Genomic DNA, 288358 nt, shown 5'->3' with positions numbered 1-288358 from the left:
GCATTCAGAGGTAGGAAGGGATGAGGGCTAAAGCTCCACAGGCAAGGGTTGGAGCAAGGGCTGGCTAGGAAGCAAACCGGGCATGGCTGTGGGTGTGGAACATACTAAGCAGCCACTGTTCTGCTGTTGCTACAGGGCTATGTAACTATAGCATCCTCGTGGGCAAGATGGAGTCTGCTCTGCAGGCATCTCTGGCCAAGAGAAGGCACACGCAGAAACGCAGCAGGGAAACTCCCTTCTACCTCAGGGGCACCTGTCCCAAACCCCTGGAGTAAAAACAGCCACACACTGGAATAGTGCAATGGATATAGGAAAGGGAAATATTCATTGACAGAGGGATAAATGGAGAAAACAGCAGGGGGAGAAGATGTGGGGGGGAGCAGTAAAACAGGGTTACAGCCCACACCAGGCTCCATGGGCCCAGTAGTATCACAATATGAAAGGGCAGATGCTGAGCACTGCGTCTATACTCAGAGTTCAGGAGTCCTGGGCAGAGTTCCAGTCCAGCAGTGAGTCTTGGGTGCTCCAGGTCATCTTCGGCGCCAGTAAACTTCCCCCTCTTCTGCCCTCTTCTGCCGCTCTCTGCAAACCCACACAGAGTAACAACCTCCCCACTTAGCTAGCTACAGCCTCCCTTCGTATTCCCAATGCAAAGTCACAAGCCCCAGTATTCATGGCCCCATACAGCGCTGGGCAAAAGTGATACTGGGTCTGGCTACTGTTTATCCTCATGGTGCCCTTCCCAGCTCCTGTCCTGAGATTTCCCCTGTCAGCTGCTCTGTCCTTCCTGGGCTTGAGACTGGAGTGTTGAACAGGATAGATTTTAAGTGACTATAAGTGATAAGGCATAAGTCAGAATTGGTTACAAAAGAAATAAAAAGATAAACCCACAATCTAATTCCTAAATTTTACCAAGCAAAGTAAGAATTGAAAGCAAAAAGGTTTCTTTCACCCCAAAACTTTCAGCAGTCCATACTAACTGGAAAACCTTTCAGCTAAGACCACTCCCCACAGTTCAATCATGCTCCTATTGTCTTTCAAGTAATCTTGCTGCCGTGACTACAGATAGGGGAGGAGAGGTAATGTGTAGGTCTGTATCCCTTATTTTATATGTGCCTTGTCTCTTTTAGGATTGCCCTCTGCAACCCACTGGGGTGCAGACCTTTAATCTGTGGTGTACGTGAGTTCCAAACTGTCCTTTAGATGAATTGTAAATTTCTTGTTTACTCCTTCTGTGTATGTGAAGTTTGAGCTGTCTCAGAGGTGTCTCACTCTTCCCAGCTGGCGAATGGGTTGCTTCAGCAATTAATAGTTTTCTAACACCTGTGGTCAGTTCTTTGTTGTCTCTGAGGAGCTAGTCTGTGGGCATTCCCACAATTACAACATATTTCAGTAACAAACATATGGTAAAATTTCACAGTTTTACACAGATTGTTGTTAATCATTTTAAGAGGATAATGATGTTCAACAAATTATAAGTTTTCAAATGATACCTCACAAGATATACTTTGTGCAAAATATATCCTAACCATATAAAAGTGGTGCATATGGGGTACAGGGTGTCACACTGGCATAGTGAGTTTTTAAATTACGGAGAAGGAGAATAGAACACACAGCAAAATCCTATACATTGGGAAAGAGCAGAGTGTCATTGTTATGGAGAGTAAATGGAGCACATTAGCTTGTATGCAGAACTCCATCTTGAAGCTCACCTTTTATGAAAAAAACGCTCCTTATAAGTAGCAGAATTTGAGAACTCTGACAAGAAGTAGGAAGTGGTAACAGTATCAAGTTACAACAAGAACACAGCTTCTTCATTGGTCACGGAGGCACAATAACACAAGGAACTTCCTCTGAACAGCTCTGAGCATATTGTCCCTCCATCACTTTCTCCCTGGTGAGCCAGTGGAGCAAAAGACCATATCAAGAAATTACACCTACACCTCACACATGAGAGTGAAAGACACTAGTACGAGGCAACCAGTCTGACTTGAGTTTCATCTAATTTAGATTTATTTTAACCCTAAAAATGTAAGGCCTGTTTTTTAATCTGATGGTAGGTGCTTAGTATTGTCATCTCAAAGCATTCAAAAAAATCACAGTCAAGCCCCGCCCCCGCCAAATCACAAGATGGGCTTAGCAATCATGAGATTTTAAAAATAAATTTGGGTTCTGTTTATTTGACTTCTGGTTTTTGAACAGTTAGGGTTCAAATTCATCTTTGCAACCATAAGGAATAAAAACATACTTTCCCCCAGTACATGAAAGCAGAGGCATTCACTTAATCACATGATTCCAGGAGCTGGGGCTTTATAGAAAAAACACCAAATATCATAAGCCTCACTATAAAATCATGAGAACTGGCAATACAGTTGTCCTGGGGCTCACTCATTGCTATCAGCACCTCCTGTTGGCCATCCTGGGAATTAGCTCTGCCAGGCATTGTGCTCCCCCTCTGGCATTGTCTTCCCGCGTGCTGTCTCGCCATATGGCCCCTTTCACTCCAGGGACTGCAGTCTCCTCTTCATGGCTTGGCACTATGGCCCGGTCACTAAAGTCCTCCTGTTCTGGGGAATTCAAAGTCCTTCCAGACCCACTAGCTGGCTGGCCTCTGCAATGCCTTGCCACTCCCCAGTGGCTGGTAGGGGAACCCAGGCACACCCTGTACACTGGGTTCTAGCCAAAGTCTCTGCACAGTTCTACCCCTTGCCAGGGCCGGCTTTATGCCTTACACATCCCTAGACACAGCATCTTCAGTGCCCCCCGTCACGGAGTATGGGGGACTCCAAGCCCTGCACTCCTCTTCCTGGGATTCACTGTGACTCTCAGCCAGCCAGTAAAACAGAAGGTTTATTGAACAATAGGAACACAGTCTAAGACAGAGCTTGTGGGTACAACCATGACCCCTCAGTCAAGTCCTTCTTGGTGACAGGGAGCTTAGACCCCAGCCTTAGGGTTCCCTGCTTTCCACCACCCAGCACAAAACTGAAACCAAAACCCCTCCAGCAGGCTCTCTCCTGCAGCCTTTAACCAGTTTCCCAAGCAGAGGTGTTACTTCCCCCTCCCCCTCCTGGCTCAGGTTACAGGCTCTCAGGTATCCCATCTCCAATTAAACTCCCCTGCCACATTCCCAGGTCAACACTCCCCCATCTCTGCTTTGTCACATCTCTCCCCCCTTCCAGACTGAACTCAGCGGGTCACTCTGACAAGTGACCTGGGGAAGTTCAGAGCCCCCTCTCCGGGACAACGCATCCGCTATCATGTTGGCACTTCCCTTTACATGGACCGTGTCCATGTCATAATCCTGCAGGAGCAGGCTCCACGTCAGGAGTTTGGCATTGGCTCCTTTCATCTGGTGTAGCCAGGTCAGTGGAGAGTGGTCAGTGTACACGGTGAAGTCGCCCAAAGAGATATGGCTCTAGTTTCTTAAGGGCCCACACCATGGCCAGGCATTCCTTCTCGATGGCCATGTAGTGTTGCTCCCGGGGTAGCAACTTCTTGCTCAGGTACATGATGAGGTGTCTCTCCCCCTTTTCATCATCCTGCATTAACACCGCCCCCAGTCCCATGTCTGAGGCATCGGTGAACACCATAAAGGGCTTGTCAAAGTCTGGGTTTGCAAGAACTGGGCCACTGACCAGAGCCTCCTTCAGCACCCGGAAAGCCTCCTGGCACTCCTCAGTCCAGACCGCCTTGTCTGGCTTCCCCTTCTTGCATAGCTCAGTGATGGGGGTTGCTATGGCGCTAAAGCAGGGTACAAACCTTTGATAGTATCCTGCCAACCCAATAAAGGCTTGGACCTGCTTTTTGGTTTGGGGAGCAGGCCAGTCTCTGATCATCTCCACCTTAGTTGATTCCGGCATTAGGCGGCTGCTCCCCACCCAATGTCCCAGGTAAGATACTTCAGCCACCCCCACCTTGCACTTCTCAGCTTCTCCAGCGCCCTGGAGTTGGTCCAGCACTTGTCTAATCTGGGACACATGGTCTTCTTTGGTCTGGCTAAAGACAAAGATGTCATCAATATATGCCACGGCAAAACTCTCCATCCCCCTCAGTAGCTGATCCAGCAGGTGCTGGAAGGTGGCCAGTGCTCCCTTGAGGCCGAAAGGCAGGGTCAGGAACTCATAGAGCCCCAGAGGGGTGATAAAGGCCGATTTCAGCCTGGCATCTGCATCCAGAGGCACTTGCCTGTAGCCCTTTGTAAGATCCGTGGTGGTAAGGTATCAGGCTCCTCCCAATTTGTCTAGGAGCTCATCAGGCCTGGGCATGGAGTAGGCATCAGATACAGTGATGGCATTGAGCTTCCGATAGTTCACCCAGAACCGGATCGACCCGTCCCTTTTGGGGACCAGCACCACCGGCGAGACCCAAGGGCTGGCAGATGGCTGGATCACCCCCAAAGTCAGCATGTCCCTGACCTCTTTTTCCAGGTCCTGAGCAGTTTTCCCTGTGACTCGGAAGGGGAAGCATCTTATTGGCAGGTCTGAGCCTGTCTGCACCCGGTGGACAGTCAGATTAGTGCATCCAGGCTGGTTGGAAAACAGCTGTCCGTACAGATGCAGCACCCCCCCTGCTCTCAGCTTGCTGGGCAGGGGTTAGCTGATCTGAGAGGGGAATTGTTTCCAGGGGGAAGCCAGCCCTGGTCTCAGGGAATATATTTACCAAAGGGTCTCTCCCTGCTCCTCCCAATGTCCACACACGGCCAACACCACATTCCCCCTGGCATAATATGGCTTCATCATATTCACATGGTACACCCGGTGGTGGTGCGCCCAGTTAGACAGCTCCACCACATAGTTTACCTCATTTAGCTGCTTGACAACCTTGAAAGGGCCCTCCCAGGTGGCCTGTAGTTTGTTTTTTTTCAAGGGGATGAGAACCATCACCTGTTCTCCGGTGGCATAGGCGCGGGCCCACACAGTGCCGTTATACCAGACCTTCTGCTTCTTCTGGGCTCTGGCCAGATTCTCCCTGGCCAGGCCCATGAGTTCAGTAAGATCAGGACATACTCCACCACTGACTCTCCATTGGGAGTGGCCTTTCCCTCCCATTCGTTTCTCATCAGGTCCAGGGGGCCCCTTACCCTCCTTCCATATAACAGTTCGAAAGGCAAAAATCCGGTAGACTCCTGGGGCACCTCCCTGTACCCGAACAGCAGGTGAGGTAAGTACTAGTCCCAATCCTGCGGGTGCTGGTTCATAAAGGTTTTCAGCATCATCTTTAGCGTCCCATTGAACCTCTCCACCAGCCCGTTGGACTGGGGGTGATAAGCTGAGACCCAGTTGTGCTGGACCCCACATTTCTCCCACAAGCACCAGAGCAGGGCCGACATGAAGTTGGACCCTTGCTCTGTCAAGACTTCCTTGGGGAACCCCACTCGGCTGAAAATGGTCAGCAGCGCATCTGCCACGGTGTCTGCTTCAATGGAAGCTAAGGGCACTGCCTCAGGGTAGCAGGTGGCGAAATCTACCACCGCCAGAATGTATTTCTTCCCTGACCGGGTTGTCTTTCTGAGAGGTCCCACTATGACCATGGCCACCTTCTGGAAAGGCTCCTTTATGATGGGCAAAGGTTTCAAAGCCACTTTCCCCTTGTCCCAGGCCTTTCCCACCCTCTGACAGGGGTCACAGGATCGGCAATACTGCTGGACAGTGGTAAAGACCCCGGGCCAGTAAAAGTTCTGTAGCAGCCTCTGCCAGGTGCGCCGGATTCCCTGATGCCCTGAGAGGGGGATGTCATGGGCCAGGTACAGTAGCTTGCAGCGATACTTCTGGGGGACCACCAGCTGCCTCCGGATCCCACAGGACTCCACTTCCCCTGGGGGAGTCCATTCTCGGTACAGAAACCCCTTTTCCCACAGGAGCCTCTCCTTGCAACCTCTCCTCATAGTCTGTACCGCACTGAGGTCGGCCAGGTCCCTTAGCTTCCGCAAGGGGGGATCTTTCTGCAACTCGGCCTGGAACTCAGCGGCTGGGGAAGGGATGGGGACCGGTTCCCTCTCGTTGGCTGGGTCTGAGGCCACAGCCTCTCTGAGCCGTGCCCCTCGGTGCTCCCTCCCTACCAGGGTAGGGTCCTGTGCCTCCAGTGTGGTATCCTCCCCAAGGTCGGGGCACAGTGTCCCTCGCCAGCTCTGGCTACGGATCACAACCAGGGCATTCTGGGAGTTGCTTGGCCAGTCCTCTAGGTCCCCCGCATCAAAACCTCAGTGGGCAAATGGTGGTGCATCCCCACATCCTTGGGGCCCTCCTTGGTGTACCCTTGCCACGGGCACCTCGAATGGGGTCCCACCCACCCCCATCAGGGTCAGGTATGTGTCGGGCACCACCCAATCTGGGGCCACCACCTCGGGCCATGCCAGCGTCACCTCCGCACCCGTATCCCAGTATCCATTGACTTTCCTCCCATCCACCTCCAGGGGAACAGGGCACTCTCTCCGGAGGGACAGCCCTGCGCCCACCCCGTAAACTGAGAACCCTGAGTCCAGAGCATCCAGCCCTCCGGAGGAGCTGGCCTGGGGTACTCTTCCCTCCTGAGCAGGTGGTAAGCTGGCATCCCCCCTTGCCTGGGCTGTCAGCCCCTCGTCCAGCTGGGTCCCTACCCAGTTAACCCTGGGTAGGTTGAGTCTGCTCAGTCTGTCCCTGAGCCTGGGGCACTGGGTCCGTAGGTGGCCTCTCTGGCCACAGTGATAGCAGCTCGTGTCACGTTGGTCCCCTCGAGCTGGTCAGATGGTCCTGACGCCAGGCGTTCCCCTTGGGAGGGGGTTCTCCATATTTCCCTGCTGGGAGGTCCCATGGTGACTCTCTCTCTGCATCATGGGGGGTCTGTTCTTTTGGGACTCCTCCCTGCTACCCCCTGACCAATTGTTCACAAACTCATTGGCCAGTTGCCCTGCATGCTGTGGGTTCTCTAGCTTTTTGTCCACCAACCATAGCCTCAGGTCAGAAGGGCACTGTTCATACAGTTGCTCCAGTACGATTAGGTCAAGCAGGTCCTCTTTAGCTTGGGCCCCAGCTGTCCACTTGCGGGCACATCCCTGCATTTGGTTGACCAGTTGTAGGTATGTGACCTCAGGAGTTTTATGCTGACTCCGGAACCTTTTCCAGTACATCTCGGGGGTCAGCCCAAACTCATGGAGCAGGGCCTTTTTGAACAGTTCATAGTCCCCTGCCTCAGCCACTTTCATTCTGCTCTACACCTCCACGGCTTTGGGGTCCAGTAAGGGGGTGAGAACCTGGAGCCTGTCTGCAGGGTCAACCCTGTGCATCTCGCAGGTATTCTCAAAGGCCATCAGGAAGCTATCTAGGTCCTCCCCCTCCTTACGCTAGGCCAGGAAGCACTTATCAAAGCTCCTTGCAGTCTTGGGTCCCCCCTCACTCACCCCAGCCGGGGCCCCACTGCTCCTCAGCCTGGCCAGCTCCAGCTCATGCTGACGTTGCTTCTCCTTCTCCTCCCACTCATGATGACGTTGCTTTTCATGATCCTCCAGCTCCCTCATTTTCATCTCCCTCTCCCATTCCAGCCGCCTCTGCTCCAGGGATGGGGAGCTCCGCTGGGAGGATCCCCTTCTGGCTGCCAGGGTCAGGGTGCCCTCGGTATTTGCTGGGCTTCCCCCAACCCCTCCCCTAGGCATAGGTAGGAAGGGTCTCAGGATGTCCTCGTCAGCAGTCTGACCCCTCCCAGCCTGGTCAGGCCCCAGGGCCCACGCTGCGTCCAGCGGGCGGCTTCCCTCAGGGACAGGGATCGGGTCATCCAAGCGATCCTTCTCCTCCAACTGGGCAATCAGCTGTGCCTTGGTGGACCTCCCAACATGCAGCCCTCTCTGCCTGCACAGCTCCACCAGGTCAATAGGAACACAGTCTAAAACAGAGCTTGTAGGTACAACCACGACCCCTCAGTCAAGTCCTTCTGGGGGGGCAGGGAGCTTAGACCCCAGCCTTGGGGTTCCCTGTGTTCCACCACCCAGCACAAAACTGAAATCAAAACCGCTCCAGCAGGCTCTCTCCTGCAGCCTTTAACCAGTTTCCCGGGCAGAGGTATTACCTCCCCCTTCCCCATCCTGGCTAAGGTTACAGGCTCTCAGGTATCCCATCCCCAAATAAACTCCCCTGCCACATTCCCAGGCCAACACTCCCCCTTCCCTGCTGTGTCACCCCCCCACACACACATGTGGCTCTGCCTGGAGCCCCCCTCTCACATCCCCAAGTGGCCCTGTGACCCCCCCAGCAGCCCTGTGTGGCCTGTGACCCCCCAGCAGCCCTGTGTGGCCTGCTCTGCTCCTAACCTGGCTCCAAGAAGGCTGCTTGGACTTTTCACTTGAGGAAAGAAAACACCCGCCTGCAGGCTGTTTGCTGCCACCCGCCAGACCAGTCAGCTTCAGCCGGCTCAGGCTGTTCTGGCAACACAGCAGCCTCTGGTGGGCAAAAGGCAGAACTGCAATACATTTTCTGCAGGGAAAAAAAATTCTGCCTCCCTCAAACAAGAATTCTGCGCATGCTGCAAATGTCATCGAAGGGCAGGGGGCACGACGTAAAACAAGTGGCATGTGGCGTGTCTCCGCAGGGGACAGGGCACATGAGAAGGGTCCCTCCCAAGAACTCCGGAGCAGGGCAGCCAGCGGCAGTAGGGTAGCAAAATAGCCCAAAATACCACAAGGAAAAAACAAGAGGAAATAGGCTACCTTGCATAATGAATTTTGCAAATTGGATACTATTAATTTAGGCTTAAATAGAGATTGGGAGTGGCTAAGTCATTATGCAAGGTAGCCTATTTCCTCTTGTTTTTTCCTACTCCCCCCCCCCCCCAGATGTTCTGGTTTAACTTGGATTTAAACTTGGAGAGTGGTCAGTTTGGATGAGCTATTACCAGCAGGAGAGTGAGTTTGTGTGTGTATGGGGGTGGGGGGGATGTGAGAAAACCTGGATTTGTGCTGGAAATGGCCCACCTTAATTATGCACATTGTAGGGAGAATGGTCACTTTGGATGAGCTATGACCAGCAGGATAGTGAGTTTGTGTGTGTGGTTTTTGGGAGGGGGGTGAGGGGGTGAGAGAACCTGGATTTGTGCAGGAAATGGCCCAACTTTATTATCATGCACATTATGTAAAGAGTTGTCACTTTGGATGGGCTATCACCAGCAGGAGAGTGAATTTGTGTGGGGGGGTGGAGGGTGAGAAAACCTGGATTTGTGCTGGAAATGGCCCACCTGATGATCACTTTAGATAAGCTATTACCAGCAGAACAGTGGGGTGGGAGGAGGTATTTTTTCATATTCTCTGTGTATATATAAAGTCTGCTGCAGTTTCCACGGTATGCATCCGATGAAGTGAGCTGTAGCTCACGAAAGCTCATGCTCAAATAAATTGGTTAGTCTCTAAGGTGCCACAAGTACTCCTTTTCTTTTTGCGAATACAGACTAACACGGCTGTTACTCTGAAACCTAAAAAATCCCAGCAACTGACAGCTAAAAATAGCCCAGTTGGGCTAGAAAAACCATTTACCTGGGAAACTTTGCACCCTTGCAAGTGCCGGTGCCCCTAGCATATGCTTACTGTGCCTAATTAGAAATCCAGCCCTGTCCCTTTCTGCTGTTTCCATTGGCTTCTTCCTAGTTTTAATGGAAACTGATGGCCATTTTTACCCTTAAAAATTGGGGAAAATTGCTCACGTTCTTTAATAAAGGGCCTGATTCTGAACTGGTTTTCCCTGGTTGTACTCTGCTATAAACTCCCTGCTGACATCAGCAGGCATGCTCCTGATTTTACACCGGTGTAACTGAAATCAGAAGTAGGCCTGAAGTTTTTGCAAAAAGTATTTGATTTGATTTTTTTTCCCCCTCTCAGTGGCTGTGGCACATTGTGAAGGACTGTCAGTCATAGGGCCCACAGTGAAGCACACTACAACTCAAAGCACTTTTTCATCATAGTGTTTGGAGCAATGCAGTAATTCTGGGAATAGTTTTCCTAGCAGAAACAAACATAAACCCCACCGGGGTACAGGCTGTCTGCATGGGCTTTGTATTTTTCTGGCCAGAAATCTGGAGCCAGGTATCCAGATTTGTTTATGCATTTGCAAATGTTTTAAGGCAGGGGGACATCCTCACTTTATGCAAATAAAAAGCAAGGGCCTGATTTTCAGGCACATCTACTGCCTTATGTAGCTGAATATGCACATTCAATCCTCAGTTTATATGCATGCATAGTTGTGGCATATGGATATATAGCCACATGAGCACTGTGTACGTGTGTGCAAAATAGATGTGCATTTACATGCATGCAAATGATCTACTGTTGTGATGGGGTATCCACCCCACATAGGATTAGAAGGGGTTAAGATGGCCAATTAACTCCCCAGGCTGCACCTGGAGGAGAAGCCAGGGAGCAGGGAACTAATTGATTGCATGCAGGATCACCTGTGCAGGAACAGGGGGCGGGGAATAAAGACAGGAAGCTGGCTCTATGATGGCATGTCATGTGCCAACAATGAACATTGGCCAAACCGGACATGCCATCATGTGCCAGCAATGCCCCTCTGCCATATACATTGGCCAAACCGGACAGTCTCTACGTAAAAGAATAAATGGACACAAATCTGACATCAGGAATCATAACATTCAAAAACCAGTAGGAGAACACTTCAACCTCTCTGGCCACTCAGTAAAAGATTTAAGGGTGGCAATTTTGCAACAGAAAAGCTTCCAAAACAGACTCCAACGAGAAACTGCTGAGCTTGAATTAATATGCAAACTAGATACCGTTAACTTGGGTTTGAATAGAGACTGGGAGTGGCTGCATCATTACACATATTGAATCTATTTCCCTAAGTTAAGTATCCTCACACCTTCTTGTCAACTGTCTAAATGGGCCATCTTGATTATCACTACAAAAGTTTTTTTTTTCTCCAGCTGATAATAGCTCATCTTAACTAATTAGCCTCTCACAGTTTGTATGGTAACTTCCAATTTATCTGTATGTATAGATAGATAGATAGATAGATAGATGTTCCATTCTATGTATCCGATGAAGTGAGCTGTAGCCCAAGAAAGCTTATGCTCTAATAAATTTGTTAGTCTCTAAAGTGCCACAAGTATTCCTGTTCTTAATGAGATTGATAATCTGGTAAAAGTATTTACCATGATTATTAATGAGAATCAGAGGGCACCAGAACGAACTTGGTTTCTTGACTGAACCCACCCCAAAAAATTACCAGCAATAATAAAACCTTTTCACCTGAATGCTGAACAGACTACCATCAACAGAAGATATGACCAATATGCAATGGATTATGCTACCCTGAATAGTTCTACAAGCAAAGGACCACTTTTAATGGCAGTACAGTAAAGTTTGCATTTCCTAATTCATGTACACACACACACAAAATCTATATAAGGAGTCAGGTTTTAGCCCAGGACACTCCCCCAGATCCAAATTACAATAAAAAGCAGGAATGTGCCATGCAACCCCAGTTAGTTTCTTGGCCGGGCTCAGGGCTAAGGAAGCCTGCAGTTAATCAGCTTTCTTTCTCCACTAACTGTCACTGCAAACAAAGGAATTAGCAGTGAGGTCTGCAGGGAACACTGAGATAATTTGGCTCAAAAGCAAGGTGGGGGAAGAAAGCAAAACAAAATTACCAACAAATTTACTCACACTGACCGCACCATAAATATTTAGATATAATCATCATTATCTTAGAGTAAATTAAGTTATAAACAGGCTTACATGACAAATGCCTGTCAGCACAGGAAAGCACTTTATTGCAAGTTAATGTGGAAATGGAGCACTTCAATCAATCAGGAGGCAGAAGTGCTGTCTGATGATATCAGCCCATAGAAACCTATTCCTATTGGACAGCATATGCTCATACCCACCCTGTACTTATTATACTGAACAGTGATAGTTAGGAACAGGTATGGGTGTGTATGAAACTGAAATAATGAATCAAGTACTTACACCCCCTTAGGAGTTATTACTGTGTATTACACTAGCACCCACAGGCCCTGAGATCAGGGGCCCATTGTGCTAGGTGCTGTACAGACACACAGTCAGAGACAGTCACTCCCGTAAAGAGCTTACACTCGAAACGGAGACCAACAAATGGTGGTAGTAAGGAATAAGTATCATTCAACCCTGTTTTATAGACGGGGAGCCCTTCCAGCATGCCCCAAAGTCACCAAATTCAGGCTATTTCACACCAGGGGAGGGTGAAATTCTATGGCTCATGCAATAAAGGAGGTCAGACTGGAGGATCTAATGATCCCTTTTGACCTTAAAATATATGAAAGCCTTTGCCTTAGAATCAGCCCTCATTTAGCTCGCCATGCTTATAGGCCCCAATTCAACAAGCTCCTTAAGCACATGCGCAGTCCCACTGAAGTCATTAGAATCACGGACAAGTTTCAGGGCCTTGCTGAATCAGGCCTTCATAAAGAGTTGAAAATGCTCCTTGCCAGAGATAGTTTCTATTGTCATCGCTATTAGCCTCAGAATAAGGCAAACTCCCCTTGTCTTCAAGATGAGCCTTTGTTTCCTTCGAGTATTTTGTATGTTGTGTCAGAGTAGGTCTGCTCCACTGTTGCAGCAGCTGCTGTTACTTTCTCTGATTTGCGCGTGGGAGGGAAGGGAAGTTTATACTTTGCAACTGAAATTATTTAGCCAACTCCCAATGTCTGTCCTTACACCGGCCACAGTGCTGTGGAGTTCACGGTGTAACCCATTCTGCCTGGGCCAGCAGCAGGGTTTGAACTGGTGCCGTGTGAGCCGAAAGTTTGAGTCTCCTCCGTTTGGGCTAAAGGAGTAATTCTATTAGCTTGCAACTGTAGCCGGCTCCTATTATTAGTAACTATTGCCTGCGGGACCCTGGTAGGACTGGGGCAGGGGCTGCTGTTCAGTGGCTTTGTTCTTTTCAATCAGAGATCTTAATGGGTAGTCGTGGGACTTTGCTCCTCTTCCCAAAGCGCTCCCCGGGGTGGGGTGCTGCAGGTTGCCATGGTGTCATCCCCTTTGTTCAACATCTGTATGGGCCCTTATGAGGGTTAATAAGGAGCCGGGAGATTCGGTGTTTCCAGCGTGCTGATGACACCCAGCTGTGTGCCTGATTTGGACGATGAGGTTCCATGCCTTACCGAGTGTAAGGTTGATACTGGGCCATGGATGAGAGTGAGGTGGCTGAAGCTTGAAGTCCCAGACAAGACTGAGGTGGTGATGATGGGTTGGGGGAAGCAGCCAGAAGAGATGGTGGAGGTAATATCAAGGAGTATGTTTGCTATTAATTATTAGTATTCACAATTTTATGTTTGTTTTAGGCTCCCAGCTGCTGTTTGAGGATCATATTACAGCAGTGACCCAGTCAGCTTTCTATCATCTGCACCTGGCCAGGCAGTTGCAACCTTTCCTTGCAGACCTTGCCACTGTTATCCCTGCTTTTGTCCCCTCAAGACCAGATTATTGCAATGCTCTTCACATGGGGCCACACCTTAAAACCATGCGGAGACGAAAGCTGGTGCAGAATGAATGCAGCAGCTCCCTTACTGATCACATGACCCCAGTGCTCCAGGATCTGCATTGGCTGCCCATTGGTAGGTGTTGATCTTGACTTACAAAGCCCTAAGTAGCCTGGGACCAGACTCCCTGAGAGATTATTTCTCTCCCCACACCATACTGCCACAACTGTGGTCAGTGGGGCGCGTGAGCTGGATCCCTCTCATCAGAATGGAGAAAGGGGCTGGCACAGCATTCTCCGTGAGGGGTCCAAGATTCTGGCCCTTGCTCTGCCTCCTTCCCTTCCCCCAGTGTGAAACAGCCCTAATTTGTTTTGTTTTCCCCCTGTTTTGAACCCACTAACTTGTGCTTGGCTAAAGAATTTCTTCCAGAAAGGCACCCAGTCTTCATCTGAAGATTCAACAGATGGAGAATCCACCACTTCCTTTGGTGGTTTGTTCCAATGCTTGATCACCCTCACTGTGAAAAATTTGTGTCTTATTTCTAATTTGAATTTGTCTGATTTTAACTTCCAGCCATTGCTTCTTGTTACGTTTTTCTCTGCTAGTTTAAAGAGCCTTTTAGTACCTGGTATTTTTTTCCCCAGAAAGGGGAGAATTTCCATCCCCCAGGGACCACTGCAGCGTTTCCTCAGTTGCCCAGGATGGTAAATCTCCTAGCTGCCCATGAACATTAGTTCTGCTTCTAGATCTTCAATCTATTCTTTCATTTGGGTGAATATCACTCTCTCCTGTGGCTCGTATCTCCTCCCATATAAAACTCACAACATCAGTTTCTACAGAATAGCTGTAAATCTCTTTGTGAATTCGTCATTGGAAAGAAAAAAAAAGAATCAACAGATGAAGTGACAGAGAAAATAATTAAGATAAATAAGATTCTTCTCAGAAGCGTATGTTTATAGAGAGAGGTGGAACCTAGACAACTCTGTGCTGTCTGCCCTTTGCCCCACTATGAAGTGAAAACTGAATACTCCTTTTCTTCTTTCTCCCCATGAGATGTCCTGCAACTGGCCTGCTAATCACTAGCCGAAACAATGGAACCTTCTAAAAAGAAAGAGACATCTTTGGATGTTTTTTCATCTCTGAAATATTCCATGTGCCATATGAACCAGACAGTTTCTTTTAACAAAATGCTGTTTCTCCCCCCAACCCTATCCTTAGAGCAATAATGCACCCCGCACCACAATAATCCAGCCCACTAAATTATTGCAATTAAACTCCAATTCCTGTCACACACCAAGGACAGAATCCCAACAGGGTTTGTAATGCATTCATGCGGATGGGCAAGCAGAAAGCCAAGGTACATTTTGTTAAATGGTGTCTCACTCTCACTGAACTTCTGTGTGACTGAGAGGGGAGGGAGGAAATAAATTCACTAAATCTTTTGACTCAAAATAAAGATTTCTATAGATACCAAAAATCTGTTGACTGGCTCAAATAGAGAGCTTTGTAATTGAGTGAACAATGTTAACTACTGACTTCTCCTAAATCCTGCAAGACCAAGAGGGTTTCAGATTTCAGGTATTTAGCTAAAATTCCGTCCTCAAAGTATGCCACCCTAAACAGCAAATATTCTAGCAGTTAATTTGGGGTTATTAGACTGATGGGGCCAGTCAGGTGGCTTTATGGGAATCAGGCATTGCTCCTCTTTCTTTTAGGGAAATCCTAAGGGAATTATAAGTGGCTTTTTTATTTTAAAGGTGTGGAAAGGTAAAAAAAGAACAAGGTGTTTCTAGAAAATAAAAAGACCAAAGCAAAAGCGTTTGGATGGATAAAAGGTTGTAGAGATTATTACATTTTAACATATAAATTACTCAAATCGCACCCATATGTCTGCACTCTGCTGCCGCATGAAAAAAGGAGACTGAGTGCTTAGTTCCCAATACATTAAATCCTAATAAATCCACCTCTGTTTTAAGTTATAATACATGAAACACTTTTCTCTGAAAATTCATCTGTGGTGCCATGGAAGTAGAGGCTGGAGCTGTAAAACGTGTTTGTTATGGAATCAGAAAACAAGGGATAACACTGCAAGGCAAAGGAACATATCAACAGCGAGAGATTGCTACAAAGGCAGAAACTAAGAAAGTAATAATGGTGTGATATGAAGACAGGAGGAATCAGTTTACCTAAGGGAGCAGCCTTGCTGGGGAAAATACAGCACAGACTACGGTCACGCAGTTTATTAGATGAGTAAGTTGGCGGAGTTTTCTGGGGAGAAAAAAAGGAGTTTGAGTCTTGTAATTGTTTTGAGCCAGATCCTCAGGTGACGTAAATTGTCACAGTCAATGGGAGTTATTGAAATCAATGGAGCTGCACTGATTTTCACTTGCTGAAGATCTGACCTTTATTTTTAATGTTCACTGATGTTTTTCTATTGGGAGATGCTAAATCTTTTCTGAAATGTTGATCACATTTCTCTTATGCCAAGCTGCATCCTACTATCCAACTAGTCAATAAGCATCGGTTGAGACGCCCTTCAGAGACATTCAGCAATGTTCCAGTCAGCCTCAGGTTTCATGGGTCCAGCTCTCATTCATGTTAATGGGAACATCTTCACTGACGTTTGTGGGAGCTGGTTGGGACCTGAGATGAGCCACGAGAAACTCCCCAACAATTCATAGAAATCATAGAAATGTAGGACTGAAAGGGACCTTGATAGTCGCCTAGTCCAGTCCCCTGCACTGAGGCAGGACTAAGTATTATCCAGACCAACCCTGATAGGCATTTGTCGAAGCTGTTCTTAAAACCCACCAATGACAGAGATTCTACAACCTCCCTAGGTAATTTGTTCCAGTGCTGAACTACCCTGACATTTAGGAAGTTTTTCCTAATGTCTGACCTAAACCTCCTTTGCTGCAAAAAGCCTGTTATTTCTTGTCCTGTCCTCCATGGTTAAGGAGAACAATTTATCACCCTCCTCTTTATAACAACCTTTTATGTACTTGAATACTGTTATCATGTCTCTCCTCAGTCTTCTCTTCTCCAAACTAAACAAAACCAGTTTTTTCAATCTTTCCAATAGGTCAGGTTTTCTAGACATTTAATCATTTCTGTTGCTCTTCTCTGAAATTTCTCCAATTTGTCCACATCTTTCCTGAAGTGTGATGCCCAGAACTGGACACAAAACTCCAGTTGATGCCTTACAAGTGCTGAGTACAGTGGAAGAATTACATCTCATGTCTTGCTTACAACACTCCTGCTAATACATACTGGAATGATGTTTGGTTTTTTTGCAACAGTATTACATTGTTGACCCATATTTTGTTTGTGATCCACTATGCCCCCCCAGATCCTTTTCTGCAGTACTCCTTCCTAGGAAATAATTTCTCATTTTTGTATTTGTGCATTGGTTATTCCTTTCTGGGTGTAGTACTTTGCATTTGTCCTTATTTAATTTCATCCTATTTAATTCAGACCATTTTTCCAGTTTGTCAAGATCATTTTGAGTTCTAATCCTGTCTTCCAAAGTGCTTGCAACCCCTCCCAGCTTGGTATTCTCCACAGATGTCATAAGTGTACTTTCTATGCCATTATCCAAATCATTTATGAAGATATTGAACACAACTGGACTCAGAACAGATCCCTGCTGGACCCCACTTGATATACCCTTCCAGCTCAACTGTGAACCATTGATAACTACTCTCTGGGAATGAAGAAAAGGAGTACTTGTGGCACCTTAGAGACTAACCAATTTATTTGAGCATAATTGTACACTATAGGTACACTTATCTAGTACCTTTCATCCAAAGAATGCAAACTTTGGTCTGAATCATGGCTGTCCACATGTGGGCGCACTAGAAGGGAGAAAAAGAGCAGAGAGTCCTTCCCCACAGTTCACCTACTGAGGGGGCAACTGTAATTTGGCTCTCAGGGATCAGGTGTGCGAAGAGGGAGTTGGCCGGTAGCTCTGGTAACATGAGCAGCCCAGAGAAATTGTGTGTCTGGATGGAGGCACAATTACACACACACACACACAGATGATTGCTCTGGGAGAAACATTAGCTACACCTTTGTATAGGTTACCAAACACATATAGACAAAGAAGGAAAAATAAAGCCTCACTCACCACTGCTAGGCAGCCACCTCCAGGGTGCAACATGGCAGCTAATTAACAGCACTCACAGCAACTCTGTGTAACAGTTAAGGATGGGAGAGGAAGGAGCGACGTAGGTGGGCAGAATGTCATGACCTCCATCAGACTCTGGCCAGGCTTAACACCCCTGCTACGTGAGAGATGGCTTAGTATCGCTAATTACTTCCAACATTCAGTGCATCCATAGGACGACACATTACAGCAGCACAGCACCCCCTAATGGCACGCAGGGGAATTGATTTGGTACAGTCCTCAAGGATGCGCTCCACCAACTGATCAACTAATACAGTAATACAAGTGCAACACAAAGGTGGAGTAGAGCCCTGGTAAGAAAATCAGCTTTATTTCCTGGCACTGGTACAAAAGCTAATACCCCTATCCCTAGGGGATCAATATTCACTAACTGCAGTGGACACTCTTACAAACACCACTGTGATAAGTGCCTTAGATGTGTTTCTTGTAGCACTTGAAAAGGTCCCATCCAAGCACTAACCAGAGCCCATTTATCAATTCTCACAAACAGTGTAAAGATCACGGCCTGAGATGGCATGGCTACATGCCATGGATACACAGAGCCTGCTTTATTGGAATCCTTCCTATTAATCTGCTTGTTATTCTTGACCGTAACAAGAGAAAGCATTTATTCAGGGTCACCTGAATGTGACATACCAAAAGATCCTTGCTAGGCAGTCCAGCTTAATATAGAGTTAAAAATGCAAGGGCAGCATTCCCTACACTGGTTCTCAGTCTTGAATCTTACTTTACATCTTGAATGGTGTATGAGACATCTGCACAGCATGCTGGGAGAACAAATCCGCCAGTAAAATGACCACCCGGGGATAAATCCATCCCTGTTATAACAGCAATGGAGTTACACTCGGGCATGATTTTGGCCTGTTGCTTCCCAGAGGGAGAAAGTGGATTCAAAGCAAGTAAGCCTTGATCGTCTACCAAGGAGACAAGTGAATGACTAAAACAGCATAGTTGTTGTAACTGTATGGTTTCATCTCTCTCACCAATAGAAGTAGGCCCAATAAAAAATATTACCTCACCCACCTGGTCTTTAAAATAGTGTAAGTAGAAACAGAAGTGCCTATTCAGTATGCTAAGATGCATTGGCCAGACCACGGCTGTGGTCGTCACACCGTGTTTGGATTCAAATTACCACTGATCAGTTATGCCCTATCCAAATCCTTCCCCCATAAAAAAAAAAAAATCTTAAAACCTATCTTGTGTTATGCCTTCTGGGCAAATTTGCTTTTATAAGCATGAATAATTCATGCATGTTCATTTATTATTAATTAATATGCCATGAACATGCATGGTTTATTCACCCAAACAAAAGCAGCACACCCTTCACACTCTCTGGCAGCATTAGATTAACCATTAGTAGCCAGTCTGACCAAAGCACGTGGATCTATTTCATTTTTCACCCCTTTTTCTCTGTGTGTAAGTGAAATTGTTCTCTGTCCTTCTCCCTTGTCAATGGCTTTCTCCATTCCATAGTGATTCCTGGAGTGGGGCTATTCAACTTATCAGAGCTTAAGCCTTTAGGATCATTTGAAAATAATACATTGTTGTTGCTACAAGGAGGAAAGAATGGTAATTATTAATTTGCAATATACTGTACACTTAAATACCATGTTATGTACAATTTCACACGCAAGAATGATGAAGATAACTCTGGAAACAGCTGACTTGGCTACCTCATAAGTAGGCTTACTGTTCAGCAGCATTGCGGAGGGGGATTTATGCCTGAAACTGTATAAAAGCTACTATCACTTATGGCAGCATTTTCCAGATGGAAATATCTCCCGGCACTGTTGAAATGCCCCCAAAAGCTTCTGCAAATCACAGCCTCACACTTATTATAATTACTGTAATAATTTGTACCATGGTAACCAATTGATATCAGGACCCATTGTGCTAGGCACTGTACAAACACGCAGTAAGAGACAGTCCCTGCCCTGAGGAGCTTACAATCAAAACAGACAAGGAAGTATTCTTTCCTTTTTTTAGGTAGATAAAGAATAGAAGCAAGGAGAGATGCTGAGTTACACTAAACCCCTTAACACTGCAGTAAAATGACCCTAGTCTTCAAGCCGAAGTGACTTGCCTAAGATCACACAGGAAGTCCGTGGCCAAGCCAAGATTTGAACCCAGACCTCCTGAGTCCCTGAGCCTTACCTGCAAGATCATCCTTCTTCCATTGCCAGATACCAGTGTCAGTCCATACCATGGACAAGATGTAGTAGTCGTCTCTTATCAGTATTGCCCAAGAAGTACAAACTTGGTTAATTTGTTTTCCCTCTATGTCTGTGGCTCTAGTACTACAAAATGGCATCTCAGTTTAGGAAATTATAAACTAATTCCAATTCAATAAAGCCACCTGGTTTGAGACCTGCGATCCCGAACTTACAGTACTAACTATCCTAGTTTAAGGAATAGCTCAGCAGCAAAGCTCCATTCATTATATGCTTAACTTGAATCCCTATAAGAAAGGCAAAGTCTGCCAATCAGCTACTCTATACCAGCGGTTCTCAAGCTGTGGGCTGCATGCAGCCCAATGAGCACACAGTTGTAGTCCAGCTGTGTGCTAAAGGCTTTGCGGCAGGGTCCAGGTTCCCAGCTGCCCAGCCCAGCGCAGCAGGGTCAGGGTCGCCGGTCTGGGGCTGCTGGCCAGCCCCACAGGGTCAGGGTCTGGGCTGCTGCCTGGCTGCCCTGCCACTTGGCCCCATGTGACCAGGTCCAGAGTCATGCTGCTGCCCAGCCCACCCCCGCTCAGGGCTCCATTCCTGACCCCACTCTGTGGAGGGGTCTCTGGGCAGGAGGCACTAGGCATAGGGCTCTGTGGGGGGGGAGGGCACTGTGGTTCTCAACCTGCAGCCCAGATAACACATTGTGGGCCGCATATGCTGCCCACAATGATAAATAGGTTGAGAACCACTGCTCTATGCCGTAATAGACACGCACACAGGGTAACTGTCTTTGGTCATTCCCATTGCCAAGGACCAAGCAGACACAGACCCATGCTGAATCCCTGAATGAACCAACTCTGCTAGACTTCGGGGAAGTCTGGATCCAGACTGGTGCCCTGATATGACATGCACCAGCCTCACTTGGCACTAGTGTCCATGCAAAACCCCATGCAAAACTGTGGTCAGGGTGGGTTGGTGGCCATAGAGACTAAATCTGCAGCCTGGCCCATCTCCAGCTCCGAGGAAATAAGCAACTGGTGAAGTACAAAGTGGTGAAACAAACTCATTTGGTTCAATATTTTCAATGTCCCCAGCAATTCTGACTGTCATTTTAAATACTCCTTGCATTGTATAAATGGCCCATTGTTTTAGACAGAGCTTTGATCTTCACTTTTTAGGGGTGACCTGTTGCAAGACACTCAGGTCTGTGCCACTCACATACAGCATTATGATTTCCCTAACTCGCAGAGACAATCCCATGTAAGACACAGTGCAGAGATGTGGAGAGACCTATATATTTTAAGGTCATACTCCCTTATACAACCCCTTATTTCAAGCATGAGGACAACAAAAAGGGGTCATACAAAAATTCCAGTGACAAATACACTACAGCTGCAAATCAGGCTTCAGTAAAAGCAATCGGAGGAGGCGCAGAGCTGGTCACTGACCGAGGCCATGTCTATACAGAGTTAGGTCACAGCAAGCTGGAGTGTAAGTCTACAGTGCTCCAGCCTGCCATGCACTAGCTGGCCACGTGGACCCTGCTTTTGCACATTAAAAGTTCCATTGTGTGCTTTGACCTACTGCTAGTTCACAAACGTTTCAATAGCACTATGTCAAAACACATTACAAAGCATTTAATGTACAACAGCATGGTCCACATGGCCAGCTAGTGCATGGCAGGCTAAAGCACTGTAGATTTACACTCCAGCTTGCCATGTACTAATTCTCCATGTATACAATCCCTGAGAATGGACAAAAAAGGCTTTTGGAGAGAGAGAGTGTGCAAGCAAAGACTGTCATTTAGGATATTTGTACAGCACCCAACACCACGTGGCCCCAGAAACCCCTGGATTTGGTTGAGGCTCTAGATGTTACCTACAGCAACATTAATGGAGACGAGTGAATGGAGAGGAAGAGGGAGACAAAAAAATAACTCAAGAACTAAACTGTTCAGTCCTCTTAAATAGTGATGTATCCAAAGCACAACTCAATATCCAAACCTCCCTCCTCTGTTGAAGAGGGAGGGCAGGGGGAAGGGAATGATTTGGAACTCTACTCAGATCCGGGCACAAATTGTACGGTTTCCTATGTAATGATCCAAACCAAGACCCCAAGTCCATACTCCCCAGCCATTGGTGTATTCCAAAACCATATCCAAAACAGAATGGCATGTCTCCCACCTTAAATGCTTCAAACATCCTCCCATTAGGTCAGATTGCTTTATAAACAGAGAGATGTTCTGGAACACGAACACTTGGAGAGTTACAGCCAATTTAACACACAGGGACTGCTCTGAGAAAACTTAACACTGTCATAATTCATCCTTCCCCTCCCCCCAAGTCCAGAGATGAAAGATGAAACCTCAGAAGATTTATTAAACTGTCACTTTAATAGAATTTTTAGACTTTCTCTGTTAATAGTTTAAATTTAATTGAATTCCATCAAATGTGGGGGAGGGGGAAAGGTTGACGTTTCCCCCCAGCCGAAGAACGTTCTGAAACAGAAGCAGAGCTCCAATGCATCTTTTAGGCTTATTTGCATGGCATAGAACTGGATTGGACAAACAACACACATCTCACTAACAGTGACAGAAATGCCTCCACAACCAAACTTCAGAACTGGCTCAGTTACCATGCCACAAACTGCCCCGAGTTCCAAACACGAGACAGACGACGCAAAGGAGAAAGAATAAAACATGTCACCCCTCGCTTCTCAAGGAGAGGGAAAGAAAGAGAAACAGAAGGACTAGGATGAATAACTCTAACACTTGACACGGCAACAATTAACTTGCTGAGGGCAGAATAATTCTTATGGTACGTCTCCGGCCTTGGCAAGTTCCCAACTTGGGTAAGGGAGAGATGTAATGAGCACAACGGACTGCCAAAGAATTTTCATAAATCCCAGCTGACGTCAGTTTTGATTTATGAGATTTGTGTGAAAAAATGGAAAATCCAGGTTTCTCCAAATGCATATGTCATCAGCTGCCACAGCCCTGCTGGTCTCCAGAGGTAACTCATCACACAGACAGCAGTAATCTAGTGCTTCATAATCACACCGAGCTTCTGTACTGCATTCTTAAAGGTTAGACGTTCATTCCTAATCAATACCCGAAGTAGCAGACTCCCCCCATCCAACTACATTGTCTTACATTATTTACAACTCATCAGCTTTGTCCAGTAATTACTTTCAATCCCATCACTTGGGGACACAAAGCAGAGTCTCTTCAGACATTGAAAAGAAGCGGGCACCAGGCTGGCACAGCCAGTCACTTTGTTCTTCACCTAAGGAACAGTCACAAGCCAGGCTGCAATATTCTGAGATTCAAATGTATTTTGTTTTCCCATTCAAAAGAAAGGTGCTATCAAGGGATTTAAAACCCAAGTTCCCACCCCAGTGAGCTCTATTTGGGAGCGTGGAGGAACAGGCATTAGGAACACAGAGGCGATCTGCAAGCTGCGCTGAAGGCTGAGTTAAGAGCTTTATGTTAATGTGAATGGGTGCAGTTTAATATCACAGCAGCTGGAGGACATTCTAGCACCGAGCTTTCACCCTCCCTCGCGTTCTGATGCACACAGGGTGACCAGATGTTCCGATTTTATAGGGACAGTCCCTACATTCAGGGCTTTTTCGTATATAGGCGCCTATTACCTTCCACCCCCATCCCGACTTTTCACACTTGCTCTCTGGTCACCCTAAAGACACACCATGCTCAAAGGGGAAGCAGCAGCAGCTGGTATTACCCTGTTTATGATTTTAACACCACTGCTGCTGCAATACAGAACATGCAGGAGTCTGCCCCTGGAATACACCACTACAAACAAATGCACCGTCCACTTCCATGCACAATGGCACCATGGGTAACCTATGCCTGCTTGATATGGCACCTTCTATCCCCTTCGATGGGGCACCTAGACCAGCGTGATGAGTCTACCACAGCCTTAGTTAGGAGAGATGCATCTTTTAGCTCATGGAATAGAGGCTTATGCATTAAGCACCAGAGGTCCCAGGTTTGATCCTGGTTGACGATAATTGGGGTCTATCAGCATTATACATGCACTCTACCCCACTCCTGAGACTACCCCAGCACACGCACAGACCCAGCCTTTGTATTTTTTTGTTTTGTTTTAAGCTTCGCAGTGTGTCTTTAAATGAGGGCATGTACCCCCCCTTACCTACCTCACAGGGGTTTTGGGAGGCTTAATTAATTAGGACTAGGCCAGAACAGGTGCTGCAGGAGGGGAAAAGGGCACCTGTGCAGTGCTCCTGTGCAAGAGGCAGCCCTAATACCGTTGCAAAGTGTTTGGGAGCTCAAGGGGGAGGCCAGCCTGTAGTGTTCAGTGATAACTCAGTACTTAAGGTGCATGCAAGAGCTGTGCTGTACTCTGTTACAGGTTCCCCTGGGCTGTGCACAACAAGAGCTTCTCAGGGCCTCACTCAGCCTCTCCATCTGGGAAGCTTAGCCCTTAAAGGCAATCAAATTCCACCGCTTCCAAGCCAACCTTACTATAGCAGACATTTACAAACAGTGATAACCAGCCTAATAACCAGTGGTGAGCTGGAGCCAGTTCGCACGAACCGGTTGTTAAATTTGGAAGCCGGTTTAGAACCAGTTGTTAAAGGAGTGGGCTAACTCCCCATGTGGGCCGCGGGACCATCCTGTCCGTCCCACCTGAGCTCTCAGCTGTGGAAGCTCCCCTGAGAATTTTTACACACCCGGTGGCACTTTGGGCCTTCTAAATGTTTATCAGTGTTCAGTTAGGCTCTGAGGTGCCCTGTGCTGTTGCTTGGACCTGCAGGACTCCCTGGAACATTAGCACTACTGCTAATCCTCTTCTTCTGGTTGTGCCCTATCCTGGGGCTCTGTTGTCTCAACCTGCTGTTGCCTGTCTGAGACCATCCCAGGTAAACGGCAGAGTCAAGGCCCCTTATCTCCCTTCCATTTGGGATTTGGAGAAGGTGTCACTTATTCCTCTGTGGCATGTGTCCATCTGGTTGACAACCTCATATGATCATAGGGCAACTTCTTGTGGAACTACAGGCCAGTCAGCCTCACTTCAGTCCCTGGAAAAATCATGGAGCAGGTCCTCAAAGAATCAATCCTGAAGCACTTGCATGAGAGGAAAGTGATCAGGAACAGCCAGCATGGATTCACCAAGGGAGGGTCATGCCTGACTAATCTAATTGCCTTTTATGATGAGATTACTGGTTCTGTGGATGAAGGGAAAGCAGTGGATGTATTGTTTCTTGACTTTAGCAAAGCTTTTGACACGGTCTCCCACAGTATTCTTGTCAGCAAGTTAAGGAAGTATGGGCTGGATGAATGCACTACAAGGTGGGTAGAAAGCTGGCTAGATTGTCGGGCTTAACGGGTAGTGATCAATGGCTCCATATCTAGTTGGCAGCCGGTATCAAGTGGAGTACCCCAAGGGTCGGTCCTGGGGCCGGTTTTGTTCAATATCTTCATAAATGATCTGGAGGATGGTGTGGATTGCACTCTCATCAAATTTGCGGATGATACTAAACTGGGAGGAGTGGTAGATACGCTGGAGGGGAGGGATAGGATACAGAAAGACCTAGACAAATTGGAGGATTGGGCCAAAAGAAATCTGATGAGGTTCAATACGGATAAGTGCAGGGTCCTGCACTTAGGACGGAAGAACCCAATGCACAGCTACAGACTAGGGACCGAATGGCTAGGCAGCAGTTCTGCGGAAAAGGACCTAGGGGTGATAGTGGACGAGAAGCTGGATATGAGTCAGCAGTGTGCCCTTGTTGCCAAGAAGGCCAATGGCATTTTGGGATGTATAAGTAGGGGCATAGCGAGCAGATCAAGGGACGTGATCGTTCCCCTCTATTCGACATTGGTGAGGCCTCATCTGGAGTACTGTGTCCAGATTTGGGCCCCACACTTCAAGAAGGATGTGGATAAATTGGAGAGAGTCCAGCGAAGGGCAACAAAAATGATTAGGGGACTGGAACACATGAGTTATGAGGAGAGGCTGAGGGAGCTGGGATTGTTTAGCCTGCAGAAGAGAAGAATGAGGGGGGATTTGATAGCTGCTTTCAACTACCTGAAAGGGGGTTCCAAAGAGGATGGCTCTAGACTGTTCTCAATGGTAGCAGATGACAGAACGAGGAGTAATGGTCTCAAGTTGCAGTGGGGAAGGTTTAGATTGGATATTAGGAAAAACTTTTTCACTAAGAGGGTGGTGAAACACTGGAATGCGTTACCTAGGGAGGTGGTAGAATCTCCTTCCTTAGAGGTTTTTAAGGTCAGGCTTGACAAAGCCCTGGCTGGGATGATTTAACTGGGAATTGGTCCTGCTTTGAGCAGGGGGTTGGACTAGATGACCTTCTGGGGTCCCTTCCAACCCTGATATTCTATGATACCACAGCTGTTTGCGACCACTGTTGCCCTCATAGAGACACACGGCATCATTTTCATGGAGTGGTGGCAGCTCCCAGACCCCAAACCGTATTGATTTTTTGTTTTGCCTTCTCTCTCTCTTTATACACCTTCAAGAGAACTCCTCCTTAAGGTGATAATCAGGGCGGGGAAGATGCTGTTTCAGCCACTTTGTGCTAAAAGCTTTAATTACTTTCTGGAGGTGTCATCCTGAGCAGTAGCTCTGGCAATGACAGTCCACATTTCATCTGAGACTGGACAGATTTTTTTTAATCTTATTTACCTATTCAAAATCTAGCTCTAGACTTTGCTCCTCTGCACTTTTGTCAAATGCTCTAAAGAGTGTGTTTGCAATCACCACATCTCTCCCAGGTTTTCATTCAATTTACAAATCACAAAGCTGAAACTATAATCTCTGTATTCTTGTGGGGGGGTATTGCCAGGCCTCTTCTGGCAATGGCAATAAGTGTTTTATGATCAGTTTCAACTAATGCAGACCTCCCATAAATAAAGACGGGAAACTCTGTACAAGCATGGACTAAGGCCAAAGCCTTTTCCTCCTCCATTTGAGCGTATTGACACTCAGTTTTTGTTAGTGCCCATGACACATAAGCCCCAGTCTCCAGTTTTGGCCATGCTGCTGTAAGAGAACTGTGCTAACACCCTCCTTGGAGGTGTCCGAAGACAACTTAGTTTTGTATTACTGTCATAGTACCTTAGGACAGGGGCCTCTTCAACTCCTTTACTTTCTCAATTTGCATCCCATGTCCATTTGGACATCTGTGCACAGTAGTGCTCTCGGGTTCCTGGTTTGAACAGCTGGCATGGGCACAAATTTCTCTACATAGGAAATCTTTGTACTCCCTTCCTCTCCTGTCTTTTGGGGCAGGCATATTGGTGATGGCCTCAGCCTCATTGTGCCCAACCACCTTTCACAGAGACAGTTACCTAATTACCTAGTTATCTAATTACCCTGTAAGGTATTTACCACCCTGATTTTACAGAGGTGATTCTTTTTACCTTTTGTTATATTAAAATTCTTCTTGTAAGAAACTGAATGCTTCTTTTCATTGTTCTTAAGATCCAAGGGTTTGGGTTTGTGGTCACCTATGCAAATTGGTGAGGATTTTTATCAAACCTTCCCCAGGAAGGTGGGGTGCAAGGTTTTGGTGAGGATTTTGGAGGGAAAAAAAGTTTCCAAACGGCTCTTTCCCAATAATAAACCCGGTTAGACGTTTGGTGGTGGCAGCGGAAGTCCAAGGGCAAAAGGTAAAATAGTTTGTACCTTAGGGAAGTTTTAACCTAAGCTGGTAAAAGTAAGCTTAGGAGGTTTTCATGCAGGTCACCACATCTGTACCCTAGAGTTCAGAGTGGGGAAGGAACCTTTCCCCATGTTTATTCCACACACACACCCCCCACTGTTCCTCAGACGTTCTTGTCACCTGCTGGAAATGGCCCACCTTGATTATCACTACAAAAGGTTTTCTCCCCCTCCCCCCCCACCCACTGGTATTAGCTCATCTTAAGTGATCACTCTCCTTACAGTGTGTATGATAACACCCATTGTTTCATGTTCTGTGTGTATATAAATCTCCCCACTGTATTTTCCACTGAATGCATCCGATAAGTGAGCTGTAGCTCATGAAAGCTTATGCTCAAATAAATTTGTTAGTCTCTAAGGTGCCACACGTCCTCCTTTTCTTTTTAGAGACAGTACAATTATTCAGCACAAGAGCATTACATAAAACAAAGCATCATAAAACTACAGTCTACACACACGCGAGCTTACCACCCTCTGCCTGGGAGCCTGCTACGTCCATACACAAGTTTGTCAGTTCGTTTTTCAAGAGTGCGTCACTCCTGGGTCAGCTCAGGCTGGCCCTTTGTACAGCTTGAGGTCTTTGTTTGCTAGCTGTCGTGACCCTGTTCAAAACCAGTACGTGCATCCCCCTGACCCCCTCAGAGGGTGGTACTTCTCTAGCTACGAGTAAGCGCAATCAAGAAGTGCTGGGATGTAAGTACCAGAAGTGCCAGAACAGCATCCCAGCAGGACTCCAGTAAGGTTCTACAGACCTGTTCACCAGCTAGGGATTTACAGTAATTTCCCCCCAGTGATTCCAGATTCCACAGGAAACCCACCCAGCAAGCCAGCAATACAAAGATAGATATACCACTTATTGATATAATCATTGAAGTTTCCACATTTCCAAGATCTCACGTCAATCAGACTGCTTATCTCATCATCACCCTCACTGGCACTCAGCAGCCATTCTGCCTTACACACCACTTGGGGATGGACTGTATAATGAAATGCTAAACTGTATTATACATTCAGCCACTAGGTGGTGTTGTGTATAATATACCTTATTTAAGGTTTCAGAGTAACAGCCGTGTTAGTCTGTATTCGCAAAAAGAAAAGGAGCACTTGTGGCACCTTAGAGACTAACCAATTTATTAGAGCATAAGCTTTCGTGAGCTACAGCTCACTTCATCAGATGCATACCGTGGAAACTGCAGCAGACTTTATATATACAGAGAGAATATGAACCAATACCTCCTCCCACCCCACTGTCCTGCTGGTAATAGCTTATCTAAAGTGATCATCAGGTGGGCCATTTCCAGCACAAATCCAGGTTTTCTCACCCTCCATCCCCCCACACAAATTCACTCTCCTGCTGGTGATAGCCCATCCAAAGTGACAACTCTTTACACAATGTGCATGACAATCAAGTTGAGCTATTTCCTGCACAAATCCAGGTTTTCTCACATCCCCCCCACCCCCATACACACACAAACTCAGCAGGAAAGTGAGTTTGTGTGTGTATGGGGGTGGGGGGGATGTGAGAAAACCTGGATTTGTGCAGGAAATAGCCCAACTTGATTGTCATGCACATTGTGTAAAGAGTTGTCACTTTGGATGGGCTATCACCAGCAGGAGAGTGAATTTGTGTGGGGGGATGGAGGGTGAGAAAACCTGGATTTGTGCTGGAAATGGCCCACCTGATGATCACTTTAGATAAGCTATTACCAGCAGGACAGTGGGGTGGGAGGAGGTATTGGTTCATATTCTCTCTGTATATATAAAGTCTGCTGCAGTTTCCACGGTATGCATCTGATGAAGTGAGCTGTAGCTCACGAAAGCTTATGCTCTAATAAATTGGTTAGTCTCTAAGGTGCCACAAGTATTCCATACCTTATTTAAGCTAGTCTCAACCATACCTGGCAGTACACTAAAGGACCTTATAGTGAACATTTCTGGTGTATCTCTCTGGGAAGGAAGCTCTGTAGACAGTCCATATTTGGTACAGGAGCTTGGCCTGCTAGTAGCAGCCCTGCAACCTACCGTGTACAAGATGCACATGACATGGTGTCAGGAGTAAACTAGTGCCAGAGGAGAACAAAACTTAAGGAAAGCGCAACCAAGGTTGTAAACAGAAGGAACAAAGCTTGCAGGATTGATCTTATCATCATGCCATTCTTCAATGCTCCAGAGAACTTCATTTTTGATAGACCTACAGAATGGACAAACTGGAAACAACATTTTCCAAGTTTTTGCATTACAACCAAAGTCCACAAGGAAGCTGGAGACATTCAGATATGCTCTTTAATTTATGCTCTGGGGAAGCAGGCCGAGCATATCTTTAAATATTTTACCTTTACTGAAGAGAGTCACAAAGATTAAAGGGGTCTGGTGATGTTTGATGCATACTGTATACCTCAGAGAAATGTGGTTTATGAAATGTCATGTTTTCACCTGAGAATTCAAGGACAAGGGGGAAATGTTGAATTTTGTACAAGAGCTCTACATACGTTGGATAAAAACTGTGATTTTTGAGACTGCAAAACATTAAAATACCAGAGACAAGCTCGTTATTGGGATAACAGATAAAAATATTTCACAGTAGTTACAATTAAAAACAGACTTAGCCCTAAACACAGCTATCCAGATAGCAAAATAGACAGAATTAGTGAAACAGCAGAACAAAAAAAGACAGGAAGCAGTAAAGAAACTCAGCATGACTGCTAGAAGTTATTATCATAAGACCCCTGAAGCTAAGAGGGACAAATTTCAAGCAAACACCAAAGCCTTTCAGCCTAAGTGTACAAGGTGTGGAAAATTTCACCGCTGTCCAGCTAAAGGTGAAAAATGTAATAAATGCACAAAATGTAGACATATTTCAGCTGTTTGCTGCACCAAAGCAGTCAATATTAGTTGACTAATATTTCAGACAATCAAGAGCTATCGTTTCTGGGCTCTATCACATGTGATGACACCGAGTCTCCCTGGAGAGCAAAACTGAATATTCATGAAAGGACTATTGACTTTAAAATTGACTCAGGAGCAGATGTCACAGTCATCTCAGAAAGGACTTGCAATCACCTTCAACTCCTCCCTGAGCTGAAGTCAACAGACACAGCTCTGACTAGCCCTGTAGGTACTCTGAATTGCATGGGCCAGTTCACCACAGAAAACGACATACAAAGACAAAAGCTATGCATTCAGCATGCATGTGATCAGAGGATCAAAGACTGATAACCTTCTTAGCTATAGCGGGGCAACCATGATGAGCCTACTGAGAAAGGGAGGAAAACTCAGAGGCTTTGATAATATTGGACTTTTAAAAGGAGATCCAGTGCAAATAACCTTATGAGACAATGCTCAGACTTTGGAAGAGTCTAGCTGCAGATTTATGCAAATTCAAAGGACATCATTACCTGGTCATATTCCATTTTCCAGGTATATAGAAATAATGTACTTGAAAGACATAACATAAGATGTCACAGAGTTATCGAGAAACTGAAGTGCACTTTTGCTCACTTCGGTAATCCAGAACAAATAGTGACTGACAAAGGATCACATTTCACTGCAGCAGAATTTAAGTCATTCAGAACAAAATATGATTTTGATCATATTCCTAGTAGCCCACTTTACCCACAAGTGAATGGAGAGGCTGAGAGAGCTGGACAGACAGTCAAGAAAATCCTACCACAGAAAGATCCATTCCTTGCTCTTCTGTGTTACAGATCAACACCAACAGCAACTTCTGGATATAGTCCAGCACAGTTCCTGATGGGAAGACAACTCAGAACTACTGTTCTGACTTTGGAAAAGAATCTATCTCCGAAGTGGCCAGATGTGAACAGAGTAGCCAAATCAGATAAAAGGAGGGGAAAAAAAGCTTACAACACTTGTGTAACAGAGATCACGGAGTTAGAGAACTTCCAGGTCTAGAACCTGGTGACCATGTTTGTGTCAAACTGAATGGAGAAATAAGATGGACAACTTCAGCTATCATAAAGAAAAAGAATTCAGAGCCCAGATCATATATGACCGAGACTGACAATGGAGAGTTTAACAGAAACAGTCGACATCTACAGTTTGTTCCTCAGAAAGAAAAAATCAACAGAGCAAATTCTATAGGTGGCAGATGCAGATCAAGAAGAAGACGACCCAAAGATTGCAGACTGACCACAGCCATTTGTTGCAACTAATGGACAGCCAGATAGCCAAGCTGTTACCTATTTGGGCTGTGTAATTAAAAAACCAGTATGATTCAGACACACTTAACAGACTGATATGTACTGAACTTCAAATATAGCATAATAGCGTAAATTTTGTAAATGGTAGGAATGTAAAAAACTTAAAAGGGGAGATGCAATGCAATAGGAAACCTCATTATACTGTTCAGCCACTAGGTGGCAATGTGTGTAACATACAGTACCTTATTTAAGCTATACCTGGCAGCACATTAAAGACTCTTTCGGTGAATACATCGGGTGAATCTCTCTGGGAAGGATGTTCTGTAGTCAGTCCATATCTGATATGCTAGTAGCTGCGCTGCAACCTACCGTGTACAAGGTGTACATGACAGACTGTGCATCCTGCCCCAGGCTCTCTAGAACCAGAAATGTAGTGGGTATATGGTGCTTGACGATCCCCAGAGAGATGTATAAATGCTTATAGTATTGTTATCTTCCCAGTCTCCACTTGTGAAGGTTCTGTGCTACAGTCCTGCTTGCTCCTCACTGGATGGAACTTTGTCACCAACTCTCCATGACCGTTTGCTATAGGCCTTTCAGAGCTTTTCAGGCCATTTTCTAAAGTGCCTTTGTATTGGAATGCTTCAGTTTTGGAGTCCTCAGCTTTAGAGACACAGCATGTTCAGAGATGCTGAGCTGTGTGTTCCCCCTGACTTGGAGTTATAGGTACTCCAGACTGCTGGTAATCAGTCTTTAGCGAACCAGTTGGGTGCCCAGAAATAGAGGCCACGTGAATATTTGTCATCCAAAATCAGGTGCCACTTTTGAAAAATCTGTTTTTCTCCTCCCTGTGCAATGCAGCATACCCTGAGTTCAGCTGACTATGCTGGGTCCGCTGTGTTATTGACATACCAGCTTTCATCGATCTACAAATCAGGATTCTTCAGCCCTTAGAGTAAACTCATACAGCCCAAGAATAAAATCCTCCTCACCCAGGTAACCAGTCCTTTCAGGGATCCAATGTACCAGAGGATTCTCCAAAGGCTCCTCCAGAGACGAAGTAACTTGCTTCTCCAGTCCCCACCACTGGTAAAGCAAGACGTACACGCATTTGTGGTGTCATACCAATTCATTGGCAACGGGAAGCTGATGAATATCCACTTCTGCTGAGTTAGAGGGTCCCCTGACAGTTACAGAGCATGAATAACATTTTATGCAATTGAGTGGCTGCGTAGGGAATTGTGGAACTCAACTAAAGTTGAATATGAAAGAGGTTATTCCTAAGGCACATTTGAAACATCTGTTGATTGTCTCTAGTTTAATGCTGATGGCGGGGGTGGTGGTGGTGAATAGCTGTGTCAAAGCCCAGTGAGCTCATCAGTCAGCATAGGGCGACGTGTCACTCTTCCGATCTCCAGTCTGATCTTGCTGTGATAAAAGGGAACGGGGGTTGGGGGGAGGAGATAGATGTGTCTCTGCATACAATAAGGGCTGCAAGATTCACATCATAAGCTACTTGGTTTGTCCAGCAGTTTCTTTTTGTTATGGTACCTATGCAAGTAGATCTGGCTGGGGGTGGTTTCTCATAGAGGAATGCTTTCCCCACGTATGGCCAGTCTGTTCAATAAGACTTTCTATTATTGTTTACGGTAGTGCCCAAGGTATGGTAGGTGCTTCCCAGACATTCAGGAAGGGATGGTCCCCTGTCCTGAGGACCACATACTCTTAGCGAAGAGCAGACAAGTAGACACTGGTTAAAGGAAAGGCAGAAACAAATAGGAAACATTTATACAGACCAACTGATTTTCACTGTAAGCAGCATGAGAGAAGCAGGTCTTTAAGAGGACTTAAATGCAGGCCAGATATATATATGCTTTGTCTGCTGCGTGCCTTATTCTACTTGTGCATTTCTTATGGCACTGGGTGTTTCTTTACAGCTACCAATAAGGAGTGGAATGTGCTCGTGGTTAGAGCAGAAGACTGGGACCCTGGAACTCATGGCTCTGATGCTTATGGATCTTGGCCACATCTTGTGACCTCGCTGCCTTGATTTCCCCATCTGTCAAATGGGGTGGGCTAGCAGTCAGTTTGCAGCCTCCCAAAAGTGGGGGTGAGGACTGGCTGACTAATGGTTTTAAAGGGCTTTGAGAAGGAAGGTTATTGTTGTTTGAGAAGGTTATTGTTACAATGTAACATCGGCTGTCAGGATAACCGGGATCAGCATCATATGAGAAACAAGCAATACTCAGATACACACAACTCTCACCGCAGAAGTTGTCCCACCAGGCCAGAGCTGAGACACATTGTCAGGTCAGCATGTAGGAGCGTTTGCCCAACTGTAGTCCATCCCGTGTCTGTTCTTGGGATAAATAGAAGGCATCAATCTCCAGCCGGGTTGCACAGCCAGCCCTTCATTCACTTTTAACAGTTATAAAAAACCAAAGCAAAGCAAGTGCCTTGGCAACAGGTCACGTCAGATGGTACAAATGCCACATCAAGAGAGTGATGCTGGTTCTGTGCTTATCATCTCGATAGCACTGGGGGTAGCCGTGCATGTTTCGTTACCAAGGCTTGTTACAAATGCACCAGCGACAATGTACAACCTTCTGTTTGCCCAGGCAAAAAAACCAAAAGACAAATTAGTCACTATAGATGCTGATCATTTCAGGCAAAGGAAAATAAAGAGGGGAGAAACAGGGACTCAACCTGCAGCCTTCATCGAAACTGAATCAAAATGTCAGCTGCCTCACAGCAGCCAGGAAGCCGCTCTCACATTTACAGGTGCAATCAGAAGGAAACAGAATCACCTCTCATTTCAGTTACATGGCTACATACACCACAACCAGCCTCCTTAGCAGGTGTTTTCATTTTCCTCTTAAGGATCAGGGCTTAGCTCTCTGCCAGATGTAGGGTTCCAGACTCAGTGGGCTGGGCACAAGATGGATCTAGAGTGCCTTGTATCCTATATTCTTAAATTGACATGGATGACAAAACACACCACCTACCAAAGCCTGCCATGAGTATGACGGGGGTGGGGGACAAGACTCAGGGAAATGCTGTAATAATGGAGATTGGCCCCGACAGCGGAGTTCAAAAATTCAGGGTCACGGTTTCGGAACCAATGTTCCATTTCAGATCCATCTCAATAAAGAAGAGACAAGAAGAGACGGTGAAGGGAGGGTTCCCAGTTAATCCCTGGGTAGTGTAAATGCTCTGGAGCTAAACTCAGTGCTGGCATGAGTGGGTGCAAGTCCATCAGTGTGGCCCTGTACTTTTATTCTTTCTATGTTTGTAAATTTTTGGAGAGACAAGATGGGTGAGGTCACCCACCTCGTCTCCCCAGTACAGCTACAATTCTGTAAGCTTTGGGGTTGTCCCATGGTCCTGTGTCCTGGGAATTGACTTTGGCTGACCTTTCTCAGCAGCCTTACTCTGATCAGCCAGACACTGAGCTGGGCTACTGTATGTTTATTTTCTCGCAACAATTAAACATCTCTGATCAGCTCAATTAATTAACTGTACACTAGCAGTTACTCACTGACAGCACCTTCGGCACCTTTACCACCTGTTACCAGACAATCAAACAAAAACAACTGAGCAAACAATGGATCCATGTTTAGTTGGCAGCCGGTATCAAGCGGAGTGCCCCAGGGGTCTGTCCTGGGGCCGGTTTTGTTCAATATCTTCATTAATGATCTGGAGGATGGCATGGATTGCACCCTCAGCAACTTTGACACTAAACTGGGAGGAGAGGTAGCTATGCTGGAGGGTAGGGATAGGATACAGAGGGACCTAGACAAATTAGAGGATTGGGCCAAAGGAAATCTGATGAGGAAAAGTGCAGAGTCCTGCACTTAGGATGGAAGAATCCCATGCACTGCTACAGACTAGGGACCAAGTGGCTAGGCAGCAGTTCTGCAGAAAAGGATGTAGGGGTTACAGTGGACGAGAAGCTGGATATGAGTCAACACTGTGCCCTTGTTGCCAAGGAGGCTAACGGCATTTTGGGCTGTATAAGTAGGAGCATTGTCTGCAGATTGAGGGACGTGATCATTCCCCTCTATTTGGCATTGGTGAGGTCTCATCTGAAGTACTGTGTCCAGTTTTGGGCCCCACACTACAAGAAGGGTGTTGAAAAATTGGAAGGAGTCCAGCGGAGGGCAACAAAAATGATTAGGGGGCTGGAGCACATGGCTTAAGAGGAGAGGCTGAGGGAACTGGGATTATTTAATCAGCAGAAGAGAAGAATGAGGGGGGATATGATAGCTGCTTTCAACTACCTGAAAGGGGGTTCCAAAGAGGATGGAGCTAGGCTGTTCTCAGTGGTACCAGATGATAGAACAAGGAGTAATGGTCTCAAGTTGCAGTGGGGGAGGTTTAAGTTGGATATTAGGAAACACTATTTCACTAGGAGGGTGGTGAAGCACTGGAATGGGTTACCTAAGGAGGTGGTGGAATCTCCCTCCTTAGAAGTTTTTAAGGTCAGGCTTGACAAAGCCCTGGCTGGGACGATTTAGTTGGGGACTAGGACCTGCTTTGAGCAGGGGATTGGACTAGATGACTTCCTGAGGTCTCTTCCAACCCTAATATTCTATGATTCTATGAACTTTCTGGGAAAGATACAAAGAACTAAGAAATCTCACAACAATTATACCCACCTTGAGGGCTAAAATGCACATAAAGAACTAAAAATTAGACAACCTACCTGGTTACCTTTGCCCCAGTCTATTCTACAAAAACTTAGCTAGAATCCTGCAGTCAGTGAGACATTCCCTGGTGTGCTATAGGAGAGCTTTAGCTTTTGCAGAGAGAGGAATTTAAAATACATTTAAATAACGTAGGGATGAGCCTGGAAGCAAACATCCTGGTTTAGCTAGAGAATAGTATACTTCTGACTCCAGATCCAAACATAGCTAAACATGGGATGAACTCAAGCCCTCAACCTTCCCCATCTCCTCCCACCCCCCACCTCCCACACACACACACCAACAAGCTCCAGCACACCCAGGTTTGGGGAAAGTTTGGCTCCAGATCTCAACTTTTGGGCTTAGGTCCATCTCTAGAGAGAGAGAGGTCCGTAAAGCCCGACAGGTGCATAATTGCCAACATGGGCACTAAGACTTTCACTGGCACCTTTTCCTGCAATCCCTGCGAAGGGGCCCAGAACTGGAGGACCCCTGGACTCCGAATTGTCTTCTCAGCCTTCCAGGCCCACGTTCACTCCTGCCAGCAAGGCAATGACGAGAAGCTCGCTCCCCGGCCTCTCATGCTGAGGGAAGTGCTGCATTCTCCAGGGCACTCAATCCAGGAGCATCATGGACAGGACTTTCAGACGTGCCGGTTGGTTTGGGAGCCTCCATTCTCGAGGACCCATACAATGTAAAGGCCTGTCTTTCAGAAAACGCTATGCACTCACTCTCTGAAAATCATTTCCTCTCATGGTGTCTCAAGTTGGGCTTCCAAAGTCAACAACCACTTTGGAAAATCTCAGCCTAAACGTACACACACAAAAAACCAAACACTGCAGAGGGTATAAATTGCAGGTCACATACAAATCAACAAGCCAAACCAAAAATGCCCCCAGATATACAGGATGGAAGAAGGGATGGTATTAATTCCTCTGAAAGCAGGCTGAACAAAGAGGAGCTCCCAGTATGTGCGAGAGAGCCCTGAAGTGCTGATGTAAAGTATCGTGCAGGTTCTTTCATTTTTGCAAGAAAAGAAAAAACCCTAAATTGAACCATAAAAACCTTGTGTTACAAAGAACTGATTAACATTTGACTCTGCTATAGAACCTGAACAATGGCCAAGGCTGTGAAATGGCTGCCCAAAAAGGCTAAGCAAAACAATACAATAATACAAAGAGCCCTTGTGCATGGCAGGAAGCGTGATATACTATCTATCCTCCTGGTCACTGAGAGTGCTTTAGTGTTCATCTTGACTAACCAAGCCACAAGAATTCTCATGCTACATATTTTGTTAAAAAATCCCTGGGTAAAGAGGGTGCACAACAAAGTCATATTGCACATCCTAAGTGTCATAAGTGTTTCCTTGGTTACAATAGACAGTTAGCACTGTGGAACCAAGCTGTTCCTATGTTCCTTCTTCCCATCTTCAAAGCACTTCACATCCATCAACTAGTTCTCACAACGTTTCATGAAGTCAGCCAATAATATTATCCCCATGTTACTGGGAAACTGAGGCAGAGAAAAGATGGACTCAGAGGGACCACAATTTGAACTCAGGAGTTTTTGGTCCTTAGTCACTTTCTATGGTTAACAAAATGTTAGACAATTAGACCCAAATACTCAACTGATCTAAATCAGCCTAGCCTCATTGACTTCAATAGAGATGTTCCAGCTTACAACGTCTGAGAATCTGGCCCTTGATCTGTCTCCTGGGGACAAACTGAAATTTTACTTTTGACAAGGCCCCTCATCAAATGCTCTTAAGCAAAGTAAACTGTCATGGGATAAGAGGGAAGGTCCTCTCATGGATTGGTAACTGGTTAAAAGATAGGAAACAAAGAGTAGGAATAAATGGTCATTTTTCAGAATGGAGAGAGGTAAATAGTGGTGTCCCCCAGGGGCCTGTACTGGGACCAGTCCTATTTAACATCTTCAGAAATGATCTCAAAAAAGGGGTAAACAGTGAGGTGGCAAAATCTGCAGATGATACAAAACTACTCAAGATTGTTAAGACCCAAGCAGACTGCAAAGATCTACAAAAGGATCTCACAAAACTGGATGACTGGGCAACAAAATGGCAGATGAAATTCAATGTTAATAAATGCAAAGTAATGTACATTGGAAAACATAATCCCAACTATACATATAAAATGATGGGGTCTAAAATAACTGTTACCACTCAAGAAAGATCTTGGAGTCATTGTTGGTAGTTCTCTGAAAACATCCACTTAATGTGCAGTGGCAGTCAAAAAAGCGAACAGAATGTTGGGAATCATTAAGAAAGGGATAGATAATAAGACATAAGATATCATATTGCCTCTATATAAATCCATGTTATGCCCATATCTTGAATGCTGCATGCAGATGTGGTTGCCCCATCTCAAAAAAGATATATTGGAATTGGAAAAGGTTCAGAAAAGGTCAACAAAAATTATTAGGGGTATAGAACAGTTTCCATATGAGGAGAGATTAATGAGACTGGGACTTTTCAGCTTGGAACGGAGATGACTAAGGGATCTATAGAGGTCTATAAAATCATGACTGGTGTGAAGAAAGCAAATACAGAAGTGTACTTACTCCTTCCCATAACACAAGAACTAGGGGTCACCAAATGAAATTAATAGACAGCAGGTTTAAAACAAACAAAAGGAAGTATTTTTTCACACAACGCAGAGTCAACCTGTGGAACTCCTTGCCAGAAGATGTGATAAAGAACAACACTATAACAGGGTTCAAAAAAGAACTAGATAAGTTAATGAAGGATAGGTCCATCAATGGCTATTAGCCAGGATGGGAAGGGATGGTGTCCCTAGCCTCTGTTTTCCAGAAGCTGGGACTGGGCGACAGGGGATGGATCACTTGATGATTATCTGCTCTGTTCATTCTCTCTGAAGCACCTGGCATTGGCCACTGTCAGAAGACAGGATACTGGGCTAGATGGATCTTTGGTCTGACCCATTGTTGCCGTTCTTATCAGAATGTTGTAGTAGGAGAGGTGCTGCCTCCTGCCAGTGATCATATTCAGGAAGGAGAACTTCACGACTAGGCAGAAGCTGGTGAGACTGTTTCCAGGAAGTGCTGGCTTTTGAGCATAGGTTGTGAGTGTTCAAGGACTGTGTGTTCAAGGGCTGCTGGGAGTGCGCCTTGTCTGAGTGGCACACTGGCAATCTCTGCCAACAGCAGTCCTTGGAATTCTGTGTTGGCTTCCACTAGCCACAAGCAACATGTGTCTGTTAGGACACTGCCGGGAGCTCAGCCAGGGAAGGTGGTAACACAAGGAAGGGAATGGAACAAACAGACATTAGCATATTTATTTTTCTGCTCCAAGCTGAAATGGAGTTGAGGCCACTGGCCTTTGTGACTTCCATGCACCAGATCATAGCGTGGGCTGAAAATGTAACATGCTGTTTTGTCTCTGTGTGTGATATTTGGCTTTTCACTTCCTGAGTGTGTCTCCTATGCAGTGTTTTTCTTTTGCTGATAAATATTTATGTTGTATGATTTTGATTTATATTTTGGGGGTTAAATACTGTGGAGCTGGAAACATCCAAAGTAAAACAACATAAAACAGAAAGAGAATAAAAGGGAACGACTCTTTGCCAAGGGTTCTGCTTCCTCCAACGGCGGAATTTTTCCATAGAAATGACCCCCAAAAGAGGCACAAAACTCATCCCCCCGATCTATGCTTTATGATCATGACTCCAAAAACGTGTGCAGCAAATAGGAAAGGTGTTTGCAGAATCACCAAGGTTACTAGAGTGAAAACATCGCAAACAGCATTTGCATGATTGTCCTTCCAAATCTCAACTTGTAGCAACAGTGCATTTTAAATGAAGGTGATTTATAACTCAAACCAGCGTGCTAATCATATTCTGGATAATAGGATTTATGAGATAAAAAACAACAACCTATCTTTGGAGACAATGAGCTGTGTCTCTAGAAAGGGAGGCAGCTGAGCTTCAACCCCACCCCCACAAACATTTTGGACGGATTCAGAAATATACAGGAAGGTTATCCGTTTTCAGTATGATTCACAGTCTAGCAGGCATTAGCCCCTTCCCTGCTGAGGGACGAAGGGTATATCTTTTCTGCAGTCATGGGGCAGCTCGAGTAGACATACCTGAGCTAGCTTTAATGGAGCTAGAGCGGGGCCCAGAGGGGTGAAGCCACAGCAGCGTGCACTTAAGCGTCAGCTAGCCACTCAAGTAAATTACCCAGGGCTCCGAGCAGGCTTGTAAAGCCTTCACTGAAGCGAATGCTGCCACACCTTCACTGCTCTGGGGCTGAGTTAGATTACAGCTAGCTATAGTATGCCTACTTGAGCTGTAACCACACCCCATAAGTAGGGTTGCCAGGCATCCAGTTTTCGACCAGAACGCCCAGTCAAAAAGGGACCCTGGTGGCTTGGGTCAGCACCGCTGACCGGGCCGCTAAAAGTCCGATTGGTGGCGCAGCAGGGCTAAGGCAGGCTCCCTGCCCACCCTGGCTCTGTGTAGCTCTCAGAAGCAGACAGCATGTCTAGCTCCTAGGCATAGGGGTGGCCACGGGGCTCTGCACGTTGCCCTAGCCCCGAGCACTGGCTCCACAGCTCCCATTGCCTGCTAACCGCAGCATGGGCAGTGCACAGAGCCCCCTGGCCCCTCCGCCTAGGAGCCGGACATGCCAGCTGCTTCCAGGAGCCACCTGAAGTAAGTGCTGCCCAGCTGGAGCCTGCACCCCACACCCCCTCCTGCAACTCAATCCCCTGTCCCAGCCCTGAGCACCCTCATGCACCCTAAACCCCTCATTTCTGGCCCAGAGCCCAGACCCCGCACCCCCAGCTGGAGCCCTCACCCCCTCCCACACCCCAGCCCCCTGCCCCAGCCCAGAGGCCCTCACACACCCTGAACCTCTCATTTCTGGCCCAGAGCCCAGAGCTCGCACCCCCAGCCAGAGCCCTCACCCCCTCCCACACCCCAGCCCTCTGTACTACCCCAGTGAAAGTGAGTGAGGGTGGAGAAGAGCGAGCGACAGAGGCAGGGGGGATGGAGTGAGCGGGGGCAGAGCCTCGGGGAAAGGGTTTCAGTTTTGTGCAGTTAGAAAGTTGGCAACCCTACCCATGACTGCAGTACAGACATACCTTAAATCGAACACCCCAGCCCACTGAGCGAGTTCAAACAACTGTCATTTTTTAAAAATTAACCTGTCACAAAAAAGGCCAATTGTAGATCTCTACAACCTGCCCTCTTTACAACTGTAGAATTCCCAGCCCCCAAATACGCTGCATGAGGTGTGAGACAGACAATGTTCATTCCTGCACCAAGGATAGGGTTTAAGGTCCAATATCTTGCACCAAAGCAGAACTGGAAATGAGAGCTTTATGCCATTTGAAAGCAGATGCCCATGTTCCCAATGAGCTCAATAGTCCTGGATGCTCCTAAGATAGCTAACTTTACAGCCACGACACATTTACGTGGCGAAAAGCTCATTGAGATCACACTTTTGAAGGTGTATTGGCCCAAATCCTCAACAGGTATAACTTGAAATATGCTGATTTACATCAGCTGAAGATCTTGACCCTCAGTTTTAATTTCTCTCTATGAGCCTCATACAATTGGACTCATAATAACTAATCACCAGGCTTGACAGGTGGAAGGATACAAGAAATTGTTCTGAGAACCAAACTCTCTAAAACATTTGTAAAATAGATTTTCTGTGCAAGATGCGGTTTACAAGGAGCACACGATAGTATGGAGTGGTAGAAATGTCCTAATCGATGCTTGTATGGGACGGTCAGGCTGATTCACTCAGGGATGTGCCCAAACTCATCTCAACAAAATTATGTCACACCACCTTATGTATTTTATATATATATATATATATATATATATATATATATATATACACACACACACACACACACACACATATATACACACAATAAACATTCATATAAAATATGTCACCCTGTAATCTGTCAAATAAATCTGACATAATAAATATGTCAATTTATTTAACAACTGGTGCTGAAGAGAAATAGGCAGAGTGAAAGAAATAAAGACAGGGCTTAGTAAAAACACTGAGGAAGGCAGAAATTAAAGCAATCAATCAAATCCTCATGGAATGCCTACATCACTTGAAATAATATTTTATTGTCAGCTATTGATTGGCTCCCACTGAACGAAATTGCAAACAATGAATCTGGGGTTATAAACAAGAGTCACAATAAGAATAACTTATTTCAAAATCTTGGTCGCACATCAATTTGTGCTTTGCAGAATGAGATGTGCAGAGAGAGTCACCGGTAGCCCTTGGGCATTTGGCTGTTTTGCCATTTTAACCTCGGAAGCCATCACCATTCAGTAACAATGGAAATGTTTTTATGAAGCACCAGTAAAAATAAAAACCCACTCTCCCCCCTCCCAGGTTTAAACTTTAATTTGTCAAGTGTCCAAACGTCTCTAGGATTAGCGCTAAGGCATGGGATGAAAAAGAAAAGTAGCATTTGTTTCAGCTGGTGAGATTCCCTTTCGGAAGAGGGCGGGGGGGGGGGGATCTTGACATTCAGTCTCATGGCACCACCAGTGGGATTGACATTTTGCCCAAAGCAAAATAAAATAAATCAGAGGTGCAAAGAATGCTTTAGGAGCGATTTGAGCAGCTGGTGCACATTCCAGGCCCAGATCATTAATGATCTGGAGGATGGTGTGGATTGCACCTTCAGCAAGTTTGCAGATGACACTAAACTGGGAGGAGAGGTAGATACGCTGGAGGGTAGGGATAGGATACAGAAGGCCCTAGATAAATTAGAGGATTGGGCCAAAAGAAATCTGATGAGGTTCAACAAGGACAAGTGCAGAGTCCTGCACTTAGGACAGAAGAATCCCATACACTGCTACAGACTAGGGACCAAATGGCTAGGCAGCAGTTCTGCAGAAAAGGACTAGGGGTTACAGTGGACGAGAAGCTGGATATGAATCAACAGTGTGCCCTTGTTGCCAAGAAGGCTAATGGCATTTTGGGCTGTATAAGTAGGGGCATTGCCAGCAGATTGAGAGACGTGATCGTTCCCCTCTATTCGACATTGGTGAGGCTTCATCTGGAGTATTGTGTCCAGTTTTGGGCCCCACGCTACAAGAAGGGTGTGGAAAAATTGGAAAGCATCCAGCGAAGGGCAACAAAAATGATTAGGGGTCTGGAACACATGACTTATGAGGAGAGGCTGAGGGAACTGGGATTGTTTAGTCTGCAGAAGAGAAGAATGAGGGGGGATTTGATAGCTGCTTTCAACTACCTGAGAGGTGGTTCCAGAGAGGATGGTTCTAGACTATTCTCAGTGGTAGCAGATGACAGAACAAGGAGTAATGGTCTCAAGTTGCAGTGGGGGAGGTTTAGGTTGGATATTAGGAAAACCTTTTTCACTAGGAGGGTGGTGAAGCACTGGAATTAATTACCTAGGGAGGTGGTAGAATCTCCTTCCTTTGAGGTTTTTAAGGTCAGGCTTGACAAAGCCCTGGCTGGGATAATTTAGTTGGGGATTGATCCTGCTTTGAGCAGGGGGTTGGACTAGATGACCTCCTGACATCCCTTCCAACCTTGATATTCTATGATTCTATAATCTTTGTACAGAAAGGGGAAACAGTTTCCATTGCCCCTTAACTAGCCCCTTGGTCCCAACTCTCCTCTCTCTTGCATCATTCTTACCCGGGTGTAATTCCACTGACTGCTGGTTTACACCAGTGGAAGAGAGAGGAGAATCAGGCCCTGAATTTTCCCTTCCCTGCTAGAAAATGATGTGTGCGATTAGCCTTGAGTTAAACTCTTTCTGACCTGGATTCTGTTATCCTTCGTCATTCCTTCCTTCCCAAGTCGCCCCACTGAAATGAATCAGACTGCTGGAGTAGTTGGGTCTTGTGAAGGAGCAGAGAGACTGCAGCTGGGCACTGCACGAGTTAAAGAAAACCTGTGGGCTTAGCTAGCACCACCCCATTATACCTTCAGCCAATGCCAGGCCTGGAGGGAGTAGAAAAGAAAGGAGCCTGGCTCGGTCAGGGGCTGACTGGTGAAGAGGCAGGAGCTCTCTGTATCCCTGCCTGAAGAGACAGATCAGCAACCTGCCTACCAGCGCAGCCACTGGAGGCAAGTAAGTCTCCCCTTGCCAAGGGGAACCTGCAGACAAGTCCCAAATGTGGGGAAACTGCCCCAAATGAAAAGGTCTGGCATAGAGAGCAGCCGAGGAAAACAGGTCCTGAACCCCTCTCACGGCTGGGAGACAGGTCCACCTCTCCAGTTTAGGGGTGAGCAACAGGATCCTGGGCCCGGACCTGAGGAAGAAGGAGATGTCAGGTCCCCTTTCAGTCCCCCCTAACCACCGATCTAGCCACGAGGCTGCCCAGCCACTGAAGGCCCTATCACAGGTCTACTCAGAATGAGTGAGGGTAACCGAATCCGGCCCCATCAGATTGAACTGAAAAGAGGAGCATTAACTAATTATCACTTATTACCAGAATTGCAGTAGCGCTTACAGGCCATAACCACATAAGGACTCCACTGGGCTAGGTAGTGAATGGCTGTTTTAAGGAGATATACATTTTTGGCAGGCTTTGGGAGAAAAAATCCACTTCTTTCATTCTCCTTCGGCTTGCTGACTAGGAAGGTTTGACTCCAAGGGTGTTTATCAAGTTAAAATTAAAGGATTTAGAACCAACCACACTGGTCCCTTTTCTAGCTCTCCCTCACACTTACTCATACTCCCCACCTCCAAGGAGAGCTCCAGGCATAGGCGCCCACTCCGTGGGTGCTCCAAAAATGGTGGGTGCTTAGCATCTCTCCCTCCCCCCACTGCCTCCTGCCCACTGGCTACATGATAGGTCTCAACATGTAATTGTAAATTGGGAATCATCATCGAGTGGGTGTGTTTCTAATGGGGTCCCGCAAAGATCAGTTCTTGACCCCATGCTATTGAATATTTTATTAATGACTTGGATGAAAACATAAAATCATCACCAATAAAGTTTGCAGATGACACAAAAATTGGAGGACTGGTAAATAATGAAGAGGACAGGTAGCTGATAAAGAGCAAACTGGATTGCTTGGTAAGCTGGGTGCAAGCAAATATTGTGTGTTTGAATATGGCTAAATGTAAATATATACACCTAGGAACAAAGAATGTAGGCCATTTCTACAGGATGGGAGAACTCTGCCCTGGGAACCAGTGACTCTGAAAAAGATTTGGAGTCATGGTGGATAATCAGCTGAACATGAGCTCCCAGTACAATGCTGTGGCCAGAAGAGCTAATGTGAAACTTGGATGCATAAACAGCATAATCGCAAGTAGGAGCAGAAAGGATATTTTACCTTTGTATTTGGCACTGGTGTGACTGCTGTTGGAATACTGTGTCTAGTTCTGGGGTCCTCAATTCAAGAAGAACGCTGAAAAAATGGAGAGGGTTCAAAGAAGAGCCATGAGAATGATTAACAATTAGAAGACATGCCTTCTAGTAATAGACTGAGCTTGAGTCTATTTAGCCTAAGAAAGAGAAGGTTAAGGCCTGACTTAATTACAGTCTATAAGTACCTGCATGGGTAACAAATGTTTGACAATGGTCTCTTTAGTCTAGCAAAGAAAGGTATAACATGATCCATAGGCTGGGAGTTGAAACTAGACAAATTCAGACTGGAAATAAGGTGTACATTTTTAACAGTGAGAGTAACCACCATTGTAACAATTTACCAAGGGTCATGTTGGATTCTTCATCACTGGAATTTTTAAAATCAAGATTGGCTGTTGTTCTAAAAGATCTACACTAGGAATTATTTTTGGAAAGTTCTATGGCCTGTGTTTTTCAGGAGATAAGGCCAAATGTATCCATAGTGTAAATTCATTGATTTCCAATGGGGCAGTATTAGGGGCTAATGTAGCTTTAACAAAGTTCTAATTTACATTTCTGACGGTGCTTAGCATCACTTCTAAGCTATCTATAAGTTACCTTGCAAGGGGAGAGAGCTAATGTACACGCTAAGGTCTGGTGCAAGGACGACAGCAGTAACGTATTGCCCAAGACTAAAAGTAGTTCCTGCACCTGTAGAATCTAGTTGATCTAACCTGAAGCAAAGCTTCAAGCAATATTCCCCCATCGAGGACATTTTCCCCCGCTACTGCTCTTGGAGTCAGTTAGTATTTGTTTTACCATCAGGTAGATCTCTCTCTCTTTGTCTTAGCATTTTATACTGCTACCTGTCATCTGTGCACCTTCCCCATAAAATCAAGAGCATAGTCCCCAGTGAGTTTCATGGAGTTTCTGGCACTTCTCTGTCTGTGGGGTAAAATCCCTGCTTGGGGAAGGGGGCGGTTGGTTTTGATTTTTTTAGATCTGTATTCGCTAGATAAATGATCCCCTCTCCTACATTCCCCCACCGCCAAACCCCTTCACATGTTGTAAGGTCTCCTTCCCCGCACTAGGTTAGCAGTATCAACCTTCAGGTCCTCTATTCAGCAAAACAGAAGCAATTTTTGGTGTGGTCATCGGCCCACAGAAACCAACCAATGCTGGTCTCTAACCAGGACATTTTGCACTACCTGCTGTACCTCCAGCCGTTGGGGCTTGCTTTTAGTTCACTGCAAGTGCATCTGGCAGTAATATCGACATTACAACCCCTCATTCAGGGAAGATCAGTTTTCTCCAATGCCATGGTTGCAAGATTCCTAGAAAGGCTCCTTCATCTACATCCTATGGTCCAAGAGCTGGTTTCTCTGTGGGACCTTAACGGGACCTCCGTTCAAGCCCGTGGCATCTCATCCCTTTCCGCTTTTGTGTCACAAAAAACCTGCGCTCCTCGTAGCAATAACATGCACAAGGAGAGTGCGAGAGTTGCAGGCTTTGATGGCGGAGCCTCCTTAAACACAGTTCTCCAAAGACAACATGATTTTATGACTGCATTCAAGATTTTTGTTGAAAGTGGTTGCTCGGTTTCATTTGAATCAGGCGGTATTTTTACCTGTGTGCTTTCCCAGGCCACATTCATCTCCGGAGAAACAGCATCTCCATACATTAGATGTCAGGCGATGTCCAGCCTTTCAATCTGGACAGGATTAAATCATTTTGTGCTTCACCTCATTTATTTGTGTCATATGCGGATCACAGGAAAGGTTAAGAGGTCTCTTTGCAGCCGATCGCCAACTGGATAACATCCTGCATCAGGACTGCATATGAAACATCTTCTGCTATGCCTTGTGAGAGAGCATGAGCTCATTCTACGAGGGTGCAAGCTACGGCCACAGCGTTCTTTATTGACATTTCCACATTTGCAGGGCTGCTGCATAGTCGTCAATACATACATTCACAAACCATGACACCATAACTGCCTCTTCCAGGGTGGATGCAAACTTCGGGAGACTAGTCATGCAGTCCTTGTTTGGGTAGACTGCGAGCCCTGCCTCCTGGGGTGGGTCCTGCTTGTGAGTCACCTAAGTGGAATACACAGCTGCATCTACTCGAAGAAAAAGAAACGGTGATTTACTATAACTGTGGTTCTTTGAGATGTGATGGAGACTCGTATTCCATGACCCACCCCCCGTCCCCTCTGCACTGAAGTCTCATTTCCATGTGTTTGGGCTGAAGGAACTGAGGGAGGGTTAGGGCAGTGCCACCTCATATAGCCAGGGGAGGGGCTACGACCACTAGGCCTGAATGCTGCCCCTCTATGGGTACTGCTAGTCAAATTGCTCTGGCTCCAGTGCACTAGGCACACCCCAGTGGGATGCACAGCTGCATCTACTCAAAGAAGAACTAACCGATCACAGGGCTCAAAACAGTTAAAAGTGACCTATTCTCGGGACAGCAGGGTGATCAAAAGGACCAAGCTGCTTTTAAAGGGGACTCTCACTAAAGCAGGGGAAAAGAACTGGTTTGGATGTTGAGGGAATGGACTCGGCCAACCAGACACTCGAGGTCTCATGGAGGGGTGGGGGTGATATGAAGGTTAGCGCTCCGAGGATTGCCATGGAGAAGATGTCTAGTAAGCCAGACATGTGTACAGACTGTTTTTTTTTTGTTGTTGTTGTTTTAAGACCCATTTTCATTCTAACAAATACTTTGCTTTAAAAAGGCTGTTTGGTTACTGCTCCAAGAGGGAACAGACTTGCAGGTGCTGGATTAAAGTCAGCCCTGCTGAAGTAATCACAGCTGATACACAGGGTACTTCAGCCAGGGCCCAGTCGGAGTAGGAGACTCATATGATTCCCCCACAAGCCAGGTGACAGCTAGGGGCCTGATCCCAGAGAGGGGGTGCAGTTAGCTCAGTAACTCACAGAATGCGCCAGCATTTCTTCCCCTCCCACCACACTTGCCAAGGCCCCTCACATCAGCAGCCCATCTCTACTTCCGACCAGGAGGCTGCTATATTTGGAGTCCATCAATGCTTCTCTGAGTGCAAAGTCTGGGCTGGAGGGGTGCTTTCCTAAATGTATAATTTTCCTACTGATTTCTGCTTTGGCTAAGAAAACAAAGCACATCTCTGCTGCAAGGAGGAGCTCTTAGGGTGGATGTGTCATGGAGTTCTGGGCATTCACCGCCCTGCTGAAGACCAATTAGCAGTGGGTGATTAAACAGTAATGCAGCATACATAATGAACCATTCAGAGGAGAGCAGAATGAGTGATCAAGATGTACAGAGCAGATCCCTTCAAACACAGAAGTGAGCCCTGCAGAGAAAGGGGAACAGCAGCTGCTGCATGCTGAAGGGAAGAAAAGAATCCTTGGAACAAAGCAATTGGGTACCCTCTAGTGGCACAAGCTGGGAAGCAGTCTTCCCTTTGTCCTGACCCCTTCATTGTATCTCATCCGATTATATTTTACTATACAGTTACAAACTCGTAGGCTTTACATGCCCCGAGGCTCTCTCTCTTTAACCCACTTTAATCACCATCTTCTCTATCAACACATCAGATCCATTAGCGTGAGCAGTAACGAGTCACCCTGAGCTTGTCAGATGTTTTTATCATGAGATCATACCATATGCCAGGCCCAGAGCTTAGCAGACGCACACGGAGGCATGGAGGGACCATGAGAACCTTAAAAAAATCACAGTAATTTTGGGGGATCATACACAGTGAAGACTAAACAAATGCTGAACCTCCTGACACTGCTGCCTAGAAGCAGCAGGTTAATCTCTGTCACATGCAGTGACATTTATATTGAGGAAAAAAGAAACCAGAGGTGGTTAGGTGCCAGTTTAGGGGTGCAGCGTGAGCGATGGCAGGGCTGACGATAGTTTCTCTATTGAGCTTTGGTGATATTGCTGTCCTTTCTTACAGAAAATAATCTGACGGTATTAGCTGAGTTAGAATGCACGATGGCCACCATCTTGGTGGGCACACTGGGGACTGAACTGGGGGACTTCCAGAGCCAAAAGCACAAGCTGCTACAGCTTGAATTAAAGAGCCAAACAACCTTTGGACTCATATCCTCCATGGAAAAGGCACAGAGGGCTCCTATAACACACTCATCAGCAGGTTACATAGGCACCCTTTATTAATATTTGAATTATAGCAGGACCTTCATGCCTCCACAAAATTGAGGCCTTGCTATAAGAGGCTGTGTATGAACAGTGAAGTCCCTGTTCTGAAGAGCTTATGGTGTAAATGGAGAAGACCAAGAAAAGGCCGGAGAAAAGCAGCATCACCATCTCTGTTTGACAGATGGGGAGCCGGAGGAAGGAGAAAAAGAGTGAAAATTTAGTCAAAACTCTTCTCCTTACTTTTTCCTCCATCTAAAAATAGAAATTTGGAAAATTTCAAGCAGCTCTAGCTTTAAAGCTGGTCTGGGTGAGATGGTGACTGGGTTCTCATTGACATTTTTAATATACAAAATCTTGTTTTCAAAGGTAAATCATTCAGAGCCCAGTACTGTGTTGGACTATTGGTCTGAGAACAGAGGGTCCCATCCTCTGCTTGGTTGTGCCCCTTCAGTATTTGTGTTCCGCTCTTTCAGGGATCTTGCTCCCCAGCAAATACACTGCATATAGCAAACAACAGGGGTCCCAGCAACAGCAGGAGGAGAGAGAACAACACAGGGCCAAAATTCTCTGCTGGTATTGCCCAAGCCCCTGTGGGAAATTTACTGCCGTGCCTTTCTCAACAGAGCTGGATGAAGACTGCCCTTCAGAGAAATCAGAACACAGCTGTAAAAGAATCTCTCTCCTTTTATTACTTGGCTCTCAATCTGTTCAAAGAAAAACAACTTTTTTTCCTTCTTAATCACCTTCATCAAACTCCACTGAACTTTGGGATAATGTATGCTGTGTCATTGGTGCAGCACTGCTCAGAGAATGGTAAATAGGCTCCCATGTATTTCTTAGGATGACAGTTCACATTATCATTGAGAGCGAGGAAGCACTGTGCCGCACTGAACAAAAGGAAATCAGAATACCTGCACCCCGAGTGTGCCTTTCCCCCCGAGCCTCACAACATGGCTGTGGGCTAAGGAAGGAAGATTATGTCCCTGTTTCAATTAGGGGTAAACTGAGGCACAGACTTACTCAAGGTCAGACTGTAGTTGAGGCAGAAATAAAACCCTAGAGTACCGACTACCAGTCCCCTGCTCGAATGACTAGCCCCTTCTCCCTGCCTCTTACTTGCTGCTCTACTGCAGTTAAGGTGCTCGCATGGTATGTGCCTCTGGCCTTTATAAGGAATGACAAAGAAGAACAGGCTCCAGCCCAAGAAAGCAAAGAATAAAAAATCTCATTGGAAGCAATGTTTTTACCTATACAAGGGAAATTAACAAAGCCACCAATGGGAGTTAGACACCTAAGGGAATTAGGCATCTAATTGTCATTTGTTTTTGAAAATCTCCCCTCTAATGGTTATTCCTTTGGTTCCTGAATCTTTAAAGCCCTGAGGGCTCTGCTGTTTGCAGAGAGAGGCAGCCATTTTGTGTTCAGTTAAGAGCAGACTGTCACACAAAGTCATGCTGTGCTCTTTCATGATGACTTCAATTGTGTTCTTTCTTGTCACCTTAGTCTAAAATAAAGGTAATTGTGCGCAACTTCTTCAGGGAATCTACTTTCAATTTATCTCCTCGTCCCTTCTTTTGTCCCCAGTTAACTCCCTTCTGAATGTGTTGCTGCAGCTTTCTTCATCTGACAGAAATTTTCAGTTAAAGGAAAAAGGTGTCAGTAATGTAAACCACGACTCGTGTCCCTTCTCCAGTTCTGGTTAGATCTTCATTCTCTTTATAAAACCCATCTAGCAAGGAAGTTCACCATCCTTAGATAAATACAAGAGGCCATGACACTTTCCAGGTGTGTGAAAGGAGAGGAACTTAGTTACACAGATTCACTTGTTGCCTCAAGTTAGTGCTGATGACAGAGAGGAGCACAGAGGACTAGCTAGACCCTGGATGATGTAAGCAGGTGCTATGCAAGCTTCTCCCCACCCCCAGATCAGCCACTGGAACCCCTTTGTGACCTTTAAGCAGAGACTGCCTGTCATAGTAAATTGCGTGGTCATTTTGTAATGTATATACATGTCCACAAGCGACTAGGACAAGACCATCACAGTGACAGATTATAGCTCACGTCTCCTAGAGACTTGAAATTCAATAGGACATGCAGTTTATACTTTCAAATACAGAAAATGGATAAACTGAATGTCTTGGGCTAACGTTTTTGGAAATGGCCAATCAATTTGTGCCTTGAATATTGTGTTTACAAATAAACGCCCCAACTAGGCCAATTAGGGGAAATGTCTCATGCCCTTTGGGAAGTGAATGTCTAAACTGCGGAATTGCACACACACATAGGCAGGGTTTTCTGATGCAGCTTCCAGCTTTCCTTGTGGGTACAAAATAGGCGTCTTTCTGAGCGAGCACATAATTGCAGTAATCTCTTATTTACCATCCAGCTCATCACATAAGGAGCTCTTGTCAGGATGCAGCTTAAAAAGGGGTCTGAGCACATGATTGTCACCTAAATTAAGGACCAGGACCGTACTGTGCTAGGCTCTGTACGAACTCAGAACAGAGTCCCTGAAACCCTCTCCTATTTTCCCTCTACTCCTTCTTAATTTTACCCTATAACAAATGTGCAGCTAAAATTAATCACCCCAGAGTTGAACTGTCCAGAACCCCAGAGTTGAAATTGTTCTGTTTCTCATTGTCTAAGCTTTTCAGCAGGAAAAAATAAAAAGCAACCAAACATCATCCAGGGCCAGATTTCCAATTAGGCACAGTAGGCATGTGCCTTGGGGCACCAGCCTTCTAGGGGTGCATTACCTCTCTAAAACTGTGTGCAACATGAAGGTCAGCTGTAGGCAGGGGGAGCGCTGAAGATGCTGGGCCTAAGAGCACGTAAGGTGTAAATCTGGCCCTGATATCATCATAAATGTAATAAAAAGTAAACTTTAAAATTAAATCATTTATTTTAAAATTTTATTAGTAACAGGCAAAGTTTTAAAAAATATTTTATATTTATGACGTGTTTTTACTAATTTGTTATTTAATCATCAATTAATTCAGGCTCTGAGCCAGAAAAGCACAGAAGACCATGCTTAGTTTTAAACATATGCTTAAGCCCATCTCTCTTCAGCAAAGCAATTAAGCACAGGCTTAACTTTAAGCCTGTACTTAAATCCCATTTAATGAGAACCACCAGCTTAAGTGTTTTGCTGAATAGGGCCCCTCAATCATTTTGAATGTTGTAGCTCTTTTCAGTATAAGAAAACTGCAACAGCATAATTGAGCAACTATGGTAAATCAGTGGGTCTGTCTGGCACTCAGCAACCAGCAAGGAAAAAACCAACAGAAGTGCAAAAAAGCATTCTTCTCCCAACTTGCCCCCTTCCTTTAAAAACAGCCAACAGGAAAAAGATGTATAATTTAGTGGAATGGTTTTATTTGTGCACTGGATTATTTTAAACATCAGCTGAAGTTATGTTCTCGTCTTCAGAGCTACTGGGTGTTGCTTCAAAGTCATTCTGAGTCACTGCTCTCAGTCTTCATCTGCTGATGGGCCCGCAGGTAGTGATGGAAATATAACTTCCCTTGACACAGATAACCTCCAACAAATGAGCAAGTTCCCTTTTGACAGGGTGATTATAATAAATGGGGTGGGGGTGGGGGAAAGAGATCACACAGCTCTTTAAAAGGTAAGAAAATGGGCCATATTCTGCTCTCAGCTTCCACCGGGTCATATGGGTTTAACTCAAAGCAGGATTTACTCCAACATGTTTGCAAAGCAGCAGAAATCTCATTAGTCTGTTTCTAAGACCACTGATGGAAAAGCAGTTTTTTACCTGCAATTGCTTATTCTACCGCAAATGGATAACACATTGGTACATGCCAGTAAACCGTAGGCCTTGGAGACCTGTGTATCTAGGAGTCTGACTAACTGAGGTACCTGGCCTTTCTCAGAGCCCAGTCAAAAGCCAACGCTTCTGATAATCCGGAGATTAAATACTGGCCCCAATTCTGATCTCAAAGGTTTTACATTAGTGTGGCTCCACTGACTTTAGTGGAGATACTACAGGTTTGCAGAGGTGAGAGATCAGAATCAGCCCCTAAGTTCACAAGATATCCTTCAACCTGCTTTGCACAAAAAAGGCTTTGTACACCCAAAAGTTGAAGTGAGTATAAAGGGCCTGATCCAAAGCCTGCTGAAGTGAATGGAAAGATTTAGTTACTTCAGTGAGTCAGAATGCAGCCTGGACTTCCAGGAAGTATCGTCTTTGCTTTCCAAAGGGTTCTTAATGCCAGCCAACCCCTACACTCTGACCACTGCCCTCTTATACCATTCTGGGGTGACTTGATTTACCGCAGTTCACCCTGCCCTGCTACACTGATGGTGCCTCTCCTTAGGGCATGTGGCCCTGGTCTTTCCTTTCCCACGAGAGAGCATTGATTAACCCTCTCTCTGCTAGCCCCTGTATGAAGTCTGTGCTCATCACATGTATTTTTCAGATAGCACCAAACATGGTCATTAACACACACAAAAAGCTGAATTCAGCACTCTTTCTGTAAAACGGATGGTGAATCCTTAACAATGCTAGTCTCTCCTGGGAATAATAAATTATGAGGACAAATGGCAGAATCATTATCAGTTTCAATAGCCAGTCATAAATAGTCTTATAAGAACACTGAAATGATGGGGTTTTATTGAACTAGGTATCACTTGCCATTAATTACAGCAAGAAACTTTTGTACTTTGATGAAAGGCATTTTAGCCAGCTGAGTTATAAATTTGAAATAATCTTAAAACAAAAGTCACCTCAAGTATTCCCCCCTCCCCCAGACCTGAATGCAAAATGGCTTTTTAAGCCCATAATGACACAAAGTTTTCTAAAAGCTTTCTTATTGCACTCTGCTTCAGTGCTTACAAGAGACATTGAGTACAGATGGCTATTTTATTTTTCCTATTTACAGTGTTTTGTAGTTCTGCTTCAAATATTTTATCTTTTGGCTTGGTCATTTATGCTACAGCAGCCCATAGCATCTAGAACAGAAAAACCCACCGCACTAATTTAAAGTCAATGGGAGCTGTTGGAGCTCAGCACCCGTGAAAGGTAAGGACACTAATTGAGCCGCACTCCAGCAACTTCGTACACATGTGCACTTAACCTGAGTCCAGCTGCCTTCAGTGGGAATGGACCATATGAGCATGTGTGTGTCTGTAAGCAAACAAGTATTTGCAGGATCAGGGCTTTGGATGCCAAAGGCTCTGATCCTTCACACACTTCTGCACCTGAGTGGCTTTATGCCTGGGAAGCACTATTGAGTCCAATGGAATTACTCTGATATGTATTGGCAGGACAGGGGCTGAATAGTTAACTTCTGGCACCCAGGTTTGAAGATGTTGACCTTTGTCTTTATATTTGACTGCAAAGCACACCTATTATTCTCATCATCATTGTTATTTATTATGTGTATTATAGAGCCTAGGAACCGCACTCATGCACTAGAGGCTCAGTCCTGCAAGATGCAGCATGCTCTCGGCTCCTGTTGAGGTCAGTGGGAGCTGAGAGCAAGTGACATCATAGGACTGCTCAGCACCTTGCAGGATCAAGCCCTAGATAAACAATAGGAGAATGGTCCTGTGGTATTACCATTTGCTTCTTGTTGCCTTAAATGACCTGTTTATATTTTTCCTTGTGCAGGCATCATGTTTTTTTCCTACTGCCTATCCAGTTAAGACCTTATTTGGCAATCTGAGAGTTTAGCTCCCCAGTGCACTTGCTTAAAATTTAACAGATGGCCTCTAATAAGTAAATTGAAAAGAGCAAATAAGGTTAAAACAATTTTTCTTTATTGAATATCATTAACTTCACGGCTGCTCACTCCAAAATGCTAATTAAACTACAATTCCTTTTGTAGGGTCCTAGTGAAGAAAAATTGCTGTGGGGTAAATTAATCTTGGTTGCAGAGGCCTGGACCAGAAGGTCTGATGCACAGATGTTTGTATTGCATAACCTTGCAGAGACTATTTGAAACTTTCCACTGATCATACTTTGTCAGACTAGATCCTTTCCCAAAATAATATAATCAAGAGGGGAGTTCTGGAGGGTCTGATAAGAAACTTTGGTCCTTTCCACAGTATAGTAAGGAACTGGACAAAACGACAGGGTCTATAAACAATGGTGCTGCTAGGTCGCCTCTAACAGATTGTTTGACTAGTGTGGATGAGGATTTCTAAGAACCATGTTATAACCTTGTAAAAATCGTGCTTCAAACCAAAGGTACTTGGCTGCTGTCTCTAGAACCACATACAGCTCTTGACAAGAAGAATGCCTTAACCACAACAGCAGTGGATTCATGAGCTGTGGGTTCAGTTCTCTCTCTTTCAGTACTTACATAATTCTCCTAACTGGAGTATCTGAGTACCTCACAATCATTAAAGGACTTTATCCTCACAACACCCCTAATATGTCAGTAGGTCTTACTCCATTTTACAGACAGGGACGTGAGACACAAGGGGTTAAGAGACTTGCCTAAGGTCACAGGAAATCTGTGGCAGAGGAGGGAACGGAGCCACAGTCTCCTGACCCTCACTCCAGTCCCTGTTCACTTAGGCCAAACTTCCTATGCTCCTTGTCACAGATTGGTCCCCTGAGAATCCTTTCAGGACTTAATCACAGACCACAACCACTCCAGGTCTCCTTCACCACCATCACCACGTTTTATTTCATTCTCCCAGCAGGCCGCAGCCCGTAGTGTTGTTTACATGTATTTACAGCCCCTCGCCAGCTTCCCCACTTGTGTCTGGAGAAGGGAACAGGTAGGCAGCATCTAGTCCTGCCTACTTCAGCCTTCCTTCAGGCTCCCAACTCTTCCAACACTTCCTTCCTATCAATGTATATACCCCCAACAGGCTGGGGTTGCTTCTCCCTCAACCTGTAGCTCTTCTCAGTTAATTAAAACCCTCCCTCAACTACCTATTTTCCAGTTAGGTCTCAATTACTATATACTGGTGGGTACTAAAGTGAGACAGTGCTGAATTAGCTCCGACGCAGCACACCCTGTTACACTCCCTGGGCAAGTCACTTAATCTCGGTGTGCTTCAGTTTCCCAACTGTAAAATGGGAATAGCATGACATTCTCAGACTGTCCTATCTATTTAAAGCTGTTTAGGGCAGGGATTTCTCTTATTATATTTGTGTAATGCCTAGTACAAATGGGGCTCTGATCCCGAATGAGACCTGCAGTTGCAGCTGTAATGCAATAATGCTAATAGTGATATATATGGACCTGAATCAAGTTCCACACACTCTGCTTAGTTTCTAACAGGGTGAGCCGAGTGCTGCCCCCAGGCACACTGCCAGATTGACACAATGAGGCCAGAGCTAGAGCAACGAACACGAGTCACCAAGGTCCTATCCCATTCCTGGGTGCAAAGGGTAGAGAAGAGAGAATCTCTTGCTCTCAGCAGCCAGGAAAGGTGGGATTGTGATGAGGGAGAGAGAAAACATACAGAATGCCAACAGGAATCATGGCAGGGCATTCTCAGGAGTATTAAGGCTTTTAGAATGGCACCTCAATACCACAGAGAATGGTGCCTATAGTTAAAACTGTTAGAAGCAATTGCAGCCAGAGTTAGTTGGAGACTAAACCAAAGAATGAAGTGGACTGACTGCAATTTATAACAAGGACCTGTTTCATTGTTGCTGTCATTTTCATCCACTCAACATCATTGTGGTTCAAAGGCAGGAGTGGTTTATTTGGTTCTGAAGCCGTAACAGTATAGTGTCAACTACAACAGGGACAGAGCCTCAGACTTTCCATACTGCAAAGATATTGCAGAGGAACTCTCTTCTCCTTTAAATATGCGATTCCACTAATCTGAAAAGTTGGATTTGCTTCTACACTTAAAGATTCGGAGTATAAATTGTAAACTTTAAAAAATGGGGAATTTGACGTCAATTATCTGGCCAGTCTCACCATAGTCATTTCTAGTCTAGACAACCAGACTGAATATCAACATCTTGGCATCTGCCTCTCAGCCCAGAATATTCATTGCAGGGAGCACCCACTGTCCAACACACCAATTGCAAAGTCATTCTAACTCCAAGAGCAGCCATTGCATCCATGATGGTTAGAGAGAGTGGAAGTTGTGTTGTGACTTTCATTCCAGTCTTTAGATGAAGTAATCAGAACAGTAGCAGATTTTTCTTTTAACTATGGAAGCTACTGAATCAAATTCCTGTGCCAGCTTGTAGCCATCCCTATCCCCACCCCTGTTGGGTTCAAGCTGGCTGAGGAAGTTGTTAGCAATAGTTGTTTTAAGAATAACTGGTCCACTTATAAGTGGATCTAAAATGCCCACAAAACAAATCAAAATGAGACTCTATTCACTGGGCAAATGGCAAAATGGATCTAGTCAGAAAGCAATTCTGCTTGTGACTCAAGTGTGCTGTTAAGGCAGTGAGATGGAATCAAGAGAAACAGTGTACCATGTTTCCTGAGTCAGCCATTCCCAGAAGAAATTGGTTAAACATCAAAGAGGGGTCTTGAAGTGCAGCATATTTGCTAATTCGTTTGGCTGACCTGTCTGACTAAATTGCATATTGGATTAAGTACCACTGATGGCAGGAATCATAATAATTAGGTCAAGAAAGGGAAAACATATTGTCATCTTTCAAGGATATCTTTCTTGATCAAAGGAGCATTTCTGCTATAAGCTACTATCCTCAGACTGAGTCAGTTAGGACGGGAATCTAATGAAAGGAATGAAACCGTGAGTGACATGGGGAATGTCCCACTCTGACCTAACAAGCTACAGCAGCAGTATCAAGAGATGCTCTCAGGAGACATAAGCAGTGACATCAAGGTTTTGCGAGAACTCTTTGCTTATTTGTTTTCTGTAACTTGTATTTCATTCTAAGATGAAAGCCTAAGGTAGGAAGTCATCTTGCGGTGACTGTATAAGCCCTTTCATAGCATGGTTTATATTTTTAAGAGTATTCCATCTGCAAATAAAGCAACATTTACCAGCTATAGAATGTCTAGAGTTCCAGACTGCCTCTCACTCCCTGTCCATATGAGGAAGTGTTAGGAGAGTCCCCAACAGCTGGTAAAGCGGTGCACATTATATTATGCAACACCTGTCAAAATCTCAAGGGAGTCTTGTTTTACCTAACCCCAGGAACTGGGCTTGCAGGCACAATATGAATGTCTGGAAGAGTACAGCTGAGCTGCAGTGGTAAGCACAGACAAGGGCACACAGCAGAGAGAGAGAGAGAGAGGGCAAGATGATGTAATAACAAAGTAACCTGTCTGTATCTGCAGGATATCCCTGTACAAATGGATTAAGAGGATTTTCTGATGGGAGTTTGTGACATGCCAGGTGAGCCTGAGGAAGGTAGGAAGCAAATCCCACCTAGTTAGGAGGAAAAATAAAGGAGTATTGGACCAAGCAGGAATTAAATGAAGTCTTCTGGAGCTTCTGTACAGCTAGCTACAGAAGAATATCCAAGTACCTCATGGGTGGCTTCCTTAAGCCCAAGGCCCTCCTCTTCCTGAAACACATGGATCAAACATAAACCAGGCAGGAGGTTTCTGCTAGCCAGGGCATTGACACTTTATCCCCTGTCCTAACCTCTGAGCCACAGGCTTCACAGGCCCTGAACAAAATGAACTAGCATGCACAGTGGTAAAGAAAGAGCCAGCATTTCTTAAAGAACAATTGCAAAAGTTTCATTATATTTGTCAAGGACTTGTTTAAGATACTACAGAACGGCAGAAAGACAAGGCAAGTAAAAGCAATATCAAGAATGGGTCTTAACCAGAGGAAGGTTCACGCAATGAAACGTCAAACAGAAAGAGGCGTCTTCGTGCCTATGAAGAAGTGGGAACAGCAGCCCATTTCCAGCAAACTCCAAAGGTGAAAACAGCAGCAGAACATGCTTAAGTCCCGGGCAGACTGCGAAAAGCTACAAGCGTCTCTCAAAACTGGGTGACTGGGCAACAAAATGGCCAATGAAATTCAATGTGGATAAATGCAAAGTAATGCACATTGCAAAGCATCATCCCAACTCTACATATAAAATGATGGGGTCTAAAGTAGCTGTTACCACTCAAGAGAGAGATCTTTGAGTCATTGTGGCTAGTTCTCTGAAAACATCCATTCAATGTGCAGCGTCAGTCAAAAAAGCAAACGGGATGTTGGGAATCATTAAAAAAGGGATAAATAAGAAGACAGAAAATGTCATATTGCCTCTATATAAATCCATGGTATGCCCACATCTTGAATACTGCGTGCAGATGTGGTCGCCCCACCTCAAAAAAGATATATTGGAATTGGAAAAGATTCAGAAAAGGGCAACAAAAATTATTACAGGTATGGAACGTCTTCCATATGAGGAGAGATTAAGACTGGGACTTTTCAGCTTGGAAAAGAGACTACTAAAGGGGATATGATTGAGGTCTATAAAGTCAGGACCGGTGTGGAGAAAGTAAATATGGAAGTATTATTTATTCCTTCTCATAACACAAGAACTAGGGGCCACCAAATGAAATTAATAGGCAGCAGGTTTAAAACAAATAAAAGGAAGTATTTTTTCACACAACGCACAGTCAACTTGTGGAACTCCTTGTCAGAGGATGTTATGAAGGCCAAGACTATAACAGTGTTCAAAAAAGAACTAGATAAATTCATGGAGGATAGGTCCATTAATGGCTATTAGCTAGGTTGGACAGGGATGGTGTCCCTAGCCTTTGTTTGCCAGAAGCTGGGATTGAACAAGAGGGAATGGATCACTTGATTACCTGTTCTGTTCATTCCCTATGGGGCACCTGGCATTGGCCTCTGTCAGAAGACAGGATACTGGCCTAGATGGACTGGTCTGACCCAGTATGGACATCCTTATGTAACATATTTACTCTCAGAGGCAGAAGTTGTGGAACTCTTGATAGACAAAAGAGATCAAGTCTCTGGAAAGAAATCTTAAATTCTGATAGGATCACTCAAAGCGAAACCACTGTGGACTACATGGGTCAAAAAGCCCTGACTTAAGGAGTGCTGAAAGCATGCAGAGTGGATAGAGGCTGTAATTATTACTATCCTAAGCCAAGAGAGGTACATTACATAGATGCATCGGAAAAGATGTGTTTAGCTATAAGCTTATTACAGAAATACTTGGCCTGATTCTCCACTGCCTGGCACATTGTGTTGTCACATTGTGTTGTCATTTATGCTTATGCAATACAAAGCAATAGGGACTACGATTCGGATTTGATAGCATTTTATGCCCACTTTACACAGGTGTAAATCACTATGCTAGGGGCCTGGCTTTGCAAAAATCAGGCCCACTGTCTATGGGTATCTTTCTTTAAATGGATTTTGGCCCCTCATAATGTGGATGTAAAATCTTAACCACAGTTTCTGTTAAGAACTTTTCATATAGGCCCAGAGTCCACAGCTTGGCCTGGGGCATGAGGGCTAGCTAACAAAGAACAATACATGGCTAAAAGAAAGCTGGGGTAGACAGACAACCTTGTGTGTTTCAAGTCGATGAGCGGAGTCAGCATAACTCCAGATGGTGAGCCGTAATTGGGTGTTCTTATCGCGTGTTACAGACACATGAAGCGCTGAGAAGGTCCTCCAGGTGAACTCCCTGGTGAAGGAAGAAGATAGTAGTACAATACCCCTCAGATGCCAGACAGAGGCACAGCATGATTGGCATGAGTTATGACATCCTCCCCTCACAGATGTATGCCAGTCCTAGTTCACAGAAATGCAAGGGTAAAACTATAAACAATTGTTATTGTTAAATACTAATTACTGCTTCTTTGCTTTAAATCTCCAGGAATGTACCCGTTGGTCAACCAGGAGAGCTGCCACCTCATTCCCTGGGACCCCAAAATTAGGATTTAACCTATACACTTTAATAGGAATAGTTTGAGGGTAATTCCCTGTGTATTAGCAATATGTTAACCTGAGTCACGGGTGGAGCCATTATGTAATCTTTTAGACTATTGGCTTCTTGTGCTTATCTTGTCTTGCTGCTAGAACCTATCCAGGGTGCTCGGGAACTCCCACCCTGTCGCTTCTCTCCGCCCAAGGAGCACCCTATATAATCTACTGTAATTAATTGTTCTGCAGTGTCTCTGAGCCTAATAAGCAAAGTGACACTCCAGCAGCGCTGTGCATAATAAACCCTTGTGCTTGACTCTACACCAGGGATTGGCAACCTTTGGCATGCAGCATGCCAGTGTAAGCCGCCTGGCAGGCCAGGCCGGTTTGTTTACCTGCCGCATCCGCAGGTTTGGCTGATTGCAACTCCCACTGGCCGCGGTTCGCTGCTCCAGGCCAATGGGGGCTGCGGGAAGGGCAGCCAGCACATCCCTCAGCCTGTGCCGCTTCCCGCAGCCCCCATTGGCCTGGAATGGTGAACTGCGGCCAGTGGCAGCCACGATCGGCTGAACCTGCGGACGTGGTAGGTAAACAAACCTGCCAGACCAGGGGGCTTGCCCTGGCGGGCCGAACATTGCCGATCCCTGCTCTACATGGTGTCCATTTCTATTCCTTCAGTTTATATATCATATCATTATTGTGAGACTTTACTGACTGGTTTCTTTATTTGTATTTTGAATCTTTCAAATGTTATACATTGCTTCCATTCCCCAGCCAACTGGGGCGCAAATGGAAATAAAGGCAAAGCATGTGCGTGAAGTGCACTTTTGGCTTTTCTGCTGCTTTAGACACGTATCCTGCACTGTGTTACTGTTTAATTTGGTGAATTTGCCGCAATTAAAAATGAAAAGTAAAAAGGATTCCACAGGGGTCAAAAAAGGCGGTATTTGGGTCAACTACTACTTAAACCATGGACAGAAAGTAGATGTTTTCAGTGTATTATTTATTCAGTCAGAGCTCTACCTCTTTGAAACTAAACCTTTCAGCAAACCCAAACATCTTTTCTTGTTCTTTTCCACTTGCACCATAAAGTGCTTTTTCATTGGATCACTTTATTGGAGAGTCATACCTTTCTCAGATGGATTGAGACTACAGTTAGGGGGCCATTCTTTTTAAGGGCATGGCTGAAGCCTCGGTCTTTCCTTGTACTCCATGACCCATAAGGCTCCAACCTAGAGGGTCTTTGGCATGGGAGTGAGAAGTAATGCAAGTCAAACAGCAGCAAACCCGTTCCCCACAGCTAGCAAACTTCACTGCTGTTCCAATGGCTGGGATCAGTCTTCTGTGCAGTCTCACTGGGTTTGTCTAGATTAATAAAAAGGTTGTGGATTGGTCAGGGTTATTTAATACAATAGCTAACCCTGACCTTTCCTTAGTTTAGCTGCAGGTTAACATTTTGCCTGTATTTAGCTAGTCAAGGTCACTGTAGCGAAGGAACCTAGGGTCAACCTCAACCAAATAAATCCAGGTAGAAGGTGTCAACCTGCAGCTAAACTAGGGGAAAGATTGTGGGTTGGCTGGGATTAGCTAGTGTGTTAACTAACTCTGACCTCTTTCCTAATCTGGACAAATCCACTGTGATAAACAAGGAGCCTGAACAATGTGAAATAGGGAATCTGGTTGGAAATTCAAATGCAAGACACATTAAATTTGAAGAAAAGGGCCCCACATTCCTGCATCAGTGGGTTTTTGGGAAGGGATGTGTACATATGAGACCTGCGAGTCCTTGCCAGACTAGCCTGTATGCCTGGAAAAGAGAAAACAAAAGGGAGGACTGAGTCTTACAACAGCATTTCTTTACAGGACTTTCTTGATTTACTGAGTCTTATTCCATCTGACACTAGTCAGTGAATAGTTGTGACTTTGGTGAGTTGGAAAAAAAAGAGCTTGTCTATAAATTCTTATACACCAGACACCAATCCCTAGAGGTCACCCCTAATAAACCCATCACCACAGCAATACTATAACTCAGTGGTGCTCAATCTGCAGGCCCTCACAGCCTTACATGCTTCTCTCATCTCAAGGTTGCGTAAGGCTTCCTGCAGCAACCTGACAACGCAACAGTCGCCTTGAGGAAAATGACAATTTGAAACAAACACCAAACGGCAGACATACACACGCATGTTGGAGCCAGGATTGGTACAACCAGATTTTTTATCCCAGGTGACATACATCAAATGCCAGGTTTCTCACTCACCCAAAGGGATATTGCACAAAGTGTTCCCTTTCATTACCGACTTTGAGTTATTAATGTACAAGAACTTTTCTCCATACACTTCTGAATTCCAAACATACGAATACTTTGCAGTTCCACAGCACTTTCCATCACAGAACCTCAAAGCACCATCTCATAAATGAACTGAACTTCACAGCACCAGTGTGAGATAAAGCAAGTATTACCCATACACACAGAAAAGGAGGCACAGGGTGGTTAAGTGACTTGCCCCATGTGACACAGCATGTCTAAGGACAGGTTTCAGAGTAACAGCCGTGTTAGTCTGTATTCTCAAAACGAAAAGGAGGACTTGTGGCACCTTAGAGACTAACCAATTTATCTGAGCATGAGCTTTCATGAGCTACGGATGCATCCGACGAAGTGAGCTGTAGCTCACGAAAGCTTATGCTCAAATAAATTGGTTAGTCTCTAAGGTGCCACAAGTACTCCTTTTCTTTTTGAGAATGTCTAAGGTAGAGCTGGGAACAAAACTAAGAATTCCTGATTCCAAGTTCTGTGTTTTAACTACAAGACATTGCTTCCCCTCATGTATAATTAATATTTTTAATTCTTCTGCAGCTCTGTTGGACAACAAGATGGCTGTTAAAGGTGGAGGGCTATTGCTATAATAATTGGTTCATGTTATAGCATTGTACTTGGGGACACAGACTAATGAGCACATAAAAAGAGAGGAAGGAATGCACAGAGATAAACGTGTACTTATGCCACTTTTGAAAGCAATTGCTCAAAACCCCCCTTTTAAAAACATGAACGTGTAATCCCGAGCTTGTTAATATCAAGAACAGTTCTAATGGTTCAATCATGAACAAAAATGGCATTGTTCATATTCACAGATGAAGTATTTAAAACACAAAATGAATAAAACAAACATTCCTTTATAATGCACAATGGACAATATTTTGTTGAAGCTGCTCTTTACACAAAGTCAGATGCTTGCGTCATCTTCTAGTAACGTTCTTGTATTGAAATTTACTAATATGGGGCCCAAGTCAGGAAAACATCCTGAATTCACTTAGGCATGTGCTGAACAAAATGGGATGTAAATACATACCCAAAGATAAATACATGCTAAAGAAATGTCAATATGGACGGTGTCATGGGATTGCTGGCCCCGCTAAGGGGAGTCCAAGCCAATGCCACCTCTGAAGAGCTATCTTAATCATAGAATCATAGAATATCTGGGTTGGAAGGGACCTCAGCAGGTCATCTAGTCCAATCCCCTGCTCAAAGCAGAACCAATCCCCAACTAAATCATCCCAGCCAAGGCTTTGTCAAGCCTGATCTTAAAAATATCTAAGGAAGGAGATTCCACCACCTCCCTAGGTAACGCATTCCAGTGTTTCACCACCCGCCTAGTGAAAAAGTTTTTCCTAATATCCAATCTAAACCTCCCCCACTGCAACTTGAGACCATTACTCCTTGTTCTGTCAACAGCTACCACTGAGAACAGTCTAGATCCATCCTCTTTGGAACCCCCTTTCAGGTAGCTGAAAGCAGCTACCAAATCCCCACTCATTCTTCTCTTCCACAGACTAAAATATCCCAGTTCCCTCAGCCTCTCCTCATAAGTCATGTGTTCCAGCCCCTAATCATCTTTGTTGCCCTCTGCTGGACTCTTTCCAATTTTTCCACATCCTTCTTGTAGTGTGGGGCCCAAAACTGGACACAGTACTCCAGATGAGGCCTCACCAATGTCGAATAGAGGGGAACGATCACGTCCCTCGATCTGCTGGTAATGCCCTTACGTATACATCCCAAAATGCCATTGGCCTTTTTGGCAACAAGGGCACACTGTTGACGCATATCCAGCTTCTTGTCCACTGTCACCCCTACGTCCTTTTCTGCAGAACTGCTGCCGAGCCATTCGGTCCCTAGTCTGTAGCGGTGCATGGGATTCTTCCGTCCTAAGTGCAGGACTCTAAGGAGCCACCTAGGCAGTTAAATTGTATAACAAGCACCAGGGCCTGATGAAAGGCTTCCAGGGCTCACTTACTTGGGGTGCTCATCTTGAAAGAAACTCTCCCAAGGGAGAGGAGCTCCCAGGATTGAGACCCATAGGCCCCAAGGATGAGGGCTGTGCAACCTCTGAGCCAAAGGGAGAGTTAATTCAAGTGTATTTTGAATTTAATGGAGTAGAATCCCAGCAAGGATATTATGTCTTGCATCGGATTGGAGTGTGAAGTTCTTAAAGGGTCCTGAGAAAAGGGAAACAGAGGCAGGGGGTGCCTGCGGCACCGCACCAGCTCAGCAGGGGACGCTACCGGCAGGCATGTCCTGTGATAGATGGATTTAACCATGTGCGTGAGTGCTTTCCTGACTCACACATGGCCTTAGATACTAGGAATGGCTTTGAAGCACAATGTTTGGACAGGTTCCAGTTCTGGGTCTGAAGTACAATGTGTTCAGTTTAACTGGTCCATGGCAAGGATCTGGATCGCTATTATTTAGTTATAGGCGCGATTGGTAGCACTACCTTTTATTAAACTTGCCTGACACTTCCCTTTTTAAGTTAGGCCCTATATAAATCTCAGGGTGTTTTAAAAAAAAAAAAAAAACCTCACCACATCACAGCCAGAGCCCAGGCATTGGACTTTCACAGGATAGCCACAGCCACCAAGACCCCACTCCCACCCCTCACTACTGCAACCTTTTCCAGTAGCTGGGAGGTGAAACCAGGCATATCAGCTCACGCCTCCCTGCTGAGGCCATGGCTGCTTGTGCGGGGTTAGTGGGCTGCTCCAATCTCAGAGGGGACCAGGTAGGTAGCAGGCCAGTCCTGTCCCAGGGAGAGGGCGGGGCAAGCGGGGTGCATCTCACCGTCAGCCAGGCTGCTGCAGCTTCCTGGTCCGACCAGCCAGTGGGGAAAGGGGGTTGGTGCTGACAACACGCAGCCATTAGGAGCCCAGGCCTGGACCACCGCACAGTGGCCCCTGAGGGCCCTGCAGGAAAATCGGGGTTTTCCAGGTTCCATCCCCCAACCCTAATCCCCCCACCCTAATTCCCACACCAGGGCAGGGCCCCTCTCACCCATGCTCATGCTCCAAGCCACAGATCCTCATCTCAGCTCCTGCAATGTCTCCCCTGGGCCTCCAAATTGCAGCACATTGTCAGCACTGCCCCCCTCTCCCTGCCAGTTGGCTGGACAGAAAGCAGCAGTGGCAGCAGCCTGCGCTGGATGGTTGGTGCCATGTGGTGAGACATCCTCACCCCCCGGAGCAGCAGAATTAGCCCAATACTGTGATTTTTCCAACAGCGGGGAGGCAGAAACAGACATTCCTACTTCCACCTCCCCACTATTGCAAACATCACAGTATTGGACCAATTTCACAACTCCTGCGCAGTCTGTGAAATCATTATTTACACAGGGCCTTATTTATAAGGTCCTGTTTTCAGTTGCTGCTAACTTTGCCAAACTTTAACCACTTGGGCTGAAATTTTCCATGCTGGCGTCTGCCTAAGTGTAACAGGGTTCACTCACCATTCTGGCACCTCCTGCTGGCTGTCTTGGGGATTAGCTCTGCATGTTAATGCGCCCTCTTCATGTGGTGCCTCGCTGCTGTCAGTCCTGCTCTAGGACCCACATCTCTCCAAGGACCGTGGTGTCCTCTTCAGCGACACAGTCTTCTGGCCGGGCCACACACTGTGCTCCCCCACTGTCAGGGACCTGTAGTCTGCTATTCAGCCACTTCGCCTAGTGCCAACTACAGCAAATTGTCTGGCCACTTCCTTGTGGCCCCAGCATCCTCTTTACCCTTGCCTCAGGCCCTCAGCCTGCAAACCCCAGCAGCCAGCCAGGATGGTCTCTTGCTCCCCTGGTCACAGCACTGCTCTGTCCAGAGTGCGGGCACTTCTCTTAACCCTCTAGAGACACAGTCCTTCCTCCCTCGGCTCCCAGCAGAAAACTGCCCTCCCCTGCCCTGCAGCTCCCTTTTTATATGGGCCTGTTTGGCTGCTGCCCTCATCCCTTCTCTGATTGGCTGCCTCCTGTGCAGCCTCCCTAGGGCTCTATTAACCACTTAGAGCCCAGGGTGGGGCAGGGACTTCAGCACACATTTTTGGAAATATGTCACCAAGATGGTTTGGCCATTTCCAAGAAAAAGGCTGGGGAAAAATGTTTTCCCCCCATTAAAAAATTCTCCTCACCTTTTCTTTAAAGAGTTCTAATGCCAACATGCTTTGGAGCAGGGACTTTAAGTTTGGGAAGGGGATGGGCCTTTGTGTTGGGGATGTGTCTCTTGCCCCACAAGTCGTCATAAAAATCCATCCAAATTTGGCCAAGTTATAAGCCTTTGAAAAATTACAGTTGCATGTGCTGAGTAGAAACAGCTTATATTTTAGCAGCTATATTCCCTGAAGATTCTGTCCACATTGGATATGCTCCAGTCTGGGATTGAACAGGACTTTCCCTGCAGTTACATCTCTGGGCTTCTGTGGGCCATGCTGGACCCAGGTCCAGGAACCTGAACTGTGTGCAGAGAGACTGTCTCTAGAATACTTTCAATGATAACCCTGCTGACCCCAGGCAGTGTGGAGGAGGAAGCTGACGGATTAAAATGCAGAGTTGGACTTGCAAGGGGTAGGGGAGTAGATTGGGACAAGGAGTCTGTGGGAGGGGAGATTCTGGGACTGCCCGGACAAGGAGACTGGGTCTGGTAGCCACGGGTAGAAACTGGAACTGAGATGGTAAGAAGACTGGAGCCAGGGGACTATGCGATGGTCTGAGCAAGGGGACTGGGACATAGTCTGGGACAGGAACACGGGGGATTGGGAGCCAGTTAGAGCTGGCACTAGGCATAAGCAGACTAAGTAATTGCTTAGGGACCCAAGCAGCTCAAGGGGGCCCCCTATTAATTATTAGTATGTGTTGTGTGTGGGGGGGAGGGGAAATATTCTTGCTTAGAGCCCCCAGCATGCTAGCACCAGCACTGGAGCCAGTAGCTGGGGGAGAGACTAAGGTCAGATGAGATGGCAGGAGGAGACTGGGACTGGCTGCGTAAGGAGATTGCGACTGAGAAACAGTGGGATGTGGGGAAGAAGAGGGCAGGAGGGGACACCAATCTAATGAGGAGCTGGGTCATGGGGAGGAGAACCAGCACTGTCTAGGTAAAGAGCCAGGAGGTGGGGACTGATTGGATGAGGAGACTGGAGGGGGAGATTGGGACTGAGAGCCAGTGGCGCTAGGGAATGAGGGGAAGATGACTGGAGGCCAGGGTGGGGAAGGAAAAGAAAGAGATCAGATGAGGAGCTGGGACTGGCTGTGCAGAGACAGGGTGGGAAGACAGGGAGCCCCAAGGGATGAGACCAGGACTTGCAGAGACTGGAAGGAGAAGCCTGAAGAGTGCAGACTGAACTAGAGGAAGAATATAGGACTGGGCCAAAGGGATCACGCTTGGGGAAAATGGCAGAAGAATCTACTCACCAGAGCACAAAGCCCTCCACATCCTGAAATGGAACACAAGATTCCTGAGTCTTGCCCTTCTTTTGCTACCAGCAAATGCCTGTTAATATACCACACAAGTGTCTCGTTCCCCTCTAGTGCTGGTCCGCGTAGAGGATGACACCCTACTGCTGTTATCGGCTACTCAATGAGTCCAAGCAACAGGGGTCTGTGCAGTGGAACTAAAGGTTTCAACTCTGATAGCCAATGGGGTGTCAAAATAATGTCACATAATGGAGGTTGGTTTAAGTGGCATGTCTAACATCACACAGGGACACAGGCAGGGATAGAATCCAATTCTCTAGGGTGGCATTCAACTGCCTTAACTTTTTGCTTCCTTCATTCTCCTGCCTCATTCCCTACACTGTTGCAACAAACAAAGCAGGGGTCCTACAGACTACAGTTTCTTTCCCTATACAACTCTGATTCATCTCCAGACCAAGTCCATCCTATGCACTGAATGAGGCAGGGATCCTATGTGATGATGTAACTGCAGACTGTTTATAACACATATGCACAAAACGGACGAATGAAGGTTCCACAGGGAGCCTGAGTTCTGGCATTTCCCAACTCTGGAGTGCTTGATTTTGCAATCTTAATGCTCTTTTAATAGTTTTTTGTTTGTAATATGTATATATTACAGTTGCTGTGCACTGTACAAACACATGCCCTCAAAGGATACAGAGATTCAGATTCAATGCTCTGACTTGTGCTTTTCTCTGATAGGAAGATCTAGTGGTTTGTATTTATCTGAGAAGATTCTCTTAGCTTAAGTTTATTGGGTTTGGTATAAAAATATTGGAGGTGGAAGAATCGTAGTTCAAATAAGACAGTGCTGGAACAATGTAACCCAGAAATATTCATGGGTGTCATCAAAATGGGAAAAGCTGGTTGAATCAAGTATGTGGGAGACAGGAACTGCGAGGGTAGGGGTGAGGCTGAGCTGCACTGTTGAGCCTCACTCTCTGACAGGGAGTCTCGAGCAATCACTCCAGCTCCTGCCCAAACACTCATAACAGTGAGCGGAGCTGAGTGCAGCCAGAACAGCCAGTGCAGTGGTGGGCACGAAGGAAACAACATTCCCCAAAGCCAGTGAGCTGGGGGAACTATCCCTCCACTTTTAGCAAAGGTTCCACTTTAGCCCCCTTTCTTTCTCGTTTTGGAAACTCTACTGTCAAACACCATACAGTACAGAGGTGATAAGTGTACCTCACAGGTCAAGTTCAGCCAAGGGAACTGCAAAGCAGCCTGCACGTACGCTGCTCTATACTATACGGCAGGCTTCGCTGATGTGGAGAGGCCCAAGTTAAGACAAAACACGCCTGAACAAGTAACTGCTGAACAAGCTGCTCATGGAGTTCACTCACTGCTGTGAGTGCCTCCTCCTGGCAGTTCTGGGGATTAGCTCAGTCAGGCTGACACTCCTTCCAGCAGGTTACACCCTGAAAGTTTCTCCTCTGCAGCCCCTCTCTTGCTCCTAGAACCATAGAATCCCCTTTGTGACTCACCCTCCAGCCAGGTCACTCTTGTGGTTTCCCCCTATGAGGGAGGGAGAGTGAGAGCGTGTGTGTGTGTGTGTGTGTGTAGCAGGGAGAGACAACAATCAAAGCTCCTGCTCTCCAGCAGTCTTCCACTTCACTGCCTCACAGTAGCACTCCCACAGCAGCTGGCAGGGGAACCTGCGCCCCCTCCAGGTTCTGGCTCAGGGACCCTACACAGCAGCCAAAGTCCATTCCCTGCACCTGGCTGCTTCTCCCTGAGCCACTTCCATGTCTCCTAGCTCTCACTACTCCTATGGGTTTCCCAGTCTCTTCACTGATCTCAGCAACACCCCCCTGGCATGATTGCAAACTTCTCCCTACCACCCCTCTGCTTCCAATGTCCTGTCTTTTTTTCACCTGTCCCTCACTGATGAGCTTCTCTCTAATTAGGTTCACCAGCCTAAAGCTCCCCCACAACCATTTGCAGCCAAATTTAGCTGACTGGGTCCAGCTGGCCCAATTCAGCTCTTGCAGGGCCAATGTGGGGAGCACTCCCTATCAAAGTCTGAGCAAGTAATTGCTGAAATAACTAACTGTTGTGACAATGTTTATATACAATAAGGAAGCAGAAACTAACTAAACTAATTATTGTGGGTATGTTTATAGTAAACTAAATAGGCAGAAATACCCTGAAATGATAAGCTTGCCTTACACAATCTCCAAAGCAATTGGTCTGTATGCAATCCGCAAAGTGATTGGTCTTTACATGCAAGAAGTACAGAGGTTAGTAGCTAGGCAAGATGTGTATAAACTGTATGGTGTGTGACATGAATTGGAATTGTGGTATCACCCTGTACCTAAATCCCCTGTGTCTGGACCTGGCCAGAATGGGCAAAGAGCTGTTGCAAGCCTAATAAGTAACCTGAGTGACAAGCTAGAGTCAAATTGAGTTTTTTGGATCCCATAGAACTGGATGAAGTGTTCTCCCCGAACTGGACAAGGTGTTCTGGAGGATAGGTCCATCAATGGCTATTAGCCAAGATGGTCAGCGATGCAACCCTATGCTCTGGGTGTCCCTAGCTTAACATAGAATATCAGGGTTGGAAGGGACCTCAGGAGGTCATCTAGTCCAACCCCCTGCTCAAAGAAGGACCAATCCCCAACTAAATCCTCCCAGCCAGGGCTTTGTCAAGCCTGACCTTAAAAACATCAAAGGAAGGAGATTCTACCACCTCCGTAACTAATTCCAGTGCTTCACCACCCTCCTAGTGAAAAAGGTTTTCCTAATATTCAACCTAAACCTCCCCCACTGCAACTTGAGACCATTACTCCTTGTTCTGTCATCAGCTATCACTGAGAACAGTCTAGAGCCATCCTCTTTGGAACCCCCTTTCAGGTAGTTGAAAGCAGCTATCAAATCCCCCCTCATTCTTCTCTTCCACAGACTAATCAATCCCAGTTCCCTCAGCCTTTCCTCATAAGTCATGTGTTCCAGTTCCCTAATAATTTTTGTTGCCCTCCGCTGGACTCTTTCCAATTTTTCCACATCCTTCTTGTAGTGTGGGGCCCAAAACTGGACACAGTACTCCAGATGAGGCCTCACCAATGTCGAATAGAGGGGAACGATCACGTCCCTCGATCTGCTGGCAATGCCCCTACATATACATCCCAAAATGCCATGATGCTCCAATTGGATACAAATGGACTTCCAGTAACAGCACCTAATAAGAATGTACTTCCTCCAAGGATTTCAAAGAGCTTCTACAATCATTAATCAGCTTTTATAAATATCTAAATGGTATTAGACCCATGTTAAAGATGGGTATGATGAGGTACAGAAAGGTGAAGTGATTCAGATCAAGACCTATATTTCCTACCCATAGGATGCATCCCCATACCAACGATATGAGCAGTTCCAATCTGCCCCATTTTCTGTAAATTAGATCAGACTTTCAGACATTTAATAAGCAGACTATATAGCACTCAGCTAGACATCGTTTGGGCACCCCCAGATGTAACACACTGTAAGCACATACAGGCACTTTCTACAAGAAGACTCATTTCCAACAGATCCTTTACTTGTTTTAACACTCTTTATTGTCTGTAGCACATTTAGCCAGAGGCCACAGCCATTAATTACAGATAAACGGCAAAAGCACTGAGTTCACATTTCAGACAGTGGGCCAAACTGCCCTCTTAGTCATACCCAGGCAACCCTTCAGTGTGCTTGCACAGGCATAAGTTATGGTGGGATTTGATCCAATGCAGCCAACACAGTACTTTGTAATAGCAGATAATACTCACTAAGGCATTTCCACAAATGGAAACAGAACATCACTGGGACTGAAGAAGGGAAAATTAAGAAGTACTCTCTTTAATATTAATAACTGCTTTCAGAGGAACATAATTCCCGGGATATTCATACACCACCTTCTGTTTTAGAATAATCTAGCAGCTTCATAAAATACCTATATGTTAAGGAAAGAGAATCCAAAATCAATGGTGCTTAGATTTTTGTGGACTTTACGTAATTTCTGTAAGGCAGCACCATAATAAACATGGTATAACATGGTATAAAAAACAGACAGATTAGAGACTTATAGAAAGATAGTTATGACAGATAAATGGATATAACAGACAGATAAAATAGATACGATACAGACAGACAGAAATGGTAGACATACAGATAGAGACAGACATGTAAGCAGAGAAAGACATGGGTAAATGGATAGATAGAATTAACCTGACTATTGTTACCCAGCTATTACAAAATACCAATTACAATGCTGAAAAGGATCTGAGAAAAAAAATGATGCTGTGGACACAAAAAAACACTTGAGTGCTTTAAGTAAGATTTCAATCTTTCAGCAACTTTTCCAGAAACACCTTTTTAAAAAAACATTTTAATATGTATTAGACCTTGTTTTGGGCACAAAATACGAAGAATGCCTTAAACAACTGCAGTAAATTCTGTCAACTTTCTTCTGATCTTCACCCTGGCAGTCAATTCCTTGGGCTAGTGTTAGATTTTTCTTTTTCTTGCTATTTAGCCAGATGAGAGGAGACTGGACTGTAGAGAATCTTTTGTTCAAGCTCTGCATATCTTTTCAGAAGGGGCTGGTAGAGCTAAAAGAAAGAGAAAGTTACATGTGTATGTTTAAAACATGGATTTTAAAATTTTGCATTTCAAACCACCCCCAGAACCAACCAGAGTGTTAGGAGTCTTTTAGAAATGTCCTCAAGAATATGCACTGCTATTCTTCATTCTGTTTTTAATAGCCCTTGCTAACAGTTCTTTTACAGCTTTAATTTTGACACACTCAGACAGTTTCTATTGTAGTGGTGTGATAAGATGTGTACATGTTAGTTCAGTGTTCTTGTGATGAGCATAATTCATTATGTTAAGGGGAAGTAAGCAGTCATCTCTATTAAAATCACTGTTTTCTCGCAATTTGACACATCCTTCTCTGTAACATTTCTAAAACCCAGCCTGGTCTTCCTAGCCACACAGCCAAAACTCTTGTCCCGGCCTTCCTCATCTCCCCCAGTATTAATAATAACTGCATCATCCTCAACCTCTCCGGCCTACATGCTCCCTGCACTGATGCTATTCACCAGCAGGGCGGTGTTATGCCTGCCTGCTGGCACTAAGGGGCCATAAAGCCATAATAAATCAGGCCCAATAACTGGAAACCCTTATCCGTAGTAACCAGTAAGTAAGACCCAGTATTTAAGTGAATGTCACTGTTTCCCAAATAAGGACTCCAGTTTGCAATCCTTACTCAGACAAAATTCTAAATGGCTTCACCCTGAGTTTTTCATGAGTAGAAGTATAGGCTTTGTGAGAGTACAGAAAATCAGAACTGCCCTTTATTCAGCTAAAAGTACAGTACCTCATGGCATCAGTGTTTAATACATACTCAACTGGAATAAAATACAATCTCCCAATATGATCACATCTTCTCACAAGAGAACACATTTATAGTTTTTGTAGGATGTTATCACCTAACATCCTACAAAAAAAAGTGATGGTGTTTTGACCTTGTGTTTCCATTCATTTCAAAATCTTCAGTTTCTGAATCCCCTTCTCCCTGAATAATTGTTTCGAATTGAAATTCTCTCTTTGTTCCTGGAATTTAGTCAAGAATTGTTGACTAAAGAATGGAATTATTGGACAAATTCAGCAACAGAGGAGTATGCTTTGATTAATTCTACCCATCACTAATAAGCGGTTAACAGCAGTTAAAACAAATTTCTATACTAAATTAAAAATATCAGGTGAAAGTCTAAGGAATATACAAGGTAAGTATACAATATATCTATGATATGTGAGAATATACATTGTACACTTCACTGAAGCCCTGTCAAGTACATGAAAATAGGTGTTTTAATACATGGTAGCTAATAAATTTTAACATTTTTAAACACTCTCTTCCAGTGACAGAGCTCAGACTAGGAGACAGGAGACGTAAGTTATACTCCTACCTCTACTGCTGACTGACTGTATGACCTTGGGCAACTTGTTTAATCTTTGTGCCTCAATTTCTCCTGTCTGTAAAATGGAGATAGAGATCTACTGACAAAAAGGACATGAAACTGCAGAGTACTGTTATGATGAGAGTCATTCAGAAAGCATCTAGCCTGACCTATTTAATTATACAGTAGGGCCCAATATATTTCACAGACCAAAGTACTGATATTTTGTGTTTCTTTGTTTGCAGACATTTTTCCCCATGCAGAACTTGTACAAGGATGTGTTGAAGTGAGTAAGCACCGAAGATTTGAAAAATGGAGAAGAATGAAGTCATAGAGGTGATCAAGTACCTCTATAAGGCTTGAGTCCAAAGAAAATCCCTGAGGACATGATTGCAACACTGGGGAATGATGCCCATATGCCACAGTAAAAAAGCTGGGCTGATGAATTGTTGAATTTAAGCAAGAGGGAATCAGCACTGAGGATGAGCCAAGGTCAGGATGCCCTAGAGAGGCCAGAATACCAGAAAAAGTTGATGCAGTCCACAGGATGATGATGAATGACATAAGATGAACAGTCAGGCACATAGCTGAGACACTGGGCATCTGCAGTGGGTCAGTGCATGCCAGCCACCGTGAAGACTTGGGCCTGAGAAAGGTTTCAGTAAAATGGGTGCCCAGAATATTCAGCACTGATCAGAAAAGAGTGTGATACATTTCCAGGAAACTTTTTGCTTCTCCAGGACAGTGCATCACCGCACACATCCCAGACCGTAATGACCACAGCAGCCAAATGTGGCTTTCAGCTGCTTCCCCGTCCAGCCTATTCAACATATTTGGCTCCTTCAGATTTCTGCCTGTTCCCCAAGTTGAAGGAAGACCTTTGGAGAAAGAGTTGCAGTGATAATAATGAGGTGATCATAGAAACTGAGGAGTTTCTGGGCATGCAAGACAAGGACTTCTATTAGACAAGCATAGCCAAACTGCAGCTGTCTATTCTACAGCTGCACTGGAGCAAGTGCATTGATGTCATGGGGGACTATACTGAAAAATAAACAAATGCAAATTATGACTCTCTTTGCCAGGCTAGAAACTTTCTGAACACTCCCCATAGCACATCACAGAGCATATGATTTTAACTAACTACATGAATGCCTTAGGTGTGTTGTGTGCCAAAGTGCTGTCAGTACCTGTGAAATACCGGAATTGCCATTACACATCCTGAAGAATGCTATTGTTCCTATTTTTCTTAAATATATATATAGAAGAGTAAACAAAATACTGAGCAAACACACATGGGCTGTATTAGGAGCATCAATATGTCAGACAAAAATAGATCCTTCATTTACTGAAACATCTATAGTTATGCCTCACTAATTCTTGCCTTGCTAACCTGTAAACTTGATAAACCCTGGCTGCTTTACCAGACTCCTCAGCAAAGATTTAATAGCAGAGCGCTATATTGCTAAGACTGCTGTATTTCTAAGATAGCGTTCTCATGTTACTACATGACATTTGTACAATATATACTACTGCACGTTTACTAGCACAATATGAAGTAGTATTGTGAATATATCACTCTAAATTAAAAAGCGTCAAAATCAACGAACAGCCACGTCAACTGATAAGTGTCCTTGACTATTTTATTGGCCTTGAACACTTAACTTGCCAATTTGCAAAATCCAGGCACCTGCAGTGGGTCTCCCAGCCATCAGTGTGAATGAGTGCTGTAATATATACTGCATGCACATGGGAAAAATCAAGACCATCCCTCCTACTTTATTTCCGTACAACTTGGGTGAAATTCACCCCCCTGTGCAGAGGCCCAGCACAAAGTCTGTGAACTATATATGTTCTTCTTACCCCCTTTTTTGACTTCATTGGGGAGTTCTGTTTAAATACTAGTGGCACAGCATGGCCCCCTATTACTGCAGGCTGTAGTGATTGGTATTTTATATGCAAACACACGCACGGTGAGTCAGAACTTCAAATGGTGTAAGAAACAGTTACTTATTGTAACTGTGGTTCTTCAAGATGTGATGCAGATGTGTATTCCACTTGGGTGTGTGTGTGCCCAGCACACCAGAGCCAGAGAATTTTGCTTAGCAGTATCCGTAGGAGGCGGAAATGGCACTTTGTTCTCATGGTCCCTCTCCAGCAATACGAGGCAGCACCACCCAACACCCCTCAGCTCCTTCACCCAGAACACCTGGAAACGAGACTCCAATGCAGAGGGGACAGAGGGTGGGTTGTGGAATACACAGCTGCAACTCAAAGAACCACAGTGACAATAAGTAACCATTTCTTCTACTTCAAGTAGACGCAGCCATGTATTCCACTTAGGTAACTCACAAGCAGTACCCACCCCAGGAGGCGGGGCTTGGAGTCTATCTAAACAAAGATTGCAGGACTGCACTACCTACATTTGCATCCGCTCTGGAAAATGCAGTAATGGCATCATGGTTTGTAAACATATGTATCAACAACCAGGTGGCAGGCCTGCAAATGTCCAATATTGAGATGACACTGAGGAACCCTACTGACATAGCTTGCACTCTTGTAGAATGAGTTTGCACCCACTGAGGAGGCATGGTTGAAGCTCTTTCATATGCAGTCTTGATACAAGATGTTATCCACCCAGGGAACAGACTGCTTGTCCGTTCATACATCTGCATATAACACAAACAGACAAGTCGATGCATGAAAAGGTTCAGTTCTATCCAGGTAGAAGGTTAGACAATGTCTCACATCTAAAATATGGAGATGCTGCTCCTCCAGAGATGAATGTGATTTAGGAAAGAACACAGCTAAATATATTGCCTGGTTCAAATGAAAACTGAGAAACCACTACAGACAAAAAATCATAGTAGCTGGTTTCCATTGACATTACCTTGGATAACTCCTCCTTAGAGATTTCAGGAGCATTTTTCCAGAGGCAATTATATGGATTTATTTTTATAATTGATGTCCACATGGAATAAAGAACACTCAATGATGCACAAAAGCTCAGGAACATAAATTTCCTCTTTGTAATACCCTCAAAAAGTAACGTATCAAAGAGTGATATTTTAAAAAAGTAATTATGTGTGTTATAATATGAAGCTTGTAATTGCCTATAACGTAACTGTCATCAATATATTACTGACCAATCTCACACATTACCAGGGCTCAGCACGTAAATAAGAAAACAAAAGATAACAAATTGTTAAAACAAAATACAATATAACCTAGACTGAGACTACTACCTTCCATGCAAGAAGTGCTCACATCAGTATTACCTTGTCCTCCGTTCCCATCCGTCTGTTGCATCCTGTTACAAACCTAGATTGTGAACTCTCTAGGGCAGGGACTATCGTCTTATCAATTGTTTGTACAGTGGAGCCCTGACCCAGTCCCTGGGTACTACTTAGGGTGACCAGTTGTCCCGATTTTATAGGGACAGTCCTGATATTTGGGGCTTTTTCTTATATGGGCACCTATTACTCCCCACACTCTGCCCCAATTTTTCATACTTGCTGTCTGAATACTACTAACTAGACGACTACTAACATTAATAAAGTCAACAATACAAACAGCCCCCTTGTCACACACCTCTCATGTATTATATAAGCCAATGCTGACTATATCAATGCAAAATTTATGAATTAAATAGATGTAATTAAAACCTATGCACTTAAGGATGCATAGGCACTTCCCTGCACCTTCCCTACACAAAATCCTATATAACAGCACTAAACCAAATCTTATACCATTGCATAGGTACATGCCTTGTAACACGAGAGATGGGATTATCTCCAGATAATCATATTCTTTCTCATGCCTTTTTGCTTAATTAGCCAATAAGCCAAGCATCTCCGTTTTTAATAGACTTCTAAAACTGAGCTGCATTTTAATGCTGTAATAATGGTTTCTTACTGTCAGTTAGCATATACATATTGTTATAAGGTCTCCCAGTTATTTCTGTCATGCCTAGTGGTTCTGTCAGGCTGCAATCTAGGAAACTTCAGTGTCTGGAGCTCTATTGTGCCTTTCCTGCACAATCCCAGTTCCTTGCCCCAACAGGAACTATGGAAGGCATCACGTTCCCCAATGTGAAGGGGGGCACAGCTATTGCTCTCAGTATGGCTGCAAGTCATTGCTGAGGGATAGGCAAGTTGAGGGCCCATGCTCGTCCCTGCCCCTCCCCCTCTTTGGGACGGCTGGCAAGTGAGTGCAAGGACTGGTGATGGTCCTAAGCCCCTGCACGGAAGCACAAAAGGAAAGTGGTTCCATGCACCCTCCCCACATCCTTCACATCCACATGAGGCACTAGGCCAAATCTGACCCTACAATAATAAAGAACATATTAGGATAAAAGTTGTACTTCTGATTCTTGAAATTCTATTGTACTTATAGACCTTCACATTCAGGATTCAAATACAGCAAGCTGTAATGTTTTATTGCAGTCAGAAACAGGCTTTCCCCCCCTCTAGTGATCTGGTCCTTGTTGCTTCCAACCTATACTGGCAAAAGAAGGAAGCCAGACTAGATTCCCTAGCTATGACCCACTTTCCGTACACTGCGAAGATCTGGCTCTTGCAGTCCAAAAGTGATATGGGCAACTTCACATTGGTTAGCAAAGCTGCTCTACAAGAGCTCCTCAGCAAGACAGAGCTTAACCTCAGGATGACTTTGAAGTTTATAAAAAGAACCATCATTTAAGCGAAAGCCACTAAACACAACAGAATGAAACTGGATGAACAGGGAGATGCAGCCCTGTAAAAAACAGAACCAAACTGACTCATCACATTATGAATTTTCAATGCACTGTTCATGCTAACCCACTGTATTACTGACAGGCCCTCTGGCTTTCTGCAGTTTCACAGCCATGAAACTAGCCAAGGAATCCACTATCAACTGTAGAATTATAGAACAGGAGATAAAAAATTGAGTGGAATTTATAATGGAAAGAAACTGCTTTTAATGGGATGCAGCTAGCATGCTAAATGGGGGTGCAGAAATGGTCATTCCTCAGCTTGTTGTTTAGCTGCTATGGTCTCTTTAATGACTCCGTTTCAACAGGAGCAATAATTCACTGCCTCGATATCATTTAAGACCAATAAAAAGATGTGCAATGATAGCCAGGTCTAACCAAGTGAGAAAGGAGGAGAAAAGTATGGAGACAGAGACAATTATTCTTTTCGTTGTCAGGACATTGTATGCCAGTAAAACGTAAAAGACAAAAGAATTCACTGTTGATACTTTGAGCCAGGCAGTGTCTACCCCTGCACGGAAACAAGGATCTCACCCTCCCTTGCACACCTTTGCAAGCGGAAACTAGAAGAGCACTAGACAGCCCAAAAGAAGTGAACCGGTGGTTCACCATTCCACAGAAGCCAGCAGAGACAAACTGCACAGGGAGCACATATTACACACTTTCAAAGGGTGTTGCAACTCCCACTGGTACCATGTCCCTCACTCCTTCCAGAGACATTGTGGCTGAGTCAGATGTCACTGTGGACTGCTACTGGGGCAGAGTGTTTCTCCACCCTTCCCATATCTCCTGGCAGCTCGGATTATAAAAACCAGAACACAGATCTTTTAAAACAAGGGGAAACAGGTATCACAAAGTTGAGCAAATGAGATCAGATCATCTGATTTTAAATTGACTGGCTTAATATTTCTGATCAGGACTTGTTTGATCACTAAGATTTTCCAGTTCTGTAATAATTAAATAATATGCTGGTATGTAGTGTGCCACTATGTAGCATAATCATTTCCATTACTAGTGTTGCTGATGTCTGGTCCTCCAATACCCTTTTAGCTGGAAGCTAGTAATTTTGGCAGTTTCCAAGAGTTTAAATAAAAGCTTAAAAGCCTTGATGTCTGCATTTATGGTGTGTGATGTTCTATGAGTGAAGTATGACCATTCATAAACTTGATATTGCCACTGCAACAAATCTTGTACACAGTATGTCATGTAAGGTGTCAATGGAAAAGTTATGATTTGCTAAGTCTGATTATCCAATTATATGCATGTATCTTTTTTTCTGAAGTTATAAATATTGACTATGTACTGGCATACATATATGCTGTATTCCTGGGTAAAACCCACCAGGTAAAATCTACAATGAAGCCAGACAGCTTTGCATTGATGACCCATTAAAGACACTTAACTGTTGCAATGGGCCACAGAAAAAACTCATTCCACCAAGATATCTCTTCCTACAGATGCCTCAGCCTCAGCTACCATCTGTAAATCAGCAAGCCATGAAAGGACATGAGATCTGCTCATGTGAACCTTGACTCCATCTTGTGCCAGTAACTTTCCACAAACTGGACTATGAACTTTGATTGAAATAGAAAATTTTCAGGCCCATGGTCAAGGGTATAAAACATCCATTTTGTCTCTTTCCTGCTCTGATTCTCTGGACTGTGCATTTACAACTAAAAGGAGCATACTGAACTATGGACTGAGGACCTTCCAATACTTTGGAAGTTACCAGGGAGACTTTACAAGCCAGCAATCTGTAATATCACTGCTACAAACCAGATATAAAAACATTGCCATTATTGTATGTATATGATCTATTCACCATTATAATGCTCTTTTTTAATTAATAAAGCTTTATATTTTAGTTACTAGAAGACTGGCAGCAGCATGATGATTATTGGATAAAATCTGAGTTATGTATTGACCTCACTAAGTGGCTGATCTCTTGAGATTAGAAGGACCTTATATGTGATGAAATTGGTTTTCAATAACCACTCCTCAGAGTCCAGTGTCTGGGAGGTGAGATAAGGGCTGGGATGCCGAAGGAGACTGCATTTCTTACTTCCTGTTAACCAGTGTGGTGAGACAGAAGTTTACTTTTGTTACTGGCTTGGTATAATCTAATGATAGAATAACCATCAGTTTGGAGTGAGTCTGCCCTATTTCTCAACAGTTTGTCCTGAATATGGCATTCTCAGCTGTGACCCACTGAGGCAGTGACATGCTGCATCCAACGTATTATGCAACATGCCAACAGACTAAATTAATGTAGAAGAAATCTGTACATAATTAAAGTTAGTGGAAGTAGAAGGTATTTAGATCCTAGACAGCTACAACTAAGTTACTATTGTACAGTATTCTTGCTGCATTATACTGTTCATTTATTGCATGATATTAAGTTATATGTAAAAAGCTGTAATAGAGCTACAGTCTTATGGAACTCCAAATGGGAACAAATTGCCTTTAATGGGAAATTGGAAGTCCCAAAGACAAGTTCTTTCCTTGGTTTACATGAACTATGTGGCTCTGTTGCCTAATTGGTTGTTTAGCCACGTGGTCCCACAAAACACAAGTTTCTTGTTTTGGGAGAATTGTAGAACTTTAGAGGATGTGTATGTATGTAGTGAAAACTGGTTCTAGTAAGCATTATTTCTAATTAGCGACCATTTGGCTGTTCAGACTGGAAGTTATCAGTGAAGATGTGTGTGCCTTTCATAAATGATTGCTGATCAATATTAAGAATCAGGCAGGCAGGGATATTTCTGATGTTTTCTAAACAGAGAAAATAACTTCATTAACATTTTTCCAACTAGCACTTTGCTGGAAGTAAAGACTACTTTGTCAATATTACCAGTCAGAACCCAAATGACCAGCACAGGCATTAAACCCAAGTTATAACACTTTCTATCCTTGAAAGATGACAGTTTTTCCTCTCTGCATGTATCTGATTGGGGAAATTTACTCTTTTATGGGTCTGAATATTGTGATCACTCAGATATTGTATCATTACAAGAACAGAGATTTCCTCAAATCAATCCTAGTGCCTCCCAAGTTACAAATACATCCATTTTATTTGCAAAAAACAAACAAACAAACAAACCAACAAACAAACAAACCATTTTTAAAACATACAGAAAATAAAATGAAATAAAATTGAAAATGCTGAAATTCCAAAGCTACTCACCTGGTCTGCCCCAGTGGTTGGTGTAACAACTAATCTAGGTTCTGGTGCTAATTTCACTACATCTACCAAGGACACACTTGTTTCTGCCACAAGCCCTGCAGAGAGAATCACAATACTGATCAAAGCTCAAAAAAAAGATGAGGGATGTGCCTCGACTCACTGGCAAATTAATACATTATATTGATCCTCCATCACCAGGTCAGCATTCAAAAGTGAAGGATAAATGGCAAAGGTCTTAGATTCCAATGCACTAATCTGGAAAGTGGGGACTCTGAGATTGAGTTTTTGTCAATCATTCAATTTGTACCTTATGGTGGAATAGCAGCAGAAATGCAGTTTCAAAAAATATCAGTAATCATTTATAGACACCAATAATACAGTAAGCCGCAGTGAAAATTTGCAGAAGCAAGAAATCCAAGGACAAAGTGTAACCAAAATAAAAAGCACAGCAAGAAAGATAGGGATGAGCTGTGAAAACCGTATTAAGAAAATATGTACTACAAATACTCATTAAACTATGATGATATATAAGGCAGCTGAACAGTCAGAGGGAATCCCATTACTACAGCATTCTCCCTCGCAGAATAAGCTACAGCATTTCAGGTATTCTTTGTTATTCCTGCCAAACAACCTAGACTAACCATGGAATACTGTATTTGTAGATTATAAATTGTAATGTTGTTAAGGGGCCCTTATCATCAATATTTCATTTATATTAGCAAGTCTTCATTTTTACACAATTCCTCTGCTCAGCCAGAGGAGTGAGCCAGCTGAACAGCATCAATCAAAAATGCCACTGAAAAAAAACACACAGCATGCCCGAGGGGGGTTAGGCAGCAGCATACCTGAGCAAAGATTTCATATACCATACTGACAGAGGGAATCCCCATCTTCTGGCCATATGAAATATCTGCATAAATCTTAATGGAAGTTGTCACCTCAAGCTATATTCAAGGGCAGAGAATCCAGCATGTACGGGAAAAGTTCAGGATGATTTTGAAGTATAAGGCACATTCTGAGTAAAACAGAGGAAGGATTTGGTCCCTAAAAAGTGTAAAAATGTTCTCAGCATACTTCACTCCTACTGATAGTCTGGTGCTGCTATTTCCACTCTCCTAAATGCTTTGCTGATGGCATCATTGCATCTTCTTTGGAAACAAAGTAGTGGAAGCATATTTTGTGTGTTAAAATTACTGACTCCGGTTCTCTGCTGCACAGAGTTTCTGCTTTGTCTTCAGACCTGTGAGTGCAGTCAATGTGGGTGTACCATGTAGCTGAACGCAGAATTTTCTTCTGAAAATGAAACCTGGATGCTTTTGTGATGATCAGCACTGTCTTCACCATGCTTCTGTCTCAATGTTATGACCCTGCATGAACCTGGACACAGGCTGTCCATTGCTAAAATGTCTAATTGAGGCCTATGAGAATTTTGCCTGAGTAAGGACTTGGCCCACAGCTTTGAACTTGTTTAACAGTAAAATAGCCAGGAAATGATGCTATTAAAGCATTCCAAAATACGTGAAGACCACCTTCCTGGGATTCAACATCATTTAACCTCTGAGAACCTGTCATTAACATACAAGTTTTTGCATCAATACGCAAATTAATTAACACCTTTACTTCTGGGTCTTTGGCTGTTGCATTACAACTGGTGATGTACTGCAATAAATGAAATGACTGAGCAAGAGATTTATGCATTCACAACATGAAGCATACACAGCTTGAACGTGGAGCACAGCACAGCTTGTATATGCTGATAGATGGTTTGTCATTTAAAAATGCCAAGATTTACACAGAAGCTTTATTTTAATGTCACCCGTTTGGGCAGTATTTATTACTAGGCTGGTTTTCTCTAACTCCTTCTCTCTTCCTCTGTGGGTTCAGTCAGGAGAGGGGAGCTTTAATTAACAAATGGGTATCTGTTGGTGGAGGATCAGCGCATCAAAGCTGCACACCCTTCCCAGCAAACCTCATCCACTTCTAGAGATGTACCTGCCATCTGTCCAGGTCCCACTCCTGTCTGAGAGGAGGTTGCTGTAGATTGTGCTGCTGTACCCTACGTTACCCTCTAGGCAGACAATCTGCCACTGGGAGCCCAAGCCTAAATTCTGCTGCAAGAAGTGAGTGAAACCCTAAAAATTCACTTTTATTCTTATTGGGCATGATCCAAAACCCACTGATGTCAGTGGAAATACTCTCTTTAACTTCAGTGGGCTATGGATCTGGTCCACTATGCTTTATATACCCTGCACTTTTTTCAGAAACTTTAATCATGGCTATTGGGTGCATGAAAATTAAATGTTCAGGTAGACCAAAGGACTTTTCTTTACAGCCTTACCATGAATTGCTCTGTAAGCACATCCTAAACAAGCAGAGTTGGCGGTGTCAATAGTATACACTGGTGCGCTAAACACATCAGACAGGACCTGGGAAGTATAAAAGCATCTGTTACATATGACTGTGAAACACAGGGCAAATAAGTAATTCCTTATAATTGCTGAGGCAAGCAAATGGTTCCTGCACATGATAGCAAAATGTTTGTGCAGGCTTTGTACCAGTTACCTCAGGGGTCAGTGTGTACTGACCCTTTTCATGTGACACAGTACTAACCTTTGGCAAACTTGACTCAAGTCAGGTGACCGGGGCCAGGAAATAAAGATTTCTTACAGTGTTGTCACTCCTTTATTACAAAGGTTCTGTATGCGGTTATTATCTCTCCAGCAAGTTCTCAGAGTCATCCCCCAAGACTTGTAAGGGGCAGATCTGTTCACTCCTGAACCAAGAAATGGGGGGCCAGATTCTCTGCTTCACCGAGTTTATGCTCAGCAAAGTAGAAGGAAGGAGGGGAGAAGTGAGGGAGTCAGCTGCAACTCCCCAATTCTCTGCTCAGACATGACCACGGTTAGAGCAGCCTGGAGGCCCAGAGCATTCCAGCTACTCCTCCTCTCTCTCCCCAACATAGCCCTTGTTCTGGGGTCTACAGGGAGGGTGGTATAGGAGTCATGTGATCCTAACAGTATCCCAATGCAAGAGGACAGAGGCCTAAGTGGTATCTTGTAGTGAGTTTCAGCTGGCCAGATCAGTTCAGTGTACATCAACTCACTTTAAAAAGGTATAATGTAAGACATCAATAGTAAGCTAATAACATACTGATCATTAATAGTATTGTGTGGTGTATGCACAGATGACAAATTCAAAATTACAAACATATTGTGAATTATGTTTTTAAAGTGTGTCTGCTGGGCAGGGCTGAAGTTACCCCACTCTAGACAAAGGAATGTGGTTCTGCCACCTTGAAGGTACTTCCAAGGTGCATTAAGAGACAATGGAAATGCAATTTACAAAAAAGAAACAGAACTATCAAGGCAACAAGGGGAGGAGATAATCACTCAGCATCACGGCACGGGGAGGAGACTGCAGAAAAACAGATTAATTGGCATTTTAGCAAACACCAGCAGAGGAAACCAGCATGAAGCTTCCTTCACCGCAAGACTATGTCCCTTCCTCACAGCTTGACTGAGCTTTGCTTTAGGATAACCTTCAGAAGAATCGATTGCAAAGGTTCACTGCACTATAAAAGAGAGGGGGAAAAAGCCCCAAGTTATCTTCCACCTAACAAGATAAAGGAACCAAGCACTTTGGACTTTGTGGAAGATCCTGACCTGAATGGTGGTCAGCCATCTTGCTGGAAGGTAGATTGGTAAGGAAACTACCTTGAATAAAGGCTGTAGCTTGTTGGTGTTAAGCCTCAGCCACTTGAAAGTGTTTTTCACTTTTATTTGCTTGTACCCATATTTAACTCTATCCCTTACTTGAACTCACCTAAAATCCTATCTTCTGTTGTTAATAAACTTGTTTTACATTTAATCTAAACCAAACCAGTGCCGTGCTCCCTTCAGGTAGCATTGTGAAGTAAGCATCTCTAAGTATCCATCTATATCAAGCATCACGTGAAACTCTATTTTAGGGGACAAATGGAAAATTGATCAAGACATCCTTTCCATGGCTTGGTAATCAAATTTAAGCTTATTCATAAATTCATATATATAACAAATCATTTAGAATATGTGATTTCTTCCTCATGAGTGACTTCAAAAGTAACCGATAGAACTTTTCAATGTCAAAAATAAAGAACAAATATTTCACCACATGTTTCATGCAGTCATTCATCAAGAGCCAAAGATGTAAAAGGAAAAACTCCCTAGTTTAGACATTAAGGATTATATTTTGAAACAAGAAAATAGAAAGGGGCATAAACTCTAGCAAATCAAGTGTCAAAGTATAATTAGGCAGGCCTAAGCCACCAGATGGTATTCACCCAAGAGTTCTGATGGAACTCAAATATGAAATTTCAGACCTGTGGTTTGTAACCTATCACTTAAATCAGCTTCTGTACCAGATGACTGGAGGACAGCTAATGTGACATCAATTTTTAAAAAAGGTTCCAGAGGTGATCTTGACAACTACAGGCTGAGCTAAGTCTAACTTCAGTACCAGGCAAATTGGTTGAAACTATAGTAATGACCAGAATTATTAGACACATAGATGAACATGATTTGTCAGGGAAGAGTCAACACAGCTTCTATAAAGGGAAATCATGTCCCACCAATCTATTAGAATTCTTTGAGGGGGTCAAAACATGTAGACAAGAGTGATCCAGTGGATATAGTGTACTTATCATAGAATCATAGAATATCAGGGTTAGAAGGGACCTCAGGAGGTCATCTAGTCGAACCCCCTGCTCAAAGCAGGACCAATCCCCAATTTTTGCCCCAGATCCCAAACGGCCCCCTCAAGGATTGAACTCACAACCCTGGGGTTAGCAGGCCAATGCTCAAACCACTGAGCTATCCCTCCCCCTTTAAAAAAATTTTAATGGCTGGGGGAGGTTTGGAGCTGTGTGTTCTGCGGTGAGCCCTCTCCATGCTCCCGGGTTGCCGGGCTTTCTTGAGACTTCAAGAAAGCCTTTGACAAGGTCTCTCACCAATGGCTCTTATGCAAAGTAAGCAGTCATAGAATAAGACAGAAGGGCCCCTCATGGATCAGTAACTGGTTAAAAGACAGGAAACAATGGGTAGGAATAAATGGTCCATTTTCAGAATGGAGAAAGATAAATAGCAGTGTCCCCCAGGGATCTGTATTGGGACCACTGCTGTTCAGCATATTCATAAATGATCTACAAAATGGGATAGACAGTGAGAATGCAAATTTTGCAGATGATATTAAATTACTACAGATAGTTTAAGTCCAAAGCAGACTGTGAAGAGCTAGCAAATCTAAGGGGAAAAACAACTGAAGACAGTTGGCAGTTTTTCAAAGAGACATTATTAAGGGCAGAAGAGTAAACTATCCCGTTGTGTAGAAAAGATAGGAAGTATGGAAAGAGACCATCCTGGCTTAACCAGGAGATCTTCAATGATCTAAAAATCAAAAAAGAGTCCTACAAAAAGTGGAAACTAGGTCAAATTACAAAGGATGAATATAAACAAATAACACAAGTATGTAGGGACAAAATTAGAAAGGCCAAGGCACAAAACAAGATCAAACTAGCTAGAGATATAAAGGGTAACAAGAAAACATTCAAATACATTAGAAGCAACAAGACTACCAAGGACAAGGTAGGCCTGTTACTCAATGAGGAGGGAAAAATAATAACAGAAAATGTGGAAATGGCAGAGGTGCTTAGTGACTTCTTTATTTCAGTTTTCACCAAGAAGGTTGGTGGTGATTGGACGTCTAACATAGTGAATGCCAGTGAAAATGAGGTAGGATCAGAGGCTAAAATAGGAAAAGAACAAGTTAAAAACTACTTAGACAAGTTAGATGTCTTTAAGTCACCAGGGCCTGATGAAATGCACCCTAGAATACTCAAGGAGCTGATTGAGAAGATTTCAAAGATAATCATGAATGGCTCAGATAAGTCATGGAAGACAGGAAAGAGTCCAGAAGACTGGAAAAGGGCAAATATAGTGCCAATCTATACAAAGGGAAATAAGGACAACCCAGGAAATTACAGACCAGTCAGCTTAACTTCTGTACCCAGAAAGATAATGGAACAAATTAAGCAATCAATTTGCAAACATCTAGAAGACAAAGTGGTAAGTAACAGTAAGCATGGATTTGTCAAGAACAAATCGTGTCAAACCAACCTGATAGCTTTCTTTGACAGGGTAACAAGCAGTGTGGATTGGGGGGGGGGGCGGCAGACGTGGTAAATCTTGACTTTAATAAGGATTTTGATACTGTCTCACATGACCTTCTCATAACAAACTAGGGAAATACAACCTAGATGAAGCTACTATAAGGTAAGTGCATAACTGGGTGGAAAACCATTCCCAGAGAGTAGTTATCTGTGGTTCACAGTCATGCTGGAAGGGCATAATGAATGGGGTCCCTCAATAAGGGCAAATGCAAAGTACCCCACTTAAGAAGGAACAATCAGTTGCACACATACATAATGAAAAATGACTGTCTAGGAAGGAGTACTGCGGAAAGTGATCTGGGGTCATAATGGATCACAAGCTGAATGTGAGTCAGAGTAACACTGTTGCAAAAAAAAAAAAGTTACAGAAAAAGGGCAACAGAAATTATTAGGGGTATGGAACAGCTTCCATATGAAGAGAGATTAAAAAACTAAGACTATTCAGTTTGTAAAAGAGATAACAAAGGGGGGATATGATAGAGGTTATTATACCATGAATGGTGTGCAGAAAGTGAATAAGGAAATGTTAATTTATTTCTTCACATAACACAAGAACCAGGGGGTCAACCAATGAAATTAATAGGCAGCAGGCTTAAAACAAAACGAACAGTCAACCCATGGAAGGTGACCAGATTTTCCTATTTTACAGGGACAGTCCCGATATTTGGGGCTTTTTCTTATATAGGTGCCTACTACCCCCACCCCCACCCCGATTTTTCACACTTGCTGTCTGGTCACCCTACATGGAACTCATTGCCAGGGGATGTTGTGAAGCCCAAAATTGTTTCTGAATTCAAAAAAGAATTAGGTAAATTCATGGAGGATAGGTCCATCAATGGCTATTAGCCAAGATGGTCAGGGATGCAATCCCATGCTCTGTCCCTAGACCTCTAACTTCTAGATGGTGGGACTGGACGACAAGGGATGGATCACTTGAGGATTGCCTGGTTCTGTTCATTCTCTTTGAAGCATCTGGCATTGGCCACTGCCAGAAGACAGGATACTGGGATAGATAAACCCCTGGTGTGACCCAGTATGGCCATTCTGATGTTCTTCACAGATATTCCTGAGTGTTTAAAATAACCTTTGGTATGTACAAAATGAGGGATTGTGAATACAGTTTATTAAGTGGCAGCTTTCTATAGCCCCAGAATGAATTATCCAAAAGCGATGACAATAACCTGAAAACACTTTGTTTCCCGAGGTTTTGATTAAATATTAAAGAATCCAATTAACCAGTGATTAAATTAAAGTAATGGCACTATATTGATCATATTATTTTAAGACACTTCTAAAAAGTTTTAACAGCAGCTTTATTATACTTAAACAGCAAGTTCTGTAACTTTATTCCCCCTCTCTAAGTTTGTTTCACTGTGTATAAATGTATTGTGAAAAACATCCAGCTCCTTGCCTAGATATAACAGTGAGGAGGTTCTAGAAATGGCTCTAGGGTGTATATATATAGCTTTAGAAATTAAGGTTTCACTCCCACTAAATGTACTGGCCCAAGTTCAACCCTGGTGTTGCCTTAGTGGAATTACACAAGCACGGATCAATCTGGCCTAGTTTTTAATCTTCCTTATGTCAAGTTATCGACTAGAATAACCAGAGCAGATACAACAGACAAAGAGAAATAACAGCAACAAGCAACATGTGTCAATTTTTTCTCTTGCCCCAATCCACTTTAAACACTATTGTCATACAAAACTGAGAAAAGGGATTCTGGATGACTTGGGAAATATAGAGCCTTTCACTTCTAAGTCATGAGCTCAAATCTGGATCAATTCCATAATGACCAAGTCTGTGATGGGGTATACAAACACCACACCATGCAAAACTGCCTATACAACAACTTTGGGCTCAGGCAGCCTTGCCTAACCACCCCTGAGAGGCATGCTCATCTTGCAGGAGCCCAGTTCAGAAGGTCCCAGCCCTGGGAGGTAGAGAGACCTCTCTTCACTGGCTCCCAGGAAGGGAGGATGAAGCTGGCAGAGGCTTCCTGCAAACACTGTGCAATAGCCCTGAGGACACTGAAAAGAGGGAGGCCAGGGACACGTTTGGACTGTTGCTGTATTGTGCTTTTCCTTTGTTACCTTTCCTCTGAGGCCTGGAAGGGGTTGTGGAAGAAGGCCTAGAGGCAGACTGCAGTAGGTAGAAGCCCAGGGAAGAAGCAGGAGGTCTGAAGAAGCAGATCTCAATAGCCTGGTACACGGGCCCTAGGCTGAAACCCAGGATAGAAGGATGGACTTGGTTGTCCTATAGGCCACCAGCGAAAGGACTGGTGAAAGGCCTATAGGCCACCAGCGAAAGGACTGGTGACCAGACAAGGGTCAAAAGGTCTAGTGGGCCTAGAGTCAGGCTGGAGCCTTGGCACAAGGTTGCCAGACTATATCTGGACAGGACTCTCACTTACCTCGAAGTGGTGAGACTAAACCATGGCCTGGCCAGAGAGTTGAGTCACAAGACAAAAGTGGCACCCAGCAGACCCCAGTGGTGTGTCACCGAGACGACAGTGAGGAAAACCCTAACTCTGTCGCACCAAACCACAAGGCGGCACATTGGCTGGTAAGTCATTTTGTCAAAGACCTTTGTACTCTCAAAGCTGTTCTGGTGTTAGTGTGAAGTAAATTAGCAAGATCAGTCCACTTCCTACTGGACAACTGTCCTTGTCACAAATACTACCACCACAACTAGCACTAACAATCAAACTCAGGAGAGAGGTTGATGACTAAACGGGCCAGGGAGACTAAATTACTTTATCACCTAGAGGTTGTCCCTTCACAATGCGACTGAGGTATATTGGTGGGGCAGTATGCTGTAGATTGCACTGATACTGCCTATGCTGTATGTGTCCTGTGGGTGAATAGAGGACTTCCGCCTCCAGCACTCCCATAGGCATTACAGCTGAGATTTTCAAAAGTGTTCAGCATTGGCCTAACTTTGCTCTCATTGACATAAATGGTCCAACGTTGAACATTTTTTAAAATCTCACTTTAAATGCACTCTTACCAACAACTCTTTGGTTTGGTTGCTGAAATGATGTGACTTAAGTTATGAGACTTGGAGATCATCACCATTTCAGATACTTTCACAAAACTAGTAAGTTGTAAATACTCTTCAGAGAACTCAACTTGAAATTAGCATTGGATTAACCTGTAAAACGTGGAGAAATTATTATAATTTTGTTAATATACTCCACACAATATCTCAAAATTTGAACAACTCTTAAAATCTCAAATACTCTCAATCTTATGTGCAGCTATAGAGGCGGCAGACTCAGCACACGAATATAAAACTCTACTGCCAAAGCTGTTAATATCCAGTGCAATGTAATTTTCTTAACAAACTCAGCAGTCTGCACTTACCTGTAAGATCTCTTTATTATATGATGCTCCACCAGTGGCCAAAATCCTTGTTCTTGGCACTACAACACAATAGAAAGGTCAGTTAACTAAGTATCATCAAGATATATGCTATTTAATTGGGCAATTAGAGCACGCAAGTGGGAATAAGACTACATGGTTTCTGTCACTGACTTTACCACTGGCTTACTGTGTGACTCTGGGCAAATCCATAACCTACCTCTCCCTCAATTTTGCCAGCAGTAAAACGGAGGATAGCGCTGCTTAGCCACTGTTATAAAGCATGTTACAATCCATGGATAAAAAAGGCAATATAAGTAATGTAACTCTAATATTGTGGTACCAAAATCAGTAAGCTCTACTGAAGAGGGATACAGTAACAACGGCAAGATGATATTATGCTATAGTTCCGATTTGAGGTCAGCCTCAGTTTGGATCTCAGTTATGTACGTGCAAACTGACAGACAGCTTACAAAATCAGCAAAATTCTCAAAACACATCTCTTTGTGATGTTCACAATCACTAATCAGAGAAATTAGTGGCAAACTCCCTCTGCCTGAATGATAAGAATGTGTTTCAAAGAATAATAATAAGGGAGTTACTAATAGATTCTGATAAAATAGTCTTTCTGAACCTTCACCCAAAAAAGGAAAGAATGGTTACTTACCTTGCAATAACTGTGACTCTCCATACATATTTCACTTTGGTGCACATGTGCCCCATGCATTCAACACAGCAGTGTCTGTGGAGGCCGTGCCTGCCCTGGAGTTCCCTCTCACTTCCCATAGATGAGAGCATAAAGGGCAGGGCAGCCAGAACCTGCACTCAGGTCCTTTGCTAATAAGAATCCCCCACAAGCAGGACACCTATCAGTGGGGATGAAAGGCAAGATTCAGAATCTCTGTGGAAAACCCATCTGGAAGAATCATAGTTACTGCAAGGTAAATAATTCTTTCTTCTTTGAGAGGATTGTCCACACAGTTTCTACTCTTGGTGACTAACAAGCTGTTAAACCAGTGATAGGAGGCTGGTAAGCAGAGGCCCATTTCAAGAGTGACTGTAGGATACCTAACTGAACTAGCAACTGCTCTGAGAATAATGAGTAGTACCAGAGAATAATGAGTAGTAAAGGCCTGGATAAAACTTCACATTGCTGATCTACATATCTCTGCTGTGGGGATGCTACCCAAGCAGGCTGTGGAGGCCAGTCACCTGAACTCTGGTGGAATGAATTCTAATCTGTCCAGGTGGCTCTTTCCTAGCCATAACAGAGCAACTCCTGACACAGTCCAAGACCCACTTCATCTCTATGAAGACACAGGCTGCCCCTTATCCCTTCCAGCAAATATAATGAAGTGTCCAGGTGTACACCTGAATGGATTGGTCCTATTCAAGTAAAAGGATAATGCTCTCACAGCATCCAACATGTGAAGTCTCATTTCACTTGCTGTGGAATGTGGTTAAGGGCTTCAGGGCTCCACCTTGCAGCCATGGGAGGTAAGAAGGAACTGAGTGAAGATTATGGCTGCCCTGTTCTTTATGCGCACTGTTATGTGGAGCAAGACGACACTGAGAGCACAGGCATAGCCCCCAACAGACACTGCTGTTGAAAATAATCCAATCTTATGCTCATGTGCACCAAGAGCAGAATCTGTGTGGACAATATCTTGAAGAACTGAGCCCATACCTTTTGGGATATTAAAAATAGCACCCTATTCATCTTTGAATCAACATTTCAAGAAATGGCTCCTTCTCTTCATTAATAATTCCCTCACTGTCCTGTGTCTTGTCATTTGTTTTAATGCTTGTCAAAGCACACAATCTGTCTTTATGTCCATAACCCCAATTCAGCAAAGTACTTAAGTATATTAGTAGTAGAGCTGGTTGCAAATTTCACAATGAGACAGTGTTTCATTGAAAAATGCAAATTTCTCTAAACCAAAACTTTTTTTGGTCCATTTCACCAAAAGTATTGTTGGGAAGCTCTCTCAGGTTTAGGATGCGATTTCTGGGCAAAATGAGAGCAAGAGACTAGCCCACCTCAGACAGCCTGATGGTCAGGGCACTCACCTGGAATGTGGGTGACCCAGGTTTAAGTCCCTTGTCCTCAACAGGCAGAGCAGGGACTCAAATCCAGGTCTCCCACTTCCAGGTGAGTGCCCTGCCCATGGGGCTATTCTGGGCATGCTCTATGGTTTTTCACATAAAATTTCATAAGGTCTTAGTTTCACCCCAATGCGGAATGGGAACATTTTTGAAACCTTGAAAATTTTCAATGGATAGGAAAACCATTTCCTGCCCAGATGTGGGTAGTCCCATTGACTTCAAAAAGACTATTCATATGCTTAAAACAGGCAAATATTTAAATACCATTGCTGAAGTGGGGTTCACGTTTGTAATGTGCAGCATGAATTTATAGAATTAGATGTTTTGTAATAATCAATAGTAACTACTATTGTGTTTGGTACTGTTAAATGCTATAATGCTGAAGATCCCTCCCAAAGAGATATTTCACTGATTACATCTATATATCAGCCTCAATTTGGCCTGAGCTGAAGACAAAACACAATGGAAAAGGTGGTCAAACAGCTCTGGAGGCTACAAACCACTCTTTATATTCTACCTTTTAGAGAATTTGTAGTCAAAGCCCTGAACATAAAAAACAACAACAAAATGAAGATGTAGATTGCATAGGGTTCTCATACAATTCCTGAGCCTACAGTGACTTGATCAGGTAGAGACTTTATGACACAGCCAAAGCACTGCAAAGAGAACCTCACTTTACCAATACATTAATCTTATTTTCCTTTTGGTGCATATTCAGTGATGCACAAATTGAGTTTTAAAAGCCATTAAGATCTCTGTCAATGTCAGTAAACAAATCAACCAAATGGCAGAGTGATTCCTCGGGGGAAACAAGTTTCAATTATACCTACATAGAGTGACAGATCCCTGCCAAGATTATCAAAACAATATAATGCTGAAACAAATGAAAAATAACCAATAAATCACTGTGCCTGGAAACAAATCTGAACTCTTTATGGTTTGCCTATTAGTTAAATTTCTCTTTTGCTACACCTTCGGCATGATATTCTCAAAAAAACATCACATCCAAGATAAAAGCACCACATTTGAAAGTCATCCTGCAAAACAGACAGAAGTGAAAAACAGAAATAAGTTTACCTCACTTTGCCGCATGACAGTGACCAATTCAAAGAATGAGACTGGCTTCTGCCTCCAGCCACATGGGGAATGCATCATACAATGCCACTATACCAAGATCATGGAAGAACAAGTAGAAAATAAAGGTGATAAGGGCAAATAGGAGTCCAAATGAAAATTACAACCACTTCTTGGGTAAATTGCTTCTTTCAGCTACTTCTACCCATGCACACTCCAGCCCTTTGTCCTTTTCTATGCTTTTGTTATGCAAGCATCCAGCTTTGGATCACTGTAATAATATAAGAATATGTTGCTGTATATTTTAATTGACCAAGGTAAACATTGGACTACAAATTGCTTGTTTTGTGCATTATCCAGATTTGTATTAAGTGACGTCAGTATCTATACAGAAGACAATCCTTCAGTGTTGGCTCAGGGTCTCACGGCCATCGTGACTCATCGCTGAGTTACCTGAGCCTTCTCAAATGCAATGAGTCATCAATTACCCGCAGGGTTCAGCCAATCCACAGGTGAGGTTCCATCCTTGTGATCCCAAGGCAGGTATATAGGCTCCTGAGGGACACAGTCTCTCCAGTATGCTCGTCACTAACTGGCCAGGAACACTCCCCCTGCCAGTAGTTTCAACAGACTACCTTTGCTCCTGCCCATGTCTGTTCCCACTCCAGCCAGACCCTATTCCAGCTTTCATCTGCTTCTGCCTCACCTGGCCACTCTGACCATTTCACCAAACTGCCCTTTTCATGCTTGCTGAGATGGAAGCCTCTGTCACACCTGCTACTGAAATGTTGGAGTTAATTCAGTGCCTCCAGAGTCAACACCCTCTCTGCTCACAGATCCCGACAACCTCAGTACCCCCAGTGCAGCCAGATGCAGTACCTTTAGAACAAGGCCTGAAGGTCCTGCCACCAGGGAAGTTGGATGGGAACCACCAGAAGTTCTGCAGGTTCCTCAACCAATGCCATCTGTTTTTTCTGATGTGCACTGAGATGTAACGCACTGATCAGGGCAAAGTGGGGCTTGTTATCAGTTTATTGACTGGTAAAGGGGGGGGGAGGAATAGCTCAGTGGTTTGAGCATTGGCCTGCTAAACCCAGGGTTGTGAGTTCAATCCTTGAGGGGGCCATTTAGGGATCTGGGGCAAAAATTGGGGATTGGTCCTGCTTTGAGCAGGGGGTTGGACTAGATGACCTCCTGAGGTCCATTCCAACCCTGATATTGATATGATTCTATGAAGCTCTAGACTGCACCTTGCCTCTCCTAGAACAGTCAAGCCAGGTCCTTGGCAATTTTGACAAGTTCCTCCATGCCTTCTCACTCATATTCGACGGCCCAAATCATACTCATACCGCCAAAGCTGCCTTGCAGTTTCTTAAACAAGGTGTTGATCCATCTTGGCATATGCCACCCATATTCAACGTTTGCTCACTGACATGCAATAAACAAGGAGGCACAGATCTATCATTCCTGTCAGGGTCTAATAGATGACATAAAAATGAGTTGGGCTGAGTAGACCGTCACACCCTCCCCCCCCCAGACCCCTATGGTGCTGAACTCAGATACTGAACTATGCATACAGATTGAGAACCAACTGTTCAAATAGTGCCAAAAGAAAAAAATAGTGCCATGTTCTACCCCAGTGTAGTCTGGTCCCATTCCAGCCACTACCACAGCCAGTCCCAGTGTGACAGCCTGTGAAGATCAAAGTGATGCAAAGACACCTCATGGACTGGGAAAAGGAGTATCAGCAACATAACAGCCTTTACCTATACTGTGGTGGGCAAGGCTATTTTGCCACCAAATGCTCCCTCAAATCCAGACCTGCGGCAGATCAGAGTAACAACCACATACAGCCCCTTTAGAAGGGTCACAGCTGGACATAATCACCAGATTGGGTGCCCCAAGCCAACCCCCTCTTCTATCAAAATGTATTTTAACAGCTGTGGACTGTTGTCATCCCCACCTGCAAGTCTTGCTCCATTTCTTGTCCTGTCTACACATGAGGTGAACTGCTCCCAATTTGTACTTGTGGATTCTGAAGTCTCCAGTAATTTTATAGATGCTGGATTTGATAAGACTAATCAACTTCCGGTACAGAGAAAGCACACCTCAGACCTGGTGGAATTGATTGATACTGTTCTCTGGTCCTGTTACCAATGAATCTATGCCCCTTTGGTTTGAAATCCAAAACCTCCAAAAAACCCTGTAATGTAACTTGATCAACTCACTCTACTTCCACGTAATACTTGGCATCCCCTGGCTCATGATCCAAATATCTTTTGGAAGATTTGAGGTACAGTGTGAGTCGGGCTACTGCCAGCAGTGATGTTTAGCCAAGTCAGGCACCAAGGAAACAAGAAACAGCATGGGGAAGGCCACTTCCTTCTGTGTCCAGCAAATTCAAGGAGGTAACAATTTACCAATCCCTGAAAAATATTGAGATTTTGCCAATGTGTTTGACAAAAGAAATGATGATATCCTACCCCCACATCAGTCCTGCGTCTGCCCCAATGATTTACAGCCCAGGGCCAAAATTCCATTTGAATGGATTTATCCCTTGTCAAACCAGAATTCCAAGCCCGACAGGAATACCTTGATGAGAACCTGGCAAAAAACATTACCTGTCTTTTGTCAATGTATAGGTGAACAATGATTTATTGTCTCTTGTGAAGTCTTTCCTGCCTCAATCCATTTGCGGTATTACTGTTGTTGACCACTATACACCTGGCCCCCAACTCAAACTTCACAGTCAAGAATGGGGTTCTCCCATTAAAAGATCGGATCTATGTCCCCAGTGGCCAACCACATCCAGCTCTACTCCAGCTATGTCACTACTCATCCCTGGCTGGCCATTTCAGTCACTGGAAAATGATGAAGTTAGCCTCTTGTAATTTCTGATGGCCAAAAGTACATCAGTCTATGAAGTCTTACATTAACTCCTGCAACATGTGTGCTTTGACAAAAACCTGTGCACTTTGGTTTCACTGATGGCTCTATCCCAACGCTGGTCATCTCTGTGGACTTTATTATTGATCACTCCAATTTCCAAGGCCATGTGGCCACAATAGTTATCACTGACCTCCTCATAATGATGTCTTTTTTTGTGCCCTGCAGGAAAATCTCTACTGCAGAGGTGACAGCCCAACTATTTTTAATCACATCTTCAAGCTCCATGGTTTACCACTGGACATTACATCTAACCAAGAATCGCAGTTCATTTCCCATTGTTGGCAGGAACTGTTCAAGCTCTTGGATGTTAATTTATAAGCCTCCTCAGCCTATGGGAAGACAGAACAAGTAAACCAAATTCTGGAGCATCATCTCTGCTGTTTTATCAGTTACCATCAGAATGATTGGGTGCCACTTCTTCACTTTGCCAAGTTTACATACAATAATTCTGACCACAAATCAATCCACCAAAGTCCTTTTTACACCAACTATGGTTTCCAGCTTTGGTTTCACCTGTCCATACTACCAGTTTCTCACATTCTGACAGCCTCTAAGCACCCACACCACAACCATGAAGAATTAAAAACCCACTCAGACTCCACCATGACTCCACCAATGTACAAACAATACACGGACCTCAGTTGTCAGAATACCCCTCAAATTGTGGTCTGGGATAAGGCATGGCTCTCAAAACAAAAACACCTTGTACCAGCCCTCAAGGAAGTTAGGACACCAATATCTCAGCCCATTCCAGGTCATCCAATAGATTAAGCTGGTGGCTTTCAAATTCCAGCTACCCAAGATGACAAAGGCTCCTATAAGTTCCATATTCCCGTGCTGAAAAAGTGCAACTCCTTTTCTGGATGGATGAAGCCACCTCCTCCCCCTGTCATGATCCAGTGGCAGGAAGAATGCCTGGTGAATCAGATCCTGAACTCCAATATTCTCCAAGGGAAGCTCCTATTCCTCACTGATTGGGAGGTCTATGACTCAGTTGATTGCTCCAGAAAGCCAGCCAACAACATACATGCTCAACCTGCTTTTGGAATTCCATTGGTCACACCCCAACAAACTGGGCCCCGCAATGCCTGGTATGTATCTTTTGAGGGTGTGTGATGGGATGACTCATCCCTAAGTTATCTCTGAGCCTGCTTAAGTGCAATGAGACATCAATTACCTGCGGGCTTCAATTAATACACAGGGAAGGTCCCACTCAGGGAGTCCAGATGACTCAGGATCACCAACTGGCCAGGAACAATCCCCATGACAGTAGTTTCAACAGACTACCCTTGCTTCTGTTCCAGCCTGCTCCTGCTCTAGCCTTTGACTGTTTCTATTCCAGCCAGCCCCTGTTGCAGCCTGCATCTGCTCCTGCCTTAGCCAGCCACCCAGTGACTGACACTCTGTATAGAGAGCTGGTGACTGAGAGTGAAGATTACACCTTTGCAATTACCTCTTGCAGTATGAAGTTAACAGAAACTTCTACTCCTTTTGGATCAGAGGACGTATTTCATTTGTAGAGACTATTAGATCTGACTGGGATTCAGCCATTAAAGGAAAATACACTTCCAATGGTAATCCATTCTATCAGTGACTTGGTAGAACATAAGGACCTTTGGTTCTTGAATAATTCAGTAGTTCAGAAGTATAAGCAGGTTGACATATTTCCAATTAAATGTTTTTAAAATAACAAATGGTCTTTCAAAAATATTTTTAAGTGGATGTTAATTATTTTTCTTTTTCACTTAATATTTCATACCTTCTATGCCTTTTCATATTGTTGTGATTCCCCCCCACACACACACAATTGATATTTTTGGCTTATCTAAAACCTTCTGTGAAAACGGTTGATATCTAAATAGTTTTCAACAATTTTTGATAAGCCAAAATGTAATTGTTTTTGAAGAAAATGTCAATAAAATATTGTGAAATTTTGAAAACGTAAGAAAGAAAGAAAAATGGCTGTTTTGAATACTTCAAAATAAAAACCGAACCAACATTTTGAAATTTTTGCAGAAACTATTTTTGGATTTTTCGACCTTTCTATTTCAAAGAGTTCTCTCAGGTCTCCTTGCTCTATAGTTGATTTATAGACTAAACCAATGTAATGTATGGAGTGAAGTTCAGAGACCATGTGGCACTTATCAGAATGTTTCTAGTAGTTGACAGCCTGGTAAATTCTAGGTGTCTCCAACAAAGTCTGATCTACTTGTCTATCTATATTGCAGCAAGATGGATCAAAGTAAAATCTGCTTGGCTGCTTTTGTGGAGGCAGATCTGTATATGGAGGCAAAGACTACCCTTCTTGGGTTTCAGCAAGTTATGCTCATTGAGGAGGTAAAGGTTTCAAGAGAATGGGTCTGAAAAAGCCTGAGTTTTGATGACTTTTAGGTTATGACAGGTTTCAGAGTAACAGCCGTGTTAGTCTGTATTCGCAAAAAGAAAAGGAGTATTTGTGGCACCTTAGAGACTAACCAATTTAACCAACCATCTGGACCCCATGGAAAAGAAGCCCTTGAGGAATTCCACCATGATTTCAACAATTTCCATCCCACCATCAACCTCAGCCTGATCCAGTCCACACAAGAGATCCACTTCCTGGACACTACAGTGCTAATAAACGATGGTCACATAAACACGACCCTATACCGGAAACCTACTGACCGCTACTCCTACCTATATGCCTCCAGCTTTCACCCTTACCACACCACATGATCCATTGTCTGCAGCCAAGCTCTGTGATACAACCGCATTTGCTCCAACCCCTCAGACAGAGACAAACACCTACAAGATCTCTATCAAGCATTCTTACAACTACAATACCCACCTGCGGAAGTGAAGAAACAGATTGATAGAGCCAGAAGAGTATCCAGAAGTCACCTACTACAGGACAGGCCTAACAAAGAAAATAACAGAACACCACTAGCCGTCACCTTCAGCCCCCAACTAAAACCCCTCCAACGCATTATCAAGGATCCACAACCTATCCTGAAGGATGACCCAACACTCTCACAAATCTTGGGAGACAGGCCAGTCCTTGCCTACAGACAGCCCCCCAACCTGAAGCGAATACTCACTTGCAACCACATACCACACAACAGAACCACTAACCCAAGCACCTATCCTTGCAACAAAGCCCGTTGCCAACTGTGCCCACATATCTATTCAGGGGACACCATCACAGGGCCTAATAACATCAGCCACACTATCAAAGGCTCGTTCACCTGCACATCCACCAATCTGATATATGCCATCATGTGCCAGCAATGCCCCTCTGCCGTGTACACTGGTCAAACTGGACAGTCTCTACGTAAAAGAATAAATGGACACAAATCAGATGTCAAGAATTATAACATTCAAAAACCAGTCGGAGAACACTTCAGTCTCTCTGGTCACTTGATTTCTGATCTCAAAGTGACTATCCTTCAACAAAAAAACTTCGAAAACAGACTCCAACGAGAGACTGCTGAATTGGAATTAATTTGCAAATTGGATACAATTAACTTAGGCTTGAATAGAGACTGGGAATGGTTGAGTCATTATAAAAAGTAACCTATTTCCCCTTGTTTATTCCTCCCCCACTGTTCCTCAGACGTTCTTGTTAAACCCTGGATTTGTGCTGGAAATGGCCCACCTTGATTATCATACACATTGTAAGGAGAGTGATCACTTTAGATAAGCTATTACCAGCAGGAGAGTAGGGTGGTGGGAGAGAAAACCTTTTGTAGTGATAAACACCCATTTTTTCATGGTTTGTGTGTATAAAAACATCTTCTGTATTTTCCACAGTATGCATCCGATGAAGTGAGCTGTAGCTCACGAAAGCTTATGCTCAAATAAATTGGTTAGTCTCTAAGTTGCCACAAGTCCTCCTTTTCTTTTTAGGTTATGGTCCATCTCTTCTCTCAGTCTCTCTTCTGAAGGTGAGGTGGCTGGGTTGTTATTTATTTTAAAGATTGTGCTTTTTTTATTTGTACAAACTGTGTATTTTAGTGAATGATATGCATGTAATTGGGTACATGTTATAAACAACCACCCAATCATTTATGTACAAAGAGACACAACGACATCATTCATCCATCATTATCAACTGTTTTCAGCTGACTATGGTTGAACTTCTCAGGGGCTGCCATCCGTCCCTTATGGCAGTGCACAAAAGGTACTTAAATGAGTGCTGCTGAAATAACCTAACAACTGTAACAAACATAATTCATGGATTAAATCTTTTGACAGTTCATGGAATTGGTTTAAACATTGTTTTAATTAAAGCCGCACCTACAGTACACACACACTGATGTGAAGAGCTGTAGCTTTGTAGAGGGTTGACACACAATATTTTCCCCTACTGTGTGCGTCCTAGCACTGCTAGGTGTAATGTAAGATCTATGAAAAGAAGGACTCCTGCAGGGTACACATCTGCTACACATATCTTATCTGCTGTAAGAAACATATCGGCTTTGTTTTAATATTGGTTAAAACAGTAATGCCTGTAGAAAAAAGAAAGAAGCAAAAATAGCATCAGTTTACTGGTGCAATAGGTAGGAGTGACACACATTTTCCTATACAAGTTCTGTCTGCATCTATCTACTTTGAATGGAATCCTACTCTGCCTAAGGAATGCCCTCTCGGACCTCAGACCTCTAGCCGTCATCTCTGAGGGCAGGGACCTATGTCCCTTCTCTCTGCAGACTGTGGTTTTAGGCCGCAGTCCCCTTACAGTCACTGTGATGCTCTCCAAGCAGGTCTGACTAAGCATCTAGCCTCTACACTTTGCTTTGTGTCCAAGGGCTACAACCAGGGAATGCCAGTGACTACAAGTAACCCAAACAGGTTTTTCAAAGCAGAGTACATTTAAGGACAAAAACATGCAGCGAAAAAAACACAGAACAAAATAAATGTCAAAACACATACTAAATGTGCCAGAAGTCACTCATTTTCCACAGAGGGGAGTCTGGCAGGCTGAAGTCCTTCCAGCCCTCCAACAGATTTGGGGTCCTTTTATTGAATCAAATAGAAGGCTTCTCTGTCAGCCTTTTAAAATAGAACTCTTGCTTTGTAACCCAGCTTTTAAAACTTTTAAAACTTCTTTTAAAAACTCAGCCTTTTAAAATAGAACTCTTGCTTTGTAACCCAGCTTCCTGAAAACAGGTAAACACAGTCACAGCCCCTTCTTCCCCAGAGGTCAAGCCTCAAAAGGCTGGGTATAACCAGCTTTGGGATTTTGCATTAATTATCTTCTAATGATTCCAGATTCCACAGGAAATCCTCCAGTGAGCCAGAAACATATAAATACATACAACATGTATTGATACAAAAGGCCGTGAATATTCTAAAGGCTCACATTTTTCTGGCCCATTTGAATACAATGGTCTTTGAAGTGCTCATGCTTTCAAAGCTGGCTCAAACATTCAGATAACATTCCTAATATTAAATACAATAAATAGTCTCAAGATAGGCCTGTGTTCATTATATCTGTCACAGTGAGCAGATCATTGAATTAACTATTACGAATATGTACTATGGGCCTAATCCAAAGACCACTGAAGTCTATGGAAAGACTCCTGTTGACTTCAGTAGTCTTTGGATATCAGGTCCTATTTCAATCATGGCACAATAATGTGTCCAAATCTGTCCTAATTATGCTCATAAGATCTCAATGAAGTCAGAGGGCAGAATTTGATCCAACATTTTTAAGTTTAAAACCAATTTCAATCCCTGAATATAAATATCACAGTTAGGCTTAGATTTAGTTTGCGCCCCAAATTCCACACCCACGGTGTCATTTGAAACTCTGGAGAAGACAGTTTCCTTTCCTTAGTCCAAGTAGCTCAGCAGTATCTACACGTTCTAAAAAGTTTTATGGAGTTGGAACTTTCTTCTCCTTCATGGCTCGGCCCCCTAAATAAAATAGCATGATGAAACAAGCATTCAAGATGCAACATCACCTCATTCCAGCAATAAATGTGATTGCAAATAACTGCAATTTATGATTTACAAGTAAAGGCAAAAATCAATCCCTTCTTTATTTTCCTGATTAAACCCCAAACTCTGCAATTTAATGAAAAACAAAAACCGTGAGTTTATATTTGTGTTATTTTGTCTGATTTACAAAACAAACCCTTGAGAATTGTTCCTACCTATAAATCCACATACACCACCTCCAAAAATCATGTTAGTCTGTCTTATTATTACAAAGTTGGCAAAATTAATCTCATGCTCTTTAGTGAACAGTTCAAGGATTCCCCTTGCCATGTACCTTAAAGCCTGATCACACACACAAAATACCAATTGCCCCTTTGTGCCCCTCCAAAAGGTACTCAGCAACTTGCAGCGCCAGACCCTTAGTCACAAGCATGTCTGCCAGACTGTGGTATAACACAGCTTCACACATTCCATTCAGTTGTGAATACTTTAACTCACAATAAAGACAAAATACTGCTGCAAAACAGGTTTCACTGCAGTTTAGATCTAGCTGAAGAGGGCATAGATGGCACTAACTGGAATAGCCAAGTTCTGGATCTGGTAAAACAGTACAAACAATCTGCCTAAAATGATTCTGAACCCTGGTTTAAAGACAAATGGATAGAATTCCGTCATCCCTGCTATACTAAAAAGCGAAAATTGAAAAGCTAGGTCAAGTGTTATTTATTTTTATTTCAAAACGATAGCCACACTGGAGAAAACATGGGAGGAACGAACAAGTGCATCTACTTCAAAAATTTGCAAACCGGTCACTTGGTCTACAGTTAACCTCTTCATTAAGCACTACAAGGTTGATCTTTTATCTTCTCCTTTGGCAGGAAGCTGCTGCAGGAGGTGGCCCAGAAATAATAGATGTTTGAGCAAGCTCACAAAAAGGGGTTACTTCTTTCCTACAAAACTTTTATTTCTGACGTAAGTAATTTTAAATGATATAAAAAAAAAAGATAACCTCCAGGGCCTAATCCTGATGAGCTCACCAAGACAAACTGCCACTGACTGAAAGAGAAACATTTGCTTGCTGAAAGCAAGGCTACGAAAACAAGGGAATCTATTCAAGTGTTTTCCCATTTAAACAAAAAAGTTCCATGTGAAGCACCAAAGATGGAGGCAGCACTACTGGGCAAGCAAACATATCAAGCTTGAAACATTCATTCTCTGCTTCTGGACAATGTAGGGAATATATTGATCGTATAGAACAGCGTTCAGCTCTTCACTAACCTGCTATGTGAGCATGGGCAAGTCACTCCACTTCTCTGTGCCTCTTACTATGTGTACATACAGCACCTAGTATAGTGGCGTCCCGATCTCAGTTGGGCCTATGAGACACTGTTACACACACACACCCCCCCCCTCTCTTTGAAAGTGAATTTTTAACAAGGGTCTCTTGTGGGCCCCAGGAACTCCCTCCATCCCATTACTGGTAAAATTAAGACCTGTTGATATGTATGATGTTTTTAATTTAACTGAAAAATAATCACAGACAAACTAATAGGCCGAACGATTTTTTTTTTTTTAAGAATTGCCCTAAATCAGGATTAAAGTGTTCTGACTCTCAGTGTATCTTAACAGGCAAGTTCTAGGTAGCTAGCCATTCACTGGGCTGGGGTCTTATAAATTGGATGCTGTTGCCAAGCAACAGTAGGTGCTAAGGAATGAAATACAGTCTGTAGAGACCTAATAGCCTGAAGAAAAACAGAATCACAATCCAAGATTTATGGCGTATTTAAAAAGGAGACAGAGAATGTCACAAACACAAATACACACTATTAATTTATTGTAAATATAATTAGTATGTTTTCATAACGCATAATTAACTAGCAAAACAAAAGAAAACTGTTAGGTGAAATGCTTTATATTTTTCTTTATTAAGCTTAAGTAGACAGTCAAAAGATTCTTAAGAAATTAATCCATTAAGACCGAGCCCTGACATCTACCATGAAGAGATTTCAGAAAAAGAATTCTGTGTTGATAAAGAACACTACAATTGCCAGTGGTTTATCTAGGATATCTACATATCTGTGTTTTTCTGCCATGCTCATTGACATGGCATCTGCTCATCAGAAAATTCTGTGTAAACCTATTAAGATTTAAAAATATTTTTAGCAAGTAAATTAGAATACATTAACACAACTCATCTGTGTTCACCCATCATGCATATTTTATACTACTCAGGCAAACTGCCTTTAAATGATATACCAGAGCTATGCAGGATACACTGTAGCATAGTGAACAATGTAATCCTGTGATAAAGGTAACTGTTTCCATAGATGTAATAGTTTATTTGATGGACTGTGTATTTTAATCTGCAAATACACAAGGAAGATTGGGCCAAAAGTTTTGGTTGTAACCAAGAGAAGGGGCTAACTGAAAGCCTAACAAGATCAAGTTGACCCAACAGAAACAAAAGAAGCTGCAGCAGCAGCAGCAGGATTGCAACTTTGTTGTGACCTCCTTCCAAGTCTCAATTCCATGGGCCAAATTCTTCCCTGAGTTAAGGCCACTCCGGTCCCTTTCACTTTTGCAGAGTGGCCTTAAATGCTGCATAGTTGTCCACAGAAAAAATATAGAGGGATCTCTGGTAGCACAGAACTGTCTTAGTGGCTGTTATATCACCATCTGTTTCTGCAGCTATATTGGGGGTGAAGGAAAGTGGGCATGACTGGATCTTCCCTGCACCTCAGTAACCTCTGAAATACCATAATTGCCCCTTTGAGTCACTGGCAGTCAGAGCATTCTAATGAGCTGCCATAAATTATACTAAGTTAAGACAGGGGACCAAATTGGTGCACAGCCAGACATGAATAACTTTGAAGACACCTTCCTCTGCACCTCTGGTACAGATATAATACAACAGCTTTTCAATTTTAATGACTCTGGATCTAACATGTCTTATATTGACATAGTCTCTAATAATATCTTTCCATGTCATGAAACCACTCCAAGTAGCAATCTCTTTTCAACAGAAGCTCAGGATTGACATAACAAGGGTTTATTTCAGGTCTGGATTCAGGTACATTAGACAGAACTAAGTGTGAAAGCATACAAGGAACAAGCCTGAAATAACCTTGGCTTTAACTAGGGTTATAAATTGCTTGTTCTAATGTGCAATAAATGTCCAAATTCAATCACACAGAATTAAACAAGGGTTTATGGGGGAAAGGGAGACAGTGAAGCTGACTTTGTATATCTTGGATCTGTATTGTACCATTTATAGAACAGTCACAAAAGGGCTCAACTCTAGTAAGACTAAGTCCATCATGGGGCACTGGTAATTGATGGCAATAAACAAAAGGGAACCCAGGGCTCTTCGGAACCCTGTCATTCATTCACTGAGTCCAATCAAATCCTGTATGTTGTATTTAAAACTGTTTCAGTCCCCTTTTGAGCCCACCCAATTTTCCTATCAAAGGAATATTGGAGATTCACACTAAGTTTATCAATAGACCTTCATGTTAAGCAATGTTAGTTTTAAAGAGTTCCATAAATTAAAAAAAAAAAAAAAAAGACAAGAAATCTGCCACTCTTCCTGGTTGAATCAAATTTTGCAATCTATAATAAGCTGCCCCTACCTCATTCCACTCTAATTAACATCTTACAGGTTTCAGAGCTGATGTATTTGAGTCACACCGTAAAAAAACACAAAACAAAACAAAACTAAAAGCTTTAAAAATCAGGTTCTATTCTTAAAAACCCACAATTTAGATTTTATGGCACAAAGCGCATCAAAACATAGGTGCTCTACATTTCGGTCATCTGTCATACATTTTGATGGTGTGTGTCATATGCATTAGTGCGTTTGAAGGCTGAGAGGTATGGTCCTTGTTATAAATCCTTCTACAATGCTAAATAATTCCTTTCAATCCTTGGTAGTTACACCTTTCCAATATTAAGCACTATTAACCCATGTTCTAGATATTTGCTCTTGTAATCGCTTCATCCCCTTAATCATTTTTGCTACTCTGCTATGAATTTCTTCTATTTTTGCTACAACATTCTCAAGTAGAGGTGCCCAGAACTGAATGTATTTAGCTTCAGTGTACACAGCACAGTAAAAAATTAACACAGATGGACAATTCACAGGCTATTCCAAATGCCAAAATAAAAGAGAACTGCTGAAACAGCTGAAAAATGCATGCAAACAGATAGAACTCCAAACCTTCTCTGAGTAAAATCCACATAAATTGCAACAAAAGTATAAACACCAATCTGAGCTTTAACCCAAAGCTTGACTGTTCCTACTGTTTCCCTGCACGGACCTCTTTGTTTCTGCCCAAAGAGAGGATTCCATCTCCTTATATCCAGGATCGAGTTAACAAGCTACCTCTGCCACATAGTGCTAGCCAGCATCTTCCTACAGTGTTCCAACACATGCTAACAGGTAAGGAGACCTGACACCCTGTTATATGCTATTAAAGAAGAGAAGATGTATTCGTTTATTTTGTTACATTTAGACAGAAATGTGACTTCTTATGAAAGAAACCTATTGAGCTAACTCTGTAGAGTTCTAGTAATATCTATTAGGCAACTAACAGAGCTTAGATGAGCAGTAAAAGAGAAAATTAACATTTCTTAGAGACGTGGTGTAGTGACCAGAAACCCTACACTACATCTCTCAACTAAGAATGTCTACCACCAAAGGAGGGAGAAGGAGGGTATCAATCAAGACAGCAATAATGAAACAAAAGGATATTTAACAAAAAGCTTATTTTGTTACAGTATTAAACTACCACAGTGAATCCAGATTATTCCTCAAATGGAAATGGTGACTGGATTATCCATTCCAGTTACTACCCATTACCAGGTATCAAGCATCAGTATTCAACATGAGACTCCCAGAGTGTTACAGCTACAGCTGTAAAACTCGCCTTGCTTGGAATTTCAATGAGAACCTGAAACTCTCTGAAATTCAAACCAGCTTCAGGCCAGCTTGGAATCCTTTTACCTCTCAACAATTCCTCTCCTCTCAAAATGTCTCTGAATTCTGTTTCCCCAAACAGACTCCACTTGTCCTTAATGAAAAGCTACATGCTTCATACGTAGTTGTGGAGATTTTTCTTTCAGCAGTACCCGTCAGGGAAGCGCAAGCATGCTCTGGTGCCTTGTGTCATTGCACACAGGCATGAAGAGCCATGTTGTCCCGATCTCCTTCAGTTCCTTCCTACCACAAAGACTCTGACAGAGGCGAAGGAAGGTAGTTGTGGAATGGACTCATGCAACACATCTTCAAGAACAACAGTTACAGAAGGTAGGTAACCATTTTTTCTTCGAGTGATGACACACGTCCATTCCTCTATAGGTGACTCACAAGCTGTTCGAGCTGGACATGGTTTCAGAGTCTATTTGAACAGGGATTGTAGGACCACCCACCCAAATCTGGCATTGTCTCTAGACTGAGAGGTAAACATGTGGATTGAACGACTGCTGCCCTACAATCCACATGTTGTGCAGGATGAGCGCGTGAGCCAGAAAGTCCATGGAAGCTACCTGTGATTTAGCTGAATGAGCCACCACTTCAGTTGGAGCTTCCATATTTGCTGGACAGTAGCATAAACAAATACAGCTGGAAATCTAGGAGGACATTCTCTGAGTGCACACTGGGTGGACCTTTACACTGTCTGAAATTGTGACAAATAGCTGCAGAGATTACCTGAAAGGCCTAGTCCAATCCAGATAAAAAGCCAACACCCTTCTAATATCTAGACAATGGAGATTCTCTTCCCACCTACCTGAATGAGGCTTTGGAAAGAAGAAGGTTGGTAAGTAAATGTCTTAATTAATGTGAAAATCAGGAACCACCTTAGTCAGAAGCTTTGGATGAGGTTACAGGAAAACCTGGTCCTTGAAAAATATTGTATAGGAAGGTTCTGACACTTAAGCTCATATTTCTCCTGCTCTCCTAGTCGAGGTAACAGCAACCAAGAAAGCCACTTTCATAGATAGGTGTAGTAGGTAACAAGTCGCTAGTAGATCAAAGGGGGAAACCATCAACATTGCTAGAACTAAATATGATGGGATAACGTGATTTTGGTAATTAATTGATCTTTAAATATTCATGGTAAATAGGCCCAATGGCCTGTGATGGGATGTTATATGGGGTGGGATCTGAGTTACTACAGAAAATTGTTTCCTGGGTATCTGACTGGTGAATCTTGCCCATATGCTCAGGGATTAGCTGATCGCCATATTTGGGGTCAGGAAGGAATTTTCCTCCAGGGCAGATTGGAAGAGGCCCTGGAGGTTTTTCACTTTCCTCTGTAGCATGGGGCACGGGTCACTTGCTGGAGGATTCTCTGCTCCTTGAAGTCTTTAAACCACGATTTGAGGACTTCAATAGCTCAGACATAGGTGAGAGGTTTTTCGCAGGAGTGAGTGGGTGAGATTCTGTGGCCTGCGTTGTGCAGGAGGTTGGACTAGATGATCATAATGGTCCCTTCTGACCTTAGTATCTATAAATTCAAGCTCCACTTTGGAATCAGGCTGTGCATATAACCTGTCCAAACCCTTTAGAAATCTGATGGGCATTGATTGACCTTTTCATACCCTGTTGTCCACTGGCGGGTGGAAAGCTGAGACAGCCACCAGGTGAACTCTGATGGAACTATGGGCTAGCCCTTATTGTTTCAGGAACAGAAGATAGACCAACATATGGGGAATTGAAGCTTGCAAAGAGGCATCCACCCAGCCCATAGATCAAATCGAAAATCTCTTCCATCTAGCAAGGTAAGTAAACCTACTTGAAGGCTTCCTACTGTTAGGAGAATTTCTTGTACTCCTTTAGAGCAATCTCATTCCAAGTATGTCAGCCAAGAAGCATCCACACTGTCAGGTGGTTTGAGCATTGGCCTGCTAAACCCAGGGTGGTGAATTCAATCCTTGAGGGGGGTCATTTAGGGATCTGGGGCAAAAATTGGGGATTGGTCCTGCTTTGAGCAGGGGGTTGGACTAGATGACCTCCTGAGGTCCCTTCCAACCCTGATATTCTATGACTGGAGCTCTCCTCCCCATAAGACTGTTACTTGCAGTCTGCCAGTAGTGAGGGACCACTACACCCTCTTTCTCAACAGGTCCTGATTACAAGGCATGAAAGGGTGGAACCACTGGGATTGCTGTGGGTGGAATGGTTTTCTCTTTGTCACCAGTATATAAATTTCCAATGAATTAAGGGTTGCCTTGAATCCTTAACGCTATAAATCCTCTTGTCCATCTTTTAAGAGAAGAGTGAGGGGAGGAGGAATAGGAGGTCTTCTACAGTTTGTTGCACCTCCAGGGGACGACTCAATGACTGCAGCCAAGATGAATGCCGCATAGTAACTGTAGAAGCCATAACTCGAGCCTCAGAGTCTGCCACATCTAGGCTTACTTGTAAAGCTGATCTGGCAATTAATTTGCCCTGTCATAAATATAAAGTGAAGGGCAAACCCCTTTGAAATCCCTCCTGGCCAGGGGAAAGCTCCTCTCACCTGTAAAGGGTTAAGAAGCTAAAGGTAACCTCGCTGGCACCTGACCAAAATGACCAATGAGGAGACAAGATACTTTCAAAAGCTGGGAGGAGGGAGAGAAACAAAGGGTCTGTGTGTCTGTCTTATACTGGTTTCTGCCGGGGATAGACCAGGAATGGAGTCTTAGAACTTTTAGTAAGTAATCTAGCTAGGTATGTGTTAGATTATGATTTCTTTAAATGGCTGAGAAAAGAATTGTGCTGAATAGAATAACTATTTCTGTCTGTGTATCTTTTTTGTAACTTAAGGTTTTGCCTAGAGGGGTTCTCTATGTTTTTTGAATCTAATTACCCTGTAAGATATCTACCATCCTGATTTTACAGGGGGGATTTCTTTATTTCTATTTACTTCTATTTTTATTAAAAGTCTTCTTGTAAGAAAACTGAATGCTTTTTCATTGTTCTCACATCCAAGGGTTTGGGTCTGTGGTCACCTATGCAAATTGGTGAGGCTTTTTATCCAACATTTCCAGGAAAGGGGGGGTGCAAGTGTTGGGAGGATTGTTCATTGTTCTTAAGATCCAAGGGTCTGGGTCTGTAGTCACCTAGGCAAATTGGTGAGGCTTTTTACCAAACCTTGTCCAGGAAGTGGGGTGCAAGGGTTTGGGAAGTATTTTGGGGGGAAAGACGCATCCAAACAGCTCTTCCCCAGTAACCAGTATTAGTTTGGTGGTGGTAGCGGCCAATCCAAGGACAACGGGTGGAATATTTTGTACCTTGGGGAAGTTTTGACCTAAGCTGGTAAAGATAAGCTTAGGAGGTTTTTCATGCAGATCCCCACATCTGTACCCTAGAGTTCAGAGTGGGGGAGGAACCTTGACATGCCCTCATCCATCAGAGCAGTGAACTCCTGCTTAGCTTCATCCAGAAGCCCGTCCTTAAATTTTAGGACATTATCCTACAGGCTAAAATTGTACCAACCCAACAGAGCCTGCTGGTTTACAATTCTCAGTTGTAAACTTCCTGTGGAATACATCTTCCAGCTGAAGAGGTCCAGATTCCTTATTTCTTTCCCGTTTGAGGCTGATGCCTGATGTCCCTATCTCTCCTTTTCATTTGCAGCAAACACTATCAGGGAACCCAGAGGCAGGTGGTTGTAAAAATATTCATACCCCTTGGAAGGGATGTATTATCTCCTTTCCACCCTTTTAGAAGTCAGAGGAAGGGAGAATGGAGTCTGCCATAAACTCTTAATGGGATCTAGGATAGCGTTGTTAACAGGGAGAGCTATCCTAGAAAGGCCCATAGTGATCAAAATGTCCACCAATCTGTGAGACTTTTCTTGCACCTCCTCTGGCTGGATATCCAGAGCTGTAGCCACCCTTTTTAGTAAGTCTTGACAGGCCTTGAAGTCATCTTGCAAGGGTGAGGTAGACTGCATGACTACCGCCTCATCTAATCATGAAGAGGCTAATGGCTGTTGAGGAGGTCCCTTGTCCAACTCTTGCACAGGAGAGTCCTGAGTAAATAACTCCTCTTGTGAAGTCCCAGTCCCAGAAGAGGGGGAGTGGTGACCCTGTTGCACATGTTCCCAATACCTTCTCGATATGGGAGGGCTGGAAGGGAGTGGGGATGTCTGAGAGCATGGGGGGAAGGTAAGAAACACTGATACAGAGGTGGGACCCAGCTATATGCCAGCCATTGGTCCTTGGGTTGAGTTCTAAACCATAGTGGGTAAGAACCCCACTGGGGCTGCTCAAGTCTGGAAGCATAGGATCCAACCTCAGAGTCTAACGAGGAAGATGAGTCTGTTTTCTTTGACGGTTGGGAAATGACCCCATTGGTACTGGGGAGAACAATTGTGAGTCTAGTGATGGAGGCACTGGTGAGACCATCACAGGCTTCCCCCTTGATGGAAGCCACCAAGATGCAGCAATGTATCCACCAGCAGTACTGAACAGTGCACCGGTGATTGAGCTGGCAGGAAGGATCTAACACATCCAATCCTGGTACAGGACAGGAATCTTGCACTGCAGGTGAAACTGGTACCAAGAAGATCAATAGCTCACAAGCCGTCTTGAATGCTTCGGGTGTAGATGGCGCCATCAAAGGCCCCGACCCTGGGGTACAATGAGCTGCACCAGTCCTGGGATCAGTCTCAACAGGTCCTTCCTGAGCTCCAAAGTCATTAATCCCTCTTTGCATGCAGGCTGTATCTGGGAATCTCTCTTCTTCGACTTCCCCTCAGTGTCCTTGCCTCCACTCAGTACCTTACCTGCAGATTTTGAGGGCATCAAGGACTTATGAAGTCTTTTCTTCAGTATGGTAAGGAGGGTCTGCCTATAGAGTCAGCTAGAATGGGCAGAGCACTCCTGATAAACTCGGTACCCGTTCCAGGTGTGAAGGTTCTGATGGAGGGTGACAAGCAAACTCTACGAGTAAGTATTTGAGCCTGCCAGCCCTCTCCTTTTTGGAACAAGGATTGAACCCTCTACAACTGTGACATATGTCACCTATGCATGCTTTCCCCAGACATTTAAGGCAGCTGGGGCAAGGATCACTCACTGGCATCGGTTTGCCACAAGAGTGACAGGCCTTGAAGCAGAGAGAATGTGGCACCAGTCCAGTACTGGACCTGGTGCCCAAACAGGCATTGGAGACCAAGATTCACTAAGAATAAAACTAAACTTACACTAGTCAGTAACTATGTACAAAATACACTACTCTACACTAAACTAACACGACAGGCACTATACACACATGAAGGGAGGAAAGACTTGCAAATACAAAGATCACAGCTCCAACAACCGACACGGGGGAACTGAGTGGGCAGGGATAGCATAGCCCTTTATACCTGCCTGCAGTGGCACAAGGCACCAAAGGGCACTTATGCTGCCCTGGCAAGTATTCCTGAGGGGAAAAAACAACAACTGTGTACAACGTGTGCACACTTACATGTGCAATCACTCGAAGAATTGTGTGTTTTTCTGGAGAGTCCAACATCTTCAATCAACTGGCCTGCTCCCCCATCTGGTGTCTTTGGAAGGTTGCTGATAAGCCACTGACTCCACCAATCCATGGTTAACATCTTTACAAAGAAGGAAACTGCTTACCTGCAGGACATTCAGCAGCAGGACGACCAGGAAATGCTTTCCCTGTCTTATTTCTGCCCCTTTAAAAAGCCTTCCCCTTTTTCTTGGGTCTGGTGCACTCCAGAGTACACAGTATGTTACATTCCAGGTTTTCTGCTTTGCAGTATATCTAATTGTGTATAAGTGAACAAAAATGCACATCTTTTGTAATTCCTCACACTTAACACATTTAGCAGTAATAAAGGACACAGTGACTTTCCAAGGGCATGTACCTGCTTAATTATTCAAAAGAAAATGACTCAGGCACTGTGGTATGAAACACTAAAATATGCAAACAAGGTAAATTATGGGGGAAAGTGACAAAAGGAAAAAATACAGTTCATGGTGGAAACACCACACAGGACCATATCCTGATCACCTTACCCACTCATGCAGCTCCATTCACTTCAATATAAGGTGAAACAAATGTGCCACTTCAGGTGAATTATTCTGTATAGCACTCAGCAACTAGCCAGTTTCCTAAAATAATCTGACCAACAACTGGCCACCTCTAGAGCATCTGCAGTATTTTGACTTAATGAAGAAGGATGTTTAAGAAAGGACAACAGGGAACTGTACTTCATTTAATGGGGTCAAATCCCAATGCAGGCAAAACACCCTTGACTTCAATGGAAGCTTTGCATGAGTAAGGACTCAGTGAGATAGGAATTCAGGATTTCACCCTTGTGTGACTCTGGGCTATCACAAATGAAGGATCTGAACTGATGGAAAAAAGAGATTAGTACAGAGACATTGCAACATTGAATTTTATCTACTTCTTATAACACACACAAAGTCCACTCAAACAATGAGCATCTGATTTTAGCTTGGACCAAAAGAAATGTCTTTCCAATCAAGACATCTATTAAACTGAATGTCTCTTGTAAGCAGGTACTGTGTTATATATATTTTCATCAAAACTGCTGAGAATAAGCAAGAGGAAAATGACTAAGTGAACTGAACAAGAAAGTGTCTGATCTTGATGAATAATTCAAGGATGAAATGCAACAAATGCTGATTTGTTTTTAAAGGCAGAAGGCAGGATACAACTGTCCTTGGGTTTGAAAAATGACCTTTTCTATGTAATGATGCTCTTGTCTTTAGGCATTGAACCACAAGCTCAGCATCTGTAATTCCAGTTCACAGCTCTGTTGTTTATCTCAAAGCTTATCACTCCTTGTAATATAATTTAACCTTTACTTAACAGTGTAACCCAATTATTGCAGGTGACTAGACTAGATGATCTATCAAAGTCCATCCAGTCCTACATTTCTATAATTCTATGCTTACCTGCTTCACAGTACTGTTGTGATGCTCAGATACAATTTTTAGATGTAAGCACAAACTTTTTATTATTACCACAGTATACCTATAAATCAATAAATAACTGCAAAAAAAACCTTGTGGTTATCTATATCAGTGGTTCTCAACCTTTCCAGACTACTGTATCCCTTTCAGGAGTTGGATTTGTCTTGCATACCTCCAAGTTTCACCTCACTTAAAAACTACTTGCATACAAAATCAGACATAAAAGTACAAAAGTGTCAGCACAATATTACTGAAAAATTGCTTACTTTTTCATTTTGTCTGTATAAAATTTTAGTTTGTACTGACTTCGCTAGTGCTCTTTATGGAGCCTGTTGTAAAACTAGACATATCTAGGTGAGTAGATGAACCCTCTGGAAGACCTCTGCATATCCCAGAGGTACATGTACCCCTCGTTGAGAACCACTGATCTATATGCTTCAGTTCCGTACGTAAACTCCACCACTGTGGTCAGATGCACTTCTAGGTTATGCTAGCTACTGTAGTGGTGGGGAGGTGGCAGCGGTACAAGGCAGCATGTAACTTCTTCTCTGTTGGGGTTGCAATAGGAGCTTAGTACAGCTCTGTAAATGGCTAGTCATGGCCTTGGTAGCCAAAGGATCTGCCCTATTCAGTGCATCCTTGCTGGATCCTCTCACTAGCACCCTCTCCAATTCATGTCTTCTTTGTGGTTCTCTGTGTCCTTTATGTTCACCTGACCACAGCCTGTTATGAAACAGCTGATAGGACAGGACACCTTTGTCAGTGGCCTTCCAACCAAAACCTCCAATTGAGTGTAAAGTTCCACAAACCCTTCACCACCTCTTATTAGAGATTAGGGGATTTTTGGTCTCTGGGGTAGACTGCAAGAAATTACAGTAACTCCTCACTTAACGTTGTAATTATGTTCCTGAAAAATGTGACTTTAAGCGAAACGATGTTAAGCAAATCCAATTTCCCCACAAGAATTAATGTAAATGGCGGGGGGGTTAGGTTTCAGAGAAATTTTTTTCACCAGACAAAAGACTATATACACATACATACATACACACACACACACTGTTTTAAACAATTTAATACTGTACACAGCAACGATGATTGTGAAGCTTGGTTGAGGTGATGGAGTCAGAGGGTGGGATATTTCCTGGGGAATGCCTTACTGCTAAATGATGACCTAGCACTCGGCTGAGCCCTCAAGGGTTAACTCATTGTTGTTCATGTAGCCTCACACTCTACAAGGCAGCACGAATGGAGGGCGGGGAGACGGCATGGCAGATGGAGGGCGGGGAGACGGCATGGCAGACGGAGGGCGGGGAGACAGCATGGCAGACGGAGGGCGGGGAGACAGCATGGCAGACGGAGACACACACCGTGTGAGTGAGTGAGTGTGAGAGAGAGAGAGATGCACATTGTCCCTTTAAGTATACTGACCCCACTCTAAGTACACTGCCTTGTTAAGTGGATCAGCAAGCTGAGACCGCAGCTGCTGCCAGAAAGCTCCCTCCGTCCTAAGCCCTGTCCCTGTCGCATGTCCCCCCTGCTCTATGGAAGATGGGGTAAAGCGGGGTGCAGGAGGGAGGGGGACACCCTGACATTAGGCCCCCCCTTCCCCCTTGCACAGCAAGCAGGAGGCTCAGGGAGCATCTCCAAGGCAGAGGGCAGGAGCAGCACATGGCAGTGAGGGGAGGGACAGCTGAACTGCTGGCAACTGATAGCCTGATATGCTGAGCGAATATATCAGCATTTCCACAAAGTATTGTTTGGGGGAATACAATCTCCATTTTCCATACAATGATTATTGTCCCTTCTCTCTGCTAACATCCCCTCAACTAGGTCTGGATGAGTAGGCAATTTTCCTGATTCCAAATTCATTAGTTTGTATTTCAAAAGCCACTTTGATCTACAAAACTCAAGGTGACTGAATTCTGATTTGCACGCCCATGTCCGTCTGTATTATTCTGTATGTTGGTCCCTCAACAATGCAGAATGTATTTTCCTCATTATAAATACATTTAAATTATAAATTTTGCTTGCTATGGAACATCATGAAAGATACCAAATTCTGTCACATCTTTGCTTGTGGGTTTCCTGTGGAGCCCCAAGAGGCAATTCAGCTGCCATCTCCCAGGGCAATATATAAGAAAGGGTAGTAGATGTGATTCCATTTATCATTGCAAGAGGCCAGGCTGGAGTAAGGAGGTGCAGTTTCAAGCTCCCTGCAACAACTGACAACCAGGGTTAATCTGGCTCGATATTCCTTAAATTTTTAGCATAATAATTCACACACAGTATCCAGGACTCTTTGTGACTCATGCCTGAGATACCAATATTGGTGGAGGGGAAAATAAGTGCTTCTTTTACTAGAAAGTCATGATTTTAAAATTGCTCAGTTTTCCCAGTCTCGGCTTCTCCATAAATTGTGTTCTAAGTCCTTTTCCTGGACTGATAACTTGATTAAACCAAAATTGTGCTGGAATGAATCCACTTGAGAGCAGATGATCACTCAAGACAGATAAAAAAAATGAGAAGAAAAACAACCTACCCAACTCTGATACTAGGCAAACAAACAGTAAGACTGGCTTAAGCACAGACAGAGGCCAAGCACTAAGATGCATACTTTCTGTCTCCTGAAAATCCACCAGCACCCCTTGCTCATGAATACTCAGATTGTATTTGGCTAGTTGGCAGCACCATTTAGCAGTCTAAAAAAAAAAAAAAAAAGTGCTTTTTCTCTGTGGTAGACAAATCTTCTCACCTTCATGCCCACCTTGTCATCTATAAAACTTACAATTTATTCAACTATTTTATTTATAGCATAATTAACCTTTTCAATATCTGAAACCTTCTGTGCCTTTTAAAGTATTAATGAACAAAGAATACTTTTCTGAGCCAATGTTTAATACTATTTCTGGGAATACAGAGTATGATACTAAAAGAGAAATATATATACTGTACTTAATACAGGATGTGGCTAGAAAGAGAGACTTCTCTACTGAAGGTTTTTAATTTCATAGCATGATGATTGGTTTGCATGGAATTGCATTTTGGGCACATTCTGATCTCTGTATACCAGGGAAAATACACTCAAGTTAATGGTTATTTTGTGATTTACACTGATAAACAACAGATCAGAATCTGGCCCAGACAATCATGAGAAAAAAAGTCCCACTTGCCTTGGTCCCTTGGAGACCCCAGGATGGCTCACAAGAGTAAGGGAAACAGGATGTGTTCTCATGAGTTTCAGATAAAAATGCAAAAAAACGTCAAGCTTATATGTAAAAGCAAGTTGTGGGAATGATTCTGATCTCACCCTCACTGGTGCAACTCCATGGATGTCAATGGAGTTACTTTCTGGCTTACACTGGTGTGAGATCAGAATCAGACCCTCTAGGCTTGATTTACCATTGCCAGGCACTTTCTGTCATCATTTACAGCAATGCAAAGTGAATACAAAATGCTACCAAATCAGAACAGTAGCATTTTACATTCACTTTGCCCTGCACCTTGTGTAGCGATTTATACCACTGCAAAAGGCAGAATGGACCCTATATGTTTAGGTCCAGTTAAGTGAAAGAATACATCCAATTCCTCAATAATATGGCTGTTGATTAGTCTCCTGAAAGGTAACTGAAGTCTTCTACGTGTCAGATATTTAGCTTTAGTTACACCAAAAACTATCTTCAGGGAGTACAAACATTTCCCCTCTGGCAACCTGTCTGCCACAGCAGATCTGTAAATAAACTGTCAAACGATTGCAATCATTCTTGAATCTGCAAGGGAAAAAGTAGTAAAAATGGTGCAGCTGGCTCTAGTCCCTGTAGAACTGGACTGATTTCAGCTTTAACATGGTTCACTTCTTCACAGTAAATCCAATCTGATATACTGTGTGCAGAAATGAGTGACACCTTTGCTAATCATTTTCTTTAACTTATCATATTCAAAGGTAATAAAGGATGCAATGACTTTTCAAGGGCATGGACTGGTTAATTTTTCATAAGTAAATTGACTGCAGCTCTGCAAAAATCTACTAAGACATACTGTAAAGCCATCTAAAGTATGAAGACTCACATGTAAAAGGGAAAACAAAGGCACTGGTACTGGGAGAGATGATGTTAGAATGCTTCCTTATATTGACAAATGGAAAGTAAGAGTAACAAAGCTGCAAACAACCCAAGGAGCTAGCCAGGGGCGCTGACTGTAAGACTAATTAGATATAATTGCAAACTGGACAAACTGTTAAACAGAGAGAACTAACATATTTGTTTTTATAATTTAATGGTGCAGATTAAGGCTTGGGATTCACCTCCCTCCCTTACCTTATGTACTTAACAGAAAGCCAGCTAATCAGGCGAGCAGGGTCTGAGGATGCAACCTTATTGGACAGGCACTAACCAAACATCTGGACCCGTGAATATGGGGATGTGAGAAAGGCCTATCTGAAAAAGACAGTGAGTTTCATAACAGTTTTGGCAATCTGTAAAAAAAAATCTTTAACTGAGGGCTCTGCGCAGTGCAACTGGTCACTCCAGGAGGCTGTGCTGAGGAAGTAGTGTCCAGGAGATAAGTCTTGGTGGTTTTAGCTGGAAAAGTGACAAAGAGACCTGGAAGAAGAGCAGCAACTGGAGATGAGGGCTGCCCCCAAAATGCTGCCTGTAGAGAGTAAAGCCTCCATCCTGGTGGCCCTGAAGAGGAAGAACAGAACAGGGGAAGGAGGATCACCTGGACCGCTCTTGCTCCTCCGGAGTGGGCAAAGCATAGGAGATAAAAGGACGTACTAACAGCTTATGCACTGAGCTTCATCAAGATAGCCTTGGAGGGCTACAATGAAGCGGGACTTCCACACTGTTCCCTGGTCAGGACCTCCCCAGTGGCAACCTGGTTTCCTGGAGATCCATGCATCCATGGTCTCCCTGCTGGCAGCTCTACAAACCCACCTGAGAATGGTTGAATATACATCAAGGAAGCAATTTAAATAAAGCTGAGGTCAGCATGATCACACTCTTGAGTATCCCAATGGACTTGAAGGGGGGGAAATTATACCATCCCCCTGACACTTCCCGTTCCCAGCCTATAGAGCTCAAACCCCAACTACAGAAAGGGTTTTGCAGGAGAGATGATTGCAAGTCTTTCCACTGACTTCAACGGGTTTTGGTCAGGCCCCTGTGGAGGAGGGATATAGGGGCCTTAGCTAGGAGACCCCGCATCAGAATATTAACCACATAATAAATTGAGTTATTTGTTCAGCCATTTTGAGTTACTGGCATGTGTGTGGTGGAACCCCCATATGGACCTGAATCTGATCTCTCTTACATTGGCGGTGTGTGTTTATAGGTCTCTTTATGGCCGAAACAATTAATTTATTCTCAACACTCTTATGAGATACAGAAATATTATTGTCCCTATTTCACAGATGAGGAATTGAGGCACAATAGAGAGATAAATGTTCATCCAGGAAGCCTGTATTAGAACGAGGAACAGAAACCAAATCTCCGGAATCCCAAGGCAATGTATTATCATAAGACCATCATACCTCACTGGTGTGATTCAGGAGTTACTGCATTTATACTGGAATAAAAACATTGTGAAATCAAAATAAAGCCTGTGCATTTCTTTTCATCTGAAAAAATGACTTTTTCCCCCCAATCTCCCCATAACAAAGAAATAGCTAATGGGATTTTCCTCCCACTATAAAGAAAACAATATCACCTCTGGGTTGAAAGGTGTCAGCCCCACAAGCCATTATTTTTTTTAAAGTTGTGGGCATGTGAAGGCAAGAGATTCTAACAGAAGTCTGAAAATGAAATCAGCCTCCTCTGGCATGCAATACAACAGAGCAACAAACATTAGGACAGGATATGAAGACTAAGACTGTGTCCAATTGAAAGTACTGGGGTATTTTAGGTAGAGAAAGTAATTACCCCAACTAGAGTTGCTCCAGGTCAGCAGTGTTAACTCCCTGACCCTTGCCAAAAGCGCTGTGAGTCAGGTCAACAGGCTAAAGCCTGCAAAGTAAAGTGTTTTTCCGGAAAGTGTTTAGCGTGTAAGATAAGGAGAGATACAAGAACAATTAACAACTGAAGAAAAATGTGTACTACTACCTTTGTTTTCATCCAGGCTGAATTTCCCCTGAAACTGAATCACTGGGTGGGGAGGAGGGGTGGAGGGAAGGATTTGCTAACATCCTGAACCACAGGAAGAGCCTGCCTGGGAAACCTAAACAAAAAAACTCACAACTGTGTTTTTTCAGTGAAAAAACACACACGCACAATAAAGCTTGTTACATATACCATGAAAGAGCATATTCCTAAAATAATTACAACCTAACCCGGCTCAGAAAAGGCAAGTATGTTTAAACAATGACAAAAAATCCTAAAAGATCACATCCCTGTTTGCTGAACCAGCCTATACAGTATAAAGATTTCCCGCACCCCTTTCTCCCATCTCCGGGCACCCGGGTTCTGTACAGTCAAATAAATTGTAAGCAGAGACAGGGTGGGCTCCACCCTGACATCTGGTGGTGAGGTGTGGCAAGTTGTGGAAAAGAACTTCAGGGGCTGATCTCATTTGCATAGGCACACCCACCCCGCCTAGAATGAGGCCATAACTGCCCAAATCATCACTTTGGCTGCTGTGGGATCCCCAGTGTCTCTATTATTGGGGCGGGAAGAATAAATTGTTAGTACCCTGATTATGGGAACTGTGCTTGGAACTGTACTTGGCCTTTTTGTTATGATGGAGGACTCACCATCAACTGAGTAGCACTCACTAGGCAAGGGACATGGGTTCCAAAACTCTGTGAATTGAGAGAGACTTGAGACAGGTATTAGTGCCTGGTGGTGTAGGCCCCTTTGTGAGGGCCTGAAGCACCAATTGCACCTCTGTCTCTCTCCACTGTGGAATGTCAGAGCTAATTTTGGGTCTATTAAGAGTTTTGTTACAGGTACTGTGCTGAATTCACTTCAGCCTTATAGTGCACCAGCACTAAGGCTACCACTACTATGAGCTGAAATCACTGAGAGCTGAAATCACTGAGCACTGTGTCAAGTAGTGGGGAGCCGGAAGATCTAGTGTGCAGTGGAGCCGGTCGTGAGACAGCGGTTTGTTCATGAGACGGCGAGCTGAGCGGAGCCGGTCGTGAGACAGCGGTTTGTTCGTGAGACGGCGAGCTGAGCGGAGCCGGTCGTGAGACAGCGGTGTGGTCGTGAGACGGTGAGCTGAGCGGAGCCGGTCGTGAGACAGCGGTGTGTTCGTGAGACGGCGAGCTGAGCGGAGCCGGTCGTGAGACGGTGAGCTGTGCAGAGCGGAGCCGGTCGTGGTGGAGCGGAGCAGAGCCCTGTGGGGCAGTCAGCTTCAGGACACGTAAGGTGCCCCTTACCTCTTTCCCCCACACCCAGGCACATTTTAGCCAGATTGGGGAGTAACACTCTGCAGGTGAACTTTTGAACTCCGGGGCTGGACTTTTTTTGGACTTTGGGTGATTTGTGGATTGCTGGACTCAAGAGACGTTTGGGTTCTGGGACTCAAGAGCCTGAGGGAAAGGATGTGGCCCAATTTTTCTGGGGTGGGTCAGTGTTCATGGTTTGGTTAATGAACACTAGTTGTGGTGTTTCCCCAATTTAATGCTGATGTTGTTTGCCTCATGTTATTAAAGATTCTCTACTACACCAAGACTCTGTGCTTGCGAGAGGGGAAGTATTGCCTCCTTGAGGCGCCCAGGGGGTGTGTAAGATTTTCCCAGGTCACTGGGTGGGGGCTCGAGCCAGTTTTGCATTTGCTTTAATGAGAGGGAACCCCTGTGTACTGAACTCGGCCCTTGCTGCTATCAACTTGGCCTGGCAGAAGGGTTACAAAATAATTGAATCAGAACACAATATAAAAAACTCCAATAAAATATCCAAACCAAACAGTTATGAAGTGGACAGTCACACATAGAGGGTCACAAATACTGTATTCAAGCGGCCACCACAGTGGAGGCTTGATCATATGCTGATTGTAGGTTTAATAGTGGAACCCCTAACAACAAGCAGCTACCCACTGAATTAGGCTCAGTACTTTGTGGAAATGCTGAAATCGCCTGACCCGGATAGAATAATGAACTCAATGTTTGAGATTAGTCTAATCCCTGACTAGGTTCTTGGGTCAAAAAAGGAGAGGAGATCATTGGGGATACAAAGGAAAGTGTGTCTCATGCTATTTGACCAAGAGGGTCATGGGGAAAAGTTAGATAACATTTTTCCTTTATCATATGAATACAGCCAAGTGTTTGTTCACGGAGACTAATTCGACTCCCATTGACTTCAGTGGGCATTAGGCTGGGCCCTAAGGGTGAAACTGCAATTTTACAACCAGCCTTGAGTAAGGGGTTGCATGTAGCAGTGCTGCCCCAGGAGTGGAGCAGAGACCTAACTGTGATTCAGTCCCTCCCCTGCTCTCGTCTCACAGTAGCGGAGTAATTTACTTTACCGCTTCCCCTGGGGCAGCTTATTTCCCAGAGCCAGCAAGGAGGAAAGGGTGTAGCTATGGCTCCTTCCACACTCAGCCCTTCTATAACCACTTCCTTGCAAGAAGAGTATCTGGTAAGTAACTCCTGCTCTCCCAACCCTGGCAAGAGTAACAATCTGCACAGAGAAGTAAATGGGTATTATTCTCTCTCACTCCCTCTATAGGCAAGTAAGGGACATGAAAAGTAAGGGACATGCCAATCTAGCACTAAGGCCTTTAGCTCAACCAACAGGACCTAAAGGTAATTTATTTACACCAAACTGGTTGAGATCAACTCTCTATCTATCCCCCACTATAACCACAAGAGGCTTTTCAACCTTTTATAATTTCTCCCAAAACATTAACACAGCTAAATTGCACATCTTACATGTATTATGATATAGATTAATATTATAAACAACTATATGTTCAACAAGGAAAAAGAAGAATAAAATACATATTTGCAATATGGTCAAGTTAATTTTTGGAATCTCCTGACTTTTGAGTGTCTGACACTGAATGTTGCACTAATACTAGGGGATGGTATGGGCATCATATTTAATTGCACTTATTATTTCACAGGGGAACAAGAGGAGGAAACACTCAAATGCTAGAGAGAGAGAAATCCAGAGTTATTTGACATGCACACCTTACAAGCTCTGCAGGTTTCATCAATGATGCTTGTAAGTTCTTTGAAGTGTAGCTATTGCACAGCTTGTAAGTTTCCTTGCTCTGGAGCTAATGGGCTTGTGGAACTATAAGCTCCTTAAGCTCCTTAGTCTAGATCTAAGCGAACAGCTTGCTACAGTTACAAAGCTTCACTACCCCTTGCTCTGAAGTTGTTAAGCTTCTTAGTTTACACTCTTCTCCTGCGTCATCTTGTAAATTCCTGTAATCTGTACCTGTACTGAACTGTACTATACAACTAAACTACCATCCCATGCACATGCATTGCATCCACCTTTAGCACCTCGCAAGATGTGCTTAGCACCTCACAAAAATCAGGCCCAAGTCAGTAGCTACAAGTTAAATGGAAATTGCTTTGGTTCATGATCCACCTACATTTTCCAGTGCCATAATTTTATTGTAAACCCAAGTTTTTTCTATCCTAACAAATCTTGACTTCTCAATAAAAACCTATTTCATACCAGTTTTGAAGTTTCAGGGTGAGATTTTCAAAAATGTTCAGCATCAGCCTAACACTGATACCACTAAAGTCAAAGGGAGTTTTACTATTGACTTTAGTGGGAGCAATGTTCAGCCAATACTAAACACTCTTGAAAATCTCACCCTCAAAGTTCTGAATTACACCCATAAAAATAATGTTGGTCAGAATTTCCCCTCTCCTTTCCTATTCCAAAAAAAGTAAAGAAAAAATTCATTCACAAAGTGAACAGGAACCAATTCTGGACCTCGGGCAACGTGTAAAGCCAGTGACTTTGTACCCACTTACATCAAATTTGGCTTCAAGTATGGACATTTTCATCCCTGAGTACAACTATTCTGAGAAGTTATGATTTGACAGTGGAAACTGTCTTGGCAACTTTAATTATAATTATCATGACTAATGTTACAAAAACATTGTACCTTTTTCATGTGCAAATGCTATCTCAAATTAATCTACTAATTGCATCATTGTTGCTTTTTGGCATGCAAGCTACCAGTTTGATTGCTGAAAAAACAACTCTTTCAAGGAGAGCACCTAAGCATGTCCTTAAGTCCCATTACTTCAGTAAGACCTAAGCACATGCTTAAGGGCTTTCCTGAATAAGGGCCTTAATCCTGCCTTCACTTACCATTAATGTGAGTTGCATCCCTGCATTTGAGAGCTGTACCTGAAACCCAAGATCTTGTAACACAGCAGCCTAATCAAAGGGCTGCTGGCCAGGCCACTACTCTACACTTCTGCTATCATGAACGACATAATGCAATACAGCTAAAAGACTTAAGCATTCTTCATTTGTCAAAAGTAATTAAACATATTACTGACTTTCTGCACAACTCCAAAGCCAGCTGGGAAAAGAGAAGTATGTCTCTAGATCCATTTGAGTGACAAGGTCACATCATCCCTCTCTCCTTTAGTTACATCTCCATCACTGAGGGTGTGCATCATGCTGTAAATTAATCTGTAAAACTCTGGACAGTCTATCTAATGTAATTAGGTCTAGCTGTCCAAACAAGACAAAATAATATGGGATGGCATCTGAGGGTTCAGATTGGCTTGTAACCACCAACTGACAGAAATAGGTTAATATACAAATGTAATTCAAGAGGAGAACATAATAGTAGGCTTCTGTATAGTTACATTTTAAGAGAGAAAAGATTGGAGAAAAGGTTTCAAGACCTTCAAATTGCAGGTTAAAGAAATGCTACGTGCACTCGTTAAGAGCCTGATGTGGAAACGACATATCTGCTTAAGGCTGGGTTGTTGTTTTTTCTCCTGTGACATAAAAAGCTCATAAAATGTAATTTTCCCAATGTAGCTTACAAGAAATTGCTATTCAGTTCATCAACACAAACTAGTCATCACAAGGGGACACTCAGATGATTGTGAAAAGAATTAAGCATGTAAAAATGAGGACTAATTGGCTGAAACAGAATTTAGTAATGGGATACAGAGCCTATCACCGATAGATATTCCCCTCCCCCCACCGCCTTTGTCTGTCATAGCTGTTTATATTGGAAGCTCTTCAGGGCAGAGACATTCTCTGACCACACACACACCCTGCATCTAGGCACAATTTTGGGTGGGACTCTAGGCAATACACTAATAGATCACTGGTATGAAGAACTTGGCTCAGGACAGTAGTGGCCAAAATTTGTTAATATCCAATAATAGCTGTCCAGTGAGGTGTCAAAGAAATTGGTGGACAGTGTCTATGTCACCTTGCTGACTCTCAGCAGAAAGGCCAACAACTAAGATTGCGAATTCAGCACAGCTAATAACTTGGAAGTATATGAATAATCCCACTGACATTAGAGAGTCAATGGGACTACTCATGTCCTTAAAGTTAAGCGTGTTCTTAAAAGCTTTGCTGAAATTGGGTCTAAACTGGCAGAGAGAATGAACCAAGCTCATTTCTACAGGAGGTTCCTCAAGGTCAGGACTGAGCCATAATGGTAAAGCAGCTTTCACTGCTGTTGCCTATGCAATACCTCTTCTCCAGATAAGCAGAGGATTTCAGTTTCTGTCGCCATCGATCCTGCAATAAATGTGCTTTGTCTTGCTTTTGTTTTTTTTCTAACCTCCTGTGAGCTCTTGAAGAAGCACAGAAACCATTCCCACCACTGATTGAATCAAATGACAATGCTATATGAAGCAACAAAGCAAGCCCTGTTTTAAAATTAAAAAAACCCAAAAGAATGACAGTGTGAGAGGGGGAAAGAGACAGATCTGGTGTGAAAGGATATGAGAGACATTCATAAATTTATTTTTTATTAAACTGGATATATAAGTTAAATATCTCCCAAGATAAAATAAGTTTTACCCCTAAGACCAGTTCTCCAAGGCACCAATGGCCTCACAGGCTTTAAGGGGAATGTTTTTATTCCAACAAACTGTTTGAAACAACTTCTTCAATGTACTACATTAGGCACACATACTGCACATCAGACATAAGTTTCTCCTCCCACCCTCGGCCTTTTTAAAAACAATTTTATTATAGATATGCCAAGGGTAACCCCATTTTTAAAGTTATGTTTGAATTCCACTTGTTCTTGGAAGATCCCAAACTATTTATTGAGTAGTTAAAGATATTCTTCCATAAACATGCATTTCTTTTTATTCGCTTTCAAGGCCACAGAACAACTGAACTGAGACCTCGAAATGCCCATGGGTTTTTCAGGCATAGGATGCACTACAAGAGATAAGCAAGGGTCTAAGGAACATAGATATTGTACTCTGACGGATAAGGTACAGTAACTCCCCACTTAACGTCCTCTTGCTTAACATTGTTTCGATCTTACGTCCTTGCTCAATTACAGAACATGCTCCATTGAAAGTTGTGCAATGCTTCGCTATAACGTCGTTTGGCTGCCTGCTTTGTCCACAGCTGGCAGCCCCCCCGCCCTACCATCAACTCTCCTAAGCCCCCGCCACAGCGCCTCCCGTCCACTGGCAGACCCCAGGGATCAGCGCCTTATCCCTCCTCCCGCGGCAATCAGCTGGCTTGAGGCATTCTGGAGGGAGTAGGGAGAAGCAAGGACTCGGCGTGCAGGCTCCCCCTCTTGAACTATGCAAACCAGCTGATTGCCACAGGCAGGGGGGAGGCTGCGCTCCGAGACCTCACTCCTCCCCCCTGAAAGTCACAAGCTAGCTGATTGCCGCGGGCAGGAGGGAGGAGCGAAGACGTGGCGGTGCAGAGTAAAGGGGAAGGATGGGGGGTGAAGAAGAGGTGAATTAAGGGTGGACTTGGGGGAAGAGGCAGAGTGGGTGGGCTGAGGGTTGAGCCCCCCGCCCCTGGTGCTTGCAGAGTAGGGGAAGCTGCTGCTGCTGCACAACATGGTTCTCCTAGCCTACAGCACCTTCAGCCTCCTTGCCTGCTTCATTGTCTCCTCATTGCTGTGCCTGTGTGGGGTAAGGCAGGGGCACAGTACAGTACTATAGTTGGGAGGTATGTACAGTATGTTTGTGAACACACAACACGTGCACACTCCCCCCCCGGCAGCAATTCACTGTTGCTTTATGGCCCAGTGGTCCTGCTTGGGAATAGGGCTCTACACCAAGTGCTTGCGAGGCCACCAGCTGCCTGCAAAGCAGCTGTGGGTGGTGCACAGCAGAGGCCCTGCCTTGCTGTCTTGCTACAATGATGATTGTAGTATTAAATTGCTTGTTTAAAATGTATATAATGCCTTTTGTTTGGCAAAAAAAAAATTTCCCTGGAACCTAATTGCCCCTCCCCCCCCCCTTTACATTAATTCTTATGGGGAAATTGGATTTGCTTAACATCGTTTCACTTAAAGCTGCATTTTTCAGGAACATAACTACAACGTTAAGTGAGGAGTTACTGTATTCTGGACCGTGATGGTGGCCAAGAGACTCACTACCTTCTACATGTGGCAAGGAAAGTAGCTTACTGCATGTTCCCTAGCTTAGCAAATTGACTTAATTTTATGATCTTCAAATGTGAGGAACCCTAAGAGGGAGCAATTCTCAGTGTGTGTGGGTTTGTGGAGGATGAATGTCTTCAAAAGATCTGAAAAAGCCCTTCTTATGCTTCACGAAATGCAGCAAAACAATTTCAAACATGGTCGTAAGGGAATATTTATGCCAAGCCTGCCCTGAAGCTTATTCCTATGTTAATCAAGATCCGAAATGTAAATTTACCTCTCAAGAATCTTTCACTTCAGTCCCAAATTTACCTCCCTTGCACATAATGTTGATGTCATCTCACTGTTTATTACTGAAAATTATTGACACTTGAAGTGCTGAATCATGAAATTGGGGTTGTACACTAGTTTGTTCACTTTAAAGCAATTGATCCCACATCATTTCAAGATTCCTCTTCTGCTGTTTTTCATTGTGCTCTTCATCCTGTCCCTTTGTCACACTGTGGCAGGGATGTGCTCCGCTCCTGCCTCTTTCCAGACAAATTTGGAGACCTTTCTTCCGGGAAAATACCCAGTGATTTATTTACATTTTTCATTCCCACCACCTTGACAGATTGTGCAGCAGCTTTAGCAGTATTCTGGGACTCTAAAGCTCCTGAGCCAGGCAGAGGGGAGACCTCCTGTGGCCTTGACTTAGAGTGACCATATTTCCCAAAGAGAAAATGCAACACCGCACGGGACTTGCCCAACCCTGCCTCTCCCTCCCTCCACATAGGATCCGTCCCAACTACCTGGCATCACCGTTCACCCGAGCCCCTCCCACCCCACACGGGGCTGGTCCAAACCCTCTGCCCCCCAGTACAGTGCCGGACCAATTCACCTGGCATCACCACTCGTCCAACTCCTGCTGCCTGGGGGCTGACTGCCTGAGCCCCGCACCTGGCACCACTTCTTCCACCCCCTCAAATGTTCCCCTGTGCCCACCTAGGAGGGCATGCCCCAATTTTTTGGCAAAACTGGGCATTTCGCATTTGCTCTTGCCAGCTGATGATCAGTTGGCAAGAGCAAATGGGACAAATACCCAGATTTGCCCAAAAAATTGAGACATCCAGGACAAGGCTTAAAAAGGGGACTGTCCTGGCCAAAACAGGATGTATGGTCACCCTACCTTGACTCTACCGGTCTATAGCTTTTCACCTTTTTGCTTCCCCCTTTGCACTTCCTTCCTGTGCCCTTGTACCTAATGAGCTTTTAACTCTCTCCAGCATATCCTCAATCTGGCACAGTTCTCATATTCAGGTGTACATGAGGCAACTAATTGAAGTTGCAGTGATCAGAGTGCTGGATCAGCTGCTGTTGCCCACCATTCTGTCAAACACACACTTATATAGGTTGAAAGCTATCAATGAATCCTAACAATGTAAGGCCAGATCCTGCACACCTCTCAAAATATTCTCAGGCAACTGGATCTGATTTCAATGGAAAGTTTATCTGAGTACAGTATATAGGATTTGCCCCAAAGTGATATTATGAAAAGTGGTTACAAATACTAACAGACTGAGTCACATGTGGGTTATCTGTAAGATTCTGGAATCTGGACACCTACTCTGTTCCTATTTACACAGACTATGAGCCACATTCCTCTCTTAGTTACACTGTTCCTCTCCATTAAAACAAACAAAATATTACTTGTGTAACTAATAGCAGTTGGGCCTAGCTGTTTTCTATCACCATTCTGGTACTGTTTTAAGAAAACTATATTAGCTTCCAAAAGAAACAGGGGCTTCTGAACTAATGAGTCCCCTAACCATTTTGTTCAAGGTACAAAATGGTATCACCCGTGATTGACACATTTATTATGTTCTTCTTAAGGCTCAGATCCTCTGAGATGTTGTGCCTTCAACCCCTATGTATTTCAGGCAGAGTTTAGAACACCTGGCACCCTGCAGGAGGTGCTCAGCACCTCACAGGACTGCATCTTAAAAATGTAAACTAAGGCATTACTATCAATTTGGTATAAAATCCATTTCTTATACTAGAGTGCAGGCTTTATTTTTAGGTGTTTTGATCAACTATAGATTTATATCACTTCAAATTGGCATTTCTTTTTTACTACCTACTAGTATTTAAAGTTGGCATAGCAGACCACATTGGACATCTAGTCAGGTAAACCTATATACATAATGGAGTTGCTCTGGCAATTCTCCTTACCTCACAAAGTCTCCTGTGATTGTTCCCCCTACAGTTCAAATTTATCTTCCTCTGATGATCCCAGCTAGGTAAATCTCCAAACCTAAAGTCTCAAAGCCTGCATAATTACATAGTGCTAATAATCCAAACTTCTATTGTGACTAAAAAACAGAAGAGGCAAGAGGCTTCTAGTAGTGGTACTTTCTCCAATTCTCTCACAGAGCAAAGCATTTAAGCTAATGTATTACATTTAATGAGGAGTCAGGAACTTGTACTGCAAATAACAGATCAGATATAATTGGAACTTGTTCCACCCCACTAACCTACAGTATATCAATAAAAACAATATTCACATTGGATATTGGGTTCACTTCATTTGCATTTCTTAATTTAGTGTTTAAATAATTTAACAATAGTAACGACTTAATTCAAATTAAAATCTAGGGCAAAAATAAAACAATTTTAAAAAGCCATTAAAGATTTTTTTACATTCCATCTAAATTAATATTAGCCTTAATATTTTCAGTAAATGCTTTTTTATCCTCTTCCCACTGAAACAAACATGAAGTTTTCTCTGTGCAGCCAAGCTTTAGACAAACCTTGTTAGAGCTATTGGCATTATTTCAGGCAATTAATTAATATACATTTTTTTAGGAAAAAGTGCAAAGAGTGGCAGTAAAATGGATGAAGCTGTTTTTTAAAACACTGCATTCAATTGAGATAATTGCTCTTATTCAAACACATTCAAGAATGTGAGCTGGCTAGGGATATCCTATCCATTAGTTACACATTTCCTAGCCATTCTTGGCACTGCTCTTAAGTGTCAGAAACTCAAATCGCACAAACTGCAACAATAAAGCAAGACATAACTTCCTATATCTCAAACGGTAGTGGTAGATTGATAATTAACATATGTTCCCATAAAAATAACTTAATTAAATTAAGGTTGTAAATATGTATGTATTAATTTAGAACAGTATTATCAAAACACTATTAAAATGTTTGAAAGCCACAACATTTGGAGTTAAGGTTCTGCAAACTACCTCAGCTCTGACCTTGTTTTCACTCCCGTTATTGACAACCCAGTGAGGGCCAAATTTCAGACCTAGTATAAGTAGGCACAACTCTACTGCCTCAGTGGAGTTATACCAACTTACTCCACATCTCAGTTTAGTGCATCATTTTTTAGTCCATTGATAGAAAGTGAATAAAGTTCCCCGAGGAGGAGCTGTCTAGTAAATTTTTCAAGACTGCTCAAGGGTTTGGAAATTAAGACAATCCTACTGTGACACATGTCCAGAAAGGGTTAAGCATCCTGCAGGATAAATCACTCAAATTCAACCCTTAAAAACATATGGGGAGATAATATTGGTGTTTTTGTGTTTACACATATACACTGGTAGAGGTCAACAATGTAATCAAACGGTCCCTGTCTATGCTGCATTCTGTTAATTCACAGATCAAAACAACATCTTAACATTTAAATGAACTGTAAACATAGGATACTGCTGCATTCACCTCTCTTTGAAATGTATAGCAAATCGACAAATGGTGGAAAAAAAACAGGCAATTGCCTTATATTAATTCGTGTAGCTCAGTACCGGTGATGCTTAGGAAATAGGCGAAACAATATGCAATCAGGGTGACTTTGAAGTAGGTCTAAGGACTCTGACCTGTCAAAGAAGGCCTGGACCTGTATAAGACCCTTGGGTCCTGATCCTGTTATCTCAGGTTTCATGCAAGGGAAGCCTAAGCCATAAGGACTGAGATCCCAGTTCTGACTGGACCGCCCTGAATATAAACATGGGACTATAACCTATGGACTATTTCTGAATGAACTCTTTGCATTTACAACACTCCATTTCTGCTATGAAACTGAATCTCAAGGTTGACTCATGCCTGTATGTATACTGCTCTTTTAACCAATTCTCGCTCTCTTTTCTTTAATAAATGTTAGTTTAGTTAATAAGAATTGGCTGTAAGTGTGTATTTGGGAAAGGTCTGGAATATTCATTAACCTGGGAGGTAATGTGTCCAGTCCTTTGGGTTGGTAGAACCCTTTTTTATATGAGGAGTAAGATTTTCAGAAATCCTCATCATACCTGACTTTGGTGTCCAGGTGGAGGCCTGAGGCTGGGTTACTTTAAGGGAACTGTGTTGTTGACTTCTGAGTAACCAGTGAGGTATAATAGAAGCTGCTTTGTGCTGGCTTAATAAGTATTGGAATATCCACCAGCTTTGGGGGTTGCCTGCCCCATTCTTTGCAGTTCACCCTAATCGAGTGACCTCAGCTGGCTCCTCTGGGATTCCAGTCACACCTACACGCTGGTATTCAGATGAGAAGGTGGTCAAATCAGTGGGAAAACTCTTGTAATAATTACTCGTGAGTAACAGTTTGGCAGAAGTTTGTAATTTATAGTGTGTTTGAGTTTGCATCAGAACTTGTAGCTGAAAGAACTTCAAAATACTTAATTATGAATCAAAGGGGTCTAAAAGAGAAAAACAAAGACAAAAACCCACCATGTACTGAGAAAAGAAGATTACTTACATGTAACTGGAGTTCTTTGAGAGGAGCCTCTGCATATTCCCACCTGTGGGATCAAGGCAAATGCACCACGAGCTTCCAGAATCTTCTGGAAAGTAATGTCCATCAGATCCACTCAACCTTCCCTTCCCCAGATCCCAGAGGACTCAGAAGGTATAAAGGAGGGGGTGGCCCCAACAGCCCCTTAGTTCTTTCCACTAATTTGGACATTCCTAACCTGATAGTTTAAGGAAGCGGGGAAGGTGGGCAGGGAGCGTGAATATGCAGAGGCTTATGTCAAAAAACTCATGTTACAGAAAAGTAACCATTTCTTCTTCAAGCAGGTTCTGCACATTTCCACTTGTGCAAGTTTAGTGAGTAGTACAATACCCAGGAAGATGGGCTGAAAGGTTCTCAGTAAACATGGACAGCAGAACTGCCGAAAGAAACATCAACTCTGGAAGCCACACCAGAGTGAATAGAGGTGACTCAACTTCTTGCACTCCAAAAATAAAAAAAAGTATTAATGATGGTAATTTGTTTGGGAATGCTTGCATACAGCTTCAGTATCAGTCATGCAACATGCTGTGGTGAAGAAAGCATGAGGGTATGCCATGGATAAGGACCAACAATTCCAGGAGGTTGAAGTCCTGTCAGGTGGTAATAATTGTGAAACAGTGCATTTTACATGATGGACTGACTCCTCCATTGTCAGCTCCATTTCTCCAAGGGTTTTGGGAACTTGTAGATAAGTTTGGGGGCCATATAAAAAAATGAAATATGCAAAGTATGATATGACTCTGCATATGCAAAGTATGATACCTGCCTCCCTGAATGTAAGTGAGACTCAGGGACAGATAGACATTTCATCTCTTTCCGACTACTACTAGAAAGCCCAAGCATCTTAGACAGTTAGGATGGAGCTGTAGGAAGGACCACCTAATCATTAGGCTTGTATCTCAGTAACCATAAGCTAACAAGAATGGTATCTTCATAGTGATATAGTACAGAGACTAATATGACCAATGCTTAAATGGGAGCCTATGAGCTTTATGAAGATACACACTACAGAATACTAGACACTGTGTATGTCATGTACACGGTAGGTTGCAGGGCTGCTGCTAGCAGGTCAGGCTTCTATACCAGATATGGACTGGTTACAGAGCTTCCTTCTCAAAGAGATACACCAGCTGTATCTTTCATTATATCCTTCAATGACTACCAGGTATATCTGTTGCATGCTCAGATAAGGTATGTTACACACATTAGCAACTCGTGGCTGAACAGTATAATAGTTTAGCATTATTTTACAGTGTACTCCATGGTGCAGGTGGAAGTGGACATAAAACGTCTCCTTCCTGGCTTAGAACCAAAAGCTAGTTATAATTGAATGTAGGTAGCCAGGAGCCCAGTAATGTTATAATAAAATTTCCTCCCAGGAGAGGAATCCATCAGCATATTTAGGGAATATCAGAGTAGTTATCACAGCCCCTCATACAGCTCTAAATCTAAATAGGACCTACAGTACTCTGTATCTTCTCTGCAGAACCTTCACAACATGTCTTTTAATTTCCTGAAGATGAAGAAAAAGGATTCCATCCATCTCTTTTTTTGCCTTTGTATTTGCAGGTTACAAAGAGGGTCAGAAGCCAATAGGCAGTCCTTTCTGAAGCATCAGATGTATCCTGTAACACCTTAATCTGTTTCTCTTACAAAGGTTGCATAGGAGAGAAATCTTCAGATCAATGACAGGTTTCAGAGTAACAGCCATGTTAGTCTGTATTCGCAAAAAAGAAAAGGAGTACTTGTGGCACCTTAGAAACTAACCAACTTATCTGAGCATGCTCAAATAAATTGGTTAGTCTCTAAGGTGCCACAAGTACTCCTTTTCTTCAGATCAATGAGATCTCAGAATCAATAGGACTGAGGTAGGTACAGTAGCACATTGTAAGGGAGCTTCTAATCCAAACATCAGTTCTTGGTCTGTCAAATCTTCATATATATTCTCATAAATTTGGTCCTGGGCAGCTGAATTTCTGTTAGAGCAGTGCTTCCCAGCCTGTGAACCATGGCTCCCTGGGGGAGCCACAAAGTGTTCATGAGAGAGCCTCAAGTATCTGGCAAAAATATTTAATCAATATGCCCACTTTTTCTAATTAAGAGACTATTAAACAAGGCTTAAAAATCATCTGTGTCTTATATTATGCTGTTGCTGCTGCCAGGGATGGGTGCCTCTCTGTGCCCTCCGCTCCAGCAGGAGCCTCCAGCAGAGGGACTTCCTTCTGGAGGAAGCATTCAGCAGGAAGCTTCCTGGAGTACAGGGCAGAAAGAAGTTCCCAATACTGGTAGCAGCAGCAGTACCAGTAGACAGGAGCAGAGGACTAAGGGAGAGACAGAAGCATGTTATCTTTATAATGGAATGATTTTTATGAAGTGCTAAGCCTACATGTAGAAAACATTAGGCTAAAAATGATTATTTTAATAAAGTCAAACAGAAAAGGAAGAAAAGTAGACAATATGGTAATTACATTTTGTCTGGATTTTCCTGTTTTGGTATTACTAGGGAAAGTCCACAGCCCACATTGTGTCTCCTGTTTTCAAGTGTTAGTAAATTAAAGTACGAGGCCAGGGAAACTACGGAGACACTTAGAAACCCAACAAATTGAATGTACTGAACCTAACACTTCTAGGTAGGAATACTAATATACTAGATATGAAAGAAAAAAAAATCAGGAAATTCATGAAATAGCCTTGTCTTTGGAGATGCCACATTGAAAGGGGAAAGGAGGACTTGTGGCACCTTAGAGACTAACAAATTTATTTGAGCATAAGCTTTCGTGAGCTACAGCTCACTTCATCGGATGCATATAGTGGAAAATACAGTGGGGAGATTTTATATACACAGAGAACATGAAACAATGGGTGTTACCATACACACTGTAGTTACTAAGATATTTCCAGTGTTATCAGACTTCTTAAAACAAGAGAATGAAAAAGATCAAACTGCTATTAAAGACCTACTACTAAATTCATGTATCTGTATTGTATTCCCATTTTGATCAACTTTTTCCTGGAGTTGAACGTGAGTTTCCATGAACATCAATCTCTGTCTGGTTTCAAAACCTGTTCTCAGGAACAGCTGACTCCATTCCAACTTTGAGTATCTCACCTCAAGAAAATCTCTAGAATCATCAAGTACTTATACGCTAAGGATCAAGTTTTCAAATCTAACAAACAAAGAATTCCAGTGTCCAACTTGAATCTAGTGTCCTGAATCAGTATTTAAAAAAAAAAAAAAGGTACTTGGTTGTGGGGAGCCACCAAGTTTTAAAATATTTGTAAGGGAGCCGTAGCTCCCTTACATTTGGGAACCACAGTCTTAGACAACTTAGTCCTTACAGAAACCTCAACAGTCCCTACCCAGAACCAAGGGAAATGACAGTTCCAGAACCAAGTAAACTGGATTCTAAGAATTCTGACAGTAGAAGAGTCTAAGAATGGATGGTCCTTCTGTCCCCACATAAAGGGCAAGGGTCTCATAGATGGAGCAATAGAAGGAGGGAAACACTCTCAGACTAGCAGGGCATTGAGTGTGAAAATGCCAAACAGGAAGCACAATGTAAAAATACTATCCACTGTCCAGATCTGATCTGATCAAAAACTTGTAATGCATTTCCCATTTCAACTGTTGTAAGGACCTCCACACTGGCCCTCCTTGCTCACACTACTATATTGAGCACAGAATCAATAAGCGAGCAGTTCTGCAAAGATTATGGTGGTGGAACTGCAGTACCATATTCCACTGACCTGACAGAACCACTAGAAAAGTGACAGAACAATCGAAGGCGTCAGATCCTCACGTTTGCTAGATCCGAGGCAACCTGATCCCTTCTTGACAATGAAGCTTGACTCTGCATCCAGGTTCTCACCCTGGATCCATGGTTGGCAAGCTAGCTAGATCCAGACTGGTTAGAGGATCTGGATCTATACTTGTCAACAAGAGATCCATGCTAAGCTTTAAAAAAAAAAAAAAAAAAAAAAGCTCTTGATCCTTGCTCTGTTGTGGATCCAGGTTCTGCAGCTCCCGGATCCATGCTTGGCTGCCAGACCCAGATCTTGCAACTCTGGAACCATGTGTGGCTGCTGGATCCAGATCTGGATATTGCAGCCACAAATCCATGCTTGTCTGAAGGTTCTAGGATCTGCGGATCCAGATCCTTTGGAAACTGGATCCAATAGCTAGAGAGCCATGTTAGGCACATAGCTAGGTCTCCTAGGTCAACCTGGAGAGGAACATTGATGATGAACAACATGAGGAGCTTTCCCTGTCAGTAGGGGTGTATGAGGCAGCCTTCCCATTCCTGTGAGTCCAGACAAAGCCTGTGACAGACAGGCATCTCCTCTTTTCTTTTAAAAAACAAACTGGACAGACTAAATGACAAACTATAAGCCAAATTTGATCTGAAAGGACAGAGAATAGGAATAAACCAGGAGGAAAGCATTGAGGCCATTGTGTGAGATCCCAGCTCACTGCACTCTTGACGGTTAGAAGGAATTAAGACCACTTCCCCTTTTATACCCTCAGAACCTCCAAGATGAGTGAGGAGGGAAGGGTGAGTGATCCCAATGGACACTGCTTTTCAGAAGGTTTCATAAGCTTGTTGTGCAGGCACCTTGATCACACAAATGGGAATATGTAGAGGCCACTTGAAGAACGTACAGTTTGTCTAAAATACAATTCATTCTCTTCAATAAACATTCCAGAAGTACTTCATTCTAGCGTTCCACTTTAAGGGCCAAATTCTGGACTTCTGTGGGTACCCAATATCCACATCCAAGGGCAAAATTCAACATTTAGTAATTAGCTTTGATGTCACACTGTCTGGAGCACAAGTGTTCAGTCCTTGGTAAATGTAAGTTATTTAACTAGAAACACTTAATTGGACAAGCTCCTCTGGCCTTCCCCCAGCCCTGCTCCACCTTAGGTATTCAGGTATGCTCCTCAGCAGCCAGGCCCTTCTCCCTCTAAAGGCAGAGAGAGACTCTCTGCTCCTGGCCCACTGCCCTCTTATAAGGGCCAGCTGAGCCCTGATTGGGGCATGGCCACAGCTGATGCTGCTTCCCCAATCAGCCTAGGAGCTGCTTGCCCCCAGCCACAGCCCTCTCCTGGGCTGTTTTAAGTCCCTCAGGGCAGGCGTGGGGTGACCACCCCGCTACAGTGATTATCATCTTCTCTCACATACTGTTCACAGAGTTCCCATTACGTAGGTTGATTCTGGGTGTTAAACTACAGTACTATTTTGTATGTTCCAAGATGACCACTGAATAGACCACAATAAGTTACCTTATTTTCAGAATTTCTGTGCGTCCAGCAGCTCCAACTGGAGATCACTTATTTAGGTGCCTAAATAAGGGTTCCTACATAAGGTATAAAGACTCACCTCTACTTCAGCCCCTATACATTGGATAAAGGGGCTGGAGTAGCGAAAAAGAGCTCTAGCAGCCCTGGTTCTGACTGGGGGAGAATCTCCACCTTATAGCCCCCAAAGCCTGCATGAGCTACAGGGATTCTCATTTGTTGCAAATATTCTGAGCAGTCCATTAGCTGCCCACAGGGGAATGCTGTAAATTAGACCAGCTCTCAGAACTGGTGGTGTCTTTCCTTTTACAAATTAATATTGAACATAATTAGAGATTCTAAATAATAAGCATTCATTATAACTATAAACAGAAAACACTATTATATGCCGGGTAACAGATTAATTTATTTGAACATAACTCGGGTATCTCTAGAATCTAAAATTATGGTCAACTGATTTATCATTTAGTAAAGCTCCAGGATATTTATATATGTGCCTTATCACTGGTAGAAGCTTTCTGCAGCGTTACTGTTCCAATATGTTGTGTTCAGTAAGTTCATATAGGCTTAGGGAAAGATTTCTAATCATTTTATAGTTGATAGTTTGTCAGGGATAAATCAATTTTTAGGACCACCACTCTGCCACTGACATAAGATGACAGAACACAATAATTGGCATGGCAAAAAACATCCTACTGTGTTAACCTACTGAACACAACATATCAAAACAATAACACTGCAGAAAGCTTCTATCAGTAATAAGGCACATATTTAAATATCCTGAGGCTTTACTAAATGATAAATCAATTGACCATAATTTTAGATTCTAGAGATACCCAAGTCATGTTCAAATCAGTTAATCTGTTACCCAACAAATGCTGCTATTTGCTATTTATGTTTATAATGAATGTTTATTTTTTAGAATCTTTAATTATGTTTAATATCAATTTGTAAAAAGAAAGACACCACCAAGTATCCATGTGTAAGACAACACAGATTTTCTGATAGACTATTCAGTACACTATGATCCCCATACAACTGTTCCTCTTTTAGTTTATCTCAAATGCAATAAAGTAAATAAGTAAAACTATATATATAGACCCAAGCCAGCTGGGTATAGCAAAGTAGCCCTATTGGGATCCAGGAAGTGCTAAAGGATCACCCACAAGCCTAAGAAGGGGGTCCACAGGACCTGGAAACCAAATAATTACAGGGGACAACTAATGAAATAACAGCAACAGGAGTGCGGTCAAAGGGTCAAACGAAGGGAACCAGACGGGGACACCGAGCAGAGAACCCCAGACAGCACACACTGCTCCTCAAAGGCGTCAAGGGAGCCAGTGGATGCCGCCCAGAGGAACTCTGCCCAGATACATGAATGGACGGAGGATCGGAAATAGGCCCCACAGTCACAGGAGACTCCATCAGCCAACCTCCTCACCCTGGTTTTATAGATGGCCACTTTAGCCAGGGCTAGGAGGAGGTTGACCAGGAGGTCCCGTGACTTTGTGGGGCCACGAACAGGGAGTGCACAGATAAGGAGGTGAGAGGACAAGTGCAACCAAAAACGTAACAAAATATTCGTGAGGAGCCGGAACAGGGGCTGCAACCTGGCGCACTCCAGGTAAACATGCGCCAGGGTCTCCCTCACACCACAAAAGGGGCAGGTGTCTGGGATAGGGGTGAACCGTGCCAGGTACAAGCCCATGCTCACGGCCCCGTGAAGGAGCTGCCAACTGATATCCCTAGCGGACCTTGGGACCAGAGTGGAGTATAGGCTGGACCACTGGGGCTCCTTACCCTCCAGAGGTGGGAGGAGGTCCCGCCACTTTGTATCGGGGCAGGACACGAGGGTGAGGATGTGAAGGGTGTGGAGCACAAGCGTGTATAGATGTTTCCTCGACGTGGTCTGGAAGCGGACCGGCTGCAGATCTTGCAGCCGGCTCACGATGAAGGGGCCGGGGGGCCTTCAGGTCCATGGGGAAGGGGACTGATGAAAAGGTCCGGAGGGCCTGGGGTGGAGGGTGGGTGGGGCGTGCCCTCTCTTAGGACCTGGTCAAGGTAAACCCGAGCAGCAGGCGGCAAAGCAGCCCTCACCTCCTGAAGTACACGCCGGGGAGTACGAGGCCTGGAGAGCCCCGTGCGTGAGCGAGCATCGGGGATCCAGCCAGTCTCCCCAGTCGTAGTCCAGGAGGTCTCCGACTCTCATGACTTCTGCCAGGACCAACCTCTGGCGCACCGAGGGGGACTCCGCCACCTGCACACGAAGCTGGGGGTTGTGTAGAAGGGGCTCCGCGAGGAGATCTGCCCCCATGGTGGCCGCCACGGACCTGGTCACTGAGAACAGTTTCCAGGTCTGGAGGAGATCCTGGTAGAAGACCAGCAGCCCAGAGATGTCTCGCAGAAGACCTCTCGGATGGAGATAAAGGAGCTGCCAGTCACATTGGAGCCCTCAGAAGCGGCGCAGGAAGGTGTGCACCAATACGCTCCACGCCGGACTACCTGCACCAAAAAGGAGCCTCTGCAGGGCCTGGAGGTGGAAGACATGGACCTGAGTGTGTAGATACTTCAGGCCCTGTCCTCTCTCCTCCAGGGGTAGATGGAGAACCCCTGCAGAGACCCAGTGCAGTCCTGACCAGAAGAACTCCAGAATCAATGTCCGGAGGTGGGTCAGGAAACCTGGGGCTGGGACCAGGGTGTTGAGCCGGTACCAGAGCATGGACAGGACTAGTTGATTAAGCACCAGTCCTCTCCCTCGAAGGGAGAGGCACCAGAGTAGTCCTGTCCATTTCCGGAGCTGCTCTATCACCCTGCCCTCTAAACCATGCCAGTTCTCCGGCGGAGACGGATGTGTGGCAGAAAGGTAAACCCTGAGATAGAGCAGCGGACCCGCGCTCCACTGGATGGCCTGAAGCGTGGGTGTGAGGGAGATCGCCTGCCACCCATCCCCTACCACCAGGCCAAAGCTCTTGACCCAGTTGACCCGGGCAGAGGAGGCTGCCGAATAGATGGTCTGGCAAGCCTCCACCCATGCCAAGTCACCCGGGTCCTGGACCACAAGGAGCACATCGTCAGCATACGTCGACAAGACCAGCCACAGCTCCAGCTCTCGCAGCACCAACCCCATAAACCTCCTACAGAGGAGACAGAGGAAGGGCTCGATCGCCAGAGCGTACAGCTGGCCTGAGAGGGGGCACCCCGCCGTATTCCTCGCCCAAAGCTGACCAGTTTGGTCAGGGTCCAGTTGAGCCTGACCAGACACTCTGCAGAGGTGTACAGCACCTGTAGAAAACCCACAAACTGGGGTCCGAAGCCAAACACTCGCAGAGTGCTCAGGAGATACCCATGGTCCACCCTGTTGAATGCCTTCTCCTGATCCAAGGACAGGAGGGCAAACGACAGACCATCCCTACATCCGAGCTCCAAGAGGTCCCAGACCAGATACAGGTTATCAAAGATGGTGCGGCCTGCGACAGCGTAGGTCTGGTCTGGGTGGACCACATCCACCAGCACGGACCCTAGCTGCAGTGAGATGGCTTTCACTACAACTTCGTAGTCCGTGCTAAGGAGCGAGACAGGATGCCAATTTAGTAAATCGCGGAGGTCCCCCTTCTTTGGCAATAAGGCGAGCACGGCTCGCCTGCACAAAAGAGGAGGACCCCGCCCAGCAAAGACTTGGCCCAGACGGTGACTAGGTCTGGGCCGAGGACATCCCAGAACACGTGGTAGAACTCCATGGTCAGCCCGTCCATGCCCTGAGATTTATTGGTGGGCATGCGGTGCAGGGCTTCCGAGAACTCAGCCAGAGTGAGAGGCAGTTCTAGCTGGTCTCGGTCGCCCACGCTGACCGTAGGGAGGTCGTCCCAGAGCACTCTGCAAGCGTTAGAATTCGTCAGATCCAGGGGAAAAGGGCCTGCGTAGGAGGCCCTGGCCCTCCCACACATCTCTGCCGGATCCATGAGGGGGGTGCCATCCTTTGCTAGGAGGCAGGTGACATGCTTCTTTTCTTGGGCCCCCTCTTTTTCTCCAGGGCATAGAAGAAGCGGGAGCCGCGATCCATCTCCCGAAGGAGGCAGATGCGGATGTGGGATCGAACAAAGGCACCCCGGGCCCGATTGTCCTCGAGGTCCTGGAGCTCCTCCTGCTTCTCTCGGCATGCCCCGCAGAGGGATAGATCCTCGGGTCTGGCAGTCAGATACCTCTCCAGCTCTAAGACCTCCCATTCCAACTGCTCTATCGCCGCATCCCTTCGTTGGCTGGCGCCCCGGGTGTAGTCACGGCAGAAGAGCCGAGTGCGCAATTTTCCCAGGTCCCAACACTGCTGCTCCGAGGGAAAGGCACACTGCTGCCCTCACCAGGCCAGCCAGAACTCCCAGAAGGACTCCACAAAGCCCACATCCTCCAACAAGCTGTTGTTGAAATGCCAACAGGCCGGCCCTAGCCTCTCTGCGCAGAGAGAGGTCATCACGGTGGCTAAATGATGATCAGAGAATGGGGACAGCCGGATGCTGGAGGAATGGGCCCATGAAAGGTGGAACCTTGATATATAGATGCGGTCCAACCAGGAGTGGTGCGACCAATGGACCTCCACCCGGACAAAGGTGAACATCGAGATGTCGTCCAGATGGTGGTCGCACCAGACGTCCACGAGAGAGTGATGTTCAACTATCTCCCGGAGGATGTCTGCAGCAGCCAGGCACTGCTCGGTCTCCGAGCAATCCCGCTCCTGGAGCGTGTTATTAAAGTCCCTGCCCAGGACCAGGCACTCGTGAGGATCCAAGGTACCGAGGAAGGCGGACGCCTGCTGATAGAAACGCAGCTGTTCTGGGCCCAATGTCGGGGCATAGACATTGATGAGATTGATCACGAGCCTCTCCATGAGGACCCGGAGGTGCAGCAGGTGACCCGGCACAACCTCAGCGACCCCCAGCACCTCGGGCCGTAGGTCGGGGGAGAACAGGGTTGGCACTCCAACCATACGAACTGTGAGATGGCTAAAGTAGACCCTGTCCCCCCATTCCAGCCGCCAGCTGTCTTCAGCAGCGGGATCCGTATGGGTCTCCTGCAGGAAAACCACAGAGTACCCCCCCCAAAAAGGAAGAAGAGCACCTGGCACCTGCGGAGAACCATCCTACGGCCCTGGGTGTTCAATGTTGCGATGATGATAGGTGCCATGAGGACGGCTGGGGTGGATCCTCGCCAGCAGGGTCACTCGCGGTCCCCGTCGGTCCACGCAACAAACCGTGACCTACCCCGTAGGTGAGTAAGGAGTCACGGAAGAGGTGGACCTGCTGGTAGGCCGTGGCGGCCTGCTTCTCGGTCCTTTTACCCTCCCCAGTGAGGGCCCTCGTGGCTCGGAGGATTTGATGGAAGTCCCCCCATCGCTGGAGAGCGAGCTTCACCTTATTATGGGAGCCACAGACATCTTCAAGGAACTCCCGCAGCTCTTCTTGCAGCGTATGGGGGGCCAGGGTCACTGGCCCCAGCTATTCTCAGGAGGGGCCTCTGACACAGCCCCGTGGCCTACCAAGACAGGCAGGCAAGGGGCAGATCCCCGACGTGGCGCCCGATGGGCCAGCGCCACGCGGCCCACCTCAAACCCCAGCTCAATTGCGGGTGGCGGAGGGAAGATAGCAGCCCCTGGTGGGTCAGGACAGGGAAACACAGAGGCCGCTCCCTGGGGGCTATCCTCTGGGAACGAGGAGGTGACAGCCCCAGGGGCAGCAATGGCATCACGAGAGGTGGAAGGGATAAGGACGGGGTTGGCATTAGGGGCAGGACAAGGATCAAGAGCAGGGGCCGGGTAAGGATCAGGAATAGGGGCAGGGGTCAGGAGCAAAGTCGGGGAGAGGAACAGAGGCAGGATCCTGGGCCCCAGTAGCTGGGCCATTGGGAGGTGGCCCCTCTCGGTTGGGCTCAGGGATCTTTGGAGTGGGAAGGGGACCCCCAATGAGGCCGGGCTCTGGCTCCATGGCTGGCGTGGAAGCAATGGCATCAGGAGGTAGACAGTCTGCAGTGGGGTCCCCGCCCAGGAAGGAGGTCGGTTGCCCCACACCTACGAGGGATACCCCATGGGACTCGGGTCCCGGCCGCAAGGCACCAGCCGTTGCCTCAGTAGGCTCGGCGGCTGTCAGCAGGGTGCCACCTGCAGCCGGGCTGATGGAGGAGCCCAGGGGACCCTCGGGGGCTGGAGCAGAAGCAGTGGTTAGAGGGAGGGATGGGGAAAGGGGGGCGGGGATGAGGTCGTCCTCCCCCTGGGTGACTGGGGTCAGACCCAGGGCCTCGATCTCCTCATAAATGGAGGGGAGATCACCTTCCACCACCCCGGGGTTTTCCCCGCCGGCACACGAAGCGACAGTCACCTCGGGGCTCACATGGGCTTCAGGTGGTAATGGGGCATGAGGGGCTGCAGCTGCACTAGGGGAGGAGGGAATACAACAGCATGGGGGGTGTAGTTAAAAGGGGTTCAAACTAAAATGGGGAGGGGCACAAGCCCATGGGAGGGGGCATGGGCACACTGAGCAAGGCACTAATCAGGGCAGGGGAACCGCATGGGAAGCGGGGAGAACCAGGCTGGAAGTAGGACAGGGAACCAAGGGGCTAGCTTCAGAGGCTGGGGCGGGGCAAACAAACAAAAGCTGCAGAGGGAAAAGGGCGGGGCAGGCAAACAAACTGAAGCTAGTATGGGAGGCTGGAGAAAGCTAGTATGGGAGGCTGGAGGTGGTGTCGGAGAGAAGGCTTTGGTTTCTTTGACCATGGGATGGTGTTCCATGAAGGAGGAGTGCTGGGCAGAGACGGGCTCCATCTTACGAAGAGAGGGAAGAGCATCTTTGCCAGCAGGCTGGCTAACCTAGTGAGGAGGGCTTTAAACTAGGTTCACCGGGGGAAGGAGACCAAAGCCCTGAGGTAAGTGGGAAAGCGGGATACCGGGAGGAAGCACAGGCAGGAATGTCTGTGAGGGGAGGGCTCCTGCCTCATACTGGCAATGAGGGGCGATCAACAGGTTATCTCAAGTGCTTATATACAAATGCACAAAGCCTTGGAAACAAGCAGGGAGAACTGGAGGTCCTGGTGATGTCAAGGAACTATGACGTGATCGGAATAACAGAGACTTGGTGGGATAACTCATATGACTGGAGTACTGTCATGGATGGTTATAAACTGTTCAGGAAGGACAGACAGGGCAGAAAAGGTGGGGGAGTAGCACTGTATGTAAGGGAGCAGTATGACTGCTCAGAGCTCCGGTACGAAACTGCAGAAAAACCTGAGTGTCTCTGGATTAAGTTTAGAAGTGTGTGCAACAAGAGTGATGTAGTGGTGGGAGTCTGCTATAGACCACCGGACCAGGGGGATGAGGTGGATGAGGCTTTCTTCCGGCAGCTCACGGAAGCTACTAGATCGCATGCCCTGATTCTCATGGGTGACTTTAATTTTCCTGATATCTGCTGGGAGAGCAATACAGCGGTGCATAGACAATCCAGGAAGTTTTTGGAAAGCGTAGGGGACAATTTCCTGGCGCAAGTGCTAGAGGAGCCAACTAGGGGGGGTGCTTTTCTTGACCTGCTGCTCACAAACCGGGTAGAATTAGTGGGGGAAGCAAAAGTGGATGGGAATCTGGGAGGCAGTGACCATGAGTTGGTTGAGTTCAGGATCCTGACGCAGGGAACAAAGGTAAGCAGCAGGATACGGACCCTGGACTTCAGGAAAGCAGACTTCGACTCCCTCAGGGAACGGATGGCCAGGATCCCCTGGGGGACTAACTTGAAGGGGAAAGGAGTCCAGGAGAGCTGGCTGTATTTCAAGGAATCCCTGTTGAGGTTACAGGGACAAACCATCCCGATGAGTCGAAAGAATAGTAAATATGGCAGGCGACCAGCTTGGCTTAATGGTGAAATCCTAGCGGATCTTAAACATAAAAAAGAAGCTTACAAGAAGTGGAAGGTTGGACATATGACCAGGGAAGAGTATAAAAATATTGCTCGGGCATGTAGGAATGTTATCAGGAGGGCCAAATCGCACCTGGAGCTGCAGCTAGCCAGAGATGTCAAGAGTAACAAGAAGGGTTTCTTCAGGTATGTTGGCAACAAGAAGAAAGCCAAGGAATGTGTGGGCCCCTTACTGAATGAGGGAGGCAACCTAGTGACAGAGGATGTGGAAAAAGCTAATGTACTCAATGCTTTTTTTGCCTCTGTTTTCACTAACAAGGTCAGCTCCCAGACTGCTGCGCTGGGCATCACAAAATGCGGAAGAGATGGCCAGCCCTCTGTGGAGATAGAGGCGGTTAGGGACTATTTAGAAAAGCTGGACGTGCACAAGTCCATGGGGCCGGACGAGTTGCATCCGAGAGTGCTGAAGGAATTGGCGGCTGTGATTGCAGAGCCACTGGCCATTATCTTTGAAAACTCGTGGCGAACCGGGGAAGTCCCGGATGACTGGAAAAAGGCTAATGTAGTGCCAATCTTTAAAAAAGGGAAGAAGGAAGATCCTGGGAACTACAGGCCAGTCAGCCTCACCTCAGTCCCTGGAAAAATCATGGAGCAGGTCCTCAAAGAATCAATCCTGAAGCACTTGCATGAGAGGAAAGTGATCAGGAACAGCCAGCATCGATTCACCAAGGGAAGGTCATGCCTGACTAATCTAATCGCCTTTTATGATGAGATTACTGGTTCTGTGGATGAAGGGAAAGCAGTGGATGTATTGTTTCTTGACTTTAGCAAAGCTTTTGACACGGTCTCCCATAGTATTCTTGTCAGCAAGTTAAGGAAGTATGGGCTGGATGAATGCACTATAAGGTGGGTAGAAAGCTGGCTAAATTGTCGGGCTCAACGGGTAGTGATCAATGGCTCCATGTCTAGTTGGCAGCCGGTATCAAGTGGAGTGCCCCAAGGGTCGGTCCTGGGGCCGGTTTTATTCAATATCTTCATAAATGATCTGGAGGATGGTGTGGATTGCACTCTCAGCAAATTTGCGGATGATACTAAACTGGGAGGAGTGGTAGATACGCTGGAGGGGAGGGATAGGATACAGAAGGACCTAGACCAATTGGAAGATTGGGCCAAAAGGAATCTGATGAGGTTCAATAAGGATAAGTGCAGGGTCCTGCACTTAGGACGGAAGAACCCAATGCACAGCTACAGACTAGGGACCGAATGGCTAGGCAGCAGTTCTGCAGAAAAGGACCTAGGGGTGACAGTGGACGAGAAGCTGGATATGAGTCAGCAGTGTGCCCTTGTTGCCAAGAAGGCCAACGGCATTTTGGGATGTATAAGTAGGGGCATAGCGAGCAGATCGAGGGACGTGATCGTTCCCCTCTATTCGACATTGGTGAGGCCTCATCTGGAGTACTGTGTCCAGTTTTGGGCCCCACACTTCAAGAAGGATGTGGATAAATTGGAGAGAGTCCAGCGAAGGGCAACAAAAATGATTAGGGGACTGGAACACATGAGTTATGAGGAGAGGCTGAGGGAGCTGGGATTGTTTAGCCTGCAGAAGAGAAGAATGAGGGGGGATTTGATAGCTGCTTTCAACTACCTGAAAGGGGGTTCCAAAGAGGATGGCTCTAGACTGTTCTCAATGGTAGCAGATGACAGAACGAGGAGTAATGGTCTCAAGTTGCAGTGGGGGAGGTTTAGATTGGATATTAGGAAAAACTTTTTCACTAAGAGGGTGGTGAAACACTGGAATGCGTTACCTAGGGAGGTGGTAGAATCTCCTTCCTTAGAGGTTTTTAAGGTCAGGCTTGACAAAGCCCTGGCTGGGATGATTTAACTGGGAATTGGTCCTGCTTCGAGCAGGGGGTTGGACTAGATGACCTTCTGGGGTCCCTTCCAACCCTGATATTCTATGATTCTATGATTCTATGAAAAGGGGAGGGGCAAAAGGCTGCAAGGGGCAAATGGGGCAGGTAGCAAGGCGCAAAGCTGTGGGGCGGCACGTGCGCCTGCACAAAAAGTCAGTGTGGGCTGGCTGCTGCTTCTGGCCCAAATGGTGGTGAAAGGGTGTGGCAAGCCAGGTGAGCAGCTGAATCCCAGAGGCAGGAGCTGAAGGCAGATGGTAAGTGTCCAGCGATGGTGGTGGAGGTGGGGGCAAAGGGGGACACACGGATGGACTAGGGGGCAGGCTCCACACCACACCCCGTGTCCCCACAAACTCAGTCAAAACTCCCATCACAAGAGCACAGTTCAAAAGTTAATCAGTCTAGAGAGAGAAGGGCTACGAGGGTTGCAGTGTGCCTCTGAGAGTAGCATAAACTACCTGGCAGCACGGGACCCAAGGGAACAAGGTTGAAACTCTGCCACAATAGTTTTATCTTGTGGGAAAGCTAGTTAATTTGTGCAAATAGGCTCTATTTAGAAGCTGATCCAACATAATAAGGCACCTTCCAAATACAGTTTGCATTTTACAGGAACCAACACAGTTGATAAGCATATATCAAGATGGAACAGGAAGAAGAGCTAAAGCATGATTTAGTGACATACTCAGTGTGACAAAGTTCCTCCTCTACCTTGGTGGGTCTTGTGTTTATTGGTGGATTTGCTCATCTTGGAGCTTCACGACAGCCCTTAGTTTGGCCGTTTTTGTGAACCCACAGTGCAGGTAAACTCCTCCTGTGTCTGACCAGGAGTTGGGAGGATTTGGTGGGAACCCGGGCCCGCCCTCTACTCTGGGTTCCAGCCCAGAGTCCTGTGGAATGCAGCTGTCTAGAGTGCCTCCTGGAACAGCTGTGCGACAGCTACAACTCCCTGGGCTACTTCCCCATGGCCTCCTCCCAACACCTTCTTTATCCTCACCGTAGGACCTTCCTCCTGGTGTCTGATAATGCTTGTACTCCTCAGTCCTCCAACAGTATACTTTCTCACTCTTAGCTCCTAGAACCTCTTGCTCCCAGCTCTTTACACGTGCACCACAAACTGAAGTGAGCTCCTTTTTAAACCCAGGTGCCCTGATTAGCCTGCCTTAATTGATTCTAGCAGCTTCTTGATTGCCTGCAGGTGTTCTCATCAGCCTGTCTGTCTTAATTGTCTCCAGAAGGTTCCAGATTGTTCCCCTGTTACCTTACCCAGGGAAAAGGGACCTACTTAACCTGGGGCTAATATATCTGCCTTCTATTACTCTCCTGTAGCCATCTGGCCCGACCCTGTCACATCAGCTAAAGATTGACAAATACATTTATCAGTTTATTTGCACCATATGTATCCTCTAAAAACTGATTTATCCCTGACACACTATCAACTATAAAAAAAATAGAAATCTTGTGTGTGTGTGTGTGTGTGTGCATGCGTGCACGCGCGCACACACACACACACTTCTCTTCTTCAATTTAATTGCAGCCTTCAAAATTTCTTGAAATGATTTTACTAAGCACAATGTTTTTTACATGTATGCCAAATTTTTTATATGGATGCACTAACTGCTTGGACAGTACCAGATGTATGAAGTTCAGTAGGGGCTCCTAAGTTTCCTAGAATGATCTATTCTTTTCCACTTCCTTTTGGGTCCCTGGGCTGGAACCCAGAGTAGTCAGTGGACCCAGGTACCCCTACCAGCCATTGGGGAGGTGGCACAGACCAGTCAATGGAGCAGAAGACTGCCTAGGACAGTCATCCAATGGGACTTTAGTACCCCTGTAAGGGAAGGACTGTGGTGACCTGGCTGAAGGGCCAAGACACGAGGATGGAGTGTACTGAGTCCCAGAGAGCAAGAGGACAGAAGAGGGCACGAGACCTGGTGACAGCTGATCCCCAAAGGAGCCACAAGGAGATGCCACCTCCCATGAGTGGACCCCATTACATAAATGCAACATACTTACACTTAGAAAATAAAAATTAAATGCACAACTAGGAAATGAGGAATAACTGGCTAGGCAGGGGTACTGCTGAAAAAGATTTGGGGGTTTTAGTGGAGCACAAGTTAAATATGAATCAACAGTGTGATGCAGTTGTGGAAATGGCTAATATAACTCTGTGACGTTACTGTCAGGAACTGTGACCATATAGATCAGGGGTTCTCAAACTGGAGGTCGGGACCCCTAAGGGGGTTGCAAGGTTATTACATAGGGGGTCGCAAGCAGTCAGCCTCCACTCCAAACCCCGCTTTGCCTCCAGCATTTATAATGGTGTTAAATATATAAACAAGTGTTTTTAATTTATAAGGGGGGTTGCACTCAGAGGCTTGCTGTGTGAAAAGGGTCACCAGTACAATAGTTTGAGAACCACTGTATAGATCATTGTTGCAACCAGGGTCCTATGGCTGAACCAGATCTTGTACAGAAGAGGCCAAGTGGGGTGTCTATGGAAAGGTTGAAGTTTGCTGGTTATAATTATGCTGTCTGTATGTGTATCATTTTTGTATTTGAAGTTATGAATATTGGCTATGTACCTCTTTGATTCCAAGTAGCCTCAGTGAAGCATTTTGTCAGCTTCTTGAGAAAGGACTCTTCTAAGTGAGTGCCCAATCAAGAAACACTTCACTGACAATGGACTTTGGGAGATGCCAATCCACATCTGAGCTTTCCTGGGAATGTTTAAACTAACATGTAAACAATGGCATCGGCCTGCAAAAAGCTGAATCATCGATAGACATGTGACTTGTCCATGTGGCTACAGACTCCATCTTGCTGTGATTTTGCACAGGAGAACACACGGGTTTCTGCCCACGAGAGAATATAAAAGGCCCAGGAAACCCTTCCATTTTGTCTTCAGCTGGCTCAAAATATAGCCTCTCCACCCCAAAGAGATGCCTGAAAGAAACTGGAACAAAGAACAGTAACTATGGGGGTGTGAGTGATTGCTGGACCCAGACTAGGAAGGAGTCTAGTCTGTGAAAGAAGCTTATTGGAACATCTGAGGGTGAGATTTATCTGCATTTAGTTTCCTACTGTATTAGGCTTAGACTTGTGTGTTTTTGTTTTATTTTGCTTGGTAATTTACTTTGTCTGTCATTACCTGGAACCACTTAAATCCTACTTTTTATACTTGATAAAAGCACTTTTTGCTTATTAATTGACCCAGAGTAAGTAAGTAATTCCTGGGGGAGCAAACAGCTGTGCATCTCTCTCTCTCTCAGTGTTATCGAGGGCAGAAAATGTATGAGTTTACCCTGTATAAGCTTTATACAGAGTAAAACGGATTTATTTGGGGTTTGGATCCCATTGGGAACTGGGTGTCTGGGTACTAGAGACAGGAGCACTTCTTAAGCTGTTTTCAGTAAAGTCTGCAGCTTGTGGGGGACGTGGTTCAGGCCTGGGTCTGCGTTTGTAGCAGGCTAGTGTGTCTGGCTCAACAAGACAGGGTACTGAAGTCCCAAGCTGCCAGGGGAAACAGGCTCAGAGGTAGTCTCAGTACCTCAGGTGGCAGTCCCAAGGGGGGTCTCTGTGACCGAACCCATCACGCATTCTGTGGTGTATTTACATGAGTATCGAATGTAAGATATGGGAGGTAATTGTTCTATTATACATGGCATTGGTGAGGCCTCAGCTGCAGTACTGTGTCCAGTTCTGGACAACACACTTTAAGACAGATATGGACAAATTGGATGGAGTCCACAGGAAAGTGACAAAAACAATAAAAGGCTTAGAAAACTTGATCTACAAAGAAAGGTTTTAAAAAAACTGGGCAAAGTTAGCCTTGAGAAAAAAGACTGGGGCAGGGGGATACGTGATAATAGTCTTCATATATGTTAAGGGCTGTTACAAAGAGGACGGTGATCAGTTGTTCTCCATGTCCACTGAAAGTAGGACAAGTAGTAATGAGCTTAATCTACAGCAAGGGAGATTTAGGTTAGATATTAGGAAAAGCTTTCTAAGTGTAACAGTTAAGTATTAGAACAGGTTCTCAGGAAAGGCTGTGTAATCCCCATCATTAGAGGTTTTTAAGAACAGGCTAAACTAAGGCCTCTCAAGGATGGTCTAGGTTTACTTGGTTCTACATCAGCACAGGGGGCTGGACTAGATGACCTCTCAAGGTCCCTTCTAGCCCCACATTTCTATGATTCCATAAACCACATCCCAATCTCAGGGAACAAAACCACAAATTCATCTAAATTCCAGTGTATACATAAGGAAATACAGCATATGGAGGGAGGGGTATGATTCCCTGTCATTCTAGAAAGACATTCTATTGGGCCAAACCTGGGCTGATGCAGTTGTAAAGCACTTTGAGATCTATAAATGAAAAGTGACATATAATGACAAGTGTATAAGAAAAGCCAGGACACCTAAGACAAGTAAATGGAGAATTAACTCCGACCTGTTTGTGACAATTGGAACAACAGGAGAATCTCTGGGGGAGCTGACTGGAGTCCAATCTCTTCGTTCATATGTGAATAACCAAAATAGAAAAATGGAGGGACATAGGAGGAAAGTTTAAAGTAGTAAATACGTACAGCTTAGCCAAGTAACAACAATAATAACTGTAGTATTTTGATAATGCTACAAGCACTAAAAAAGGGGAGGAATTTACAGTGATATGGAGAGGTTTAACTAGAAATAATGGATTTAAACCAAAGACAAGAAAATACAGGGATATCGGGAAAGCTTCCTAAGAGTGAAATATTTTATGCTGTGAAATAGCTTCGCAAAACAAGGAATAGGAGCCACATCACCAGAGTCAGTTAAAACTTGACTGGAAAAAGCACTAGAAACTATACTAGAGGAAATAGTCCCTCACTGGATGACCTAATACATTTTTAACATTTTTAATTTCTATGATTCTATGCAGCTTCCTAGTAGACCTAGTACAGAGATAGCCTGATCATTTTTTAGGTGGCTATGTGAATAGTATCTCCACCGAAAAAGAATAAAAAATCATCTGGGCACAAGAATCACATTTAAATACTTGCGGACTAAACATTAAAGCCATTGTTCGGACAATGACAGCATCTTATCAATTTTCAAAAGAAAGGCAGATAATGCAATTTCCAATCTCTTTAAGTGTTCAGATTTTCTGTCTTAGCTGTGTTTCCTTTATGATGATAACAAGAGAACAACAACAAAATTCCAAGAAGGACAATGCATGTAAAAAATTCTAGTGCACGTAGGCTGCTTCCTTATAACACATTAGGTCACTTCCTTTGGAGGCATTTTATCTGTAAGTGCCTAAAAAATATTAAACTGATTCTGTTACTTCCCTCTGCCAGATGAAAAAGCAGCTCTTTGTGTGGACTAGATGGCTCGGCTAACAAACCTTTAACCTCCAGGTCACTGGTTCAAATCCAAGCTCTGGTCAATCATGACTGGAAGTCATTGCTATCTGATAGATGTTTGCTGGTTTGTGTGATATAAGATGAGGTATGCTGAAAAGCTGGTCCCCAAATCACAACTGGGACCCTTTTAAACAGTTTCATCTATAAGGATTTGGGACCCTCTGGAGTTCTGACATTGACTTTGATCATGGCTTTAATTAATATGAAGGTAAAACTAAGCTCTCTCACCTCTAGAGCTAACAATCCTCTCCCCACAGAGAAAGGTTGAGGTGTATTGGTAAGGGGCATTGTAGGAAGCTTGCCCTGCCCATGTGGTGGTTAAATAGAGGCCTTGGTTGCTGTCAAGAGCACTACATTATTTTAAGCTGTTTTCATATGCTTCATGAAGCAATGGGCTTCAAACAGAGGAGCCGCCCGCACTCATGCTGCTGAAACAACATCAGAACTCTGAGCAACAGCTAGAAACCAGCAATCAGCCAACACAACATTTTAGTATTGATTTTTCTTTGAGAAATTTAAATCCTTCAGGGCAAAAATGTCAATTTAATCTGTATGCAGCTACACCATGGCTCCTTCAAAGGTTCCTTTTTTCAACTAGGAAGGAAGGTGTAACGTAATTACAGCTCAAGTAGCCAGATTCTTGAGCAATGAATGTAAAGAAGTTGATAGAATAAGCTTTCAATACAGTACCTTTAGGAATTAAGGTTTCCCAAAGCTTGTAATAATTTATCAAGTAGGAAGTTAGATACTGGTTACTATAAGCAAGACAAGTGACGGTGACTATAGGCAAACACAGAAGCCATTGAAAGTTTTACCAATAATTCACACTGAACCATTAGCAAGATATTCTGTTTTATGGGCTGAGGGGGAAATTGTGAGATGAATGCCCCTAGGACTAGTGGTCTCTAGCTTTGCAAAGCCAGGGAGTTACCCCATCATCAAATGGACTGACATTGCATCATAATGTCTGCACCATAATGTCACACTGTTGGGACTTAATGACATAGCATCGTAACACAAACAATGATATGCCTAAATGTCAAATCTCCACCAGGAATATTTTGTGAACCTCTCTGACTCCAATATAATATCTTTTCCCTCCATTTCCCAGCTAGCTGCTGGGAGGGAAGATGGATCCATTTGGTTTGCTTAGCATTTTTTCAGCAATTTTACACCAAGAAAAACCAAGGAGAGAGTAAAATAGTATCTGAAGGAAGGAGGGAAATTCCACTAGATACACTGGAGTTTGCTCTCACACTGATCTATGCTTTGGTTTCTTTTTAAATATAGGATCTCAATCTCATTGCTGCGACAACAATGACAAGGTTAAACCCTAGGAAGGGCCTAGACTGGCACTCTCTCATTTTTTATAACTAGTATCTTGGGATTGCAGTTTTTAAAAAGATGTGGCTAACCTCTTAACTCAATCAGAAGAGATGCACTTTCACACACTTGAAATACTATTAACACATGGCACTTTAGAAAACAAAACCTACCGTATTCTTAGCAAGAGAGCAAAAAGGTGGGCATGCCTGGTACTACAGCCATTAATATTTAAGCATGCATGTGTACTGTCCACACAGTTAGTAGGGTAACATAAGCAATGGATTTCCACATGTAGGGGACAATGTAATATGTAATAAATACAGACAAAGGGTTTTAACGTAAATGTTTTAGCCTATAAAGCTCAGAACATTATATCCATCTCCATTACCCTTTGGATGACAGTTAGATGGTGAGAATCAGACTCCTAAAAACCTAAACTAATAATCACACTAGCACAATGTCAGAAAGCTACAGCATTATATAGTCACTGATGGGTACTTTTGAATACACAGAAGTTATTATACTGATTGGGTCTGTCAACATCACAGTAACTCCCCCACCCTCCCTGTCCCATGTACAGTTTTCCTTCAATGTCCAAAATATACTTGACTCAGCTGAAGGCAAGCATACGGTTCACTCCCTCGATTACTTATTTTGGGGCTAGTGACACTGTCATTAACACTGGATTCCCCCAAACCAGGATAAAAACCCTGATTGGGGTTCCCTAACATGTAAGATCCCCAGCCAAAGTAAAGGTCTTATCCTGCTTCTATTGACATTAATGTAAGTTTTATAATTGACTTCCATGGGAACAGGATAAGCTTCTAAGCAGCTGGGATTATGTGTGTCAGGAGGCTACTTACACCATAATTTTCACTATAAAGGTGTCATGGTTTTGGTTTCAGAGGACATATAAGAGGTGCAGGGCTTTATCACAACAGGTCCCCAATCTATACATTAGACAGGTCTAGGATCTGATCTCTGAATTCTTAATTGTTGAGCAGAAATTAAATTTCAGAGGGGATGGCCATAAAAATAGAGAAGTGACAAAACAGAAGACGTTTATAGTACATTCAAAACCCAGAGAAAAAGGGAACACAAAGCCTTCACCTTATCTCTGCAGATCACTGAATCAGACGATATAAAGAACAGGAGCAGAGCAAGCTTCATTTGTTTGTTCCGGGTTGGCAACACTCTACCTACCCATCAAGTAAATAATCATAACAGGATATAGGGTGTTGCTCAATCATTTCCCTTGAAATCTGATTGAGAAAGATTGGAACAACTGCAACACAATGACAAACACATTAAAGCCTTTAAATCATGATTTATACAAGGTCTAACTTTTCTCACAAGTACCATCTGGTGACTTTGCCAGTTTTAAAAACAGGGTTGAGACACAAAAAATATATATCTTGGTTTCAGTAAAATAAATAAATAAATAAATAAAATCATGAGATGGAATCTACCGCCCTCTCCTGGTAAATAAGCAAATTGTTTTCAGGAATGTGTATATGTGCACACATGAACATATACACATGGCAAGTACAGGGTTGTTTTAAGATTTTTGCAATTAGACTTTTGCCAAAGATTTTTTTTAAGTATGAAATGCACCTAGAGTTTTCGATAGCTGCAACTGGAAACACAACTAAATAAACAAACTATGATTTCGCTGTGTCACTATGTTTTTTCTACTACAGAACCAGTTTCTATAAATAAAAGCGATTTTTAGTTTTTCTATAAAGTTGACAAATTAATTCATAAAATGACATTAAGTTACAGTAGATTATCCAATGTTTATATTGTTTGTTACTCATCCAGGCACTCTAGCAGACAGGAAATATCCTTAAACAAGTTCCCTTCAAACTCTGAGGCTTTCTGGCTTATCCATCTTCCATTGCATTTAAGATTACAACCCAGATTCTTGGGTCCAACCAAGCTGCACTTGGCACAGGATCTGAGGGGCAGGGAAGATCGGGGTACAAAAATGGTTTTACATACCCTTTGTGACTCCCATATTCTGGGGCTGGATGGAGAAATTATCAGGTAGCCAGCTAAACCAGTTTTCTGGTTCATTTGTACCACCAAGAATTGGTTCCTATAAATTTCAAAACACCATATAGAGGTGTAAATTGTACTAGATCATGTCTACCCCATCTAAGGCCTTGTTTAAATTGAGGAATTTTTCCCAATTCCAGGAATTGGCAGGAATTACCATTGTAGCTGCACCTGTGCAAAAGTGTCGATTAAGGAAAGCTGCAGTTTGCACTGATACAACTACAGTAGTGGATGTAAATCAACTCAATTCCTGGAATCTGGGCAAATCCGCCATGTATACAAGGCCTAAATGTGCTATATTTAATGAACACAAGTGACTATAGTTATATACTTCTTCCAAAAGATAAACAGACTTTTAAACATCTCATCAAGAATCACTAAAAATAAAAACTGACAGCTACCAAAACAAACAAGAGAAGGAGTATCTTGTGTGCAGGGGAACTAAACATATTTATAGTACTATGATCATATCAGTACCCTAAAACACACTGTATTTTTTCCCATTTCAGAACTGTTTTACCAAAAAAAAAAAAAAGTTGAGACAGTGCCATCACTACCGAAATAGAGCATCACATTTAAATAAATAACAGCATTGAGGAAAAAAGCAGGAAATGCATAAAATTAGCAATAAGGGCCAGCAGTTCTTTTTAAACTCATCTTTTAGTAATTACATAGCTGAAAGTTTATCTTGATGCAACAAAACAAGAATCAAAATGTTCCATAGCATCTGTTGGGAAGATACAATTTAAGGGACAGTGTCACACTCAGATATTATAAATAGTCATCTCAGGAATGAGGTATAAATGGACATTTAAAATACAATGTATTTTAATGTTGCCACCAATAAGCAGGTGTGTTGTCTCCATGACACAGCATCTTTTTTTTGTGTTTACAAAGCAGTATTGTCAAATCTTGTGATTTTTTTCATGAGTCTCGTGATATTTGATGTTTTTCTTGAAGCCCCAGTTCCTATTGTCACATGCTAACATAAAAATCTCAGCTTTCATTTTTAGAAAAAGGTATGAGTCCTCATGGCTGTAGAGAACAGCTTGAAAACATGACCCAAGTGGACCCTAAAGGTAAACCAGAAGGCAAAGAAAAAGATCCCAAAATATAGTCTTTTAAAAAAAAATCTTATTATTTCTAAGCCAATCTGATGACTTTTGGGGACCTGACTTATAATTTTGGAATGTTTGGGTTGACAACACTGACACGGTGCCAAGTACAATGGAGTCCTGATCCCTGACTGAGGCATATAGGTTCTGCCACAACACAATTGATAACAATAGAGTATAACATGTATGTTGGGGTATATTCAGCTGGAGGGAGCGGGGGAGTTATGTTGTAATAAGCTAAAGTATTGCTTTAAAACAGAAGTCATGGGATGTTAAATCATCAAAAAAAGGCCAGACTAATGGACGAGCAGTACTGCAGTGCAGGAGACCCAGGTTTTATTTCCAGATCCAGCCTTTCAATTCAGTGTTGCCAAAGGGCACCCTGGAAGACAGGGATGCTTTCTGTAGCTCAGCAGCTACCCCTCTAGTTAATTGAAGAGTAGTATTTGTAGGGTCTGACCAGGTCCAATCCAGTCTGCCTCAGCAGGAGGACTGTGATTGCAATCCAAGGTTCAATGGCAAGGGTGATACAGATCTAAATTCATAACAGCTGATATCAGCTGAGACAAGGTGAGTGAGGTAATATATTTTATTGGACCAACTTCTGTTGATGAGAGACAGACAAGACGACCAACAGAAGTTGGTCCAATAAAAGATATTATCTCACCCACCTTGTCTATGTAATATCCTGGGATCAACAGGGCTACAACTACATCGAATACAACAATGGAAGATATCAGCTGAGATGTTCTTGTGAAAAGTTCTTAGATATGAATGTCAGATCTGGTGGGGAGGGCTTGGAGGCAGGTGTTCTTGGTACATCATATTTCCCCCACATACGTAAGATAGCCCATAGTCTATTGACGGTTAGAGAATGGTAAAGGCCCATTTTTGCCTGACAGGGGTGATGGTGACTTATGTTTACACTTTAATTTATGGAGACAGTCTATTATGTTAATATTGAAGCTGGTGGCATCAGACATGCCTCCCCATCACCCACTCAATATCCCCCATTTAAAAGTGGATCTACCACTAGCTTTTTCACCTGTCTCCTATGTGGCCTTTGTTTTTATATAAATCTTTAACTGTACCCTGCTAAGCAAAAATACAGGCCATCCTGAGCCAGTCTGTTCTCAATTGTACTGATACAAAGGGATAACTGTGAGGGATGGATTTTAATTATTTAGTTTTAAATTAATAGAGTACTCTTGAAAGAGGCATGTGTCTCCAAGATAAACATGACGGAGAACAACAGGCAAAAACTTAAGCCCATGATTTTTTAATGTGGTTACCTTTTCCTAAAATTTACCATTTATTATTTACATTACAATACTTACCAAGATTGGTGCTTCATTGTGCTAAATGCTGTACAAACAAAGTAAGAGAATTTTCCTGCCCCAAAGAGTTTACAGTTGAAATAGACAAGACAGACAAAGGGTGAAAGAAAGGAACTATCATTATCTCCACTTTGCAGATGGGGAACTGAGGCACAGACAGATTAAGTAACTTGCTCAAAGTCACACAGAAATTCCTATGACAAAGCCAGGAACTGAACAAAGATGTATTAATCTCAAGTCTAGTGTCTTAACCACAAGACCATCCTTCCTCTCATTTAACAAAAATTCTAGTTTAAAAGTTATTAGTGAAGCCTAATACATTGAATTAGCCAGGATACCTCAAGAAATAATCTACAGCCTGATTCTGAGAGACTTTCATCATCCCCAATTAAATCAGCATCTGCTAGAATCAGGCTCCTTTTTGCATAGTCAAGAATGGCATTTAACAAGAGCCTAAGTCAAAACTCACAACAGTTTCAGTACCTGTCAGGCAAGATAACAACCTTACCATCTGCGTTACAGTCAGAACCACTCTTGTTAGTGCTTGATCTTAGGTTCCATTGCCTCTGCTGTTTTTGTTTTTTTTTCAGATCACACTTACTGATTTTATATCCCAGCTTTTCAGCATGAATCCTCTTGGCCATGAACTGTCCTTCGATCAGTGCTCGTATCTCCACCTCCTTTGGAAAGTCTGGAACCTGTATCACAGGAATAAATTAAATTAACACACACCTTATGTAGTATACAACACAAGATTGGAGTCTGTTTTTTTAAAAAAAAACAAACATTTATAGTTCATTATCCTTGTCTTCACCCTGATGCTTGCACTCACAACTGTTCTTCAATCACATACACATCACTTCTAAAAGCTCATGACAGACAGAATATAGCCCATAACCTTGGCACTCTTGGCAAACCCTTTAATCCTGAAATCAGTGCATGATGGGTAGTGTTTCTAATGCCAGTTGTAAATTCTTCTACATTTATCCCACAACACCAACAAACTGCTTATGAAATTGGCCTCAAGTACATTATCTCCTCTGGGGTACATTAGAGAAAATTCACTAAGTACTAAGTAATGTCATACACAGAAGAGTTTAAATTTGTCCTTTTGTCTACAAAAATAGGAAACAAAAACTAATCCTTTTCACTGATTTTCATTCACTGTGGTAAAGAGAGATTACTCCCTTGTAAAAACCGGTTATTTACCTTACAGTAACCATTGTTCTTTGAGATGTACTGTGTATGTGGATCTCACTCATGGTGCATATGTACCCTCTGCACAGGAGTTTGGCAGTTTTATCAGTTCTGTCCACTATGGATCACATATGCGTCTTTCACACCCTTGGACTCCCTCCCCAGGGTATAAAGCAGAGGTGGGCAAACTACGGCCCGCAGCCACATCCGGCCAGTGGAACCATCCTGCTTGGCCTGTGAACTCCCGGCCAGGGAGGCTAGCCCCCGGCCCCTCCCCTGCAGCCTCAACTTGCCTGTCAGGCGGTCGGATAGGGGTCAGGGAACGGGGGGTTGGATAGAGGGTGAGGTCCTGGGGGGGCAGTTAGGGTCAGGGGGTCCTGGGAGGGGGAGGTCAGGGGACAAAGAGCAGGGGGGATTGGATGGGATGGGAGTTCTGAGGGGGGCAGTCAGGGGGTGGAAAGTGGGAGGGGGTGAATAGGAGGTGAGGGGCAGGCTGTCCGGGGAGACACAGCCTTCCCTACCCGGCCTTCCATACAGTTTCGAAACCCCGATGTGACCCTCAGGCCAAAAAGTTTGCCCACCCCTGGTATAAAGGATAGACCCTACCATTCAGCTCCTTCACCCCCCAGAATACAGATTAAGATTCTCTGAGGAGCAGGGATGGAGGGAGTTGCGGGGAGAATGGGGAGTCATGGGATCCACATGCACATCTCAAAGAATGAGTTACTATAAGGTAAGTAATTGTGGTTTTTGCCTTCGAGTCTGTGTCTGTGAGGATCTCGGTCATTGTATTTAGCTAACAATTTGGTTCCAAGTGGTGGGAGCTGGGAACTCATCTGAATAAAAATTCCAGAACTGCTTTCCCGACTTGTGCATCAGCTCCTGATGCTGACACCAGAGAATGATGACTGGTAAATATATTCATTGAGAACCATGTGACTGCTCTAGAGAGCTCCACAATTAGTTTTCTACTGAAACATGCCACCAATGTAGCCTAGGCTCTCATGGAATGAACAATAACATGAACTAGAAATAGTATTTTTTTTAATATCATGCGATATTCTAATACTGTCCACAATCCATTTGAAAGTCTTTGAGCAGAGATCAGGTTGGTCTACCTCTAGATGTACTGCCACATGTGATGAATAGTCTAAGAGATCTTCTGAATGGTGCTATAATACAACACCCTCCTCTTAACATCCAATGTATGAAGTTTAGATTCACTGGAAGATTATCTGTAATTTTCCAAGACATCACTAAACTGAATATATCAATTAGCATGAAAGTCTGAAACCACTATTGGAATAAATGTAGGGTGAGGGCTCAGTCACTATGTCTGCATGTAAACCATGGGGGATGGAAGATGATATATGTGCATGAAATTCACTTACTCTTTATGCAGAAGAACAGCCACCAAAAATATAGCTTTAATAGATAAATGATGAAGGGAACAAGAGGACAGAGGCTCAAATGGAGGTTCCATTAGAGAGGTAAGGATTAGGTTCAAATCCCATGAAGCTAGTATCTTTCTTACTGGTGGAAACATCTGCAATAGATTCTTATGGAAGAGACGTGAACAGGCAAATGACAGGCCAAAATCACTGCAAGTAAATTATAATGAAGCTGAAAGATAAACCAGAGAGTCCAGAATTGGAATGGATGATTGAAGAGTGTCACGTTGTCTTGCCCTCACTCCTAAGGAAAAACACTTCCACCATATATGATTTTCTAGTTGAGGGTTTTTTATTTTCCAAACGGATTCTCTGGGTCTCTGCTGAATGCTCCCTACCTGCTGACATTAACCAGAGACTCTCCATGCCATCAGATGGAGAGATGTTTAGTCTGGATAAAGCATGAGTGATGGTCTATACTATTACGTTCACCACTTTTACAAGACTATGATAAATTTTGTACAAAGTATGCTTTGTGAAGTATCATTTGAAAACTTATAATCTGCAGAACATTACTGTCCTGGTAAAGTATGTGTTATCAGCACCGTATGTGAAGTTAGAAGATTCTATTATGTATCCTTGCTGTAACATGCTCAGTTTAAAAAAAGCAGGCCCAAACCAGTTTTTCAGAACAAAGAACAGACTAACACCCAGCCAGGTGTTAAAGAGCTATCACTTACTTAAGCAGTCATTCTCCAGTAATGGGAAGGTGTAGACAAGAAATCTACATTTCCTCTCAATGACAGTTCAACCTTTACCTCCACCCAGCCGGGGATAATCCTCAAAGTGGGGGGAGTGGTATAAGAATGAGAGACAGTGGCCTCCACTTCATCTCTCTCCTCCTTCATCCCTGCTCATGTCATGAATGACCCAAAGAACTGAACTGCGGGGAGGGGTCCCCGGCTGAAAGGAGACCCACCCTGTGAAATTTACCGCAGTGTATGGTGAGACAAAAACTGCTTTTAAGTTCACTTGGCTTGTTAAGTTAGGTACTAGCTTGTGTTTTATGTTTTTATTTTCTTTTGTAACCAATCCTGACTTTTATGCATCATCACTTGTAATCATTTAAATTCTAACTTATTTTTTGCTTTATCTTAATCAATGTGTTTTGATTACTGTGTGTTGGAAAAACCATTTTGGATAACAAGGCTGGTTCATTATCATTTTCCTTTGATGAAATGATGGACTTTCTGCGAGCTTGCATTATTCAACAGATTGCTGGACAGTACAAGACTCAAATTTCTGGGAGACAAGGCTGGGACTAAGAATATGCAGGCATTGCCCTGTATGTAATTAAAGAATGACTGGTCAGGGCGCTCATGTATTTAGCTGGGAATGAATTTGCATGCTGAAGGCTGTCTGAGTAGGCCAGGAAGAGAAGGTTACTCACTTTGTGCAGTAACTGAGGTTCTTCGAGACATGTGTCCATGTGGGTGCTCCACTTCAGGTGCTGGTGTGTCCTGGCACTGTCAATCGGAGATTTATGGTCGCAATGTCCGTGTGGGTCATGCGTGCACAGTAGGCGTCTTGCGGTGCCATTGGTGCCGCATCTAGTGCGAGTATAATCCAAGCCCTCCAGTTCATTCTCTACCATAGAGTCCTAGCAGCAAACTTCAAAGTAGAGAGGAGGAGGATGGGTAGTGGAGCACCCACAGGGACACACATCTCAAAGAACCTCAGTTACTGCACAAGGTGAGTAACCTCTTTTTCTTCGAGTGCTGTCCCTGTGCATGCTCTACTTCAGGTGACAGCAGAGCAGTGCTCCTCAGAAGGCAGGAGGGTCTTTGGGTTCATGTGAGTCACAGAGGTAAGTACGGTTAGGCCAACTATGGTGTCAGCTCTGGAGTCTTGAATGATTGCATAGTGCTCAGGGAATGTGTGGACAGAGGCCCAAGTGGCTACCCTACAAATCTCTAATATCAACGAGGGCGATGTCGTGGTGGGAGTCTGCTATAGACCACCGGACCAGGGGGATGAGGTGGACGAGGCTTTCTTCCAGCAACTCACGGAAGTTACTAGATCGCAGGCCCTGATTCTCATGGGAGACTTCAATCACCCTGACATCTGCTGGGAGAGCAATACAGCGGTGCACAGACAATCCAGGAAGTTTTTGGAAAGGGTAGGGGACAATTTCCTGGTGCAAGTGCTGGAGGAACCACCTAGGGGCAGAGCTCTTCTTGACCTGCTGCTCACAAACTGGGAAGAATTAGTAGGGGAAGCTAAAGTGGATGGGAACCTGGGAGGCAGTGACCATGAGATGGTCAAGTTCAGGATCCTGACACAGGGAAGAAAGGAGAGCAGCAGAATACGGACCCTGGACTTCAGAAAAGCAGACTTTGACTCCCTCAGTGAACTGATGGGCAGGATCCCCTGGGAGAATAATATGAGAGGGAAAGGAGTCCAGGAGAGCTGGCTGTATTTTAAAGAATCCTTATTGAGGTTACAGAGACAAACCATCCCAAAGTGTAGAAAGAATAGTAAATATGGCAGGCGACCAGCTTGGCTTCACAGTGAAATCCTTGCTGATCTTAAACACAAAAAAGAAGCTTACAAGAAGTGGAAGATTGGACAAATGACCAGGGAAGAGTATAAAAATATTGCTCGGGCATGCAGGAGTGAAATCAGGAAGGCCAAATCACACCTGGAGTTGCAGCTAGCAAGAAATGTTAAGAGTAACAAGAAGGGTTTCTTCAGGTATGTTAGCAACAAGAAAAAAGTCAAGGAAAGTGTGAGCCCCTTACTGAATGAGGGAGGCAACCTAGTGACAGAGGATGTGGAAAAAGCTAATGTACTCAATGCTTTTTTTGCCTCTGTCTTCACGAACAAGGTCAGCTCCCAGACTACTGCACTGAGCAGCACAGCATGGGGAGGTGGTGACCAGCCCTCTGTGGAGAAAGAAGTGGTTCGGGACTATTTAGAAAAGCTGGACGAGCACAAGTCCATGGGGCCGGATGCGCTGCATCCGAGAGTGCTAAAGGAGTTGGCGGATGTGATTGCAGAGCCATTGGCCCTTATCTTTGAAAACTCATGGCGATCGGGGGAAGTCCCGGACGACTAGAAAAAGGCTAATGTAGTGCCCATCTTTAAAAAAAGGAAGAAGGAGGATCCTGGGAACTACAGGCCAGTCATCCTCACCTCAGTCCCTGGAAAAATCATGGAGCAGGTCCTCAAGGAATCAATTCTGAAGCACTTAGAGAACGGGAAAGTGATCAGGAACAGTCAGCATGGATTCACCAAGGGCAAGTCATGCCTGACTAATCTAATTGCCTTCTATGACGAGATAACTGGCTGTGTGGATGAGAGGAAAGCAGTGGACGTATTGTTCCTTGACTTTAGCAAAGCTTTTGACACGGTCTCCCACAGTATTCTTGCCAGCAAGTTAAAGAAGTATGTGCTGGATGAATGGACTATAAGGTGGATAGAAAGTTGTCTAGAGTGTCGGGCTCAACGGGTAGTGATCAATGGCTCCATGTCTAGTTGGCAGCTAGTATCAAGTGGAGTGCCCCAAGGCTCAGTCCTCCGGCCGGTTTTGTTCAATATCTTCCTTAATGATCTGAAGGATGGTGTGGATTGCACCCTCAGCAAGTTTGCAGATGACACTAAACTGGGAGGAGAGGTAGATACACTGGAGGGTAGGGATAGAATACAGAGGGCCCTAGATAAATTAGAGGATTGGGCCAAAAGAAATCTGATGAGGTTCAACAAGGACGAGTTCAGAGTCCTGCACTTAGGACGGAAGAATCCCATGCACCACTACAGACTAGGGATCGAATGGCTCGGCAGCAGTTCTGCAGAAAAGGACGTAGGGGTTACAGTGAACGAGAAGCTGGATATGAGTCAACAGTGTGCCCTTGTTGTCAAGAAGGCCAATGGCATTTTGGGATGTATAAGTAGGGACATTGCCAGCAGATCAAGGGACGTGATCGTTCCCCTCTATTCGACATTGGTGAGGTCTCATCTGGAGTACTGTGTCCACTTTTGGGCCTCACACTACAAGAAGGATGTGGAAAAATTGGAAAGAGTCCAGCGGAGGGCAACAAAAATTATTAGGGGACTGGAACACATGACTTATGAGAAGAGGCTGAGGGAACTGGGATTGTTTAGTCTACGGAAGAGAAGAATGAGGGGGGATTTGATACCTGCTTTCAACTACCTGAAAGGGGGTTCCAAAGAGGATGGATCTAGACTGTTCTCAGTGGTAGCAGATGACAGAACGAGGAGTAATGGTCTCAAGTTGCCGTGGGGGAGGTTTAGGTTGGATATTAGGAAAAACTTTTTCACTAGGAGGGTGGTGAAACACTGGAATGCATTACCTAGGGAGATGGTGGAATCTCCTTCCTTAGAAGTTTTTAAGATCAGGCTTGACAAAGCCCTCACTGGGATGATTTAATTGGGGAATGGTCCTGCTTTGAGCAAGGGGTTGGACTAGATGACCTCCTGAGGTCCCTTCCAACCCTTATATTCTATGAAAGGACACTTTCATGGATAAAAGCAGCAGGGAACAGGGTTCAAATAGCAATCTGGTGAGGCATTTCAACACGAGATTGAGGTCCCATGTTGGCAAACTTCTGAGTAAATGTTCTGGAGACCCGTGAGGAAGCGTTTAGTAATTGGGTGGCCAAAGATCAAGTTCCCGTCAATCTCATGATGGAATGCAGTAATGGCCACAAGATGGACTTTGATCGAGCTCATTGCTAAACCTGATCGATTCTGCTCCAGTAGGTATTCCAACACTAATGTTAATGGTGCTGTTGAAGCTGTCATGTGTTTTTCTTAACACCAGGAGGAGAATCACTTCCATTTTTGAAGGTAAGTATTATGCATGATCACTTTTCTGCTGTTTAGTAACATGTTTAACTTGTTCCAAGCAGGCTAGTTTGCCATGATGGAACCATGTAGGAGCCACGCTTGCAGGTGGAGTTTCTCTGGGTTCGGGTGAAGAGTGTGACTGTTGTTCTGAGACAGCAGGTCCAGATGACGAGGGAGAGTTAGAGGGGCACATATCACCATGCACATCAAGTAAGGGTACCATGCTTGTCTGGGCCATGTCAGGACTATGAAGATAACCTTGGCCTTGTCTGTTCGTATCTTGTGTATCACCACCGGCAGAAAATGGAGAGCAAGACTCTCCCATTCATTTCCCACGTGTGGTCTTGAGAGAAGTACCCATTTAGCGTGTCCGCCATCACTTTCTGATAGCCAGCAAGGTAGAAGGCCGAAATGTTTATGTTGTGGTGTATGCACCAGTTCCATGGTTTCATGACTTCAGTGCACAGTAAGTGAGATCGAGCGCCCCCGTGTTGATTGATGTAAAACACGCAGGCAATGTTGTCGGTCATAATGCGAATGGATTCATTCATTATGTGCGGTAGGAATGTCTGCAGGCATTGTGGATAGCACATAGTTCTAGTAGATTGATGTGTAACTGAGTCTCCGAAAGAGACCATTTGCCTTGAACTGTGTGCAGGTGCATAAGGGCGCCCCAGCCTATCAGCGAAGCATCTGTCATGATTATTATTGATGGGGGTTCCTGTTGGAACGGTATGCCCCTGCATACATTGTCTGGTCTTGTCCACCAATGTAAAGAGCTCAGAACATGGGGTGGTACTGTAAGTCGTTTGTGCAAGCTGTGCTTGCTGGGTATGTATACCGAGCTCACCCAGCCCTGTAGGCAGCACATATGTAGTCTTGTGTGTCATACCATGATTGTTGTGGCTGTCATGTGTCCTAGCAGTTACAGGACAGGACGAGCCAGTATTTGGGGGCTGACTCTTACCTGTGAGATAAGGTTGGTCAGAATTGTGAATCTGTTCAGGGGCAGGGATGCCTTGGTTTCTATGGCATTGAGATGTGCCCCAATGAAGTCTAGTTGTTGAACAGGGATTAGAGTGGATTTTCATTCATTTATCTGTAGCCCTAGATCCCTGAATTGTGTGATTGTTGTCTGGACTGAGTCCAGTGCTTCTTGTTGAGTTGGGCCTTTGAGAAGGCAATCATTCAGGTAAGGGAAAATCATTATTCCTGTTTGTGTAGATGTGCCACTACTATCACCAGGGTTTTGAAGAAAACTCTTGGTGCAGTGGATAGGCCAAAAGGTAGTACTATGTACTGGAAGTGATCATGTCCTACTGTGAAATGCAGGAATTTCCTGTGAATGGGGTATATAGTAATATGAAAATAAGCATCTTGAAGGTTGAGTCCTGAAAACCAGTCCCCCTTTTGCAGCGCTGGAAGTATCGTGCCCAGTGTCACCATTTTGAACTTCTGACTGTGTATGAACTTGACTTTCCTGAGATCCAAAACAGGTCTCCATCCCCACTTCTTGTTCTGGGTCAAGAAGTAGTGGGAGTAGAACCCCTTCCCTGTGTACTCTGAAGGTACTTATTCCACGGCACCTAGTTGTAGAAGATGATCGACTCCTTGTCGTAACAGGTGCGTGTGAGAAGGGTCCCTGAAGAGGGACAGGGAGGGTGAGAGGGTAGGTGGTCAGGAGGTAAAGGGAATGGTATATCCCGATCTTACAATCTCTAACACCCATTGGTCCGTTGTTGTTGACATCCAGATGTGGTAGAATGGGCAAAAGCAGTGTCCAAAGCATGAGGATGGATTAGGTGAAAGAGCTGCCTGGTGAGGGAGATCGACCACACCCTCGACCAAAACTTCAAAACTGTGGCTTGGGCAGAGCCGATTGAGAAGTCAATGGTTGAGTTTGAGGTGTTCTCCGTCGCTGCAACCATTGGTGATACGTTTCGTTCTCATATTGTCACTGTTGTTGTCAGTTGGAAGAGGAATCCCCGTTCCCCTGATAAGGCTGGTATCATCTTCTCTTCACAGGTGGAGTGTACATCCGCAAAGTGTGAAGGGTGGCTCAGCAATCCTTCACTGAGTGGAACCCCTCGTCTGTCTTGTTCAAAAAGAGCTTCTCTTGGTCAAGAGGTAGGTCCTCGACCTTGTTTTGGAGTTCTTTAGCTATGCCACAGGATTGCAACCAGGATGGCCAGGGCCTGACTACGGCCATGGCCGTGGTTCTGGCTGCCATGTCTGCAACGTCCAAAGATGCTTGGAGGGCTGTTTTGGCAAGTAAGAGTTGACCCTCATTTACAATGGCACAGAATTGTGATTGTTTCTCCTTGGGAAGCTCCACTGTCAATGAGCTGAGTTTCCCATAATCATCATAACTGTATTTGGCCAGCAAGGCCAAATAGTTGGCGATTCAGAATTGTAATGTCGCCGAGGAGTAAATTTTTCATCCAAAGAGGTCGAGCCTCCGGCGTTCTTTGTCTTGTGTAGTTGATCGAAACTGTAGTTGTTTGCCAAGTTGGTTAGCGGCATCGACCACCAAGGAGTTGGGAGGCAGATGTGAGAAAAGGAAGTCCACCCCTTTGGTGGGGATGTAATACTTTCTATCTGCCCTTTTGCATGTTGGCAGAATTGAGCCCGGTGTCTGCCCGACTGTCTCTGCTGGTTCTAAGATCACATCATTGATTGGCAGAGCAATTTTGGAAGTGAATGCAGGTTGTAAGATTTGTACCAGCTTGTGTTGGTTTGTCTGCACTTCCTCCAATGGGATGTCCTGGCTTTGCGCTACCCACTTAAACAGTTCCTGGAACTGTATGAAGTCATCCGCCGAGGTAGGCGGCAGTGGCATAATTGCCTCAGCCGGGGAGAAGGAAGAATAGTGAGCAGGAGATGTCGCTTCCTGATCAGCAGCTGTTACTGTGTTGTCCCCAACATCCTGAGCCTCTGTTGGTTGCGGGGTGGGAGACATGGGATTAGACCTCAGCTCGCCTCTGAGCCGTGGGTGGCCTGGATTGGGGGCCCCAGTAAGTTGCCCAGGGTTCCCAATGTGCCCATTACATTGGTAAGGCCATCTGTGTATACATCCATAGTGGTCCGTTACCACGGTTGGGCCAGCTGGTTATAAAGGTATTTAGGACCCATCTGGCTCCAGGTTGGGTTGTCGGTCTTTTAGTGATGAGTGGTGAGGCAAGACAGTGCATGGTTCCTGCACATCATCATCATCATCACTGGACAAGTGTACCACGCCATGAGAAGTATGGGGATCTCTTCTATAACTTAAGGGAGAGCCCTCGGTACCAAGTAGTGAAGACTGCTGTGTTGATGACACAGCCAAGACTCTCTGTTGCACTAATTTCTGTGGCAGTTCTGATGTCAGTGCTGTCAGCGCCAATGGGGGTGCTCTAATCGGTACCTTCAGATGGGATGTTGAGTTAGTCGGCGCTGACTTGGTTTTCTCAGCTACTGCCAACGGCAATGTCAGTGCCGGGGGGCGGAGACATGGTGCCTGAGGAGATGCTCAGCACCAGTCCCTTACGGGTGAATTTGGTGCTGTGAAAGAGGCATGTTGCCATCTGTGCCTCGACTCCATCTCCTTCGCTCGGGACTCGGCAGTGCCAGAGGTGCCCAGAGCGTCGTAGGTGCTCATCCAAGCATGTGTCGGCATCAGGGGTAGTGACCTGGCAGGAGACCACCTATGTTTCTGCGGTGTTCTCTGCGGAGACGTCTGCGCCCTCTTCTTTGCTATTTTAGAGGAAGACATGTCTCCTGTCCCTGCAGCGGGGGTGCCTGGAGAGGAGGTCCATTGGCCTGGCTGTTTGGAGAGATTTCTCCATCAATATCATTTTCAAGTGGAGATCATACCAGGCTCTCACTTTCAGATTCCTGCAGTGGGTGCACATAAAGAGTGTCCATCCGAAACGGGCATTGCTTCACAGCAAGAGCTGCATCGCTTAAAGCCTGGGGAGCCAGGCATCTCTGACAGGTAACTGACCCCGGTGCGGAGAGGGTAAATAAACTGGAAAAGTAAACTTTTTAATTCTTAAAACTATCACTAACACTAACTATAACTTTTAAAAGACTAAATAACTATTTAAACTGCTATCTTTTTTAAAGGTTTGGCAAGAGTAATAAACACCGCCCCTAAACTCCATCTTCAGCCGAGGATGGCTGAGAAGGAACTGGAGGGCTAGGGTCGTGCACACACTAGACGCACCAATGGCACTGCGAGATGCCTACTGCACGCGCGCGACCTGTGCAGACATTGCTACCATTAATCTCCGATTGACGGTGCCAGGACACACCGACAAATGAAGTGGAGCACCCACAGGGACAGCAGTTGAAGAAGAATGGATGTTCTGACAGCAAAGCTGTGTAAAAGGTACCCCAGGCTAGAGAGTTAAGGGGGACACAGCTGTTAAACAGTCCAGATAGTACCCTGGGAAACATCATAGTATGCAACTGGAATTCTGAGAAATTATATCCATCGGAAGTAGAAGAGCTATGAGCTGATGACTGAAGAGATGCAGCAGGTCTGAACACCAAAACTGACAAGGTCATGCTGAAGCCACCAGGATCATCTGAGCTTTGTCTTGTCTCACTTTCCTTAACAGTCTGGAAACGTAAGGAACAAGAAGAGCAGTTGATCTGACCATGGAATCAGAAAAGTAGCCATTATTGACACCTAGCTGTGACCTCAGGGCTGGATTACCCAATAGGCAGACTAAGCACATGCTTAGGGCACCAGCAAAGCAGAGGGCACCAAAATAATATACATATTTTTTTAAAAAAATTAATATTTGATATTTCCAAAAAAGCATCCAAGTAGTCATCATGGGAAAAATCAGAACTTTGTTAGACTTCCTTACACTCCACTACACACTCTTCCCCCGTTTTTCTGTTTTTTTTTATTACTTATCCCCACCTAAACCAGGGGGGCGTCCCACTAACGTAGATCAAAAAATGCGAGGAAATCAGATCCTGTCATGTATTGCAATACATTTGTTTTATTATTGATATATTCTTCTGAGTTATATGTACTTGATTTCATATATGCATATATATATATACACACACATACACACACATAAAAATAGTGTACATTGTATAATTTGGTTTTTTTTAGTTCAGATAACTGAGATAGGGGGCAGGATGAAACATAACCAACTGAGTGGAGCACAGAAACGTAAACTGGTGGAAGAAAAGAAACAAAAAACTAGTGAAATTTTCCAAAATCTTCCAAAGTTGACATCATTTTACGAAGTGAATCCATCAGAAGCAACATCTTCTCTCAGTAGCACAGACATCGTTCCAAACCCTGTAGGTGTTTCAGAGACTGACCCTTCTTCTGTTGGTGAAACAAACACCATTCCAGAACATGTGGATGTGTCAGAAACTGTAACTGATCATCCTACTCCTGGTGGTAAAACAGACATTGTTCTAGAAGGTGTGGATGTGTCAGAGACTGAACCTGCTTGTGCTGTAAATAATGGGAGAAAAGATCCTGGTATGTGGGTTGATTTCAGTACCTATGATTTAGCTTACTGGATAGATCATGTACCAAATGACTGTCAACACCACACTGGGTCATTTGAGAAACCACGTTGGACTTTTACCAATGGCAAACAAGCAAGATACTGTCCACAAAAAATATTTTTCAGCATGAAAGTGAATGGTGAGAAATACACTCGAGAATGGCTACTGTATTCACCATCAACAGGATCTGTGTACTGTTTTGTTTGCAAACCTTTTGCATATAAGCCTTCAACATCCCGGTTTGCTGCCGACGGATTTAGTGACTGGCAGAATACTGTTTTAATTGAACAACATGAAAATAGCACTATTCACATAGATTCAATGTTGACATGTTTAAATCGAAGACAGGGCTTTGGATTGACACAAAAATTGGAAGAACAAATTAAAGGGGAGCGTGAATACTGGCAACATGTCTTGCAGCGTGTTATAGCTGTTATTCAAACATCAGCTGAACGTGGTCTGCCTTTCCGGGGATCAGATGACACATTTGGATCATTGCAGAATGGAAATTTCTTGGGATTGTTGGAGCTTATGGCTCAGTTTGACCCATTTTTAGCAGGCCATATCTCAAAATATGGGAATGCTGGCAAAGGTAACCCATCATACTTATCCAAGACAATATGTGATGAACTCATTGGTCTAATGAGTGACAAAGTTCATTCAGCTATTGTGGATGAAATAAGTACTACTGGGTATTTCAGTTTATCTGTCAACTCTACACCTGATCTTTCACATATTGATCAACTGAGCATTGTACTAAGATATGTGTATCCCACAGATGGAAAACCAGCTGAACGATTTACGACATTCCTCAATTTGAAAAGCTACACTGGTGAAGAAATGGCAAATCAAGTACTGCATTATCTGTGCCAAGTTTGCAAAACAGATTTCTCAAAGTGCAGAGGTCAATCTTATGACAATGCTGACAACGCCAGGGCGTTATCAAGGAATGCAGAAGCTTTTAGAACAGAACAAATATGCCATATTCATACCATGTGCTGCACACTCTCTCAATCTTGTTGGCCGCAGTGCTGCTGATTGTTGTCCGGTGGCAGTAAGTTTTTTCTCAACAGTCCAATTACTTTATACATTTTTCTCTGCCTCAACACACCTATGGGCAGTTCTTAAAACACATTTGGGCAATGATCATGTGTTGAAATCTCTTTCTAATACTCGCTGGGAGGCACATGCAGTGGCAACAAGTGCAATTCTGGAGTCCTACTCAAAGATTGTGGATGCATTAGAAAGTATAGCTGAAGACCAATCACAAAAGGGAGAAACTATACAAGAGGCAGAAAACATTGCAAACAAGATGCAAAAACTAGAGTTTGTATTCATGTTGACCATGTGGAATGAAATTTTACAACACTTTTACCACACAAGTCAAGCTTTCCAAGAAAAAGAATTGATTTGAAAACATGTGCAGACCTCTGTCAATCATTAGCAGACCACTTACACACTTTGAGGAATTATTTTGAAAGATTTGAAGACACATCAAAAGATATCTTGCCTGATACTAACTACAAAGAAGCCCAGTCCCGCAAACGAATCAGGAAAAAACATGCAGATGATAGCAGTGCAACAGAAACAGCACTGAATCCTAGAGACAAATTTCGCGTATCTACTTACTACACTATAATTGATACACTTGAAGCTCATATGAAGAGGAGAGGTGAAGTGTACAAAGAAGTATCAAGTAGATTTTCTTTTCTAAACGATATGTACTTATCTGATGAACAACATTCACAAGGTTCCCAAAAGCTAGCTGACTCATACCCTGTTGACTTGAACATGAACCTCTGTGGGTTTCTTAAGTGCTGAGGCCAAGGGCACCAGTAGGGCCAAAGTTGAAAACTGCATGGACAGGGCATATTACACCAAAGTGGTGGACCCCAAGGACCAAAAGATAGTTCCTGAGATGGAGTCTTAAAAGCAGTGGTCCAAGAGGAACTTCCTCTGTCATGTTTTCTATCCATTGATGGAACCACTGAGAGTAATCAAGGCTCCAAGGACTCTTCTCTACTGGATGCCTACAAAGATGAAACATCTTCCAAAATTGGTACTGAAGGAGCCTACCACTCACCACTCATTAAAGAGTAGAAGGCATTTCCTTTTCCTTAACCTGAGGTCACAATGATATCTTCATGACAGATACTCTGGGTTGCACTGGTGGAGATTCTGACCTGCCCAATAAAGGAGAAAAGTACAATAATGGAAACTCTAGTTCAGGAGTTATCCTTGTGTTAGTCATTTCTATAGATGAGACAGCAGTAAATGTCCCTGGGAAATATATTATTCGGCTAAAAAATTTCACCCAGCTCTAGTCCTAATTAAACAGCAACTGAAGTACTGCCCTACCAAATTGTGCATTGGACCTGGAAGCTAAATCAAGAGCATAATTTTCAGAATGATAGTCATGTTAGTCTGTATCAGCAAAAAGAATGAGGCATACTTGTGGCACCTTAGAGACTAACAAATTTATTTGAACATAAGCTTTTGTGCGCTAAAACCCACTTCATTGGATTCATACAATGGAAAATACAGTAGGAAGAAATATATATACACACACAGAGAACATGAAAAAATGGGTGTTGCCATACCCACTATAACGAGAGTGATCAGTTAAGGTGAACTATTATCAGCAGGAGAAAAAACCCTTTTGTAGTGATAATCAGGATGGCCCATTTCCAACAGTAGACAAGAAGGTGTGAGTAACAGTAGGGGGAGAAAATAAGCATGAGGAAATAGTTTTACTTTGTGTAATGACCCATCCACACAAGAGCATAATGTTTCATGAATGTATGTATAGAGTTCCAAGTTGATGCTTTGCACACTTCAATAATAGGGCCATGTTTATGGCACTCAGGAGGGACTGACTTAGCCCTAGTGGAGTGTGCCTTAATCTTAGCAGGAAGAAGGACTGAGGCTAACTTGTAACTCTCCTGAATACATAGCCTAATCCACGTGGATAAGTGTGGGAACCAAACACCCTGATCCTCATGATCATCTAGTCTGACCTCCTGCACAGTGCAGGCCACAGAGCCTCAGCCACCCACTCCTGTAATAGATCAATAGCCTCTGGTTGGGTTAATGAAGTCCTCAAATCATGATTTAAAGACTTCAAGTTACACAGAATCCACGATCTACACTACTTTAAATCTGCAAGCGTCCTGCGCCTATGCTGCAGAGGAAGGTGAAAACCTCTCCCAGTCTGACCCACCGGGGAAAATTCCTTCCTGACCCCAAATATGGCAAGCAGTTAGACCCTAAGCATTTGGCCAAGACCCACTGGCCAGATGCCTTGGAAAGAATTCTCTGTAGTAACCCAGAGCCCTCCTCATCTAGTATCCCATCACTGGGCATTGGAGATATTTGCTGCTAGGAGTCGCAGCATGGCTACATACTATTATAGGCATCTCATCATGCCATCCCCTCCATAATCTTATCAAGCTTAGTATTGAAGCTAGATAGTTTCTTTTGCACCCACTGCTCCCCTTGGAAGCCTGTTCCAGAACTTCACTCCTCTGATGGTTAGAAACCTTCATTTAATTTCAAGACTAAACTTGTTGACGGCCAGTTTATATCCATTTCTTCTTGTGCCCACACTGGTGGTTAACTTAAATAACTTTTCTTTCTCCCTCCCTGGTATTTATCCCTCTGATGTACTTGTAGAGAGCAACCATATCTCCCCTCAGCCTTCTTTTGGTTAGGCAAAACAAGCCAAGCTCTGAGTCTCTTCTCATAAAATAGGTTTTCCATTCCTCAGATCATCCTAGTAGCCCTCCTCTGCTCCTGTTCCAGTTTGAATTCATCTTAAACATAGGAGACCAGAGCTGCACACAGTATTCCAGATGAGGTCTTGCCAGTGCCTTGTATAATGGACACTTCCCTATCTCGACTGGAAATACCTCGCCTAATGAATCCTAAGACTGTATTAGCCTTTTTCACAGATGCATCACATTGGCGGCTCAGTAGTAATAAACTAATGAACTTTGGTCTTTCTCCTCCTCTGTCACTTCCAACTGATAAATCCTGAGTTTATAGCAAAAATTCTTGTTGTTAGTCCCTACATTCATGACCTTGCACTTTGCACTATTAAATTTCATCCCATTTCTATTATTCCCATTTTCAAGGTCTTGCCCACATGCTCAGGGTTTAGCTGATTACCATATTTGGGATTGGGAAGGAATTTTCCTCCAGGACAGATTGGCAGAGGCTCTGGGGGTTTTCGCCTTCCTCTGCAGCATAGGGCACAGGTCACTTGATGGAGGATTCTCAGCACCTTGAAGTCTTTAAACCACAAGTTGAGGACTTCAGTAGCTCATTCATAGGTCAGGGGTTTGTTACAGGAGTGGGTGGGTGAGATTCTGTGGCCTGCGTTGTGCAGGAGGTCGGACTAGACGATCATAATGGTCCCTTCTGACCTTAAAGTCTATGAGAGACTGTTACTGGCTTTCAGGAGCTGTGTCACAATGCTCCACACTGTACTGCTATGACTGAGCAGTGGGAGAAAGACCAAATGGAAGAACCTTGTCCTGATAGCAATCTTCCCCAAACATGAAATGGAAGTATTTGAGATGAGAAGGTCTGAGATACATATGTATGGAAGTATGCATCTTTGAGACAGAGTTCTGAACCAATCTTGGGTGGGTAAAGAGTGAATTGTGAAAGCATAGGTCATCATAGGAATCTGAACTTCCTGATGGAAGAATTAAATGTTCTGAGGTCAAAGATGGGCCTCAGTCTACCATCATTTTTTGGGATCAGGAAGTATCTTAAATAAAACCCCTGCTCCTCTCAGCACCTCCCTAATGGCCCCTGCTTCTAGAAGGGAGAGAACCTTTGTTCTTACTAGATTCTCGTGAGAGGAGTCACTGAATAGGGAGGGAAGGAGTCAAACTGTGTCCAACAGCATTCTGGCACTATCTCTGGGGTTCACTTTTCATGGAGATGGCACTCTATTGATGGAAATAGTTGGAATATCTATCTCCAAAGGAAAGGAGTACTTGTGGCACCTTAGAGACTAACCAATTTATTTGAGCATAAGCTTGAGCTGTAGCTCACGAAAGCTTACGCTCAAATAAATTGATTAGTCGCTAAGGTGCCACAAGTACTCCTTTTCTTTTTGCGAATACAGACTAACACGGCTGTTACTCTGAAACCTATCTCCAAAGGAAGAGTCAGAGGTTGATTGGAAATTGGATTGTAGTTCTCGCTCCTCCTGTGAAATCTAAGGCATGGTGCAGAAGAGGATGAGGCTGTCTGCCTTCTCTGGGGACAAAGTTTGTGGTTCCTTTCTCCTTTGTTGTTGCTGAGGAACAGGCTGCTGTTGTTGATAAGGACACCTATGGGTAACATATAAGGAGGAAAGTGAAGAAGGATATTTCTGTCTGTGGTACAGATTCTAAGGCCAGAAGGGATCACTATGATCATCTAGTCTGACCTCCTGCATAACAGAAGCCATATCTGAAGATGATCTTCCTCCCTAAAGTGTCTAATTTTCCACCTTCCCTATCAAACAGAGCAGAATGCACCTCACTATCTTTTTGCTTGTTGAACAGCTGCAGCCACCACCAGTGAGCTTGGGAGCAAGGTGAGTGTGAAACAGCAAGAACTCTTCATAGGGCAGCTGCTTTTTTCAACATGACCAGACTCATAACTGGATTAAATCAAATTATTTTAGGTGGCTTCAAAAGTACTTCCAATACTGTTAGAGTGATCTTTGAATTAGAAGGAGCCCCCAAGTTATAAAAAATTAGATGAGAGATCTCTTTTATAGAGACTGATGGTATATTCAAAGTGGAAGCCCTTCTAGAGACCAAGCCATGGAACTATACTGTGACTTCAGACAGTGAAGATGCTATGCAATTCCTACATTATCACCTGGAAAGATTTGGTCTCCAGTCTCTAAATCAGTGCCCTAGAACTCTACATTGGTTCTTCTTCTGAAAGAGTATCTGGGACCACCACTGGAGATTGCTGTCTATACCTGCTGATGTAGACAGATTTGGGGGCACCCAGAGGTCTCAGAGGGGACAACTCCCCGTATGACTACATATGTTCAGCTTCCTCATAATATCTAGGAGACAGCCAATAGGACCATCCAGCTCAAGAAGGACACTGCCAGTCTTGGCAGTACTCAGAATCAGCTTCTGTATCATGGAACCCACCTGGATGTAGGTGTGTTCTGTGTGAGTATGGGTCATTGAGAGTATATGTTTTGTAAGCAAAACAGAACCAAGGTAGAAAGTAACCTGTCTGTCTGATGCCACACTGGAGTGTGGATCCAACCTTAGATCTCAGGTAGTTGGAGACAGTGACACTAGAGGTCTAGGCAAACTTAAAAACTAAAAAAGGGGAAGATAATTTTCCCAGAGAGCCTGTACGAGATGTAGGAGAGGGAAGAGACAGTTCAGGAAGATTTGGCTATGCTCCATAACCTTTTGTCTTTTCCCCACAGGGGAAAGCAGAGAAGGTGCCTCTATTACTTCCCTTTTATCCTGTAATTGTTAGTGTCTTCTGGATCTGAGGCTATTTGAGGATCTGAGCGATGTATTGGGCTATAATTGTTAACTTTGGCACAGGTGGCTCCTCAGCACTGGAGATGATTTTTGGATTGGTAACACTCATATCACCTGCCTTCATTTTAGGATTTGAGGCTGACATTGGAATTAATCCCAAATAATATGAAAGGGATTCCAGACAGTGCTTGGACATAAAAATGGAGGCAGCATCACGCAATACCAGTCTGCTCCGAACCAGGAGAGTCCGGGCTCTTTTGAGAGGGCTGGCTCTGCTAACAGAGGCCTACACATGTACCATTCTGCTACTCTTGGAACTAGGATCTGACAACTTAAAATCTCTCAATATCAAGAGTTCTACTCTTTTCCATGGATTGGAGGACAATTCATTTTATAGAACCTTAGGCTGCTGGTTCTTAGTTCTCAAAGGATCCAGACCTAACTTTACTCACAGAACCAAACTGATTAGCACCGGAGGGTCTGGCCACTAGGTCCTCCTGTAACAGAAGAATTGGTAGCCAGTTTTGCTGCTCCTTTTGGGCTCTTGAAGTAAAGGTGCTATAAACTTTGCACTAAGAAAGAATGTGTCCTTCTCCTAAGAATGATAGACACCTCGTAGGGGTGCTGGAGGCAAGGAAGACAGCAGGAAAAAAAGGATTACTCTTAAAACCTGGCTGCTTTCCCTTTGGATCCACCACAGAATCCATAAGACTGCACTGAGGTGCAGAACCTAAAGGGAGTCTCAACATATAAATAAATAAAATACTTTTATAAAATAAAATACTGTACTCTTAACTAACTATGGCACTATTTGATTAAAGAAGTGGATCCAAGTCAGATCTGGAAGCTTCCAATCCATCTGCAACTGCACATGGAAGGAATTGAGGTGGCCAGTGTGCTACATCCCCTGTCATAGCCTCACCTTCAGAATATTCAGAACAGTGGGGAGGGGGGAAGGTCAGAAGAGGACATGAGAGCACTCCAACAGGACCTGCTGTGAAGCATTCTATTATCAGAGCTGCAACGGCAACATATACCAAGAACGGGAATATGTAAAGGCCACTCAAAAGAATTTTTTTTTTCTTCCTTTAGTTATGTTCAATATGAGAAAGGCAACTAAAATAAGAAACCAGCCAGATACAAACCTGAAGCAAGCTACATTTCACAAATAATTATTTATTATCTGTAGCATTTTCCCATGCAATGTAATAACTGCCTATGATTTGGATAACAGTAAGAGAAAACTTTGCAAACACTTAATCAGTAAGAGTTTAAGAGATTGGTGAGGTTATAAAGATAAACTGTACCAATTTCTGTTCACTCAACAACGATTAATCACAATTTCCAGTCATATTGTTTGAGTCTCATTAGCATCTTTACTGATAGACCTGAGAAGCCAGTTAACATCCATTGCCCAAAAGAGAAAGAGAAAAGGAATACATAAATCCAGGGGTGAAAGTAAGCCGGTGCAGGCTGGTACGGCATACCGGTAAAAAGTGGCCGCCAGAACCAGCCCGTACCCAGCTGACTTTAAAATCACTGCTGTGGCAGCGCTTTAATGTCATTGCCCCTTTTGCCCCACCACAGCTGCCGCCGACAGGGAGAGGCAAAAGGAGCAGCTGCCTCGGGGATATAAAAGGACCCAGGGCTCCAGCCGCCACTGCTGCTACCATGACAATGGCCAGAGCCCCAAGCCCTTTAAATCGCAGCTGGAGCCCCGGGCGGTGTGGGCTAGGCAGTGTGGAAGGGCTGGCTGGGGGACTCTGACCTCCCCCAGCCACGCCCCTTCTGCCCAAGGCTCTGCCCCTTCCGGGGGCCAGAGCTGGCCCCCATACCAGTAAGTCTTTGTCTTTACTGTCATCCCTGCATAAAACTTTTCTTTCCATAAAATGTATTCTATTTTCATTCCAGTTTGATTTGGTCCAGTGTTTCATTACAGCCCACCACATGGCTCTCAGATCATTTGGTTAGAGACACAGAGAGGCAGGAAAAGTTCTTTACTTTATATATTTAGGAGGAGCTAGACAAAAAAAGTAACTTTAAGGCCAAAATTTCAATTCATCCTTAAACAAGCAATTATTTGTGCCCATAATTTGTGCCACTAAGATACGTGCACCTCTGCCTGTGTATGCAAATCAGGGACTTTGGCCTGGTCTACACTTAAAATTTAGGTCAACATAGCTATGGCACTTAGGGTTGTGAAAATCCATACCCCTGAGTGCCATAGCTATACTTACCTAACCCCCAATGTAGATGTAGCTAGCTTAACAGCAGATAGCTTCTGTCACCCTAGCTAACTTTGTTCAGGGACGTGGTGTTCTTACAGTGACAGAAAAACATGTTCCATTGCTGTAGGCTGTGTCTGCACTACAAGGTTATGCTGGCATAGTTACAGCACCATAGGTGTTCCGCAACAGTCCCCGTAGTGTAGACACTGCCTTAGACAAGTGATTTATTTGTGCCCACAGAAAATGGATGCCAGTGTACAAAAATCAAACCTTTAGTCTCAGCTTGGCAACAGCTTATGTTAACCTAGCACTATTTGGTTTGCACTGCACTCTTCAGAGCACATCAAGTCCCCTAACCCAGGTGCACAATAAATAGACATTGGCCAGTTTATAATGAGCTAGCTGGGGTCAGAGTCAGTACTGTGGATATCTCCAAGCCTGGGACACAGACCAGAAAATGCCTTCAGAAAATCACTCAAAGGATCACATCAGTATATGAAATCCAGAAGGAATAACCGCAGATGCAGAAGAGAGCAAAGTTCTCAGGCCTTGATGGGATGAGCCTCCTTTAAGTCATGAACACAACATGATTTACTACAATGTGTTAAATAGGTTATTACTACCTTGTTGTTGTCTCTGTTGAATCTGTGAATCCCAACAGCTTCAGGAGTAATCTCTATCACATCAAAATAGAAACCTTAAATCAAAGCAAATTAAAGATAGTCATGTTTTCTTCTGGCACAAAAAAGTATTAGTTTCAGCAAATGGCTAAAACAACAAGTGTATATAATGCCCATAAGAGTACAGAATGGTAACAGAGTGGAGCAAGACAAAGTAATTTGATTTATTAGACAATAAATTTAAATTTTGTATAGCATCTTACATGCACAAAATAAAATCACGGAATGTTTCTTGACCAATTCCAGTCCACACGTTTATTGAATTTATTCTATTTCCACTGATTTATAAGAATGTGTTTTTTAAAAGCATCTCTGACTCCAGGCACCTTTAATACTTCAATAGAAACACAAACCATATAATAAAAAAAGATAAATCCAGCAACTCAGCCTCACTATATAACAGAAATTACCAACCAAATACATGCGTATACAAATAGTGTATGTAGGTTACAATAAATCTTAGCGGTAGCATGAGTAGATACAGGGCAAGTGGGAAAGGGAGAGAAGAAAGAAACAAGTGATAGGAAGCTACTACCTATGAAATAATGATTGTATCCAAGTAAACCCTGGAGTTCCCAACTTTGTCAAGGTTCATACCTAGGTTTCCATTGTTTCCAACAACAGTACATTTTAGGGCTTTGGAGAATTCGTCCCAGGAGCCTGAAGCACAGTCATCTCTGATCCTCTCTCTTATTAGAGAGCCATTCTTAAAACTAAAAACAAACAACAATACTAACTATATATTCAAAAGCGGCATTTTCCAAATCATTTGGACCCCCCAGATTATTAAAGAGGATTTTGAAACACTAGAGGATTTAGACACACAACGGTCACTAACATTAATGGAACATATATCTAAATTCCTTAGACTGCTTCGAAAGTCTCAATCCAAAGTACTATAACTCAGTGCAACTGAGGTGGAAGAGACAAAGGTGGCTCCAAACCTTTTCTCCTACTTTGACCCTGGTGGTGCTTAGGAGACAAACTATCTCCCTGGGCAAATTAGAGCAGCCACATGGCTATCCTAGAGACCACTCCAGGAGCTGAATATCATAGGATGACGTGTTCCAGCTACACACCCAGCATGTCCCAGAACAGCAGCAGTTCTTCCCCTCTATGAAAGAGGAATCTCCAGATGCCTCTTTAAAGGTACCTTTAAATCCCTTTTGTACTACTAATGCAAAGGTTATATATTTTAGGACAAGGATCTAGCCCGCAAACCATCACCATTCACGTGATTTCTATTCCTCTAAATTTAATACACTGCCTTAGATTCATGCTCACCAGCCTTAAATTATACAAAAATGAACCCCATCCCTTCTATTGGCACCAGAGCTTATTCCTCACAATTTTGCAGCTCCTGCTCCCCAAATTAAATAATGGGGATGTCATAATGTTGATTGCAAATATTGCCATATACTGTACATAATATTGAATTTTTTATTCATTAACATTTTGCAAAGGAAACAAGAAAAAATATCTTGTTGACTCCAAATGTAAGAGAAAAATCATGTAAAAGGATGTTACCATAAAAGTGCCATATAGGCTCGAGAGTCAACAGGATTGCAGAAAATATGACCTTCTAATGCAGGCGCTGGTTCTTTAATCCAAAGAAACAATGTGTCGCTTGTGCCAAGGCTAATCTGGAGAAGAAAATAATTGTTATAATAATAATTGTATCACATGAAGGCAATACAGAAATTAAATTAAACCCATTTATTATTACTGCTAATTGTTTTTAAATCACACATTTAGTGAACTGGATTCTTATTATAGCAAGCGGTGATTCAGGTTGTCACCCCAATTAAATATGTTCCAGAGATAGAGATCCAGCAACTTATAAATTTGGGGCATTATCTTAAAAATAGTCCATGAGTTTGATTAAAATCCTACATCCAGCTCCAGGAGGAACTGAAATGAGAATCAGTCTGACTCCAGTACACAGAAAATCAACAAATTCTCTATTTTGGTTTAGTTGAGGACCAAAGGTTATTGTCCAGGGTCCTATTTTACATTCTGTAGTAGCTCTAATTTTATCACAGTGATGTGAACATTTTTCATGAATGTGTATTGACTTACCGCAATGTCCCCTTCTTCAAGTTTCATTCCTGCAAGTGAAGCTGAAAACATAAATCAGATAGTTCAATTAATAACTAGGCATTCAAGGTAATTATGCTGCACTGGAGAGGACATTCTATTCTGTGCAGAAAGCCAGCACAAGGCCCAAACATAACCTCAAAGTGGATTTAAGTGGTGAGTAGGCCTTGTTTACTTTGGAGAAGTTCACCCTAAATACTGAAGTTAGTCATTATAGGGCATCATAGAATCAAAGGAGTTGGAGATTAAAAATTTTATCATGTCACCTGTTTCAGAGTAGCAGCCGTATTAGTCTGTATCCGCAAAAAGAACAGGAGTACTTGTGGCACCTTAGAGACTAACAAATTTATTTGAGCATAAGCTTTTGTGGGTTACAGCCCACTTCATCCCAAGCATAGAATGGAACATATAGAAGATACATATATATACACATACAGAGAACATGAAAAGGCGAAAGTTGCCATACCAACTCTAAGAGGCTAATTAATTAAGATGAGCATATTATCAGCAGGAGAAAAAAAAACTTTTGTAGTGATAATCAAGATGGCCCATTTTAGACAGTTAACAAGAAGGTGTGAGGATACTTAACATGGGGAAATAGATTCAATTTGTGTAATGACCCAGCCACTCCCAGTCTCTATTCAAGCCCAAGTTAATGGTATCTAGTTTGAAAATTAATTCCAGTTCAGCAGTTTCTCATTGGAGTCTGTTTTTGAAGCTTTTCTGTTACAAAATTAAAAGGAGTACTAGTGGCACCTTAGAGACTAACCAATTTATTGGTTAGTCTCTAAGGTGCCACTAGTACTCCTTTTCTTTTTGCGAATACAGACTAACACGGCTGCTACTCTGAAACCTGTCGCAAAATTGCCACCTTTAAGTCTGTTACTGAGTGACCAGGGAGGTTGAAGTGTTCTCCTACTGGTTTTTCAATGTTATCATTCCTGATGTCAGATTGTGTCCATTTATCCTTTTACATAGAGACTGTCCGGTTTGGCCAATGTACATGGCAGAGGGGCCTTGCTGGCACATGATGGCATATACCACATTGGTAGATGTGCAGGTGAACAAGTCCCTGAGGGCGTGGCTGATGTGATTAGGTCCTATGATGGTGTCACTTGAATAGATGTGTGGACACAGTTGGCATCAGGCTTTGTTGCAAGGATAGGTTCCTGGGTTAGTGTTTTTGGTGTGTGGTTGCTGGTGAGTATTTGCTTCAGGTTGGGGGGCTGTCTGTAAGTGAGAACTGGTCTGTCTCCCAAGATCTGTGAGAGTGAGGGATCATCTTTCAGGATAGGGTGTAGATCTTTGATGATGCGCTGGAGAGGTTTGGGGCTGAAGGTGACGGCTAGTGGCATTCTGTAATTTTCTTTGTTGGGCCTGTCCTGTAGTAGGTGACTTCTGGGCACTCTTCTGTCTCTGTCAATCTGTTTTTTCTCTTCAGCAGGTGGGTATTGTAGTTTTAAGAATGCTTGATAGAGATCTTGTCGGTGTTTGTCTCTGTCTGAGGGATTGGAGCAAATGCGGTTGTATCTTAAAGCTTGGCTGTAGACAATGGATTGTGTGGTGTCCCCTGGATGGAAGCTGAAGGCATGTAGGTAAGTATAGCGGTCAGTAGGTTTCCTGTACAGGGTGGTATTTATGTGACCATCGCTTATAAACACTGTAGTGTCTAGGAAATGGACCGCTTGTGTGGACTGGTCCAGGCTGAGGTTGACGGTGGGATAGAAATTGTTGAAATCATGGTGCAATTCCTCAAGGGCTTCTTTTCCATGGGTCCAGATGATGAAGAAGTCATCAATGTAACACAAGTAGAGTAGGGGCATTTGGGGATGAGAGCTAAGGAAGCGTTGTTCTAAGTCAGCCATAAAAATGTTGGCATACTGTGGGGCCATGCGGGTACCCATAGCAGTGCCGCTGACTTGTAGGTATACACTGTCCCCAAATGTAAAATAGTTGTGGGTGAGGACAAAGTCACGAAGTTCAGCCACCAGGTTTGCCGTGACATTATCGGGGATACTGCTCCTGATAGCTTGTAGTCCATCTTTGTGTGGAATGTTGGTGTAGAGGGCTTCTACATCCATAGTGGCCAGGATGGTGTTTTCTGGAAGATCACCGATGCCACCTGTTAGCCCACGCACTCCTACTTTCCACCAGTACAGGATTGTTCTCTATGATATATGTTCAAGTGTTTTGTTCTCTCAAGTTTTAAGTATCTCAGACCCTGTTTTGGTAAAGTACTTAAACAGACAAGGTGTCCTACTGACATCAGTGGGACTATTCATATGCCTAAATCCTTTGCTGAATTTGAACCTTATAGAAGGATAGTCTTGTAGTTGAAGTACCCATCTGGGATCTAGAATGTCTTGGTTCAATTCCTGGCTCTGCCACAGACTTCCTGTGTTCCTCTGGGCAAATCACTTAATCTCCCTCAGTTCCCCATATATAAAGGGGGGCCAATGACAGTCCCTTTTGCCAGTCTGGTCCATTTTGACCATAACTCTGTCTTTTACTATACATATGTACAGTGCCTAGCATAATGAAGCCCCTATCTTGGTTCAGACATGTAAGCACTACTGTATACAGATAAATAATTTTAAAATCTCAAGAAATGGTGCTTCTGCACTCTTGTCCATAGGAGTTTTCAGAACTTCCACAAACATCCCTAAATTTAGCACATCTTGGATATCTGGGAATTTTGAAGCCCCTTCAATTATCTCTTAATAGAATTTTAGTAAAGGGCATCATTAAAATTTCAGCACCCACAAGATTAATGAGGGTGGGAGATTAAAAGAATAAAAACAAACTTTCAAGCACTTTGATGCCTGACTTCCCACCGTCTCTTTCAAGTAAGGCTTACACTGTATCTCGTAGTGATGAAGTTTGTCTTCTGTCACTGTGTTATTCCTTTTTAAAAAACTATGGTATTTATTCTACACAAGTAACTGTCTAAAGCACTGCAGTATCATTGAAGCAAGTGCTAGTGTTTTGGATTATTAATGTGAAATTGTGCACTACTTTTTTAAGGGTTTCCTGTTTATAGAATTTTTCTTTTAAACCTTTTTTCAGGTTTTAACGGGTGATTTCTTTTTAAAGGTTTGGGAATAGGTTTATATTAATTTAAATATATGTTTGTTTGAACTAGGTTTTATCTTCTTCATACCCAGGACTAACAGCCTGATTGAAGAAAAGTTCTAGTAGTTAGAGTGAACCTCTGATCTCAGTTTCCACCTTCAGGCTTGGAGGAGAAAATGCAAGTTCTTTAAACAATAGATTTTTCTCAAGCTAAAATGGAAGTGTTCATTGGCAAAGGAAGTTTCTCAGGTGTGGACAAACCAAAACCTAAATTATCAAGGTGCAATTTAGGTGCACTATGATTATGAGATGCATTTGGAGTCCATATGCGGTATATATCCCATACAAAGTATGTATCTCAGAAGAACCAGTGACAAAGGCTGCTGGAAAAAGGTGCCTGTGTGATATTCTTTCACCATATATAGATCATCTAAGAATTAATGAGATTTATTCAGTGAATATGATAATACACAAACACAGAACTATGGAAGCATATTTGTTTATTATCTCACCTGGATTGTCCCCGGTAAATGTCACTACTTTACAGTCTGGACTAAACCCATAGCGCTGAATATAATATGGAGAAACAGAGCCCTAAGGAGTAAACAACACATGAAGAAAGCTGAAAAGTGCAAATTAATCCCAGAGTGTCAAAATACGTCTATAACACAGATATCCAGCTGATTCTACAGTACTTCTACCGTAGCTGCAATAATTATTTACATTTGTTTTACATTTACATTGCAGCGCTTGAGCTAACGTTTTTGTAAGATACAAACAAGAAAACCTCCTGAAAACATCCCTCAGATCAGATTCTGAAACAGTAAAGACAGCAGCAGCATTCTGACTTCAGATCTGCCTCCAGTTATTCACAAAATATACATACACTTGTGTTCCACACCCACATACATATATATTACTATTCAAAATTAGATAGGAATACAGATTGATATGCAACCAAAAAAACACATACAGCTAGTATGCATCACTATGTCAAATGTGATATGAATGTTTATCATCGATTATCTTTTATTTCAGGGGTCGAGGATTCCATTCTTTTATGTCTCACCAACAACAAACGGTAGCAAGAAGAGATTACTCTTTAAAATAAGAGGACACTTAAAATGACTTCTAAAACGCTGCTCCTGTTTTCACTGCCAATACCAGAAGACCAGCACTTGGCACTGGAATCACAGCACACTCCCAGATGGGTCAACCATGTTCACTAGTGCTTATACAGTGGCTGGGTGTCTGCTATCCCCATTCCCACGCATGCACATCTCTCGTTTTGTGGTGCTGCTCAGACCACAATCTTTTTCAAAAGGTATTCAACCTGATTTGTTTTGACAATATAACAAAAAGATACGCTAGGCGAATTGAGGGGCTTTTAATAAACCTGATAACTGATAAACTTTATAACTACCACACAATACTGCACTTGAGAAGCTTAAATGTCAGGCTCTATTTCTTCAGTGTTACTGACTGATGATAAAAGGAATACAGTAAACATTGTTCTCTCGTCTAAAGTCAAACAAGTGTTTGTGGGTGTGCAAGGAGAGAAAAGAGACTTTTATCATTTGAAGACTGCCAACAGGGTCACCACAATCTTAGTCTTTGTATCCCCAGCATGCAAAAACCAGAGGAATCTAGTGATGAAGGTAGTGATAGCCACCAGCCACCAAAGTAGGGCTTGTGCATCCTTTCAAAGAGGTCAGCACTCCTGCTCTGGAATGCACTTACACAGCACTCCCGGACATATTAGTCAGCCAGAACAGCTCTGGAGACTACCCCTAGAGCACAGCATCTCTGTGCAAACATACACCAAGAGGGACCCTATCTGTTACACACAGAGCATAGCACCAAAATCTTCCAATTACATGTTCATCAGCAGTTATCCTCCACTGGCACATACCAATACTGAGCTGGATGGCACAACAGGTCCCAGCTTTTCTTCTAATCCAGGCGCACAAGCATTGAGGCAGGCGGTGGACCATATTTTATCATGAATCTGCAGTAAATTCATTCCAGAACCTATGAGACAACAGTATTCAAACACAAAATGTAGATCTTGGAACATAAGAATAGATTAATGAAAAGAAAAGAAAAGAATACTGCATTAGAGGATTTCACCTGCCTAAAGGCAGAAAAGAAACTATAAATAAAAGTGGACATTTAATACTGAAATGGAATGGTCTCAGCTCAGCAGAGCACAGGGATGCTGTACAGTTACTGACTCACAGCTTTGTGGTAGCTTTCATTTTGGAAAGGGGATGGGGGCAAGGAATCCTCCCCACTGCATAGGAACTGAATATAGTCAAAGTCCTTGCACTCCAACCAGTGATGCTAGACTCCCAAAATAAATGGGGAGGTACAGATAGATCCTGCAACCCCTCAACACTGGCGAACAGAAAATGAAGCCTATGCTGCACCCAATCAAACTGCAGTCCCTCTGCATTCGAGGGAATTGTGCTTTAGGCACAATAGTGCAGGAATTCCTACTAAGGTGGTATGCACCTTTGCACTGCACCCTAGTTGGGCTGTGGTTTTAGGCCATCATTTGTCTGTAACTAATCCTCCTAAGATGCCTGTGAGGTTATGTTTGTATTATCACCCTCCTTTACAAATGGGGAAATTGACCAAGAAAGGTCATGGCCCAAATTTTAAAAAGTAACCTCTAATTTTGGGTGATACAAGTTTTGGGTGTCCAGTTTTATACAATTAAGACATGATTTTCAGACTGGTTGAATACCTTCAAGTCCAGCTGAAGTCAATGAGAGTTGTGGATGCTCAACACCTCTAAAAATAAGGTTCAATGTGTGTATTACTGGACACATTTAAAATTTGGTCTTAATGATTGGCTAAGGCCACATAGGTGAGTCAGTGTCAGAGCCAGGATTAGAGCTGAGGGGACTCTAAATCTGAACCCTGCAGTTAGCACACTAGATTAATCAGGCCTTCTGAATGAACAGGGCTGCCTCAACAGCTCATTGCATTCCCCTCTATGTTTACACTGCTCCAGCTTCTCCTCTAGTTAAAAAGAACAAACGTTTTTAAAACCCATGATTGACTGAGCACTAACTGTGGAGATGTTGAATACCATCAACTCTCATTCCCTGCACTGGTCTAAGATATATTTAATTAGACATTTCACTTTACTTTTAATAACCCAAGGTGAATTCTCTTAACTTAGTAATAATATTATCCTGGGCTAAAAACACTTTTGATTTTATATCTAATTAGCCCAGGACCTGTTTATCTCACTGACAGAAACTCAGTCATTGTCCAAAGTGACTGGGAAGTCTGAAACCAATGGAATTTTGTTCAGTGCTACTGACCTTTAGACACTTCAACATATGTAGGGAGAGCGAAACTCACCCTTGGCACAGGGACTGTGAGATCAGGCTGTCCATGGAGTTTTGTGGGGCATGGGGGGAGGAAATGTAGTCCACCCCTCAACCTACTGGCAGACCACAAAGCTGCAACATGGCCCCTAATCTAAACAATGTGGTAGCCCTTCTGCACCCCCATACAAGTATTTGAAACCATTGGATATGCAAGCACTGAGCTACATGCCACACCCTGGATTAATTCCTAACAGCCTCCTCTGCTCCAAGCTATTTCAGGCTACTGAAGAGCCCCCATCCTGAGTGCACATAGGGTACAGAAACAACACCCATTCCCACTGCAGCCTCTCTTTCAAAAGCACTCTCTCACACACACTCACAGAGGGATTAAGTGGCACGGTGGGACTTGTGCTAGACCTCTGCACTTTGGTAGCTTAACGTTTTATAGAGAGGTCCAACAATGAGTATGTATGGGATATTTACACCAAAAAACACACAGTCCAGTGTTAAGACATAACAGAGCCAGGCTCCAAGAGTGAATGCAGCTTTACAGAATATATTATACACCTCTGAGACACTAACTCAGGCCACATAGTAGGAAAATTAGATTACACCTTACCTGAGTTAATGATGTATAAATGAAATTAAATGTATTAAATTCAATCAATCTCATTTCATGCAAATTAAATTCACTTAATACATTATATGCTGGTTAATTTGCCCTATGATTCAGCAGTAGGAATTCGACATAGCACAGCACACTTCCCATGGACAAGAGATGTATTGCTCTTTCCCGCTGTCAATCACACCCACCACCACCAAAAGCAATAAATACAACAGGATTTAATCAGATACAGGGACATTCCAGCTTTTCCACGTTCTTGAAGGGACCATTTTTAAAAAAATCAGCCACCACACTCTTCAGGACAAACTACATGCAACACCAGTAGAAGTTCACAAGAGAGACAGAGGGTGCAAGGAACCCCTTCCTACCACTTAACGCCCCTGTACATGGTCTAGGCATAATGGGAGTCCTTGCACAAGGACTCTGCAGCGATGGCACAGTGTCTGGACAAACCTATACAAAAGGGCCAAAGAGGAATGTTTTGTGGAAAAGCTCTATCACACATCTAGCTTCCTAGAGTAAAATGCCAAGTGTCTAAAGGTTTAATTATTCAGTGAGCAATAAAAGTTTTAAAGAAACATATGGTGATTTTGTGGGTAGATTCCTTATCTAAACCTAGAGACACATTGAATCAGACTTCTCTTATACCATTTTGAAAAATGTCATGACAGTTCCAGTCTTTAAACTCTATCATCATTTGTTTGTATGCAATTTTCTAGTCCCTTCTATGCAAAATGCAACTGGCAGAGCATTAAAACCTCCCACTTTAATCCTGTTCTATGGACACAGGGTGCACAAAACTGATTTTTTTTTAAATAAAATTTAATTTAAAAAAAATTAATCATATATAGGTTTCTTTTTAAAAGTAAACATTTTTAAAATTAAATTTGAAAATTGACAACCCAGGTTAAAGCCTAAAATTACTATAATCTATTAAAATAATTTAAACTAAATATAAAAAGTAATATTAATCAGCACAGGTCTGCTGTCAAGTTTCAAAGAAAGTCAAACCACAAAACTGGTGGAACCAGAGTTTGTTGAAGTGCTAACCAGGCTTTTGACAGCTGAAGCCTCTTCTGCAGGTGCAGAGAGAATATCTTCTTCATATCAATTTATTCAACTAGTTCAGTTCAATGACTAGCTTGTTCAAAGTTAAGAAACCAATTGCAAGTTGACAAAAGCAGGAAAGTTTATTTTCCCCTTCCAGTCTACAAATAAAAACTAGGTGTGAAAGGATGAAATCTACTGATTCTAAAATCTTGAAGGACATGGTAACTAAAAACAATCAGTTCAGTTAATTCATTACAGATAATACTTCCTTTGTATAATAAATTGGATACTTTTAAATATAAAACATATTCTGATAAACTTTTTGATCATTTTTTACTTTGTATCCAGCACATTTAAGGTAGTTTTATTTAATAATAAATTAAAATGCTGCTTTTGAGCATTTTAATTTAATTGCATTTCCATCCAACTAAAAGCTTGATACAAATCACAAATAAACAAATTAATTGACTAGTAAATAAGAAATGCATCATTCACCATATTCTACCATAAACAAAAGAAACAATTAAGAATCTGAATAAATGTGTTAACTTATATAGTTTAAATAAATTTGTATAGATATAGTGTATCCTCCTTGTTAGCAAAAAGAAGCAACAAATTTAGTATCAAGGCTATATATAGTTGCAAATCAACACACTAAAAATCAACATGCTTTCATAAAAATCACACTTTCTTTAGGCAAATAACTAAAGTAAAAATGCAAAACGCAACTAAAATTGAGTATAACAAGGTTTTCTGCTTGCTGATTAAAATCATGATTAAAATGGGTTATTTAAAGTGCTTTGATTTTAATCAATCCACTCTGTACGGACATAATATTATTTATTGAATGTCAAATAGCTTTCATATATATATTATATGCTCTGACAGTGTTCACAACACCACAAAGCCAGTTAGATGGGCAAAACACCAACCTTTGCAATTCAGTCTGAGCTCCTACAATGAAAAGATGATGGTTCAATTCCCCCAGGCCACCAATTGCTAATAAATGTTCAGATATGTCTATACTACTCAAGGATGAAAGGATCATTTCATTTACCTTCCCATTCAGAACTCAGTTGAGAAATGGAAAAAATATTTTAAATGAACTATTAACCTATTGGAGCCTATAGGGAGAAATTAATATTTTACTTATATCTATCTTTACATATAAAAGACAGGTAGAGTACACATACCTTCCTACATATTCATCTAGATGGCAGTCTAAAGATTGCCAGTACTCCAAGGGTTAAAATCTAAGTGAGTCAAGCCATACAAAGCAAAGGCAGATCTTTGAACTATCACTTCATATGGACACTCAATCAACAATAAATGAATTCAATATCAGAGGTCATGGTCCAATGGTGATTGAGAAGAGGATCCATATGTGGATGGAAGGGATTCAGTATCTCATTCCAAGTACCATTGATTGATAGTTCAAGATCACCATCAAGTGCAGTAAGGATCACCAAATGTTAATTACTGATGCAAAAAAGCCTAAATGATTCAACACTGGGGGAAAAAAACAAAATTCTATTACAAAGGACCAAAAGACATTGCCTAATTGGATTTATTAATGGACTAAAAGTGAAAAAATATCCAGAGATCAATACTGTAAAACATATATATAACATCTAGCGCAGGGGTGGGCAAACTTTTTGGCTAGAGGGCCACATCGGGGTTGCGAAATGTATGGAGGGCCAGGTAGGGAAATCTGTGCCTCCCGAAACAGCCTGGCCCCCGCCCCCATCCACCCCCTCCCACTTCTTACCCCCGACTGCGCCCCTCAGAACTCCCGGCCGATCCAAACCCCACTGCTCCTTGTCCCCTGACCGGCCCCTCCCAGGACCCCCTGACCCTAACCCCCCCCAGGACCCCACCCCCTATCCAACCCCCCCTGCTCCCTGTCCCCTGACTGCCCCAACCCCTATCCATACCCCCACCCCTGAAAGCCCCCTTGGGATTTCCACACCTATCCAACCCCCCTGTTCCCAGTCCCCTGACTGCACCCCACCCCAGAACCTCCGCCCCATCCAATCACCCCTGCTCCCTGTCCCCCAACTGCCCCCCAGGACTCCTTGCCCCTAACCGCCCCCCCAGTACCCCACCCACTATCCAACCCCCCCGCTCCCTTACCATGCCCCTTAGAGCAGCAGGAGCTCGCAGCCCCGCCGCCCAGCCAGAGCCAGCCACGCCAACGCACTGCCTGGCAGGAGCAGTGGGCCAGAGTCCTGGCGATATGGCGAGCTGAGTCTGCTGGGGAGAGGGCTAGCCTCCCCTGCCAGGAGCTCAGGGGCCAGGCAGGACGGTACCGCGGACTGGATGTGGTCCGTGGGCCGCAGTTTGCTCACCTCTGACCTAGTGTATTTGTGTCAAAGCTCTCTTCTCGGTTTCTTGGTGAGTCAAATTCATAGCTAATATATCGCCATTGGCACCAACAGAGCTGCATCAGGATGAATTTAGGCCAATATGCTTTCTCTTGACAAAGGCCTTAATTTAGTATGTTCTTCTTTGATAGAACATAAAGAAGTATGCTAAGCTATGGTGTGCCTAAGGTACTTACAAAACATTTCAAAACATAAAAGTCTCTCCATGTCAAGAGCTGAGTAGCCGTTCTTTAAGGTGTTTTATAAAAAAAAAAAAAAAAGTAACAATGCCTCAAGGTGACACACTCAAGTATTTTAGGTCCTTAATGTACAGGAACTCCTCACTTAAAGTCGTCCCAGTTAATGTTGTTTTGTTATGTTGCTGATCAATTAGGGAACATGCTCGTTTAAAGTTGTGCAATGCTCCCTTCTAATGTTGTTTGGCAGCCGCCTGCTTTGTCCACTGCTTGCAGGAAGAGCAGCCCGGTGGAGCTAGCTGGTGGGGGCTGGAACTAGGGTGGACCCACAGCCCCTAGCAGCTCCCCGCTTCCCCTAAGTTCCCTGTGCAGCAGCTGCCCAGCAGGCTATCAATTGTGGCAGTTCAGCTGTCCCTCACCCAGTGTCATGCGCTATTCCTGCCGTCTGCCTAGGAGCTGCTCCCTGAGCCTCCTGCTTGCTGCGAGGAGGGGAAGAGGGGGGCTAATGTCAGGGTGTCTCCTCCCCCCCTGCTCCTGCACCCCACTTATCCCATCTTCCATAGAGCCGGGGGGGGGGGGGGAACACAACAGTCCCGGAGGCAACAGCTGAGGTGGGTGATCTCTTGCTGATCTAATTAACAAGGCAGTGTACTTAAGACAGAGATCAGCATACTTAAAGGGGAAATGCACATCTCTCTCTCACTCACACACGCACACACACACACAGTGTGTGTCTCTGTCTGCTATGCTGTCTCCCCTCCCTTCATTCCTTCTGCCTTGTAGAGTGTGAGGCTACATTAACAACGAGTTAACCCTTGAGGGCTAGTTCATCATTTAGCAGTAAGGCATTCCCTGGGGAATATCCCACCCTCTGACTTCACCACCTCAACCAAGCTTCACAATCATCATTGCTGTGTACCAAAGTCTTTTGTCTGGTGAAAAAAATTTCCCTGGAACCAAACACTCCCAATTTACATGAATTCTTACTGGGAAACTGGATTCGCTTAACATCGTTTCGCTTGAAGTCGCATTTTTCAAGAACATAACTACGAAGTTAAGTGAGGAGTTCCTGTATCTTACTTTTAACATCTGCACAATATACATGGAAATCGTTCCTCTTTCCCCACATTGTAGTTAATTTTTTTTAATCAATCAAACGAGGGTGTTCTGCTGCTTATGGATAGCGAGTCATGCCTTATGAGACTGGGCCTTAAAAAGGAAACATTTTAATTGGAGTAAGTAACATTTCCTTGTGTAATCTACAACTTTAAAGACATAAGTTGTTTAGTCCTCTAGTGTAACTTGACAGGGTCTTTTAAAGCCTATGTGCCCTGAAGTTAAACCTACAGAAATGAAGAATAGAAGTCTATTATATGAACATTATTTTAAGAGATGTATTTCCAAATGCGATATACAGGATTCATGGAAAGAGATCAGGTGAACTGCAGGAAATTGTAGAAGATGAGAAAATAACAGGCTTTTGTAATCAGCAGCAAAATAACTATTGCATAATAATTATTTTTTATTACTGGAATTAGAATGATCTCCCATTATGTTAATGGAAGACAAGGGAATGGAAGATAGAATGTAACTTAAATAATACATGATCTTCAGTCTAGTAAAGACTGACACTGTAATGTCTTACTTCATTCTCTCATCTTTTTCACATAAATATTTAATAATTGTATATCCTCAGGACTGAATATTTACTCTACATATTTAAATGTCCAGAGGAGCAACAGAATTAGAAGGGCACCGTATGTGTAAGTTAGAGCTGGTTAGAATGCTATATGTTATCTGTGAAAAATTTCAAATGAAACAAAAAATTTCCCATTTTGTTCAAAGTTTTTCACAAAATGTTTTGTTTTTTTTGACTAAACCAAAAAACATTTCCATTTCAAAAACTGAAAAAGTTGTTTTTCCTTGAAGCGGGGTGGTCACCCCACTCTGGCCCTGAAGGGGTTGAAAGCAGCCCTGGAGAGGGCTGCAGCAGGGAAAGGGATAAAGAACAGCCAGGAGAAGCTGACTGCAGCTGACCACAGGTGTGGCTGGCTTAATCAGGGCCCAGCTGGCCCTTATAAGAGGGCTGCGGGCCAGAAGCAGAGGAGTCTCACTCTAGCCCTGGAGTGGAAAGGGCTAGCTGTCTGGGAGCAAGGTACCCAGAGCAGAGCAGAGCAGAGCAGAGCAGTGCTGGGGAAGGGCAAAGGGAGCTGGGGAGCTCCAGCCTGATAAACCTGGTAAAGGCCCAGAAAGGTACTGGGGCTGCAGAGGGGTAGCCTGGGAATAAGCAGAGGCAGCTGGTCCTAACCCCTTGCCAATGATGAGTGGCCATTACATTGCAGTCTGCCCCAGTGAGCAGGGGTTAGATGATGACTGGCAGTATGGGCCACACTGCCCAGATACTTGGGGCAAGTTACATGGACTCTGGCAGATAGGCTGCACTACCTCGCCAGCCAGGGGTGATTGTGTGGAAGGAGGCCATTAGGCTGCAACCGGCCGCCCACAGAGAGACAGGCACAGGAACTTGGGAGTGGTGAGGTTCCGACTCCCTATCCCACCCCTGCCACAAAGGGGCGGTGCAGTGCCAGAGCCGCTACATTCCTCCCTATCTTCTCTCTCTGAAAATAGTTTTCAAAAACCAAACCGTTTTAGTTTTTCATTGAAAAACAAATGGAAAATTTCAACCAAAATGAAATTTTTCTTTTCATTTGAAAAGTCATTTTTTCCACACACACAAAAAATCCAAGAGTTTTGACCAGCTTTAGTTTAGTATGTTGGGGTTAATCCTCCAAAGTGCTGAGGCACTATGTGAGGGACTAAGCACCCTTAACTCCCAATAAAGTCGATGGGTTCACTTGCTGACTATCCATAACCTGCACTAATGATCATTGGAGCGATGGGTGCTCAGCATCTTTCAGGATATGGCCCACTGGGAAATATGGTGCAGACCCACAAAAATTATTACTGAAGCTTACTGAAACTTAAAGGTAACCTGCAAAGAAAAAAGTAATTGGGCTAGTCACCTTTTTGCCTGTGTTATGATGCAAAAGAAAGCCTGTTTTGGGTTGGGGTTTTTTTTGGGGGGGGGGGGCTGGTTTTTCTCTTTAAATTAGCAATTAAGACCCTGTCTTGGATCACTTTGATGACTGAAAAAATACCAAGACAATGTCATCACAAGAAAGTGATGACATCAAGCAATTGAAAAGGGAATGGATTTTTTACTTAGATCGTTTAAAACCCTTTCATTTTTTGCTTTAGTTAACATCTATTTAACAACATCAGCTAACAAACATTTTGGAGAAAGAAAAGGAGTACTTGTGGCACCTTAGAGACTAACCAATTTATAAGGTGCCACAAGTACTCCTTTTCTTTTTGCAAATACAGACTAAATACGGCTGTTACTCTGAAACCTGTCATTTTGGAGAAAGGATGTTGTTGTTATAAATTTGTCCACCAATTAAGGTGAGAAAGCTCATTTACATGCTGTGAGACCCAACCCAAACAACGGAAGAATAGAAATATCAGGAATGTCAAGTCTAAGGCAACAAAAAGCAAAATTATAACTGACAGACATTTCAGATGTGCACATGTGGACAAAGGGCTGACAGAATTAAGATGAACACTAAAATGGGAATAATTAATTCAGTGCAGAGCCACAAGTTCAAATACACTCATCATCAGAGCAGTAAGACTTAAACATGTAGGAAACATCATGCCCCTCTCCTACTCATGATGGGGAGACAAGGGGAACTGCCATGCTAGACTGTCGTCCCCCCCCCCGCCGAAAAAGAAGAGACACAACACTTACCATCACAGTAATCGATGGGTGCATAAGCACTTAGAAAAAGAGATGCTGCAAAGCTACTAACCAGAGAGATTCTCTGAAACAAAAAGATAACTTGAGATAGTAACTCCCCTCAACATTCATGCCCAAGCAAATGCAGTTTGAGTAAACAAAAGCAACAAAATATTAATAAAATCTCAGCAAGGGGTACTGCCTACCAGAAAAAGAAGTACTACAAGGATTATCCAGTAAAATTTTCCTGCCTGGGCTTTTAGAAGACATCCATATAAAAAGGAACCTCATAATAAAAGCTTTTAATAGCTTTTAGCTCTGAAACATACAAAATACACACACTATATTAGTGTACTCTGCCTTAGCATGAATTACTGCACAGCCATGATGTACCCAAGGGCCACAATTTAATAAAAAGAAGTCTGCATACAAAAAAAACAGGGAGACGGAAAAATCAAAGCATGGATGACAGCACAGAAACCATACCAACACCATCCATCAGTGAATCCAAAAGGGAACCAAAGCTAAACAAGGAATAGATCTTATAAATTTCTCCTGCCTCTTCCGAGAGACTCTTCCATCACCCCTACCTGGGCTCTTGTCTTGCTGAGTCCATTAACTTCTTCCTAAGTCAGGCAACATAGACCATCCTTACAACCCTGCCCTCTGACACCAATCAGCTATGCATTGCAATGCTACCTGCTACTATGCCGCAAACTAACTGCTCAGAGATAGATTGTAGATGGAATCATGAGGACAGTAGGGTTTAATGACCCTCTATCTCTTTTTGAGACTCTACCCAGGAACACATCTCAACATGGCTGAGGAACACAGGCCATGCCCTTCCTCGTGCTCCAGTGGACACTAGCTGCCTGAAAGAGAATGAGGAGTGTTGGGCTAAAGGTTGGTTCTGGCTCAACTCTAAATCAGCAAGCAAAACAGGCTGGCACAGTGGAAGGAACGCACTGCATCCTCTATAAAGTAGTGAGCTGCCAAGCTAGTGTGTGCTGCCTGAGGGTCCTCAAGCGGAATTCTTACCAAGACAGAATTCCTCCTGGGGGCTCTGGTTGTAATATGGCACTGCCACATCCCTTTCAGCACAACTGGGGATCCCAGTTTAATTCACTTCTGTATTTGGTCTTAATTTGGGACCAGAATATATAGTCTGTCTTCCATCCATTCCACTCCATCCCACACTAGAATAAGAGGTGTCACAATGACACTCATGCAAATACAGACAGAACAATATTAAAGAAAACATTTCTTTACAAAGGGTATATTGAACCTGTGAGACTTATTGCTGCAGGAAGACAACTGGTCCATATTGATAATGGATTTTAAAAGCCCTGGAAATTTTATCAAGTGCAGTAATAAATGCGAAAACAGGAGTCTCAGACAGATCTCATGCTTCAGGATGTAGGTCCTTCCCTCACGTACAGCACTGCCAACATGCATTACAGGGGTTTATCACCTTGCTCTGAAGCATGAAGTATCAATCACTGCTTTAGGCAGAACATCAGATTTTCAGCTTTGAGCAGTTAAAATAATAATTGTTATTGTTGATTCCTGAAATGTCAATAAAAAAGGAAACTTTTGTTTGAAATGTGTAATTCATTTTATAATTAGAGAGATCAAAATAACCTTCAAGGGCCAATCTGTTAAAAAGGGCTCAACTCAACCTCCAGTTTTTCCTGGGTAACACTGCCTGGCACCTGTTTTGCATCAGCAAACATTGCACTGATGCATGCAAATAGCCGTTCTGTGTGTGTATCAACTGTGTATAATCACTGCTTTCTGTGACCAAATGTGGCAATACCTGCACAAACTGGTGCAAATGCAATTTTGTGCAGGTAAAATTAAGGCCTACTTTTTTAAAACTTCGATTCAAAATGTTGTGACCCACAAGTATTCACAATGTTAAATGCATCATTCTAAAAGGATCTGATATTTGATTTTCATCTGCCAAATAACTGACCATTTTAAAAAACCAGACCCACTTTATAAAATCATCACCTCTATATTACCTATTTTGCATTATGAAAACTAATTCAATAAACAAAATGTACTTCTGTTTAGCAAAAACATTTTTATATTTTCTTTAAAAAATTAAAAAGATTTTCAACTGTGATTTCCAGTAAGTGGACTGAAGTTGAGCCAACCTCAGTTTGTACGTAGACCTCAGGATTCTGGCTGTAAATCTTTGCGATCTGGTTTCCTGTAAAACGCTGAGAAAGAAATGCAAATGCTTAGGAATACAAACACTAAATGGAGTCAATAATCATTAACTCTGTGTAATGAGTTCAGTACATTGCACTCTGGATATTTAATTTGCCAGATGCATGATGAAAGTCAGTGCACAGCAGGCAATCTGCACTAAACAGGCTATAATGCATAGTTTCATTATGAGAATTTTGCTCACCTTTTGGGAAAAGGCTGTGAAAAAGCATTACTATCCATAATTTATGTTTCAGAAATGACAGTTCAATGGAATGAATCATACTGATTACATACAGAGGAACCCAATACAATGCAAACATTGGCCTCCAGAGCCTTAAAAGGTTCCCAACTTATACAACTTTGTATGGGTGGGGTAGATGGGGGACAGGGTATTTCAAGCCAGAAATAACTAATGGCTAAGGAATAATTATTTCTCATATATGTATTAAAGAAAAATGCTTAAGATTCACTGATTTTTTTAAGTTAATTCATTGCCTGTTATAAGTTAAAAGAAACATTTTTGCACTGTTTAAAGTTTCATTTCAACTCAAATGAGCACACACTCTGCACAATGAATCAAAAAGAGCTATGCATATGGATAGGACTATATTTTGATGAACTCACCATCACTAACAAACTGACAACCAGGTGCTATTTACATATGCTACTTGTCTAAAACAGTGGTACACAAACTGGAGGGGTGCAAGAGGTTCTCTGGGGGGGCGCAAAGAAGCTGGGATCCTGCAGGCTCCAAAGGACCCACGGCCATAATAGCAGGAGTGGGATAAAAATAGAGTGGGTATTGGGGGCGGGACAGGACTAGGAATAAAAAAATTATCCTCCCGCACCACAAAAAATATCAATGCCCCAGCTGCCCAGCTCTGAAGGCAGCACTGCTGCCAGCAGCAGTGCAGAAGTAAGGGATTCCTTCAGATTACAAGTGATGAATGGGGGAGACATAACAAATTCCGTGAATGGTAATGGGGGGGCAGGACTGGAAAAGTTTGCTCACCACTCGTCTAAAAGACTCCTCTCACTTCATGACATATTGTCACAATTTTGGTAGGAGGAGGTGCCTGATCTGAAGTCCCACTGCAATAAAAAGGGTGGGGTGATGGGGCATTCTCTGTTATGGCCTCTGGAACTTACTTATCCCCAGGTCCACAACCGTCTGAGTTTGCCTCCACAGAGCACTTGAAAGGCCCATTTTTTCTCCCTCACCTATGAAGAGATGGGTGTTGGGTAGGGCTGGATAGTGGTGTTGCGGGGCTCCGGATGTCTTGTTTAGAGACATTTATTAATTTAACTAAAATTAAATTTAGAAACACTCTGTAATATATTTTATTGCTATGGGCATCTGCATGAAAGCAAAAATTGAAATTAATCTGCTCCTGCATCTTTTTCCTCACTTGAACTCAGAGACAGGTCCTCAACTTGTGCAAATTAGCATAGCTCCACCAGCTGAGGATCTGACCCACAGAATTACAGAAGTAACTTACAGTAATAATTCATCCAGTCACTCTTTCTGCCAGTGCAGGCTTGCTTCATACAGTGCATTTTCTACTGCTTTGACTAGTCTAATTTTACAACTCCCAAGCAATAGGACATCACCCCTTCCTTTGTGACGCTATTCCAAAGCTTAGTACATTTCACTGCCAGACAGTTTTTGTCAATATTCAGACTAAACTTACCTTTTCACGAGTTTCAGCCTCATACAGATATCACACTTAGTGGCTGTGGACAGAATTATTTTCTAAGTTTGCCATGAGGCACCAGTGCCTCTATAAGAATTTTCATTCTTTCCTCCTCCAGTTCTCACCTCGCATGCTCGTGAACCAGTTATATTAGCTAGGTTTTGTGCCCCTCCAACAGCTTTCTCAAGCGATAAGCACTGGGTAGTAGTACTGGAATCCATCCAAACAGGGCTGTCACTGACAGAAAAACAAGCCTGGGGAAAAAAATAAATCATCAAAAAGATTATCACTCCAGGAGGGACTTTCATACTAATGACCAAATCCTGAGAAGTTATCTGTGCCTGTATTAGGCCCAAATACAACAGAAAATAAGAACGGCCATAGTGGGTTACACCAAGGGTAATTCTAGCCCAGTATCCCTGTCTTCTGACAAAACTACTGTAATTTTCACTGCAGACATCTGAAGAAGAGGGTCATAGCCCACGAAAGCTTATGCTCTAATAAATTTGTTAGTCTTTAAGGTGCCACAAGACTCCTCGTTGTTTTTGCTGAAACAGACTAACAAGGCTACCCCTCTGAAACTTGTCTTCTCACAGTGGCCAATGCCAGATGCTTCAAAGGAAATGAACAGAACAGGGCAATTATCAAATGATCCATCCCCTGAGGCTGTCATCCAGTACTAGCATCTGGCAGTTAGAGGCTTAGAGCATGTTAGAGGACACCAAGAACATGTGCATGGAAATGTCACATTGTTGCACTGAAGATCCCCCACTGTCAGACACTACACCCATCTACAATCCATATAAGCCAGCATGTTGGAGACATAGCCAGTGGATTCGCAAACAGTGTGAAAACCCCAGGCCAAACCTCACATTGGAGAGGAGAAACAAGCTGTGTCTGCCACTCTTTTACGTATTTTGCAGTAGCTAGCCATGGGCCAGCTATGCAGTTTACCAGGCCCTGAAGCAGATGCTGGGGCTAAGGATTCCGTTCCTGAGCTCTGCTTTACTTCAGCATAGTTCTCTCACAGCATAGTCCTTTTGTTCCAGTTTTCAGGATTTATCCCTATGGATAACTACTGTTGTTCTTATTGGGGTTGTACTGACATTGTTGTCTCCAATGACTAGTTATGGTCTTTTGAGAATTCTTCATTTGACACTCAGACCACCACTTTGCAGTATTTTAACCCAGTCCCCAGATGGTTCACATGTTCATTGCAGACAATATTTTCATTTGGGAATCAGGATATACACATTTAAGATTTGAATAGACCAGTTGTACAGATGTCTTCGTCAAATGTTTAAAAGTTCTTTCTGATCTCAAGGTGGGAAAGGCTGGTTTCAAGATGAAAAGGAGGACTTGTGGCACTTTAGAGACTAACAAATTTATTTGAGCATAAGCTTTCGTGAGCTACAGCTCACTTCATCGGATGCATGCAGTGGAAAATACAGTAGGGGGATTTATATACACAGAGAACATGAAACAATGGGTGTTACCATACAGACTGTAACAAGAGTGATCAGGTAAGGTGAGCTATTACCAGCAGGAGAGGGGGGAAAAAAAAAAAAAAAAAGCTTTTTGTAATGATAATCAAGGTGGGCCATTTCCAGCAGTTGACAAGAACATGTGAGGAACAGTAGGGGGGAAAATAAACATGGGGAAATAGTTTTATTTTGTGTAATGACACATCCACTCCCAGTCTTTATTCAAGTCTAATTTAATGGTGTCCAGTTTGCAAATTAATTCCAATTCAGCAGTCTGTCGCTGAAGTCTGCTTTTGAAGTTTTTTTGTTGAAGAATTGCCATTTTTAGGTCTGTAATCGAGTGACCAAAGAGATTGAAGTGTTCTCCAACTGGTTTTTGAATGTTCTAACTCTTGACGTCTGATTTGTGTCCATTTATTCTTTTGCGTAGAGACTGTCCAGATTGGCCAATGTACATGGCAGAGGGGCATTGCTGGCACATATCACGTTGGTAAATGTGCAGGTGAACGAGCCTCCTTTGCTTATACCTTTAAAGGAGAAGGCTTTTCAAATCTATGTCCACAAGCCACAAAACAACCCCAAGCAGCCACCCTGTGCACAGGAACTCCTTGGACCATAGTTTGAACCTTCAGAGATAAGTCTATCACGTTTCACTTAAGTATTCTTGCTAATAAAATCTTGTGAGTTGAATGGGAAATCAGATCTAAACATATTATCCATAATGGCAAAGATGTTAAAATAATATTAAGCTTTATAAAACAATAAATAGATCACTTGTCATACATTGTGGTGCTCACTGGGCGTTGCATGTTTTAACAAAATTGTATGCTGTCATGCCAGGGGAAGATGAAATACTGAAACCCCTGGGATATAGGAGAAAAAAAAGTATACTGCAGTGGCTTCTAACACAAACAAGCAAAGGGAATATTTTGGAAGGAAAAAGCAACTGTTAAGTGTCAGAAAGAGGAGTGTGTGTGCTCACTCTCCCTTCAAAGCTCTTCATTGCACGTATTACCTTTAGTAGCTGATGTAAAGGAAGATCAGGTGATAAATTCTTTAAAATTTGGCTGGCTCCTTCTTTCCAATACACGCTCCCATGTTGCTGTAAAGGATATACATTTTTAAATTAAAGATGGCACCCAGGATGTCAAATACAGATTCCAATCTGGATTTCGAACATTAAATGGAGGAGAACCATTTTCAAAGTGAGACACAAATTTATTGATTAATTAATTCATTAAACAGTTCACCTTTTTTGGAGACATCCAGGCCAATTAGATCATTTAATTACACTTCAAGAATGAGCAATGTATGTGCCAAATCATCAAATACAGGAGTTTGTCTGGCAAAAATGTAGACCATTAATTAAAGCAGCATCTAGTGGGCGCTTCTATAATATTGCTAGTTGCAGCTATTACCTTACCCAATGATTCTACCACAGAAGGGCAGCTATAAAGTGCAGCCAGGGCTCCACAGAATGACTTTCTGTCATTTTGGACCCGGCACACAGGGTTAGACTCTTTGTCTACTGATTAAAGCAGAGAAGTGGGAATCAAAATGCCTGGGTTCTTTAATCATATTCAAGGTACTTTGTCTGTCACTAATTCACTGTGTAACCCAGAGCAAGTCCCTTAGGCACCACTAATTTGGGGTATTCAACTTGAAACATATAGCCCCTGATTCTCTGAGCATCCAAACCTTTAGCTGAAGTCCATGGAAACTGCAAGAGTTCAGCACCTCTGATTAATCAGTCCTAGGAGTTTGAAGCTGAGCAACTGACAACTGATACACCAAAAATTAGTGGGCACTTTTGATAATGCCTGCCTTAATCTCTCTGCACTTCACTTTACACAACTGCAAAATGGGTCTAAGACTTGCTTACCTTACAGGCATGGTGTGAGGCTTAATTGATGAATGAATGTCTGAGCACTTTGACATCTTCAGAAGAAAGGCACTATGCAATATAGGCTAAATTAGAGAAGCCCTACACAAGTGCCTAAGCAAGAGGCACAGGGGGAGACATCCCCAGCACATTTACACACAAGGCAGCCATCGTTTGGTTTCCATTATTCCTGAATATGGTTTCCATTATGCCTGAGGATGCACCACCCAGCAAATGAAGAGCTCTGATTAGAGGGATGCTTGCTACACCTCGAATACATTTTACATGTTCAGCTCTTCACTACATTCCCCTCTCGTCGAGCGCCTGTGGAACAATCTTGCAGACACAGCTGCTCAAACTCCTCCATCATCTCCAAGCACGGCTCAGATTTGCAAAACCATAATAGAACCCCGTAAGTGTGAAGAATTTAAATGACTTGAAACCATCTAGTTGTACACACAGCTAGTCTATGTAACCATACTGTTATCCTTGTCCTCTCTGTCCTATCTCTTCGTGCAGTTGTATACAAGTTGCATCTTGTATTAAATTAGCTTTTAAGATCTTCAGGCAGAGTCTGTCTCTTATTATGTATTTGTACGGTGTCTGGTACAATGAAACTTTGATCCTAATTGAGTCCTTTAGATGCTATTGTAATACTCCTAAATAATAAGTATCATTATTCCTTAATACTCTGTTGAGGACATACAATATAACTAATTTTTCCCTTTAAAAACTAACCTGTCCAGCTCCAGAAAAAGCTCTCACATGAGAGAACTTAAAACCAGAAGACTTCATCTTTTCCAAGATCATATCCAGAGCCTACAAGAACAAACAGAATCAAGAGTGATTGTAATGAGCTACCAAATTATGCACACTCACAATCCTCAGAATTAAATTGTAAGTATCTGTCATCACTGATAAGGGTTCAGTAACAGATAATGAAAAATTAGCTAATGACTAGGGATTTTTTGAGAAATTGAATGCATTAGTTTATTAAGCAGGAGCCCATTTTAAAAAAGAGAACTACACAAAAAAAATTCTTCAAACAGGTTGAATCACAAAGGACAAATCATTACATCTTGGCTCTTGTTTGGTCTTCAGTGGGTTCCAATATATGAAAGAGACATTGTTGAGGTTGATAGATGAAAAATGGGACAATTTATTTGTTCTTACAGTTGGAAAACCTATGCAATTCTTTGTGGGGCAAAGTCCAATCTTGGAAGATGCTGAGCATCCTCAACTCCCACTGATTTCAGTGGGAGCTATGGACGTTCAGCACCTCTGAAATTCAGATGATTTATTCAGATACCTAAATATGGATTTAAATGCTTAACCTTTAGACACTCAAGTCTGAAAATTTTGCCCTTGCCATGAGATTTTCAAAGGACACTCTGAAGTAATTTAAGACCAAAAATTAATCTACCTTTACACTTTCATTGCTGTGACCTAGATTTTGCCACCCTTACTCATGACGTCACTAGACAAGTTGCCTTAGTAGGACTACTTACATAGTAAGATTCTACTCAATGTGAGTACAGGTTACAGAATCTGGACCTACATGAGTAATTTTTTTCTGGATCATGAATATATGCTTTTAGAATACAAAAAGAAATCATCAGTATTTTAAGCTAAACATTTTCTACCATTATCATAAAGGGCCTGCACTACAAAGTTTTATGATCAGCTGCTGCAGAACCAGCCAGCCAACCAGCAGAAGGAAACAAAAACTGGCTAATAAATCTTATTCTCAGAGGATGAAATTAACTCTGATGTTGCACAAACGAAGAAGTAAACAAAGCAAAGCCAGACTGGCTCCTCTTCCATATGAAACAAAGACAGCAAACAAAGAATGTTTTCCCAATTAAAAAAGAAGGAAAATTAGCCAAATTCTATCCAGCAGATGCAATATTTATTCATGGCTGGGCTGAAATCCGTTCAAAATCAGTGATGAAAGAACTTCTATTTTTCATGTATCTAGTATTAAAAACAATGGAGAGTGAAGAAACAAAAGCATAACAATTTAAGAACTCCAGCTTCGCTTATTCATGATGTGAAAATTTGCATTTCAATGAGATAGATCTGCATGCAAAAGAAATAGAAAACAAGCAAACGAAACACCTTAGCTTGAATGACAATCTTAATGGCTGCTCATAATTATAATCCTGAGTTAAGAAGATGAATCATAAGAACACAAATATACTCAGGCAACCAAAATTAAAACATGTTCTTACCTTGACCCACATTAACACAGGAGAAGTCACTGTCAGCTTATCACTGTGGACGTGGACACCGCAATGAGTCCTGCAGAAAGACAGTATTTTCTCTTGAGATGGGAGGGGAACCTGTCTTTTTTCACATTTGGTTCATTTTTCACCCTCCAAGCAGTTTTTTCAAATGATCATTTATGATCAAAGAACACACAGTACTATTTAGTACACAGCAAGGATAAAAACAAAGTTAGAAAATTCAGCCTGCTCTCTGGAACTAACATTTTGATATTTTGACTAGTCACAGAGAAAAAAAAATAAAGAAGTCCCTGATCCTGCAGTGAGATCTAAGAGGGTAGACTCCTACATTTGCTCAGTACTTTGAAGTCACTGAGGCTCTGCATAGTTGGAAGGGTCCGCCTGCACAGATCTCATGCAGCAGTAAACTCTTGGTCTTTTATATTCATGCTGGTGTCCTACAAGGCAATTTGACACTAAAAGCCAAATATCACACAAAGACGATCCAAAGTGAGCCCTTGTCTACACTATAAATTACTTCGGTACATCTTACATCACTCAGGGGTGTGAATAATCCACACCCCGAGTGACATAATTTATACCGACCTAAGAGCTGGTGTAGACAGTGCTGTGTTGGGGGGGGCACGGGGAGCTGCCCACCAATTTTTCCCAGTTGGTGCTCCAGCCCCGGAGCACCCATGGAGTCGGTGCCTATGATGGCTGGCGCCGGAATGCTGCCCCTAGAAATGTGCCGTCCCAAGCAAGTGCTTGCTTTGCTGGTGCCTGATAGCTGGATCAGTGCAGCTGCACCACCGTAAATGATGTAGTGCAGACAAAGCCTTAGTGTGCAAAATGTGTGTGTGCATGATACTTTATGTCACAGTTCAGGGCAACTGCACCTGTATCTCCCCTCGGTGGTTCAGCAAAGGCACCAACTCTCAGTCTTCCAGCTCCCCACTTGTTGCCTCTCTTGGATGCAGACATCTGTCTCTCTCCCTTCTGACCTACAGTTCCCTGCCTTCACTGCATAATTCCCAGCCTAAACATTCTTCCCAAACAAACCTGCTTGCTTTCTCTTTAGAGAATGATAAGAGTGATTGCTACAGATATAAGTGCCACACAGAGTTTTCTAAGCAGGCCTACTTTATTCTTAATGTACAAAGCAATACAGAGAAAACATACGAAAAACAATAAAAGAATCTACATGCATGCTAATTAGCCTACCAGAGTACATCCCAATTCTAACATGGGTTCTGGCAGGATAAGTCTTTCAACACCCCCACCCACTGTAAGGAAGTCCTTTTGGTTACAAGTTTCAGAGTAGCAGCCGTGTTAGTCTGTATCCTTAAAAAGAAAAGGAGTACTTGTGGCACCTTAGAGACTAACAAATTTATTAGAGCATAAGCTTTTGTGAGCTACAGTTCACTTCTTCGGATGCATACAGTGGAAAATATAGTGGGGAGATTTTATATACACAGAGAATATGAAACAATGGGTGTTACCATACAGACTGTAACAAGAGTGATCAGGAAAGGTGAGCTATTACCAGCAGGACAGCGGGGGCGAGCGGGGATTGTAGTTGTAAGTATGCTTGATAGAGATCTTGTAGGTGTTTGTCTATGTCTGAGGGGTTGGAGCAAATGTGGTTGTATCGTAGACCTTGGGTGTAGAAAACAGATCATGTGGTGTGGTCTGGATGAAAGCTGGAGGCATGTGGATAAGTACAGCGGTCAGTAGGTTTCTGGTATAGGGTGGTGGTTATGTGACCATCGCTTATTAGTGCCATAGTGTCCAGGAAGTGGATCTCATATGTGGACTGGTCCAGGCTGAGGTTGATAGTGGGATGGAAATTGCTGAAATCATGGTGGAATTCCTCAAGGGCTTCTTTTCCATGGGTCCAGATGATGAAGATGTCATCAATGTAGCGCAAGTAGAGCAGGGACATTAGAGGACGAGAGCTGAGGAAGCGTTGTTCTAAGTCAGCCATAAAAATGTTGGCATACTGTGGGGCCATGCGGGTACCCATAGCAGTGCCACTGATTTGAAGGTATACATTGTCCCCAAATGTGAAATAGTTATAGGTGAGGACAAAGTCACAAAGTTCAGCCACCAGGTTTGCCGTGACATTATCGGGGATACTGTTCCTGACAGCTTGTAGTCCATCTTTGTGTGGAATGTTGGTGTCGAGGGCTTCTACATCCATAGTGGCTAGGGTTGTGTTTTCAGGAAGATCACCGATGGATTGTAGTTTCCTCAGGAAGTCAGTGGTGTCTCGAAGGTAGCTGGGAGTGCTGGTAGCATAGGGCCTGAAGAGGGAGTCTACATAGCCAGACAATCTTGCTGTCAGGATGCCAATGCCTGAGATGATGGGGCGTCCAGGATTTCCAGGTTTATGGATCTTGGGCAGCAGATAGAATACCCCTGGTCGGGGTTCTAGGGGTGTATCTGTGCGGATTTGTTCTTGTGCTTTTTCAGGGAGTTTCTTGAGCAGATGGTGTAGTTTCTTTTCGTAACCCTCAGTGGGATCAGAGGGTAATGGCTCAGACAGAGACAAACACCTACAAGATCTCTATCAAGCGTTCTTACAACTACAATACTCACCTGCTGAAGTGAAGAAACAGATTGACAGAGCCAGAAGAGTACCCAGAAGTCACCTACTACAGGTCAGGCCCAACAAAGAAAATAACAGAAAACCATTAGCCATCACCTTCAGCCCCCAACTAAAACCTTTCCAATGCACCATCAAGAATCTACAACCTATCCTGAAGGACAACCCATCACTCTCACAGATCTTGGGAGACAGGCCAGTCCATGCTTACAGACAGCCCCCCAACCTGAAGCAAATATTCACCAGCAACCACACACCAAAAACACTAACCCAGGAACCTATCCTTGCAACAAAGCCCGTTGCCAACTGTGTCCACATATCTATTCAGGGGACACCATCATAGAGCCTAATCACATCAGCCACAATATCAGAGGCTCGTTCACCTTCACAACCACCAATGTGATAAATGCCATCATGTGCCAGCAATGCCCCTCTGCCATGTACATTGGTCAAACTGGACAGTCTCTAAGCAAAAAAAATAAATGGACACAAATCAGACGTCAAGAATTATAACATTAAAAACCAGTGCCCCCGCGCCCCCCCCCCCCCCCAGTGCTCTCCTGCCGGTAATAGCTCACCTTTCCTGATCACTCTTGTTACAGTCTGTATGGTAACACCCATTGTTTCATGTTCTCTGTGTATATAAAATCTCCCTACTATATTTTCCACTGTATGCATCTGATGAAGTCAGCTGTAGCTCACGAAAGCTTATGTTCTAATAAATTTGTTAGTCTCTAAGGTGCCACAAGTACTCCTTTTCTTTTGGTTACAAGCTCATCACAGCTACAGCTGAGAACAAGCACACTCATACAATGTTCAGTCCCTTTTAGTTCAGGGGTCTCTGAACTGGAGTTTCCAGAAGCAGGTAATTAGTACACAATGGGTCTCTCCCTCCAGGGCATATCTTCAAAAGGTTGGCTTCAGAGTATGAATTTGCATTCCCATCACCCCAAGCGATTTCCTAGGGAATCCACATTTTGTTCCAAAAAGACTTTCTGAAGTTCCTAATATCTTCCAGATATTGCATTAATCTTGTCTTCCTGATAAAGAAGTCCCATACAATCTCACAATAGTACATAAACATTTGCATTCTAATACAATGTACCCCAAAGTTATTAACATTAATTCAATAAGGTTTAACTTAATTCAATAAAGTTCACTCAAGATATTATAGGACATTGTCAGACTGCCACACTGTACACCTACTGCAGCTATTTGTGATTATTAAGTTTACTCATATAAACTGAGTAAGTGCATATGCAAACAGCTAATCCGGCACCTAAATCCTGTTCTTAAATAAAGGACATGGAGTTTTTGATGCACCAATTAAACTTGGTCTGTCAGTCATAACACCTTTTTAACTTCCTAATGTTTACCATCAAAGGTTTCATATCACAGCATGGGTGAAATCCACTTCTTGTCATATAAAATTTGAGCAAACAGGTTTTGTGCGAAAAGTCTGTGAGCTTGCAAGATGGAATGTATACACTCCAGACTACAGATTGGAGTAGCAGGCACTACCCTCCTACATCCCGAGAGCATTTTTGGTCAATGGATCTACTCCAGCATATTCCGAAAGGTCCTTTCCAAACCTTATTTGGTGTTGGCATGGCATCCCCTTCCCAAACACAAAGGCAGTATTGCCAACCCTCAATTTTCAAAATTCATGAGCCATCCCCAAAAAACTCATGAGATTGGCTTAAAAATCAGGAGCTTTTAAAAAAAAATGATAAATTAGGGGGTACTTGGTATTTGCTTTTCAGTTTCTGGTCTTTTAGAATGCACTCACTTCATGTTTTCAAGTTTTTTGCCACAATCATGAAAGCTAACATCTTTCTTTCTTAAATGAAAGCTGAGATTCTCCTGCAATCAGAGGATTCCAGGAGCTGAGGCTTTAAGAACAGCACTAAACGTCACAAGCGTTTACATCACCTTTGCAGTGTGGCCAAATACCACACACAGAGACAAGCTGGAAACTCTGTTCATGCCTCCACACTCAGTAGATCCATGGGGTGTAACTGGGGTGAAGGCCCTTCAAAGGTACACCACATTGGACTGAACATCACACTAACTGAATAAAATTCAAAAACATACCCAAATTCCGGAAGGTCTTTGTCGAAATGAATGTTATCCTCATAGATGACTCTCAGCTGCTCATCAATGGCAATAACTTTAAGCTGAAAGAAATCAAAAGTGAACAAAAATGTAGGCCTACATTTTCAAAAGGAGGATCGTTTGTAAAGAGTGGGTTCTCAGCAATTTCTGAAAACCAGGCTCCTTCAAGGTGTCTCAAACTGGGTACCCAAAATTACTATAAGCACTAGCGAAGCACTGCAGCTGGCTAGCTTCAGAATCAGGAAGGCAATGCTATGTCAGTAATATCTGGTTCACATTTAGAAGTTCATCTTAGCAACTGTAAAAATGAGAAACTTTTTTAAAATGACAGCTTAAATTATGCAGACGTGAACAGCTTAGGCCCCACATACATAAGGAAGAGCTTTCCAGTCACTGATGGGAAGAATTTTTTTTTCTGGACAATTGTCATTTGTATAATACCAGCAAGGTTCAGAAACAGCCAATGTGTGTCCATGCACCATATCAGCACTTCTCTGAAGTGCTACCTTGCCCTCCAGAATCTCAGATTTCACTTAAAAACAAAAATGTAAGGCCTTGTCTGCACAACAAAGTCAATGTAAGGCAGCTTACATGGACCTAACTATGGAGGTGTACACACTACAATGCTCCTCCCACCGCTGCAACTCACCCGCTACGCCGACCTAATAAAACCACCTCAGCAAGAGGCGTAGCGCTTAGGTTAACATAGTTAAGGTGATGCATTGTCAATGTAGACACTGCGTTGCTTACGCTGACTCAAGTGGCCTCCAGGAGGTGTCCCACAACGCCCACCATGACCACTCAGGTCACTGTTTTGAACTCCACTGCCCTGCAGCCAGGTAAACAGGTATACACCCCTCCTCTTTTAAAGCCTTGGGAATTTTTGAAATTGTTCTTCCTGTTTGCTCGGGGTGGAGAGCTAACATAGCTACTGCCCAGTGGACTGTGCTGGCTCCATGCAGAAAACATGGTTCTGCCTGGTGTATGCTGGAGGTGGTGGATCTCCAAGGTCTGTGGGGAGAGGAGGCTGTGCAGTTACAGCTGTGCTCCAACTGCAGGAACTTTGACATCTACTGCCAGATCACTCAGGACACTCGGGACAGCTCACTTCATCGGATGCTCAAATAAATTTGTTAGTCTCTAAGGTGCCACAAGTACTCCTTTTTCTTTTTGCAACGTTAACTATTTTCTCATAAGAGAGTGAGAGGGAGGATCACAGATCCAGAATTTACAGTGTGATGTCTCAAGTTTCTGACTTTTTTTCTCCAATCACAGAGCCTAGATCATACTGAAGCCCAACCAACAGGCAGTCAAACTTAAGTAGCCTAGTGGAGCACACATGATCATACTTTTAACATACTTTGTACAATGTACAGAGAGTGGCATATTATTCTGGCAATTCACATGGACTGAGCTTATTTTGAGGGTGGAGAGATGAAGCATGTCACCATCGATGTCACTCCACTGCTGTTGCACTAACGCAAATCATTATTGTGTTGCATCCGATGAAGTGAGCTGTAGCTCACGAAAGCTTACGCTCAAATAAATTGGTTAGTCTCTAAGGTGCCACAAGTACTCCTTTTCTTTCTGCGAATACAGACTAACACGGATGTTACTCTGAAACCTGTGTAGATACACTGCATCAGTGGAAAAAGTGACTCGCACTGGTATAGCTTACCCTGATTTGGTAAACTATGCTGGTACAAATCACTTTTTACACTGCTGCAGCACATCCACAGTGATAGTTTGCACCAGTGCAGCAACATCTGTGCTTAAATCTCCAGTGCAGACAAATGTTACATATCTTCATTAAATTAGTTCCCCAGATTTCTCAACTAGGCATGACCCAAATAAGTAAACTCTGCATACTTCCAAGCAAAGAGAGACCCTACATTCTGTGGCATTTCTCTGTTGGTTAGTAACACAATAATGTTGGAATGTCATATCCAATCAATTCCAAAAATTCAGAGACTATTCTATGCATCCATGGGCACAACCCCATTGATTTTGGTGCAAATCAGAACACCAAAAAAGCCTGATTCAGAGGAAAATTAGGGTCCCCAGACTGCTTGGTGCTAAGGAAGAGAAAGTTCTCTGCCATCACCTACTGCTGCTTACACATATCAAAGGTAGAAGCTTAATTTTCTGCATGGGGAAACTGTAGCCTGGATTCTAACAGAAATAAGAGAAGCGGGCAATGGGGGGAACACAAGAAGCCACTGCCATGGCAGAGGGGGATATGAGGGGGACACAACCTCTGGCATAAGAGAGGAAGTGGCGGGAGTAATAAAAGGGCATAGAAAGGTGACACACAGGGAGTTTGGGGGAGAGAGAGAATGGAGGAATACAAGAAGCCCCTAGCGCGTGCAATGAGTTCAGCCTACAGAAGCTAGGAAGTGCACAACCTTCAAGTGTGTATGCATGTTGCTGCACACATTAAAGCACAGGAGACATAAAACACCTGTGACGAGACAGAAATTTAACTAGTAGTTTCTACCCCTTCTTCCCTTTATTTCCCTCTCTTCAGTTTGAAGGGGGGCAGGATAATGTAAAATCAGTGGGCCAAATTTGGACATTAGTACTATTGACCTTTGATTTGTAATTCCAGGAACCCAGTGAACCGAGAATCCAGTCAGAATTTCTACTGACTTGCAGTTTTCTGGAGATCAGCAGTTTCTATTTAGATACTGTTACTGCATATCAGTGAAAATATTTTGCTTATTATCAAAAATATATTGCTAAAAACAAAGCAAGGAAAATACAGATGAGAAAAGCAGACGTTACTCTAACCATTGAAGCCCCGAGTTTCACAGACGCCCGGTCTGGAAGCATTGGATACAACAGCCAAAGTCATCTGCCAACAGCACTATGGGATGAAGCGCAAGAAACGTGGACAGACTTTGTGCCTGCCCCCACTAGGGTGACCAGACAGCAACTGTGAAAAATCGGGACATGGGGTGGAGGGTAATAGGCACCTATATAAGACAACGCCCCAAATATCGGGACTGTCCCTATAAAATCGGGACAGCTGGTCACCCTAGCCCCCACCCTCCATGAACCAAATCAAAATCCTGGCTCCAATCTAACCCCAAATCTTGCACAGGTCCAGCTATGAACTCTGCACTTCGCCCAGGCACGCAGTCGGAGTCTCCGCCTCACCTGCCCCCACCCACGCCTCTGACCCTACTCCTCCCGCAGCGGGGGCTTTTTTCCACCCGCCAGCAGGGCCCACCTCCTAGCCCAGGGGGCGACTACGGTAGTCAGGCTGTTGCGGCGGGATCCCCATCCGGCTGCCAGGCGGACCCCACCCCCTTACGGCTCACAGACGGGCCCCTTCTACAGAACGGCCCCTGCTCCCGGACGAACCCCCTGCCCCACACGCAGAGGGCCCGGGGCGGGGGGGGGCTAATGACACTGACTGGGGAGTAGCCCAGGCTCTGCCTCCCCCGGGCCGGGCGCCCTCCCGAGCGGCTGCTCCGTCAGGTCACTGCGAAGGGGGCGGAAACCGGGGGCTGGGCTCGGGCTCTTCCTCTCACAGCCGAAGCGGGTTGTGCACAGCCGCCAGCGCCTCCTTACCCAGCCGCCGGGGGCTCGGGCCTGGCCGCTCCGCCCGGGGAACGGCGAGAGCCTCGGGGAGGCGGAGCCGCCCGCCGCCCCCGTACCTGCTGGGTGCTGAAGTCCCATCCCAAGTACCAGGGAGCTTCGGAGGCGGCCATGCTGGGCTGGATTTCCAAGAAGGCCAGGCGAAGAGGCTGCAGTAACCGGCAGCCGGCCTCCCCCCGCCCGGCCCCTCCGCGCGCGCGTGGGTGTGGTGGGGGGAAACTGCCCGAACAGCCCACGCGGAGCCCGGCCCCTCCGCTCGTCACACTCAACAGGCGGGGGGGGGGCGGAACTGTCCTAACGGCCGGTCAGCGTGTGACACAGATGGGGGCGGGGAGCGACCTGCCCTAACGGCCCCTCAGCATTTGGCACTGACGGGGGGGTGGGAGGGGAACTGCCCTAGCAGCCCCTCAGCATGTGACATTGACAGGGGGGACTTGCCTTAATGACCCCTCAGCATGTGTGACACTGATGGGGGGAGCTGCCCGAATGGACCCTCAGCAAGTGACATTGACTTGCCCTAATGCACCCTCAGCATGTGACACTGATGGGGGGGGGGGGGAGAGAACAGCTGAGATAGAGGGAAAGAAATTTTACACTAAAAAATCTTTTTAAAAATCTAAAGTTGTGATCCTGCAATCAAACCTGCATCTAAGCAGCGTTACCGTGTAGTGATTGGGTCTCTGCACAGATGCAGAGGTCTCATATACAACACAGGTAGGGATTTTTTTTTAAAAAAGCATTAATTTTAACAATAATTATACAGTGTTGCCAATACTTCTGATTTTGTCATTACTTGGAATAAACGGTATTTTCTTAAAGCCCCATCTCAGTAAGTAAAATGATCTTAGTTAGCATAAGAATCTGAAAAAAGAAAAGGAGGACTTGTGGCACCTTAGAGACTAACAAATTGATTTGAGCATAAGCTTTTGTGAGCTACAGCTCACTTCATCGGATGCATTCAGTGGAAAATACAGTAGGGGGATTTATATACACAGAGAACATGAAACAATGGTGTTACCATACAGACTGTAAGGAGAGTGATCAGGTAAGGTGAGCTATTACCAGCAAAGGGGGGGAGGAACCTTTTGTAGTGATAATCAAGGTGGACCATTTCCAACAGTTGACAAGAACGTCTGAGGAACAGCAGGTGGGGGAGAAACATGGGGAAATAGTTTTACTTTGTGTAATGACACATCCACTCCCAGTATTTATTCAAGCCTAAGTTAATGGTGTCCAGTTTGCAAATTAATTCCAATTCAGCAGTCTCTCGTTGGAGTCTGGTTTTGAAGTTTTTTTGTAGAAGGATTGCCACTTTTAGGTCTGTAATCAAGTGACCAAAGAGATTGAAGTGTTCTCTGACTGGTTTTTGAATGTTATAATTCTTGATATCTGATTTGTGTCCATTTATTCTTTTACATAGAGACTGTCCAGTTTGGCCAATGTACATGGCAGAGGGGCATTGCTGGCACATGATGGCACATATCACAGTGGTAGATGTGCAGGTGAACGAGCCTCTGATGGTGTGGCTGATGTGATTAGGCCCTATGATGGTGTCCCCTGAATAGATATGTGGACACTGTTGGCAATGGGCTTTGTTGCAAGAATAGGTTTCCTGGGTAAGTGGTTCTGTTGTGTGGTTGCTGGTGAGTATTCGCTTCAGAATCTGAGTTATCATTTTTAAGTAACTTTGAAGCCCTCATGATTTCAGAAAAGAGCTTGAAAGCCTGAACCCTAAATACTCAATGCCCAGAAGATTAAAAAAAACTCAAATTTAATTTTAAAAAATCTCATGACTTTTATCCAATCTACTGATTTTTGGAGACCTGATGCATGTTTTTTTTTAATGCCTTGGGTTGACAGTACAATTATTAAAATCTCAACTAAATGCACCCAAAAAATCTTTAAACAAAAAAGAGTAACATTTAAAAGCTACCTGAAATTGTATCTAAAATGAGGGATCCTCTCTCCAAATGAATGAGAGAATTGGCAACCTGTGCCTTAGGACCTGATTCTGCAAACTTTTATTTGCATAGTCCTGGGAAGTTAGGAGTTAAATTCCTTTGAGGATCTGGGTCATAGTGTTTACTACCTGCAGAAGTCCCACTGAAGTGAATGGGACTATCACAGTTTAAAGAGACAACAAGCATGATCATAAGTAAGGCTGTGTGTCTGTCACAGAGGTCATGGATTCCTTGATTTTCCATGACTTCTACAGAGGCCGGTGCTGGCTCAGGGGCCCCAACTCTGCCTCCCCTCCCCACACACACACCAGCAGGGGTCCCAGCCTGCACGCTGCCACACCCCCAGCACAGGTCCCGGGCCATCCCGCAGTGGACCCGCGGTCCCCCGTCCCAAGTTTTAGTTAGGGGTATATAGTAAAAGTCTTGGAGAGGTCACGGGCTGTGAATTTTTGTCTCACTACTGCCCGTGACCTGTCCATGACTTTTACTAAAAATATCCGTGACTAAAATGTAGCTTTATTCATAAGCATAAGATCATGAGCAAAGCACCCTCCTCAGAGTGCGCTGGGTGGGCTTTTGTCTCACGTTCTCCCCTTGTGCAGGGGCTACTTAGGAACCTGAAAATTAAGTGTGTTTTTTTTTCAGATAATAATTTAGCAATTAGCTGATAGGAATACTGTATCTAATTCCTATATAAAAAAAGAATTAAATAAATATTAGACCCACTCAGCTCTAATACTAATATATTCACATCTTGTGTCAAGTCACTTAAGGTACATTGCTTAGGTTTAAAATTTTAATGTATATTCTTAGTTTGTTACTAACTCTTGAATACAGCAATTGAAACAATTGTAGAAAAATCTAGATTATTTTCTATCACTTTTTTTGCAGTTCACCAACCGTCGAATAGATCATTTAACTTTAGAAACATCCTACTAGGGCAAGGCCCCCTGAGTTTATACTGCACCTGCCTGGGGCTCTAGGGATGTTACCTCACTACAAAAAATAGACTAGAAACTGACCTTAAACAGGAGTGAAACTGACACTTTCAAGTCACTTTCATAGTATTGGGAATCCCAAATGTTCAAAAATCATGAATCAGGCTCACCAAAATCAAGAGATTTAAAGCCAATCATGAGATTAAGTAAAAATAATAGATTTGGTGTTCTTTTTATTTGCCATCTGCTTGTTGAGCCTCTAGGGTGCACTGGGGTCACATTTCAAAGCTTCTTCTACAGCTACGAGGGCTAGAAACTTCATTTTTCTTTAAGAATGAAAGCTGAAATCATCACATATCCACTTGACTCCAGGAGCTGGGGCTTTAAGGAAAACAATAATTATCATGAGACTCATGACAAAATAATGAGAGTTGGCAACACTACTTTTGCTTCTATATAAAGGCTGGTTACTTTCCTGAAGGCTCTTAAGCACAACACCACAGTGATTAAGTTGCAGTTCTCACATGCGAATATTTAAAACCAAACACCAAGAAAATTCCACATTTTAAAATTGAGGAAAAAATTGAGACTGTGAGGTATATCAGGGCACTGCAGGTAGGAAAGGAAAATAAACAGGCACAGGAGCTCTGGGCAGCTCTTCCTCTTGAAAAAAAGTTGGAGGGTCAAATCTTCCAGTCCTTAATCCAGTAAAATTTCTATTACCATCAGCGTCTCCACTCATAGATATTAACATGTGTTCAATAACTACATACTTCATACTTAAATATCTGAGCCATCTTAACTAGGGCTACACATTTTATACACATTGGCTTAGGGACTACATTTTCTGGCATATTCTGAACAGTGCTGTGCACATAGATGGTGCCCAGTGAATAATACAAATAATGACAATAATTGATGACTTTATGGACTCTGAGTAACAGCCATGTTAGTCTGTATTCGCAAAAAGAAAAGGAGTACTTGTGGCACCTTAGAGACTAACCAATTTATTTGAGCATAAGCTTTCGTGAGCTACAGCTCACTTCATCGGATGCATACTGTGGAAAATACAGAAGATGTTTTTATACACACAGACCATGAAAAAATGGGTGTTTATCACTACAAAAGGTTTTCTCTCTCCCCCCCCCGCCCCACCTTCCTGCTGGTAATAGCTTATCTAAAGTGATCACTCTCCTTACAATGTGTATGGTAATCAAGGTGGGCCATTTCCAGCACAAATCCAGGTTTTCTCCCCCCGCCCCCCAAAACCACTCTCCTGTTGGTAATAGCTTATCTAAAGTAATCACTCTTCTTACAATGTGTATGATAATCAAGGTGGGCCATTTCCAGCCCAAAGTGACTATCCTTCAACAAAAAAACTTCAAAAACAGACTCCAACGAGAGACTGCTGAATTGGAATTAATTTGCAAATTGGATACAATTAATTTAGGCTTGAATAGAGACTGGGAATGGTTGAGTCATTATAAAAAGTAACCTATTTCCCCTTGTTTATTCCTTCCTTCCCCCCCCCCCAACTGTTCCTCAGACGTTCTTGTTAAACCCTGGATTTGTGCTGGAAATGGCCCACCTTGATTATCATACACATTGTAAGGAGAGTGATCACTTTAGATAAGCTATTACCAGCAGGAGAGTGGGGTGGGGCGAGAGAAAAACTTTTGTAGTGATAAACACCCATTTTTTCATGGTCTGTGTGTATAAAAACATCTTCTGTATTTTCCACAGTATGCATCCGATGAAGTGAGCTGTAGCTCACGAAAGCTTATGCTCAAATAAATTGGTTAGTCTTTAAGGTGCCACAAGTACTCCTTTTCTTTTTATGGACTCTGTGGACGCAGTTTCTGTTCTTTGTTCTGGACTTGGCCTAGATACAGCTGAAACCCTAAGAATTTGAGACATAGACACATCCGGATACTTATATGACACTTTCTGATTCTTTCCTTCTCTGGAACTCAGAACAAAAAAATGACAAAATGAAATGGTTTTCCATTAAAATGTAAAATTTCACAGCAGCCATTGCTCTACAAACAGCATGGGGCAGAACCTGCCACCCCTTGGGAGTTAAGTGATCTCTTCTCATCTGACTCTCATTTTCCATCCTTACTGACCTCTGTGCTGCTTTTCATGCTGTCAACCATGACATTCATCCCAACCTCCTGGGGCTGTTTGGAGTCTCAAAGAACTAGCCACCTAGGTTTTGTTCCCATGTATCAGAGTCCTCCTTTTTTGCAGCATGCAGCAGAGAGATAGGCTGTTCTGCTAGATAGAGAGTGAGCTCTGAAAGGTCTGGGTTTTACTCCACCCTCACATGGGCTTCTTGTATAGCCTCAGGCCAGTGCCTTAAGGACAGGGTTTCAAACCCTTTTAGGCACCCAAAGATGCAGCTAGGTATCTAGTGGGATTTACAAAGCACCTAACCTTCTAGGCACTTTTGAAAATCCCACTAGGTGCCTAAATACCTTTGAAAATCTGGCCTTTAGTCTGTGTGCCTCAGTGCCCCATCTGTACACTGGGGATAACAGCACTGCTTTACTTCAGAGGGGCTGTGAAGAAAAAAAAAGGTTAGACCTTGTGAGGCGCTCAGATACTACGGTGATGGGGCCTTGTAAGTACCACAGGTAGAGTGGGAACTTTCCTATACCACTGCTACCCCTTCCTTTGGTTTTGGCCTCTTCTTTCACCTACACTCCCAAATCTCCCCCTTTTCTGAATGTAACCTTGGCTCTGAGGGCTTGGCTGTATTTTTTCCTGAGTCCCATGTGTTATCTCTAAAACAATCCCTCCTCCTTACCCCTGCCCAGGAATTCCTGTTTTAGAGGCTAGACTTTCAGATCCTTATCTTAATCACCCTGCCTCTGTTTGTAAACAAAATACTGACTCCCGGCCCCAGGGGGACACATCCTCTGCAGAACTTACATTTCACATTAATGCCTTGCTGTTCTTAAGAGCTCCACATGGGAGCTTGCACACCTCCTGTATGAAATTTGGGGGGGGGACTCCAGCCCCCCCCCAAATGGCATCCCTGTCCTGTTGGTGAGAACGTTCAAACAAAAGTTCCTTTAACATGCCCGTCCATCCCTCTCTCCCTCCCCCTCACCCCACTCACAACTGTTGTCTTTGGTCAGTGAAGACCTAGAGTTCAGAGGTACAGTCATGTGAGTTCACCTCCCACCAGGAGTGGGGTGCAGGATGTAAGGCACCTTGGTCGCTCCACTATCCGGCTGCTTGCTTCACCAGCCATTTGGCAGCTTGCTTTGTTTGCTCCATTTACTGCTCTGCCTGTTACCCCTAAAATCAGACTTAAGGCTCCCCCACAACAGCCTGCCTATATCAGTAATTTATCTGTTTTTTGGTAGATGAAAGGGGGTGGCCCACCCTAGAGGAACTGACAGGATTTTACCAGGGAGTTTCCCTCCAACCTATGGAGAACTCCCCAGAACAGATTAATTATGTTAACCCCTGGGAGGACATGGATACAGCCCTCCGCTCAAAGGATTGACACTTAGGAAGCAATTCTTTGAAATCAAAAATAACTTTTATTTAACACAACATGTCCTAATACAGTAAATCTAAAGTATATATTTGGAACAAAAAATAAGTTCTTACAGTTTATAAGACACATAAGATAACAAACTAATCGCAGATACATGTTAAAGTATTTAACATGATATTATATGACTAGAAAGGCTTTTCAGTGGTTACATTCTATATGCAATGGCCACTCACGTATAGAATGCTGGCAACAAGTTACTTATTTGAAACATTTAAAAACATAATAACAAACATACACAGACATCCAACTTTATTATCTCAAACACACCCATTCATTGAATTCATTATCAAAATCACTGTGCTTACTTTTCCCATAGTCTTCTTTTCCTCTGAAAAGGTCCTTCTGTTTTATTTATATTCTGCTGTCCATTGTTCTGTTCCTTTCTTCTTTAGTGATTTTGCTCTTTTAGATGTTTTCTTCCCTCCTGCATCTGCTCCCTCTCACTCACACCAGGACTGGCTAAAGCAGTGGTGGGCAACCTGCGGCCGCTAATCCACTGGCAGGCCGCAAGACAGTTTTTACATTGACTGTCCACAGGCACGGCCGCCTGCAGTGGCCGTGGTTCGCCATTCCCGGCCAATAGGAGCTACAGAAAACGGCAGACAGCAGGTCCCTGCAGCCCACGCCGCTTCTCGCAGCTGTCATGGGCCAGGAATGGCGAACCATGGCCACTGGGAGCTGCAGGCGGCCGTGCCTGTGGACAGTCAATGAGACCTGTGGCACCTGGGCTGCAGGTTGCCCACCACTGGACTAAAGCCTGTCAGCTCTCTGCCTTATATACAGATTTCGGCATATTCTGATTATTTTTACAATCCTGAGCATTCCCACCAATCAGATTTAAGCCCTCTGTCAATCAAAGCTGGATCTGACTGAAGACCTGTGCCTTAGGAGCCAGACCTGATTGAAGACCTGTGTTATGCTTCACTGACCCCTCCCTTCAGGGTTTTGGAGTGACCTCTATTTCACCTCAGCTTGCTTACTTACTATTGGCCCAATCTCTCCCAGACCTCAATTTTGGATTTCTCTGACTCTGACTGCTTGCCACCACCATCTTGTTATCAGCCATAACCATCTAAAAGCATCTAAAATATATTAATTATTAAACCTCTATAATTATAAACAACTATCCATATCTAAGTGTACCCTAACACTATGATTCACTATCACCACTCTATTTTTTAATTATTTTAAACAAGTTTAATTTCAATCTCTCCCTGCTTCAGCTAGTGATGGCAGTGCAGCATTCTTATTCCTTGCACAGAACAGAGCAGCTGAAAAATCTCTTGTACCATGCCATCCACTCACCGCTCCACTGCTGTCTGCTCAGGGATGTCTTGAGGTCCCACCACTTAACACAGCTTTCAGCTCTCAGTGACTGCAGCTGTTAGTGGGGGAAGCCTCACTGCTAGCACAGGCTGGGCATTCTCTTTCATCAGAGATACTGTCCCATAGTAGGTCTAATACTAAGACCTACTTATCAGTGATTTCAGCTCTATTGATCTGCACCAAACGACTGTCAACTGAGTCTTAATCAGCTCTTCCATTACACACTGGAGAGGGGGAGGATCAAATGATGTCTAGGACCCTTAGGCAGAGCCCACACCACCAGGTAAAAACACCTATCCCAACCCTCTCATCTCCCCGGCCTTTGGCGCTCCTGCCCTCAGTTTAGTGAGTGCAGTTCAGTTGAGGGTGAGTCCCTCAATCATGGCATGACAAACACCATTCTGCTGCCCATTTTTCACACAACAAAGGTAACAACACTTTATTACCCCTGCCCCCCAGTAACAAAGTGACTTGCAATCCAACACCAGTCAAAAGTGATCATTTGGGCAACGCAGGTCCATCATGTTGTGCAACTAGGCATGTCTTATGCAAATGGTGTCAGTTCCTGAAGTCTTCTCCTGCAGCTCATCCCTAGATGTCAGGGAAGAGCTCATTCAGACCCTGCTTACATTCTTTTGGCAACAAGGTCTGGATAAAAGGTAATGGAATGAAGCTGCTGTAGGGAGTATTAAAGAAAGTTATATGGGCCAGATTCACCAGTAGTGAAACAGGAGATTCATGCAGCCTTGTTCTACCAAGCCCTGTTGAGTGAGAGGGGAATTTGCCCTAAAGGACAGTACAAAATGTTACTGCTGCTGCTCTGGGGCCTATCTCCACGTCAAGAATTATAACATTCAAAAACCAGTTGGAGAACACGTCAATCTCTTTGGTCACTCGATTACAGACCTAAAAGTGTCAATTCTTCAACAAAAAAACTTCAAAAACAGACTCCAACGAGAGACTGCTGAATTGGAATTAATTTGCAAACTGGATACAATTAACTTAGGCTTGAATAAAGACTGGGAGTGGATGTGTCATTACACAAAGTAAAACTATTTCTCCATATTTATTCCCCTGCCCCACCCCGCACTGTTCCTCAAACATTCTTGTCAACTTCTGGAAATGGCCCACCTTGATTATCACTACAAAAGGTTTTTTCCCCCCACCCCGCTCTCCTGCTGGTAATAGCTCACCTTAAGTGATCACTCTCTTGTTACAGTGTGTATGGTAACACCCATTGTTTCGTGTTCTCTATGCATATAAATCTCCCCACTGTATTTTCCACTGAATGCATCCGATGAAGTGAGCTGTAGCTCACGAAAGCTTATGCTCAAATCAATTTGTTAGTCTCTAAGGTGCCACAAGTACTCCTTTTTTTATTTCAGTATATGTGAACCTTTCATCCATCATCATTATCATCATCATGGCAAATCCCAAAGAGACATATCATCCTTACAGATTGAGCACTGCCATGTTCAATGTCTAGCTAGGTCATTAAGGTGGTCTGGCTGGATATTCAGTGTATGTTCATCATTGATGATATTATCACACCACCAAAGCTTTTTGTGACACTTTAATTGCTGGCCTTGTAATAGCAGTCCATGGCAAATATGCTTCATAGTCCATTGGTTTTCCATCCTCATAACATGTCCATATCAAAAAGCTGCCAAAACCAAACTAATGCTGATGACCACACTGTTGTTGAGTAACCCAACTGAAGTCAATGGAACAGAGAGTGTAAAATTAGCATATGCGAACACAGAAAAAATCCCAGCGGTCTCATCCAGCTCCCACTTAAGTCAATGGGAAATTTTCTGTTGACTTCAGTGGAAGTTAAATTGGGACCCTAGTGTGTTATAGTCAATGTCTTTTTTTATTTAGAAAAATAGGGTTTCAACTGATTAACACATTGAAATACACACAGATGGCTATATAATTAAGAGCATGCAATGAAGAAGCCATTTAGCTTTTTGTCAAAACAACACTTTTTTCTCATTTTAATCATGTTAGTTTAATCCATAGGCAAAAGGGTCAATGGTATCAGAAATGATACAAGAATTTCTATTGATGTTTTTTATTATTTTATTTTTATTATTATGTGTATTACTGTGGTACTTAAGAGGCCTAGTCATAGACCAGGACTCCATGAACTTCTTTTTTTAACCTTCAATTTTATAAATCCCAACACTTTTATATGAAGTCCTGTGCAAATTCCTCATGAGGTTTCTATGCAAAAGGAAAAGGAAGGATGGGTATTTGAGACTGGTGAATTTTTCCAACCCTTTAAGAGTTTTTTTGGAACACCTCCACAGGCACTTTCTTTGCCCATATTGACTTTACCCATTATCACCACCTTGGCACTTAACAAGATCTTGGGAGAAGAGTGCCCTAACTGGTTTCAGACAGCAAGTTTTTTTAAGGCTGCTTTCTACATCTGACACATTTGACCTTGTAGTGAAAACTGACCTAATTTGCGTCCTTATGCTCAGAGGACAATAGCTCAGCAAAATAAAGCTGTGATCTAGATAAAAATAGAACTAAGATTAACTATTGTTAACAACAGATTAACCAGATCTCTCACTCTACACTTTATTTTTATCAAACTCCACTTGAAGATAAATGTATTTGTATTGATTAAAAGCTATCAAAGACAAATTCATTCCTATTCAAACAACCATCTGATGTGAATAATAGCAAAGCTTTGCACTTCCATATCACATTTCATACAACGATCTCAAAGCATTTTACAAACAATACATTAAACTCAACATCTCTGAGCAGTATGTGTTATCCTCACTATTTTGCAGATGGGGAAACGGAGGCAGATAAGTGCATCTGGCCCCAGTCCCGCCCCTTCCGCTTGAGGGCCCACTCCTTCCAGGGGCCCAAAGCCATCCCCCACACCTTGCCCAGGAGCCCGGCCACCCTGAGTACTGGTAAGTCCATTTAAGTTACTTTCACCCCTGGTATGAAGTCATCAGATTTTGTCACTAAAATATGTTGTAAGTTTGATAGTCTCTACTGTTAGTTCACCAGTGACAACAAAGGAGGTAATCCACTCCCAGGACCCAGGAAGGTATTAAGCAACCATTAATCAGCAGGGGAGTTGTAAACAAAGGATTTACAATGCTGTAAGAGGGATGGACAAGCAAAACACAGTGGGGGATTGCTCAGCTATGTGACACAGCAAAGCCCACCAGGACATGTCTGGGTTAGTGTTTTCCAGGCACATGGACTGAGGATATAAAATAGGGGACAGTGGTATCATTCTTTTACCTTTACCCGCCATCTACTCTGGAAGCAACAATAACCATGGGAAGACAAAGACTTGAACTGAGGAAACTGGTCCCAGGCTTAAAGGGAAAGCCAGTGTATTAAGAGCAATAACATACCTGCAACATCCAGTGGGGTGAAAAAAACCAAATACTAAATCCAAATACTGCCTAGTCTAATAAGGTTTACGATTTAGACTCTGTGCTTACCTTTTATTTTCTTTAACAACTACCTCTGACCTTTTCTGCCTACCACTTATAATCACTTAAAATCTATCTTTCTATAGTTAATAAATCTGTTTTATTTACAGTAACTCCTCGCTTAACATTGTAGTTATGTTCCTGAAAAATACTACTTTAAGTGAAACGATGTTAAGCTAATCCAATTTCCCCATAAGAATTAATGTAAATAGGGGGCGGGGAGGGGTTAGGTTCAGACAAAAGCCTTTTTAAAAATTATTTATATATACATTTCAGTATAAGTTTTAAACAAACAATTTAATACTGTACACAGCAATGATGATTGTGAAGCTTGGTTGAGGTGATGGAGTAAAAGCATGGGATATTTCCCAGGGAATGCCTACTGCTAAATGATGAACTAGCACTTGGCTGAGCCCTGAAGGGTTAACACAGTGTTGTTAATGTAGGAAACACTCTACAAAGCAGCACGAAAGGAGGGAGGAGACACAGCATGACAGGGAGTGAGAGACAGACACACACGGTGGGTGGGTGTGAGACAGACAGAGACACACGGTGGGTGGATGTGAGATGCGCATTGCCCCTTTAAGTACGCTGACCTCACTCTAAGTACATTGCCTTTTTAAGTAGATCAGCAAGTTGAGACAGCAGCTGCTGCCAGCAAGCTCCCTCTGTCCTGTCCCCCCTGCTGCTCTGTGGAGATAAGGTACAGAAGTGGGGGGAGGGGGACACCCTGACATCAGCACCCCTCTTCCCTCTGCATAGTAAGCAGGAGACTCCCAGCAGCAGCTCCAAGGCAGAGGACAGGAACAGCACACGGCAGTGGGGGGAGGAACAGCTGAACTGCCCTGCAATTGATAGCCTGCTTGGCAGCTGCCACACAAGGAATTTGGGGGAGCGGGGAGTTGAATGGGGGTTGCCGGTCTACCCTAGTTCCAATCCCCCACCAGCTAGCTCCAACGGACTGTTCTTCCTGCAAGCAGAGGACAAAGCAGGGGGCTGACAAACAACATTATAAGGGAGCATTGCACAACTTTAAACAAGCATGTTCTCTAATTGATCAGCAAGGTAACAACATTAACCGAGATGATGTTAAGGGAGGAGTTACTGCACCTAAAATGGTGTAGTTTTAGTTGAAGTGCTTGTGGGATCTCAGCTCAGATTACAAAGGCTGGTGTGTGTTCACTTTCCTTTGAAGAAGTGGCAAACTAATTAATGAGCTTCCACTGTCCAAGGGTATCTTGAGCAGTGTAAGACGGGGTGAAAGGCTGGGAGCTACGATGACTGGCTGGTGCCTCTCTCTCTGTGATACATGAGAGGCTCAGGGAGCATTCATGCAATTTAGCTGGGTGTGGGGCTCCACATGCGAATGGCTGAGTGATCACAACTCCTGGTGGGGTTTCGCTGTTTGTCACTGGCACGGTATTGTGCGAGACAACCCAGGCTGAAGAGTTAAGGGAGCACAGTGGTCCTACAGTTCCAGGTTGTACCCCGGGGACCCCATCACACCTTCACACTTAGAAGGAACTGAAGGATGGTTGAGGTCACTTCCCCTTACATATCCTCAAATTCTTTATGAGAGGAGGTGGGGGAAGGTATGAGTGGCCCCATTGGAAGATTCTGGAAACTCGCAGCACAGGTGCTGTGATCCCCAAGTGGGGCCAGCTGAAGTAGAATCAGGAGTCCTGAAGGCCAGCCTTGTGTTCTAACCATTGCTAAATCCCTAGTAACTATCATGCCTTAACTAGGTCTCAGAGTTAAAGATGTATTTGAAATCTGCATACTCTTATCAGATATCTCATGAAAAAGGAAGTAAGCAATTACTATTGACTGCCAATATTTTCTGGAACCCAAAATGTGTACAATTAATCAGACTATAGTAGACATCCTGTTTCTTTCTTCTCTTTGTGTGTTTTACCTTTATTTGAGTCCTCTGGCATGTGTTTATCTTTTGATGTAATAGTCTGCTTTTAACCTTTCAAGGTTGTATAAAAAGGAAAATTATAGGAAGGCAGAGGATTATGATAATACCCTTGATTTTGCTTCCTAATGCTAATTAAAAAAATTGCAAGATATTTGGAACCTATCTCTGTACCCCAATCGAACTATGTGGAGTATACATCCAACACTACCCATATAAACAATGCAAATAACCATGTACGCCACTGTACAATCATGCGTATCATTGAGTCTAAACATCATTTTGTGCCAGATCTGCAGACAAATATAATGATACAGGTGACAAACACAGATGTAATTAACCATTAGGAACATTGTTTTTTTCTTCTGTTAAATCAACAATAATTATTGCCTAGAGATTCCCAGAAAAATTCAATTAATCAATGAATGGACTTTTAGATAGCAAATTATTTTTACTAGATAAAATTACGTAGATTCTCCTGATGAGAGGCTCTGCAAACAAGGTCAAGGAAAGTAAATGTCTACCTATGGCAAAAGCCAGTGCCTTTGCATTTTGAAGCACCCCACAATTTTTTACCTCTAGGAAATGAAAAATTGCTTCTGCCGTGTGATGTAAAACAGACTTTAAAGAGAATATTGCACTTCAGATTTCAATCCATAATCAAATTGTCACTCAGATCAGACATTTTGACAGTTTGTTAATTGAGACAAGCTTGCACAGATACTCTACTAAGTAATAATGTCTCAAAGCCTACATATGTGCAAAAATATGTGTACCAGTGCAAAGAAATGTTTTTTGTGCTTGTTATTAATATTATTTATTACTATTTATTATTTGTATTACCACAGGACCTTGGACCAGGATTCCATTATGTTAGGTCAGGGGTGGGCAAACTACAGCCCAGGGGCCGCATCCAGCCCTCCAGGCGTTTTAATCCGGCCCTCAAGCTCCTGCCAGGGAGTGGAGTCGAGGACTTGCCCCACGCTGCGCAGCTCCCAGAAGCAAAGGCATGTCCCCCCTCCAGCTCCTACGCATAGGGGCAGCCAGGGAGCTCCGCATGCTGCCCCCGCCCCAAGCACCACTCCTGCAGCTCCCATTGGCTGGGAACCACAGTCAATGGGAGCTGCAGGGGTTGTGCCTGTGGACATGGCAACACGTAGAGCCGCCTGGCCATGCCGCCGTGTAGGAGCCACTGCTTGTAGGAGCTGCTTGACCCAGAGCTTGCACCACTGACCCCCCTCCCATACTCCAACCCCCTGCCCCAGCCCTGATCCCCTTCCTGCCCTCCAAACCCCTCAGTCCCAGCCCAGAGCACCCTCCTGCACCCCCAACCCTTCATCCCCACCCCTATCCCAGAGCCCGCAATCCCAGCCGGAGCCCTCACCCCCCCTGCATCCCAACCCCCAATTTCATGAGCATTCATGGCCTGCCATAAAATTTCCATACCCAGATGTGGCCCTCGGGCCAAAAGGTTTGCCCCTGTGCTAGGTGCTGTACAAACACAGAACAAAAAGATGGTCCTTGCAATATATGGGCCTAATCCTGGGCCTGTAAATTTCTAACATTAAGACAAAAAAAACCCAGACCAGCCACACCAGTCCCATAGTGCCACCTCCTGCATTCTTCAGGGAGAACACAATGATGGGAATTCAGAGTGGATCTAAAGAAATTATCAGAATTAGACCTACAAGGAGGGTATTAGCTGCTCTTCTCTCAGAAGTGTCACCTGCTAGCTGATTTACAAAGCACAAATGGTGACAATGCCAGAAAGGAGCATGTATCCTGCCTTTCTGACCAAAGATAAGCAATTCCAGTAGTGTCTGTATGTCAGTGAGAAAACAGATTTTTCTTTTTACCATTAATACATAAGTGAGGCATGAGTACAAAGCAAATCCTTCTATTGTTACTCGCTCATATTGAACTTTGGTGGGAACAGAAGCTGCAGGTGTTCCATTTCAAAGGATTAATTGCATCAGTTTACTGAACATCAGAAGCACAATTAAATCCATTTGCTGTATTAACTTCTCTAGGTTAGACCTGTAGCTTGTTTCATGGATCACACTCTAGTTGCATATTAGTGTTTCCAAAAATAATCTATATTCCTACCTCTGGAATTTTAATCAGACCCCCTAGTCATTAGTTTACTTTAGAGCAGCATGTTCCAGTGGATAGCACACAAGACTGAAAGTCAGGAAAGTTGGTTTCTGTTCCCAGTTCGGCTACTGACCTACTGTGTGACTTTGAGCACTAAGTCACTGTGCCTCTATGTCTCTTCCTTATTTGTGTTTTTCTATTTAGACTGTAAAGTTACTGCTACCAGACATTATTGCCTCATATAGACTTTAATATACTTTAAATGCCTTTTTATTTAATAGGTAGATGCACATCTGTTAGAGTAGAACCTAAATTTAACTTTCAAGACATGCTGTCAAGGCTATTGTTTATGCAGCATATAGTCAAGTTGTGCAATACACGTTCACAAGTGGTCAATGAGTCAAATACTGGTGTTTGATTTTAGAAAGGGCTGGGTAACTTTATGACCATTAATAATGTTTGTATCTAATGCCAGCTAAAACTATTAGGTCAATCAAATCTCATGCTTCATTGTATAAACGGATAGCCTGAGGGTGTGGAGAAGGATACCGGTTTCCCCCACAACTCAGAGCAGCATTGCAAAATCGGCCAAGTGCATTATGGGAGGAGGAGCTCACTTTCCTCCAAAGCATCAAGTATCAGTCATTCTTGGAGACAGATTATCAAATTAGCGTACCAAAGGTGTGATCCATGTGACAACTTTTATGAGTCATATGCTCTCTTCCAGTGTCAGTAGCAGGGAGCTTACCTACAGGAAGGATCCACATCTCCTGATCAGCAGCTGTTTTGTCTTATCATCCTCTTGGTAATGTAAGATAGACAGTATGGCAGATTAGGCAGGGAGCAGGCCTGCGTGTCACAAGTGTGCTGAGGATCCCTAAAGAATAATGAGGCTTGGCAGAATTCGATTTTTTTTAAATATAATTTTGACAGATAATATTGATATTTATTTTTAATTTTTATTTATTTTAATTTTCCCAGTTGAGCAAAATTATGAGTTTTAAACATTTTTTATATTTAATCAATTTAAATTTTCACAACTGTGGGAAATTATGGGGGAAACTGACTATAGGGGGTCAGACAATAATTATTTAATCACAGTAGACATAGAGATTCAAAAAATTAAAGCTTTATAACAGTTGGAACACAAACTGTCAACGTCACGTGTGTGATACAGTGTACAAACCCCACATTGGTGAAGAAAGGGTTAAGAAGCAACTCTGTGCCCAGAAAGGCCCACCCAGACACCTGTGCTGGGCATGCTCACAGTACAGACTGAGATCAAACGGGAGCAGCTCAGCTTAGTCCGGTTGGACGGAACAGGGGAGCAGTTTTGTGTTGTAGGCTCCTGCCAAGAAGCTGCTGAAGCACCAAGCTGCCCCAGGCCTTTTTGTCACAGAGGTCAACAAGACGTGACAAGACTCTGACAAGACGTTCCCATCCCTGAAGCACTAGACTACACCCAGGTAAAAAAGCCATACTCGACTACCTAGATATCAACCCCAAGACGTTCCGCCAGAGGTTTTGCAAAGACAGTAACTGCCTGGAACCCTGCCCCAGGTGGTGGGCCAACAATTGAAGAACCAGTGTTGGCGCTGGTTAGATCCATAAAAACAGACGTGACACAGATGGTGGAAATGATCATGCTAGAACAATTCACCCAGATTCTCCCAACCAAGGTGAAGGAGTGGGTAAAGCACCATTGGCTGTCAACACTGGCAGAGACCATGATCCTAATGGAAAATTATGTGTCCACAGAGGGTCCAGCCTCACTAATGCCAAGGGAAGGGACTCCTGGAAACAAGACTCTGACCCCTAATGAGGGCCGGGCAAGGAGGGAAGACCAAGGACAGCTAAACTGGCTGTTACCCTTTGGGGTGCCCCCGGATGCAGGGAGCAACCTCACCACAAAGGTGGAATGGGGGCGGGATCGGGGCCCTTGAAGAGGGGGATACGCCCCACAAGGAGGACCCACTGCCCCAGAGGTGGACCAAATAATACTGACCCCAAAGGGCAATTTCTTTGAGTGTGGACAGGAGGGGCATTTCAGGCAGGAGCACCCCTTTATGAACTGCAATTATGGGCAAGCATGGACGGCAGATACCCAAGGCCAGAAATGGGGCACAACTAATATGCTGCTGCCAGTACATGTCAATGGCATCACAGTGACGGGCCTGGTGGACTCTGGATGTAGTTAGACCATCGTCCAGACAAGCCTGGTGGAGTTCCCTGACAAGCCAGGGGCCCCTATCTAACTCTAACACATCCACAGGGATATGCAGTCCTACCTCATATGACAAAAGTGCAACTTAAAGTAGAGGGCCACACAGATTTGCTGAGTCAGCTTAATGACCACCTTGCCCTACCCAGTAATATTGGGACGAGACTGGAGATAGTTTGGAGAACTCCTACAGCAGTGGAACAAAGAACCCCGGCAGAGGTCGACCCAAACCCAAGAACGAGGGGTCTTATGGGACAGGACAAGGTGAAAGGTCCTGGCAGGGGTCGCTCAGGCCAGCCAGGAACACTGGCCCAACAGCCCACTAGTCCGAGGACATCCAAGGAAGCAAGCCATGATTGGCTACCTTTAGAGGAAGACTTCATGCAGGAACAAAGGGAGGAAAAGACTCTGAGCTGCACTTGGGAGTAGGTAGCTGTCCTGAAGGGGGAAGAGGATAAAACCCAATAGGCAAAGCAGTGGCCACACTTCAAGCTCTGCAATGAATGGCTATACTGAGTGATGAGAGACACCCAATCCCAGGAAAAATGGCACCAACTGCAGGTACCAAAAAAGTTCTGCCAGAGGCTACTACACCTAGCCCACTCGGTGCTGTGTGCCAGGCACTTGGGGAGAGAAAAGCTGCTGGAGAGGGTGGCATGTAGGTTCTTCTGGCTGGACATCCACCAAGAAGTGCACAATTTCTATGCCTTGTGTCCTGAATGCCAGTTGGCAGGACCCAAAGGGAGGTCTAAGGCCCCCCTGATTCCACTCCCGGTGGTGGGTGTACCCTTCAAATGGGTAGGGGTGTATTTATTGGGACCTTTGAGAAGAATGCATTGGGATTCTGTTATATACTGGTGATAGTAGAGTAAGCCACATGGTATCCCGAAGCCGTCCCACTGTGCACCTATGGTAGTAAATGAGCTCATGAAGGTCTTTGCGAGGGCTGGGATACCAAAGGAAATAACTTTTTATAAGACTCACAATAACAGAAAACATAGAATCATAGAAATGTAGTGCTGGAAGGGACCTCGAGAAGTGATCGAGTCCAGACCCCTGTGCTCAGGTACGACCAAGTAAACTTAACCATCCCTGACAGGTGTTTCTCCAACCCATTCTTAAAAACCTCCAATGATGGTGTCATAAATATAAAGGGAAGGGTAACCACCTTTCTGTATACAGAACTATAATATTCCTCCTGGCCAGAGGCAAAACCCTTTCACCTGTAAAGGGTTAAGAAGCTAGGATAACCTCACTGGCACCTGACCAAAATGACCAATGAGGAGACAAGTTACTTTCAAAGCTGGAGCGGGGGGAACAAAGGGTCTGTCTGTCTGTGTGATGCTTTTGCTGGGAGCAGATCAGGAATGCTCTTCAGAACTCCTGTAAAAAGTTAGTAAGCAATCTAGCTAGAAATGTGTTAGATTTTCTTTTGTTTAAATGGCTGGTATATAAGCTGTGCTGAATGGAATGTATATTCCTGTTTTTTGTGTCTTTTTGTAACTTAAGGTTTTGCCTAGAGGGATTCTCTATGTTTTGAATCTGATTACCCTGTAAGGTATTTACCATCCTGATTTTATAGAGGTGATTCTTTTACTTTTTCTTTAATTAAAATTCTTCTTTTAAGACCCTGATTGCTTTTTCATTATTCTTAAGATCCAAGGGTTTGGGTCTGTGTTCACCTATGCAAATTGGTGAGGATTTTTATCGAGCCTTCCTCAGGAAACAGCGTGTAGGGCTTGCGGGGGGATATTTTTGGGAGGGAAGACATCTCCAAGTGGGCTCTTTTCCTGTTCTTTGTTTAATATGCTTGGTGGTGACAGCATAGGGTTCAAGGACAAGGGAAAGTCTGTACCTTGAGGAAGTTTTTAACCTAAGCTGGTAAGAATAAGCTTAGGGGGTCTTTCATGCAGGTCCTCACATCTGTACCCTAGAGTTCAGAGTGGGGAAGGAACCTTGACAGATGGGTATTCCACAGCTTCCCTTGGAATCCTTTCCCAAAACTTAAGTACCCTAACAGAAAGTTTTTCTTAATATCTAACCTAAATCTACATTCCTGCACATTAAGCCCATTGCTTCTTGACCTCTCTTCAGTGGACATGGAGAACAATTGTTCACTGTCCTCTTTATAACAGCTCTTAACATATTTGAATACTGTTATCATGTCTCCAATCAGTCTTCTTTTCTTAAGACTAGATATGCCCAGTTTTTTTAACCTTTCCTCATAGGTCAGGTTTTCTAAACCTTTTATTATTTTTGTTGCTCTTCCCTTGACTCTCTGCAATTTGTCCACATCTTTCCTAAAGTGTGTTGCCCAGAACTCAACACATTACTCCAGCAGAGGCCTCACCAGTGCTGAGGAGAGTGGGACAGTTACCTCCCGTGTCTTACATACAACGCTCCTGTTAAGACACACTAAAATATTAGGATTTCTGCAACTGCATCACATTGCTGGCTCATGTTCAATTTGCGATCCACTATAAATCCTACACCCTTTTCAGCAGTACTACCACTTAGCCAATTATTCCCATTTTGTATTTGTGCTTCCTGAGTGAAGTACTTTGCACTTATCTTTACTGAACTTCATTTGTTGAATTCAGACCAAATCTCTAATGTTTCATAGTCATTTTGAATTTTAATCCTGTCCTATAAAGTGATTGCAAACCCTCCCAACTTGGTATCATCCACAGATTTTAGAAGGATACTCTCCATTCCATAATCCAAGTAATTAATGAAAATAGTACCAGCCCTAGAAAGGACCCTAGGTATAGTATCAGCCCTTGGAAGGACCCATGTGGGACCCCACAAGATATGTCCTCCCTGTTTGACAGTGAACCTTTAATAACTACTCTTTCAGTATAGTCTTTCAACCAATTGTGCACCCACTTTATAGTAATTTCATCTAGACCACATTTTCCTAGTTTGCTTATAAGAATGTCATGTGGGAACTGTGCAAAAGCCTTACTAATACTTCACACTTCTAACACATTTCATCAATAGACTCATAAACTTTAAGGTCAGAAGGGACCATCATGATCATCTAGTCTGACCTCCTGCACATTGCAGGCCACAGAAGCTCACCCACCCACTCCTGTAATAGACTCCTAACCTCTGGCTGAGTTACTGAAGTCCTCAAATCACGATTTAAAGACTTCAAGTTACAGAGAATCCACCATTTACACTAGTTTAAACCTGCAAGTGAGCCAGGCCCCATGCTGCAGAGGAAGGTGAAAAAACCCCAGTCTCTCCCAATCTGACCCAAGGGAAAATTCCTTCCTAACCCCAACTATGGCAATCAGTTAGATCCTGAGAATGTGGGCAAGACCCACCAGCCAGATACCTGGGAAAAAATTCTCTGTAGTAACTCAGAGCCCTCCCCATCTAGTGTCCCATCTCCGGATATTTGCTGCTAGCAGCTGCACATCAGCTACATGCCCTTGTAGGCAGTCTCATCATACCATCCCCTCCATAAACTTATCAAGCTCAGTCTTGAAGCCAGTTAGGTGTTTTGCCCCCACTGCTCCCCTGGAAAGGCTGTTTCATAGGTCTCAGAATGTTTTACAAAGGAGAGCAGGTAAAATTTCTCCCCATTTTACACACAGAATAACTGAAAGGCAGGAAAATTAAATGAGGTAGAGCCAAGACCAGATTCCAGAATTTCCAACTCTTGACTCCCAAGCCTATACCTTATCTACTGGAGCATGCAGCCCCTATGGTTCACAGTTTACAGTCCCAGGTGCACACACACTGAAAGGAGATTGATGTGCACAAGTTTCTTCGTTGTGAATCTTACCTACTTTTTAAAGATATTTCGCAAAGATGCAACAATTAGATTGGGAGGGCTGAGTGGAAAATGCATAGAATAATCCTGAATGTAAAGTCTGGATGGAATTATTTTCATGACCGATCAACATGATGGCGTTCCTTTAAAATTTAAGATTACTACATAAACCAATATCATCCAATCCTTTGTTCACCTGACTGTTTTGTTCAATGGTGTTTTGTACTTCACTGTGTTTTTTGGCAAAGATTCAATTGCTCAACCTTAAGTAAACATTACCTTCAATTGAACAGTTCTTGTCATTAAATGTTTTCTGAAGTTCAGTACACACCGAATGTATCTTAAAACAAGTTGATCGAAATCTACAACTCTGCATGCACCAAGCAGTGAAGGGGGCTGCTATACGTACCAAAAAGTTATTATTTCACTTAGGAACATTTTAAATGTTGCGAACTTGATTTTCTTCTTTGCAAACATAATGAAGGACGTCTCTTGCTTCTGCCTATTGTCTTCCTTGTGGAAACAGATGGTGCAAACTTACAAATATATCTGTGGTATTTTCTCAGTGACTCATACAGCAGAGCAACAGGATTCAGACTGTGACAGGCAGCCAACCAAGATGGATGTAAGCTTACTTGAGGAGCAGTATGACTGTATAAAACAGAAGCAAAAGCTGCAAACACACATTATTGTGTTTAAAACAGGTATGCTTCAGATTCATAGGCCAAACCTGACAAATGTAGAGGGGTAAAGGGAACTCCTTTAAGTCTTCATTAACTTAAGATACTTTTGAATGCTTATGCACAGCTTGCAAGGAAAGCACAAAGTGGACTGCTTTCATGTTGCGGATGTCTTTGTTTCTTTGTTAATTCCACTGAAAAGTAGTCTAATGGTTAACAAATATATTAGAAGAGGAAGCAGTGAAACACTTTTTAATGTTTGTTTGAGGTGATTTTATGTATTTTAAGATAGTGTTATGTAAGTTGCATGCAATTCTTGATATCACAAATGTTAATTTTCACACGTACTAATTAATTAGTGTTAATTGACGATAATATTTGCAGCATATAGCTCTTGTCAGATTTCTGCTTTCCTTAATGCTTCCATATGGTTAACCTAACAATACCGTCTTGCACCTTTTGTTCTTCCTGTTTTAACCTGTTCCATGAAGCCTGTCCTAAAAGACTAACCAAGGCAGCAGCAAAAATCAAATGCCTAGCAGAAGTTAGGCTTTAGTTTAAAATGAGCTAAATTATACTTGGAATCACCGGCATAACTTTAATGTGCTAGCTTCAGACAGAGATGTGCCTGGTGGAAGTGGTTTCACTGTATATTATTTTGAATATGAGCCCACAGGAAAACAAATGACATGTGACACTTAGCTGCCACATCAGACGGGTTTTGGTATAACCAGTATTAGCAACATTTTTAAAGTTTATATTAGAATACTGTTTACAAATATTATATTGCTTTGCTTCTCTTTTCTTTCTAAGCTGATCGGAAGAGCCATGAAACTAAACAAAATAATTTAAGTTTCTTTAGTTAAATAGTTGCAACATGAATAGAATTAATGTGATTTAACAGAGTTTAGTGTTTATTTCAGAGGTGAGTAAAATAAACCTGATGAACTCATAAGCCCCAAACCTGTGTCCAAACCAAATTTGGTGTGTGTCAAAATAATTTAGCCTATTTCTTACTTTACATTTTCCTGTGCATTCTTCTGCAGTTCTGGATTCTGGCTGGATGTAGAAGTGCTGAAAAAATTATAAATTAAATAATAATATGTAATAGATGCAGTTCTATATCTCCTTTCATCCAAGGGCATTGAAACATAAATATTAATTAACTCCATGAAGAGGAAAAGTATATACATACAGAAGAACCAGTTTATCCAACAATACAAAACAGTCTAGGAGGGGAAGTGAAATGCACTGTATCCAAATGAAATTCCAGAAAGACTGCAAATAAATTGACTGTAATTATATGAGTTAAAATTTGGCCAGCACACCAAAACACAATCATTCAGACACAGGAAACTGTTGATGGAATAACTTTTGAGAGGGCAGCAAATTTATATTACAGAGGATGGCTACACAGGTGGCTCTGTTCCTTTTTCTCTGAGAGATCCCAGGTGGTAACATTGGGTAACTTCTTCTGTCTAAGAGCACTCTCCAGCAGGGTACTAAGCTTTTATTTAATATTTATGTTACAGTAGTTCCTAGATGCACCAATCAGGTACTAGACACTATACAGAGGCACACACCCTTACTAAGCTTTCTTGTTTGACATATATATAGGGCTATTAGGAGGGTTAGTGTTACTGCTTGAGGCACCTTTAAAGTTCCTTTGCTGCATGGATTTTGGCAGGGCTGAGGTTCTGGTTCCATGTTTTTAAGGTTAACAAACTGGGGAGCTTATTGAATACCCAATTGCTTATGAGTATTCAGGTAGCAGTAATTTCCATCCGTGCATGGAAAGATTGCTGCATTCTTTTTCAAATGTGGACCTTGCCACAATTATCCACACCTTTGCTACCTTGAGGATGGGTTCTGCTACTCTCCATAAGGTTACATATTCCAGCCACCAAAACACAGCTGCTAGAGCAAAAGGAGGCAACCTACTTAGCAAGCAGTGTTTTGCACCGACAGCAAAGTACCCCGACAGGCGATCTCCATGGTAATCAGATGATTTCCAGGAGAAGTTTAAGTGTGGGATTTTCAAAGGAGCATACAAGAGTTAGGCTCCCAAATCCCACTGTAGTTCAGTGAAAGTTGGGCACTTAACTCCCTTATGACACTTTGAAAATCCCAAAATAAACAACATTTATTATGTTGCCCAATAAATCCCTAAATTGTATGGATCCTGCCTATTTGTTCCACGACACACTCATAAGAAAATTAGGGAAATGTCTAGCTGAGATTACTATCATGTAGGTACACAACTGGTTGAAAAACCGCACTCAGAGAATAGTTATCAATGGTATTCTGTCAAAGCAGGAGGGCATATCTAGAGGGTTCTCAGAGCGGTCTGTCTGTCAATAAGTACTATTCAATATTTTCATTGATGACTTTGATAATGGAGCAGAGTATGCTTATAAAATTTGCAGATGACACCAAGCTGTGAGAAATTACTAGCCCTTTGGAGGGCAGGATTAAAATTCAAAAGGACTTTGAATAATTGGAAAATTGATCTGAAATCAACAAGATAAAATTCAATACACATAAGTGTGAAGTACTTTACTTAAAAAGGAAGGACAAATCAAATGCAGAACCACAAAATGGAGAATAACTGGCTTGGCAGTAGGATTGCTCCAAAGGATCTGGGGGCTATAGTGGATCACAAATAGAATATAAACCAATGATGTATTGCTGTTGCAAAAAGGTTAATATCCTTCTGGAGTGTATTAACAAGAGTGTTGTATGTAAGACATGAGAGGTAATTGTCTCATAGACTTTAAGGCCAGAAGGGACCATTGTGATCATCTATCCTAATCTCTGCACATCACAGGCCACAGAACCTCACCTACCCACTCCTATAACAGACCCAACTGTCCCGCTCTACTCAGCACTGGAGAGGTCTCAACTGGACTACTATGTCCAGTTTTGGGCAACACATTTTAGGAAAGATGTGGACAAATGGGAGAGAGTCCAGAGAAGAGCAACAAAAATAATAAAAGGTTTGTAAAACCTGACCTATGAGGAAAGGTTAAAAAAACTGGGCATATCTAGTCTTAACAAAGAAGAGTTATTGGGGACTTCATAACAGTTTTCAAATATGTTAAGGGCTGTTATAAAGAGGACAGTGATCAGTTGTTCTCCATGTCCACTGAAAAGAGGTCAAGAAGAAATGGGCTTAATCTGCAAGAAGGTAGATTTAAGTTAGATATTAGGAAAAACTTTCTAGCTATAAGGGCAATTAAGTACCGGAATAGGTTACCAAGGGAGGTTGTGCAATCCCCATCATTTGAGGTTTTTAAGAACAAGTTGGACAAACACCTGTCAGGGATGATCTCGGTTTATTTGGTCCTGCCTCAGCATGGGGTATGGACTAGATGACCTCTCAAGGTCTCTTCCAGCCTTTTATTTCAATGATTATATTTGAGACTGCCTCTCTTCCCATGATAATAAAGTAATTGTGATCATCCAAAACTTCCTCCTGGTTTAGTCGGGATGGGACTGGCAGAAAGACATTCTGTGATGAGTCTTGGCTCTAGATGGTCACTTCCCACCTCTGTTGGCCCAAGCCCTGATCTGGTGACTTTTAGAACACTTCTAGATTTACTGGTTCTCCCAGGTTTTCAACTAGTGAGTAAGTGGGGGAGTCATCTGATAATGTAACTTTCTTCTGTTCCTTCCCGTGACACACACAGTGACACTTCAGTCTCCTTCTGATATTCAGGAACAAGAGGTGGCTGGCTTTGAAAATCTTCACTCAGGGGAAGAATAGGCCAATAAATTCATTATTTATCGTAGACTGCGAAATGAAAGTGTTGCTTACTCTGGGAATTAGTCTGAGAGTGGCACCCAAAGTATACAGTAGGAGACAGTCACATACAATAAGCATATGCCTATAGAAAGCTTCTTCAGAGAGTTTCTAAAGCTCCTGTGAAACGTGATTAACCTATGTCACTCAGAAACCTTGAAAAATGTAAAGACCCTGCAATCATAGTTCCTTTATTATGAAAGTGCAAGTGAAAAGGCCTAAACAATAAATACACTTGCAATAAAACCATTATATGCACTTGTTAAATAGAAAAAAAGTTCTATTCAGTGCAAGAAGATTTAAATAAAGAACTTACCTTGGAACTTTGGAGAGTATGTAATAAACTGCTAATATAACTTACTGCATAACCTCCACAGTTCTGATCACTACTGAGTTCTATGGACTACTGCAGATCCTGAATGTGGGAAAGTGGCATGGCATGTGTATCTTCAAAGCAAAAACTTTACACCCTCTCTCTGTTTATGTTCAGAGAGAAGAACTTTTAAAAGAAGTATCTTGAAAAAAATAGAGTGTTTTGTTGTTTTGAGTACTACCAGTGAAACAGGTGGATCTGACATACCTTCAAGTATTTCATTGTAAAGACCATTACACCAAAGGAAAACCAATTACAATATTTGTAAAAACACAATCCTGTTCTCTTTCAACAACACTACTTTGATTTCAAATCCAAGGCTGAAAGGTCTCATTGCACTATCTAGTGCTGTGATCTATTTTAACTGACTGTTTGGATGCTTTTTTGACAAAATATAATCTACACTCTTCTGTCCCCAAATTTTCCATTTGAATAACCTTCAGACTCTTTACTTCAGCAGACACACCTACTGCTAATCATTACAGTAATATAAGACAAGCACACTGCACAACTCCCATGTTAAACATTTACACCAACTGAAAATACATTTAATGAGAACTTGTAGAGATGTCAGTAGGAGCCATATGTTTTTAAGGGCTCAACTCCTAGGTCATTTTAAATGTATAGCAGACCATGGGTTTTCAGTAGTTTGATTGCTGTATGCTAATAATGCCTTTGCTTTTGCAGTAATTCTGTTCCTTATATCTTGTATGTTACTAACAGTAGTACTTACATAATGCTTTACAAATATTTATTAATGGATCCTCACAACACCTCTCCATGAGATTAGCTAATAAATATTATTCTCTATTTTATAAATGAGAAAACGGAGGCACTGATGTTCAATGACTGGCCCATGGCCTCAGTCAGTGGCAGACACGTTAGGAGAACTCATTCCCAGTCCCTGGTTCAGAAGCTACACCCCGTCATTTTGCTTTAAATAAACACTGTCAAGTTCTTCCGTGACTTTGTCCCCTGTGCAATCTCATTAAATTTGGTGGTGTGCAGGAGTAAAGTCAGGGCAGAAAATGGCTTTAGCTGTCTCATTAACTTGAGGCCACAATATGTGTAATGCTGCTTTCTTGCCACCTACCTGATTTAAAACAAACATGTTTCTGTATTAGGTGACTGTGGAAGGCATTTATTTTCAGCTCCCCTTCTTTGGGTCCGGGAACAGCAAAAAAGGAAATCCATAGATGAGAGAAAAAAACAAGATGGCAGATTCTTTCCATTTCAGCCATTTTGTGCCACTCAGATGACACAAAGTGGCCAGAATTTGGCCCTAAATGGACAGGTGGGAATTTCCTTGGCAGAGGTAAACTGTTTATCTTGACCAGCTAACACATGTTAAAACTACAACTGCCTTGTCTACACTAGAAGTTTACCATGTGATAGTTATGACCTGTCAGCTAACATATGGTCAAAATATATTTTTTCCTAATGTAGATGAATGCACGGTTGGTAATATAAAGCCTATGACACAGTTGTGCAGTTCCAATTCAATCCGGGAGGGGGCAGCAAAGCACACACACACTAGTCCGTTCGTTATGGTATTTTTAATTCGTATGAATAGTTACATCAAAATCATCAAACAAATAGAACATTTGTATCTTTGTGACTACAGATCTATCTTCAGCTGAAGAGATTCCATGTTCATCATAGGAATTCTTGCTCATTGATGATTAAAAATTGAAGATAATCTAATTTATTATTGGGTTTTATGCTAATATCAGTATTTCCTTTATAAGTCTCAATTATTATTTGATTGACTGATGGAGCACCACTTGGGTACTCAGGACTTTGAAACATTTCCCCTCTGCACCCACATACTAAAGGAACTTGCACTCTAATTAGCCACAGAGAAAAAGTGCAGACACATTGACCCCTTAGAGCTCCTAAGGTTGAGTTTGTGGCATGGAAGTTGGATCTTTAATTTTTGCCAATGTAATAATGTAGAAATATGCATTTTCTTCACAGGTGAGAATCAGCCTGTTCCTGGGGAATCAATGGTCAATGGCATTTTAATAAATAAGAAAATAAGGAAACCAAAAGAATTTAAAGAACACATTCCTGTCAGAAAGGTCACACTGGACTTAACTTCCAATGGCAATGTACAAGACAGTTCACCATGGCGTACACACCTGGGAATCCACCGTCTAGTACAAGCTGATTGTCAGAAGGTTCCAAGTGATCTTGCCCATTGCAAGAATGAACAGATTAGTTTTGACAATGAGAGACTGACTGTGAAGGAAAATGTCATGCTGCCATATGAAAAAACACTAACTGCAAGTGAACATTCCACAGTATCACTCGATGAACTGGGAAATTCAAGTATGTTAAACAGTCCCACTGAAGAGAATAGCAACTCCATTTCAGGCATCTGCCAGAAGCCTCCTTTGAAGTCAGTCTCTTCAGCAATTTGGACACACCAACAGATTTCATCCACAAAATGTACACCCATATCCAGCAAACTAAGCTATTACCCTTTCCCTCGGAAAAAAACACCCAGGATCTCAGAAGCTGCAAAAAGACTTGGATTATATGTCTCACCATAAAGAAATTTCAGTAATGTGTAAAGTTTAGTTAAAATTTAAAATAAAATTTCAGTAAACTAATTTTTCAATTCAACTTTTGACTTACTAAGTAAGGGGTCAGTACTTTATATAGTAAGAATTTGCATGGGCCAATCAACATGTTTTAGAAGTTCACAGAGTGAAAAGTCTGTTAAATGAGTTGCAATGTCATAAAGAGTATTGGACAATAAAGAATTTTTATACCTAGAGCAACATCAGGATTATCCATACCCATTTTTGTACCTTCAAATATAGGAACACCTAATGTTAACTCATTTTGCATTGATTCCTTTTTTTCCTTCTAAATCCAAACTACTGATTTTTGAGGGACAAGAATTCTATCATAGTGAGATCACAAATCATTTGAAAAAGCTGTAGCAAAGAGTAGGATTTACAAAAACTGCTGATGAAGCAACTGGACTGGATTTCAGTACTGCATAATTCGATTAGCTGTCTGAACAAGCAACAAATGAAGCAGGTTTTAGAACAACAGTAGCAAGGGTGATTAACGCGTTCTAGTCAACATGAGGTTTTATTATTCATTTACTTCCACAAATTATTTGATTGATTTTCCTGTGTGTATCCTAAAACAGTGAATAAAACCATCATAGCATATTTCTGTTGCTGTCCTTAATGGCATTAAATACAGTAAATATCCAAATGCTTTTCCTATTCATAAATCCCACATGCTGTTAATTGTTTCTTCCAGCTGTGAATTAGAAACACACCTGTGCCTTGTGTTGTTGCTGCCACAGTAAGATGAATTATTCAAGTTGTGATATGGTTTTCAATGAAAGAATTGGTGCTAGCTAACATAAACATACAAGATAAATCAGATGTACAGTATGTACTTCCAAGGGACATGGTGAAGAAACAATTTTTTGGGTCATTCTGAGATGGAATGAGCAAAGCCCTAGAAAATACTGAACACTATGGGGAATTATTTTACAGTGGCCAGGGGATGGACTAGAAAACTTAGAACATCTTTCCATTTCTCACTTCTCATTCTTTGGTACTCTGTGCTAGTAAAAACGTTCTTCACCTTCCAAAATAAGCTATTATGTGCTTCAGTATTAGATTTGGTACTGAGATGTAAACTTTCCATTTGACTTGTTACACAGCCAAAGCTACTAAAGGACTTATCTGTACAGGGAAATTGATCGGCACTTATTTATTAGACTATTAATTTCATATATCTTAGAGCTTTTATAGCTATGCCAGTATAAATCCCACATGTGGGCACCCTATTCTGGAAAAAAAATAACTTTATTCCATAATTATTCTAGAATAAAGTCACACTGATTCTGGAATGGAGAGTCCACACACAGACTGACATAGCTATAGGGGAATACCAGTTGCCTGTCAACTTCCCCTCTAGACAAGTCTTAAAATAAGTTCTGAGTAAGTGGGGCCCCTGCTTTATGAGACAAACTTCAAGGAAATATAGTTTCCTAATAACCAAAATAATATGATAGCACTTTTATATTAAAACTGGTCTATAAATATTAATATACTACACAGAATTAGTTGCTCCAAACTTTTAACAGGATCATCTTAACTGCGCAATATGCTTTGGGATTGGGGGGCGGGAGGGAGAGCTCAGTGGTTTGAGCATTGGCCTGCTAAACCCAGGGTTGTGAGCTCAATCCTTGCGGAGGTCATTTAGGGATCTGGGGCAGAAATTGGGGATTGCTCCTGCTTTAAGCAGGGGGTTGGACTAGATGACTTCCTGAGGTCCCTTCCAACCCTGATAGTCTATGATTCTATGATTTTTGGCCTAGTTCTCCAATCAGTTTACAGTTAGGGATGGTAAAGACAGACGTTAAAGCCGAGGGCAAAAACCTCACACAGTTATCAGTGTTTAAGAGCCTGATCCAGCTAAATTAAATTCAAAGGTGGGATAACCAATGACTTCAATGGTAGTTGGACTGGGCAATAAATTAGCCAGCCTCACACAATAGAAGCCAAGAAATCTCCAGTAATTTATTATTTATTAATGTTTTGATTTTTTAAACAATGATCAATTGAAGACAATCTATTTTTATTAGGTAATAATTAAAAGGCACAGAAAATATAGATGCAGCAAACTCTGAGAGGAGGACATAGCTATGCCAGCATACATTTTAAATGTAGAGCAAGACTTACTCTTTTTAAATTTAAATCTTTGTAGACTTCCTTGCAATTTAGGAAAGGGCAAATTACAACTAGAGACTTTAATATTGTACTTAATACCCTTTTGAGCTGAATGGACAGATCATTTGTCTTGGAGCTTTTATATTAAGTTGTATTCATCTCAATAAGGTATTCTCTTTGAGTTGCAAACACTCCATTGAGATAAACTGGTTGCTCATACCTTAGAGCTATTGAATCAGGCTGTTGGCAGAGATCATGGATTAATTTCTAAGGCCTGGTCTACACTTAATCTTAGGTTGACACAGCTACTGCTCTCAAAGGGTTGAAAAATCCACACATCTGTCTGATATAGTTTTGCCAACCGACCTACAGCAATCCTGGAGTTTGTACAGCGATGGAAAAAATCTGTTCCATTGCTCTAGCCTGTATCTACACTACTATGGCACCATATGCACAGAACCGCATAGCTATGCTGGCATAACCACAGAGCATATATAGCACAGAGCAGCCTACACCAACGGAAGATGCGCCCAAGGTGCCTTCATCCTCTACCCCGGGTTGACTATGCAGAGGACCTGGAACAAGACTTTACATTGTGGGAAGTAATGACCAGACTTACAAAAGACCAAAAACACAGACCCAGAAAAAGATGGCATTTGCTATAGCTTCCTGAAAAAACAAGACCCCAGTTGCCTGGTATTAACTGCCATTTTCAACAAATGCAAACACTTCTACGGTCCTTCCAGCTTCTGAAAGAAGTCCATGACGGTGTTCGTCTACAAGAAAGGCGAGTGAGACAACTCCAGTAACTGGAGACCCATCTCTCTCTATTCCACCATGTACAAACTGTATGCCAGCTGCCTTGGGGCTAGGATCACAGACTGGTCAGTGAATGGAGGAGCCATCAGCTCCATCCAGAAGGGCTTCAAGTCCTGCGAAGGCTGCTATAAACACAACTTTGTCCTTCAGACTGCCAAACACCTGTCAGGGATGGCTCAAGTATAGTTGGTCCTGCCTCAGCACAGGGGGCTGGGATTTGATCACCCCACAATGTCTCTTCCAACCCTGCATTTCTATGATACAGTTGTTAGGGGGCTTATTCCTTCACCCTACTTTCCTGGTCCTTCTCGCATGAATAGAGAGCAACAATACCCGAAGTCCAAAGGTGCAAACAATTCGATGTTTATTGGGGTGAACTTCCAGCAAGCATGATTCCAGTTTCCTTCCTTAGTATCCTCCTTCCCAGCTCTGACACCACAGAGCCTTACACCTGTGTCCCTGTTCCCATTCCTACCCTTAGCCAAACATGATTCCAACTTCCTTACTCCCATTCCCTGTTCCCATTTCCCCCTTTAGCAAAACATGATTCCAATTTTCTTACCCCCATTCCCTGTTCCCATCTCCCTTACCCTTAGGCCCAGCCCCACCCACTAACTTCCTCATTGACTACAGATTATATAGTAAAACTTGAGTTCTGCTTAGCTATACCTTAACCAATCATTTTCCTGAAATTTAACTAACCAATCCTAACATATTGTAACATGATTATGTAACCAATTATATCCCACCACCTCAATTAGTTTACACCCAGCAAAATTAATTATACAGTAAACAGGAACAATCACAGAACCAGACAGAGATTATACAGACAAACAATAGCAAAGTGGGAACTACAATGACAAGACAACACAGAAGTGAGGATTTCACATCCCAGCTATTGATAAGTGAGTTCTTGCCAGACAGGATGCTATCAAACTAAGTTTCCTTTTACATTTTCTAGGCACTTCCCTTTCTCTGGAGGTGATAAGAATATAGGACAGGATTGTATTCCTAACAGCCGAATAGCACCTTATTTCAGTGTGACTAGTTTGGAATGTGAGGATGTGACTGTTTGCTTCCCAGCTTATGGCTGCCTCTGCTGCTTAGCCAAAGGCCTTAGCCTAAGAACAGGGCCTCAGACTGTCACAGTAAGAGAAGGCCCTTACACCAGCAGACAGTGATTTTGATTCTTTCTTTTATACCTCTATCACTAGCCAAGTGATAAGAATACACCTAAATTCTTAGAGTATAGGCCTTTACAGACAGGCCTGAATATCTATATCCTAACAACAGTATACCTCTATTATATCTTTATACTGATATAACTGTGTCCACACTCAGGTTTTACCAGCATAGCTAAAGTCATACAATTGCATGTGTAGACAAGGCCTAAGGTTTTCCTACAGTGCACATATGCAGCTGCAATTCTGCTGAGGTCTTTCTGAAAGGGGAAGGTATTCTGATGCCTGGTCTACACTTGAAAACCTAGCTACATCACTCAGGACTGTGAAAAATGTCATGCCCTGGGCACAGTAGGTAGCTTTAACTATCTCCTGGTGTAGACATGGCTAGGCAACAGAAGGATTCTTCTGTTGACTTAGCTAACTCCTCTTGAAGAGATGAATTAACACCACCAGGAAAAACCCTTCTGAGGATGTAGGAAGCATCTACACTACGGTGCTACAACAGAAGAACACAGCTGCTGTAGCACAGACATACCCTGAGGCTATGTCTACACTACAGAGCCTATACTGCCATAGCTATAATGACATAGCCCCCTAGTGAAGATGCAGCATACGCTGACGGGAGTTTTTCAGTATAGGCTGGTCTACACTATGGGGGTGTGTGGGGATTGATCTAAGTTACGCAAATTCAGCTACATAAATAACGTAGCTGAATTCAATGTACTTAGATCTACTTACCGCGGTGTCTTCACTGCGGTGTGTCGCACTTCTCGTTGAGGTGGAGTACCGGAGTTGACACTAGAGCAATCGATGGTCGATTTATCGCGTCTATGCTAGACATGATAAATCAACCCACGCTGGATCGATCGCTGCACGTAGATCCAGCTGGTAGTGTAGACAAGCCCTATAGGAACACCACCTCCCTAAAGGAAATTAGCTATGTCAACAGAAGCACTCTTCTGTTAGCATAGTTGTGCCTACGCTGGAGGAGGGGGGTTGTCAGCATAGCTATGTCACCAGGGGTTGGGGGGTGTTTTTTCTTGTCCCTGAATGACATAGCTATGCCAGTCTATGTTTTAAGTGTAGACTAGGCCTACCTTCCATTTTCTCTGTGCCCACCACAACTTCAAATCACTACTCATTCATAAACTTCCACTGAGCCTTCCTATGCTCGATGGAGCAGTGTTGAGCCTGGGAACGTTTGCAGCTGGTTGTCAGAGCTCATGCTGCCACCTCAGGAGACTCATAGCTGCAGCTGTGCACCACGGGCTGCTCACATGCCCATGAAGATAACAAAAACAGCTGGGAACATCATAGTATTTTACCCCATCCTAACAACTCCAGCCATTTTCTCTGTGTCTCTCCACAATCCCACATCTGCACTCATAATTACACACTACCATGGCCGTCACTCTTCTCTTTACTATACCATTGACCTGGGCAGGACTTGTAGTGGGCTGGCAGACACTGCTCTCTCAGCAAGGGGTAATGCAATCTCCCTGAGAAACACCTTAGGAGAACAATGAGTTTTAAAACTGCTAAACTTCTTAACAGTTGCCCCAGCACTGCACTTCTCCCTCCCTGCTGAACTCCATTTCTATCCGTAAAATGGGGATAATGATGTTTGCCTCCTTTGTAAGCACTTCTGAGATCTACTGATGGAAAGCACTATAGAAAAACTAGGGATGGGTATGGGACTACACTGCAATTTCTGAGGTATTCATTAGATCTGCAACCCAAAAGAACGGTGTGAAGTCTGTGTAGCTTTGCCAGCATAGCTGTGTCCACACTAGGAATTCTTTGCTAGTATAGTATGCCAGTATTCCTATAACAGTGAAGCATTCCTAGTGTATTCATAGCCTTCGCTCTTGCATAGAGCCATAGACCTATTTCTTAAAAAACAGGTAAATATCCTACAGGTCAGGAGACTGAGGCAATTTGCCCAAGGTCACAAGGCAGGTCAGTGGCACAGCCAGAGCTCCTGAATCCCAGTTCAGTGTCCTCTTCACTGCATTGTGCTACCTGTGGGATTCACATTTAAAAGGTTGCAGGGTGCAGCATCAGCTATCCTGGTTACATTCACAATTGTTGCCGGCACCCAGCGCCGAGAGGCTGAACAACAGCTTGAGTTGGTTCGTTACCTGGTGTGCTGCACCCAATAATCACAACGGGGTGGAGAAACAGAAAAATTTATTTGCAGCTGCAAAAAGGTACAGGGAGAATAAAATCTCAAATCCTGCACACAGAGCAGGAAGTTACACAGGCTTTTATACATCCTTTTTCCCAGCATACTTATCCAATAGCAAGCTGCTCCAAGTATCCATATAGCCAGCCAATCCAGTTCCCAGCTAGTTCCCTGATTCTCTGTATCATTTGTTAAACTATACATAAAGCTGCTTTATTGAGCATTGTTCTTCCATATCTGCCCTGTTTGGCCTTGCTTAGTTTCAGGCAGTCTGACTCTGCAACATAGTGTTGCAGATTCTCAGCATAACTGCTGTGTGTGCCTCCAGGCGGGGGGGGGCCAAGGACACTTGGGCCTAGTACGCAGAGCTGCTGCGAGTGCCTCCAGGCAGGAGGGGGGGCCAAGGACACCGGGGCCTAGTGCGAGGGGGCTTCATCGACACACGTGGTTTTCCATCCCCTCGAGTTACCTAGTGGCCATGCCCCAGTGTCCCCAACACAATGTTGCCTAAACAGGGATTGTCTACACAGGGAAATTACCCAGCCTCGCTATTCTGGAGTAGCTCAATTACACCATAACAAGGATGTTGGAATAGCTAATGCTGGTGCCACCTTCCCCCATGCAGACAAGGCCAGAGAGAATTTTCACGGGGAGAGGATCCCCCGGGGCTCCCACACGCGCAGATGGGGCCTATGAGAAGAAGCTGTAATGGCCTCCCCTCCTCACAAGAGAGGAGACACGAGCAGCGGGAGGGAACCTCGGCAAAGCAGGGCACGTCAGAAGAAGGGAAATGGCTCTTTCCCGGAGTCTGTCCCGTTCCGGCCGCCGCCCCACCTCTTTTTTACCACGGCGAGGGCTGGGCCTCACCAGACCCCCACCCTCGGCCCCAGCCAGATGGCGCCCCCTAGGGGAGCGCAGGGATATGAGGCTAAGAGAGTTCACGTTCCCCGCACCCTTCGCCGCTTCCGGGCTTCCGTAGGGAGCCGGCTGCCCCGCCCCGCTGGCCGTGCGAACGCAGCGTAAACAAACGGCCGGGAGCCCGCCGCGTAGCGACAGGTGCACAGGTGAGCGATCCCCGGCGGGTGGGGGCGGGGCCTTCCCGCCCCTGGGAGAGACTCAGCCACGCGCTGGCGCAGCCGGGCCCCGCCCCCGCCCCCTCCTCAACTGTCCCCGCCCCCTACCGCCTCTGCCGCCGCCGCGGGGGGACGCAGGCGCTGTGTTGCCCGGTGCCCCCTCCACACACACACGCACGCACGCGGCTCCTCCCCCTCCCCTTCCCCCTCCCCCTCCGGGAGGACCCCGCCCCGTGACCCAGGGACCCTGCAAGGGGATCCCGGCACCGGCCACTGAGAAGCAGCCGCCGCTGGGGCCCCAGACGGCAGCTGGGCTGGGGGCTCGTCTGCACTAGTAGAGGACGGGCCCATCGCTCGCTCCCCGCGAGTGGCTTTACCGCTGTGACACCCGGTGTTAGGCAGGCAGGCGTGGTTAGGTTAGAGGTGGGGAGAGGCTTAGGTGGGTCGGTAACCCTCCCCCCGCTCGGGGAGTGAGCTGCAGACCTGAGGTCTAGATGGTGCTTAAAAATTAGATCGACACTTACGTGGCTCAGGGCTGTGACAGATTTCTTGCTCTGAGCGGCGCCGTTAGGTCGACCTAGGGCCCAGTGAATTCTTTCGTCGATGTAGGTACTGCCTCTTGGCCCAGCTCTACGCTGCCTATAACTACGTGGCTCGGGGTGTGGAACATTCACACCCATAAGCGACACAGTTACACCGACCTAATTCCCCGGTGAGCAGCGCCGGGTCGATGGGAGAGCTGCTCCCATCTGCGTAGCTACCGCCTCTCCGGGAGCTGGAGGGCCTATGCTGACGGGAGAAGCCCTCCCGTTGGCCTAGGTAGCATCTTCACTGAACGCTAACAGCGCTGCTGGGGCAGTGTAAGTGTAGGCGAGCCCTTGGAAAGATGGATTAACCACATCAACGCCAATGCGCTTCGCATCACTCTTGGAAACGTCTGCACTGTGGCACTGTAGTGGTGCCCGTATGGTGGCTGTAGTGTAGACATAGTCTGAGCATTTTACTAGTGTATGCAGGACCTTACAGAGCATAGCATACTACCCTACTCTTACTATATTTGGATACTTTTTATTTAAAAATACACCCAATTTCTGGAACTGGTAGTACTTTTTAGCACGATAGCTGCATATCCTAAAGACAATGACAGTGCCATTCTCCCCCCCACCCAACCCCCCTAATAACTAATCTCTCATTTCCATTAGGCTTGACTCCGTGGCATGGTTAAGTAGATCAGTGCCACAAAGATCAAGTTGCATTTGATTATCTGCGAATGGTTACGGGCAGGATTAGCCACTGCCACAGAAAGGGAGAATGTAGAGCTATAATTATTTTAGTACTTACATACCTGTCTGCACTTATGAAATACCCATCACTGCTGTATCATTCTTTCACTGAGGCGGGGATGCTAGATTTGAAGGAGCAGTGGCTGTACAGGCCAGGCTTCTCTGGGAAAGTCCAGGTCTGCATGCCTAGTAGAGAATCTGCAGTGTATGAGTCCAAGTCCTTCCATGGAACTTCTAACATTAACCACCATGACACTACTGTGGTCTCTGGGTCCCAGGAGACCATGCCACATCAGCTTCCCCCTTGAGCTGGCCATGCCGCCTCACTTTGAGCAAAGCCCAAGTTATTGTGTTTTGCTCAGCCAGCTTTCACCACGTAGCCCCTGCTCCCCTCCCTCTATGTGGCTGCCAAATCTCATTTCTTTACCCATTTGCTCTTGTGTGTCATCTAGAAGAGGGGAGCAACTGATTCTGTGACTGCTTTTTATTCATAAACATCTGATGTTACATTCAAAACATCCATTGGGAAATACCCCCACAGTTTTATTGAAAACAGCTTTGGGAAATACCCCAAAGCTTTTAGTGACACATCACGAAAGTGAAAGTTGAATCATTCCAGGAACATTAATGTCGGACGATGGAGAGGTATGTCTAAATGTTTTATGAAGGATTCTGTTTTGAATACTGCAGTTTACTAGTCATGAATGAATATTAATAGTAAGATCAGAAAATGGCTCTCAACTTTCTGTTTAATAAACATGGATGATTTTTATAGGTTAAAAAGTTTGCTTGAACCTTTGCATTTACAAAAATGAAACTACTTTGTTTTTTATAGAGATATTCTTAAGATAATTTGTTAGAACAGGAGTAAAATACATTTAACTTAGGATTTTTCAGTCCCTTTTTTCTGTTTTAATAGTTTAATAAAAATCACAACTAAGCTTGATTTACAAAACTATACCAAAAATTGTTGATAGTATAGCCACTGTATGTATGATCAGTTTTCAGATTCAGTTTGTATTTAAAATTCTGCACATTGATGTTAGTATATGCTCCAATGTGACAAGTATATTTTGAAGACTTAGGGAAATGGAAACTGTTACAAAAAGAACAGATCTGGAGTTTTAGTAAAACATCTAAAGGAGGTTTGCATGTAGATACAGTGTAACAATTTGAGATTTTTAATCTGGTCTCAACAAACGTCATAGTCTCTGTTACTTGGATAATTTATTATTTAGGGCAATATATGTTAAGTAAAATATCTGCTATAAAATGATTTCCAGAATTCAAAAAAGATAAAAATAGTAAATAATAATGGGGTAAATGAATTAAAAGCTGCCTAAAAAAGAATTGCTTGTGTGCGGATGAAAACATAGGGAGAAGAAAAGGAGTACTTGTGGCACCTTAGAGACTAACCAATTTATTTGAGCATAAGCTTTCGTGAGCTACAGCTCACTTCATCGCATCCGATGAAGTGAGCTGTAGCTCACGAAAGCTTATGCTCAAATAAATTGGTTAGTCTCTAAAGTGCCACAAGTACTCCTTTTCTTTTTGTGAATACAGACTAACACGGCTGCTACTCTGAAACCTGTCATAGGGAGAAGACTGTATTAGTAATACCCCCAGTGCTTTATTCTTATGTGACTGTGTTAGGCCCTTTACTCTTAAGCCTGGAGAAGGGCTACTACAAAATAATAGAAACAAAACGGACAGGGCAGCTTACGTCAATTTCTGCACAATTTACTTTTCTATTTAAAAACAAAACAGTTTCTTGTCTTTGTGGTTGCAAAGAAGCTTCCAAATGTCATCCAAGTGTAAATTGATTTAGTGTCTATCAGATTACAGGGAGACTGTCTCCTGGCAAGGGTAGCCTTTGCCTACAAGTTAGGTTTTTGTTTTTAGGAAGGGAGGACCTTTTCAAAATCAAATATTAATAGAAACGTTTCTAATTTTTTCCCCATTTCCCATGAACTGTTTCTAGCACTGCCCTAATATACAAGATCGGAAAGTGAAGCTATCTGCAAGCAAAGGAGAAACTGATCAATCTATTTTTACCATCCAGTTTTAGAGGAATGAATGTGTAAATGCCAACATTTAAAAAAACTTTCCATGTAAGCTGAGGAATACTTTTTCTAAATAAGCTTGGGTGTCTAGGGTCCAAAAGTCACCCACCAGAAGCCTTCATGTGCATTCAGGTTTTTCCCTTGTATCTCCTCCATTTCTACCTCCTACCTCTCTCCACTACCTTGGTTTCCTATTTTACCAGGATGTGACTCCTCTAACTTGGTAGGTCAATATTAGCTGTTCAAGAGTTTTACTCCCCCACCCCACCCCCGGGCCTGCTTTCACTCTGCCTGTTCTGGCTGAGGCAGAGATAGAGTGTTAGAGTCACAAAGCAATTTATTAACACAAAGTAAAGGTTGCCTGGCAGTATCTCATGCCTTTTCATAACATCAAATTCAGCAAAACATAACTCTTTATTTGCTGGTATTCAGAGGCTAAGTTACACACTAGTGGAATCTTAACTCTGCCCCTCCTGAGGTTGACAATAGCCACTGCGGAATTATCGGCATGCACTTCAGCTGTCTTTGTTTTTTTTACATGTAGCTGTGTTGAATGGTGGAGGGATTAGTGGGATAAATTTGTCAGAGCTGTGATTGTGATATGAGGTAATCTGCGGGGCCCTGCCCTTTGGGAGCAGAGTCTCTGAGTGCCTCTGCCTGCCCCTCACCTTGAGTGTGTACACTGAGGGATGCAGTTTGCCTCATTTCAGGGCTGAGTTGTGTAGAGTGTCAGTAGCTGTGCCCAGGATTGTCACCAGTGAAGTAGGATGCATGAGTGGTATGTGAGTGTTACGGTGGGTAAATGAAAGCATAGTAGTGGTAGATGAAATCCTGTTCGTTAGGGTGAAGCGGGGGGTGTAAAATGGATTAGGCATTTGAGTAGCAACATGCCCAGCAGTCATTCTCACGTATCAGCATAGAGCATGTGTAATTCATTATCTTTCAGAAAATACTTGGAGCCCTTTCTAAATTATCTGTACAAATTAGCAGGACACATTTCCCAAAAGTAGAAAAATCCCTCAACACAGTCAGTTGCAGCATGACTAAAGGTCATTCTCAGGCTTCTGCCAAGGGTAGGGTTTGAATTTATAGTGTACGTGTGAAGCTCAGCTTCAGTGATATCTGCACTATGTCCCCTGGAGCCACCAAATTACTGTGACAATGGATTGCCTACACACCCTCATGCATAGACTTGCTGCACATGTGCGTTTCAATCTCTGGCTTGTGAGTTTTATCACATACTGTTCTAGGCAGCTGAACTCTTCCATATTATCTTTGTCAGTATTGCTTTGCCAAAGGGACAGTGGGTGCCAGGCACCAGCTGAGATAAAATGTCAAGTGAATGAGATCAGTGGGGGGACAAGTAGAGCCATGGTTTGAACTCCGGGTATGTGGAAAAAAGAAACAAAAAGAACCTGTTGATTTTGTAAAATGCTGGCTTTTTTGGAGGGCTGTATCTCAGGAACCCCTTGCTGAAGTGACCCCAAATTTGGACCACTAACGCTACCCAGCACGCTCATGAGGCACAGAAATTTTCAAGACAAGCTGAGTAAGCGTGCCGATTTTAGAGTTGATCTTTACACAGAAAGTGCTGCTCGACCTTCAGTATAGCAGAGTTGGCACTTCAATATAATGAGTGTTCTGATTTGGTTCAGTGGGGGCGGGAGCTTAGCTGGTGTAATAGCCTCCTGTTTATCCAACCAGTGAGAGAGTGAACTCCAGCAGAGAGCAGGAATTGAAACTATTCCTTAGCTTCCTGCTGTTGCTACAAGCTGCCAACATTCCAGAATGGTAGCTAGATAGGTTAGTAAAGACAGAGCAGTCATGGCCAAAACCAGGACTGTTGGCAGTTAAGAAAATGGAGAAAAAATAGAACATGTATGGTTAAAAAAGTGATTTAAAAATTCTTTTAGTTTTTATAATCTAAGATGTCACTGGTAACCTAGAAAACATTGGGCCCTGGTCCTCCAGCTAGCTCTGTGGAGACCCAGGGGTTAACCTGCATGGAGCCAGCAGCAGGAGCAGGGTCTTTGGTTTTTTTAATATATTATTTTTAACCCATGAATTTTCCTTATAAACAGTGAAATTACAATAAAGAGAAGTATATAAAAGCAAACTAAAGAAAATACTGTACAATTGTTAGCAAATTTCCATCTCCAAGTTTAAATGAAATTTGCAGAGTTAGTTCATTTATTGGTTTGATATTGTACTTCACTTGTTTGGTTATTTATATTTAAAAACTGCATTACTGATGTTTTGCTGGCAGCCATTATCTTGCTGAAATCAACACTTGCCAACAAAGTTCCATCCTCCTGTGCAACTGGCGTAATGACAAGAAAAAATGTTAATGTTTAAATAGAAAAGTTTTCCCAATTATTCCATAATTATCAGAGCACAGTAAAAATTGAATTAGAATCTTTGTAAATTTGGTTTTAGTGTATTTTTAAAATACTATATTAAATGCAGTCTTCCTACGGAACTTTAAATAATACAGTGCATGTTCCCTGAGGCCCAAATCCTCAAAGATATTTAGATGATTTAAGTAAAAATAGTGGGAGGTAGATGTCAAAATATCTTTGAGGATCTGGGCCTGAGTTAAACAAGGTCTTTTGATTCATCAGAGAAACAACCATACAAACAGATTAATTAGTTTTTTCAAAAAGAAAAGGAGGACTTGTGGCACCTTAGAGACTAACCAATTTATTAGAGCATAAGCTTTCGTGAGCTACAGCTCACTTCCTCAGATGCATATCGTGGAAACTGCAGCAGGCTTTATATATACACAGAGAATATGAAACAATACCTATTCCCACCCCACTGTCCTGCTGGTAATAGCTTATCTAAAGTGATTTCCAGCACAAATCCAGGTTTTCTCACCCTCCACCCCCCCACACAAATTCACTCTCCTGCTGGTGATAGCCCATCCAAAGTGACAACTCTTTACACAATGTGCATGACAATCAAGCTGGGCTATTTCCTGCATAAATCCAGGTTCTCACATCCCCCCCACCCCCATACACACACAAACTCACTCTCCTGCTGGTAATAGCTCATCCAAACTGACCACTCTTCAAGTTAAAATCCAAGTTAAACCAGAACATCTGGGGGGGGGGGGGGTAGGAAAAAACAAGAGGAAACAGGCTACCTTGCATAATGACTTAGCCACTCCAAGTCTCTATTTAAGCCTAAATTAATAGTATCCAATTTGCAAATGAATTCCAATTCAGCAGTTTCTCGCTGGAGTCTGGATTTGAAGTTTTTTTGTTTTAAGATAGCGACCTTCATGTCTGTGATCGCGTGACCAGAGAGATTGAAGTGTTCTCCGACTGGTTTATGAATGTTATAATTCTTGACTTCTGATTTGTGTCCATTTATTCTTTTACGTAGAGACTGTCCAGTTTGACCAATGTACATGGCAGAGGGGCATTGCTGGCACATGATGGCATATATCACATTGGTGGATGTGCAGGTGAACGAGCCTCTGATAGTGTGGCTGATGTTATTAGGCCCTGTGATGGTGTCCCCTGAATAGATATGTGGGCACAGTTGGCAACGGGCTTTGTTGCAAGGATAAGTTCCTGGGTTAGTGGTTCTGTTGTGTGGTATGTGGTTGTTGGTGAGTATTTGCTTCAGGTTGCGGGGCTGTCTGTAGGCAAGGACTGGCCTGTCTCCCAAGATTTGTGAGAGTGTTGGGTCATCCTTTAGGATAGGTTGTAGATCCTTAATAATGCGTTGGAGGGGTTTTAGTTGGGGGCTGAAGGTGACGGCTAGTGGCGTTCTGTTATTTTCTTTGTTAGGCCTGTCCTGTAGTAGGTAACTTCTGGGAACTCTTCTGGCTCTATCAATCTGTTTCTTTACTTCTGCAGGTGGGTATTGTAGTTGTAAGAAAGCTTGACAGAGATCCTATTGTGTTTTGTATTAAAGAATGGCGCAAAAGAAATACCTTGCAGCAAAACTTAAAAACTGTTTAAGAGAAGACAAAATTCAGCTTTGGAAACCTCCATACACAAATGAAAATAAAGAAGCTGGTCTGGAGTTGAAGGTACGTATTCTGCCTCACTGTTCTGTGGTCATTTTTTTCACTTTTATTTCATACATGGCACGTTTTACTATTTTATGTTTTACTAATGTATGTTCTTTTATTTTTCTGTTAGGAGATTGCACAGAAATATTCAGCCAAGGTGAATCTCAGTGAAAATGAAACGGAGTGCATTCTTGAAGAAATAAGATGTGAAGCAATTGAGCGTGGAACAGGAAATGAAGCTTATAAGACAACAGGGGTTGCAAAACTTGAAGTGGTTTTGCCTCCTAAGATGAAAAAAGTAAGTCTGTATACATTAAAGTTATGAAAAGAAGCATAACTAAAATCTATAGTAAAGTCCATACAACTTTAATTCTGTATCTGGTGCAAAACATTTCATTGGTGCAAAAAAGCTAAATCGGTTGGAGGAGGAGGGAATTCAGTTCAGTCATAAAACTATCTAGAAAAAAAATAAAGAAAACACATTGCAGCTTCTCCCTCTTTACGGTCATTCAGAAACAAATTCTGAATGGAGAAAAATGAACCAAATTTAACTTGATCTTTTCTGATCTCACCATCCAAGTTAAAAGTGAATGTATGGTGCTCCTTCAGTTTTACAACTTATATAAAACATCAAAAATTGTCAGTATATGGATATTGTTCTTTGTTTAATCACAGTTTTAATTATAAACAAAATCCTTATTTAGGCACAGTAAGTAACCCCAAAACAACACCATCTTTTGTCATGTAAAGGACACTTATGACAACTGTCTTCACTAGGGCTGTCAATTAATCACAGTTAACTCAAGCGATTAACGCAAAACAAATTAACTAGATTAAAAAAATTCACGATTAAACAATAATAGAATGCCAATTTAAATATAAATATTTTGGATGTTTTCTGCATTTTCAAATATATTTATTTCAATTACAATTCAGAATACAAGGTGTACAATGCTCGTTCTATATTTTTGTTTAAAATACTTGCGCTGTAAAAAAGATAAACAAAAGAAATAGTATTTTTCAATTCCTCATACAAGTACCATAGTGCAATCTCTTTATCGTGAAAGTGCAACTTACAAATGTTTACGTCGTCACCTGAAAGTGAGAACAGGCGTTCACATGGCATTGTTGTAGCTGGTGTTGCAAGGTATTTACGTGCCGGATATGCTGAACATTCATATGTCCCTTCATGCTTCAACCACCATTCCAGAGGACATGCTTCCATGCTAAATTTAAATTTTGTATTCTCTTATTGTTTAACGTTGTGATGATCACAACTATTTTTTTTAATCTTGTGATTAATTGAAATTTTTTTTAATTTAACTATGATATACCTGGGTAATACTGTAAATTATAAACTTAGCTACTTTAAATGGTAGGTGTCCGGCTTTTAATGATGCAACCTGCAGATGTGCTTGCATTGGTTAAACTATGGGTCAGCTAACTACTTTCCCAAACTAGCCATCTAAGGCAACTTAGGTTGAACTGGCTAAGTCCATTGCTTGAACTTGACACAGAGTGGAAAAAATAATTTGTCTAGTGTGTCCTGTACACTTGGCCATGTTACAAAACCACCAGATAGGTGACTCAGCATATTTGAGAACTTTTCTTCAAGAAATATCAGGTCAGAACTGTATTACTGTAAATGACTATATAGCTGGGTAGATGAGGACATCCATGGACACCATGCTCATGTGCCTGCCTGAAGTCAGCACAGTTAGTCCCTGGTTTTCACGGTTCCAGACAAAAATGACTAAATTTTCCTCAACATTTAAAAAAAAAATCATCTTATTTTATAGACACACCAGTTGCAGCTCCATAGTTAAGGCTGAGTTCCACACTTTAAAGCAGGGATTTAAGCTCTTGTTTTATGTACAAAGAACAATTGCTATCTCTGTTTAAAAAAAAATTTACTCTGTTTTCTGAATGAATTTACTCTTGCAAGTAAATCTGTTGATATTTACTAAAAAAAGGATTATTTTTAAAAAACATTTAGCACCCTCTGTCAGACCTTTTCTTGTTCCAAATGATCTCAGCTCAGAAATTGTTTCTTGACTAGATCTAGTACAATGGATAGCTTTTTTTATTAAAGAACTTAGAATTAGTCTTCATGACTGAAAGTTTATCATTCAGCAGAGGCTGCACAATAATCTTCATAGAAATTAATAACAAACTCTTTCAAAGTGGCTGCAGTTTCCTATTTTTAATGTGATTGAGGCCACGGGTTGCTCTTAGTGGGGCTTGCCTGCATGGGGAAATTTACTGATCTATTTATGCAGCTATAAAATTGTACCACTGTCATTATATTGGTATAATTCCTTTTGTTAGTCCCTAGACACTTTTATTCTGTAACATATAGTGATATAATTTCCCAGATAGACAGACCCTTAGCAAAGATGACCACCACCTCCATTCAGCAACTTTCTGTTTCCTGACTGCATCATGGAGTGGGTCAAGATCACTTCACTCCCACTGATAACAACAGAAGGCAGTTTCCATCACTGCTGAGGGCAGTCTGTGCTCTTATTCGTATTGACAACAATGGCGTCCATTTTGAAAGATGCAGTACTTAGTGTTTCTGAAGGGGATTTTATGTGCCAGCCTCTGCTGAAAGATAAACTTTTATGAAAAATATTGGGGGGGGAGGGGAACCTTAATGGTAAAACTTTATTTGAAAAAAACTGCATTGGAATAGCTCTACTCAATGGCGAGTGCGGTATGGGTGCAGGGTATGCACCCTAAACAACCTTAACTCTGCTCTGTAGCATCACTGTGAGGAAAAACAGTCTAATATGTCTCTGTCTAATCTGGATCCACGAATGTTAATAGGCTTTAATTATAATCTGACTATTCTGTGGCATGACAAAAAAAGCAGAGTTAAGGTTGAGTGCCTTAATTGTGCATTTCAATAACTTAACTTGTTTGGATTTGAGTTAACCATAACTCTGAATTTCCTGGCTTTATAATGATTATTTGGGGTAATTACAGCATCCCTGTAAATCATTACTATGTGTACTCTCAACGTTACTGCTATTTTAACATAGTTTTTGTCTGGAAATAAAGAGAGAAATTGTGGCTGCTTTAAATTAGTTAATTAAGAAAATGCCCAAAGTACCTGTATACCATAACTTTTAAAAAATATTTACATTAGACCAGAAAAAACATGCTGGAGACTAAATTGATCATCACTGGCGAGGAACTGAGATCCCAGTAAGTATTATAACCTTTGTCTTTTTTCCCTTTTAAATGGTTAGTGTCCTCTTTTGGTTTTGGCTCATCGTGCTTTATTACAGTATGTCCTAGATTGGGGATCTCAAACTTTCATAGGGTGGAGCACATCTTTATAGTGTGTGTCTCATGAACACATCTTGTTTATGACTATATAACATCTGTGTAGTTACTATGGCAATTGCTTACGTGGAAAAGTCTTGATTTAACATGAAGAAACAAGGTGAAAGGTTAGCACCACATGACAAGCTAGTTTGCCATGGACCACTATAGGCCATTAGTGGTCCATGGACATAGTTTGAGAATTGCCATTCTAAATCAATAACTACTAGAGCTTCTGAGATTATAAAGTGTTTTCCCTTACAATATATGCCATGTACGGATGCCTTCCAACTACTTGGTCTATCCTGTCCACTTTCCTGGCTGCTCTGCTCTCCCCTTCTCAATACTTTGGGCTTCTGTTTTTCTGGGTTCATTGATTTCATTTTTCAGGGTTTATTTTTAGCAATTTTTGAGTTTCATGTGATGCCCCAAAATCCGGTTTTTTGGGGGAATTTCTCTTTATATATACTGCAATGAGTAATGTATATTATTTACATTACTCATTACATAAGATATACTGTAGTAAGTACTCTTCGCATTGTTTCCTATTGCAGTTTAACACAGTACTGTTTAAAGCACACTATGGGACCTTTAGTGCACACCAGCGGGGTCTATGTGGACCAATTAATGAGCCACACATTAGTGCCCTTTAGAAATCACATCCCTGTAGTTTGCATTACTGTTTAATGTAGACAAGCCCTTAGATACAAGAAATGATTTCTACTGTTTTTCCATTGTTTATTGGATAAACATGTTTTTTTTTCTTTTTATTGGGGGTGTTCTATTGCTGTTTATTGATTCAAATCTAAAATCAGAAACCATATCAATAACCTCTCTTCTCCTCACTTGCTATGGTGAGTTTGTGTCCAGTTACTAATAATGTAATTTTATCTTCAAGCAGACTTATAGTAAAAGTTTGAAGCCAGTTACAAATATATAACATTTTAATTTTTATTGCAATATGTTGCCAAAATATTTCATATCAAAATGAGACAAGAAGGTGTTTATACTTTGGAATTAACTACTTTATTTCACAGGATTGCACAGATGAATGGATTTCAAGAAAAATGTATCAAAATAATTATAAATAAGAAGCAGCTTGACCTTGGTATGTATCACCAATTGAATATATGTTTTATTTATTTTGTAATTATGTCTTTCTTAGAAATCATCTTTCTTGTAATTTTGTCAGTCGCAGAAACAATATTAATAGCAGGGAAATAAGAGCTAGAGCGGTTCGCAAACTGTGGGTCGGGACCCCAAAGTGGGTCTCGACCGTGTTTTAATGGGGTCACCAGGTCTGGCGTAGACTTGTTGGGGCCCACCGCCTGGGGCTGAGTGAGGCTCAGGCTTTGGCCTCAGCCCTAGGTGGTGGGTCCAGGTTACAGGCCCCCCACCCAGGACTGAAGCCCTTGGGCTTCAACTTTGGCCTCCCCCACGCCAGGACAGTGGGGCTCAGGCTTTGACCCACCTCCACCCAAGGCAGTGAGGCTTCGGTCCCTTCCCCCCCACCTACCTCCCCGTCATGTAGTAATTTTTGTTGTCAGAAGGGGTTTGCAGTGCAATGAAGTTTGAGAACCCCTGAGCTAGCCAATAACAGCAGTCATGCTTGTTAAGTTCTACTCTAAAGGAAGGCTGAGATATTGTGATGGTCAAAATCAAAGGAGAGAATTATGGAAGAGGACAGCTTTGTGTGTTTTAAAAGCTCAATGTGCCACATTCTCAGATTTAAATCACATAATTTACCAAAACCTCATGCTGTAAAGTGACATGTTCTAAACTTTTCTTTGTTATCTTTGCCATCTTTCTTGATTTGCGAGACATTTGTGTGAACAGAAGCTTTGTCTTTACAAATTAACGTTCTTCTGTTCATTCATTCATTGATGTCCTAAATTCAATGTCTAAGACACATTTAGCTACCTTGGAAGAAATCATGGTGTAAATGGAGAGAAAGGGTGGACCAATGGTTAGGGCAGTAGCTTGGGCCATCAGGAACCTGGGTTCAGTTTCCTGCCCCCTTTTATCACAGACTTCCTGTGTGACCCTGGGTCTTAGTCTCTCTGTGCCTCAGTTTCCCCATCTGTGAAACAGGGATAAAAGCTCTTTCCTACCTCACAGGAGTGTTGTGAGCGTAAATACATGTAAAAAGATTGTCAGATGTCTGACGTGTTTTCCCCCGGTGTGCCACTTGGAACTGGGGTACTACTGAGTATGCTTGACCCACGAGCCTGGGCTCTCTTTACACTACTGATGAGGCAAGCCAGCCAAGCCCTCCCTCAGGCTTCAGACTGCACTTAACCAGCACTCATACAGGTAGGGACACACCCAGCTGCAGCTTTACACACAGATGCTGAGATCAGCTCTGCCTGGGAAGGCTCAGCTAAAGAACTGCCCAGTACTCCAGTGACCCCTCTGGAGTGAAAACCCAAAATTAGAGAACTGTACAGCATAAGCATGTGAAATTTGCCTCCTCCCCCAAGGTGGAGAGATATGCAACAGCGTTTTTGCCCCCCAGTTATGAATTCCACACTCTGGGTTTTACACAAAACAAAAACAAGTTTATTAACTACAAAAGATAGATTTTTAAGTGATTATAAGGGATAGCAAACAGATCAAAACAGATTACCTAGCAAATAACACCAACACACAATCTAAGCTTAATATACTATAGAAACTGGTTATAAACAGCAAATTCTTACCCTAAATATTGTTCTAGGCAGATTGCAGAGATTCTTGAAGACCCTTGCTTGCATCTTAAAACTCCAGATATTCCTTTCACAGGTCAGAAACCCTCTAGTCTGGACTCAGCCCTCCCCCCTCACCCCCCAACTCAGTCTCTGTTTCTCAGTTGTTTTCAGCTGCCGTCTTTCTTGGGCAGGGAGTTAGTGAAGAACAAGCCACAATGATAAGGAGTACTTGTGGCACCTTAGAAACTAACCAATTTATTTGAGCATAAGCTTTCGTGAGCTTCAGCTCACTTCATCAGATGCATACTGTGGAAAGTGTAGAAGATCTTTTTATACACACAAAGCATGAAAAAATACCTCCTCCCACCCCACTCTCCTGGTGGTAATAGCTTATCTAAAGTGATCACTCTCCTTACAATGTGTATGATAATCAAGTTGGGCCATTTCCAGCACAAATCAAGGTTTTCTTACCCCCCCCCACCACCACCACACACACAAACCCACTCTCCTGCTGGTAATAGCTTATCTAAAGTGACCACTCTCCTTACAATGTGTATGATAATCAAGGTGGGCTATTTCCAGCACAAATCCAGGGTTTAACAAGAACGTCTGGAGGGGGGGTAGGAAAAAACAAGGGGAAATAGGTTACCTTGCATAATGACTTAGCCACTCCCAGTCTCTATTCAAGCCTAAGTTAATTGTATCCAATTTGCAAATGAATTCCAATTCAACAGTTTCTCGCTGGAGTCTGGATTTGAAGTTTTTTTGTTGTAATATAGCAACTTTCATGTCTGTAATCGCGTGACCAGAGAGATTGAAGTGTTCTCTGACTGGTTTATGAATGTTATAATTCTTGACATCTGATTTGTGTCCATTTATTCTTTTACGTAGAGACTGTCCAGTTTGACCAATATACAGGGCAGAGGGGCATTGCTGGCACATGATGGCATATAGGAGGAGAGTGGGTTTGTGGGGGGGTGGGGTGGGGGAGGCTGAGAAAACCTGGATTTTTGCTGGAAATGGCCCAACTTGATTATCATATACATTGTAAGGAGAGTGATCACTTTAGATAAGCTATTACCAGCAGGAGAGTGGGGGGGAGGAGGTATTTTTTCATGCTTTGTGTGTATAAAAAAGATCTTCTACACTTTCCACAGTATGCATCCGATGAAGTGAGCTGTAGCTCACAAAAGCTCATGCTCAAATAAATTGGTTAGTCTAGGTGCCACAAGTACTCCTTTTCTTTTTGCGAATACAGACTAACACGGCTGTTACTCTGAAACCACAATGATGTCACTCCCCTGCCTTAAATAGTTTTTGCATATGACTGGAATCCTTTGTCTCCCAGTGTGGTTCCCACTCCCAGTTAGTGGAAAAATACTAGTATTATCATGGAGTCCAGTACCAGGTGACCTGGTCACATGACCCTCCAGCCATAACTCAGAGGCTGTTTGTAGCATCCGCAGAAAGACTTTTCAGTGGGTGATTAGCATCTTCAAAGACCTATTGTTTTCCCTAATGGCCCTTCCCAATGGGCCATTCAAACTGATTACATTCTGTCCAGTGGGCGTTCCCCAGGTGTAAACACATTTGTAACAGATGCATAGACAATATTCTTAACTTCAGATACAAAAATGATACATACATACAAATAGGATAATCATGTTCAGTAAATCATAACCTTTTCAATGATATCTCACATGACCTATCTGGTATAAAATATCAAAGTTATGCCATAATCATATCATATATAATAATATCTCTATGAAGAATATGGGGATGTAGTGTGACAAGATGCTCAGATGCTACAGTAATGGGAGCCATATGAGTATCTTAGATACATAGATAGACAAACACAGAACTGTCTCATCACTTTGGTTCCAATTTTTTTCCCTCGTTGAAATTGTTAACTGTTAACTTCATTGGGAGCAGGAATTAGCCCTGCATGCTTTGAGTAAAAGGACTAGGGTGTTTTAAAATATGGAAGCTTTGGGGGATACAGACCTGATCCTGAAAGATTCTGAATGCCTTTAATTCCCACTGAAGATTTTGGTAACTGAGGTTACTTAGTTGCACGTTGCATTAGTCAGTACTTGAGCCATTCAGTTTAATATTTGAACAGTAGAGCATGAAATGTAAGACATTTCTGTGAATAATAAACATATCCACACTTAGGCTAGCTAGAATAAATGTATAAGGGGTATCACCCATCACATTAGAGGACATAAGCCAACCACCAAATGTTGGCTTAGGGAAGAAGTACCAGATCATGCAAGTGTTAATATGGAAGAGCTGTATTTAGAGGGATGAGTTACCCCTATGCTTGTGAGGGGGAAAAAAACCACTTCGAAGTGCTAGTAAAATAGCAAATAGTTCTACAGTAATGGAGGGTGTTTTGGAAAATGCATTGTCTTAGGGCTTGTCTACACTGGCAATTAACAGCGCTGCAACTTTCTCACTCAGGGGTGTGAAAAAACACCCCCGTGAGCGCAGCGCTGGGTGCTACGCCTCTCGTGGAGGCGACCACACAAGGCACGTTACACAAGGCGACCACACAAGGCACGGCAGCGCTTTAGCATTGCCAGTGTAGACTAGCCCTTAGGTGGTTGCTCCTTTTTGAAGTCTTCCTAGCAGGAATAGCTGTTTTTAAAATGTAGTTATCTAGCAGTACAACATGAAATGTACTGTCTTCATAAATGTAATTTGTTTTGCCTATTAATCATGCTCTGTTTTTCAGAAAAAACACTTGAAGAGCAAGGTATAACGCACAATGTAAAGGTCATGGTGCTTGAGCTAAGACAGAGTGAAGAGGATACCAAAAAAAAAGTTCAGGAAGAAGAAATGCAACATGAAGAAGAGACCATGAAGGAGAAAGAAAGAAAGGAAAGGATGAAAAGAACTAAGAAAGGTTTAGAAATACTGGCAACGAGAGGTATGGGATTTTTACTCTTACGTGCAGTAGAAAACAGCAGAATGAGTTTAAAAAAAACCCCACTTCTATTTAAAAAAAACAAGGCAAAGTGGAAAGATTAGTATAACTTTGGGTTGTGATCTAATCACATCTAAACAAGGTCAAGCCTTGTCAGTACTTGGATGGGAAACCTCCAAGCAAAACCCAAGCGCTGCAGGAAGTGGACTTGGTGATTCATTCATTCCTAAATTGATGCGGAACAAATCCATTGTCATGATCCTAGGAGGCACCATGCTACTTGAAGGTGCCATCTTGCAGATGAAATGTGTAAAACCAGTTTGACCTCTTCTATTTGATCTTGTGAATCTAAGGGTGTTAAAGCCAATGAACTGGCCAGATTATTACATTCTGCCCACTTGAAAATTGGTTTCTCCAGTTGGTTATAGTACTCTTCTTCACTTCTTAAAAGACCTTATTTGTATAATGCTTGTGTTTCCATAAGAGAGACAAGGTGGGTAAGGTAATATCTTTTATTGGATTAACTTCTGTTGGTGAGAGAGACGAGCTTCCATGCTTACAGCAAAATTTTCTTCAGTCTGGGAAATGTACTAAGTGAGTCACAGCTGAATATAAGGTGGAACAGATTGGTTAGCCTAAGTTGTTAACACATATTTCAAGGGACCATTCAAGATGAAGTGATTCCTTAGAACATTTTGAGTTTTGAGAAAGGTACTGTATGAATCTGTTGTTAAATGGGGCACTTGAGAGTTAAGATACTGACAGCTCTGAAAACATGCTTTGTATTTATTGCAGAAATAGCTAGGCCAGAATGATAAATTGTGAGTTGTTATGCCCTTCTCTGTCAGTTACCTCTGTTATGACCATAGATACCCATGATTTCATTATGCAACGTAGTTCACGTGTCATTCTGGTCCACAGTGAGGCCATTCTCTTCTCCATGAATTTTGATGGAGGCTGCTGGCAACTGTGGACCAAGTTAAAGAACCAGTCAATTTGAAAATAGTCATTTTCAAAATGTGAGTTAAGAGTAGTTTCAGGCACTACACCTGCCCAGGATGCCCTTTTGTTAGTTTGAAGTTTTAAATCATTACTATTTTAAAAATGCTTTTATTTCCTTAGTTTCTGCTTGAAAGACCCACAAATAGAAAACTTAACTGGACTATTCACTAAAGTCCTGTCAAATGTAAAAGTATACAGACGAGTTTTCTCTAATCTTCTCTTACAATGGGTTGCTTACAACAGTATTAGGTTGTAACAAAAAATGTAAGTAGGTGGAAATGCCCCTCTGTATTGGGCCTGTTAGGCAACTTAGATTTCAGTTCTTCGGTAAGCTCTTTGCAGGTAGATCTCTGCACCTGCATAGACGCCCATAAGCTTAGTTCCAGAAATACTGAGCAAGTATTGGAGAACGATAACAAACTGTCATTGTACAGTTACTCCTGGGGGAATTCTGTGCCACTGCGCAATGCAGAATTTTCCAGAAATTTAATGTTGTGCGCGCAGAATTTCCTTTCCCCCACAGAAATGGGCTGCAGTGCTGCTAGTGGCCACTGGACTCAGCAGAGCCTAGTTTGCACATAGAAGACACTGCTGGACGAGGTGGGAGAGGGAGCTAGAGGGTTCCTGGCAGCTGCAGTTCCCACCATGCCCTGAGGGAAACGGAGGGTGGCATACAGCACTGGTTCTCAACCAGGGGTCCGAGGCCCCTTGGAGGGCTGCAAGCAGGTTTCAGGGGGTCCACCAAGCATGGCTGGCATCAGACTTTCTAGGGCCTAGGGCAGAAAGCCAAATCCCCACCACATGAGACTGCAGCTGGAGCCCCTGAGCTCCACCACCAGGGGCTGAAGCTGAAGCCTGAGCAGCTTAGCTTTGTGGTGCCCTCAGTGTCATGGTGCCCTAGGCAATTGCCCTCCTTGCTACCCTCTGACAGCAGCCCTGGCTTTTATATGCAGAAGACAGTTGTTGTGGCACAGGTGGGCCATGGAGTTTTTATGCATGTTGGGGGGAACCTCAGAAAGAAAAAGGTTGAGAACTCCTGGAATGCAGAAAACTGTGCAAGCCTGGGACCAAGCATCAGGCTGTTTCTCCCTCTAGATCTCTGGGCTCTGCAGGGGAAGGGTACGGGTGTCTGGGTAAGGGAGTCCCCGCAGCTGGACTGTGGGAGGGAACAGGGACAGGTATCTGTGCTGGGGAGACCCGGCAGCTGGACTCTGTGGGGGACAGGGTGCGGGTATCTGGGATGGGGGAGGGCGCTGTTGGGCTCTGGGGAGGAGGGCGTTTGGGTGTATTGGCTGGGGGGGCCTGCAGATGGGCTCTGGGAAGAGGAGTTGTGGGTGTCTGGCCCCTTGGCTGGGATGGGGGTGTTGGGATGGGGCCAGAGAAATAGGAACTGGGTTGTCATAGGGGTTTCTTTAACTCTATTCCCAGGGGAGTTTTTGTGTGTCTGTATTGTTACAGACGTACTTGCTGACAGGTATTTTAAAATAAATTAGCAAAATAATTGAAACTAGCATGATTATGTAGTGTTATTTTGACAAATAAAATTTGCAGAATTTTGCAGAATTTTAAAACACTGTGCACAGAATTAATTTTTTGGTGCAGAATGCCCCCAGGAGTATACAGTGCAGCACTAGAGTATCGAGGATCCGTGGGAAGACTTCACTGGGTCCATTGGCAGGCTCAAGGATCAACCCACACAGCTCATTGCTGGATTGGGGCAAGTCAGTGAATATGAGAGAATAGGAGGGAGTTGAGAACTCGGTTGCCCGGGTTGAAGAAAGTTACAAGACAGAAACTTTGCATATCTGGAGATTGCAGGGCTTTCCCTGAATGGCACTGGTATATTGGCAAAACATCTTTTCATGTTAAGTCAAACCACAGCAAATAAGAAACAGATCACTGCGTTGCAAGCACCAAAGGGAAACTGAGGAAAATGAATATATTTAGTTTTAGTTGATAAAACCATAGAGAATAAAGCTCATTATTTTGTATTTCACTGTTACCAGTCTATTAAGTGAACTGCATTATGCACCATTGGATATGCAGATGCTTTCCTCTCCTGAATAAGTTCTTTACAGCACACACAATTTAGAATTTCGTTCAGAAATTCAGGCTTGAGCTAGGGAGAGGCCCAGATCCTGCAAACAGCTCCATAAAGGCTGTTAATGGATCAGATTTCTCATTACACAATTGGTGCCATAATAGAGAACTCTCTCTGGAAGCCACATACACTATTCTACTTCATTTTATTTACAGTTTTTCTTAACAAGATGCGTATTGATATGGTCTTAAGACCACAATCTTACTTTGTTCTTACTGTTGAAGGCATTGATAATGAATTAGTGGACACTCTTTTTTTGTTGCAGATGATTATTTAGATCCAGATACCACTCCATATCTAGATATAGCTAACCAAACTGGAAGATCTATCAAGATTCCTCAGCAAGCCAAAAAAGTAAGTATAACATTTAAGGAAGATATTTAGTGACCTTTTAAATAATCTTCACATGTGGTAATTTAAGTATTATATTGAAATGGTCAAAACTGTTTCTTAAACAACCTCTGTAGATGCCAGCAAAAATTGATTGCTTAATAGAAGTGGTCTTCTGATAAAGGTGAAGCAGAACTGTGCTCCTGTACATTTGGGAATACTCTGATGGTCTCAGGACAGGCAGTTGTCTAACGTCTGTGATTTCTTGTAGAATCTTTTGTAAAAGGTGTTTGCATTTTGTCTTCGTGCCTAGAGCTATACATTAATTTATGTATTTTACGCAGCGCCTATTGTTGTAGCTTCTGGGTGTCTTAGAACAATATAAAACAATTTCTTCATTAGATCTCAGTCAGTTTAAATCACAAGCTACAGGAAATGTGTTAATAGTTAACTCGAAGTATTATTAAACAAATATGACTTCTTTTGTGCCCGGAAAGTCACCAAGCCTAGGTTCTGGTAGACTATTAGAATGAGAGAATTCCACATCTGGGAGCCTTCAAGTGAGAATGCCTTGCTAGTGGTCCTGGACGATGAAATTCCAGTAACCAACAGCAAGAGCAACTCACTAGATCTTGACCACTAAGACAGAACAATAGAGGAAGAGACAATCTCTTAGATTACTAGATCATTCAGAGTTTTAAGAATCATAGCAAACACTTAGAATCACACCCAGAAGCAAAGAAGTAGTTAGCATGGAGCACTAATTCAATGTGTTAATTGTGACCTGATTTCCTCACATGGTGCACAATGTTATTCTGCCCCAGCTGATATTCCTGTATACTTTACAAAGGTAACCCCAAATAGCATATGTACTGCATGTTCTGATGCAACAGTGCAAGAAATGGAAAATCACTGTAAGGATTTTATTCAGTGCTGAGCACAAGACATTAAAGGTACATGGAGAAATCTTGTAGAATGTTTAGATAAAATAATGTTATTTATGATGCCGTTCATTGTCATAGTGCAAGAACCAGAAAGTTTTCAGCAACCTTCACTACTTCTGTCATTTAGTTTAGTAGAATTGAAAAAATGAGATTAGATTTTTGGCAAGTGATTCATGGGATTTTATCATCTATTTGGAAATAGTAGGGTTAGTTGGTTATTTATGAACACTGGCTGGATGCTGTTCTGTACAGTTATGCTCAGTAAGAGACTTATCCTGTTTATGAGTAAATTCTTGAAAACATATTTAGGGTTGCACTTTAAAAGTAAGGCAGGTGAAATATGTCATGTATCAGTAGCAATCATTGTTTTCAATAAATTGGACAACACAAATGACAAATACATGGGTAGATTGGTGAGAAGAAGTGTTAAATGATGGGAGATAATATGGCTTGATGAAGTGTTTTTACATGGACAACAAATAATGTAAGTTATTTTCTATGACATTTCTTTTTAATTGTGAACATAATAAGGGTTTAATATATTCTTAATCCATTTTCATAGTCCCTTCTATTAGCTATGGGCTATCATGAAAAAGGCAGAGCATTCATGAAGAAAAAAGAATATGCCGTAGCACTGCCATTCTTGCTGGATGCTGATAAACACTTCCGGTAAGAACCTTTCTGAATTGTCATGTGGCTTTTCAGAGTACCAGCCAGTTGTGGGAACAGCATAAGTCATACCACACAGCGTACATTTTACATCAGTGGTTTTCAACCTTTTTTCATTTGTGGACCTCTAAAAAAATATCAAATGGAGGTGCGGACCCCTTTGGAAATCTTAGACAGTCTGCAGAGCCCAGGTTGAAAATCACTGTTCTATAGTAACAACAACCACTATTTTATATGGTATTCTTCCACAAGCATGCCACTAGTGGGCAGCGTTTGATAAAATTGCTTTAGTCTAGTCTAATGCAGCCCCCTTTGGTGTCCAAAAAAGTGGTGGTCTCCCCGTATGTTTCTGATATGCCAGCACATTCTGAGGGACTTCCCAAGGAGCACAATTTGGATCTTTACATGCCTCCAATGAAGATGACTGGTTTCTATGCCCTCCCAAAAGGTTGGAGTGTTGTAACTCCACTATACTTTTAAAACTGCAGTATCATATGTAGAAACAAGATAAAGTAAAGATAGTGTAGATTTAAGTCAAATGTAATATACCATAATATGATATACCTGGGACTCTCATGACATGAGAGCAGAGCATATTAGTTTGATAAATTAAAAAGTAATTTTGTATGTTACATTTATATCAGTGTGATGGTCAGACTGTAGAAATTTTCGGAATACACATGATATATATGTACGCATTCACACACGTTTTCCTTTTCATGTTTTCCTGTCCCAATTCTTCAATGCAGTAGGGAATGAAGAAGGAACTTAGTTAATATTTTATTGCTGTTTTGCAGTGATTGTGGTAATGAACTTCTGAATACAGTTGATAATTATGCAGTGTTGCAGTTGGATATAGTATGGTGCTACTTCCGTCTGGGACAGCTGGAATGCCTTGATGATGCAGAGAAAAAGCTCACCACAGCCCACAAATGCTTCAAGAGGTGTTATGGGGAAAACCACGAAAGACTTCTCACAATAAAAGTATGCTGGCATGATTTTACTGAAGGTGGTTTTGTTTTAGCAAATATTAATTCTTTGTTCCAGTATTTCAAAACTTTTTTAGGAATATAAAGTTCTCATATGTCCCCTTTAACCTTTACTTTTCACTCTTTCCAGATGTATAATTGTCAATACTGTAAAAGCATTGGACATGCATTGTGAGAATTCAGCATAACTGCTTTTCCCACCTCTCTGTATTATTAATGACATTTTCTTCAAACTGCATCACATTTCTGTCTGATGGGGAACTAATGTTAACTGGCTAATTCAGTATATATATATCACCTATGTTGGAATTCCTTCTTAAGTATTACATATTTAGGGTGACCAGGTGTCCCAATATTATCAAGATCATTCCGATATTAGGGGCTTTGTCTTATATAGGCAACTATTCCCCCCCTCCCCCATCCCAATATTTCACAGTTGTTATATATCTTTTCACTGAGTTACATTTTGAACATGCACACTGACAGCTGTCTAGGGGATAGGTCATTGGACTGGAACTCAGGAGAACTAGGTTTTGGTTCTGCCACTGGCCTGCTAGGTGACTTTGGACCAGCCATTTCGTCTCTTTGTACCGCGGTTTCCCTGTCTGGAAAATGGAGGAAATTATACTTCCCTCCTTTGTAATGAGCATTGAGATCTATTGACAAAAAAGAAAGGTGGTGGTGGTAACATGTTGCCCTAGTTCTTGATCAGAATTTGAAGACTGTTCATATAAATTGGTTAGAGGCTTCCGAAATACTGCTTGAAGTAGTGTTAAACAAAGGAAGGTATTTAAAAAATGTAATTGTTACCCTAAAATTGGTCTCACATTTTGTAGCTTTCTTCTTCTACTCCAGTCTTGAATTATTTGAGGCCTGGCATCATAAAATCATAGAATATCAAGGTTGGAAGGGACCTCAGGAGGTCATCTAGTCAAACCCCCTGCTCAAAGCAGGACCGATCCCCAACTAAATCATCCCAGCCAGGGCTTTGTCAAGCCTGACCTTAAAAACTTCTAAGGAAGGAGATTCCACCACCTCCCTAGGTAATGCATTCCAGTGTTTCACCACCCTCCTAGTGAAAAAGTTTTTCCTAATATCCAATCTAAACCTCTCCCACTGCAACTTGAGACCATTACTCCTCGTTCTGTCATCTGCTACCACTGAGAACAGTCTAGAGCCATCCTCTTTGGAACCCCCTTTCAGGTAGTTGAAAGCAGCTATCAAATCCCCCCTCATTCTTCTCTTCCGCAGACTAAACTATCCCAGTTCCCTCAGCCTCTCCTCATAAGTCATGTGTTCCAGTCCCCTAATCCTTTTTTGTTGCCTTCCGTTGGACGTTTTCCAATTTTTCCACATCCTTCTTGTAGCGTGGAGCCCAAAACTAGACACAGTACTCCAGATGAGGCCTCACCAATGTCGAATAGAGGGGAACGATCACGTCCCTTGATCTGCTGGCAATGCCCCTACTTATACATCCCAAAATGCCATTGGCCTTCTTGGCAACAAGGGCACACTGTTGACGCATATCCAGCTTCTCATCCACTGTAACCCCTACGTCCTTTTCTGCAGAACTGCTGCCTAGCCATTCGGTCCCTAGTCTGTAGCGGTGCATGGGGATTCTTCCGTCCTAAGTGCAAGACTCTGCACTTGTCCTTGTTGAACCTCATCAGATTTCTTTTGGCCCAATCCTCTAATTTCTCTAGGGCCCTCTGTATCCTATCCGTACCCTCCAGTGTATCTACCTCTCCTCCCAGTTTAGTGTCATCTGCAAACTTGCTGAGGGTGCAATCCACACCATCCTCCAGATCATTAATGAAGATATTGAACAAAACCGGCCCGAGGACCGACCCTTGGGGCACTCCACTTGATACTGGCTGCCAACTACCAGTTGAGCCCAACAATCTAGCCAGCTTTCTATCCACCTTATAGTCCATTCATCCAGCCCATACTTCTTTAACTTGCTGGCAAGAATACTGTGGGAGACCGTGTCAAAAGTTTTGCTAAAGTCAAACACGCCCACTGCTTTCCCCTCATCCACAGAGCCAGTTATCTTGTCATAGAAGGCAATTAGATTAGTCAGGCATGACTTGCCCTTGGTGAATCCATGCTGACTGTTCCTGATCACTTTCCTCTCCTCTAAGTGCTTCAGAATTGATTCCTTGAGGACCTGCTCCATGATTTTTCCAGGGACTGAGGTGAGGCTGACTGGCCTGTAGTTCCCAGGATCCTCCTTCTTCCCTTTTTTTTAAAGATGGGCACTACATTAGCCTTTTTCCAGTCGTCTGGGACCTCCCCCGATCGCCATGAGTTTTCAAAGATAATGGCCAATGGCTCTGCAATCACATCCGCCAACTCCTTTAGCACTCGGATACAGCGCATCTGGCCCCATGGACTTGTGCTCGTCCAGCTTTTCTAAATAGACCCGAACCACTTCTTTCTCCACAGAGGGCTGGTCAGCTCCTCCCTATGCTGTGCTGCCCAGTGCCCATGAGTTTAAGAATAAAGGAGTAGCCTTTCACTGCAGCACCACAGTTAACCACACAGTTCTCATTAACAAAGGAAACAAGGCTGAATCTTCTCTTAAAAACACAAACCCCAATACACAGGCATTTAGCGACAGGAGAATGATTCTGCAGGCTTCAAGGGGGTTCATGCTGGCATGAGGCAGGGACGACCAGATGAACCAATAGACATGAAAGATCTGTTAAAGTGAACTCTTCCAGCAGGAGGATAGACCAGGCGAATCTTTCACATCACATTATGATGTGAGAAGGTATTCATGTTTATAAATAAATATATATTTAAAAAACCAAGAGTTGTGTGTGTGTGTATGTAATGGATCCAAAAGAGACTCAAATTTGAAACTTTTTAAAAAGTTTCTTCAGTTTTGATTTTAATTTTATATAAAATGTTTTTCTGAATGCCTGATTAAGAGGTTTTCTTTGCTTCTCAGTTTGTTTTCCATAGCATAGTGCAATACATAACAGGATTTAAATAGCTTTTCAGACTTTGATCCCATTATTGGATCCCTGAACCTGTGTGGAACCCCGCTGACTTCAGTGGGGCACCACCCATGTGGATCTGACTGCAAGAACGGGGCTAGCGTCTGTAAATTTCACATGCACAAATCTGTAATCCTTTTAGAATGTAAGATTTTTCACCTGCTTGTTGAGTGCCATGACAATTAGCATGTAATGGACTGATGCTCTGTTATACACTAACTTTTTTCTTTATTGAAAATTTCTTTAGGGAAGTTCTGGGAGTGAAAAGGTTTTATTTCTAAGGCTTTACCTCCTTCAGGGAATAGGAGACTATCATAACGGCAAAGAAAAAGAGGCTGTTGAACATCTTCAGAAGGTAAGGCATTGCACTAAGCAGCACATCACATTATAGGAACTCATTTGGAAACAGAGCTCACATGTTTTGCCTGATCTTGCATTCTCTACCCCCTCTTCTTGCCACCTCCCTCCCCCCAATGCACAGGGAATTTGGGAAGGGACCTTTAATATATATGCCAGTGGTGGCATTGATTTGATAGTTCTGTTCTTTCTACATCTAGGCAAATGATTTGTATCAAGAGCTCTCCATAGATCCTGAAAAAATCAATAATTTGTTACTCCTGGGATTCTCTGCTCAGGAAGCTCGTCTTGGTCTACGAGCTTGTTATGGGAACCTGGAGGAGGCTGCCAGTCTTATTACCAGCAGAAGAGAGGTACGGTGCTGGGAAAGTATTAAACAGGTCTGAGTACTTATGTTCCAGAATGTACATCTTACGTATGTATTGAGACATGAGACAAAGCCAAGAGCTTTCATCAACTCTACATTGGTATTCACGGTGAAACTGAACAGTTTGCAATATGTTGTTGCAAGTATGAAATAGAAATTTAAAATTCTAAGGGGCAAATTCTCTCCCACCTGGCACAAGTGTGCAAGGCCTGAAAAAGTAGAACTGCCATGATATTGAAGAGGTACATGAGGATACTTTGCATCAGTTTTTACCACTTAACTGTGCTCTTTGGGAGCACAGATGGGGAATCCAAACTACATAGATTTACCAGCCAAAACTCCCATTTCAGGGTTGGCTGGTATGACACCTCAGAGGCTGCAGTTGTGGCCACAGAGTAGCTACTCACAGTGCTGCACATTCTGGCTTTGGATTGGGAATGAGCGGGAGAAGAATATTTGCTTTGTAAGGGAAGGGGGAGGATGGGAATTTGGCACAATATGTTTCTAATTTTAGACCGTTATTTAAACTATGATACAGGAGTAGTCAAGTGGAAAGGGACTGAGCTGAACTCCTTGGTTAATTTGCTGGCTCTGATACTGATTGTTCAACCTTGGGCAAGTCATTTTACTTACCTGTGTACCCATCTGTAAAACTAATAAAATATCTACCTCACAGGGATCTTAATATGCTTAATAAACTCAGGCCTGATCCTGAGACAATCCAAAGCATAAAAAAATGTAACATCATTCTGGGATGTATTAGCAGGAGTGTTGTTAGCAAGACACGAGAAGTAATTCTTCAGCTCTACTCAGCGCTGATTAGACCTCAACTGGTGTATTGTTTCCAGTTCTTGGCACCATATTTCCTTAAAGATGTGAACAAATTGGAGAAAGTCCAGAGAAGAGCAACAAAAATGATTAAAGGTCAAGAGCACATGACCTATGAGGGAAGATTGAAAAAATTGGGTTTGTTTAGTCTGGATAAGAGAAGACTGAGAGGGGACATAACAGTTTTGAAGTACATAAAAGGTTGTTAAAGGAGGAGGGAGATAAATTGTCCTCTTTATTTTCTGAGGATAGGATAAAAAGCAAAGGGCTTAAATTGCAGCAAAGGCAGTTTAGGTTGGCCATTAAGAAAAACTTATTGTCTGGGTTGTTAAGGACTGGAATAAAATGCCTAGGGAGTTTCTGGAATCTCTGTTGTTGGAGATTTTTAAGAGCAGGTTAGACAAACACTAATCAGTGATGGTCTAGATAATATTTAGTCCTGCCAGGGGACTGGACTAGTACAGTATGGCTACAAAATGGTGAATTAGGATATGCTAGTGTATATACAACCTTATATTGGAGGAGGGAATGTCTCTTAAAGATCATTGAGCAGCACAAATTTGTTTAAAAAAAAAGTTTTCTTCCTCCCTGGAAGATTTGTAAAGATTAAAAAAGTATACAGAAGAAACCACATACACGTCTATCAAAGAAGTAATGGATCCATCTTCTAGTAGAAAGCTGACAGTATTCTTCTACAATACTTAGCTTTGTAATGACCCTGCTTTTATAGGAAAAGGCACAAATAAGGAGAGAGGAGAGAGCTAAGAGGAGGAGGAGATTGGATGATATAAATACCTTGAAAACTATGGGCTACTCAGAGCGAGCCGCTAAAAAAGCACTTCACCAGGCACAAGGAAACTTGGACGACGCCTTCAAGGTAAATCGCTTTCAAGAATGGTACTCTCATACAGTAGACCTTTTCCACTGGAAGCCATAGAAATACAGCTACCAAAAATGCATGTTTTCTAGACATTTTCTTTTTCTCTTTTTCTATTACTGACTCACTATGTGATTAAACTTTCACTCTCTAAACTCTCTAAACTCTCTAAACTTTCACTCTCTAAACTGAATAAGGCTGTCATACTGTCTGGGGTGGCCCATGAGCAAGAATGCCACCCTTCGAGCAGTTTGATAAAAAGCAGGGCACAAACCCCAAACTGGTTTTGAGTTCTGTATTTAGATTTCACCAACAAGTAACAAGTGTAAACTCCTCAGGCACTCTACAGCCTTAACATGGAGTCACAGACAGTCCCCTTGGGCATGCTGATCCATTTTGCCATCCAGGCAAGCTTGACTTTGTGATAGATGGTCACTTTACACAAAAGATCACAAAATATTCAGGTTACTTCTCATCCCAAAGGACCAGTCACTTACCCCAAATCAATTTGCACCTTAGATCTCACACCAAAGACAACACCTGTAACCAGCCCTGTAACAAACTAACTAAAGGTTTATTAACTGGGGAAAAGAAATATTTACAGGATTAAAGCAGGTAAGCATACACACACCAAAAAGATGCAATCTTAAATTCAAAAGGTAATAGAAGCTTCTATAATAAACAAGCTTTTATTCCTTTAGGGCTAATCCAAGCCAAGCAGCTTGGGGAATCTCTTGTTTATGTTTAGGAGTCTTTGCCCCTCAGAGTCCATAAAGAGACCCTAATTCCTTAGGGTCACGAATTTTTATCCTCACCTCCCTAGCGTCCAAGCTGATGGGACAAGTGCTTCTGCGTATAACCTCTTCATGAGTAGGTGTGGGGAACAATTGACGGAATCATTGTTCTACAATGGCCTATTTGGATTCAGTAGTCCTTCCTGATGAGCAGGAGATAACACCTTTTGTAGAAATCCAGCATTTTGCATTAGGTCAAGTTTTTTTTTTTCCTGTTTGGTGAGTTACATAGTTTCAGAACAGATATTTTACAGTTACAGAAGAAATACTTAAGTAGCACCTTATAGAGGTGAATACAGATAGTATAAGTAGGATTAATACATGCAGCATCCTACAGGCATTCCATAAAGTCTAGATACATCCTATAACAATGATATTTGTTTGACTGTAGTAATCCACAGATAAGCCAGACTGGTTTCCAGCTGTGCATTGGTCAGGGTTCAGTGGTGCCTGGGGCCCTGGCATCAGCTGGCACCTGGTCTGCCAGCATCACATAGGCTCACCCGTTTTTTAAACACAAGTATTTTTTTGTATATTTACAAAGATAAACGCCTGTCCCAACTTCTAGACACTCGACAAAACTTCTAGAACACAAAGGAATACAAAAGTAAATTCATCAGGCTAGTCTCACTCACATATCAAAAATTAACCTGCTAAACGACTAAAACTTACAAACGCACTCCTGCCCCCAACATACCAGCCCCCATCCATTTCCCCTTCCAAGAAAGCCAATAAATTATGGCTACTCTGGACCAAGGGGAAAATGAAAAACAAAGTCAAAGGCCCTTTAGATGGGGTTCCATTTGAGTGTCGCTGTAGTAGTATTGTACTAGGAGAGGAAGGCCCAGCTAGGTAAGTCACAGCCAACATCTTAAACAACCTGAAAACTAATAGGCAGCCCATGCAGAGTCATAGAGCTTAAGACCAGAAGAGGCCAGTTTGATCGTCTAATCTGATCACACTGGTGTCATTTTCTCTCTCTAAAGAAAGGATGACTAGTAGCATTTTTATTTAGACAAAGGCTAATACCTATGGGGACCCTGTTTCCTACATGTAAATTACTATAGGACACTAACTTTCAGTTTATGGACATTCCCATGTCAGAAAGAGTAGACATACTAGGACAGAGGTCAGACAAAATCAACAAAACAAGATTTTGGGGCAGGGCAGATTCATTTATGTGGAAAGAACACAATAAAATACTGAAACTTAGCATCTACTGCTCTTAATTTGTTTAACCAATTGTCTTTTAGTATGGGAAGGATATAAACTAGATTCCACTCTCATAGTACAAGTGGGCAGGTACTAGGAATTCAGGCTGATGATCTGCCTAAATTTTCAACAGTGAGATCTGTTAAACACTGAAACAATCTTACAAGGCAAGGGGTGAAAGATGCGAGATACAACATGAGCTATCACAAGATAGGTAAGATAAATTTACTCTAAGGAACAATATGATGAGGTATTAACTACATGAGCTAATGAGTCTTTTCCAGGTTCTGTAATTGTGCGTACATCTCTTTTGAGGAATACTACAACCTTTTAACTTATACTAATCACTGTCTCTTTCTGCTTTAGATTCTTCTTGATGAACCTCAGTTATTCTTACTAAATGATGATGATAACGCTGATCCTATGGCCCCACACCAGTTTCAAGTTCCGAAGGAAAGTGTTGACCAAGTAAGTTACATGTTTTTCTTAAAGATGGAGTGTAGGGTATTTTTTTTTTTTAAATCAAACCAGTGTAATTCTGAGGGCTCATTTCATCCCCTTAGCTGTTTAAATATACCATATTAGATCTTCCTTTGCAAAGCCACAGTCGTGTTCTACCCCCGCCCCGCCTCTGGCACTCGTCGAATCCCCACTGATCTTCACCTACCACTTGGTGCAAAGTCATGCATGCTACTGAGTAATCCTGGGATGTGAATGCAGATTCTAGAGGACTTGGGTTCTTCTCTGATATGGCATGTTTTAAAGTGGAGATAAAATTCTCTTTTAATGTTCTGGCTCAGGGATAGGGAATAAGACTTAAAAAAAAAACAAAAAAAAACAAACCCTAAACATCTTGCAGTATTTGGAGGGGTCAGGGAGAAAACCCTGATCTTTCTTGTGTAGGCAGCTGCCCTGCTCTGGAGCTGTTCAGTATTCAGTGTGATGTCACCAACTGAGAGCATGCTGGGGCATCTCCGTCAGTACATGCCAAAGAGGAGGACAGCACTTCAAAGAATCCGTAATAAGAGGAAATAAACAGGCACATTCAGATTGCTGATGTGGAATACTCTAGACTGTACAAACAAGTCAGTCTCTCAGACTTAGGGGTTTTTTGTTTTTGTCTAGTTGATGTACATGGGTTTTAATCGTGAGTCAGTGGAGGAAGCTCTGAAAGTCTTTCAGGGCAACATTCAGTTAGCTGCACAAACACTTGCTCATTATGGAGGAGTTCTTCCTGCTGAGTTGCAGCTGTCAACCGAACAGACCACTCCATCAGAAGAATCCATTTCATCAAAAGATTCTCCTACAGAGTCTGCAGGTAAGACTTGCGGCATATGACAGATATGGAGGGGGAAATGATTGCTGAATATTGAATAGATTGGATGATTACCTCAAATATCTCAAGAATCGCTCAAGCTTTTAGTAGCATAGTATCTATTGGATAGAAGTTATTAGGAACAGGCTTTGGGCTGTGACAGTGTGCTATCTGCTCAGCAAAAATAAGGAAAATCAGAGGAAAACAGAACACTTACTGAGTGAGAGAGAGTGCAAGAAATGCAATCCATAGCTGCTAGGAATGAAATGACTGCTTTAAAACGAACAAGGAGGACTTGTGGCACCTTAGAGACTAACAAATTTATTTGAGCCTAAGCTTTCATGGGCTAAAACCCACTTCATTGGATGCATGCAGTGGAAAATACAGTAGGTAGATAGATAGATACACAGAGAACATTAAAAAATGGGTATTGCCATACCCACTACTATGAGAGTGATCAGTTAAGGTGAGCTATTATCAGCAGGAGAAAAAAAACCTTTTGTTGTGGTAATCAGGATGTCCCGTTTCCAACAGTTGACAAGAAGGTGTGAGTAACAGCAGGGGGAGAAAATAAGCATGGGGAAATAGTTTTACTTTGTTTAATGACCCATCCACTCCCAGTCTCTATTCAAGCCTAATTTAATTAAACTGTTTCCCCGTGCTTATTTTGAATCCCAATGCTAAAGAATCTCTTGCCCCCTACACTCCACCAATAATATCAGCTTCCACCATCCATTTGTATCATCAAAGGGGAGATGTGGAAGACCACCCTTCCCAAACTAGTCCATAAAACAATTATCCTTTCCTCCTTCAAATCCTTCCTTGAGACCTTTCTTCTGTGGAGCCTACAGGAAATTGCCAACTGTTAATGGCTACATGGGTGGCCCATGGGACTTGCCAATGTCTAGTTACCAAACTTTTATTTTTTGTAAAAAGTCTCAGAACCATCAGTCTGAGCCTATAGCTGGCCATTTTAAACCCCTGGTTCAACTGTAGGCTTTGTCCTCCTTCCCCCCTTCCATAGTAGTGTTTGTTACACCCGCCTGATGTGTCTTGTCCTAAATTAGATCGTAAGTTCTTCAGGGCAGAAACCATGGCATCTTATGTGTTTGTACAGCACCTACCACTATGGGAACCCCAATCCTGAATGGGGCCTTTGGGTACTACCATCATAGAAGCAATGGTATGCTATGGACTTCATGTGAGTTATGGTCAGAACAGTGATGAAAATAGCACATCCTAATTAAGAGTATGTCTATGCTTAAAACACTACAGCGGCACAGCCGCAATGCGTCAATGTAGACACTCGCTACAGTGACAGTAAAGCTTCTTCAGTTGCTGTAGGTAATCCATCTCCCCAAAAAGCGGGAGTTAGGTCAGTGGAAGAATTCTTCCATGCCCTGTCTACAGTGGGGGTTAGGTCAGCCTAGCTACATGTCTAGGGGTGTTAAAAATCCACACCCCTCAGAGAAGCAGCTATGCAGATGTAAGTTTTTCAGTGTAGACCAGCCCTAAGAGCTGCTCCTTGCTGAGACCTATCTCAGGGAGTACAAGGACTAGAAATGTTATTAGGCCCTGTGCAAAGGAGGGGAGAGAGCTTACATCATCTCTTCTTTTTCTCCCCTCCACCATCTCCCTAAGTAGTCACAGTTTAACCCCAGCTTATTACAATGCTACCTAATGTACAATTAAGGCTTTTCTTACTGCTTAGAAGAATTAGTGCATCTCTCCCCAGACATCCTTTGATGCAAGATAATTTTAAACTAGTTCTCCAGTGAAAGGTTTATAAAATTAGTGGTGTTGGCAAAAGAGAGTTTCATGGGAAGTTGACTTTTTCAAAGAAAAGATTATTTTTATTTTTTTGTTTTGTTTGTTTGTTTAGGTACTTCTAGTTCATCAACGGATGAAGACATGGAAACAGATGTAGTCAATGAAATCTTAGAGGATATTCCAGAACACGAGGAAGATTATCTGGATTTAACTCTGGAAGAGGAAGAACAGGTTATTAAAGAATACTTAACCTATATGCATGAGGAACAACCCTGAAAACTCATTACCCACCATTCAGTTACATTAAATTACTTTGGCTACATATTACATTTTGGACTCTTGAGTTTGGATTTAGATACCTATATCCTCAAGCTTATCTTTTGCCAAATGCCTTACATTCAGTTAAATTATAGATGAATTATTTAATTATCAATTAATTATAACAGTGCTCAAAATCTGCTTTTTTGGGGTTTATTATAATTTGTCATAATCAGCATAATGATGAAGCAGAAACAAATATTTTTCTGAAAAACACTGTTTAGTAGAGAATTGAATATATATTTATATGGGTGTGAAATTAGCCCATTTAATTAATATAGCAAATAAAAGCATTTTACAGCATTTTGCACCATCTGTTTTAAAACAAAATCTACGTTTGTAAATCAGAAACCTAGTTAATACATTTATAGAGCTGTCAGTTTACAAAACCAATTTCCTTCTCTTTGAAGTACTGTTCTCCAAAAATCACTTACAGATCTGTTGTGTATGAACTGATGATATCTTTTCTTGTCTCTGTTCATGTCAGATGTTGCAACAGCAACTAATAAAAATAAACATATGGCACACCTTGCTTTTATTGAGATGTTTTCCATACTGTAAACATAAAAATATTTTTAAAAGGGGGGGGGGGAGTTGGAAGCAGCTGGGGAGGTCCTGCTCCCATCCTTGCCTCGTGCTGATGGGGCTGATTTAAACACTTTTCTGTAAAAAAAAATTGGTGGGCATGATGTAGGGACACATTTTGCAATTCATAATTGCACACATTCTCAACAAAATCACCCGTGAGAGCCAGACATGACCCATGGACCATAGATTTGACACTCC

At 43.3% G+C, this 288358-nt stretch overlaps 3 protein-coding genes across 8 annotated transcripts; 2 read left to right on the top strand and 1 right to left on the bottom strand.

Moving 5' to 3' along the window:
* Window positions 1-72970: 72970 nt before the first annotated feature.
* XYLB (xylulokinase) lies at window positions 72971-218560 on the bottom strand. 4 transcript variants are annotated; one of them, XM_084619757.1, is made up of 19 exons: window positions 218336-218560; window positions 214653-214735; window positions 209957-210026; window positions 208464-208544; window positions 206859-206945; window positions 204485-204613; window positions 202608-202673; window positions 200461-200533; window positions 190986-191104; window positions 189586-189667; window positions 185984-186024; window positions 185432-185547; window positions 184502-184617; window positions 183848-183921; window positions 162097-162193; window positions 92874-92932; window positions 85645-85732; window positions 83307-83401; window positions 72971-74022 (listed from the first exon to the last, which is right to left on the bottom strand). In XM_084619757.1, exons 1-19 carry the CDS (start codon window positions 218387-218389, stop codon window positions 73939-73941), a joined length of 1614 nt encoding a protein of 537 aa, XP_084475883.1. In that variant the 5' UTR covers window positions 218390-218560; the 3' UTR covers window positions 72971-73938. The 4 variants fall into 4 exon arrangements, with proteins under 4 accessions (XP_084475883.1, XP_084475885.1, XP_084475886.1 ...); XM_084619759.1 differs by lacking the exon at window positions 218336-218560 and adding an exon at window positions 218093-218202; XM_084619760.1 differs by lacking the exon at window positions 218336-218560 and adding an exon at window positions 217906-218014.
* LOC311516087 (uncharacterized protein C9orf152) lies at window positions 218068-247602 on the top strand. The gene is made up of 6 exons (XM_084619761.1): window positions 218068-218156; window positions 218899-218990; window positions 219697-219892; window positions 228880-229008; window positions 240126-240263; window positions 246392-247602. The coding sequence occupies exons 3-6, from the start codon at window positions 219844-219846 to the stop codon at window positions 246967-246969; spliced, it is 894 nt and encodes a 297-aa protein (XP_084475887.1). The 5' UTR covers window positions 218068-218156; window positions 218899-218990; window positions 219697-219843; the 3' UTR covers window positions 246970-247602.
* Window positions 247603-254255: 6653 nt separating this feature from the next.
* Window positions 254256-288104, top strand: NUB1 (negative regulator of ubiquitin like proteins 1). Of its 3 annotated transcripts, none has more exons than XM_084619647.1 (15): window positions 254256-254372; window positions 261594-261769; window positions 261882-262049; window positions 264903-264961; window positions 266119-266189; window positions 270506-270700; window positions 274066-274154; window positions 275637-275743; window positions 276541-276727; window positions 279982-280089; window positions 280292-280444; window positions 282017-282163; window positions 284536-284637; window positions 285295-285487; window positions 287367-288104. In XM_084619647.1, exons 2-15 carry the CDS (start codon window positions 261653-261655, stop codon window positions 287528-287530), a joined length of 1860 nt encoding a protein of 619 aa, XP_084475773.1. In that variant the 5' UTR covers window positions 254256-254372; window positions 261594-261652; the 3' UTR covers window positions 287531-288104. The 3 variants fall into 3 exon arrangements, with proteins under 3 accessions (XP_084475773.1, XP_084475772.1, XP_084475771.1); XM_084619646.1 differs by having other exon boundaries at window positions 254257-254372; window positions 261652-261769; XM_084619645.1 differs by lacking the exon at window positions 254256-254372 and adding an exon at window positions 256166-256309 and having other exon boundaries at window positions 261652-261769.
* The last annotated feature ends 254 nt before the right edge of the window (window positions 288105-288358 follow it).

This window comes from Lepidochelys olivacea (genome assembly GCF_965140295.1).
Source record: "Lepidochelys olivacea isolate rLepOli2 genome assembly, chromosome: 2".
NCBI lineage: Eukaryota > Metazoa > Chordata > Testudines > Cheloniidae > Lepidochelys > Lepidochelys olivacea.
The sequence above is the reverse complement of the archived record's forward strand: the minus strand, read 5'-3'. Positions and strand labels throughout refer to the sequence as shown.

Excerpts from the sequence above, each read along its gene's own strand:
- XYLB (XM_084619757.1), bottom strand. The coding sequence starts at position 218,389 with ATGGCCGCCTCCGAAGCTCCCTGGTACTTGGGATGGGACTTCAGCACC. Across the intron at positions 200,534-202,607 it reads AGGTCTACGTACAAACTGAG|AGAATCTCTCTGGTTAGTAG; the intron begins GTTGGCTCAACT and ends TTTTTGTTTCAG. Across the intron at positions 183,922-184,501 it reads TGGAAACAATGGAAACCTAG|GTTTCTATTTTGATGTGATA; the intron begins GTATGAACCTTG and ends CTTTGATTTAAG.
- NUB1 (XM_084619645.1), top strand. Across the intron at positions 274,155-275,636 it reads TTCCTCAGCAAGCCAAAAAA|TCCCTTCTATTAGCTATGGG; the intron begins GTAAGTATAACA and ends CCATTTTCATAG. Across the intron at positions 280,090-280,291 it reads CTGTTGAACATCTTCAGAAG|GCAAATGATTTGTATCAAGA; the intron begins GTAAGGCATTGC and ends TTCTACATCTAG.
- LOC311516087 (XM_084619761.1), top strand. The coding sequence starts at position 219,844 with ATGTGGACACTGTTGGCAATGGGCTTTGTTGCAAGAATAGGTTTCCTG. Across the intron at positions 229,009-240,125 it reads CCCGGCCACCCTGAGTACTG|TGACTCATACAGCAGAGCAA; the intron begins GTAAGTCCATTT and ends GTATTTTCTCAG. Across the intron at positions 240,264-246,391 it reads CATTATTGTGTTTAAAACAG|GTGAGAATCAGCCTGTTCCT; the intron begins GTATGCTTCAGA and ends TTTTCTTCACAG.